At 42.1% G+C, this 245,153-nt stretch overlaps 1 protein-coding gene across 17 annotated transcripts; it reads right to left on the reverse strand.

Annotated features, from left to right (window-relative positions):
* Positions 1-683: 683 nt before the first annotated feature.
* NRCAM (neuronal cell adhesion molecule) lies at positions 684-206,993 on the reverse strand. Of its 17 annotated transcripts, XM_083182704.1 has the most exons (33): positions 206,766-206,991; positions 205,381-205,427; positions 151,110-151,214; positions 94,067-94,251; positions 91,188-91,205; positions 90,759-90,864; positions 78,796-78,992; positions 76,615-76,737; positions 74,812-74,982; positions 66,519-66,575; positions 64,508-64,619; positions 51,972-52,156; positions 49,569-49,700; positions 46,906-47,049; positions 46,665-46,773; positions 43,719-43,885; positions 43,468-43,615; positions 42,236-42,360; positions 41,186-41,215; positions 38,670-38,771; positions 35,423-35,620; positions 34,895-34,965; positions 34,281-34,506; positions 34,071-34,186; positions 30,358-30,562; positions 29,636-29,755; positions 26,529-26,714; positions 18,427-18,483; positions 16,487-16,600; positions 14,903-15,052; positions 7,400-7,531; positions 6,058-6,136; positions 684-3,203 (listed from the first exon to the last, which is right to left on the reverse strand). In XM_083182704.1, the coding sequence occupies exons 4-33, from the start codon at positions 94,152-94,154 to the stop codon at positions 2,966-2,968; spliced, it is 3,906 nt and encodes a 1,301-aa protein (XP_083038830.1). In that variant the 5' UTR covers positions 94,155-94,251; positions 151,110-151,214; positions 205,381-205,427; positions 206,766-206,991; the 3' UTR covers positions 684-2,965. The 17 variants fall into 17 exon arrangements, with proteins under 17 accessions (XP_083038830.1, XP_083038831.1, XP_083038829.1 ...); XM_083182705.1 differs by lacking the exon at positions 205,381-205,427 and having other exon boundaries at positions 41,186-41,212; positions 206,766-206,992; XM_083182703.1 differs by lacking the exon at positions 205,381-205,427.
* Positions 206,994-245,153: the final 38,160 nt, after the last annotated feature.

The following is a 245,153-nucleotide window of genomic DNA, read 5'->3' on the forward strand; positions in this document are numbered from 1 at the left end:
TGAATACTAAAGCTACAATACAGTAATTATAATTAAAACAAAATCCCTTCATCACCCTGTTGCTGGATTAAATACTGAGAAAAGATATCTTTAAAATATATATGGATAGGGGAAAATGAAAGCTGGGTAGACACTTTTGCAACCACTTGGCTGATCAGGTAAATGCTCCCAAACAGTCAAGTGGTGTGTCCCAGCTTCACCCCCTGCGATCCCCTGTACACACTGAGCCAAATATTGCCCTTCTATTGGATTAGTAGGCTGGGTCGACAAATACGAAACAGCACATAAGATGCGACCTCCCGGTGCCGGCCGAGCAAGAGCGTTATTAGCTGTTTGTCGTCTAATGCTCCTGCAATGAACTTGCGTACACACCTGTACAATTGTACACCCAATATTCACTCATTACAATTTAGTTGAGAGATACAGGTGATGTGTTGAAATATCATCTCCCACTGCCGCTGAACTCGGGCGACATTAAATTTCGCCCAGTGTAAACCCTCTGCTGGGTTGTTGATGGCGACCTACCCAGGAGCAACTGTTTATAGTTTTGAGAAAAACCAATACAATAATACTAAGAGTTCAGTTCTACCACAGATAAGGTGATAGCGATCAAACCACAAACTTTCTTGAAACTTAAAGAGAATAATTTCCACAGAAAAGAAAAACAAATAGTCACAGAGCAATTGAAATTTGAATACATTTATTAATATACAAAATGTTGTTCGTACACAAGAGTGTCTGCAAGAAACCCAAAACATGCACACTTGTGTTACCTTGTCTGGAGGTCATTAATCAAGGAATAAGGCACAATTCTCATGCTCTCGTGTGTCAATTATAAAGCTGAGCCACAATATGAAGCTTATAATTTCTCTATGAATGTAGACATGGAACCCTGACAAGCAGACTCACCTTGTGCTATATAACTTGACACAACACAGAATTATGTCACAGTGATTTTCCCTTGATAAAAGACCATCACAGCCACCAGTATCTATTAAAGTCTATTTTTCTCTCCAGATATTGTCATATTGTGCTTTGACATTTCATTTGGACAATTTCATTGTATTCCTTCAGGTCCCACCAACACACCAAAACGTGCTGTTGAAGGACTAACAGAATGTATGGGATGTAGGTGACGTGAGGAACAGGGTGTGCACACGGCTACCAAACTTGTGCTTTAGTTGTAAGTTTCTAAGAGGAGGAATGACAAAATCTAACATACTGGCACAAGTTAAAGATGTCTGCAGAAAGAACAATAGTTCACTATGTCATTTTCACAGCAAAATATATGCATTTAAGTATATGCCTTAAAAATACCATGCACTCCACTGGCTATATCTCTTCTTACACAGTACAACATAACCTTTGCTTTATTTCTTTGTAACATCTAGAAGCATAAAGCATCTAATAATTCTGTATATTTACAAATTGAACAAAATATCTACATATAAAAGCTTACTTAAAATTAAACTTGATGCAAGTTATGAAAATGCAATTTATTGGCAAATGAAACTGAGCATTGCTTCAACCATAGGCTGTTATATAATTTCATATGAAGCTAAACCACAGTATTGGAATAGTTTAGGTAATCAAGATAAATATATTTTGTCACGGACGACAGCTATCCGCCTCCACTAATCTGTGTTAGCAGCGTTCTCTTTTGCAGGATTTTATTCTCATGCGTTTTTATTTCATTATTCGGGAATGTGAAATACGTTTCTGACAAGGTGCTGCGCAGATGCTCACTGATATCCCAACCAGCAGTCTTCTTTATAAGAGGTGTGCGGATATCACTGCATGAGAGTGCGGTATTAGTGCTATGCACTCTTGTCTGTTCCTAGATATATCAGGAACGGTTTACCTGCAGCAGCATCTAGACTATTTCAATTTACAATAGAGAAGATTCTTTTCCATTTGAGCATAATGTTTTTTCATAACTTCTTTATCATTTACACAATTTACATTTTTGGCAATCGTGATACTGTAGTTCACCAGTATGTGTGTACTGTGCCAACTTATCCAGCAGAGCAGTGCACCATGGAATGCATATCAAATAAAGGCACTGAACAGTATGCGTGTGGGCTCATGGAGACAATGGAGACCATCTCCTCAGTGACTGTGAAAATACAAGTCCCAGAATGCATTGCAAAGCTAATCACTGTGGAACCTAAATAAACGGCTTTATACACTTAGTACAAAATACAACACAGTACGTGTAATACTTTATATGTTGATAGGTTATAAAATAAGAGGCGCAAAGAGCATATTTTGGATCTGAGTAAGCCTCAGCAAATACATGTATCATACTGAATTATTTAGCCTATATATATATATATATATATATATATATATATATATATATATATATATATATATATATATATATATATATATATATATATATATATATATATATATATATGCAGTACTGTAGATATAATTTATTTTGTAGTCTTTTACAAAAGACATGGTATAGTATACAATAAACTCACCAACTTCACCAGCAATGTCCACATAGACATTGACGTTCTACACACTGTAACAATAATATAATACTGACGAGGGAAACGGATTCTATACCCAGGCGTCGGACCAAGGACTGCATTACAAAGGAACGAACCATGGCTTACATACATCTCTTGGTATGTGAAATGCTTACCATTTCATGCATTTATAGGTTTTTATATAGGAAATAGGATTTATGTATCATTTTGCTACATTGTAGATTTGGAGTCGGTTCCTGCACATTGTTAAAAACAATTATGTCCTGAACAAAGAGATGGCAATGTCGTACAATCTCACAGACATATAGTACCATTTACAAGCGATTGTGTTCTGAGAGTACTGTTGAATGTATGAATATGCCTCTGCATCCTGTGTATATCCACATAATCATGAATAATAACTGAGTGCATTAAATGGAACGTGGCAGTTTGCAAAAGAGAATATGACCGCTTGATGATGACTACACAAAGGAATTCATGGCGTTGACTGGAGATGGAGCCTCTGAACTTTCATTGCCTTCTACGGGTTCTTTTTCCTTTTTACCACTGTATTGTCCAATAAAGGAACCATCTTCATTAAACTGCCCATTTACTCCTTCGCCATAGTCAACTAAACTGTCATCACTGTCTTCTTTTTTCACAGTTCTGTCTGATGGAGTCCGACTTCCTTTTTTAAGAGGTTTATGATCCTCTGCATCACTGGTAGGGTAGAAAGATAAACAGGAGTTAGCAGGAACGGTGCATTCTGAATCACCTGCTGTAGCCCACTGTACGTACTTGTATGATTGGATTACAGCATATTTGTGATACTTGCTGAATATGATACATGTGAACGTACTTTTTGCCATTTTCAGAAAACAGTTTAACAGATATGTCCTTATTCACCTAGCGTTTTGCGCTATATGATGGGAGATGCATGTCCCTTCTAAAACGTATAGTCATGGATATCTAGTTTCCGACTCTTGTACTTTAGCATATTTTTTTCACATTGCAGCGGCACACAAACAGGATGCTAAAGTTTGCAATGTATACATTTCCTGCAATAGTGGCAGTGTATATTTGCATTATGCTGAATGGGGGAAGGGGCGCATGTCATTTTCTCAAATTGGTGCCAAAGCATGCTAATCCACTAATGATGTAATAGGTACTCATACTTTCGGCTCTCATCCAGTAAGCAGCGCAAAACAGGTAAGTTCATTAAATTAAAAAATACTGAGCAACAGAACGCATGTCGCAGTTTAGGTACATTTCTGGGGTGAGCCAAATGGATATATTTGGTGTGATTTAATGATAGGTCAGTGAGGGCACATGTCTAAGTAAGGTGGGCAATACGAAGGAACAATAGGTTTCTCACATTTCTTTAGTAAAACCTAATCATCATCAAAGTATATAATATATTATTAGATTTATTATAAGTCTTAGGTTTCTTAAAAAAAAAAAAAAAGAGGGGGAAACAGTAGGTAAAATGTCACGCTTTGTAATGCAGGGTTGCAGGTATCCATTCTTACCTTTCAATCAACCTATATTTTCCATTGCATAAGTAAAGAAAACATAAATACAAATCACCTAAAGAAAATAAATCAATCCTTGCCAACTCAATAAACATTTTTTTATTATGAATTAATTTTTCTTTATAATTTTCTTGTGTATTTGTAGGAACAGTCTTGGCCAATTTCACCTCCGACCACCAGAGGTCACTTTTGTACCTAAAACCTTGTTCTGAATTGACTTATACAAGGTGATGAGAAGCCTCCTAAAAATGTATTGTGGATTGTGCCTGGGCCTTTTGAATATCTGATGCTGCTTTCAGACCGCAAAACTGGCTTTGACCAGGTATTTTAAAACATTTCTAAAAATGGGTCTGCCAGCTAAAACCCCTGCCAGCTAAAACGGTATTTCAATGCAGTTTTTGTTCCTTCACAACACGGAACCCGTTTTAACCCATAGAAAACAGTGGATGAAAAAAAAAACGGGTCTGAAACGGGTAGGACCCTGCTTTATTACCGTTTAGAAATACCAGTTCAATAGAAAGAGTAAATTCACTCTGCACCTTTCAGACTGCACAAATTATAGTTTTAAAACGGTAAAAAAATGGCAAAATAATGGGAAAAAAGTGCGGTCTGAAAGGGGCTTGAATATCTAAATGCTACTATATATATATATATATATATATATATACACACATATAGCTATTGGATAGTCTACTACATGCTCCTGCATTGACCTTACTTGCATCTAGCTGTCCACTTGTGTGCCAACCTGGTTAACATGTGACTAGGCAAACACACAAGTTTGAAGCAATATACTCGATGAGATGCAGCTAGCATTGCATGTTGGTTGCGATGCATCCCACCACTCTCCGCATGCATATTGGTGCCTAGTAATGCAGGGGCAGTGCGATAGAAGCCCATAGGCTTCCATTGGGCAAGGCAAATCTAAAGATGGCATTGTCCATCTCATCTAAACCCCAGGCTTGGTGCATATGCTGGACATGGACAAACCCCTGAAAATAGCATTTTCAGAGATTTGGACGCACTTACCTCTTTGCTGCATCTCGTCTACGGACTCTAATTTCAGTTACAGGCGTGGCCATGCTCATCATGGCTGTGATGCAGCGACTGGTGCCTGTTTGTTACAACTAGTTGCACCCAAGAATCAGGTTGCCAGGCTGCGCTGGGCTGCCTGCTAATGTTATGTGAATGTTGCATACACGCCATGTCAGGGACACAATGAGCGTGGCTACACCTGTATCTATATTCATTGGACTTGTACTAACAGGAAGCCTGTCAGCAGAAGTAGCTTTAATATCCCAAATCATTTGTGAGTCACCTGATATACTTGAAGCAGTGCATCTGCTGCCCTCTGACACTCTAAGAGGGAAATTTAGTAAGATGGGAGTTCTATTTCACATGGGATGTTGCTATGGGCAACGGACCAGAATGTATTTCTTATTTATTGAGCACCTTCTAGAAGATAATAGATAGTCTCTGATTGGTTGCCCATAGCAACATCCCCTGTGTAATAGAACTCCCATCTTAGTAAATTTCCTCTTAAAGGTCTGCACCTAACTCTTAATTTATAATGCACCGCATTCCCTATACTTCCTAGGTTGATGCATTGATAACCTTGATGTGTCGTGCACATGGGGTCATGTGATTTGAAGGCCATCTGCTACTTTTTTTTGTTTATTCACTGTATTGTGGCATAAAGCATATGTCAAATTGGTGGTATAGATCTGGGGACTGCCAGTGAAGGGGCACAAGTTTGCTTGGGCTCATGTGCCACCTATTGCCCATCTATGTTCCAGTCTGCTCATCAGATACTGTTCATTTTGGATGTACTGAATTCTAACTACAACTAGGCTTCTGTTACATAGACTGTGAAAACATTCTTAAATTATATCTAATATACAATGCTACAGTGTATAATAACACCCTCTCCTACAACTCTTAAAACCTCCTTTTGGACAAACAGTAAATATACAAACGAAACCAGTTGAACTACTATAATAAGAGACTGCTGTGATATGGTGAATGTGATGGCCTATTCTTACCTATATTCCCCAAATGTTCCATCGTCCTCTTTCATTGGCTGGATTTCAGGGTCTGCATGGGCATCTTCCTTTTCTTTAACTTTTAAGTAAAACAAAACCACAAAAAAAAAAACATTTAGCTTATTGTGTATATGCCAACAATCCATAGATGAAAAAAGTTCTATTAAATACACTCCCAATAAAATGATTTAAAGATCAATGTCAACTGAATCTAAACATTTTAAGTGGAATTACTGTAGATGTAATAAATTATAACATGAGATTTTTTGTTGTAAACACCGGCTAAATCAGTCAGGTCCTTCAGTGTTCCTATCAATAGGAAGCAGGAGATTGTCTCTCGTTCCCAGATGAACCTTATTTGTTTTTGAAAACCACACTACATAAATGTGTTGCTTGGACGATCCATAACAATCTTACCATAGCAGGGTCTCATTTACATCAGTGAACACACTAAATGGCCAGACCTACTGAATGTAAACATTCAGTAAATTAATATGTTCTATTATATCCTATTGTTCGCATATGTACAAAAATATACTGGTAGGCTAATTGGCTCCCAACAAAAAATAACCCTAGAATGTCTGTGTGTGCGTGTACATGTGGGTGGGATATAGATTGTAAGCTCCACTAGGGCAGGGACTGTTGTGAGTGTTCAACTATACTTTGTAAAGCGCTGTGGAATATGTATGCGCTATATAAGAAACTGTTAATAAATAAATATATAAATATTCTCATCTCTGTATGAATTACACAGAGCAAAACACTTCAGGGGATAGACACATTCCCAAGTATTGTTTCCAAAATTATATAAATTCTCCAAAGTACCAACGAGGACCAGTATTAGGTGCAAAGTACTTGTCAAACGGATTACAAGGGTGTGATAGCGTACCACAAAAAGCTGCTTGTAAAAAGAGATGGTAGTGGGGTGTAAATATTATGTATGGTTTCCCTTTGTTGGGGTTGATGTACATGCTGGTAATAAAACAGAAAATCAATTATAACGCTTATATACTGTATATATTACTTAAATGTCTAATTAAATTAATTTATAAAATGTATATTTGTATTTCTATAACAAATGTAAATGGCACCATTCTCATGTCATCTCAAGTAGCAAAATAGCATAGCAAATCATCATCTGCGAAGCCATTTCATGTTTCAGTAAAGCAATTGCTTTAATTATGTTATTGATCTATTGTAATTCTCCACAGTCTAAATTGGAATTATTGTCTATATTTTTCTGGATATTGTTTGCATGCACTTGCTAGTACCATTTATATAAAGTGAAAAAAAAAGATCTCCTGACTTTTCAATTAACGCCTTTGCTGAATTCATGCCTTACCTGGATATTTTCCACCTTTATTTCTTCGTATAAAGCAAACAATCAACAATACTAATATAAGAAGGGCCACAGCACACATCAGGCCAATAAACCATCCCTGTGTAGCGATGTCCACTTGCCGGCTGGCCATGGCTGTAAAATGGGGAGGAGACTTTAAGATATAGTACATAAGGCAGGTTACATATGAGAGTACAGGGAAGGTAGAGAAAGAAAAGTCAGTTAAAAAAAAGTGCCTATGGATAAAATGATAAAGTGTTTAACAAATATAAAGGACACATGATAACCTATCAGTTCACATTATAGACAAGACCCAACTCGGTACAATAGGAAAGTAGTCACTCTTATTTTGCTTTACCCATTGAATTTAACATACAAACAGATAGCACATTATTCCCGTTAAATCGTGAGGCTGGAATGATCCCTTCTAACACATGTATATCTTCTGTACATTGAGGCACTGCTGTGCTTATGCTCTCATGCAATGTAAACACAAACTCTGCATGCATAAGCAGAACACAATGTATGTCGTATTGTCCAATTCCAGAACTGTGCAGTCATTACAAGTAAGACATCAGCGTAGCATTTGATTAGACTGTGCTTTACAGCTATTTGCAATGACATTTACAATGGTCATGGTTTCCATCCGTAAGAGTGATGTTTTAAGGACAAACCCCCAAATATCGCACTGTACAAATCGCATCCAGATGTTTTCTCATCTCAAAAGTAATAAGTAATTTCTCAAATCACACCCTAAATATGACCAAAACATCATGACCCCACAGCATTTTTTTTTTAACAAAAAAACTCACAATCTTGCTGCTAAAAAACAACCCCATGCCTAAAAAAACACACATTCCCATTACTAAAACACAGCAAGTGATTTCTGGCTTGGTCTAAAGATTTGCACCCTGTTACATATGTGATTTTTGGCCGAAAAATTGCACCCTAATACATTTTGCCCATAGGTTGTAACTCTGCGCCAACACAAATTTCAATAATTCTGCTCTCCACTAAATTGTGTCCTTCAGTCAGACTGCGCTGTGTATCCTCCATCACCATTCCATGAATAAATCATTATGAGGTATAGTCATAGAAATGGCAAATATGATATACAGTATGTGTGCGGAATGCACATCCCTGAAACAATTCTCACACAGTGGGCTAGATGTATCAAGCTTCAAAAAGGGATCACGTAAAGAGTGATAAACCACCAGCCAATCAGCTGCTACCTGTCATTTTTCAAACCCAGCCTGTAATACTGGAGTTAGGAGCTGATTGGCTGACCCAGTATGTTTTGTACCTAGGGCCGATGCAAGCCCCCCGGCCGCCCGAGGCAAACCCCCCCCCCCTGCACCGCTCGGCCGCCCGCCGGCGGGGGGGTGTTGTTTGTGAGGGGGGGGGGGGGAAAGGTGCGGACTATACTGCGGCACGTGGGGATGGGGCTGTGTGTGTGTACGGGCGATATTACCCCCCCCCCCCCCGGAGCGCAGGTGGTGCCGTGCTGAAATCCCCCCAGTGGGGAGCGGGCGGCCCTGGGGGAGCAGCATTGTTTCACGCCACGGGCAGGATGGGGGAGGGAGGATCACAGACTCATCTGCTCCCTGCTTTTGGGTAACTCTCTATGGTACCTCGGCGGCTCAGTACCGCCCTCCAGCGGCCTGTTTGTACCCAGTGCAAATCGTGGAATCTGCAGCCACTGAAGAACAATCCTCTTGTATATTGGTGATAATTAGTATATTATAAAGAAAAATAACTGGACACTTGATACAAGATCGATGTAAAAAAGGAATGTGCTGTGGTGGTGTGTAGCACCCCTTTAATGCATAGTACAATGCTCTAGAATCAGCTACAGATAGTAATAATACACAGTAGACATGTTAACTGTGTGTTGTATCCCATCTATTAGGAATAACATTCCTATAGGTAAGAATGAAGGAGAAGAAAGGCGGCTGAAATATGAAATAATCTCCCTGGTTCTGTATATTGTTAAATGTCACATTTTGTTGGAAAAAATTGTCTACATGCTTTACAGAATAATTGCAGATGTTCATCCTTGCTCTTAGCAGATCACACAGTTCACAACAGTGTAGGGAGACACATAAGTGTATTATATAAATAGAACAAGAACACTTATATTCTGTTTCTTTATTACTATACAGTAACTTGGTGTGTTTGCTGTGAGATGTCATTGTTGAGTGCTCAGCGTTCATGGCCTCCCTCTTTACAAGCAGTGTTGAAAAGTCTATTTTCAGCATTTTAAGACAGGAGTATTTTCAAATGTGTAATGCAGCCAAAATACACTTTATATTTTTCCTAGAAACAAAATGACCACTTTTACCATACAGTATGGCTTCATGCAGATAGCTCACGATATTCCTTTAGGTGATCTAAACAGATTAATCCCATGGGTCACCGGTACATGGTCACTAGGAAGGTCGACAATCATTGGGTCGACCACTGAAGGTCTTCATGCATGAAGGTCGACATGTCTGAAGGTTGACATGGTTATTAGGTTGACACATGCCTTTTGGCCAAAAAAAAAAAAACCATGTCCACCTTTTGACTGTTGACCTTGTCCATGTCAACCTAATGTCTGTGTTGACCTAATGACCCTGTCGACCTAACCCCATGTCGACTTCCATACATGCTGACCATCAGTGGTCGACCTAATGCATGTTGACCTTCCTTTTGTCGACCCTATGACCCATACCCGGATCATAGGCGTGCGCAGCCCATTTTGTTAGAGGGTGCAACCATTGGAGGGCCGCCAACTGGGCGTGTCCAACAATGCCTGTTGGGCATCAATGCAAACTAAATAGAAGGTGACTTATTTATATATACACTTCAGAATGAACCATTCCCCACAGTGTGTGTCATATAATGCCACACACAGTAATGCCCATTACATATTATGCCAGGGCTTGACAAATTTTTGTAAAACATGGAGAACAGGGACAGTGCGTCTATTACACGTAATGCCTATTGCACGTCACACACCCATTACATAGTATACCACATGCCATAATGCTCAATACATTTTATACCAAACACCGTAATGCCCATTACATGTTATACCAAACACCGTAATGCCCATTACACATTGCACCTCAAACCGTGATGTCCATTACACATTACGCCTCACCGCCATTCCTTCCCCCTGTGTCAGCCATGTCTCCATTCCCCTGTGTCAGCCATGTCCTCCCCCCTGTGTCAGCCATGTCCTCTTCCCCCTGTGTCAGCCCTGTCCCCATTACCCCGTGTCAGCCATGTTCCTGTCCCAATGTGTCAGCCATGGGGGTCCCCCGTGTCAGCCATGGGGGTCCTCCGTGTCAGCCCCCCTCCCCAGTGTCAGCCCTGTCCCCTTCCCCCTGTGTCAGCCATGTCCCCTTCCCCCTGTGTCAGCCATGTCCCCTTCCCCCTGTGTCAGCCATGTCACCTTCCCCCTGTCAGCCATGTCCCCTTCCCCCTGTGTCAGCCATGTCCCCTTCCCCCTGTGTCAGCCCTGTCCCCTTCCCCATGTCAACCATGTCCCCTTCCCCCTTTGTTAGTCATGTTCCCTTCCCACTGTGTCATCCATGTCCTCTTCCCCCCTGTGTCAGCCATGTCCCCTTCCCCCTATGTCAGCCATGTCCCCGTCCAATTGTAAAAACTGAAGGGGATTTAGACACTACCATGTCCCCTTCCCCTTGTGTCAGCCCTGACCTTCTGCTGTGTGAGTGATTATTGTTGGATGTCACATACCATTTAGTCGGGACTGCCAATGCCCACTGTTGTGCTGGCTGCTCCCCGGACTCCCTCCTTTGTGTGCGTGAGTGTGACAGGCTCAGCGCACCTGCATTTCTCGCTCCTCAGTCAGTCAGAGCACAGCCTGCTTAGAAGAGCGCAGAGTTGATCTAGATTACAGAGGGGAGTACCGAGCTGATCGCGCTACCACCTCTGCTTGGGGAATGCTCAGTCGGGGAACATTGTAGAGGATACAGTGGCAATGAGGAGATGGGGCCCAGTGGTGCGCCCGCTCTCCTCCTCGGCTCCTGGAGGAGGAAGGCACCCACCCGACACTGACCTCGACCATTCAGTCGCTCGCTGACCAACTCTGAGTGACAGTCCCGCGCCACTGCATCAGCGTGATTTGGGCAGTGGCAGCGGCGCGGGACTGTCACTCAGAGTCAGAGTTTGGCGGCGGTTGGTCATTAGGAGGTGCCTGTGCACCCCCGGCACCCCCTGTGCGCACGCCTATGACCCGGATCATCATATGCTGTAACGCACACCATTTTGTATAGTTGCTTTGGTAAACTCAGCATTTTGCAGCCTATTAGCAGTGTCGGATTGGGACATAAAGGGCCCATCAGGGAATGCAGTGATAAGGGCCCTTGTTTAGGGGTGTGGCTAATGTCCAGGGAGGGTGTGACCAGCTGCAACAGAGGTTTGTCTAACCCTTAGAGAGTGCAATATCAATGTATATAGTAAATAATGCTAGTGAATGTATGGTTCAAGATTAATAATGACAATGCACTGTAGAAAATATAGCATAGCCCCGAGAGGAGGTAAGGCACCCAGACAGTGGAAGCCAGCGAGGGTACGTTGTTCCCCGGTGGGCAGCGGTGTAGCTAGGTGTCATGGTGCCCGGAGCAAGGGCATATTTCGCGCCCCCCCGGGTAATGAATTGGGGGCGTGGCTAACATGTGTTGGCATGTTACATTTGAAAAGAAAAAAAAACTTAAAAACCACTGTTATGCTGTGTACACACGGGGGCGATAGGGGCTATAATCACTGGGAATATGGTCGCAGGCTACCATATTGCTAGTGATTGGAGTGCGCACCAGCGATAAATCGCCAGGTGCGTGCTCCCGTTTTCTGCCCCATTGTAATCGCTGGTCGCAGAAGCTTGCTCCTGCGACCAGCTAATTACCTCTGCGGCTCCCCCAGCAGAGGTTCCTTTTCATCACTGTAACGGAATCTGCTTCCCTATATAAGACACTGTAACGGAATCTGCTCCGCTATATAAGACACTGTAACAAAATCTGCTGCGCTAAATAAGGCGCTGTAATGGAATCTGCTGCACTATATAAGACACTGTAACAGAATCTGCTGCGCTATATAAGACACTGTAACGGAATCTGCTGCGCTATATAAGACGCTGTAACGGAATCTGCTGCGCTATAAAAGACACTTAACGGAATCTGCTGTGCTATATAAGACACTGTAACGGAATCTGCTGCGCTATATAAGACGCTGTAACGGAATCTGCTGCGCTATATAAGACACTGTAACGGAATCTGCTGTGCTATATAATACGCTGTAACGGAATCTGCTGCGCTATATAAGACACTGTAACGGAATCTGCTGCGCTGTATAAGACACTGTAACGGAATCTGCTTCGCTATATAAGACACTGTAACGGAATCTGCTGCGCTATATAAGACACTGTAACGTAATCTGCTGCGCTATATAAGACACTGTAACGGAATCTGCTGCGCTGTATAAGACGCTGTAACGGAATCTTCTGCGCTATATAAGACGCTGTAACGGAATCTGCTGCACTATATAAGACGCTGTAACGGAATCAGCTGCGCTATATAAGACACTGTAACGGAACCTGCTGCGCTATATAAGACACTGTAACGGAATCTGCTGCGCTATATAAGACGCTGTAACGGAATCTTCTGCGCTATATAAGACACTGTAACGGAATCTTCTGCGCTCTATAAGACACTGTAACGGAATCTGCTGCGCTATATAAGACACTGTAACGTAATCTGCTGCGCTATATAAGACACTGTAACGTAATCTGCTGCGCTATATAAGACACTGTAACGGAATCTGCTGCGCTATATAAGACGCTGTAAAGGAATCTTCTGCGCTATATAAGACGCTGTAACGGAATCTGCTGCACTATATAAGACGCTGTAACGGAATCTGCTGCGCTCTATAAGACGCTGTAACGGAATCTGCTGTGCTATATAAGACGCTGTAACGGAATCTGCTGCGCTATATAAGATGCTGTAATGGAATCTGCTGCGCTATATTAGACACTGTAATGGAATCTGCTGCGCTATATAAGATGCTGTAATGGAATCTGCTGCGCTATATTAGACACTGTAATGGAATCTGCTGCGCTATATAAGATGCTGTAAATAAATAAATACACATAAAGATATATACAGCACAGCACTCTCCCCACACCCCCCACCCCTCCCCCGGGCCCCACCAATCCCCCAAACCCCAAGTTTATAACATTATCAACTAGCTGTATTAAAAAAAAAAAAAAAATCCACATTCACCTTGAATAAGGATATATGATTGCAGCAGGTCCAGGGCGGCACGTGCGGCAGCAGAACACATTCTCCTCCTCCAGGCTACAGCCAGCGCTTGGGATGGCTGATGACGCGCTGCTGTAGCCAGGGAGGAGGGTAGCATGGGCAGGTGACCGGGACCCTGGGAGGAGTCTGGAATCTGCTGCGCTGCGCTGCCCGGAAGCCGTCACGAGCAGCAGCAGCATCAGCAACTTGGAGAGTAGTGAGTTACCTGCCCGGCCTCACCGTCCGTGATGTTTGGACCGGGTGAGCAGGGCAGGAGGCAGGCGCCGGGCAGGGCAGCCGGCAGCGCACGCTGCCTGCTGCCCGTTAGTACTATTGATCTAGTGCACGGATCGATTGCGGAGGGGGGGCGGGCCAGCGGCGCCATTCTACCAATCTGCGCCCGGAGCGTGAGCTCCAGTGGCTCCGCCCTCCCTACGCCTCTGCCGGTGGGCCAGTCCAGCCCTGCCTATTACAGAAGAAGAATATTTAAAGCCCACTACTACAGACAACACCTACCCACTATTTTTTATCAAGTATTTTTTTGCTTTTGTCAATAGATGAATTACAGTAGCAAAAGCTTCTTACAAGAATGCCATACCCCATACGACGAAGGTGCATTTTCAAGTGTTTTCTAAGCAGAAGTACCAATAGTTACTTTGCTATTAGTGCATTGTGGTCACAACTATAATGCAATGTGACACTGAATTGCTGATATTACAGAACATAGTGGACATAATGCAATATTTGCCAAGATACTGTGGCTTTGTTACTACTCAGTCCAGACACACAATAAAGCTAATTTAAGAATGTGTAGACCTGGGAATGCATAGCTTTTCTGATTGCACAAATCCACCTATCTAACCACCTAGCGCATTCCTAGGTGCACACCTGTGTCCCAGTAAAACCAATCAGTCCTCCAATCAAGAACCACAATCTCACTCTCCCACCCACTTGCATGCACTTCCCTATTATTTTTTAAACTGAAATATAGGTACAGATGGCACAACACTACAGAAGGAGAACATCCTGCATTTGGTCACTTTACGGACATATTTTATACATTATCTTATATTTATAAATAGGAAGATCCCCAAATCTGGGGAAGAGCACTGTCAGACTACTGTCCTCGTCATTCGTTGTCTTTCTTTTCCCCATAATAATGAGATAAGTGTGAGGCCCATGAGTTGCTGCACAAATGCCTCACCTGGACCTGTATGAAATGTTTCTTCTGAATATATATCTGTGTGATCATCAGAATATACCCGAACTATATATGATGTCCCAGGAGATAAACCATTTAATACAAAGACGCTCCGAGTACCATTTACAGATTCCTCTTTCCAGTCTTCTTTGCCTAAAAGAATTTCGGACAACACAGGAATAACTTATTTCATGATCTATCCACTTTTTTTTTTCTAAGAGGCTCTGACTATTTGTACTAGAGTCACATGCAGAGAGAGCCTTATTCAGTTCTACCGCGTATTAAACAATATATAAACATTACATCTAAATTAACAATTGTCTAGAAAATTATACGTGTAAATAACATTTAGTTATAACTACTAAGGACATTTTAACAATCTCTTCCATGCTGTCGTCCATTTGAATAGCGTGAAGGTGTTCTCAGTCAGTCTGCAGTAACTCTAGCAACAAGGCATTTGAATATGATGTCCAGTGCCAATCAAATCTTATTTCTGATTGATTACAAAAGACTAGTGAATATAGTCACCAGCACTAATAGAATACATATATAATCTGGATGTATAGGTATGTAGCTTTTTATATACTTATACTATCAGAGACTCTAATACTATGGTAACCAGTCCACAGTAACTTATTGAAATTATAATGAAAATTAAACTTTTTAATTTTGTATGTTTCCCTAACTTTTTGTGTAACATGAGTTTATAAATATTAAAGAAGAACTCCACATAATATGTAATTTTTGAGTGGAGTTCACCATGTAAATCTGAAGCCCTACTTTTCTGGTGTGTCCTGTCTGTCAGGTAAATACTGCTCACCTTAATCAAACAGGCAGTGTTGTTATGGGATACAGTGAAAAAGTCGAAAATAACAACCACCATGTCGACAGTTATGATAGTAACAGACAACATATAAAATTTGTTTAGAAAGCTGGCAACTGAAATGGTCAAAATGTCGATATTAGGGTTAGACTGGTGGGTAAGGGTTCAGGTTAGGCTGTTGGGAGGGGGGTGTAGTGGTTAGGGTTAAGCACTAGACTAGAGGCAGGGTTAGCAATAGGGATTTGGGAGAGAGTAGAAAAACGAATCAGACCACTGCAGCATGGAAGGTCAGACCCAGAAGTGACAGTCACATAACCGCTATGACCCTGAAGATGCAGCAACAGATGACACAAGAAAGTAAATTACTTCTGCACCACCAGGATGATATGTCACTGTCTACATGATGAATGATGGTATGGTCAACATCATAACCATATGCACATTCTCATGTCAACATGATGGATTATTACTTTGGACATTTCATATCAAACCCATTCTTATCGATGCAACTCCCCAAACTTTGCAATGGATTGCTGCCTGTTTGAATGAGAGCACATTTGACATTGTTGAAGTCAGGCTGGATAGATGGTGCACCTCATATAAGTAGTACAAGATTTATATTATCTTAAACAATTATACTCAATACTAAATTGTAACTTTTGGGCAGAATTAGTGTATACGGTAACTATTCTGAATATACCCTTACAACTAGTTTTACCAGCTAAACCCTCTGTATGATCATCTGAAATAAAACTGGTCCTTACTCATTTCTACATATTTAACATAGAGCTTGACATCTGGATTCTCAACATTCCACAGGATAGTGGCTGTTGTTTCCGCAGCAGTAACATTCTTGATCAGTGGAATGACTGGTTGAGCTGAACATCAAGTGAGAAGAAAGAAGTTAAATATACACCAAGGTTTGTACATTGAAAGCATGCATGTCTAATTAGTGCTCAATTTCTGGAGAAAGAGTGTCTGGAAAACAAATTACCAGCACACGTCTTGGTGTGGTTACAGTTCTACTTATACATTCCATCATGGAACAATCAAAAGGAGTCATTTGTACAGAAACATAGGGCGAGTGGAAAAGTACACTCAAAGGGGTTTATTTACTAAGATGGGAAATCTGTTGAAGATGGGATGTTGCCCATAGCAACCAATCAGATTCAACATCTTATTTATTTTGCACTTTTTAGAAGATAACAGATAGACTCTAATTGGTTGCCCATAGCAACATCGCATCTTCAATAGAACTCCATCTTCTTAAAAATAAATCCCACAGTATTTGACTTATTATCTCCAAAAATTAAGACATATACTGTATCACTACATAGGAGTGCATGCAAATTGAATGCCAAGCGTAATAACCAATGCTATGAAAGTAGTTTGTGCTTTATATAAATGGTTGAAGGTGAAGATTTAAAGTATAAAAATTGGTCATTGGCTTTAAAACTATGCCAATGATCCTTTTTTTAGTTAATTTCATTCCTTGGAAGTTTATATTCATGATGTGAAAAATACATTAAAGTAATTATGCAAAGATACAGAATGTATACACTACATTTAATAACTGAAGTCTCAGTAGGATCAATTAATGGTAATACAAATTCAATTAATATTTCAAGGTACAAATGTATCTTTAATTTATCATAAATCCTCATAACAATTTTATTTTAAACATTAATGAATCAGTCACACCTGACCATTTATGTGCACATGTTACTTGTGTTTCTTCATTAGATCTACCACTAGGAATGCTAACCGTCCATGCTATATACAAGTGTTAGTAAAGGTTATTCTTATCATCTAAAATGAGCCGTCTGAATGTTGGGTGGAAGTGGGATGCAGACAAGTAAGTAACCTGCATATTAAAATGTTTACAGTAGCGTTCTTAGAATATCAATAGGAAGAATCCATTCTTAGATACAAATGCAGTACTACATTTACTGTACTGTAATATATGTTACCCAGGCCATGAATATTGAAACTACACTTGATCTTACCGAGCTCTATACTAATCAAGAATTGGTATTCTTCTAAGCATTTTACAAAAGAGACAACTGCTAGTACACATTACATTTTAATGTGTATATGATATTTAGTCTTTTTTTTTTCAAGCACTGAAACCACATGGCGGACTGCAGTCGAGGGTAACAATTTCAGGAGCGTACCGTTACATCCAGCTCTTTAGCACATGTTGCCTATTGGGATCAGAAAGTGCATGCAAAACAACAGTCTGCAATTCCAAAAACTGTCAGGGACCAATGACAGAAGCTGAATATACAGTACAGGCATAAGCACACTGCAGACAGATCCATGCTTTGGGTAATTTACATGTTATGTTCTCCTCTTAGGGATTTATCTCTTATAGACCACAAACATTGTATTATATGCCACAGTGGTCAGGAACAGCCATTTTGTTATCTAACAGAGCTTAATCTATGCAAAGGAGGAAAGCTCTTCTAAAGTGATATACTGTATACAGTTCCACACATAATTTGGAAAATAAATATACTGATAATATCAGTGCGTGAAAAATGTCCACAGGACCAGGAGACATTAGTGCCGGGAGCTTTACCTCTTTTGTGGATTTATCCTGCAGTGTGCCAGATGAATACTCTGCATGCAATACAGTAAGTGCATCACTAGGCCATCTAATGGGAGTCTTAGCTACCAAACAGTAATAAAATGAAGACAATACCCCTGTAGTACGTTGGACGAACATTGTGCATGACAGTAGAAGTGGCAAAAAAGGGTTCTGCCATTTATCCAACACGGCCATGGAAAGTGAGAAAGAAGCAGAGACAGAAATGCTATTTATTCATGCTACATTGTCACAGCAGGAAAAGTGTTAGAAAACTGTGAATTGAATTGTAACACTTGCTGATTAGGAATTCATTCATATATTCTGTTTCTGAACAAAGTGACGTCCTTATACTGTACATGTCTAATCTGTTGCAGTACTGTAACAGTTCTAATGAAACAATTTCCAAACTTCATTTAGGCTAATCCCCCTATAACATAACATAACTCCCATTTGTGACATGGGAAGTCATCATGACCCAGGTGAATGAATAAATGCAGCCATCTAATTTAAATGTAATATATATATATATATATATATATATATATATATACACACAGTATATATATATATATATATATATATGTGTAAATATCATCTTTAATATTGTATTATATAGGGCTGAATATTGCGAGTGAAATTTAATAGGATGATAGATTCAGAAAGTGAGAGATTTGACTTTTAAAAAAACTGGAGATTTCTTCCCAAATCTCTCACTTTCTGAATCTCTCATCCTATCAAATGTCCCCCTGTGTTTGAGAGGACAGCAGCAAGAATAACACAAACAGCTAACCATCATTTTCAATTCACTATGTTAGTTTTAAACCTGCCCCATATGTTACACTTACAGAATTAAGGAAATAAAGGGACAACGTGTTAGTGTCAGAAACATGAATGTATTCAGGTTATCATTCTCCTTAATTAATTGAAATATTATTCATATATTGCCTGTACCGCAGCATACATTTCCCACACATCATTCAGAATGCATGTCATGCAATTATCACATCTAGTGAACAGTCTGGAAACCTTTTCACACATCCTAATTCTGTGGAGTTGCTGAAAACTTACACCACATATCTGGTTTAGGCGGTATATAGAGCAAAAGGCAGATTTATGATGTACACCAGTCAGAGCAGAGTAAGCATGCACATTCGCCTCAGCTGGGAGATGCCTCTAGGTTGTAGCTGTGCACAGAGGTGTAAAATATAAATGGATGTACTAGTATAGATGCTATATCAAAGCTTCATCTCCATCAGCTTTAGCACCACTCCTTACAGTAAATTAACTAAAATGTGTAGCCACATACATTACACAATATAGTAACTGCAACAAAAGTAAATTAGAGGAATTCAATAAGCCTTAGGCCACTTTCACACACACACTGGCAGTTGCCAGATGGCAAAACCCTGCACGGCCAAGAAGTCGTGCCGTACACAGGAATTTACAATGGTCGGGATGGCCACAGCCCGGCAGCCATCCTTTCCAGTGGTTGTAGTTGGTTGCAACTGTGCGGCCGCGCCGTGACCGACCCATGTGAATGGGCACCTTGCTGCCCATTGTTAACTACTGTGTAAGGCACGGCTTTTGGCCGTGTGGGGTTTCGCCACCCGGAATCAGCCGGAGTGTGTGAAACAGCCCATAGTAGCTTAATTAAGTGGTTAACAGGGATTTATTCCCCGAATTGGACAGTCTAGAAATAAAATCCCTAAAATCAGTAAATGAATGCATCTAAATGAATTGCGCTAATCAAGGGAAGGTATATCCTGGCAAGGAGGGAAAAACAAGGTTAGCAGGAGATTGAATACATAGAAAAGATTCATTATACAAGAAGCAGAGACAACAGAGATGTAACCTGAGTGGAAGCAGCATAGCAGGGGACACAGAGCATAAGTAAGGCAAGGAGGAGAAGAATCATGCCTGCCACAATGCCACAGAAGGTACTACTTGGTTGTTATATGAATAGGAAATGAAGACAAGTCAACAGATATAAGAAAGCCAGCAGAAGGCTCATGGGGATAAAGCATGATTAGGCATGAGGCAAAGGTAGTGGATACAAGAGCAAAACACAGGGAGGCACAATGAGGATCCCCAAACTGGGATAGCACAAAAAGCTTCTACTGGAGTGAGCGTTGTATGCAGCATAGCACTAGGTGTGAATTCTGGATGCCTGGTATTTGTAGGTGCAGAAGATGTTATTATCAGAGGGTTTTCTTAGGGCTGAACAGAGGTGACTGTGGTCTCATGGTCCCAGACAAATATAATATATTTTACGCTAAACTATAGCAAGTGAAATAGACGGACTAGTTTTATAGTATCCTACCAATCTCAACACATGAGCTGGCACAATGGGGCAGATGTACTAACCCCCCTTTAGCGCTTCTCAAATAATGGGTACCGCTTCTCCTGCATAACGAGGAGAAGCAGGCACCCGTTATTTGCTAATGTATTAACCCCCTGCAAGCCGATAAGGAGAGCCGTTATGCCCAGCGTTAATGGCTCTCCTTATCGGCTCCCCCGGCGTCCCGCGCATGCTCAGTGCGCTCCCCCCCTGTCCGGCTCTAATGGGCATGCGCAAGATCTTGCAAAAACCACGAGATCTCCCGCGCAGCCCGAGCCAGAAGCAAGGCTAGTGTTTTCCCCGCAGTGGGGGACAGGACAACGCTAGCTATGAGCCTGGGCGGCTGTTAATACATCGCCCCGGCTGCTAAACACTGGGGGGGGATTGCAGGGGACAGCCCCGCCGAGCGTAGCTCAGCAGGCTGTCACTAGCGCACGTTACGTGCGCTAGTAATACATTAGGAAAATCGTAATCCCCCCCAGTTAACCAGCGTTAAGTGCATTTCTGCACTTAACGCTGGTTCATACATCTGCCCCCCATTATCACCATAGTGCACTAACAGCAATTAGAGACAGGGAGGTTCTGTGAAACTTGCACAGCCAGTGCCTGATACAGAGCTGCAGGGTAAATACTGGTTGCTTTAGCATGTAGCCCACAAATGTTATTTATACAGAAGAGAACAGGTTGCTCATATTGCTGCTTTTCTAAGAACATTTGGCTAAGCCCCCAGTAGTAGTAAGTAACAATAATAAGCCCCATACATACTAAACGACAGGGGGCGACGGCTGATATGATTAACAATATCAGTCGCAGGTCGTGTATGCACTGAACGATATCAGCTGCTGCTAATGTTCAGTGAAGTTATTGGGAATCGCCGAATAGACAGGTCATTTGGCCATATAGCACAATTGACCTGCCTGTTCAGAAGACATCAATCAATGTAACAACGTGTGGAAGTGTGCACCATTAATGATATTGAGTGTACACACTAGACCAGGCATTACCAACCACGGTCCTCAAGGCACACCAACAGTGCAGGTTTTGTAGATATCCAGGCTTCAGCACAGATGACTTAATTAATATCTGAGGGATTCTGATTAAACCATCTGTGCTGAAGCCTGGATATCACTAAAACCTGCACTGTTGGTGTGCCTTGAGGACCGTGGTTGGGAATGCCTGCACTAGACGATTTTGTGAGCTATATTGCTCAAAAGCCCATTTCTAAGCAATGTTGTTCACAATATCCTCTAGTGTGTAAGGGGCTTTACTAATTTTTGCACTGGAGAAAAGGGGTTAGACGATATACAATAGATCTATAAATCTTACTTGCCGACCTTTTAATATGCCTCTCCGGGAAGCCCGGAGATGACAACCAAATGTGCAGGTCGGGGGGCGGGGACAAGGCTGACATCTCAAAACCCAGCCCCCTATCCACTGTACAATGAGAATTACATACCGCTAATCCTTGAATTACTACAATTTAAAATTACACACTTCGGATCTCAGCTAATTTAATTAGCAAATTCTCTCACAAATGTAATGCTGTTTCTAAACACTATCCATTAAATAGCGACAGTTATTCCCAAAGTGGTGTTTCCAGTGCCAGCGTACATCCCACTTAACAAGCTATGTTTTGATCATATGCCAAATAAATCATACAGTAGGTGATTTGGCACCACTCCTGCAGACTAGTCCACACAGAGAATATCTGACTGCTTACATATACTGCCAATCAGTGCTGGAAAACAGTATTTCTAACAGTTTAGAAAGTTGCTCTTGTGTACCAGATGCCATCTGGTGGGGAGCTTTGAGACACAGAAACATTTTTGTATTGAGCTATATGGGGCTCATGTAGAATTGTGCATAATCACAAGTTACTGCTTTTACACATACATTTTGAGATTTTCCAATAAGGATGTTGGATGTGGGAACATTTTACAAATTCATATCCTAGTGCTTAGAGAGGCGATACAGAGGTTGGAGAAGGCATAACAATATGGGCAAATATACGGAAATGCAATCAGATCACTTGCGGGTGTGTGGTCCCTGGTGCAAAATATGAACTGATGATGAAAATCAGAAGCCAATTTTAACTGGCTGAGAGCATCTTAATACTGATACTATTACCACTAATACTATTACGATTAGTAGTGCGGCTGCTGCGTTCTACTTCAAATATTTCTTATTTTCATTCTGTTGCTGGAATGAAGTAAAATTCCTATTTGATCTTGAGAAGGAGAAAATGATGATGTTTTTATTTATTTGACCTAAATTAGTACTTATATTATGTATTTGCATCTGATCTATTCTATTACATGGTAAATGCACCCTGATTTCTTAATAGCTGTTCAGAAAATGATTATATTGTGTATGAATTGTGTACCGTTACCTTAGTATTTATTACTACCACTATCAAGCTACTGTAGGAGTTAAACAAGAGCATATACTACCGTTCTCTACTGTCATAAACTAGGTGCAGTGGTGTATCTATAATGGGTGAAATGTGTGCAGTGCACATGGGCCCCGGGGGACAGGGGGTACACACTAAACACCCTACACCCAATTCTTGAAAATTGACTCACATGGAGTCCCATGTTGGTACCAGCAGTGCTGAACATATAATTTCCTTGTGTTTCCTGCATGCGCAGTATGAAAATCACCAGGAAAAATGGCTGCTGTGTCACTTCACCGGCGAACTTGTACATGTACACTAGACTCTAGCACAGACCTATAATGTCCTAGTGCTCAGACTCTACTGAGCTGCCAGACCTGCACAAGAGCCCCTTCTTAGTGCGCTCCTCCTGACCATATGCGTATACTACTATTCATTCCTGGATTTAACCCGGCACATATGGTAACCTTGCCAAGCTCTGCGCATTTATCAATATGGCTAGCTATATAAGCTTAAATGTCCCCTTTTTTCGGTTGCGCATTTTACACTTGAGGTTCGTGGTATATTCACTAAGGATCGATTTTGATCGATGTTGAGAGATTATTATTTTTTTGGGTCAATGTTGATCGGTTTAAAATGATCTTAATCGACATTGTGCGTTCAGGGTTAAAAAACACATTTACTAACAGTTGCATTTTTATATATTTTTTAAAATGCTAGTAAATGTGTGTTTTAGCCCTGGAAGCACAACAACAATTAAGATCAATTTTTAAATTGATCAACATCGATAATAAAAAGTTAAAATAAAATAAATCGACCAAAATCGACCTTTAGTAAATATACCACTTAAACTCAAAATATTTTCAACTGAACAATAGCCCCTTTATGTGGCTCATGTCTATCATAATATTACACAAATTTTCTAAGCCAAATAGCAATATTAAAGAAAGTAGAACAAAACAATCAGTGAACAAAGATTATCTTCCATGCTTAGCTTGGCTTGAATGAAAATACTGGGCACCAGTAATGCAAGTTATAAGTGTAAATATGATTTACCTGTGGTCAAAAGTTCTATTTATCATTGTATAGTTTGCTATACAAACTTATAGGGCGTACACATGGTTTGATTTGGACACGTTTTTTATTTGATTTTTGCTTCTAGAAGCAAAATTGAATTGAAATCAAACAGTGTTAACTGCCTTCAATCCAGATTTGATCCCAATGCGTGGCCCTGGAATCAAAAGCAGAAATAGACTTGGTAGGCAAGTCAATTTCTGCTTCGATCTGAACGATCAAAGGCAGTTCCATGCTGCTCTATGCAGCATCCTCCCTCCCCCACGCGCGTGATCCTCACGCTGTCTGTCTCACCCTCCCTCCTCTTCGATGGCGGCACCCACTGAGTCCTGGCAGCCGTCGATAATGAATCAGTATCTACGCCGCTGCTTCAAACCGTGTGTACAATCCACTACAACATAAATTTTAATGCAATAAATGTCCATGTTTTAGGATTCAGTCTTCACATTCAGTGGAAAATGTATTAATGCATATTTGCAGATTGAAAAACAATAACTGTTGATCATATTCTATAAAAATACACTGAAGGTAATATATAGCAACCATGCTGGTTGGATGGAGAGCAACATGGCTTCACAAGACCTCATAAAATAACTTGTGGGAGGGCTCGATGATGCCCTTGATGAGCAGGTGGGTCGCTTTGCTTTGCCGACTCCCCTCAAATGCAATCAATGTAGCAGCTACAGTAGTTCAACCAAGATTCTATACATTTATGTCTGGCTTTGCCATGTAAATTATTGCTGCTTGAAAAATACAGCCATTCTCGGACAAACTCCTGCACCTCCAGCTTCCCACACTCTATTACATTTACCCCTAAAAGTCTACTAGTGGCCAAACCAAGTATTTAGGGTTCTTAGTAGGTGTCACTTAGCTATAAAAGGTGTGAAATGGCTGATTTCTTCATTTTTTGGAAAAGTGGAAAAATAAATATAAAGGCTGAGTGTTATTTTTTTCCACATTTACAAATTTGTTTACTTGCTGCCTCCAAACCTAAAGGCACCTGTCCCATCAATACAAAAGCCCCATATACAGTATAACACATAATGTACATACACTCTCAACATATTGCATGTTTAAAATGTAAATTTAATAGAGTTAAATCTCAAACCATCCCTTAAATGTGAACAATAACTTTTTTAGATACTTGAACCCACTTGTAGTTCTTGGGAACATGATAGCACTTATGATATACTGTAGTAATGAGTTCCTAAAGTACTTCCTATGGTAGCATTTACTATTATTGTATAGCTGTCACCTGAATGACCAATATGTTCCACTCTTAATCTGGTCAAAGGGAAGGATTCATTCATATGAACCACTCATTTGTAAAAGCAGGCATGGAAACAGTGCCTCATGGCAAATTTCTGGTGCAGTAGGGGCATTGCGAAGTATGGGGGCATAGTCACACCCCTTTGTAAATAATAGGCTCTTGCAGCAAGATGATAGAGGGGTTTATTCACATTACCTTAGAGGCAGGTCTCCCTTCTGGATGTACCTATTGTCCAACTGCTAGAGCATACCACTAAATGTCCCTGCATTCTGCCCAAACCAAATGTGCACTGTCACCCGCGCACGAGAATACCTAGAAACCCCCCTGCCTGCCAATCCATCGGCCCAGCTGTCATATACCTGTATAAAGCAGCCGCCCACTCTAGAGAGCAGACTGGCTGTGGTGCGGCAGCCGGCAGCTTCCTCCTGTCAGAGAGAGACAGGCTGCCTGCCGCTGGCTGCAGGTAGGGGAAGCTAGAGTGCAGCTCCTCCTAAGTTCCATGCTGTGATCCATGTGGCTGTGAGAGAGCTGGCTGGGGGAGATCAGGACTGTCCCCAGCAGGTACACTCTGCTGCCTTTTGAGTGAGCGTGTGGGGGGAGGGGGGTGTATGTTTGTGTGTATATTTATTTATTTACAGTTTCTAATATAGAGCAGCATATTCCGTTGTGCTTTACAATTGATTCTCTGTGTTTGTTTTTTTTGCTGCATGTGTGTACATGCTGTGTGTATGTACAGTATGTGTATGTGTGTGAAAGTAATGTGTGGACAATCTGTGTGTCTATACTAAATGTGTGTCTGTGCATGTTGTACAGAAAAGTTTGTGTGTGTGTGTGTGTGTGTGTGTGTATGTAAGTACAGTGTATGTATATATATATACACCCACACATACAGTATATACACCCCCCCCCCCCCCCCGTGAGAATCCTGCGTTTGCACCTGATTGTAACTGTTATTATTTTCAAAACAAACGTGTGGCAGCCATTGGCTTTCATTCTATGTTTCTAAGAGTATGTAAAAATCAATTTTAGAGGACCTGTTGAGACCTAGAAAGTTTGAAATACAGTAGAATCATGAAAATGTAGAGTGAAATGACATGTACATTCATGTGAAGGGAAGAGAGAATGTCTATGCAGGTACATACCCATCTTACCTTCATCCATAGCAGTTATAGCTTCCTGGGTGCTTTGGCTGCCTGGTCCCACAGCAGTGTGCGCATAAAAGTAAAACTTGTACCTCGTGTTGTGGTTTAAATTTTGTAAAACATAACTTGACTCGTTTGCAGGGATTGTAATTTCCACTGGTGGGCCTAGTTCATGTGTGGCATTTACTAGAATGAAAAATAAAAAAAGGTTAATTAGTGGTCATCGCTGAATTTAATGTTTGCGAATCTCACACGAATATAATAATAGCTTTAAAAACATTATAAAGATAAAACATTAGTATATTTATGTTGCCGTATTACATTGTTTCAAAATATAAGCATAAAATGATTATGAGATTTTAATATCAAAATGTCCCTACTCACAGTACACCACCGTGCATAGCATAGGCATAGGATCCAACTTTCGATACCCCTCCAAGTGCTGTATTACGCATTGGTGGTGGAAGGAGGTGGGTCTGGTGTGCCAGGCGTTCTACACTCTATTTTTTTTTTACCATAGACTCAGGACTCTCCCCACCTTTACTCCTGCTCAACAAGGTGCGCGCATAACAAGCCCATGATTTTGTGTACACAATATTGGAAATGAATTGTAAGAATTGCACATGTTATTTTTACTCCCAATTTGCATGAGTGGAGCAATTGGATATACCAATCAATCTGCTTCTAGCTAACATTTATCAAGTATATTCTATAAAATGATAAACCGATTGACTGCTACTGTATGGGCAACTTTTCCAATCGTTAAAAGGCTTGCTACATGTCCCCCGAAGTTTGAGACTGACTCTGAATAAGGCCATGTGCTTTCACCCATTGTCAGCACATGTACATTTGATTCATTTGATAGAGCACTCTATATCATGGGGACAGTCGGCAATGTGACAAGTCTGATGGTCACAATGTTCCTCTAGAATTGTGATGCGATCACAGATTTCAGCAATTTCAAATGCAAAACAGGAGATGAACCAGCTCCTGCATTTGCATTACTATGGCTCACATATGCTAAGTTTCTGTGAGCAGCTTAGCATATGTGATCCATACAGAATCAGGGCCATTATGTATACACATCTGCACATATCTTGGGAATATTACAATGCGACAGATCAGGCCAATATTTTGGTTACACGCGCCTCAGGCAGTGTGTATGCACCCGCCATCATTGGCGATATCTTAAGATCGTCAGAGCTACAGGACCAACAGAAGACATTTTTAGTAATGTCATACTGTAAAATGCAGCATGGCATTCCACGTCGCTCTGTCGCCTCCTGCATTAGCAAGTGTATGGACTTATCGCTATTTTCAACTTTTGCTTCATTTACCATCCACGTGGACTACGATTGGAAACAGTAATCTGTGGCGAGTGCAGCAGTAGCGGAGTGAACCACCTTACCCAAAGCGTAGGGAGGGACTACATTTTCACTAGTTGCGGTCACAAGCTTTAAACGGGACAAATTTTGGTGAAAAAAAGAACAAAGACCATTTACCTGTCGTCCTTTTGAACCAGTTGACCGTAGACACACCCAAAGCACAGTGGGGCTGATTACGAGTTGAACGCTTTTCCATTCGGCCGCAGTACTCTACTTATTATCTTCTGCAAATGAGGGTGCAGGAGGAATGCTGTCCTAACCAGTGTTTTTACAGTTGCTGCTACAAATGTCATCATTAGTATGTGGACTTGCACCCCCTCTGGGTGCAAAAGACCTGTCTGAATGAGGCATCCTATCTCCCTCCACATGGTAACAAAGTGGGCTTTCCCACCCTTGACGCTCCCATGACAGTTCCACAACACTACCACTAGATGGAGCAGTTCCATATGTATGCATTGCCCCTGCCCAGTTACTACCCCAAAACAACAATTTCAAGGTCTGTTTAATCAGTCTGCATTTGCAATCTCAATCAATGAGGATATGGCCAATCCAATGCATAAGCAGTCGCCAATTTCTTTGTACAGTGTCACAATCTGTGGTTTGGGTGTCTCTCTGTACCAGGATCAGCACTGTGTAAAGACGACCCAGCAATGTGTTGGAAGTGTGGAGGTTTTATATAGTTACTTTGCAAATCAGTGTATTGGAAGAAGGGTGGTGACGGGAATCCTCAGGAACAACTGGTTCATATGCTGGGTTGCAGAGCAGTACCAACTACACAGATTAGATGCTGGGTTGTAAAGGGGTTACAGTACCAGATACGCAGGATACACAGGTTATATGACGGGTTGCGGAGCAGTTACAGCTATGCAAGATGCACAGGTTACATGCCAGGTTGTGTAGTAACACCAGCTACACAGCATGCACTGGTTAGATGCTGGGTTGTGGAGACCTTACCAGCTACACAGGATACACATTAAAGTTGTGGAGCAGAAACAAATGCACAGGCTACACAGATTAAATGCATGGTTGTAGAGCAATACAAACTACGCAGAATGCACAGGATAGATGCCAAATATGTCAGGATTCAGTGATGCTGACTCAGCTTCTGAGGATCTCAGGGACAAGGCTCACACACAGAGTGCTCTGCCAGTAATACTGTGAGAAGTTACGTCTTTTATATCTAAAGCTGGACTGGGATTGGAGGATGCAGTTTCTGATCTCTTTAGGGTTGGACAGCTCCTAATCAGCTGATGTTTGGCAAGCTGCTTGAACAGAAAAGAACGATCCATCTAGAGACCTAGAACGCTGAACACTGTTCCCTGGTCTTTTCAGAGAAAAAGAGTCCAAAGCAGTATCTTGCACAATGATCTCACTAGTCAGATACATGACTAGCTGCTCTCCGAGTAGCACAACAATATCCCACCTGCATCCACAGAAGTAAGGCAAGGGGTTTTGGTCTGAAATCTCCGTTAGGCGCTGTGACAGTATGTTGAAATATGTCAGCAAACTTACTTGCATCTACGACAGGATCAGGCCCACTATATATTATTCCATTATATCTATTAGATAAAGCACATCTGGGGAATTTTATGCATCTTCACCAATTAGAATAAAAACAATTATAAATATAAACATGAGTACAGCAATTCAGATTAAATATTTTGCTTGATTTTATTATTTTATTTGTATTATATTTTGTATAACACACAGCGCTGTACTTACTTGACTGGTACTTCAGGGTATACTGTGTCAGGACCCCATTTGGATGTACAGGTGGGTTCCATGTCAAAGTTAAAGAATCAGGAGTTCTATGAGCAATATGTAAAACAGCCATACTGGGAACTGTAAAACAAAAAATGATTGAAGTATACTACAAAGAATCTACTTGTATAAAGAAGTACTATAATTACCAGTACTGTTTATACATAATAAAACCATTTTATGTATTAAGTGTTACAGGAATACATACATCATTTTTTCATTAAGATTTTGTCCAATAATAAATTCTTGGGTGTAATGGTCCTCTGTGCGGTTTTCAGATTATCAAGAAACTTCACACATACAGGAAAAACATCTCTGCTTTATTGAAAAGCGGGCTAGACTCCATTCAGGGAAACAAGACCACGATACACCTGTTTCCTAGGGCGTGGTGAGGCCAAGGACTGCATTGCCACTGCATAGGTGTAGACACCCACAATGGAGCCTGTGTGTAAGAGCCTATGTGCAGGCTCCTTGCAGCGCAGCGGGTCCCGCTGAACTGGACCCGCTAAAACGCAATGTGAAGACGCAGCCTAATGTCAGACAATGAAAAATGAAAAAAGCTGCATTATCTGTAAGATCACTTTCATTTCTTTGTAGATAATATTTACTAGCAATTTCAAAGTTTATTGATGTCTTTAGATGATGACTTTGACTAAACAAAATATGATTTACATTTATATTACCTCCTTCTGGGGTCTCAAAGTATTCATCCTTGCTGGGTGGTCCCTCCCCTTTGCCATTCACCACTCTGACATTGAGAAAGTAGTGGGTGTTGGGAAATAACCCAGGGAGCATTCCATGGGTCCTGTTTCCAGCAAACGTGAGCATCCATTTTTCTAGGTGCCTCTTATTTCTGTTCAGTGGATTCTGTGCTTTCCAGTAGTAGACCTGCAACATTAACAGATATAAAAGAAATGGGATGATAAATGTTTGCAATTTTATATATACAAGAACTTCTTGTTCCCCCCCTCCTACACTTGGCTACACTTAGATTTGTTAAATGTTCTTTTGCTGCCTTGATAAAGGTCCCTGAAAGGACAAAAACGTCAATAAGCAGTATCTAATTTAACCAATTATATTCTGGCCTTTATTATTATTATTATTATTATTATTATTATCCTTTATTTATATGGCGCCACAAGGGTTCCGCAGCGCCCAGTTACAGAGTACACATAATCAAACTGGAAAACAGTAACTTATAGTTGAAGACAATACAGGAAGTATCAAGGTGGCAGCAAACAGCATGCTTTGGTGCAGTTAAAGACTGCTGAAGTAAGAAAGGTTAATCACATGAGGTAAGAGGTCCCTGCTCATGAGAGCTTACATTCTAAAGAGGGGGGCAGACAGACAAGGGTGACACAGGAGGGGTAGACAGGGCGAGGAACAGAAAGTTAGAAGGACAGTTAGCTGGGTTTGGTGAAGAAGTGGGTCTTAAGAGCCCGTTTGAAGTTCTGTATAGAAGTGGAGAGTCTGAGGAGGAAGAGGTAGAGAATTACAGAGTAAGGGAGCAGCACGAGAAAAATATTGGAGGTAGGAGTGGGAGGAGAGCCGACGGGTGTTGGTAAATGGGAGAGGAGTGGGTGACGGCTTTGTAAGTGAGTGTAAAAAAGATTGAATTGAATTCTGAAAGGGAAAGGAAGCCAGTGAAGGGCTTGTAAAAGAGGGGAGGTGGAGATTGGAGTGCGTTTGGTGAGGAAGATGAGCCGGGCTGCAGCATTGCGGATAGATTGGAGTGGAGACAGGCATTTGTCAGGGATACCAGTTAGGAGAAGATTGCAGTAGTCCAGGCTGTAGATCAGTGATAAGTGAGTGGATAATGGTCTTAGTGGCATCCTGAGTGAGAAAAGGTCTAATTCTGGAAATATTTTTGAGATGAAAATGGCAGATTTGTGAGAGGTGCTGAATATGTGGTTTGAAGGAGAGAGAGGAGTCAAGGATTACATGACAGCGTACTTGGGAGCTACAGGTGATAGTCGTGCCATCAATAGATAATGAGATTGTGGGATGCGAGGTTGTGCGGGAGGGTGGGAAGACGATCATCTCAGTCTTGGACATGTTAAGTTTGAGAAAGAGCTGAGACATCCAGGAATAGATAGCAGAGAGACAGTTGGAGATACGAGTAAGGAGAGTGAAGGAAACGTCAGGGGATGAAAGGTAGGTTTGAGTATTATCAGCATAGAGATGATATTGGAAGTCAAAAGAACTAATGAGCTCACCTAATGAGGATGTATAGAGAGAGAAAAAGAGAGGACCAAGAACAGAACCTTGTGGGACACCAACGGTTAGTGGAAGTGTGTGTGTGTGTGTGTGTGTGTGTGTGTGTGTGGGGGGGTAGTGTTATTAGAGGATACAGAGAAGGAACAGATCAGAGAGGTAGGAGGACAGCCAGGAGAGAGCAGTATCATGCAGACCAAGGGAGTAATGGATTCTGAGAAGGAGGTCCACAGTGTCAAATGTAGTGGAGAGGTCAAGAAGAATAAGCAGAGAGTAGTGGCCCTCAGATTTGGCAGCATGAAGATCATTGCAGACTTTTGTGAGGGCAGTTTCAGTGGAGTGGAGAGAACGGAAGCCAGATTGGAATGGGTCAAGCAGAGAGTGGAAGGAAATAAAGTCAGTGAGGCGGTTGTAGACAATACACTAAAGGAGTTTGGAGGTAAAAGGGAGGAGAGATGGGTCCGTAGTTGGAGAGGTTGTTAGGATCAAGGGTAGGTTTTTTAAGAATAGGGGAGACAATAGCATGCTTAAAGGCAGAGAGAGAGAGAGATTGAGAAGGTGAGCATGATGGGAACAGGCAGAAGGAGAGAGGTGGCGAAGGAGGTGGAAGGGGATAGGGTCAAGTGGGGAGGTGGTGGTGGAGGAGGAATGGATGAGGGCCATAATTTCCTCACCAGATACATGGGAGAAAGATTTGGTGAGAGGGAAGGGGAGGGGTGGTAAGGGATAGGAGGTGGCTGATTGCTGGCGATCTGGTGGGATAAAATGTCTTGACATATGAGTCAATCTTGGATGTGAAATAAGTGGCAAAGTCAAGAGCAGACAGTGAGGAAGTGAGAGGAGGTGGTGGTGGGCAAAAGAGGGAGTTGAAAGTGGCAAAGAAGCGTCGGGGGCTGGAAGACGATGAGAATATTGAAGTAAGATTCTTTAGTGAGGGAAAGGGAAGCACCAAAGTATGAGAGCATAAGTTTAAATTGGAGGAAGTCTGCCTTAGAGCGTGATTTCCTCCATTGTCGCTCGGAGCTGCGTGAGCATTTTTGAAGATATCTGGTGCATTTGGTATGCCATGGTTGAGGCGTTGATTTGTGAGGGTGAATTGTGGTTGGTGGGGCGATAGTGTCAAGTGCAGAGGTAAGGGATGAATTGTATAGGGAAGTGGCTTGTTCACGGCATGAGAGAGAATAGGAGAGAGAAGTGAGTCAAATAGAGAGGACAAGGATGGGGTGACAATAGCCTCAATGTTACGTTTGGTGATGTAGCCTTAGGAGGTAGAGATGGGGAAGCAGAAAGATAAGGTAAAGGAGAGCAGGTGGGGGTCAGAGAGGGGAAAAGGGGAGTTGGAGAAATCAGAAATATCACAACGATGAGTGAAAACCCAATCCAGTGAGTTGACATTCTTTTCAACTTCGAACTACAAGACTGGTGAGTGCTGTCCCATATAATAGAAGGCTACCACTGCTCATAATAATTAAAAAGGGATTCAAGTGGAGGTCGGGCAGATGGCCACTAGATGGCATACACACACATATATGAGATATACAAGAGTGGTTCATTGATTAAGATAACAAGACCTCTCACATGTGTAATGTTCTCTATGTCATACTCATTTCACTCCAGCCAGAGCAGAGCAGCTAGACCACTGTTATCTCTCATGGCAATTAGACTGTGCATCATGTAAATTAAACTGTCACAACATCGGTTATAAGATGTAGAGGCTGGTGAAAAGATGGTCAAACATTTTGGTGTGTATTAGGATCAGTTTTCTAATATATACAAAAAGGGTATCTCTATGGGATAAAAAAAAAAAACAGCTGGGTGCATCCCCTATTGTAGTATTGAATATGCTGGAGATATGAGTGTAGATATATATAAAAATAATACAAACAGGCAGCTTGAATAATCCAACATTTCTATGTATTGTTTTCACATTGTGTGACAATGTGAATCAACTACATTGAAAAGTAAGGCCATTCTTGCTGCCTGCTTATATTATTGTAAGAGACCAAAGTGCTGCCCTGTCCATGCTGCATACTGAGTCACATCGGTCAATTCTGCCATTGAAAATAAATGTACAGTATGATCACCTAAGTAGACCATATCTGATGAAATGCAGGTCAAAGGTTCTTTTTCACGTTTTTTTTTAAAATGAGTTGATAAAATAGAAATAGAAATAAGAACCTACCCGGTATCCTTGTAGATGGCCCCGGACAGATGTCAAAGGGACAGAATCCCACTGAACCTTTACTAATGTGGTATTAACGACATCCACCTCAACGTTACCAGGAGCAACCATTGGAACTAGTGTAAAAAAAAATAATAATTAGAAATGTACATTCAGGCTCATTTAATCCAGAATAAGTTTTAATGGTACTATTACTTTTAGTGTACTCACGGTCCTCTCCAGAATGTCCGATGATAATAGTAGGTTCTGGAGCATATCCAAGATCATTTAAAGCTTGAACCTTCACTTCATATGGAACAAAGGTCGGAGTGCCAGACACAATGTATTTGGAAACATTTGCAACTGTGACAGATGTCCATTCCTCATCAACGTCTTTCTGCCTCCAGCTCACTTTGTATTGAAGTCCGGGTCCATTACAATCAAAGCCTTTCATAGGCTATTTGGGACAGGAGGAAAAAGCACTAAGTCAGGGAACATCTAATGCACATTTTGGCTGTACTTAGAGCACAACATTGCAGTTGAAATGTGCACATCTTCACCTATCACCCTGATGCCTTTTATTATTCATAGCCTTTTAAACATGGCTTGTCAGTAAAAAGCACCAAAATGTACCATATAAAGATAGATATCTCTTATAAATGGTAATTTACCACACACTATAGTATACCCATCTGAGGGGTATATTTACTAAAGTGCGGGATTACAGAAGTGGAAGTGGATATGATTCTAGCTATTATCTTGTAAACGGTACTGTGCAAATGTAAATATACCAATAGGTTTATAAAAAAAAAACCCTATCATAATAGAAAGGAGGTTAGACTTACTTTCCATGTGATTACCAAGTTGTCTGGCTCTGTACCTATTCCTATAACACCAGATGGACTTGTATCAGGCTCTGAAAAATGAAAAAAATAAGTTATTGTGTATGTAGTGGTTTTTTTTACTTGTAATGTGGGCAACACATCTACAGCCCTCACGTTTGGTTCCCCGAAATCTGATACTCGATGCACATTAATGATCGGCGGTCCATTGGGAAATTAGGAAAATGGCATTATAAAAATTCCTGACTTACTGATCCCGATTATTTTTTTGGGTTGGAATTGGGAGATTTTCCACCATGTTGGATTTCCTTAATCCTCCAAACCTCTCCTAATGTATAGGCTCACTACTGTGATGCTACATTAACTCCCTCCTTATAATGCTCACTACATGTCAACTATTAGAACATGCAAAAGTAAAAAAAAAAAAAAGGAATTTATGATAAAATGCATGTACACAAATTATGATACATAGGCATATAATTTTATATTCCTTTTTATTAAAAAAATATTTTGTCATTGTCATTTGCAAACCTGCTGCCTTTGTCATATAACGTTCAGATGATTCGCTTGGGTCACTTCGTCCAATTTCATTAACAGCAATCACACGGAAGGAGTAGTTGACATATGGAGACAGGGTGAGCGTGGCTGTGGCCTGTGTACCGCTGACCTTGCTTTGGATGTGCCATACTCCAGGTTCTCGCAATGCATCCTCATACTCAATGATAAATTCTAAAGACAAATGAATAAGCTTAATACACTTCCATATTACGTATACACAATTGGTGTTCAATTGGTGTTCATATCAGGTTGACAAAATAGTAAGTTATTACAGTCATATAGTATGGGAAATTATTTTTAAAATTAAAAGGTGGATTAATATACTACATCTATCTTATTTTAGTCATCATGTGAACAGCTGCAGTACTTTTCATTCTTATATCCTTACGGGAAGTATGGGTGGAATATATTGCTTCCCAACCAACAAGTCATAGATCTACAGTGGCTAAAACCAATTAGCAAAACTGTGGCAAAGCATGCTGGGATGTGTAGTTTTACAATAGCTTGAGGGGAATGTATTGCCCGCCCGTGCTCTATAGCCACATGCAGCTATTTGCACTCTTTTAAATGTGGCTTCTGGCTGGCAGCATGAGCGAATTGCTCTGGACACCAGTGGATGGATGTGTGGCCTTTCATCTGCTTCTCTCTGTGCTAGCTCCAGCGATAAAGGTAAGTAAGGGAAATGTCAGAAGGCATATGGTGGTGTGTGAGAGGATTATTTTCCTGTGATGCCTGATGGACATACTGTACAGAAATGTTTAATAGACATATTGGGGGGATTTGGAAAGGCCTTATGGCATGTGGGGAGGAATGGGATCATTCGTCAGACTGCATTTAGGTCTACAGTCATTAGGTCGACCCCACTAGGCCGACTGGCAGAAAGGTCGACCTGACTTAAGGTCGACATGGGCCAAGGTCGACATGACTTAAGGTCGAATTTGCATAAAGGTCGACATGAGGAAGGTCGACTGGTCATAAGGTCGACATGGGTTTTTCACTGTTTTTTGATCCGAATGTCGACACAGTCGACATGGACACAGTTGGCAATGAGAATTGGACCCTCGCATCGCTCGCTTCGCTCGCAATGCTTCGGGCACGGTGCCTCGCTGCGCTCGGCACACTATTTTATTCTCCCACCACACCCTAGTGGATGGTAGGGCATGAAATACCGCCTGTCGGCACATGTCGGCTCAAAAAACAGTGAAAAACCCATGTCGACCTTATGACCAGTCGACCTTCCTCATGTCGACCTTTATGCAAATTCGACCTTAAGTCATGTCGACCTTGGCCCATGTCGACCTTAAGTCAGGTCGACCTTCCTGCCAGTTGACCTAGTGGGGTCGACCTAATGACTGTAGACCTAAATGCAGTCTGACGAATGACCGCATCCCTGTGGGGAGGTATGGAGGGAATTAAGGATATCTGGAGGGCCTCATGGAATATGAGGAGAACTAAGGTTCATGCGGGGAGGTCTGAATGACATGTTGACCATTTATTAGAGCTTTTTTCCTCATTTCCATGGTTCCCTCAATAGCAATTACAGCATGAGGTACTGTGAAAAGTAAGACTTTTGAAGTTTGAAGCCTTCTGAATTTGACTCCATAGTAGCGAGGTAAGAGCTGTGCAGATTTGATTATTGTGAACATTTTAGCATTTGGGGAGATTTAATGAACATGCAGTAATGTAGTAACAATGAGTTAAACATTTCAAAACATAGGGCCAAATGTAATAGTGTGTGAGAATCAGAAAATTAGAGATTTTGGGAGAGTTTTCCCATTTTTTAAAGTGGCAATCAATTAAATGGCAAAATCAACCTGATTTTTCAGTGTAAATGATTGCTGCTTAAATTTTTTTACCAAAGAGAATAAATATATATATATATATATATATATATATTGGCATGCTATCCTACCCCTATGCTGGGCTACTACTACGCTTATACTGTAGATGGTAACTTTGATGACTAAAGCTCCTTGATAAAGGTTTCTTTATAAGACTTGTTACAAATTGAAGAGTGCTCCATCACCCCCACCAGTTGGTGAGAGGGCTACAGACTATGCTTGGTGCATATTCGTTTATGCACCTTAGATGGGCACCCCACTGCTGAAAGGTTCCTATATACAGTGTATATATATATATATATATATATAGATACAGAAGTACCAACACACTCGCCATTCCTAAGAATGGGGTGCAAACAGCACCCACTTCCCAGGATGGGGTGCATTGGCCTGTGACCACACACTCTAATAAATACAAACACAGGGGGCCCAGCACTCACTACAACAAACTGTATATATAGTCTTGTGGGAATAAAGAGGCACTCAGAGGAACGTTTGAGGTAAATGCTATATTGTGCAGAGAACCAACGTTTCGGGGCCTGGGCGCCCCTTTGTCAAGGTGCAAAACAAGGTGAATCGCGTGTCGGCTATCCTTAGCCTTCTTCAGGGAGAACTCTCTGAAGAAGGCTAAGGATAGCTGACACGTGTTGGTGATTTCAACCTACAATCCTTCACAAAGTCTACTCCCGGCACAGTGAGTTGAGTGCACGGTGCCCGGCAGAGGTTGAAGTCGCGGGTGAGCGGGATCTCACGATACCACTCGCTTTGCGGCCATATCAAAGCCCGGAGGCGTTGTGGAAGGACCAGGAAGCAAGACACCGCTTCCACAACACAAGAGCAGCAGCGAGTACAGCAAGGGACCTGGAAGACAGGTAAGAGTGCACCACGGGGTAGACGGGACGCCAGCCTCCCGCGCCACTTTACCTGCCCAATTCCGACCAGAGACTGAGACTTTGCCTGCCCACCACCCTACCCCAATCTCACCCCATTTGCCACATTCCAGCACCAGTACCTTATCCCACAAAGCATACCCCACCAAGCCTTATCCCTACATCAACCCCCATACATATCCAATTTGAATAAAAGTGAAGTTTTTACCCGAAAACTCTCAGCCTCATTTACATGATTAACCGCTACAATACCATACACATATATGTGAGCGCAGGTTACTAAAAACCCTTTTTGTGATATACTTTTGTAAAAACAGACTATTTAATAATAAAAGTAATGAGGTATGTATTTAAAAGAAATCAAACACAAAACACAAATTCCTTAAATATAGCACTGAATAAAAAAGAGTATTCCAATAACATATATTTTTATATTTTTCTTAACTGGATGTGAACTAGGTTGGAAAATGACATTTCATATTAAGTTACCCGTGATAGGGCTGTTATTGTCATCCCCTGGCACCCACGAGAGCTGCACACTTCTTTCAAGAGCATCAGTCAATTCCAAATCCGAAGGTGGGTCTGGGCGATCTGAAAGTCAAATGATCCATTATATTGTGCAAATAGGCTGCTTCCTGTATAACTGAGAGAGATTAGCAGCAATGCCAGGATGGAATCTCTGAAGCAAATCTATGTATTCACGTGGAGTAAAAAAGTGAATCCATTTCCATGCAATTGAACATTACACTGCAAATGACAGTTGTGGCATGTCACAGATACACAACACAACAGTGGAAGATAAGATAGAAGATGCCTGCAGATCTGTCATAAATCAGCAGAAGACAATGAAAAAAGGAAAGCAGAGGAAAGAAATGCATCAAACGGTAAAGCTTATTAAGGCAGCCATGAAGCAATGAGATTTTCTGATCAAAATAGTGCATTTCTTTTTAAGATGAAAGGTCCTGTAAGTCTCCCACATCGGTAAATGTCACCAGCTATTTGTTGTGTGGACACTAATGTTAGCACAAAACTAATTCACATTCACAACACACTTCTATGAAATATATACACTACAACACAACACTACGATGGCCTGAGGAGTCCTATCACGGATACGTACACAAGCACACACAGTCATTTACACAATATGTGCAAATAAAAAAAACCTTTCACTAGAGCAGAGGCCATGCAAGACATACACAGCTTATTATAATCAAACAAAATTGTCTACTTAAAGGGGAAGTATCTAGAATACAAATGAGGGAGTGTTGTCTTCATGCTATTGTTGTAAATACAGAGCATGGTCACGGACTAAGCTAGTGAGAAATATTCTTTATAAATTAGGGCCATGATTCAGAGGTGGACACAAAAGTCACCACCACTGCTTCTTTGGGTTCTCTTTACTTAGAAGGGCGCCCATCTCGGCCATCTCGGGCATTGAATGCACTAAAAAATCAGGTGCGATGCGACAGACGAGATGCCCGAGATTTCCCATAGGGAACAATGTTAAATGTCTCAATTGACACGATTTTCCTGTTCAATGCCTCAATTGACCCAATTTTTCCATAGGAAACAATGTTAAATGGGCCACAGAGGCCAAATAGGCACCCTGAAGTGAATAATGGGCACCCGAATTGTTAACGCCACCCCACGATCAACGTGAACCCGAAGCGTGGCGAGCGCAGCGAGCCCGCGAGGGGCGGCGGTACGCGTCCTACGACCTTTTCATACCCCCACTATCCACGTCGGCGTGGAGTTGAGAATAGAAAGTGTGGCGAGCGCAGCGAGCCACCGAGCCCGAAGCGTGGCGAGCGCAGCGCGCCCCGCGAGGGGACGCGGATACCTTCACAGGTATCCGCGTCCCCTCGCGGGCTTCACAGCTGTCCGCGTACCCTCGCGGGGCTCGCTGCGCTCGCCACGCTTCGGGCTCGGTGGCTCGCTGCGCTCGCCACACTTTCTATTCTCAACTCCACGCCGACGTGGATAGTGGGGGTATGAAAAGGTCGTAGGACGCGTACCGCCGCCCCTCGCGGGCTCGCTGCGCTCGCCACGCATCGGGTTGACGTTGATCGTGGGGTGGCGTTAACAATTCGGGTGGCCATTATACACTTCAGGGTGCCTATTTGGCCTCTGTGGCCCATTTAACATTGTTTCCTATGGAAAAATCGGGTCAATTGAGGCATTGAACAGGAAAATTGGGTCAATTGAGACATTTAACATTGTTCCCTATGGGAAATCTCGGGCATCTCGTCGGTTGATCGCACCCGATTTTTTAGTGCATTCAATGCCCGAGATGCCCGAGATTTTTTACTAACGATGCCCACGATCAAAATCGTGGGTGCCCTTCTAAGTAAAGAGTACCCTTCTTTGTATGCAGAGCAGCTGTCCGGAAATATGCAGGCGGCATCCTGTGTAAATAAGATGCCCATTGCCTTCTTATGCGATACACTGCTGCGTCAAAACTTAAAGCATCGGATCCACTGCAAAAACATTGCAGGCCATAAGACATCTGAGTAACCCTGAGATTACTCAGAATGTCTGGCAGAACTGGGACTGTGAAACTGCCTAGAAAACTGACATGCCCCCAATTTCAATAATATCCAGTTGCATCCCCAAATGCCAGCAGCATGTTTCTATGTTTCTAGCATGTCAATCATGATGCGGCTGTCAAGGCATATCGACCAACATTGCAGGACCAGATGCACAATGTGGCTCCTGCACAGACACAGGTAACGTACCATAGGAAGATTGCGTGAACATTAAATTACTGCCTCTGAATCAGCCCCTATGAAAAGTAGTTACTGCTATTAGGCCCTTTAAATTTTCTAATTTAGCAAGGCTGTCTAAGCAACAAGAGCACATAAGCCAGCGCATATTGTCTGCTATGTGTATTTCCCCTTTAACATATGCATATAAAAGAAAATATCATGCAACGGTGTCATCCAAAAAAAATGCAGATGAGGTGTGATATGTTTATGCATAAATGGATGGGTGTGTCTGTTTACCGTTCTTTACAGGTGGTGGTAGAGTAGCTGCTGCAAGGGATATTAACACAATATTAGTAATGGTCAACATCTAGCATGTACTGTAATAACCATGTAGGCCAGTTTAACTATACAGAGCAGTAAAGGTACCCATACACTACGAGAGATCGGCCCAAAATGGAGGTGTTTGAAGTTCGACCTGCTGCCTGTCTGACTTCTGACTCGGCCCCCCTCCCAGCCGTGGGGGCAGGGTTGCATGAGATAGATCCCATGTGAAAGGACCGCATGCCATGTATCGCATGCGATCCTGCCACCTGGGAAGGTCCTAGGCGGCTCAGTGGGGTCAGATGGCCATACACTGCTGCTGATCGCAGTAGTGTATGGCAACCTTAAGAGAAATACTCAGCTCTATTTAATAGTTATTTAATAGTGATTACACTGGACTTACACCAGTTTAAACATTAGTTTGGATGTTCATTTCTTGTATGGTTTACAGAAAATCTATCTTCAGGGGATCGTTTATTATATGGGGCACTAATGAATGACAATGATTAATATAATTTAATTAGTTCTCCCTTTTTACTGTTATAATCACAAAACATAACCACAAATCTGCCAATCTTACACATGATAGAGCAGCAGTATTGTAGTGCAGGAGTATAAATAAAAACGACCAAGTAAGGAGACTACATGGAAAGAAGGAACCGGAAGGGTGTGTATTTCTGTACGGTAACAATTTCAGATCCAGACACAGCTGTCTTCTTCATGTTCTTATTTTTTGTCTGTATGATTTACACTCTCATTACATGAAGTATCAATATAGTTAGAACTGAGTTGTGTTCTTATACCTTTAGTTGAATTTTATAGTTATGTTGGTGCTGTGCTAAGTATAGTGGAGACAGTAAGTAGCTAAACCAGAATGATACAAAAAAAAAAAACAGAACCTGAGAGGCAATTGTTATTAAAAGGCTACAATATAAGACCACAATATAAATATTCAGGGGAAATAATATATAGAAATGGTAATTTATCAAATACTTGATAGTACCGAAATAAGATTAATGTCCTTACCAACAACAGTGAGCATTGCACTAGCTGAGACGCTGTCCAAGGTAGTGTTTGCTACACAGGTGTAAGTGCCTTCATCCTTTTCCGTTATATTCTTTATAATCAGACGCTCCTTTTCAAGAGTGTATCTGAAAAGCGTACAATTGAATTATTATATGCATTTCCTTCTCTTACTTAAACCATCTTTGATTACACCAAATCCGGTGGTTTTCTGACACACTGATAGTTATTCCCGTGTCCTCTGCTGAGGCAGCTATTTTTTTCCCTGTACTTGTCCTCTATTGTATTCAACTGTAAGTCACTGTTTTGCTTATTTCTCTATGTACTCTGTGGATCCCTAGTGGCGCCATATAAATAAAGTATAATAATAATAGTAACCATCAGCCACATTTGAGTTCATGTATAGGACGCAGCACAACAACTTAATTTGTACTACAAAAATAAGCAAACATCAAAAATGTCAACACACACACACACACACACAGGTCTTGGCCAAGTGAACATTTATGCTATGTAAGCCTGAAATATTAATCCGGAATTACAGCATGAAAGCAGTTCAACATGAACCATATTTAATAGTCAAATATATATATATATATATATATATATATATATATATATATATATATATATATATATATATATATATATATAAAAAGATCTATGGTTTAGAAACTGCAGAACATGGGTGTGGAAGAGATGTAAATGTATATACAGCTGATGGTAAATAATATTTTTACTTTTAAATTATATTTTATATTATTCATTATATACTAATAGTAAATACCCTGGGTGAGATTAAATAGGAAGAGAGATTCAGAAAGTGAGAGATTTGGTAACAAATCTCCAGGTTTTTTAAAGCGGCAATCATTTGCATTTCGAAATCAAACTGGTTTTGCAGTGTAAATGATTGCCGCTTTAAAAAAACTGGAGATTTCTTACCAAATCTCTCACTTTCTGAATCTCTCATCCTATTAAATATCACCCCCTGGGACTTTGTTGTATACAGCGCATGTCCATACTATTTATTTAAGGTGTGCATGCAGACAACATAAAGAGTGTGTTGCATCTTACACTTGCACAAATTATCTTTATGAAGTAAGTAAGTGACTAAAGAAAGTTACTGGAGCACAATTACGTTATTTAGCATACAGTACATGGAGTCTAATTGCTGTGGCCTGCTGAAAAAAATGTAATAAAAAGTAAGTAGCAATACCAGTGAGGTACAACTGTACCTCTCATCAATGGGCAGGTTACTGTTATCCTTCAGCCATAACACATCTGGCTCCAGCGTGGGATCATGCCGAACTTTGCATTCAAAGGATGCGCTGCCATATTTCTGAATGACCTTGTATTCCGGTTGGGAGATAATCATAGTAGGATCTGAAAAAACAAAACAGTAATGTTAATATTGTGTGAACACATTCAATGTTTTTTTTAATAAATATATATATATATATGTTCTTATTTATGAGTTAACCATCACCTTTGACTTCTAGTTCGACCGTTTTTTCAGCTGTTCCTAATTTGTTTCTTGCTACACAGGTATATGGGCCACTGCTATCTTTTTGTGCAACTGGTACTTCTAGTGTCCCATTGTCATGGAAGACATACCCATTTCCATACAGTATACTGCTTTGCTTGCCTTTAAACCTGAACAAGAAAACAAAAGACAACCAATGAAAAATAAAGGCTCAGCTTATCTTTCTGGGCATTCGCTCTATTTGCTTTCCATGTGCATACACAGAAACCTAAAAGTGTACAGTATGACAATTATGTTTTATATTTAATTCTAGAAATGTACTTCAGTGTCTAAAATGCATCTAGATAAGGCAAAAGGAATTTGGTCCCCTTCAAATTAGGAACTTCGGTACTTATGTATTATCTGGGCTCCCATGTTAAATGCACCCCATTTTTTCATACCCCTACTATCCAACTACGCATGGAGTTGATCTCATATAGTGTGCCCGAAGCGTGGCGAGCGCAGCGAGCCCCGCGTGGGGACGCGGTCTCATAAGAAAAACGGGAGTTCAGATATTACATAAGTACCGGAACTTCTTCTGAAATGGACATATATTTATATTTACATATCATGTTCCATAAAAAAAACGGCACCTTTGCATTTGCATGTGGAATCAGGGTCGGATTGATCCACAGGGGCGTGCAGGAAATCCCTGGTGGCATCATTACCGGAGAGCCACGCACCTTTCTCTAATGTCTTGTTACAGACAGTGCACCCATATAATACATTGTTTCTCCAGTGGGTCCAGCACATGGTCGGTAATGGTTGTCCAAGCCACTTTTATGGGCTGGTCTCATCGCAAGGTAACTGGTCAAATCCCTTACGTATGCACCCTTACCACTGCATTCCCCCGGTAGGCCTTTAAGCCCTAGTCTGGTGTGGAACCAGAGCAGCTCTGATGACTACAGCATACCTCCCAACTTTCTTGTCCCCGGACCCGGGACACTGCTGATGCGCGCCGGAAATTTCGGGGTCGTGGCCTAATTTAGGGGTTGTGGCCTATACTCGCGGCTCTCCCGCGAGGCCACGCCCCCATTTTGCCGCTATGGGGGCATGACCCAGAGGCTCTGTGAGCCTCTAGCCATGCGCACAGCGTTTATTCCCCGCTGCTTAGCAGCCGATAGGGGGGACTCCCAACAGCCCCCCCCTCACCGCGGGACACTGCCGCCCGCGGGTGGGACAGCTGGACAGGCCCTAATAATCGGGACTGTCCCGCTAAAATAGGGACTGTTGTGAGGTATGCTACAGTGAATTTAGCATGGAATGTCCTGGTTCACCTTCTCATCAAATAGGAATCAGTTTTCTAACCCACAGCAGGTGACACCTTGACATGTTAACCCATGTGTGTACCAGTAAACATGGATGAATATGTACAAAAATAAAAGCATGGTTTGCGTGTTATTTTATGGATCAGTTTTACTGTCAGTTCTTGTTTAATCTTTTTAGGTACTAGTGTCCTTCAAGCAGAGCTGGCAACAGAAATCTTGGGGCCCAGTACACTGATATCTCTGGGGCCCCCTAACAATGCCCCCTTGAGCAGAACATTTTTTGTATACCGCTTATTGAATGTGTTTTTTTATTATTACAAAAGACACAATCAATTAATATTAACTAATACTGGAGGGGTTTCTGGGTAAGTACCCTTACAGGAATCCAGGTGGGTGCCTTATAAACCATTTCTAGGCACTGCACTGCCGCAGCTATTCTTACAGCCCGTCAGAACTTTGGGGCCCCTCACAAGCTTGGGGCCCGGTACAGGTGTCCCCCTTGACCCCCCCTGTCGCCTGCCCTGCCTTCAAGTGTAGTGTGTTTATTCCTAAATTACTACTGTACCTTGGAGGCACTTACAATAAATATACAGTCTAATATCCTAAGTTTTTTTCTTGGAAAATCATCCATTTAACTTTGTTATTGGTACAAAGAACCATAAATACAGCCATTCCTCTGTTTGCTATTACAATTATACAGCTAAAGCAATGCTGCTATCGACAACTCCGATATAAGGCAACAAAGTATATTTATGGTTGTGTTTTGGATTGGCAATAGGAACCCTTTCACTCTGAACTTCTTCTTTCTTCTCATCCACCTCAAGATGGGAGAGGCAACAACCTACCCACTGCACAGAGTGCAGTCCCAAGTGTGTAGAGGCAAAGACATACAATGACTAGAGTCTAGATAATAATTCAATAAACAACAATATATAGGTGGTATCTAGTGATGGATTCCATGCAATGCTGGCAATCTATATGGTATAGTCACCTGTAAACAAAATACAGAAAGTAGAGATGGTACAGTGTACTGAACTGTAAGTAGTACCTACATAATATACATTACATGCATCACTGACTAAAGTGCAAATATTTAGCAGTTTTTAATATATTCCAAAATTATATTTCGACCTGACCACCTGTAATTATGTGCACATAGACACCTAGTACATATAGATTGCATAGGAGGTTCTGCGTAGTATATCAGAAAGATATGTTTTTTGTAGTGGGCACAGGAGATCGGTACAGAGACACGATTATTAGCTAATGATCCTCTGAAGAGAAAAAGGGGGAAATTTACTAAGATGTGTATTCTACTTCACATGTGATGTTGCTATGGGCAACCAATCAGAATCTACTTCTTATTTATTTAGCACCCTCTAGAAATAGTAGCCAGGATCTGATTGGGTGCCCATAACAACATGACATGTGAAGTAGAATACACATCTTAGTAATTTTCCCCCTTATTGTTCTGAGGAAAGATGATTGTTTGGTGTCTACGTACAATATAGTGTGTTCTCAATCGTTAGGAAAATCTCCAGGTCGGCTGCTTATTGTTCAAGTGTCTACCCCAAATTATTTAGCAGCAAGGAACACAGAAAAGCCATATACAAATCATGCTTCAAAAGTAATCTTATCTTACCATTCTATATCAGGAACAGGTGATCCAAAAAATGGGCAGTCTAACAGAGCAACTCTGTTGGCTATTACTCGATAAACCTTTTGTGATGATAGAATACGCGGCTTTTCCGCTGAAAGAGAAACACAAATTGCTGGAGACTGTAGGCAGTAGAGGGAATGAAGCAGAAATACATAAGCAGCACATACATTACACATGATATATGCATATCATATATGGTATTCTATGTACAGTGGGAACTTACCTAGTACATTCACAAATGCATTTGCCAACTTGTATCCATATATATTGGAGGTGTTGCACTGGTAGACTGCGCTGGCTCGTTCCTGCACCTTGGTAAATATAACTGTATCACCAGCTACTGTCCTACTAGGATCATTAGGAGCCACTGCAGACACAAAATACAACTTTATTTAGTTGAAAAACAAAGTAACCTAATTAAAAATCCTGCATACTTTTATTTCTTGTTTTCTAAAGCTGGGTACAGACTAGGTGATATTTCATCCAACAAACATATCAGGCACATCGTCTAGTGCAGGCGTAGGAAACCTGTGGCTCGCCAGCTTTTGTCAAACTACTAGTCCCAGCATGCCTTGCCACAGTTTTTCTATTTAAGGAGTGCTAAAACTGTTGCATAGCATGCTGGGACTTGTAGTTTCACAACAGCTGGAAAGCCACAGGTTGCATATGCCTGGTCTAGTGTGTTCTTGCAATTGTGCACTCCCACGGGTCATTTGTCAGGTTGTCCTGGCAACAGACAGAAGCAGCTGAATGCAGCTGTGAATGTATCAATATATTGTTCGGTATGTATGGCAGGTCCAATAAATTGTTACATTGTTTATTGTGTGGCAACACGCATCGTTTTAGTGTATATCCAGCTTAATACAAAATATGTAAATGTCTCTTCAGTTAAGATTTACAGAATTTTTTTTTTTTTCAATACAATTTACAGCATATTATATGCATACAGTAGCTGTGAATGTTCAAATATTCTCTGTAAAGCGCTGCGGAATATGTATGCGCTATATAAGAAACTGTTAATAAATAAAATAAATATTACAGTCATTTGGAAAATAAGAGATTCCTAAAAATAAGGGACTTCATTTTTATTTTCTTTCAAATAGCCAGCAAAATGTATATGTATAATGTATAGCTCGCATCATTATCTACAGAATAAATGCAATTTCTACCCATCTGCATGCACACCTACAGGTCATTAGTAGCCATCAGCTACATCTATAATTTCTGCATTTAGATTTCCATGGAGAGAACAGATCTTTAAGCCTAGTGGAGCAATCAATAGTAGTTCCTTAGCTCTTAGGGGGTTATTCTGGTTCACTCCTTCTGGCAAATTCCTTCTCAAATGGACAAAACCATGTGCACTGCACGTGGGGCAGATGTTACTTGTGCAGAGAGAATTAGATTTGGGTGGGGTTTTACTTCAAAATGAGATCTATATTGCATACCCTCCAACATGACCCATTCCATTAGGTACAAAATGCTCTGTTTCTGGACATTTCTGCCAGTGGCAGTTACAGATGTGAGCCTGCAGCACAGTCCAATATTCAAAAAGGGGAGCCAAACCTTCCACCACCCCAAACATCACTGTCCTGGACTCACTGGCAGTTGATCTGACCCCCCTCTGTAACTGGCACTGGCAGGGAAGTCCAGGAAAAGAGCATTTTGTACCTAATGGAATGGGTCATGTTGGAGGGTATAATATTGCAGTGTAAAAATAAAGCAGTCAGTATTTACCCTGCACAGAAACAATATAACTCACACAAATCTGACTCTCTCTGCACATTTTACATCTGCCCCACCTGCAGTGCACATGGTTTTGTCCATTTAAGAAGCAATTGGCCACAAGGAGTGAACCAGAATAACCCCCTTAACCCCGTGTTGCTACCACCAAAGTACAATACAGAAAATGGTGTAATTGCAGTAAGTACAATTGGCTTCTGGCATTACCAGAATACAAGGAATATAAATTTTCCATTGTGTCATAACCACCCATGTTCATATCAGCAAATAGGCTTATATAATGTCACAAAAACATAATAAAACAGCTATTCACCACCAAATTTTTTCACATTTCAAATACAAACCCCTGACCCCCACCTCTATTTCCAGGGCCCAGGCAGTGTTATAATGATAATATAACCATGGAGCCATCGGAAGGCCTAATCAGAAGGCCTAATCCATAATTGTAGGCACATTTTTTTTGCTCAAAGTTTCATGTACAAATGCAATGCTTTGAGATGCATTATGCACAATGTTGCTTGCAGCCCCGCCATTTGCAACATGACTGACATGCCGTGGCATTTGGAGGGCAGAGCAGGTGTGCTACCCGGCACCATGCAGTTCCTGTATGATGGCTTCAGGGACTGCTTTTTCATATGCAGATTTCCTGGACCTGAGTCTCCATATGTGACAGCCAGCCAGTGCCTAAAACCATCGGGAATTGCTACTGATAGTTGCGATGGAGGTCTGGGACTGCATCATCCAATACAGCACTCAGATTGCATCCTGCTGCATTAGAGTTTGAATACACTGGAATTGCGCAGCCACCTCCTTGCAGTGAACTGATCAGATAGACAAGGACTGTTGTCCTTAACAGAGTGAACTTGAGTGGTGTTTTTTGTTAAATAATTTCTATTCTAAATGGGGCACCGTGCAATCAGCTCCTAACTGCCATTTTCAAACACATTACAGTAAGGAGCTGATCACCACGTAACATTTGTAATATGATAGAATATCACTTATCATTAATTTTGCTCTTACAGTACGTGTGAAAACTAAATTGTGACAGACATATAAGAACTGTAGAAATGATTATATCAACAGTGTCTGTTATATTAACTACACTTAAAAAAATAAGTTTAGAAGCTACGGCACAGGGTTACGTACACTCAATTGCAACTCCATTTATTAACCACGTAATAGTTGGGGGAGGATTCCCATTAGCTCTACAGATCAATGTCCCATCCTCTCCTGGTGACAATACAAGATTCCTCGGTGCAGTGATCCAGTAAGGTGCAGCTAAACGAAGAAATGGATGAGATGGTCAAACATATCTTTATGGCATTAGTAGAGTCATAAAATGAGCTTCCTACTTTATCTCGCCAATGATTTACTGTACATACCATCAACCACTATTGTTAGAGACATTAATAAAATGCAAAAGCAATTATTACGTCAGACATCAGCAAATCCTTATACAGTTTTAGCATTGCTGAGATTAGAAATTATGGGGGGAATTTAACAGGATGAGAGATTCAGAAAGTGAGAGATTTGGTAAGAAATCTCCAGTTTTTTAAAGCAGCAATCATTTACACTACAAAACCAGTTTGATTTTGTAGTGTAACTGATTGCCGCTTTAAAAAAACTTGGAGATTTCTTACCAAATCTCTCACTTTCTGAATCTCTCATCCTGTTAAATTCCCCCCATAATTTCTAATTTTAGCAACAAAGCTAAAACTGTATAAGGATTTTCTGATGTCTGACATAATAATTGCATTAGCATTGTATTAATGTCTCTAACAATAGTAGTTGATGGTATGTATGAATCTCTCATCCTATTAAATTCCACCCTCTATGTATAAATTAAAATATCACAGTATTGAAAATCGCAGTTTACCTGAATAAAAATGAATTTAGCTAGGAGATAATAAAACATGCTGGAGCACAATTAAGCTGGGTACACATTAAATTACTTTTTTAATGATGGGGACGATTCCGATGGATTCTGAACGACAAATCACTGTCAAAAATGCACCTTTTGCAAGTACTCTAATGCGAAACCTTTAGCATATTCACATTGGCTTTTAGCAAAATGTGATATTTTACTAAATGCATATCGTATATGCCTCATCATATCCCCCATGCTTGCACCTGCAATGTTACTAAGGGAGTTAAATAGTCTGAAAATGAAATGATGCTGTCACTTATTGGCTAGGAATAGGGTGTAAATTTGATATTTTAAGGAAAACTATGAATTCAGGTATTACCTTCTTATTCTGGTACTCTGATGGGGTAAATTTACTAAGATGTGAGTTCTATTAAAGATGGGGTGTTGCCAATAGCAACTGATGATATTCTACTTCTAGAGGATAATAGATATAATCTGATTGGTTGCTATGGGCAACATCAATAGAACTCCTATCTTGGAAATTCCCCCCCCTGATACTTTGGCCCGTATTCAAAGCGGCCGGTGAGGGGGCTAAACGGGGGTTAAACACAGATAACCAGCGATCTTTGCTGTTTAACCCCCTCGCCGGCCGCTCAGCCTATTCTATGTTCTGGCGGAATCCTCGTTGCCACAGGACAGCGAAGATTCGCCAAACAGCGAGGCTCACGGCTAATGCAGGGAGCCTGCTACATTTAGACGCGGGTCTCGCTGATTCTGCCGCTGCATAAGCCGATTCCCCCTCGCTTCAAAAAATGGAATCAATGTATGCAGAAGGGGGGGCAGTTGAATACTGAAAGGGCGAGCTGTGACAGCGAGCATGCAGCCCTGCTCAATGTCACTATCTCCATTTAATTTCTCAGAAATAGTTATGAATGTACTAAATAGAACAAGTCTACAATGCAGCGTTGCCACATGAATAGAATCCTCATACAAAAAGTGTATTTTATATGTGGCATGGTATACACTGACTGTACTAAAGGGCACAGCAAAGTCTACTGCTTCTGTGCTTAGTTGAAGTCAGGCCATTGTTCAAGTGTGTACTCTGTGAATCCATTCACTGTACACAAGAAAAGGCAATACACATGTCTCTGGCACAGAATGGATTGTGGTTATTTTTTGCACAGTAACTCACTTGGGCAAGAATAGAAAGCAATACTGCAGATTACCATGGTAACAAGCTTCTGCTCCAACATTATCTGAACACAGATAATACAAGCAGGACAAAATATGAGGCTCTATGCCCTGGTCCATGTGAAAGCTTAATAAGTAAGCACTGAGATAAAGTTAAACACTTTAATCAATATAAAGTGGGTTTGAGTGACTCTGAATGTTCAATAGCTTTACTGCATATAGTTTCACTGTTCTGTAAGCTATCACGGTGGCACCTCAATTTAATGACAGTATAAAATGTTATTAGATATTCTGAGAACCCCTGGACCTTTAAGTTCTGCAATTGGCTCAGTAGTCGTCCAATGAGCTGCTCTTCCCGTAACAATGATGTGATATATGCTGATTTGACCATATAAGTTCATAGGCCACTTTACTATGATACTGTATACTGTAAAGATATAGCAATACCTAACCTAGTAATGTTTTTACAATATGATTTTAAAATCACCTACCTTTGACAGTAACTGTAATCACATGGTGTATGGATCCTCTGATATTTTGGGCTGTGCATCTGTATTTGCCAGAATCTGCTTCTGATACACCTATTATCTTTAGGGTTTTATTAAAATTTTCATAAAAAACTCTGTTACTAGGCAACTCAGCTCCTTCTTTATTCCAGCGGATTTCTGGTGTAGGTCTGCAAAGAAGTAATGGAGAGACTGAAAAAATTCTGACACGCAAGTTAATTAATGCATAACACTATAATAGTGCTCATGAAATATATATTTTTTCCAAGGGAAGAAAAAGAAAGTCAATCAGTCATTTCAACTTCAAATGAAAAGGTTATCACATAACCTTATTCCAGATACTGCAATGATTTAGAACTGTAATAAAAAGGCTAATGTATGAGGTAACTCTTAATTATTACTTCTCATCTATGTTCCACTGTCAACACATATCTGCTGCTTCTTACTAATGTAACTCCTTTTAACACTTAACCACTTGAGTGGTATGCCCGGAAATTTTCCGGGCTCAGCTGTGCTGCCTCAGCGGGCTGTCCTGGAAAATTTCCGGGCATACCACTATGTAGCAGGTGGGCGCCAGTGGTGCCTCCATTGGAGCACCTTTAGGGGTCCCGCCCTCCGTCACCCCCACCTCTCCTGTTGGTTCCCCTGCTCCGGCATACCCAGCGATCGTACACCGGAGCTTCTGCCCCGCCAGCCGCCAATCACCATACTATTGTGACATAGGTGGCAGGCATGGGGATGTTCGGGCAGCTCTGGGGGACTCGGGAGAGTTCAGACACCCGAGTCACCGCAAAACATCCCCTGAAACATCCCCGAGCCTGCCTCTTGTCTGATGACTGACAGGCGGCTGGGGCAGCGGCGGCAGGGTAGCTCCGGTGTACTAACGCGGGAGCGAAGGTGAGGGGGGGGGGGCGGCTTCCTATGACCTGTGGTTCCTATGACTTGCCCTAATAGGGTTGTCCTGCCCAGCAAAACCCACCACTCAAGGGGTTAAACCTCTTACTGGTGTGATCACTGGGGCAGTTGGCTTGTGCTGGCCTGAAGGGTTCTGTGCGCTGTACTGGAACCTTGAGGATGTTAGGGACCCACCAGATGAGGCTACCTGGTCGCGGTTGGTGGGCTAATATTTTTGGCTGTGATTATGCCAAGCACCTACATTTTACTGTTATATTGTGTTCAGTACTTACAGTAGAGTGTGCACCTGCATTTTCTCTTCTTTTTTTTACGTGGAAATACAATTCTCAGCATATGAATTCTATTTCACATGTGATGTTGCTATGGGAAACCAATCAGATCCTGTCTACTATTTTCTAGAGGATGCTAAATAAATAGCCATAGCAACATCACATGTGAAGTAGAATTCACATCTTAGTAAATTTCCCCCATTATGTTTAGAACTATTTTTTTAATGCTCTGGATTCACCGCTTTTTTCGGTGAACTGGGCTGTTTTTCAGTAAAATGGTGAATCTTTTCACTGAAAATGATATTCACCCTTTGCCGAAAGTGAACAGTGAATGCCGGCCAGTTCTCCGTTTTATGCTCGCTGCAATTCGCTGGTGTATTTCAATGGGGTTTTGACTCTAATTCGCCGAGAGTGTATTCAATGCTAGGATGGAGAAATGCTTTCTCTGTGACTCTCGCCGAGATTCATCGTTTTGCATTCGACATCTTTTTAAGGTGAACTGCAATGTGTTCTTTTAAAATAAAAGTTTGTTTTTTTTTTGGTGTAAAAAAATCAGTAATTTTATTATTTGAAGGGTCTTATATATATATATATGCGTCTTGGGGTCGTGGCACTCAGACGGACTTGCATAAATAACTGCTCTACACACCGGCGGTGCGGCCAACGTTTCGGAAGTTTATTTCCTTGACAAAGGAATAAACTTCCGAAACGTTGGCCGCACCGCCGGTGTGTGGAGCAGTTATTTATGCAAGTCCGTCTGAGTGCCACGACCCCACCATGCATATCTACACCCCCAGCGTGCAGCACCATGACAAGATTCTGTTATTGATTGCAGAGTGCCCTCTCACAACGTATATATATATATTTTTTTTTTCTCAGATGATGTCAGCAGGGGTGTGGGGAGTCGCTCATTAATATTCACTGCGCTGGGTCCCGCTCATTACATATGCACGAGCGGGACCAGTGCAGCTGTAGGTACAGTGCCTGTACCTCCCCATCTGCCCAGTCTCCTCGGGGCGGCAGCTTCTGCTGCCTCTGTCCACGCCAGCCCTCCTTCTCCCCCTGCTGCTGTGTGCAGCGTGCGGCTCAAGCAGGGAGGTTTCCATCTCCCTGCCTTCCGCAATCCTCCCGGCTCCCTGCGGCATTCGCGGGGAGGGAATCCCTGATGCATTGAATAGGGAGAGAGGGAGGGCTGGCTGCGAATCCTTCAGCAAATCCTCCAACCTCCAGCAGTTACAGTCCCGGCGTTCAAAATCCCGACCGCCAAAATCCCGACACTTTCTCCCTATGTGGGTGTCCACGACACCATGTTATGGACTATTCCATGTTATGGACTATAGCCTGTGGACTAACAGTGGTTGACCTATTAACTGTCAACCTTCTTACTGTCGGCCCTGAGACCCATACCCCTATTGAAAATGGGAGGTTGCCCATAGCAATCAATCAGATCTGTGTATTATCTTCTAGAAGGTGCAAAATAAATAAGAAGTAAAATCTGATTGGTTATAATGGGCAGCATCCCATATTCAATAGAACTCCCATCTTAGTAAATGTACCCCATAATATTATAACTATGTGCTAAAGCACAAATAAATGGCAAGTTCCATTGTTTATGTACATTTGCTGTGAATGAAAGTAATCTCTAGATATAGATCAACACTACCTTAAATATGCATACTTTCTGAACAATTCACATAAAAGAAAAATGAAGGTCTGTAAATGTATCTGGTCTGAAGTGCATCATAATGACTAAATGTGCACATTACACAAACTGCACCCCTTCTTTACTACTTACCATCCGGAGTTCCTTAATGAAGATAGTGGGAATTGCAATAAAAAATGGCCACCATTGCCATTTTTACGGCGGTTCGCGAATGCACAGTAGAGTCTGAGAGCTCTAGTACTCAGACACTTCTGCATTAGGTGGCAGGCGGTCGCTGCTCCCGGGAGAGAAGAGGGGGCCTGGCCAGAGGAGGCTGCAGACGGGCCTCCTCCTCACGTATAGCGTACCTGGTGCCATAAAAGTTTCACTTTTCAGCAAGTCATACTATGTGTAAATATTATACATTATATTCCATAGTTACCAAATCATACAATTATTGATATAAACCCATGATTACCTACTGTAACAATATATTTGCATAGTGGTACTGTAGTAGTAACAGTAATAGACAGTACTAGTAGTAACAGTAATGGTGTCAGTGGTAAATGACACACAAATGTCTAGTTAAGTTAAACAACACACCCCTTATGGTAAACCAGCCAGTGATATAATTTGTTTCTCCCAGAATGAATAAGTGTAAATAAAAAAATGTACTATAGTCTACACAATTTATTGACTTTAGCCTATCACTAGTCATAAGACCAGTTTGAGCTGCATAATGTACTTGTTCTTGTATAAATCTATACTAAAACACATCTAAGTAGATAAAGATAAAGAAGATAAAGTACTGCATGTAGTTCTGTACTGAGAGAAACAATACAATCAATCACGTAAACCTTTGTCCACTACGCTAATTTATCATACAGTATGTCACACAAGCTAACAAACTGAAATACACAATATAGCATATTGAGAAGTGCTCCTAGCCATTTCTTGTTAAGCCAAAATGACCAATTACATGATATTTCTGTGTGTTCCAGCCATACACACGTTCATCTCCACTAAAGAAAATGAGGCAGAAAAAACTAAAGGCTATGGAATGACCAAGAGAAAAAAATTTTTTATCTGGCTTTTAAATAAAAAGTTAAGTACACTTTGTACAGTAAGTGTATCATATATATGTTATATGTTACAGTGGCCATTGAAAGACAGCCAGTATTCCAGAGAACGCCACCCAGGAACATACATGCTGTGTGGAACATTATTTCTGAAGTAACATGACGGAATGGTGGGCCTTTCCTGGCATCTGTAAAAACTCAACTTACAGAGACCTGCCCCACCAAACAAAACTATACTTGGGTGGCAATGTCCCAGCAAACAGGGTCCACAGCTAATCATACTATAAGACTTTCTGGCAGACCCACAAGCAAAGAAAATGTGTGTGTGATGGACAATGTTCCAGTTAAAAGAATTATAAGCTTCCTGTACAACAATAACTCAGTAATTTGATTGGACACATTAGATCACATGGCCGTGCATTAATTTCCAATGCCCACACAGTTCACAGCATAGCCTCATGCCTGAACTACCTTCCAATCTCTCACTACCATCTGCAACCAATCCAACTGAAAACAATACCATTACATTACTAACAGCAGTAACTCACTGCCTCACTGACAGCAGCAACTCACTGCCTCACTAACAGCAGCAACTCCCTGCCTCACTGACAGCAGCAACTCCCTGCCTCACTGACAGCAGCAACTCCCTGCCTCACTACCAGCAGCAACTCCCTGTCTCACTAACAGCAGCAACTCCCTGCCTCACTAATAGCAGCAACTCCTTGCCTCACTAACAGCAGCAACTCCCTTCCTCACTACCAGCAGCAACTCCCTGCCTCACTAACAGCAGCAACTCCCTGCCTCACTAACAGCAGCAACTCCCTGCCTCACTAACAGCAGCAACTCCCTGCCTCACTGACAGCAAAAATTCCCTGCCTCACTGACAGCAGTAACTCCCTGCCTCACTGACAGCAGCAACCCCCTGCCTCACTAACAGCAGCAACTCACTGACAGCAGCACATCTTTGCCCTAACTACAGCATCACATCATTCCATCGCTGATAGCAGCACATCCCTGCCTCACTGATAGACATACACATTTCTGACAGAAAAATGTAATCTGTTTTATTCACTTACAAAGTTATCCAAGTAAATGTTTCATTAAAATAAAAATAATTCTAATTATAGATATCTGTTTTACCCTATTTTGTCACAATAAGGGCCATTGATAGCTACTGTGTATCACTCTTGCGTGTGTAGTCTTACTCTGATACATACCCTTTGGGTGGTCACACCACGGGGTAAGTATACAAGAGCGTGACTGAACACCAAAGAGTGGTAGACCTTATATCTATCTATCTTGCACAAACCAAGTAATAAATTACAATAATGAATTATGATATACGGTAGGAGATATACAATACTATCGCAAGAGTACAGTTAGAGAAGTAGTCCATAATAACAAATCCGTTTCTACCCATCATTTTATAGGATGCACTTGATAAATGAAAGCTAGATGCTGATTTGTTGCTATGGGCAACTTCTACACGTGTCCTCTTTGAATAATTGATATATCTCCCCCACCAATAGTAATATTACTTGCTCAAGTACAGTACATGTATCTGGTATATATGTGTGCCACAGAAGCAGGTGTAGGACATAGATAAAGTTCTGTTATTTTTCAAGCACAGCCTGTAATGTGACAGGAGCGGATTAGCTGGTAATTTGGGGGATATTTAATAAACATTATTATCTCATAAAGGGGCAGATGTATTAAGCTTTAACAAGAGATAAATGCAAGTGTGATAAGGAGAGATAAACGTCCAGCCAATCACCTGCTAACTGCCATGTTACAGGCTTTGTTTGAAAAAAGTCAGTAAGGAGCTGATTGGCTGGGCGTTTATCTCTCTTTATCACACTTGTATTTATCTCTTGTTAAGACTTAATACATCTGCCCCAATAGCTGGAAAATGTGATATTTATATTTTCTCCATATTAAAGTTCAGTGAAATTATGGAGAAATAATTGGTATCTGGACTTTGGTTCAACAGCAAGGAGGTCGAACACCATTAGGTCGACATGGGTTAGGTCGACAAGGTCATTAGGTCGACACAAGCATTAGGGCAACAGTAAAAAGGTCGACATGGGGATGTTCACTTTTTTTGTAGCCGACATGTGCCGACAGGCAGTATTTCATGCCCTACCATCCACTAGGGCGTGGCGTGACTGTCGACCTTCCTCATGTCGACCTAATGCTTGTGTTGAAAAAAATGACCTTGTCGACCTACAGTCACGTCGACCTTCCTGCATGTTGACCTAAATGCATGTCGACCTAATGGTATTGACCTAATGGTTGTCGACCTACTTTCCCCTTCAGTTCTTGAACTGTCAGCACTACATTCCCATACACACATAGTGGGCCTGATACAGACGCAGATGCAGCATCCATATCGGACAAGTTTGGTGGGTGCTTCTGGTAGATAATAGTGGAATGGCTAATCAGATGCAGGCATGTTGTGTCCAAACACGCAGTTGCACTGGCATGAGCAGCCATGGAAAAAACAGATGGTCCGCCAGAGAGTGGGCAAGACAGAGCAACCGCAGAGTACGTGAGACAAGGCAACCTGGAGAAATGGCGAGATGTGGGTGGCTCAGATTTACCTTGGACTGTAAGTACTTGTATTTGTTTATAATACATACAAAGGCTGGCACAGTATAGCTTTAATATAGGATGACACTATCTAGATATAGGAGAAGGGAACAGCATATATAGGAAGTACAAAGTCAAGGCACACACACCCATGGCCGCCACTACTTCCCCCCACAGCACACACACACTCGCACTGCTGTAAGTACAGTATACAGCAGCTACTATTTGTGACAAGGACCGATGGTGCGGCTCTGCGTATTGTTGCATGTGCAGGGCCGATATACGAACACCTTAGGCGATTATCACAGTCGTCGAGGCTTTCGCACAGGTATGGGAGGGGGGTGAGCAGGGAATGGAGCAGGGGAATGCCCAGAGTTTTAGGGGCATCCCGATGTATTTATTTTTATTTATTTATTTATTGTTTCTTATATAGCGCAGCAGATTACGTTGCACTTTACAATTGTAGACAGTGATAAAAACAAACTGGGTAACAGACAGACTTGGAGGTAGGAGGGCCCTGCTGCAAGCTTACAATCTATAGGGATATAGGAGGGAAACACAAGGACAGGCATCAGTAATAGCATAGCAGTCCCACCAAGTTGCAGGTCCAGAAGGAAAGCTATATAATAAGTGCCTCAGATGGTTATGCATGTAGTACTTAAATATGATAGGCTTGCCTGAAGAGGTGAGTTTTCAGGGAACACTTGAAAGTTTGGAGACTTGTGGAGAGTCTTATTGTGTGTGGAAGGGCATTCCATAGGGTGGGAGCCGCCCGATGAAAGTACTGTAATAGTGAATGGGAGCTAGTGATCCCTGCAGAAGAGTGACACAGATCTTGTGCAGAGCAGAGTGGTCGAGATGGATGATATTTTGAGATAAGTAGAGAGATATATGCTGGTACAGTATGGTTAATCGCTTTATATGCGAGTAGAAGTGTTTTATATTGAATACGGTAAGATACAGGCAACCAATGGAGGGACTGGCAAAACTGATCAGCAGACGATGAGCATCTTGCAAGAAAGATCAGCCTAGCAGCAGCATTTAAAATGGATTGCAGTGGTGAGAGTCTGTTCTTGGGAAGACCAGTTAGGAGCATACTGCAATAATCAATGCGGGATATAATGAGTGCATGGATAAGAGATTTGGTAGTGTCTTGTGTGAGATAGGGTCGTATTTTGGATATGTTTTTTAGATGCATGTAACACGCTTAAACACGATTAAAACGCTAGATGTTCCCCTCGAAACGCAGACGGCCCGATGCCTGCTGGACGTGGGCAGCTTAAGTCACATGATGGCGGACATCTGACGAAATGATGGTCAGTTTGACTTTTATTTCTGAAGGGGAGAGAAATCATTTGAAGTTCGGTGACCATCAAAAAGATTTCTTTCCGCTTCGGCAGCATACCGCTGTGTTCATATACATCCCCTCACATGGTACCAAGGGGATTTGGCCAGGTGGCATGAAGCCACTCGCTAAGCAGCAAACAGCTGCTGCTTAGCGAGCGTTCCTGGATCAGAGCTTTAGTCTGTGTACAGCACACTAATGCGGAGTACACACCAGAACAACCCGCTCACGATGCACATAGTGAGCGGGTCGTCAGTGTTTCTTCCGACCCGCTCACGATGTCATGGGGGGCACGACCCGCTCACGATGTGCACCGTGAGCAGGTCCGATCCGATGGCGACCCGCACCCGGGAGTATGGTTGTTTCCAGATCCTACCTGCTGCAGGTAGGATCTGAATAACGACCAACCGACCCGCGGGACCGGGCATCGGATCGGTATCGGACCACACCAGGACAGAAAAGAGCCCAATCACCACACAATCTACATCCAATCGGTCGGAACTGGATCTAGATTGATGGGATCAGACCCTTGTCATCCTGGTGTGTACCCAGCATTAGGGACACACTGTCCAGCAGTGGTCCTCAACCACGTTTCTCAAGGCACACCAACAGTCCAGGTTTTATAGCTATCCAGACTTAGGCAGCTTGATTATACCATCCGCGCATAAGGAGGGATAGCCATAAAACCTGGACTGTTGGCGTGCATTGAGGACCACTGCTATACCGTGCTTATTTGAATATTTTTGCAGTACTGTATGTAAGGTGCATCACAATAACTTAGCACACTGATTGTGGCAGTTCTGTCTTTCTGAATATAGCCTTTACATTTTCTATACAAATATTGTAGGATTCAGAAGAATACGCCAGATAAATTACTGATCTGACACAAAATTTCAGCCATTGCCATCCATATAATCAGGGCCGGTGCTAGGGTGTCCGGCGCCCTCCTGCAAACCATACATTTTGCGCCCTTTCACATTGCCATTGCAACAAGCTGTAGCCCGATTGTGGGAGCGTATGCAACATGCAATCCTATGGAGGATCTCGGGTACATGTATGCATACACCATCTCAGTGCTGTGTCTGCAAAATGTTGCTGGCACTAAAGGTGCCCATACGCGCTGCGAGAATCGCATACGTTATGGGCTAGATCGCATCGCACGACATGCATGCAATGTGTGCGCAATGCGATCCGAAAGCAGTACTCATGACTGAGGGGGAAAGGAGATGGAAGAAGAGGGGAGGAGATAGAGGGGGCGGAGTGTTGAGGACTGGCAGTGGCACTGGCACAGCAAACTGAGAAGAGGGAAGGAAGGGGAGGCGGCGCTGCTGCCTGTTCGTCATTTGATTGACAGTTGACTGGCGCAGGGAGCAATGGGTAGAGGGCGGATCCGGACATGACATGTCATCCAGGCATTCACAGACAGCGCTACATGCCTCAGTGCAAGTGTCCGTGAGGAAAAGGGGGCAGGTCGCAGGAGGAGGACAGTGTGTGCGCGGTGCAGGGAGCTGCTCAGCCTCTCCATACTGCCGCCCGCTGTCAGACATGCACTGCGGACGGCATGCAGGCTGTGTGCACTCGCGGTGCAGGAAGCAAATCTTTATACTGCCGCCCGCCCGTGGGGGGCGTGCAGGAGGCAGTGACAGTGAGGGCTGAGGCAGCTTTAGCAGAGCAGGGAGGGAGACAGCGCCTTTCCAGCATGGCGCCTCCCTGCTTTGCAGGAGCTGCTGAGTGGGTAGCGCCGGCCCTGCATATAATGATTACTTGCTCTGTTTTAATAAAGGCCTCTGTTCCAACTCCCAGTGAAACTACAGTACTGCAATCATTTTATAGCAGGAAGGAAATATTTCAGCCATTGATATCAATACTGTTACTGCATAGCTCACAGCCAGCTTCCAGGAAGTGGTCCCAAAGGGGTCATGTACAAGGTAACTTGAAATACTTTATAACATTGGCTGCTCTAATCAGATAGAGAGAACCAGTGTGCTATGAAGCCTACAGTACTGTATAATACGAAACAACACAGACAACACTGCTTTATATCTAGCAGATACATTTCTATCCCTCACTGTGAAGAGACTGATATTTCATAACACGCATCTGTCAGATGAGGCTGCGATTCTCCTGACAATAATGAGCCACTGGCTGCTCTAATCTAAGGAGACCCAGATATCGCCAGAGTGCAGGTTGGGGAAATCAACTTAATTTTGTTTTGTACATGACATTCTTCTGACCACCCGAAAGGTGCATTCACACTGGGTGTTTTGCCCAGCGTGTATGCACAGCGATGATTGATACACACTGAGCAATTTTCTCCCTGCCCAGCAATTTTTGCGGCTGTGAACAGCTTTCCATAGCAGGACGCTATGGAAAGCCATTCAGTCTGCAGGTAATACAACAAATGTACGGCGTCGATGACAAAGGAGCACGCATCAGTGCTCAGCGCTCATCCTCTGCCCATACATACTGAGTGGCTTTTGAGCTAAGCTGCTTTCAGCTCAAAATGGCCCAGTGTGTATGGGCTTTAAGACTTTTTGCCTAATCTGTAGTAAGAAAATATATGTGATTAAAAAATCAATTATTGTAAAACAGGAGCCATTCCCCTTACGTTTTCGATTTGAATAGGGAATGTCAGCTATGGATTTTAATTTTAAATGGTATCTACAAAAATTTTGACATTTTAAACAATTTTAGAAGAAAATTCAGAGTGCTAGGAGATTTCCTGATTTGACATTATGGGGGAAATTTACTAAAGGAAATTTGTAAAAAATAGGTGTATTTGTATCCAGAAATACACTTATTTTTGACATTTACTATTCCGAAAATATGGCAATTCGTATTCGTATTGATGTGCTATCAATACGAATACGAATTGCCATATTTTCGGGATAGTAAATGTCAAAAATAAGTGTATTTCTGGATACAAATACACCTATTTTTTACAAATTTCCTTTAGTAAATTTCCCCCATAATATTGCTGGGATGCTATTACGGGTGGTTCTTGATTCCAGCCATTTGCACATCTCCAGGTTGCCAAATATGTGAGGTATGAGCTCACACAATAGGCCTGCACCATCCCTTTTCTCACCAACTATTAGATTTGTGATTAGACTTTATTCCATTAAAAAGATAACAACCTCACTCCCAAACGCTGTAACCCTGCATTTTCTGCTACTCTTCAATTTGATAAATGGCTCCAAGTTGGCAATAAATACACAACTGACTAAATAAACGCATTGGGGTCAATGCAATAGCCTGCATTTTGAGTCTGGACAATGTTTGTTAAGTAGCAATCATTTCAAAGGAAAAACATCGCCAGACTCGCCAGAAAGTCACTGATGCGTGCAATTTACAGAATATTACATTTGCCCCTTTGGCTATCTCTGCATGATTTCCAGCAACAATTTCCATCCTACAGTACATGTTGTACACGTTTAAATTCATCCAAATTACATATTTGTTGCCCATCCTTCCTCGTCTGCCTTAAGACCCTTAACTGTTTTTTCTTCAATTTCCAAAAGACAATAGAAGGAAGGCAGAAATACTTTATAAAATAGGATGGAGAAAGAAAATACAGTTAAGAGGAGGAAGAGATGGAGAGAAAGGTAAAGGAGTGAACAGCCGTATAAGGAAGCCCAACTGTAGTCCACTGTATTAATTAAAAACAAAAGCAATCAACGTGCACATGAAGATGGGTCCTCTTTCCTGCAATGTGTATTTACAGCGGTAAGACGATTGCAGAAAGAGTGCTCGCAAACGGTTGTGTGCGCACACTTGCACCGGCAACCCATTTCCACAGCATTGTATGATTGCGGGTGCAACTACAAATGTGTCCACATACATCTATCCTCCACCTGGTACAAGTTGCATTATAGGTAACACATGAGCTTCATATGACTCTGTAGTGCCAGGGCTGCAGTTTTTTCCATTACATTGAGTCTTATTTGCAAAACAACACCAAAGCAGCTTTTGCTGATTAAAATAATGAGCAGCATTAGAAATGAAACGTTACAGTATTTTTCTGGAAATTTCACCAGTGGACATGTAATTGTTCTCTCCAGAGTGGTCAGTTGTAATAGTCTGACCTTGTGAGAAATAATATGATTTGCTTACTTTAATAATAAAGGGCTTTTGTCACTGAACATGTAGCATAATACATTTTACTGGTACCCATAACCTGCAACCATTATTACTAAAAACATCTTCCTTATAGAATTGCAGAAACAGTAAGAAAAAAATGTAATGTCTAGCAATGTCTGACTAATATAGTATCTTTAGCAGTTAACTATGGTACCAAAGGATAAACTAATTGTGCAGTAATAGTAAGCCCTAGAGAAAATAATAATAATAATTATTATTATTATTTTCTTATAAAATAAAAGGCTAGTGCTGCTCATCACCTCTACAGGGGAAATTCAAGTGTTGTGCCACTAGATGCCGCCCAATGGACTGACATTACTGTTATGATGTGCAATCATTTTGATGGGCAGGAAACTAGTTAGTATTATATTGCATTATAAGTCAAGCAGGCACTGCATTTATTGGGCGATGATGACTATTATTATTTTATATTGCTGGCTAATACAGATTTACATGTTCTTCAATGTGACTTTAAACTAAAAATAAGATTATACCACAAAACCAGACATGGCACAGTAGAGTTTTCCTAGCGAGCTACTTACAGTCCTTCCGCGATACATTCCAGCAGGAGAACTTCCTCTCTTAACACCGTTTTATTACTTGTGTGGCTGGTAGGAACCAAAAATGTTGGACTTCTGTTATCAACTGGACTATCTAAAGGATTAAAACAGTAAAAGATAAATCGTTACAAAATTAATTCATTTGGCATTAAAATAACTACTAAGATTATTTGTAGAAATGATCAGATAGGGGTTAAGGGAAAAATATTCTAGAAAGGTTTAGAATAAAGTTATTAAACAAGTCATGCAAAGATGTTTCCATAATGTATTTCTTTTCTTTTCTTTTTTTTTTTTACTATTATTATGCATTTTACCTTTGGGGAAAAGCTATAAAGAAACTAGGATTAATGAATTTACATGTTCAACATGTTTAAGATTTTTATCTTTTTATTTAACGGATTCTATATATTAGGTTTTATGACTTTTCTAAAAAAATTTTATATATCAAAGATCCTTCTAGTGAAAATGAGAAAGTAGCAGTGACAGATCCATATGTTTTAATGAACTATCATATGTGTGATTCATAGAATAATTAGCATGAGACGCCCCCCCCCCCCCCCCCCCCCCCTGTGGAGCCTAATTTATGTAGGCTTCTACACCATGGCTTGGAGAGGGAATATGAAAAACTGTATTACTTGATTATGCGAACACTGGGACATGTTTCATCTAACAAAAAAACAGAAATATTACCCTTGTGGAATTGAATTTTACAGACTTAAAACTTAAAAGTAAAAATCTAAGCTTTTTCCTGTAATATTTCCAACTGAGATTACAATAAAATATTAATCGGTTTAATAAAGCAGTACACAGTTAGAAGACAAAATTATAACAAATCTGAAAGATTTATTCAGATGTGGAGTGAAAAAATATTCTTGTGCCGTTGCTTGTATTTTGTATTATTCTACATACAGATATGTCCTCATACACTATTACCGAAGCCACACCAAATAGCCCTTCTTGGAATGCCAGGTCCTGTGTGACTGGGCTTGCTCCGTTTGGCTCTTTCACTCGAATGTGCATCTTAAGCTCGGTACCTATAAGTGGCCTGATTTAGACCTGTTTGCTAGGCTGCATACACTCGCAGCCTAGCGAACAGGTAAATACCATTCCAACAGGGAAACCACAAAAATCTCAGTATGGAGGGTATTCAATCTCGGCTGCTATTTTCGCATTTAGAAATAGCGGCCATCGCCTAATCAATGCTGTCGTTTCCAACAGCATTGAAGGCAGTTTCCAATAAAACAGATCCGACTGTAAAAAAGTTGGATCTGTTTTGTCGGAAAAGGCAAGGGATTTTCGGAAGAGCCTTTTTTGTGGAATGTTGGATTGCCTTTATTGTGGGTTGTTGGATTGCCTTTTTTGCGAAATCTTGACTTTCCTTCAGTTGGAATCCCAGATTGAATACAACATAAGTACTTTCAATTAAATTACACACTTCCAGTATGTTGTTTAGAGAAACATAAATATAATGGACATGTATTCAGACCTTTGTGTCTTGCTTAGGGCTAGATAATGAATTGTAATAATGATGAACAAGATGCACTTGTTGAGGTTGTTTATAGATAGTTACTTATAGCCTGGGTATCTAAACAATAAATGCATTTTAAAATACGCCTATCGGAATCCAGGTGTTAATTTCAAGATGCATTCATCAGTGAATAAGCATTTACTTCTTGATTAAAAGAAAACACATGCATATTAAATGATATGTTTTATTGAAAATGATCACATTTTTTATATTTATTTATTTCTTTAGACCCCATATGCTGAAAAACTTACAACGTATTATTAAGTATTATTTTATTTATTAATGTTACTTAAATAACAGTGTTCTAAGGGAAAAAAGTACAAAGTAATAGATGAAAATTGTAAATGGACATAGAAGGAAGAAAAAATACCTTATCAATATATTAGAAGGTTAAGATAAGAAGTTATTAATTACTTATAATATTAACGTAGATACTACGCAATATTTTATTTTACCAAAACTCACCACCATAAAAATCAGTGTCAGTTAAATTAGCAGCTATAGTGTCATTCAAAGAATCCACTAAAAAAAAAAGAATAGCATAAATATTTTACAGAAGCAATTAAAACTATTACTAAATTTTTTAGACTGAACTATTTTATTGACATAGACAATCATTATGGCATATTTTCACAAACCAATACCAGAATATTTTTACAAGAAAAACATTAAAACTTTTCTAGAAAAACTATTAACTTTAAGGGGGGTATTCAATGTTAGGCGTGCTCCCGCAGCCATCTCCCGATGGGGGAGATGGCTGCGGGGCCCTATTCAATGCTGTCTTCCCCAACAGCATTGAACAGGGGTTTTGCGCAGAACGAGCCCGACAGCACAAGCTGTCGGGCTCATTCTTCCAAGAAAAGCCGGAAAGATGCGAGTTCCTGGCCGGAGCTCGTCTATTTTCGTCATCAACTCGCGGCCACGCCCCCTTCTCGCCGCTCGGCGGCCGGGACATTGAATCCCGACTGCCGAGCTCCAGGCGAGCAAAGCGAGAACGGGAAAGGGGCACGGCAGGCGGCGGGAGTCCGTGCGGGGCGGCAGTAGGTCGGTGCGGGCGGCGGAGGGTTGCGGTAGAAGCCCATAGGCTTATATGGGGCATCGCCAGATTCTTCTGGCAATGCCCCCCGCCACGAGATGCTTACAGCATCCCAAAATGCGGTAAAAACCCCGATAACGGGGTTTTTAGCACATTTTTAGCTTAGAGAATCTCCCCCAATGTCCCTAACCGCAACACCATGTAATTCATTAAATCAATAGCAAGCCTGAATCATCAGGTGTACCTGCATCAGGTATAGTATAAGAGAGAAAACATAAGAAAATGCACTGAGGGTACTATTCTCCTCTGTGGCCAGTCACTGTATGAATGGTAAACCATTGCATTTAAGATTTCTGCTCAGCGTGTATGGACAACGATGATAGGGCAAAATGCTAGGCAGAAAATCACTCAGTGCATTCACACTAAACGATTTTTGCCCTTCTGGGTGATTTTCCCAGGGGTGGATGACATTCCATAGCAGGATGCTATGGAAATCCATCCACCCCATTGCTCATCTGCTGGTAATATCAGCAGATGAGTGGCGGATGCTGGCGATGAAGTGGGAGCGCTCATCAACACTCACTTCTGGCCCGTACACACTTGTCGGCTTTTAAGCTGAAAGCAGCTAAAACAACAAAACTGAGCTGCTTTCATCTCAAACGCGCCCAGTGTGTATGGGAATTTACAATGTGCAAAGGGACACACGATGCAGGACTCTGTTCCAATGCTACAATCAAACAACAAATTCCTATAGTTACATTTTGCTGCAATTAAGGGGAATATTTTGAGAAATGCACAGCTCACAGTTTCAAGAAACTGGCCCGCAAGGGCCATGGAATACTTTATAACAATGGTCATTATTATCAAAGAGGTATGAAGCTTACAGAATAACACAAACATAACGCAGACAACACTGCTTTACATCTAGCAAATAGATTTCTATCCCTCACTGTGAAGAGACTGATATTTCACAACAACCATCTGTCAGATGAGCATGCGATTTTCCTGACAATAAAGATCAGAGCATGAGATTAATCTGGCCATGAAAAGACTCAACGTAAAAACGGTACTCTTTACCTAGCACGGCGTCCACGATTTTGATCGTGGGCATCGCAGGTAAAAAAATCGCGGCCATCGCGGGCATTGAATGCACTAAAAATCGTCCGCGACGCGACCGACGCGATGCCCGCGATTTCCCATAGGGATCAATGTTAAATTTCTCAATTGACCCGATTTTACTGTTCAATGCCTCAATTGACACGATTTTTCCATAGGAAACAATGTTAAATGGCCCACAAAGGCCAAATAGGCACCCTAAAGTGTGAAATGGCCCCCACATTTTTTAACGCCACCCCACGATCAACGTGAACCCGAAGCGTGGCGAGCGCAGCGAGCCCGCGAGGGGCGGCGGTACGCGTCCTACGACCTTTTCATACCCCCACTATCCACGTCGGCGTGGAGTTGAGAATAGAATAGTGTGGCGAGCCACCGTGCCCGAAGCATGGCGAGCGCAGCGAGCCCCGCGAGGGGACGCGGATACCTGTGAAGCCCGCGAAGGGACGCGTTTACCTGTAAAGGTATCCGCGTCCGCTCGCCACGCTTCGGGCTCGGTGGCTCGCTGCGCTCGCCACACTATTCTATTCTCAACTCCACGCCAACGTGGATAGTGGGGGTATGAAAAGGTCGTAGGACGCGTACCGCCGCCCCTCGCGGGCTCGCTGCGCTCGCCACGCTTCGGGTTCACGTTGATCGTGGGGTGGCGTTAAAAATTGTGGGGGCCATTTCACACTTTAGGGTGCCTATTTGGCCTCTGAGGGCCATTTAACATTGTTTCATATGGAAAAATCGTGTCAATTGAGGCATTGAACAGAAAAATCGGGTCAATTGAGAAATGTAATATTGGTCCCTATGGGAAATCGCGGGCATCGCGTTGGTCGCGTCGCACCCGATTTTTTAGTGCACTCAATGCCCGCGATGGCCGCGATGGGCGCCGTGCTAGGTAAAGAGTACCGTAAAAACTATTATAGTTGTATTTATTAAGAGTACTAATAAGGGGGAAAAAGTTTTAAAACTAAGGGCCTTATTCTGGTTGGAGCGGCCGGGCCGTACGCGTACGTCCCGGGGTTTTTTATGATCTGCGCATGCGTACATTCGCTAATGCGCAGGCGCGAACACTCCACAACGCTTACGGACGGGGCTCTACGTGCGAAAAAACCTATACGCGAGTGTACGGGCATTGGGGGCGGCATAGGGGCGTGATGAGGGGAGCGGCCGAAATAATGAGGGAAAATGGGCGTAAATATGGGCGTACACGGGGGTGTGCACCAAAAATGAGCGGTGCTACTACCGCACGATCGACTAAGGCACCGTTCATTTCGGACACAAAACAGGTGGCCGCCAACCGCCATCTCAAACCACCCCTACAGATACCGCATGCCAGCGTGCGCCTGGGTTTGCTAATTTACGCTGATTACTACCAAACACATACACCTGAATGTAATAACCAATGCTGCAGTCTATTAAGTCCAAACCATGATTTCACTACCTGCAAGCCACACACAGCACTCAAACACATTGGAAGCTTATCTTTCTATACTTCTCGACATTTAAAGGTTTGTTTGTTTGTTTGTTTAATTTAAGGTAAGAATCTTTTTAAGACCTGCTTATATATGCTAAGGTAGGTATTTGTTAAACAGTTATACACATTCACTACGTGCTTTCATAGACTTTACACAGTAGCACACTCAATCTACACAAGTCGACATGTGTCAACGTGTTCACTCTAATACAAACATAGGTTTTGTATTTATGATACAGTAACATAAACCACATCTAACACCTACAAAGGATGTTTCAGCAATGTTTTAAGCCCATGGGCACTATTTTGCCCATTAATTAATTCAATCAATTAATTAATTTTCATAATTATAGTTGAAAGGCAAGATTTGCAGGTCCATATATGTGAAGGGTATGCCAGCGTACACGGACGTACGCTCACTCTCACGAGCGGTGACATAAGCGGAGTTTTCTATTGAAAACAATAGGGACCCGTCCGTGCAAGCTGGCGTACGCTCAGATTTCCGCAAGAAGTCGGTGGGAAGACGGACGAGAGACGTCCGTAAATGGTGGCGTACGCTCAGTTGTACGCCAGTTGTCGGAGTGTAAGGGCTGGCCCGTCCGTGTACGTTGGCGTACGCTCAATTGTACGCCACTCCCCTTTGCCGTTATTTCTGGCCGTACGTATGCGGCTGAGTTGTGGGTGGACTTAACCCCAACGGCCGCGTACGGATAGCGTACGTTGTTTAGGAACGTACGCACGTTTGGCCGCTACGATCAGAATAAGGCCCACAAACTTTAGTATCTTTAGAAAAGGTATTTGTATGTACATAAAAAGCAATGTATTATAAGCTACAGTATGTTCCTCAGTATGGGAAATCAAATTGTAAAGGTGCCTGCACATGGTGTGACTCTTGCATAGGATTTTAACTTTTTAGTTCAAATCGCATTGCGTCTAATTCAAATGTTTGCCTTGCCATGCATGGCAAAATAGTATGTGCAAGCAGGTAATGCCCCTTTTCCCACTGCAGCTCTTAAATGGTAAATTGCCGTTTTTCCCCACTATTTACCGTTTAAGGCTGCAGTGGGAAAGCGACAGAGTTGATTTACCGGTTAAAGTTAACCGGTATTTCAACACGTTTAAATACCGTTTTTTAGGCAGTGGGAATGCCTCTTAAACGGTATTTAAAATCCCACACTACTTCTCCCTCCCCTGGTACCTGCCCTGTGCCCACCCTCCCCTGATACTTACCTGCGTGGGGGATCCGGGAAGCGGGGTTCACGCACTGCTGAGGAGGGAGCGGGGTCCGGCATGGGCACAGTACTTTGGGTCCCTCTGCTTGCTGGGCAATGGGGACGCAGCGGGGTCCATCCCGCATGGGCACTGTGCTGGTGGTGCATTCGGGGGCCATTCGGGGTCCGGGCAGTCCCTGCAGCTGTCTACTGAGCGCCGTGCATATCAATGAGACGCTAATTACATATGCACATATGTAATGAGCAGCTCATTGATATGCACGGTGCTCATTAGACATGCAGTGTTTTGGCTTGCGATGTGATGTGTGCTCCCACTTATCGCAAGTCAAAAAAGTATGTGCATGTGGTACTTTTTGCACTAGATCACTGCTTTGGCATATCGCATGTGAATTGAACTAGATGCAATGTCATCTAGTACAAAACGAATGAAGCACAAAACGTACCAAGTGCGGGCACCTTATGTGATATGTATGATGTGTATTGGTATAGTTAGAGCAGGGATTGTTCTGCAGAAACTACACAAAAGAGAAGAGGCAGCAGCTTCACCAAATTGCTGTGTACACACTATAGGATCTGTCCTCCAATATCATCCTGAGCCGGACTGAAAGGACTAATTTATAATCTGCACACCCAATGCTTTGTTTTTTTCCCCCATCATTCATTTTACATATTTCCATCTGATGTGCGGCACATCCGGTGAGATGATGGAATGAACAATGTGACACATCATGTAGTTTGACAAAATATGTCACAGAGGGACAAAGGAAGAACAAGTAGGGTTTTTGGGGCACACTTATATATAAATAGAGAAAAGATGAGAAATGAGTGAAAGTAAGAAATAACTTTTATTTCACCATTTAAAACATGATTGTGGATTTAAGTTATATATCAATTAATAATCAATAACAAGTTTAATACATAAACTTGGTATTGATTATTAGTAGATATATAACCTGTTCTTCCTTTGTCCTTCTGTGACATATCTTGTCAGTTATTGAGCTGAACTGTTTTGGGAGCACCACCAACCCAGCACCCTCTTATTTATTTATTTACAGTTTCTTATATAGCGCAGCAGATTCCGTTGCGCTTTACAATAGACTTCTTCTATTGATATGGTCCTATGTTGGTTTCTTAAACAAATTCATACCTAACATTGTCTTACCATTACCCTTCCTGTGACAATCCACTCCACTATTACCAATACATCATGTAGTGTGTAAACACAACTGCACATACTGTACAGGGAAAACTAGCAATACTGTAAATACATTCTTTGTCTTTCAGAAGATTCCATATTGTGTACAGTCTATATGGTGTATCTTGGTAAAATTGCTACGACCGTTGCATTGTTTGCTACAGTACATAGTGTATACCCAGCTTATTGTCAGGCGCTGCAGTAAACATATGGATGACGCCACATAAATAAATGATAATAATAACGATGCCCTTTTATGAAGGTGTACTAACACCAAAACGGCCTGTCAGGGCTTCTGGATAGGAGAATAATTCCTCCATGCTGTCTTCAGCGAATGTCTGCTATGATAAGTAATTCTGCCTATATACCTGCACCATGAGCATCTTATTGCTGATTGCTTGCTAAAGCAATACATTTTACATGCATCATAAATGGGAGCGCTGGTCATTTCTGGACGTTGCTGCAGTGTGCTGCATGGTGTGGACCACTTCTTAGGATTACTAAAGCATCCTCCCACTACAGAAATGTGCCTGTATTTGCACAATGCTCATGAATTTCTCATGTGAGATAGCTGATGAGAGGAGGTATGTGTGTTTGATGTATGGTAGCCATAAAAGGGGTGATTTCTGAAAAAAATGTTTATCTTCACAAAAAGACAATGTTTTCAAAGCAATGGTAGTTGTGGATGCAGCGGCTTGGCCTATACTTTCAATGCAATGCTTGTTGTAGCCTCTATCCATGCAAATTACAGGAAAGCACAATTATGCACATCTTCTATACTGTTACAAATAATGTAAGACATAAATGATTGTTTATTTATAAGGTGCCACAAGGGTTCCGCAGAGCCTAACAAAGTACAAAAATAAATGAGCCAAACAGGAAAGCAATGTCTTTGCAGTACGAAATAATGAAGGACATGGGGGTTACATGGTGGGTGTGCACTGTGATACATACTCAGAGGCCAAAGTATACAGCACAGGTCTGCACTTTTTACTTTGTACATAAGCTGTATTATGGGTTTTTAATGTAACTGTCCTAGTTTTACCTTGTGAAATTGGAACTGTGTTCTATGCACATTCAGGGGCAGATTTATTAACTGGCGATCAGGGGAATCTGCGCTATCCCCATGCGCTAAAGCAGGTGATAGCGCTTCCCCTGATCTAAGACACCCGCCGAGCGGGTGTCTATCGCGTGGCGGTGTGAGGCAGGAGGCATAGTGCAGTTCCGATATTTCGTAGTGCGCGCCTGCCTCATGAACGGTCAGCATTGCTGACCGTTCTGCCGCCAGCAGCTATCGACTTCGACAGCTGCAGACGGCGATACCCTACGCCTACAGCAGGGACAGCGCTGTCCCTGCTGCTGGCTCTGAGCTGCGCTGGGATCTTGCGTGAGTAGCGAGATCCCGCGCATGCGCAGTCCAGCCAGCTGTCAGCTGGAGGGGACATCGGCGGAGGGGGGAGTAAGCGCTCCCCCACTTCGGCGGCAAGATCTTAGTAGATCTTGTCGGTGTCCCCTCCTGCTTCGAGGCGAAGCAGGAACTGTTATAGCGTCGCTGTTAGCGCCGCTATAATAAATCTACCCCTCAGTGTCATAATGTATACTATCAAAGCCAAATTAAAGGAGAAGGGTGGTCGTTCTGGGGCCCCCACACACTGGATCCCAGCATCTACATTACCCTTTATTCACACCCCCCCCACCTTGCTACTGTCGACCAGATTCACGTAGATGCTTACCTTCTCTCGATCTCCCATCCCTGTCTATCTAAATGCGGACGACAAAGTACAGAAGTCTAACTAGACGCCATCGACCTCTAGTGAACAACCATGGTATTGTCGAACGCTAGACCGCCGATCACATATACCATAACCCCTCATTTGACCACAAAATACACTGATATGTTCATTACATTTGTGGGTAAAAGCATACATTTCCTCAGAAGGCATATGTTACCGTTTAGCAAATGATTGCCCATACATAAGAAGTACTGTAGTCACTAGAAGACAGAACAGATCCAATATGAAAGGACTGTCTAATATGATGGTTTGCTGTTCAGATAATGTGTTCAGGTTTATATATAGAAAACAAAGTAGAAATAGAAAAAAATAGAAGTACTACAGAAAAGTATAGTTAGCCTCTACAACTAAAGATACAGCCTTTATACTTGTAACTATAATATGGAACACAATTCAAGCACTGGCGCTCTATAAAAGATTAAAAGTTTTGTATAACTGGTAATAAAGTTCTAGACTACATTTCACAATTGATTGTACTAAGGTCACTAATTTGGGGATGTGGAATAGGGTTCCGACATTCGGGATCCGACAGTCATTATCCCGACTGGCCGGACCCAGACAGCATGGTGAGCGCAGCAAAGCCCCACCTATTCTATTCTCCCTCTATGGGGGTTGTGGACCCCCATGAGGGAGAATAGCAGGTGGCCGTCGGGCCCCCGTGTGGCGGGGTTTTGACTGTCGGGATCCCGACATCGGGTAAATGACTGTCGGGACACTGTTCGGCACCCCTAATTTGGTAAGCTGCAGTACAACCTACCTATAGGAGTAATCCTATAGTTTTTGTACATCTCCTTAGCTGGAGCCCCAGCAGCTAAATCATGAAGGCTGTAGCCAGGACCCTGAGAGGAGCTGATGGAGGAGCATACTAGTAACTTTTAGTACAGCTTTAACTACATAAGCAGTTAAAAATATATTCCAACTTACTTGTCAAAACCTTTAAGGAAATGGGTTGCTTCTGATGGATAGTCTGAGTAAGGTTAAATCTGGCATAACAGATGTAAAAATCCCGAGTGTCCTCTGGCTGGACATTGGAGAAATAAAGATCACCATTTAGTCCTTGGGAAACCCTTCCATTCTGAGGCAAGCGCTGGAAGACTGTTTAGAAGTAAGTGACAAATATAACCAAGTTAGGATATGCCATAAGTCATACATTTCCTCATATTTATTATCATATTGGTGGTGTTTTACTATGTACAGATACAATATATCTCAAGCCTAATAGGTGAGAATTATGGGCCTAATTCAGACTTAATTGCAAAATGGACTAAACCATGTGCACTGCAAGTGGAGCTGATGTAACATGTGCAGAGAGAATTAGATTTGGGTGAGTTATTTTGTTTCTGTGCAGGGTAAATACTGGCTTCATTATTTTTACACTAACATTTAGATTTCAATTTCAACACACCCCACCCAAATCGAACTGTCTCTGCACATGTTACAATTTACCCCACCTACAGTGCACATGGTTTTGCCCATTTTGAGAACACCTTTGCCCTGTGATCAGATCTGAATTAGGTTTAGTATACATTTTATAGCATACTTTATAATTCAAATGCAAAATCTCAAAATCTACTTATCATCTATATATATGTCTAGGTCCGTGTGTCTTTGAAACACTGCCACCTGTTGGGAGCAAGTGAAACTACATCTCTTTCTCTCTCTCACAGAGGCAACTAGCTTTCAAAGCTTTTGCTTCAAGCGGGCTTACTAGTTACCTATTAATGGTAAGTGTCCATTATAAAGCATCATTTTTTCTGACAATATACATGTGTTCATTTCCAATGCAACTTCTGTTGCACATGCATATTACAAAATAAAATAAAATGATAATGTCTGTTTATAAAATATATTTTAATGTTCTGCAGAGGTGACAAGTCTATTTTAACCCCTTATCTGCAGTTTGACCAATTCAAACTATCTGATCAATAACTGTAATCAGGGTCTCCATTACATCCTTGTGTTTTAGTAATTGGCAAAATGAGCTGAATCTGGTCCGTGGTGTTAACGTAATACAACTTTTACTTGAAGGCGTTGAAGCACTCACCTAGTATTAATTTTATAACTATATTACTGGATGAATAGAAATTTAATACCCATTAATACTCATTTAACAGTGTGAAAGGTAATGAGCTGGGAATAACACGAGTATAACATGTGGTGGGGGAGGGGTCTAAACAATTGTAACACAGGTTGAAACCAGGTTATTCAGCTCGGCCCAGGATGTAAGTCTGAAAGGGGTATAATTGAGAGAAGCTAACAATGTACATAGAAAAGTGCATTTTTATTTTCTATCTTTCTTTTCATTATGTATAATAAATATAAAAATCTAGTTATTATAATTTGCTGTCATAACATATGCTTAACAGACTTATCCAAAATAAACAAAAATATATATATTTCTTTAGAAAATAGTAAAGTCAGACGGAATGAAGTGCCTGGTGAAGTGATAAAATGGTGATAAAGTTAAAGGTGATAACGCACCAGCCAATCAACTCCAAACTGTAGTTTTTCAAACACAGCTGATTGGCTGGTGTGTTATCACCTTCCACTTTATCACATTACCAAGCTTAATACATCTGCCCCAAAAGGTGATAACTGTACTTTTCCCATGTATCCTGATAGGGAAATAATAAGACTCTGCTGATATTAATACTAAATTCCCATACACAGTAGATACTAGATCACATGTAATAAGAGTTGGCTTAGATCAATCAGTAAACTACTTACAGTTATCCATCCAGAATATAATAGGAGGTGGTAAACCCCGTGGAGGTTTGCATGGTAAGACCAGAGGTAGACCCTGTTGGATTACAATGGGCTCAATTTTCTCTTTGGTCCAGAGTGGTGACCCTGCAAAAAAACATAACACACGCAGTGATTAAAAATGTAAATGTATATACTGTATTATACACCAGGTTGCTGTATACTCTTGCTCTTCCTTCCTATGTTACATTTGCCTACAAGCTCATTCAATGATCATTACCATTATATGATTTACTTAATTCATACAAACACAATCATTATTGCTGAACGTCCTATGTAACAGACCCCTGTGGCCTGGGATCACATAAAGCTCAGAAGGAAGGAGGTGTAATGCAAGGGAACTGAGTGACTGAGACCATAGGCGACTGTTTTGCACAAGCCATTATTTATATTCTCAGCACCACAGTCAGGGCCGGCGCCACCACTAGGCAGGACTAGGCATTTGCCTAGGGCGCCGGGCACTGGAGGGCGGTAATGAGCCGCCGAGGAGAAGTACCATAGAGGTACCATAGAAAGCTGGGAGCGGGGAGCAGGTAAGACAGAGGGCTTCCCTCTTCCCCCACCCCCCATCCCGCCTCTGAATCGACGCTGCCCTCCCCCCCTGGACGTGGGGGCTGCCCCACCCCCCTGGAGTGCGGGCGGCTGCTGCAGTATCGCCCGCAAATCCCCCCCCCCCCCCCCCGGAGCGCGGGTGCAACCATAGCATACAGTATGCTTAGCAATTAAAATGTCTAACATTCCACACATTTAGCAGTACACCTCTAGAATGTGTACTTAAAGCTCATTTTAGTGTTCCCTGTCATTTGTATAAAAAGTACATTTCTTACTGTGAAGAAAGTCCTCAAACTGAGATTTTCCATTTCAGCCTTTCTCTTACAGTGTGTGGGGAATACAATATAAGTGTATTGAAGTCGCTAAAATCCTGAAAGTAAGAATAACGCTGTGTTCTCAGCAGGTCTTTATCTGACTTCAGCTAATGGCAGCATTTCCCTATGTCTGCTATAACTTCCGAAACCCCCAAATCAATGGGAAATTAAAGAAATGAGAGTACTGGTAGAATTGTATATTTATAATTCTGTATAAAACAACAACTTAATTCCAATTACTTCTAAATTGTGGAGTTTCCTACAATCTAATGTGAACGAGCAAAATGGCTAGAGCTCTGTAAACGCAGAGAGGAGCCACATTTGTGAAAGAGAACATTTCATCAAGGACAGAACATCTGGATGATAGAGCGGATGGCTTGAAAAAAAAAAGGAAAGTAAAGAGGATTTGTAGTCATGACATACAGGGTATTTGTGCAATGGAGTACAGGGCGTTTCAGTGAATGTAAAATAAACAATGGGTAATGTAGAACAGAACTGTTTAAAGCTAATCAAAATGGCTGCCGATATGTAATCAGTTTTGTAATACCAACCAAATAAGAACCGAGGATGAAGGGTATGTCACATTTTAGTATGTAACAGATACCAAGCTGTGTTTTTTTATATTGCCTTCATTCATTAAAAGTTGGGTTTTTAATACACATTTCTCTTTGTAAGTTTGAGAAATTGTCATTACAGATTCTTCCATTTACGGTTATTTTATTAATATATATTCTGGGACACAGTGACAATGTTTTACATTACCCAGGTTTACTTTTTTGGTATCTCTGTCTACAATCTCAATATTGATATTGTATCATTCTGGGAAATGATGTTCTGGGGGTCCCACACGTAGGAAAGTTTGAGGAACAGTTAGTGCTTCCATGCAGTACTTAACCAAAGGCTTTACGGGATATGCTGTTACCTTCTAATAAGATGGCTTTGAGGATTTTAAAGATGTCTTTAATCAAAGAAAAGAAAAGTAAGAGAATTAAACAGACGCTTCAGTGCTAAAAATGAAATAGAATGGATATTCTTTGCAACAGTTACGGCTATGTATTTGATTCAGCAAAATTGTATCAAAATTAATATTGAAGAGGAAAAAGCATTTTAAAGAAAACCACCATTATTTTAAAATATATTGATTAACGCAAGCTCAAATAAATCGAAAAAACAAAAAAAAAATGTTTTAAATACAGTATGAAGGCTTGCAAATGCTTATCACATGTACAGTACAGTGTCTTTTGGCTATGAAATAATAGACTGATTTCCAATCACTTACTAGACTGTCGTACAACAATATTGTTTGAAACCGCAGTCCCGCGGTCATTTTTGGCAGAGCACTGGTATTCCCCTTCATAAGCCTCTGCCTTTCCTCCATTCATTATGTTTATTTCAAGAGTTCCTGAGTTGGGTTTCATTGTCACCAAAGGATCTTTTTCTATGTCAAAATGAGTGCCATTGCGAGTCCACGAAAAGCTGAGACACAAAAACATGGTGTCAAGAAACTTATTTCATGTCAATTCTACTTGATATTTTTACATAATAAAAATATTCTGAAGATTACGTGAAGTGAGACCATAGGTGTGATTCAGAGCTGTATTCTATACAGATGTTTTTGCAATTGAGTGATTATTGGCCAACATAAGCTGGCCATACACCTGAGCGATGTGCACACGATCCACACAATTTTGATGGATCGTGTGCACATCCTGTGCGGATCATGCGCTGTCCGCGGGTTGAGCTCAGTTCAGATGTGCTGCGCGTCTGATCCAGCAGCTTCCATTGCTTTTTTTTTTTCTTCCCTTAATAGCTTTTTATTAGGTCACAGATTTAGATCACAAATTGCGGAATACAATGCGTGCATACAGAAAAACTTATGCAACATAATTGAGCAATACAGAAAATAAAGTTATATGTCTAAATGTTACAGTCAACAATCACAATAATAAACATTGACCTATATTTTGGACAGTAGGGAGATAGAAGTAGAAAAAGTGGGAGAAGGGAGAAGAGAAAAAGAAGAAAAAAAGAGGAGGGCCGCCCCAGCCAGCCGGCCAGGTTAGCATATTGTAGAAAGAGGGGAAATAGACACAAGAGGAGGACGGGGGGATGGGTAGCGGTGCTTGGGCAGGCGGCCTTTCAGTTTAGGTCGCATGTCTAGCTGAAGCAGTCAGGATCAATACTCTTGCGACGGGGGGGGGGGGGGGGAATTAAGGGTTGATAGCTCCTGTGTCTCCCCGCCGAATGGCGGGAGGGCCCGGGACTCCTGGTATTCACTCCATTTAAACCACCTCGAGTGGATTGAGGAAGCCGAAGAGGAGTATCGGGCATTTGTCGTCTCGAAGAGGAAGTGGCTATGTACTTTATTAATAATTTGTCGAACCGAGGGAATTTCCGTTGATTTCCATAATTGTCCGATTGCCGCCTTGGCGGCAATTAGTATATGTCTCATAATATACATGTCCCCCCCTTTAATGGTGTCGGAATGGTGTAGTAGTGCCACTACTGGGTCTAACTGGTGCCGAGTTCTGAGTACATCACCAATAAGGTTAGCTATTTCCGCCCAGAATGAGGATAAAAGTGGGCACTGCCAGAATATGTGTAATATAGAACCTACGCCTCCACATTCCGTCCAGCACATGTGTGAGACATTCGGCCAGATAGCATGTAGTCTCTTGGGAGTAAAGTACGTCCTGTGGCAGAGTTTAAAAAACATTTCCGCATGGTGTAGGCATTTGGACATTTTGAAGCCAGAATAAAGAATAGAGTCCCACACTTCCTCGCTAAAGGATACCTTAAGGTCTACTTCCCATTTAAGCTGGGCTGGCAGTTTCCCCTGCTTAGTTTCAGAAATTAAATAGTCATACAGCTTGGAAATGCCTCCCTTGTGTGTCTGATTATATATTCTGGAGGTGAGGAGGGCCGGGGCAGGCACAACTGGGGCCTGGCCCGCTCTAGTAGCAGATAGCCAATGTCGTATTTGCAAGTATTTGTAAAAATCATTTTTAGGTAGTCCGTATTTCTCCTGTAAAACAGAGAATTGTGAGAGGGTTCCCGCTTCGCACAGATGTCCCAAGCTGGAGATCCCTGCCCCAATCCATGAATCTAGATTCAGATTGGGAATAAATTTAGAAACTGCTACAAGCGAGGTTTCTGCACCAGGCAGGCCCAGTCCTCCCACACCTCCGAGTACCCCATGCCACACCTCCAGTGTCGCCCTTGTGGCTAGGCTAAGTTCCGATCTGCCTGGGATATCCCGGAGGGGCACCCAAAGGAGATCTGCGAGTGGGATGGTCGTAGACATTGACCGCTCCTGAGTGACCCAAGGTTTCGGGGTGCTGGTATTCAGCCAGTCCCTAGCTTGGCTAAGTATGCAGGCCATGTGGTATTTTTCAATGTCAGGGTACCCTACTCCCCCCAGTACTTTTGGGAGTACCATAATCTTCCTAGCTAATCGGGGTTTTGAGCCTTTCCAGATATATTTAGTGAAAACTGAGTTAATTTTACATATTAAGGACTTGGGGAGCCTCCTGGGTATTGCTCGGAAAAGGTAGATAAGTTTAGGGAGAAGGATCATTTTGGAGGCTGCAATTCTACCCATCCAGGAGATTTTGTGGACATACCACTCAGTTATTAGTTTTTGGAATGAGTGCAGGAGCGGGAGAAAGTTGCATTCAATCAAGTGTGCGTCTCTGGCGACATGTACTCCTAAGTATTTAATTGCTCTCCCTTGCCACGCATAGCGGTATCTATCTTTCAAGCGAGTCACCTCCTCACTGGGGATATTTAGTGGGAGAGCCTCGGTCTTAGACGTATTGAGCTTATAATATGAAACGGAGGAATAAGCCTCCAGAGCTTCATGTAGTGCTTTCAGGGATCTTTCCGGCTCTTGTAGGCATAGTAAAACATCGTCTGCAAATAGACAAATTTTATGTGGGATATTTCCTATGGTCGGGCCAATTATTCGGTCATCGGATCTAATCTTCTCAGCCAGGGGCTCCATTGCTAACACAAATATGAGCGGAGATAGGGGGCACCCCTGCCTTGTACCGTTAGTTATCGGGAAACTTGAGGATAGACATCCATTCACGAAAACTCTCGCGGACGGACATGTATATAGAGCGAATATGGAGTCTAAGAACCAGCCTTTAAGACCAAAACGTACTAATACTTCTCTTAAATACCCCCAGTGAAGTCTGTCAAACGCTTTCTCAGCGTCTAATGAGAGCAGTAGTAGTGGGGATTTAGTACGGTCACACATATCAACAACGTTGAAGACCCTGCGGGTGTTATCCGGGGCCTGTCTTCCCGGTACGAAGCCCACCTGGTCTCCCCTCACCAGCGATGGAAGTAAGGGAGCTAGTCTATTGGCTATCAATTTAGCATACAGTTTCAAATCCGTATTTAGTAGAGCTATGGGCCTATAGTTCTGGACCGATGTGGGTGTTTTGCCGGGTTTAGGAATGGTTACTATTCGGGCTTCGAGCATTTCTTTTGGGAACCCCTTCGCCCGGGAGGCCTCGTTAAATACTCTAGTCAGAACTGGCCCCAGCTCCGCCTTAAAACATTTGTAGAAATTTGAGGGATATCCATCGGGGCCAGGTGCTTTATCCCGGAGCAAGCCATCTATGGCTGTTTCAACTTCTAGCAGGGACCAGGGGGCACCAAGGGTTTGACAGACCCCGGGGTCTAACATCGGTAGCCTAATGCTGTCTAAGAAAGCATTTATGTCAGCTTCTGAGGGCTGAGGGGTGTGCGGATCTGTATTGAGGTTATACAGTTTAGTATAATATTCTGCGAATGTGTCCGCGACTTGGAAGGGGTCAACAACTCTGGTACCTTTAGAGTTAATTAAAAGGTCTACTCTCGCTTTGGCTCTTCTACCCCTCAGTTTCCTGGCTAAAAGCCTTCCGGCCTTATTACCATAAAGGTAAAAGTGCTGATTTAGTCTAGAGATGTTTTTTTGTACTTCTCGAAGAGAAGCGGCATTAATTTTATCCCTAACCTGTAGAAGTGCTGAGTGTGTAGCCCTGTCCGAAGGGTCAGCCTTGTGGGCCGCTTCTAGTCTAGAGAGCTCCTCCTCCGCCGCCACCAGGTCCCTGGCCTCTGCCCTCTTTACCCTGGCTGCCGTCTGTATAGCGGAGCCTCTCACTACCGCCTTCAACGCACACCAATGATTGAATGTTCCCGTGTCCTCTGGTTTATTTGTAGTGATATAGAGAGAGAGAGAGTCCTGGATGGACTTCCTTGAGTCTGTATTTGTCAGAGCCGACCCTCCCAGCCGCCATGGACCCGGTAGGATCCTGAAAGAGCTCAAATCCCACACCAGCAATACCGGGGAATGGTCAGACCACGTGATGGGCAATATCTCAGCCCTACGGACAGAAGCCAGAGTCCATTTGTCCGTGAGGGCGAGATCTATCCTCGAGTACGACCGGTGCGGGTGAGAGAAAAAAGTATAGTCTCGTTGTCCAGGGTGCCTAGCGCGCCAGGCATCCTGGAGGTCGTATTCATTAATAAGTTGTTTAAACCTTTTGGAGTGGTCAGGGGAATTTTGGTCTCTACGGCTTACGAGGCGGGACCTATCCATAACTAAGTCCAATACCATATTGAAGTCCCCTAGAATCAAAAGAGCACCTTTAGTATGTTTCTGCACAGTAGAAAGGAGTTTCCTGCTGAATGCAATTTGCCTAGTGTTCGGGGCATAGCAGGTGACGAGTGTAGTCTCAATCCCATCTATCTGGCCTACTAGAATTAAAAATCTGCCGTCCGGGTCAGCGTACTGTGAGTTGATAGTAAAAGAGCAGGAAGCAGACACTAAGATAGCTACACCAGCTTTTTTATGTGGGCCATTTGCGGTGTAGCAGTGTGGGTATCTATTATTGGAGAATTTTGGCGGGGCCGTTTTAATGAAATAAGTCTCTTGGACTGCCACAACATGTACCTTCAGTTTATGAAAATAGGCCAAAGCCAACTTCCTCTTCTGGGGGGAATTTAAACCCTTGGCATTTAATGTGACAATGTTAACCATAATCAAGTTTCATGGTAGGGAGCGTATGAAACGTTACAAGGTAGCGCCTAGTTGCCCAGGGTGAGACCGCATGAGACATACAGAGGTGGGGACAGGACACATGGGGAAAAAAGAGGGGCAAAGAGGTAGAAAAGAGAAAGAGAAGAATAGAGTTAGCGACTCCATATGGAGTCGTAGTGAGAGTCCTGACAGAGGACATCTCAACCAACTTGTGTGGGGGTAGTGGTCATTCACCCCACAGTTATCCTAAGGAACAAATACCTTAACACAAAGTATATCACAACATGTCTTAATTTGGGGCAATAACATTAAAGTAGAACTTGCGAATCATGCATGTCTGAGTAGCAACAAGGCACTCATGTGCATACAGTGGCTAACTCAGGATAACTTATGTTACTATCGTCTAGATCTATACTTAAACCTTAATATGACTTAACAGTGCCTATATTCAAATATTAACAAGACTCTATAATATGTAAAATATGTAAGTCCGCCGGGGTGCTCGGGCTAGTCCGGGCTGCAACCGCCAGGTAACCTATGGAGTCATAATGCCTATCATTTGGTCTGGATAATCCAGGGCATCCTATCCTCATCTATGCCTAGCTTGGTAGTAACTCAGCAAAATAAGGATACAAATTTCACATAGTCTATGACTTGCAGAATGACTCTGCCACAGGTACTTATTATGGGAGGCTGAGCAAATATATTTACTACTCCGCCAGCGACCAGTCCTGCTGAAGTCGCCGGGTCGGAGGTTCTAGGGAGGCCCTTGCAGGGGTGTCGCACAACTTCCAAGCGGACATAAGCTTCAAACCTTCCTCAGCAGTGGATACAGAAATTGTAGAGCCTTCTCTCTGTATGAGGAGGCGGGTGGGGAAGGCCCAGCGGTACTGGATATTCGCCTTCCTGAGGACCGATGTAACGGGCTGTAGGGCACGTCTCTTAAGTAGAGTTGCTCTGGAGAAGTCTCCATAAAGTTGCAAGGAGCCCAGGATCGAAGCAGACTCCGCTGTGGGCCTTGCGGCCTTAAGAAGTGCCTCCTTGATGTGGAAGAAATGTACTCTCATCAGCACATCTCTCGGGGCGCCTTCAGGGGCCGATCTGGCCTTGGGTAGCCTGTGTATCCTATCCAGAAGAAGATCTGCTGAGGCGGCTGATGGGAGCAGTTTCCTGAAGAGTTCGACGGCGAAGTCGTGTAGACTGCTATTAGAAATGTTCTCAGGGATACCTCGTATCTTAATGTTGTTCCTCCGTGATCTGTCCTCCATGTCCACCAGCCTCTCCCTCAGCGCGGCTACTTCTTCCTCCAAGGAGGCATGAGAGTCTATCAGATCATTGTGAGAGCCTACCATCTCCCCCATCTTGGTCTCAAGTGTGTCAGTACGCTCCCCTAGGTCGTCAATAGAGCGCTGGCATGACTGAAGTGAGGTGCGAATTTCTGATGTAACCTCGTCTTTCATTTGGGTGAGTAGTATCTTCAGGGTGCCCACCGTTAGGGCTGCATCATCAGAAATCTCTGAGCTTGTCGGGGGTCCCGGCATGATAACATGGGAGGAAGAAGGGTCACAGGGAGGGGGTTTAGGCTCAGAGTTCCGGGAGGGCGTGATGTTGGTCTCTACCCCGCCACTGGAGCTCCTGGGGTTCGGTTTGAAAAAGGGGACCTGAGACACTGGTTTGGGGGCTTTGCTCTTTTTGGGAGGCATAACGGCTGTATAAACACTGTATAGAAAGCTGGAACCAATCAGATATTAATGCGATGGGGGGAGGCAGGTTTGATCAGACATGCATCAATGCTTCAATTATTAAACATATGGTGTACCATTGCAGATCATTAGGATACGTGGGGTGGTTGATTAGAGAGACTCATATGCTGGCGCCCATCCCTGCTGACAAAGGGTATGTAACTGGGCACTTCCTTGCTGCCAGGGGGTCGCTTCAGGAAGTCTCTGTTGTGGGAAGGGGTGCTGGAGGTGCTGTATTAGTGGAGGGGGGGGGGGGTCAGCCGAATGGTGTCCTCTAGATCCCAGGGACACAGCAGAGCCAAGGCGCAGCTTCTGGAGTGATATCAATTTTGTACAGCCTTCTTCCCTTCTGCCCTAATGAGGTGACACTGCTGGGGGATATGGGTGCAATCCAGGGAGGGGAGGGCTAATGGGTCTCTTCACCCCTCTTTCCCCTCCTCCCTCTCTCCTTTTTTTGTATTTTCTTTAAAATTTTATTTATCCTGTTCAGAGGGTGGCCGGTGAGGGGTCTCAGCGTGGGGGGAAGTCAGATGGGGGTAAGCGGCTGTGGGGTTGGAGCTTTCTGGCTGGCGAGCAGTTCAAGCTGCTCATCCAAGATGGCGGTGGTTCCCGGGCGGGCAGGGGATTACTGCACCTGCCCAGGTCTCTTGTGCAGGTCTCTTGTGCTGTCTAGCGCCTTTTCTGCTGGCGCTTAGGCGCCGCTGCTTCCCCCTCTCCCCGGGGCTTCTCCCTGCGTGTGCCCGGGAGCCCCGCCGTCTCCTGTACTCACGCGTCGGAGGTGTCCTCGCTGCCGCGTCTCTACTGTGGAAGCGTCGGAGCGTCGCGGGGTCACGGAGCAGTGCTGTTCCCCGTGCAGCAGTCTGAGAAGTCCTCTCAGGCCGGGGGTCTTCCCTCTTGGTCTCCGCTGCTCCCGGGGGTCGTCCTCCTCGCTTCCCGCCGGCTCCGTCTTCTTCCCCGATTGGACTGGACGCCAAACTCGAGGCCGCGGCTTCACCTCGCTAGAAGGCCGCAACCTGCAGGAGTCCTGAAAAGGACTCCCCGGCTCCGCGACGTTATCAGAGGCGGGTCGGGTGATAAGGATGAAGGTAGGGGAGAGTTGGGGTGAAGAAAAAAAGAAGGTGAAAGTGGGCAAAAGGGGTATATAGCTAGGTAGTTTCCAGGAGCTCCTGTGAAACACGTTTGCTCCGTTTGGCTGCTAGGCCACGCCCCCCAGCTTCCATTGCTTTAATAAGCAGATCTTATGTGCTTTTAATGCACATATGATCCTCATTCTACCGCACTTAGGACCTGCATACGACCTGGTCGTTCTGATGTATGGCCAGCTTAAGCATGTGATTGCATGTGCTGCAATCCCACTTCGCAAGTAGGCTTGCAGTAAGAATTTTATTGCAGAGTGACTGACAGGAGCATTTGGGAGACAAAAACGGGAATGGCAGAAAAGTTACAGGTGTGTCATGGCCCTTATAAGGGCATGTATATGTTGTCAGCTGCAATTATGTATGCAGAGAAACATGGTGTCTGCATCACTACTGCTACATAGCAGTAGCTCTACTTGAGCAGTCAATGTCTCTCATTTTTCAATATAGGCATGACATGAATGTGTACGCAATTGAGAATTAGTTGAGATAGTTCAGGATTTCTTTATGAGCAGTTCTGCAGCCTACAAAAACACGATTGCAATAGCATACCACTCAGGCCCCATGTGTTTAAAGAAGCAAACTAAGGTAACTATCCTGTGCTGTGTTATTTGAAAAGCAGCAAAATGTAGGGCAATTTATTTATTTATTTATTTAAAAGTACAATTTTTTTGCTTCAAAACTCTAAATTGCTGCATTGGTTGTCTCTTACTGCATGTTTGCACTATATAGTTTGACTAAACAGTATATAATTATGAAATCTTCGTTCTAAATATTGCAAACAATATTAGGTACAAGCATATTGTAAATACTAAGTAATTTATTTAAAATAATAATAAGAAACCCAAAAAATTACAAAAATTTACTATTTATGATAGAAATTGATATAAATGATAGAGATAATCTTATTGGTTGCTATGAGCAACATCACCATTTTTAGAAGCTTTAGTAAATTGACCCCACTGAGTAAATTGACCCCACTGAGTTGTATGCAAATGCTACATTACTCCCCAGGCCAAGCGCACAGTGAGAATGTAGCCCATACAGTGCCACAGGAGCAAACAGGAATTCTAGAGGGGGAGTTCAAAAGATAAGTTTTAGAGCGATTGTCAGCAGTTGGTGAAGTATGATTAATTAGCATGTAACAAGCCATAGTCTTCCCAAAAAAAACGTGGAGTTTACGTAATACAGTACTTCAAACATGTGCATGATTTATTTATTTATTTATTAGCAGTTTCTTATATAGCGCACACATATTCCACAGTGCTTTACAGAGAATATTTGAACATTCACATCAGTCCCTGCCCATTGGAGCTTACAATCTATATTCCCTACCACATCTACACACACACAGAGACATTCTAGGGTTAATTTTGTTAGGAGCCAAATAAGCTACCAGTATATATTTTTGGAATATGTGAGGAAACCGGAGTACCCCGAGGAAACCCACGCAGGTACGGGGAGAATATACAAACTCTGCACAGTTAGGGCCATGGTGGGAATCAAACCCATGACCTCAATGCTGTGAGACAGTAATGCTAACCATTACACCATCCGTACTGCATGATCGGGATATATACGGATGACCGGCAGTGGGAATGCTGGCAGTCAGAAATGTTGATGCTGGCACTCCGAAGGAGGGAATCCCAACAGGGTCAGGTAAGTATAGTGAAAGCAAAAAAAATAAAGAAAAAAGCTAAACAAATAAAAAGACAGCAAAAGAAAGAGAAAAGGCGAAAAATTGAAAAAAGGGAGAGAAAAAGAAAGAAAAAGCAATAAAAGAAAGAAAGAAAGCAAAAGAAAGCAAAACAATGAAGGTTGTACAATAAAGACGAAGACATGAAAAGAAAGAAACTCTGGTTTCTGTACTACAGTAGATTCAATTTTTATTGACTTTATATTTAATTTGTAATTATTTCAAAGTGTACTTTATAACCACTGCCACATTCACTACTTTCCTGTGTAGACTCTGGGCATATTCCGTTAACCGCAGGCCTTACAATGGGCATGGACTATTTGCAGTGGCTGGAGCTATTCAGTATTCAGTTGTTGTGGATTTCTGCTTCCAACCTCCTGGGGTTCGAACAGAACTGTAAGTAGGTCTTGCCCTTACTGTAGCCAGCATGTCAACCAAAACTGTAGCTCCCAGCACTTAACCCAGTATATATAGGTTAGCCATGGGCCTACTGCAAGAGGAAATAGGCTTACAATTGAATAGCTGTGGGTGTTAAAGTGCAAAGCTATTCTCCTGCAGTAATCATGGGGCTAATTGAATATGCACCACAGAATTCTTTGCACCATGAATGTATGTTATTTAAGGGCTTGTATTTTGTTTATTGTATTTATAGTCCTTGGTACTTGTGTATTATAGCGGCGCCCATCGCATCGCATACCATAAGGCATGCGATGGTATGCGATGTGACGCGATATCGTACAATGTCATACAATTTTAAAATTGTATGACATTGTGCATGGCATACAATGCCATACATTGCGATGCGATAAAAAATTGTATAGGCACCCTAATGGGTGCTTACAATGTGAAATGCACCCCCATGCCACCCCCCCACTATAAACGTGAACCCGAAACGTGGCGAGCGCAGCGAGCTCGCGAGGGGCGGCGGTACGCGTCCTCCGACCTTTTCATACCCCCACTATCCACGTCGGCGTGGAGTTGAGAATAGAAAGTGTGGTGAGCGCAACGAGCCACCGAGCCCAAAGCGTGGCGAGCGCAGCGAGCCCCGCGAGGGGATGCGGATACCTTCACAGGTATCGCGTCCCCTCGCGGGCTTCACAGGTATCCATGTCCCCTCGCGGGGCGGGGCTCGCCACGCTGCGATCGCCACACTTTCTATTCTCAATTCCATGCCGACGTGGATAGTGGGGGTATGAAAAGGTCGGAGGACGCATACCGCCGCTCCTCGCGGGCTCGCTTCGCTCGCCACGCTTCGGGTTCAAGTTTATAGTGGGGGGGGGGGGTGGCGTGGGGGTGCATTTAAGATTGTAAGCAACATTTGGGTGCTTAAAAGCACCTTTAGGGTGCTTATACAATGTTTCATCGCATAGGGGGCAAAAATTGCGTCGCATCGCATGCCATCGGGTGCATGGCATGCGATGCGATAAAAACATTGCGCGATGTACATCGGGGGCGCCGCTATAATACACAAGTACCTAGTCCTTTACTAAAATATGTAGGCTAAATAAATATATAAGATACTATGGGGCCCTAAGCAAGATTACAGTGGATTAAAAGATGGGGGGGGGGTGAAACTTGTATCTTGACCACATGGTATCTTAATTCTTTTCTGGAATGGATATATTTGAGTATCAGGTCTCCTGCGCTCCTTCTCAGGCAGCCTTCTTGATTATCACTTTTTAAGGTCTCCCTCAGACCTTGGATAGATACTTGGATGTGGATGGCTGTGATAATTTTAACAGGCGCCCAGAATTGAAATAAATTCCAATTTATTGATACATAAACACTCAATAAAAAACACTCAATAAAAAACAATAAAATTGCAGAGAAAAATTATTTCTTTTTTTGTGTATAAAAATTCCTATTTCTTGAAAAACAAAACAAAGATGAGTCCTTACCCCTAAGGGCAGTGCCTTGGAAGAAGAGCACCAGAGGCTCGAAACGCGTCTGCACAAGTGACTAAACGGACTGACGGACAGACCCTAGGTGATCCTACCAAAGTGCTTAGGTATTTGGGGCCACAGCAGGGTGCACTTCCGGACTGCATCCCTGCCCTATTCCATCCCTTGCTGGCTCCAAATACCCTTAGGGGTAAGGACTCATCTTTGTTTTGTTTTTCAAGAAATAGGAATTTTTATACACAAAAAAAGAAATAATTTTTCTCTGCACTTTTATTGTTTTTTATTGAGTGTTTTTTATTGAGTGTTTATGTATCAATAAATTGGAATGTATTTCAATTCTGGGCGCCTGTTAAAATTATCACACCCACCCTTAATTCTTTTCTGGTTTGATATCACTAAAGTATGGAATATCACTATGGTTACCTCGTCGTATTTCCTTCTTTCTTCTTAGCTCAATTACCTACATCATTTCTGAACTATCATCTCAGTGAGCACAGACCTATCCGTAGGCCACATGTCCATTGCAATTCCCATTAATGTGATGTGATTTATGCTGATGTAATGGTGTTTAGTAATGCTTGGCTTTGTAATGAAGAAATTAATATTTGGATGCACCATATCTGAGAAAGCAGCTACTGAACATGTCTGCCGCTCAGAAATATAGTAGCTTTCAGACACTATTACATTAACACACTTGACATTTATCTTGCTAATATCACAATAAGGAAACATATACCTTGGTGGGGGCTTTCCTTTTGCTTTACACTGAATCAGAATGTTCTCCCTCGGATCCACAACATAGTTTTTGGGAGACTGGTGAGTTATAGTTGGAGGTTGTGGTACTGCAGTATAAATGAAAGCTTTCAGATTAAATAGCATGTAAAAACACTACACAAAAGAACACACACAGTTTTCAAAACCACACAAGGCCAACAGTGATTGAAATAAATAAAATACTCGCTAAGCAGATAAAAAAAGCAAACCTATAGGTGTAAAATCAATATGTAATAAATCAAGTGAAATACTATTAATACAGAAACATAATGTGGGCAGAGAACAGTCACAGCAAACACAAAGTCCATCACTCTAACAAGCCAAAGAGCAGAAAAGCACAACATTCCTGTCCAACACACTGCTTAGTGCATCTGACTGCACAGGCACTTACATTGCTCTAGAAGATTTGCTTTTTCCCCCACAAGAGAATCAGCAGTGGCAAAGATAAATAGAAATTGAGAGAATTGACTGTTAGTGTAAGAGATTAAACTACTTATCCATATATTACCCATAGAGGAGAAATCATAAATAATGTGGCAGTCATTTCTGCCTTCATTACAAAGAGGAAATGTCACCATCAACAATAAATCATTAGGCACATTACCATTTCAGATGAGTTTTCAATTACAATGTAAGTAATATAATTATTTTCCAGGCCACCCCATTTCTGACAGTTGTCATTTAAAAAATACTTTCACTATATAAATGATGTGATTCGGGATACCATACTCGCCTAATGTAGAAAGGACAGTCCTGATTAGGTGGCACTGTGCCACCATTCAGCCCATTTGTAATAACTCACAGGAAATTGGGAGGCATGGGAGTTTACCATTTTAGGATTAGGAAAGGGGTTGAGGTAGCCTGGGGGCACCCATAATAGTGGAACTACATTACACTGGTGTATGAAAATTGTCAAAATCAATGTTAGGAGTTATATTTGCAGAAATAATATCTGTAAAAAGTGACATAATCTAAACGTAAATTCCAGAATAAGAAATGTTGTACGAAAATAAACTTTAAAAAAATATATATATTCCACCGATAAGTTGATTTCTGTTTTGTGGTTATTGGGAAGGTGGCCACACACTACTGCGATGTATGAAGATACAAGGCATGTGTGGTGCTGTAATATCCAGGGGGTCAATATACTACTTTGACGTGCACGGGACCGCGTATCAGAGCTGAGGGGGACATCTAAGACATCCACTTTGGGATGATTTCTAGGTACGATCCGTCAAGATTGAAAAAAGTCGGCCCAAATCGGACTAGTGTATGGGCACCTGGACATTACACCACCACACACAACTTATATGTTCATAACATGCCCCTTACTGCTCCCCTCTTCTCTTCCACCCCCCTCCTATATCCCTTTTCTATCACTTCTATTTTATATTACAGTTACACTGTATATTATGGATTCTACATTTTTGTGCGCATTTTATGTTTTTACATATATTTGTATCTTCTTCAATGACTGTCAAGTTTGTACTTTTAAGTCTTCTTCTTTACAATTTTGCTTTATTACTTTTGTGATATTTGGAGTTTGTTACCATTAAAAAAAAAAAAACAATTTTGAAGAAAAAAAAAACACTGAGTGACATCAGAACAACAGTGTATCATTCATATGTCAGAACCCAAGCACGAATCACACTGATCTCCGATGATGCAAATTTCTCCCTCTCTAGATGTCTGTATATTCAAACTCAATACCCTTCCATTTTTCAAACCCAGCCTGTGTCTTGGCAATTAGGAGTTGATTGGCTGGTACTTAATCTCTCCCCTCTATATGCCTTTCCAAGATTTAGAACATAGACCCCCAATCACAGATTAAGCAGCTTTCACAGAGGGCCACTACTACTGAACACAGAATTGGGATAATCCCGCTATCAGAGTCTAAACAAGCTGGACTATTTGAAATATAGATCTAGGAGACATAACTCTGCTTTGTTGGGCTCTCTGGGGCACACCCATCATAGCAAAGACATTAATAAAGTAAGTTAACCTTTTGCTACTGAGATCTGCTTTCCGGAGCCTCTACCAAAGAGACAATTTAAGACATTTCTAAAATAATGCAATTATTGTCACAAAATATTTTAATACATATTTCTACACAATGTATACACACAAAAATATACTGAATTAAGTGGTATATCTTTACCATTCTATTCAGGTAATGAAAACTTTTAGGACACTTCTATGATGCAATTTCTACCACTATACACTGTCTCCCAGAAAATGGAAGTAGGCAAACAAATGATGATTACTAAGGCGAGAACACTGGCCCTGACCGATTAATATCCAGCTTGCTGGATATTAATCGCCGGGCGATAGCTATCGCTATGGCCCCTACACATGTAGTGATGTAGGGGCATTTTTTAAAGGTGCCCATACGCGGGCATCTCATCGCACAGTACAAAAAAAGTGCTGCACATACTTTTAGTACTGCCTTCTGATCGCATTGCACGCAAATCGCATGCAAACTGAATGCGTTGCAATGCGATCCAGCCCATAAGGGGTGCGATCATCGCACCGTGTATGGGCACCTTTAGTGATCTAGTGAGATCACTTAGAACATGCCCCTAAATCACTACATGTGTAGGCCCTATAAGGCATGTGAAAGCTAAGGAGTGTAAAGATACATAGGGGCACTGCAGATGTTACATGCATGTTACATCTGTTCCCTTGCTTATCTTATTTGTGAGCACATGACTGGGAATGCCCCAAGATGTATGGAAAAGCAGGTCAGATTATTCATCTGCAAATGTTTTGACAGGTGCTGAAAATGCATTTCCCAACAGAGTCAATAAAGACTCATAAAGTGGTGACTTCACTAGCCAGACATTGATAGATTGCATAACACTGTACATGCAGTCTGCCATTCTAGGGGAAATGAAGTTTAACATAATTTCCTACTATCTGATCATACACATTAGTAACTGTACTGTAGTAATTAGTGCTTCCGCCAATACACTGTCTTGCTTCTGAGATAACACAACAGGGACAATACATCTCCATGCTGTAGTAACTAATTACTAGGCTGCATTTTGAGCCAATATACATATATATAATATTTTGATATTAATTTCATTACAAGCAAATTCATTCTTGCATACTGGGCTTACAATAATGTATTTCAAGAACTGTCATTGACGAACACCTGAGTGTAGGATGCTCAGGGATTATGGATTCCAGCAGTGTTTGTGTCTATGAGAGTCTAACAGGGCACATCTCGAATACTACAGTATAACTAGATAAAAGAGAAATACTTACGGTCAAGTGGCACTTCCAGTGCTATAATTACTTGGCACAAGACAAGAGCCAACGAAGCTCTGCTTGAGAATAATCTTTTCGTCTGCATTATTTTAAGCTGCCTTACTCCTGCTGAGAGACAGAAGCCTTTCTTCTTAACAACAGATTCCCTCACAATATACAACCAAGTATCATGAAGACAGGAGCTGAAACCAAAAAAAAAAAAAAATCATATTTCATTCCATGAAATATAGAATTGATAATATGTTCTTTAATACAACATATAAAAACACTAAAAAAAGTCTCTAAAATTCACAATGGTGTAAAAATATCTATATTACAAATGACAATATATCAAAATGTGGAATAAACACAACTACAGGTTGAGTATCCTGTATCCGTGCATCCATTATCCGAATTATTCCAAAAACCGTGGTTTTTAGAATCATTTGAATATTTTTTTTTTTTTTATTGTTTTACCCCCCTAACCCTCTTTTCATACTTACCAAGTCCCAGGGCGTCCACAGCAGGCCTCCGGCATCTTCTCCAGGGCCTCCAGCGGTCCCAGGAATGCATTGCGCGAGTGTGCGCGCGCGCGCCGGTGACGTCACCGGTGCGGGCGCACACTCGCGCAATGCATTCCTGGGACCGCTGGAGACCCAGAGAAGATGCCGGAGGCCTGCTGTGGATGCCCGGGGACTGCGTGGACGCCGAGGGACCACCGGACACCATCGAGGGACAGGTAAGTAAGCCTAAAAAAAAAATATTCTAAAAACCGAAAAATTCCCCTATCCGGAATGCTCGTGGTCCCGAACATTTCGGATAGGGGATACTCAACCTGTATTAAAATATGTTCAATCACTGCTAATTAATTTTTTCTGTATCTGTTTTGGGCCAGTCATCATCAAACAGATAATACTGACATACAGAATGATAACACAAAATGGTACTTGCAGGCCATTTACAATTAAGTAAATGTAAGCCCTCCATTTTTGTATATACTGATAAGAGGCTCTGTACCTCACTGATGGGCTGTTTAACAGTCACCCACTGCTGCAACTGCTTTACGGCTTTTGGCGTGGTGGTGCGTGTGGCTTTATGCTAATGCTAGTATCAACCTTGGTATATGAGCATGCATCTGAATGTGCAGTAGTCCTATAACTGCCCAGGAATTCAGAGCCTTCTAAACAGTCCCTGGGCCAAGCAATGCACTGGGCCACTACCCACCTATTTACAGGCAAAAATGTAGAACAAACATAACTTACCCCTTCTGGGTTCCTACACTGTCTACCCAAGCTGACAGCCATTGGATGTATATCTGCCAGCTGGGAGATAGGTAGATTATGCTGCCTAGCCGCACTGACTGTGCGGCTAGGCAGCATAGGCAGCATTCTCTATCTGCCCTTGAAGAAGCTCCAATGGCAACAGTGCAACTGCTTAAATGCACCTAAATCATGGGCCCATAGGTATCTGCCCAGTGGGCCCATTACTTAAGATGGTCCAATACGTTTCTGATACCCTGGGGGAAATTTACTAAAGGAAATTTGTAAAAAAAAAATAGGTGTATTTGTATCCAGAAATACACTTATTTTTGACATTTACTATCCCGAAAATACGGCAATTCGTATTCGTATTGATGTGCTATCAATACGAATTGCCATATTTTCGGGATAGTAAATGTAAAAAATAATGGTAGTTCTGGATACAAATACACCTATTTTTTACAAATTTCCTTTACTAAATTTCACCCCATGTGCCTCAGCTGCGACTGTACCTGTGTGTATGTACACCATAACATGCAAATGCTGCACACATTTTTTTTGTTTGCGGGGGGGGGGGGGGGGGGGGGGTCATGCATTTGCAATAGCAATACAAAAAACACAAAACTCTGTGATCATGGATATTGCATGTGATTTAGAATCAGGCCCTCAATACCTGAATGTGTGGGTTAGCAGCATGTATGTGCCATGCAAAATGTATGTATTAAATATATTTTGTATGTAATAAATATATTTAACCCTTTGAGTGCCAACATCTCTGTGAGAGATGTGCAAAATATCCGATAAAAATGCCAGCGGTGCTTACATTTGTTATATAAATTCAAACAGAAAATGTTGAGCAAAAAAAGATTATATTTCCTATTTAAAGTAAACATTACAGGTCATTATGATAAAAAAACAATGTTTGCTTGGCAATTTTCACACCTATTTTGACAAATTCACTTGGCACTCAAAGGAGTAATGAACACTGAACCATACACATCTTCAGATATGGTAGAACTACATTATATTTCAGTAGGATGGTTTTTTTCACATATTCCACACTCCAATTCTCAGTTTAAAGTACAGCTGTACTCTTCTCCATGTCTATCATTTTCACCATCCATGCACAAAAACAGATATGCGCACTTGTACACATAAACTTGTTTTGCTTCTAAATTTTCTGTGCTTTTGTATATATCCTGTACTGATTCTCACATACAGTAGATGCATGTTGCATGAATCTCTTTTGGGGTATTCCATCTTTTTTCTGACTGTAGGAACATTTCCGACAGCTGGAAATATCAGTCAATTCATCGGAAACACATGGATTAGTGAAAAACTCACCGAACCACGCGTATATTGACAAAAATGGCTGCAGATCTAGCAGCCATTTTTAAAAATGCAGATTCAACTTTTTAAAAAGTGTAATCTGCATGGGCTTTAATGTGGCCATAGGCTATAGGTAATTGAATACTTGTGTGGGAAATATCGGCACACACTGAATACCCCCTTAATGATTACTATTCATGTTTTTGACTGCACCCATTTTTCGAATACTTAACCTCCGGAGTCCAGTGGAGCACTTCCGAGATCCAGGAAAAGGCTGCAGTGGCTGAGAGGAGGGAGCCCGGCCAGAGGAGGCTGCCTGGCAATCAGTTGCCATAAAAAAACCCAGGTACAGTATTCTATTTTTAAATTATTTACATGAAAATTTGTTTGATAATATTTAACTACTGTACTGTATAGTCCTCAAACTCTGCATCAGCTTTAACAACATATAACTACAACAGTGTGCTTTCTAAACATGTGCAAAATGATAAAAAGATCAATGAGTTCCAATTTATCAATCATTGCATGAAAAGCAAACTACATATAATTTCAAATGCCATATTTAATATATCCACATACTGTCTGGTTAATACAGCCCAACAAACATCATAGTGCTAATATAAAATTAAACTATACTTTAAAAATCATTTTAAAAGAAATAAATGCACCATGGCAAATGTTTGAAATATTTGCAAAAAGTGTATAAAATAGTATATATATATATATATATATATATATATATATATATATTAAACACTTGTTGTTCCAGGGAAAGTAACATGGGTACCGCACGGCTCCCCGACAGTCGGGATTCCGACAGTCATTCCTCCGACGTCGGAATCCCGACTGCTCCCTTGTGGGGGTCCACAACCCCTATAGAGGGAGAATAAAATAGGTGGCTGCAGCGTGGCGAGCGCGCAAGGGGCTTCATTGCACTCCCCACGCTGTGCAGTCAGGATTCCAACGTCTGACTAATGACTGTCGGAATCCCGACTGTCGGGCTAATATACCACACCCAAGTAACACAATGTGGTAAAGTCATGTTTGAAATTGCAAACCAAAGCAACGCAAAGACTATTAACTTCAGTAAAATAGACCATGTAAAGAAGTCAGTTAGTAACTATTTACTGTATTTTTCCATTTCCCAAACTATTTTACAGATCTACATCATGCAAAATGCCACTACTGCTGTATACTGTGGGACTTTGCTAAACACAACATGTAACAAACTGACCAACATGTCTGTAAACAGAGCTACTGGTACTCCTAAATAATGCTGTTCCTGGCTTTTACCCAATGCAGAATGAAGCTATTAATTGATAATAATTAGACTAGAAGGGTCTCAGAAAACATATATGATATGACCATTACACTTACCTTTACACATTGCTTGTACAATCACATCCTGTCTTCCTAGCCAACATGCATTTCTATCCCAAAAGATTTTCTCATTCTTTGTACAAAGCAATTTTATCTTTTTTACTAAGCCCCTGAGCAAATGTGCTTATGTGACTGTGCACTTTGCCACACTGATTACACTGGTGACCATCCATCAGTAGACAAAGTGATTGATTGAATATTGGCTGTATACTGTGCTGAAAGCATGAAAAAAATCGTTTAATACGGATTGCTAAGGAAAGCCAGTGCATTAACAGTTTCAGCACTGGACATGGCCAACTATGCCTGGCCTTGCAAAGTGTTTAATATACCATTATGCTTGAAAGCTAAACATATCATATGTATAATAGATCATGCATCATTATTCACTAAAATGAGTGGTAGTTTACTAGTAATAAATGAAACAGGTACCATAAGAATTGTTTGCACTGATAACACTGACAATTCTAACATGAACAAAAACCATAAAAGTCTCACGTTATAATAATACTATTTCAAAAGCACTTAAAAATCAAGGGCATGATAGAACCAGCGCATATTATTCTATTGCTCGCTAAGAAATGTGTCGCTTGTTCACATGCACTACTGTCTGCTGTAAATACCAAACAGAGAAGGAGCGGATTAACATATACGTGAAAGTGTGCCAATGCTGAAATACAGATATACTGTATGGTGCAGCTGCACAAACCAATCTAATCAACACTGAGTGCAATACATTATTCTAAGACCAGAGAGAAAATCTACATGGATAAAACACTTTATAAAAGCTTAGATTATTGTTTTAGCTTTGGGACTTCTCTAAGTCACAGTGGTGCACAGCAAAGTGTCGGAAATGCTGCATTATAGGTTGGCTCATATTAAATTAGTCGGGAAAAGTACAGCAATCTTCTGGTTTATATATATTATTTTTAAACACTGGAATTATAATAAAAATATATATATTTTAATATTGTTTTATTTTTACAAATTGAATGTAAGCATTACTCTGTAACTACTGTATGATATAGAGGGGACCACTCTCTCACTCCTCATCCTCATGAAATACACATACGACAACTCAATGTCCTCATTATTGTTGATGCAGTAAAGAGCAAAGCAATAGAAGAGACCATTAGGGCTTGACTCTATTAAAAACAAATAGAAGTGAGCTGTCATTGTAATGGTGTAAAAACACCAGCAACAGTGGCAAACTCACCACAATCTCAGCCAGATCTGGGTCTTGACTTGCTTATATCATTTAATTTTAAGAATATTCCCTGTATCTCTTGAGATAAACATTCTCACATGATGCTGCCTCCTCATACTTCACTGTTGGGAGTTGATGAGGAATGGACAGTGTTATGTTTGTGCCTGATCACAAATCCTACATCTACATTTTGCCTGGGTCACTGTGATATTTTCTGGTAAACTCCAGACATGCTTTGACGTGTTTTACATTTAATTTGGGTATTGTTTTACATTTATTATGTAACAGCCTTTATTTTCTTTCTAATAAACCTCCCATAGCTTGATCTACAGCTCCTGGTATGCATTTTCATTCCACTCTTCCACTGAGCTCTGTAGCTCCTTCAAAATGATACAGGAGTAGTGAGCCTCTTTGTGGCTTCCCGCCTATTTCTTCTTCTTGCCTTAATTCAGTGTTTTGAGCGTCAGCTTTTTCTAGGCAGTACGCCACTGTATATTAAATCCACAAAATCTGTTCATCGTTTTGAAGCACTTTATTCTGTTGTTATTATACACTTCATTCATTTTAATTAATTTTAATATTGAGATCTTCAGAATTAAGTTTTAACACAGCTGACATTAAAATAAAATGTATATATATTGGGGTTGATGCTGCATAGAATGTATTTGTTTGCATAGCATATTGTGTGCATTTGCTTTGCACATTATCAGGTAATGCTACTGATGCAGTCCAAGATGTTTAGAGTTCTGTAAAAGGGGGAAGAAGTGCTATTATTTTGTGCACATTTATTTTTAGCGCTGTATAGCTAATTTACTTACAAATTTGCCTGATCTCCAATGACTACACTGTATATAAAAGTGAGCAGAATAAACAGTACAGTACTTGCATACGGGACATTATATTATTGTATCTTTTCTACAACATTAAATAAAAAAACTTGGTAACAAAAAAACAAAACTGATGCTTTAAATGTAAGAAATAACAGAAGGCAAAGTGCTGGTTGTGCATTCTTAAGGAGATATTGTAAGGTGGGAAAAGTGCTCATAAGTCAGATGAGTAAAGCTAGTTATACGCTAGCTTAAAGAGATTTCTTTTGGGAGGATTTAGTAGATGTGTAGACTCTGTGTGCCTATTCAAAAGATGAGGAGAGTTCCATATAATAGGTAGAGTGTAACAGAAGCCTTAGATGTGATGCAGAGACTGAGCGGAATGTAATAGCCTAAGAACTTTGTAGTGACTAATAAGTTACCACAAATAAGTTACCACAAATCATCAGCAATAGTGCCTTCTAAATTGCAGCAATTGGGAGGATAAAAGGCGAAGTAGCTTGCGATGTGCAGCAGGATTGGGATCACAGTCAGTTTAGATTACTGGTGCGTGTTTAAATAGAACAAATGTAAGGAAAAAAAAATAAGCGAATCCTACCTTTCGCTAACAGTTGAATTAATATCATATATATTAGATAAACTAATATATTCAGCAGTAATATATCTCATGAAAACTATTGGGACAGACTTGAGTTTAACACTTTAAATGCCAATATCTCTGTGAGAGATGTTAAAAATATCTGCTAAACCTGCTCTAACCAATGTTGGAGACAGTGTGGCAGTGTGGGCAACATATACCACATCTTCTGGGCCTGCCCTAAGCTCCGGAGGTACTGGGACGAAGTCTTCAAGTTAATCTCTGATGTCCTCCAACTTACTCTGACCCCGTTACCATATATCGCCCTAATCCATGTGTTTCCCACAGGAGTCCCAGTGGAAAAAACGTATGTCCTCGGGCATATACTTATTGCTGCATGGGCGAACTTAGCCCAGCAATGGAAACAACACTCCCCCCAATCCCTCCTCCAGGTTATCTTGAAATCAAATCACCATTACCTTATTGAGACCAGTTCACTACCTTCCTCATATGAACCCCCCCGCCCCCACTCCCGCTGGTTACCATGGTACACATACATCACGGAAGGAGATGGTACCAGATTCCTTCCCTCCGCAGCCCCCCTGCCTTCATCACAGATTAGCCTGAATTAACCTCCTGACGCCCTTCCCATCCCAGGGCCCTACGCCTAGTCCTTCATCCTCCAACGCTTGTTAGTTTCCTCCTATTCGGTATATTTGAGGACCACTGTGTTAGCCATGTCTTGCTATGTTCATAACCATGCTTTCTTATTAGTCGCTCTGCGTAGCGACATGTTATATGTTATGTGTTATTTGTCAATTTGTACTTGACTATGATTGAAGTCCATGTCCCCCCCCACCCCTGAATGTCCCCTCTTTCTTTTTGTACCCCATATAATCTTTCTGTACCAATAAAAATTTATTGATGGGAAAAAAATATATATCTGCTAAAAATGACAGTGTCGCTCACATTTGTTATATAAATTCAAATAAAAAATGTTGTGTAAAAAGATTATATTTGATATAGAAGGTAAACATTACAGGCCAGTATGATGAATAACAATGTTTGCTTGGAAATTTCCACACCTATTTTGACAAATTAACGTGGCACTAAGGGTTAAGCAATAGTACAGTAACTTATTACCTGTAGTCAAACAGCAGACAGAATAAAAGGTATTTAAGTACTTACGCTGCATATGTATGTTCAGTCTTCAATATGAATGGATTTTGGGGCATGACCACAGACAATGTAAGAGACAGACTGAGCTACAGACTAGCTATTTATCATTATTGCTATTTGTAGATGAGAGATAACTAAGGTGTATTGTTTGTTTAGGTGATTAGAGAAGTTGGAGCACTACTGAATTTTTGAACCAAAGTGTATTTCCTATCTATGGTATTGGGTATCCTATATTACCATAGCCTTGTGCTTGGTGAGATGCAAATATGAGATGCAAATATGAAAGTTTATAGACCATTTTATTAAATATTTATTTTAATTTTAACACCACACATAAGCAATATTCTAGCAAGCAAATACTTCAACCCACATATTCCACCTACATAACAACTGTGCCCATACCGGATATCAATGCCAATTTACACATGTCACATTTTTTTGCAGTAAGACTCTTCTTTATCTGTCAGCTGATATGCGTACCAGCTCCATTCTGCTCAGGGTACCCAATGCACATTTCCTGTGAACTTGATTCTGCACAACTCTCATTTAGACTGGAGCACATTTACAGTATGAGAGTATACATGTATATTGTAGATATGACTGAATAAACTAGAAGCATTACTTTTTGTACTTTGTTTTTATGATTTAATAGTGATATTACTTTAATAATTACCTGGAGTATGTAGTTTTAAGCACTATCAGGCCTGACTTAGAAGGACACATGACTGAGACTACTTCAGTGGATTTTTCCAAAGTTACAGTAGGTCTATGACTATAAGCTAATTTTAGTATAAGATCTACAAGCATGTGTAGGAATGGATAAGGACTGGGCGCCAACTTTGAGCACCTATAAATTATGTAAATCCACTTGGTATGTCTTTATGGCAGCCGTCCAGCCAGGATTTCCACAGAGTCTCTTCAAGAGTCTTTCATTGCACCTTCTCTGCCATTCACTGACTTCTCAGCTTCTCGATGGCTAATACTACGTGGTACAAGGAGGCGGAAAGGTGATGAAATGGGCCATGATTGGCAAGCCTTGGCTATCTTGGATTTTCAAAAATGTCGCTGCAGTTCACCAATATTATAACAGAATTGCTGTGACAAGCCAATGACATGGTTCATCTTGTGATCACCCTGTCCTAATATAAGCCAGCCAACACATGGCTGGAATACAGTTCAATGGCAGAGGAGGAGTGATGACCAGGTAAGGATGATGTATAATACAGTAACTCCCTGCTCTTTCTCCTCTAAATGATCATTTAATTACATTTTTTGGAGCGGAGGGGGGGGGGTCATCTTGCTCTGGGCACCAACCCTCCCCATTGCGCCTCTGATGCTCATACTATGTTTCACAATATATATTTTTCAATGGCAAACAAGAAAATTGTGCAAGTACTGTACTACTCTATGCTACAGAATGAAGGTGTGTGTGTGTGTGGGGGGGGGGGGGGTTGTGAGGGTTAGCCAATGATGTCCTGCATTGTCCTGCATGTACAGATGATGGAGGATGTCGATGATGTCACATGGGAGAGCGCATCTTCAGCGGCATTGTCACTGTACGATATTTCGATTTTGTTGGTCGGAATCAGCAGAAACATTACAAATATCATCCAGTGTGTACCCAGCTTTAGTTCATGGTACAGAGATATACTGTAGCCATAGACTTTTATTGTTTTTTTACTTTAGCTAGCCATGGCATTGTGTTTATAATGAACTCTAGAATTCTTTTTAGCAAGTGAAATCAATCAATGATTGCATGACCTAATTTTTTGAACTTCAGCCCAGTATCTGGACATTGAGGCTAATGCATTTTCAGCCTCTGAGCAAAACAATACTACGCTCGGGAAAAAAATGCATGTACAGTATATGAGTATGGAAATGTTAAATGAGGCTCAAATATAAATCGTGAAAGCTTTTCCTGTAATTCTTTCTTTAACAGAACAACCAAGTACTTTAGCTGTATTTGTACAGAAAGATGGATAAATGTTGACTGTGTGTGTATGGCATTCCTTAGAAACTTAAGCCGGGTATACATTAGAATAATGTGTTGCCAGCAAATTCAACAGCTGGCAACACATTCACACTTGCCGATGCAGGGGGCAATGAGGCAATGGAGCAATGGGGGATGTCATGCTACATTCAGCAGCAGGGCTGACCAGAAGACATAGCAAACCATTGCGAGAGTATGCAAATCACGGGTACAAACTGAATGATCTGGACGATATGTTGTTACGATTTGGCCAAAACCATATATCGGGTGAAGCTCGCTCTGGTGTTAACCCACTCTAGGTTATCAACAAAACGTATCCAATTATGCACTACAGTACAGTATGTTCCATCTATATGGCACTGTGAATATGCATATATATTGCTTTCACTTATATTACTTAATAACACTGATGATTTTTGTGTTGGTGCTGCCCTTTGTAATGCAACAGTTACAAATACACAAATGTAATTTAAGCATGTCACAACGATGCTGAAATCATAATAATTACTAGCAACAAAGATTCCTAACCTGTGTTATGCAATTTAAAAAATAAGTGTCTGATGCAGACTTGGAAGCACATCAATCGGTACCGCACCATCAGTTGCAGCGGATCTGAGCAGCTATTCAATTGATGCAGCACCTTTTGTAGAGAGGTGCTCACTGCTAAGATGCAGTCTTGGACAATTATCGGGAACATTGGTCTGACTGTATCAGGTTTCTGTGTAACCCTATGGTTGGCAAAGCTAATTACATTTTTACATAACCTTTAGGATTGCTTACATTTTATATGAACATTTGAATTTATAAGTACTATATTTTTTTACTTATTCTTTGTTACATAAGGCCTGATTTAAACATGGATGTAGCTGCCACTGTATCAACGTTTATCTGAAGCATTTCCATCACTGTCCATTGGTTACACCACCATCAAAGCCTTGTATTAGCACTATGGGAATTGCAGTGAGTATGGCCTCCTGTGTAAGCGTCTTGTGGCTTTAAATACAGCAGCCTTCAGCGACACATCTGTGTCAGCATCAACACCCCCATTGACTCACAAGAACACACAATACAATTATCAGTGTGTGTGTCCAACTCTGCACTGCATCCCTGTGCTAAACAATCTGGATTCATTGCACTGTCCCAATCAGACACATTTGCCTAGACTAAAGGCCCCCATACACTAGCCGATTTTGGTCAGATTTCAGCCAGATCAGTCGGATCTGGCCGAAATCGGACCAAAATCGGCTAGTTTTGATGTCCCCTCAGATACGATGCGCGGTCCCGTGCGCATCGGATCTGCGTCGGGTGGTCGGACCTGCTGCACGTCCGACCACCCGACTTGGGACCTAGTGGGGCGGCGCGGCGGTGGAGGGAGCAGGGGGGGCTGGGGACGCTGCGGGGGACACAGGCGGCATAGAGCCGGGCAGGGGGAGCCGGCCGGGAGCTGTCAGTAATGAATAAAAAAAAAAGCCCATACAATGAATGGGCGGCCTGTGATTGGCTGAGCGCTCTCTCAGCCAGTCAGCCCCCCCTGCTCCCTCTACCGCCTCGCACAGACGCTGTCCCCCGCAGCGTCCCCAGCAGCGGGGGACACAGACGTGTCCCCCGCAGCGTCCCCAGCCCCCCTGCTCCCACCTCTGTAGCCCCCCCCCCCCTGCTCCCCGGGTTTTTTACATGTGATAAATCAAGACGATTTATCACATGTAAAAAAATGGCACATCAAGTGCCAATCTAATCAAGCTCCCTCGGGGAGCAGCCGGGGAAGCTCAGGGGGAAGTCGGGGGCGACTTGTCCTAAGGACAAGTCGCCCTAGTGTATGGGGGCCTTTAGAACACTGGCTGATAGATAGCAAGCACCATCAACCTGAAACTATGAGGTTCATGGCACCTCAGAAGCTTTATCTTATTTTATATTGGTTGTATGTTTTTATGTATGTATGTATGTATGTATGTATGTATATATATATGTATATATCTATATGAATAGCTAACGCATATGGCTAAGGATATTTATAAAAGCTTGAAGGGAGATAAAGTGGAGAGAGATAAAGTACAAATCTGCCTCAAACTACCATTTTTCAAACAGATCCTGGAAAATGGCTATTAGGTGCTTTTTGCTAATCTGCGCATGCGTGAGGTCACACGTAGCAGCCCAAAACATGGCGTCCGAGCGCCTACCTTCGCAGCTAGGCTGCACAGGCAGGGGACTGCTTTGCAGTGTTACTAGACCATAACAAATATAAATAGATCTCTTGTAAATAGGTTTCTAGGCAAAACAACATGCATCAACACCAGATCAATGTAATGATCCATACGATCTCATATGATGCTCTCAAATACAAAAATACAATAGCTGCTCAAAAAATAAAAATGTTATAATGAAATTGTAATCCAATTTCACGTATGATTTCTAATTTAGAAAATGTCACAATCTCAAAATTCTAATCAATGAATATATAATGCACTATAAAATACAATGTATACAGAAAAGAACACAGACAAGTACAGTACAATTTTACTTCACAACACAAGTTCTAATTTTTGGTGCCTTGGGAGCAATCTGTCTGAGGTCAAAGAACTAACATTCATTCCTTCTACTTCAAAGCCTCTGTGGTAGCATCGGCCCACTCACAATCCCCAAACAGACATTTATTATGTGAGATCAAAAAAGTTACTGTTGGTATGGTTGATCTCTCAGTCAGAAATATACTTAAATACATGGCATATATGATATAAAGATATCAGTACGGAAGGAATGAAGCATGTTTTGAAAAAGCGGAATGTTATAATAACCAAACACAGTATGTTCTTAAACAGCAAGTAAGGCCACTGTGAACACTAATTTCTAGCAAGGCATATGCACATTCTTGGGCTGTAAAAAGGGGTATGCGGTCACTGGGTAGACAATGTCTAGCCGTGAGTTTATCACGCTTCTGGCACTGTGCCAGAAGCATAACAAGTGCAGCGAGCCATGGCGGGGATGCAGTACACTTATACGGTGTCCATGTCGACATCCAGTATGTTGACATAGACTCCAAAAAACATGTGAAAAACTCATGTTGACCTTATTCATGTCGAACATGTCTATGTCGAAATAAGCTTGTGCCCACCTTTCATCAATGTTGACCTTGGGTATGTCGACCATTTCAAGATGTCAACCTAGTCACTGTCGACCTAGTGACTGTCGACCTAGACACTGTCTATGATCTATACCGTAACCGCAAGGATGGATGTTCTGCCAACTGCTTTGACGGAGGGATATGTTTCTTCTACACCACTAATGTGACCCTCTGTATATTAGCATCCATTGAATTTATCAAATTTTTAAAATTGATATAGAACTTTACTGTGAGTTAAAGCCCAGTAACTCTGTAGTAGATACACAAAATATTTTTTGAGAAGTATCGAATTTCTTCATTAAGCATTCTACTGTAGAAAATTAAAAATACAATAATTCAAAACAGGAATTATAAACTATGTCAGACTTCCCTTTCCTTTGTTGGACTTTAATATATACGTTTTACCTACAATGACCAGTTTGCTTAAACTCGTATATTTAAATACACGTAAGAAGCATTGAGTGTGAGACTGGGGAATGAAGGGCCCATGCTTAAGGTATGGCAAGTCCTCACAGGGGGTGTGGCCAGTCAGCACATTGTCTGGGACACTTGATAAATAAATAGGCGTATAGTAAATATTACTAGTACATGTATGATAATGCACCAAATGAATAACAGCAATGTATTGTAAAAAATACAGCACTGTCTACTGCAGTATAATGTAATCTATGTATGATTAGTGCATAGTCTGGAACCAGATACCTAGAGGAGGAGGTGCCCCTGGGAGCCTGCAGCCCTGAATATTACTATTAGTAATCAATACATATTATATTATATTTTTAATACAGTTTGTATGTAAAATAGTTGCTTTACTGTTACATTGTTTAACTATATGTTATTAGTGGAAGGTTTAATGTAAATATGCTGCATGCTTCCAAAATAGAAATTGAAATGTTAGAAACTAAATAAAATACAATGTGACATCTCTTGGTATACCCAATAAGTATGAAACGAGTAAGTTAAATTAACTACAGTTAATAGCAGCGAACTTTGTGCCAAATGGATCCAAACTTTGTGGATAAATGCATCTTCTTTGTTAAAGATAAAGATCCCTAAGAAACGTGTATACATTGGGGTGCCGGACAGGTTTCCGACAGTCGGGATCCCGACAGTCATTTACCCGATGTCAGGATCCCAACTGTCAAAACGCAGACAGCCGGGTGCCTGACAGCCACCCGCTATTTTCCCTCGTTAGGGGCCCACGATCCCCATAGAGGGAGAATAGAATAGGTGGCTCGCGTAGCGAGCCACCGTGCCCGCAGCGTAGCGAGTGCAGGAAGCCCGCAAGGGGCTTTTTTGCACTCGTCATGCTGTCTGACTCCGGGCAGTCGGGATCCCGACGTTGGGATAATGACTGTCGGGATCCCGACTGTCGGAGTCCCATACCACACTCATACAGTACATTGAACCAGCCACAGGATAGAAAGTACCATTACTCATTAAGCAGTCACACAATGTGATGGCTTAGGAAGCTCTGCTATCTACACTCGCCATGAGAACACTGAGTGGGAAGGTTACTGCATCAATAGCACAGCATTTCCTCTCAAAAGGCAACTCTGGGAAGTTGGAGACTTAATTCTGGAAATGGCTATTCCACATCCAATTCTTTGTCAAGGCTGTCTTAGAAAATCTGCAATACAATAGAATGCCTATATTAGTGGCATGGCTCATTAGTAATTCCAGTATAATGATTATGTTAGAGGCTTGCAGGAATCAGCAACTTACCTACTCTTTCATCCATAAATAATTTCCCTTTATTATTACCAGTAGACCACTTAGCTGTGCTAAAAACTTTGTGACCCATTAAATGTGACCCTATCTATTTGTGAAGTTTATTTTTCGGATATTCCTTTGACAAATTATAGAACTAGTACTTTAACATACTGTAAGATGGTCATCATGATTTATAGATTTCATGCTGAAAGACAATTGTATTTTGATAATATAACAAAAACAAACTAAGGATCAATAAGATGTGTGATTAAGGCACCAGATTAAGTAGTGAGGAGAGAGCTTCACATATAAACAGGGTGCAGAAATATAGGGTTCTGTATACACATGTCAGGCAGGAAATACTAGTCAGTGCATTCCCCATAATAAAACAAAGGAGACCACATTTATATAATTGTTTGGTATTTTTCTAAATCTGAAATTGTATTATTTACATGCAAACCTGTAGTAAATATAAGTTAATATGCCATTTCTACTTTACAGTTATACTGTTCTTAAAAAAGGTTACAAAATAAAAGAGCTTAAACAGTGGCGTAACTAATAATTCTGCGCCCCCCCGCCGAAAATGCAGGGGGGCGCCCCCCTAGGGTAAACAAATCCCCCCCCCCGCGCGCGGTCGTTACCTCAGCCATTACCTGTGCTGCCAGTCAGTGTGTAGGGGAGCCGGGGAGCGCGGAGGGGAGCCGGTGTGTTGTGCGGCGGCAGGGGGGGTTGGTTTACCTCCTGACGCATCCGACCGTGTGCGCCTGGTCCCGGTTCTCCCGGCTGCTGCTGCTAGTACTGAGAAGTGACACTTGGAAAATGGCTGCCCCCATACAGCAGACGAAAAACTGTCTGCAGTATGGGGGCAGCGATTTTCCGAGTGTCTCTTTTTGTATTAGCAGCGCTGGTTGCAGCAGTAGCCGGGAGAACTGGGACCCGGCACAGGCGCAGTCATAAGCAGAAATTGGCAGTGAGTAACTAATAATAGTCCCGCAGCCCCCTCGGCGCCCACACCCCCTCAGCGCCTCCCCGCCACCGCGGGGGCTGCGGGAGTATAGTTACGCCACTGAGCTTAAAGGGGAGCTGGTAAAACCATTAACAGAATTATTCAGTGCAGCCACAGGAGGGAAGTTTACCAGTGGAGTACCTCAGGGATCTGTACTTGGACCAGAGCTTTTTAATATCTTTATTAGAGACAATGCAAATGGAATTGAGGGTTAAATATGCCTTTTTGCAGATGACACAAAGGTATGCAACAGGGTAGACACACAGGAGAGGTAAAACAAATTATTGATGATCTAGGTACAGTACATTAGATGGTAATGGGCAAGAGCATGGCAACTACAGTTTAATGCCAAACAATGCAAAATCATGCACTTGGGTCTCTAAAATCCAAAAACTAAATATAGAATAAATGGCACTATAATGGAAACTACTGAGGAAGAGAGGGATCTAGGTGTCACTCTTTCAGGTGACTTAAAAGCAGGTAGGCAACGTAACAAAGCAATGAAGAAAGCAAGACAGATGATTGGTTGCATAGAGAGAGGAATCAGAGAAAGAAAGAAAAAAAGAAAGAAACAAACAAAGAAACAAAGAAAGAAACAAAGAAAGAAAGAAGTAATAATGTCACTGTATATGTCATTGGTACGACCTCATCTAAAGGCCATATCTCCAGAAGGAAATAAATACATTAGAGACTGTAAAAAGGACAACTCAAATGGTGCATGGCCTACATCACAAAACGTACCCGGAAAGACTAAAAGATTTTAATATGTATAGTTTAGAGCAGCGAAGGGAAAGGGGGGCGCATGATAGAAACTTTCAAATAATATAAAGGGTTTTAACAAGGTACAGGTGGTGCTTGGGATAGGCATATTGATATCCTTACAAAGAAATAAGGATCAAATATGGCTTGAGGTAACATGTTTAAAAAAGTCGCATACTAGATGGGCCAAGTGGTTCTTACCTGCCAACAAATTCTATGTTTCTAAGTTTCTAAATTGATAAACAAACATGATAAATCTTGCTGTGATCAAATAGTGCATAACCTGCTCAAAATATTCTAATTGGATTTTGTTTCACTGGAAACTACTGTAACTGAAGAACCTAATACAATAGTTCCTGAACTGTGTTTAGACACCACAGGGTGCTGCAAGGCTCTTGAAGGTTTGCCTCGAGTTGGTGGTCCAGGAGCAAGTCAAAGCAAATCAAATGTATGTCCAAAATGATAGGCAAAACCAGTGCTAGTGGCTGCCAATCCTAAAACATATGGAGAACCAGAAGCAGATATGTACATCAACACATAACTGACCCAAAGGATGACAGATAGGCACAATCAACTTATATTAGTATTTTTGTTTCAAATTTATTAATAAATTATCAATAAACAAAACTTATTCTAGGAGTTCTAAGAAGGCTGATACTGTACGGTGCTGTGATTCAAGTAATACCCCTTTCCCACTGCAGCTCTTAAACGGTAAATTGCCATTTTTGTTAGCCTTTTTAAACAGGTAGAGCTACAGTGGGAAAGCTCCAGGGTGCTTTACCCATTTAACAAATACCGGTATTTGTTAAACGGTTAAAAAGCAGTGTCTTACCTGTTTAAGAGACTTTTTTTGGCAGTGAGAAAGGGTCTTAAATGGTATTTAAGATCCCTCACTGGTCCTCCCCCTCCCCTGGTACCTGTTCTGCCCCCCCCCTTCCCCTGGTACCTGGCCTACAAACCCCCCCCCCCCCCCCCACCTGCCCTGCACCCCTTCTCCCCTGGTACCTGCTAGTGCTGCTAGTTCCCATCCGCCGATTACGTCACATTCGCTGAACGGACCCCCACTGACACTGCTCACATGAGCGTTGCTGCCGCTTACAGGAGGCGAGTGGACGAGGCTTGTGACATTATATAAAATGACTACATTGCTTGCCTTATAAAAATGCACCTATAATATCATGAAGGATGTGTCAAAAACGTCATTAAAACGATAATGTACCATTTAAGAGCTGGAGTGGGAAAGGGTCTTTATGGCTCAGACCTGTTTAAAGACCCGTTTAGAAATACTGGGTCATTACCCCTTTAGGTGATGTGAAAGCAGCATAAATTTGGGAACCACTGACCTAATAAGAAACTAGTAAGCCCGCTCTAACCAAAAGCTTTGAAAGCTAGTCTTCTACTTTCTGCTGGCAAAGCATGTGCGAGAAAGAACTGTAGTTTCACTCTTTGCCAGCAGATGGCAGTGTTTCAGAGACTCACTTTGTGCTGTGAACTATATCACACCCAAAATTTCCTGGCAATTTCACTGACTACTGCTTTGCATCAACTTACTGTAAATTGATACTTTAAGAATACAGTGAACAAAAACATGTCTTCTTGTGAATGAAGAGTGAGTTTCTAAACAGTCAATATAGTTATACATTTTGAATTATAATTTTCAGTATTGCAAAACTAAGAAAATGGAAAAAGGTAGACTATTATATATGCAGCACTGTAAAATCTGAAGTCTTCATTAAACTTTACTCTATTTACGCTTACTTTTATCTTCATTGATTAGTTCAGTGCACATCCATAAAGAGTATCTTGTCCTCTCTTCTATTCTGCCCTTAACACTTTTATCACCATGACAACAAAATGCCATGGTATTCGGAATATCACTCTAACAGTTTATCTGCCATGGAAACCATCTAAATAGTTACATAAAGTCTAAACCCCAATGTAAGAACACTGCCGGATATGATCAGATTTGGGAGCTTTCATATAAAACCCTATTAAAAATTAATATATAGTGCAGGACCATAATCATTTTTTAGGTTTCTACTATAAATGATTTTATGGGTGACTACAGATGTAAGATAACAGCTTGCAAATATAGAAATATATAGCTCTCTGACGGTAACACAGACATCAAGAAACAAGGTACTGTATAAAGTAAAAAGATGTCTTAGAACCAAGTACTGTTGTGAAATGATTACAATAGTTTTACATAGATAGTTATTATTTTACATTTTATGCTATTCCGAGACAACATTTAAAGAGTTGAAACTTTTTTTTTGATAATACCGTCAATTAAAAATATATGTACAGTACAGTTATTACCGTCTCAAGCCACTGAGCACTCATATACAGTATTTTGTTCTAAAGGATTGCACCAGTGCTTGAAGCCTCTGAATCAGTGGTTCCCAAACTGTGTGCAGTGGCACCCTGGGCTGCCTCGGCACATTTACAGGGGTGCCTCGAGTTGTGATCCAGGACAAATTCAAATTATGTATGGTCAATTTACTAGGAAAAAAACAGCGCTGGTGGCTGCCAATCATAAACTATGTGGACAAACAGAATTGAATCCTATGGATTGCTGGTTGGGCAAAAACACAAGGAGACACTGATGGTGCTGCAAATGGAACCAGAAGTGACGTGATGTGTTTTGTATCCATGGCAAAAGGAGACTTCTTTCACCATCGGGAGACTCATTCTTCTTCCACCATTACCAATATTATTTTGAAGTACCCCGAACCAGTCAGCAGTGTACCATCAGGGGTACAAGTACCCCAGGTTGGGAACCACTGCTCTAGGGAGCTGTGTTTCCATAAAGTTTGGGTACCACTGCTCTGAATGTAACCCTTCCTTCACAATTCACTCTATGGGTATGAGATTCCTACTCAGCAGCACAGGCTGGAAGTCTGGACTGAATCTGTTTTCTGAGGAGCATACTGTACTGTAAGGAAGACACAAAGTAACTTTAGCTTAAAGATAAGCTTTTAGGTGTTACAGTTGTCACATGATGCCTTGGTCTATTAAGGCTTTTTCTGGTTAATTTTTCACTTTAAAAATATTTTGTGCAACACATATAAATCTTTTATGTACATAATGGAACATATTCAAATGGCCATGAAATTGTTGCTGCAAGAAAACTATTATCGCAACCAATTTCTGATTACCATGGCTACGGTATGTGCACTCCCGATAATGTTTGGTGAAATTCAAAATAAACAGTAGACAACAGTCTAGATGCAAAGACTGTCCCAAAGAAATATATTTTGCAATGTTTAAAACATCAGTCCCATCCCCAAAATACCTGTCACCCATGTTTAACCCTTTATTCTTTACTTTACTAATACAGGGTGCTCTCCACAGTTTACACCCAAGGTGCCAGCCCCTACTACTGGGTGCTCTCCACAGTTTATGCCCAAGGTGCCAGCCACTACTACTGGGTGCTCCCCGCAGTTTACATCCAAGGTGCCAAACCCTAATACTGGTGCTCTCCACAGTTTACGCCCAAGGTGCCAGCAACTACTACTGGGTGCTCTCCACAGTTTATGCCCAAGGTGCCAGCCACTACTAAGGTGTCATCCACTACTACTGGGTGCTCTCCACAGTTTACACCCAATGTGCCAGACCCTACTACTGGTGCTCTCCAAAGTTTACGCCCAAGGTGCCAGCCACTACTACTGGGTGCTCTCCACAGTTTCCAGTGTGCTCTAGAAGCAATTATTACTAATGGGCCCTTTTCATAGTCTCCGGTGTACAGGTGTGTGCTCATGGGAATGTAATCGTGAAAATAGTGCCTACATCTGTGTGCAGGCACATAAATATGTAGCCACTTCCTATTGGAATGCATTGATGCATACGCACTCATGACAATTCATGTTTATATAGTTACTGCAACAATATGTGCATACTGTGTGTGCGAAAGCATTAGGAAAAGGTTGAGGGACAACCCATCAGTCCACTCTGTTGGTATTCAACACAAGTTCCAGTATACTATGTGCTGCAATGTATCCATTATACAGTCACCTCCGAAGATTCAATGTATCCTGTGTTATGGTTATTGCGCTCATTTATCCTTGGAGACTCTCTTTGTTAAGTCTGTACTGGGAATTCTCCACTGTCACCGACTTCGATTATTCACCAGTCCCTAATGGATATTATGGACTGTATTATTGTGCTATTGTCTACCAGTATCAATAAAGAAGTTTAATTTCAGCTATGAGGGAAAACTCCTGTGTTCAGTGATGATGAAGGTTTAGTATTTGGATGAGTAGGGGCAGGCAGGTGCATGGTGACTGTTAAGCCCTCATACACACTAGGCAATATTGTTCACACTATCACTCAGAAACAGGGAGGGAGTCCTCATTAACAACGATCATGCTTTAGCCACAGCATGCCTGTCATTCCCCGCGGCATTGCTTCCTACATCCCAGGCTTTCGGATACCCGCACACGCCATGTCCCTGCCGCCACCAATAATGGTGTGGAAAAGGTTTGGGTGGTGTGTAGGGGGGCTTTACTGTTTAGATAGCCAGTGAGAACTGAAGGGGAGGGAGGGGAGGGCCTACTGAGTCTGCACTAGCGCATATAAAATAATGATGAGGTTCAAGGAAATGTGGATCCCGCCTTCATCTCAAATAAGAAAGAAAATACAAATAGTTTAGGATGTTCCAAACAAGAAACACAAAGGACCAGATATACCTGAATATCTTAATACAATTATATCAATACCTACAATAATATCAATTTATTTAGGTATTCCAGTTTGAGAATGCAGAAAACCACTGCTTGTAATTAGCAGAAAAATAAAAATGTGCCACAACAATGTAATATAAGAAATACTGGTAAGTGCAAAAAACATTTAGCAACGCTTAATGGAGATCTTTACAAATATAAAGTCCTCTGGCCAGAAAAAAACCCCAACAGGTAATGTCCAATAAATTATCCTGAACATTTGTGTACAGCCTGGTAAGAACACACGCGTTTTGCCTACCAATAAGAATTCCACCTGTGGAAGTCTTTCCGAAGTGTTAAATATGCTTTCCTATAAATGTTACTGGAAGCTGCATCCTCCCATGTAAAGCATGAGACTTAACCAATAGTGCTTTGCATACAAAAATTACCCATATATGTAATTCTTATAACATGGAATGTCCGAACAATGCACCTTCACCTTGTCTTTATCTCAGTTCACAAATCTTAAGCACACTTACCAATTGCCACGGTGCCACGTGACAACAATATAGTGTATACACACAGGCCCTTATTCAGATCTGATCGCAGTACAATTATGTTCTCAAAATGGGCAAAACCATGATGCACTGTAGGTGGGGCAGATGTAACATGTATAGAGAAAGTTAGATTTGTGAGAGTTATTTTGTTTCTGTGCAGGGTAAATACTGGCTGCATTATTTTTACACTGCAATTTAGATTTCAGTTTCAACACACCCCACCCAAATTTAACTTTGTCTGCACAGTGCACATGGTTTTGCCCATTTTGAGAACAAATTTGTATTGCGATCAGATCTGAATAAGGGCCATTGACCGACAATATTCCGACCATGGCCCTAACTGTGTGGAGTTTGTATATTTTCCCCATACTTGCGTGGGTTTCCTCTGGGTACTCCTGTTTCCTCCCACAAACCAAAAATATACCGGATAATTGGCTCCCAACAAAAATTAAACCTAGAATGTCTGTGTGGGCGTGTACATGTGGAAGGGAATATAGATTGTAAGCTCCACTTGAGCAGGGACTGATGTGAATGTTCAACTATTCTCTGGAAAGCGCTGCGGAATATGTATGCGCTATATAAGAAACTGGTATTAAATAAATAATATTGGTCAGTGCCATCAATCACCCCCAACTCCGTACATGCAGTCGCTTATGTTATTTTTAGATTGAGCTGCATCTTCAGATGACAGGCGGGGGGGTCGTTAAAGATGCTGGGGAGTGCACATTGTTAACAATACTGAGCTTACACACTGGCCGTTGTCAGTGATGTACCATTAACTATATTATTATTGTGCATATTGTCAACAATATACAGGTAGGTTAAATGGCTTCCAACAAAATTAACCCTAGAATGTCTGTGTGTGCGTGTACATGTGGTAGGGAATATAGATTGTAAGCTCCACTGGGGCAGGGACTGATGTGAATGTTCAATTATTCTCTGTAAAGCGATGCGGAATATGTGTGCGCTATATAAGCAACTGTTAATAAATAAATAACAGTGTACCCAGCTTTACTCTGTACATTTCAAAGCGTCCCAGCACTCTGCCCAAACCCTCAGTCTACGGTAAACTTCTCTTTCTATGCAGTCGCCACTATCCTGCACCATATTTTTGCACTTAGGAAGCAATCATATAGTGTAAATCAGGGCAAACAAAGTGCCACAAAAAGTATTTACTCTAGGTCTTCGGTATTCAGCACTTTGTAAATAAGGCTCACTGCGCTCGTACAAAAATGTAGACACTCCAGACAGATTTGCAGAATAGCATGAAGCAGCAGGGCACAGTGACCCTTCCTCAGATCCTCTCTTTGTGCAGCGTCCTCACTGTCTTGACAAGTAATAAAAGTGACACTATGAAATTCACAATCTTGCTTCCAACCTGTTTACATTTTCATGCATGAAAATACATGCTATGATGTGACTAATGTGATGTATCACATTGCTAATACAACGTGATAACTGTATGGCATGCCCTGCAAGATGTGCTTAACCACAAACACAGAACTTGGGCTGTACACCAAAGTCTGCCACCTTACTATTCTATTTCAGGGCTGCCTGGTGTGGTTATACTTTGCTGCTATATTCTTGTTTTCTTTCCAATCTACATTTTATGTATTCTTCAAAATTCTTTATATAACACTAGCAAACAAGGAAAGTGACAACAGCTTCAGGTAGGTGTCCACAAAAGGAAATGGAACACATTTTTCCTAAAAGTAGTATGGAATTACTATACAAGTAAAAATATAAATTTTTGTAGTTTTACTCGGAGCAAGGATTTCTAGTGTAAACTCCCCAATACACTCATATTCGATATATCATATGTGGTCCTGTAACATAAGATGTAAATCGTTTGCCCCCCCCCAGCAAGTGCTAACAGATCCTGTCAGATCCGATAAATCAGATGTGCCTCTCTTGCAAGCTCCTGATGCGATCTGATGCGCACAGGGCTGCACATCGGATCAAAATCAGAGGATAGGCACATACGATTTGGGCACTTTTTACATGATTTCTCTGCTCGATCAGTGAAAAATCTCTTGCCATGCACGGAGAATATTTCTCATTGAATACTGCCCTTTGAATATATGCATGCCACATATAATTTTAATCAACAGAAGCTGCTTGTGCATCCTATTCACTATTCAAATAAGACGCTATTTAATGTAACAATTAGCAAAAAACAAGATGTATGGCTCTACTGAGTCGCACCTAGGGGTGTTTAACGTGATATTTCTTTATGCTGCACCATACGGTCCATATGTAACTCCTAAACATGCTTTGTAACTAAAGGTGCCCATATACAAGTCTGACTTGTTGGACCTGTTTTCCCCTTGAACTCCCCCAGCAGCTCCCCATCACATGTAAAAGGACTCCCGGGGAGTTGCCAGGAGAGTTCGTGGGAAATTGGATGCAATACATCGCAGGTGCTAAAAAGCATATGCCGCTGATGGTCCAATTCCTATTTATGTTTTGTGCTGCACAAGATCTCCAGGGTCTAATCCGATGAGCACTGGAACACGCATCAGGCCCAATCTGATGTCAAACACCTCTGATTTGGACAGGATTCATCCAATATATTGGCCTGATCCGTGAAAGGAGACCAAATCGGATCTGGTAATGGGCACCTTTACAATAGCTTGTACTTGTCCAAAATACAATTGTATACTTTAAAAAGTTCTCAGCAGAATGTTTTATGACAGGACATGGTACCAAAGCTTAGCAAAATGGAAATGGTATAAGATGAGTTGTTCCAGAACAACCTCTTCTACATCTCCCATTTAGAATGAGAGTTCTAGGGAGCAGGGCCCTCCCTCTACTTGCTTCGTCCCTCCTCCAGTTAGCTCATGCACTTTAGCCAAAATGTATATGCTTGCAATTATTTATACATGCTGGTTACCCTCTAATTATGTATCTAGGTCTAGGTATTACTACTCTGTACAGAGCTGCATAACATAAATAAATAATAATGCCTTTATACAGAACATGTCTAAGCACAGCAAAATATTTTTCTTATATTGCTTTGCAGTGCACTACAGTACTCTGCAGTGATTGGCAGTAAGAAAAACAACATACATAAATCTGGGACATAAAAGATAAGATAAATGCAGAAAAAATAATCAGCATTGCGGTGTATGCAGGCACTCCGGCGCCATCTTTCACTTTGCAGCAGCTGACATCACACAGTTGCCCCCAAAAACAGGTTTGGATATGCCTGTGATATCCGGTCCACCCCCCCCACCCCACAAAATACTGCATTGCTACCCGCTGTTGTCGTTCAGTTTGAGCGCATCACATTGTGAAAGTTTGCGAACTGCGCAAAGGTCTGAAAATCGCCCATTTAAGAATTTCGATCTTCTGCATCAGAAGCTGAATAAGGCTCCTTGTCTTTATGGTAGCATTAAATAAAGTAAACTCTAGCAAGCATGTTCTTTCTCTCGTTTACACTCTTGTATATTTTATATGCTTTTATTGTATGGTCGCTGCCTGTGCAGCGCAGTGGAATATGATGGCACACACAATGTAAATACGGAATACCTGCAATGTAATAGATCCACACATTTCATAGATAAAAAACCATCATTATGGATGTGTGTTATTATACAGATTAGGGCATTGATAACGATGATAGATTCTGACAGGAGAGGAAAGTACAGTCTCACAGCTCTCCTGTGTGGCTGCCATGACATAAATGCACCTGCAATATGAATGAAGGACAGATGCGAGAGAGTGCTTAGTAGGGCATCAGCTGTAGCCTGAGGGTTCTCTCTCAGCATTGTGGGGGCCAGAGGAGAGTCCGCGTGCACCTGGCAGGTGAAATGATTATTCTCTATTTGGAAACAAAGAACTTTCCATTGCTGATTCTTCATGTTTGTTAAACCAGGATTAAAAATAAAGAAGAGAGGACAAGTGCAAAAATAGCATCTGTAACTGCACATTTCTAAAGCATAAAGGGTTCCACATAAAAGGGAGGTCATAAAACTCCTGCAGATAATGGTAAGCATTCAGCATAGCCTGTTGGCATCATAAAATACTGAATACAGTGTCTCTCTCTGAAGTCTGGACACTATGATGGATGAAACCTCAGCCTCTCCCCTGCTACTGGAACTCTAAAACGGGATACATCCTATTGTTCTCAATGTATCATTGATGGCTTTCTAAAGGAAGAACGCTGCTACAAATAAGAGTAAATGTAAATGCCTGTGGAGGGCTGCTACAGACAAGTATGTGAAAATAGAGAACCAGACAGTAGATGAGCAAGTTACTGCTGGGGCCCAAGCACACAATCCAGAACCGTTTGTGCACCCAGCTTGTGTCATCTCAGAATATGCAACCTGAACATTTTCTAAAACCGGAATTACCGCCATATGACTATTTGATTCACAATTTGGCATGAAAGTATCTATTATTCATCATAAATAACATTCTAGACAATAAGCAACCCTCAACATATACGAACTTAGTCAACATAAATGACCCAAAAGTATAAAACTATATGTACAGTAATCAAAAAAGTAAAACAAACATTAAACAAAACACTACAAACTGCAACAAGGCTGAAAGAGTTAATAAACTCCAACACAACAAAACTCTACAAATGCCCCACTTGCATTAGTCACAAGCTCATACAGTTACAGTACAGTTCAACATGTGCATTATATAACTGATAATTACCATGTAATATGTGTCAATTTCCCTCTGGTAATTGGAAAATGTGGACTGTTAGAATGGTTCCTGTAATCCTGCTGACAAGTGTGCTGCTGATCCCTGCTGTTACCAACGTGTGTGTGGGGGTATGTGTATGTGTGTGTGTGATGACATTCTGAGAGAAGGGTTTCAGCCAATCAACAGCCATGACGACCTCCCAGGTTTCTGTGACTGATGAGCAGAGATTTCATGGCATTACAAAAGAGCTTCAATGTGTCCATGTCAAAACAATGGACCAGCTTAACATTAGTATATTCAGAAACAAATGATACACGACTATCACCAAAATGTGTTTAGGAATAGGAAAATTGCAGCATCAATATATAATTAACATGCCATAGTAGCTAAACGTAAATTGGTCTGAAATACCTGTAACTCAAAATTAGTATATAAAGTAGTTTATTCAGGCATCATTACTAATCAGTCTGTAGTTTATCCGGGCCCAATTTCATCTATTGTATACAACTGCATACTTGACTAAATTTATTTCCAAAAACCAGGGACTAAGGCTGTAGAGGGCAGATATTGGCCCCGATTCAGTTTGGCTCAGGAAGCTGCGAACATTACCGAGCACCTGAGACACCGCCTGGCTGAATACCCCCCTTCCACCGCCGAATCCCTTTGGTGCATTGTGAGGGGATGTGTACGAGAACACATCCCTGCGCATGCCTCTGCTATCTGGGGAAATCATTCAATGGTCGCATCAAATGACCTCCTGCATTTGCAAATATTTACAATCACAACGCCGAAGATGGGGAGGGCAGCTGACGTACTGTGATCTCAGATGCCCGCCCCCAGCAGGTACTGGCCCGCCCACGTACCCATAGGAACGCCCTGGATTTTCATGGGGAGGGGGCACATAAAATGCTGGGCGTTTCCAGGGTCCAGCAAAGTCACCACCCCTGGCACTCCCACCCTGCAATGAATGCCCTGACGAGTGTGTAACTCGCCGAAGCCATCCGTTGCACATGCGCAAGTGCAGACCCCAAAACACCGGAATGAGGCTGAATTCACCCCGTTCCAAGTGATATTGAATCAGGGCCATTATGCACTGCAAGTTGGACTACTATTAAAAAGGATCATGAGAAATTGACATTACTATGCCACAGCTGAAAGCATACCTATCATCCTGACTACAGTCACTATGAGCAATAATTTTTTTTGGGTTTTTTTTGCTTTTAAGTCATTATTGCTCATTTAAAGGACTTCAAATGGTTTTTGTAATGGGCACCTGAAGATGCTATTCAATTGTTTTGCAGATCGGGTGAAGATGGGGTATGGGTCACTGGGTTGACCAATATTAGGTCGACATGCATTGGGTTGAACACTGAAGGTCATGTGGTTGACACATGAAATAGGTCAACGTGCCTAAGGTCGGCATAGTTGGAAGGTCGACACAAGCATTAGGCTAGGTAGACAGTCAAAAAGTCGACATGGGGTTTTCACTTTTTTTGTCCCGAATGTCGACATAGTCCACATGGACACCGTCTTAGAGTACAGTGTCCCCTCACCTGGCTCACTGCGCATCCCATGCTTTGGGCACGGTGCCTTGCTATGCTCAGCACACTATTCAATTCTCACTCCACACCCTAGTGCAAAGGTTCCCAATCTCTTTTGAATCACGGCACCCTAGAGTATAAGAATTTTTTTCACGGCACCCCTAGGCCAAATTTTATTTTATTTTATTGGGTTTATATGTGATACTTAGGGTCAGTCATGTGGTAAAGGGCAGGATTTGCTTCTGTTTGTACACATTTTATGATTGGCAGCCACCAGCACTGGTTTTGCTCATAAATAATTAACTATTAATAATAATAATTTGAGTTGGTCCTGGACCACCAACCCAGGCCACCCCTGCATGTGTCCCGAGGCACCCCAGGTTGCCACGGCACACAGATTGGGAACAACTGCCCTAGTAGATGGTAGGGCATGAAGTACCACCTGTCTGCACATGCTGGCTCAAAAAGAAAAACCCATGTCAACCTTTTGACTGTCGACCTAGCCATTGTCGACAAAAGGATTAAATCAACCTTTCAACCATGTCGACTGTAGGCATGTCGACCTATCAACCTAAGTCAGGGGTAGCCAACTCCAGTCTTCAACAGTTCACATTTTCCAGAGCACCTAGCTGCTGCACAGGTGCACTCATTTCTCAATGACACAATTTAAAAGATCCACAGGTGGAGCTAATTACTTCACTTGTGATTCTATGAGGAAACCTGGAAAACAGTAACTGTTGGTAGCTCTCGAGGACTGGAGTTGGCTACCATTGGGGCAGATGTATTAAGCCTGGCGAAGAGATAAACTGGAGATAAAGTGGAAGGAGAGAACGCACCAGCCAATCAACTCCTAACTGACATATTTCAAACACAGCTGATTGGCTGGTGCATTATCTCCTTCCACTTTATCTCCAGTTTATCTCTTCGCCAGGCTTAATACATCTGCCCCATTGACCTAAGCCATATCAACCTTCAGTGGTTGACCCAATGCATGTCGACCAGATATGTGTCGACTTAACTACGTATACCAGAAGGTGAGCAGAAATGGGCGAAAAGACCAATGGTGGATTTGACATGCATGGTCAGTGATGGGTGCCATGCGGCAAGTGCACCTACCACCAAAATAACTAAATTGCTACGCTGGGTACCCATTCCTGATAAGCATGCAAAGATACAACTGAATTCCCCCTTTTGAGTAGTTAATCTGTATATATTTCAGTAGATATGAAATCTTTTTTGTACAGAAAAAACACTTCCATCACACATGCAGGCTAGGTTTTAACCGTTTAATGGGTGAAATTAGACATGAATGTTTTCTACTCTCCACCTACAGTATACAGTACAGCAGAATTAGTACAGTCAGATGAAGAAGACCACATACTGTACAATGTCATCATCCAACCAAACTGCTCTTCCCAACCAACATTAGATGCTTATAAGAATCTGTGGTGTTTCTAGTCCAGTGTTGCTATTTGTGTCCAATTCACTGATTTAAGCATAGCATTTTTTCCTGCACTGCTTCTTCTCAACCACATGAGGCAAAATAAACTTGCAACAATGTTTTTTTTATTTTGACTGGCTCCTCCAGGAGGGAAAAAAAAAAGAAAAAGATCCTGCAATCATTAATGTTGATTTGAGTTTTTCATGGCAACTGTGAGTTGGTTGTAGATAGGAAAGTATCATGTCAATTCTTGTTAATAATTATTTTTCTTCTGTAATAAAAGTCTGGATTTGGTTAACCAAACAGAGAGTAACATAAATACACAGATAAAGTAAGCTTGTTATACTAATTATGTGCTGTTGCAGAAATTGCTAGCAACCCATTTGATATGTGAATGCAGAAGATTCTGTAATGAATGGTCCCATAGTGAATACTCAGTATTCAGTGCAGAAGGCGAGGGGTAGGGGCCATGAGGACATTCATACAAAAAAGGTAGAATTCCAGAGGACTGAAAAAGAGCAAAGGTGTAATTACAGGCCAGTAATCCTTACATAAGTAGAAGGGAAAGTAATAGGAACACTATTAAAATAAAGAGTTGGTGAATATCTTAAAGCAATTTACAGGATCCCCAAAAGCATGGATTTACTGGTGGGAGATCATACCAAAAAAAACTCGTTGAGATTTCTGACTCTGTGGCTAAAATAATAGATGAAGGAGGATAGATGGCGCATAATCAGAAGCAGTGCTTAGAAATAGACTGACATCATCAGCCTGTACTCTAACTCGGCAGCTATGGGCTGATTGGCTTACATTTTATCTCTCTGCAAGGTTCACTAAATACCATTTAGTAAATAGACCCCACAGTTACTATGTACAGCACATTTTCTGGTAGGAATCTTATGGATATATCTCCAAACTTATGAAGCCATCAACACGGGACCTCACACACTGTTTGAACAGAAATATAATTTGTAAAAATAGCGTCAAAGCTTTACATGTATGTTTGTGAATGTCATTAGTATTTTCTGTTAAAGGCGTGACCTATCACTAGGTTCAGCAGTACTTTAAACACAAGTTTTTTCTAATCCTAAAAAACAAATCTGCAACTCAGATGTGTTTTTTTTTATAGTGCATAATAACACATTTTGGTACTCTTTACCTAGCACGGCGCCCATCGCGACCATCGCGACCATCGCATGCACTAAAAAACGGGTGCGATGCGATGCCCGCGATGGCCGCGATTTCCCATAGGGACCAATGTTAAAAATCAGATTGGTCGCGATTTTTACATAGGAATCAATGTTAAATGGGCCACAGAGCCCTAATAGTCCCCCTGAAGTGTGAAATGGCCCCCACAATTTTTAACGCCACCCCACGATCAACGTGAACCCGAAGCGTGGCGAGCGCAGCGAGCCCGCGAGAGGCGGCGGTACGCGTCCTCCGACCTTTTCATACCCCCACTATCCACGTCGGCGTGGAGTTGAGAATAGAATAGTGTGGCGAGCGCAGCGAGCCACCGAGCCCGAAGCGTGGCGAGCGCAGCGAGCCCCGCGAGGGGACGCGGATACCTTCACAGGTAAACGCGTCCCCTCGCGGGCTTCACAGGTGTCCGCGTCGCCACGGACACCTGTGAAGCCCGTGAGGGGACGCGTATAACTGTGAAGGTATCCGCGTCCCCTCGCGGGGCTCGCTGCGCTCGCCACGCTTCGGGCTCGCCACACTATTCTATTCTCAACTCCACGCCGACGTGGATAGTGGGGGTATGAAAAGGTCGGAGGACGCGTACCGCCGCCCCTCGCGGGCTCGCTGCGCTCGCCACGCTTCGGGTTCACGTTGATCGTGGGGTGGCGTTAAAAATTGTGGGGGCCATTTCACACTTCAGGGGGACTATTAGGGCTCTGTGGCCCATTTAACATTGTTTCCTATGTAAAAATCGCGGGCATTGAGCCAATTAACGCTAAAATCGCGACCAATCTGACTTTTAACATTGATCCCTATGGGAAAATCGCGGGCATCGCGTCGCACCCGTTTTTTATTTACCCGCGATGCCCGCGATTTTTTACCCCCGACGCCCGCGATTGTAATCGCGGGCGCCGTGCTAGGTAAAGAGTACCCACATTTTATCTAGAGAAAAAAGTAGCCAATAATAATGAAAACTTAGGGAAAACAAGGTATTTGCTCTAACTGGCAATCCTTCCTAACCACACTTCATTGCAAGATTTTCAGCATGAGTGGGTGAGGATAGTACAGTGTAACTGAGTGCGTCTCCAGCAGATCAGGGGGCACTTACGTTTACCATATGTTCAAAAGACTTCCACTCCTTATGCAGGTACACTCATTGGACATGTAATGTTAGAAAGCAACAAGGAAGGAAGCATTTCTGATTATAATTTTTATAGACCAATTTAAATCAGCATTAATTCTGCACAGTGATTCACTACAGCACTAAACCTAATAAATACAAACAGCTACTGGAGAGCTTTGCTTTTCTGGCCTCCTACAGAGAAGTTATTGCCACACATGCCAGCTCCCCCTCTACGCTACTGAAAATGAACAAATAAAAAAGTAAAGGTCTCCACTGGAAAATTAAAAGCAAAGTAACAAAGTTAAACGTAAAGAAGATTCTGTGTGACGGCAATACAAAGGGGCTGTTAAATAACAATTTCTTAAACTCTAATAACAGTAAAATACTGTAGCAAGAATTTATCGCCCCATACACCCCACACAATCCTTGCTGTGGCCGATATAGTTAACAATGTCTTTTACAATATCCTTTAAAGTGCATGGGGCTGCATACAAAAGAATGGATGTGGCTGCTACTTTTAAGCACAACACAACCTTGTTTTATTAAAACATTTGTCCTGCCAACATATTTAAAATAAAGGTTGCAAGACACTTAGCACAAAAACGTAGAATTGTTTTGAAACAGCGATGCCCGTTGTTTGGCAATATATTTAGTGAGACTGGTAGACGATTTTCCTACATACATTTGGAAACTCTGACAATAATGCAGCCTGTTCCCTGGGCTGTGGTTAGTTTTAACATGTTTGGAGACTGTGACAGTGTATGAGAGTCCTTGTCGTGCTTGAGCTCATTTGTAACAAAGACCATCAGTTTCATCTAATGATAATGTCAGCAATGTATTTCAGAACATGTTCCCTTTGCTGAAATACATTGAATTGGAGATTTGTAGAACTGCAGAAAGTCTCTGGGAGAAATAAAATATCACTGGCAAATGCTTCATCTTCCTTAAATTCATTGCTTACTGCAAAACAGTCAGCACTCAGTAAATACTATTTCTAGACTTTCTACACCATACTGTACATTTCAAATACCTAGCCTTATTTATAACCTGTACCATCTTTAGATTTATATTGTCAATATATAAGTGACAAAATTGAATAGGTATTTTACCACAATTGCTATTTTGTAAGAAGGACCCACTTTTCCCAGTAGCCACTAGTTTGAATTATGCTCACTGTTCTAATCACTGTCCATAGCTCTACAACAGGGATAACTTGCAGATCTATAAAGGGTGTGGTGTAACAGATTTACAATGTCTGGTTAGGCTGGCATACGGTCGATAACATGTGGTCAACTTGAATTAGGTTGACAGGTACAAAAGAATGACAGATCAAAGGTTGACCAAAAGGTTGATTGTCAGGGTAAGAAAAAAGATGACATAAAAAATGGTTGACAAAAAATGGTCAACACGGGTTTATAGATTACTATTCTCAATAGATGTCTATGTGAATAGTAAATGATGTTAAAGTTGGGAAAACATGACAAATAAAATAAAAACATTTTTTGTTGACAATTGTAATTTCCATCTTTTGCACTTGCCTTACTAAAGCAAGTCGACCACAGGGTGATGACCAATACAGTACATTGTCCATCTACCATCGAGATACCATATATGAACAGGTTGAGTCCTACCTTGCAGAGGGCATAGAATGAACCAACTCTTGGCTACTGGTATTAAAGGGTGACCAAAGAAAAGGATTACCCCATTTGTTCTCTGTGTGACTGAAATTAGCTTGTAAAAAGTGGACAATCCTTTTAAATCCTCTAGGAAAAAATATTTTATTTGAAACCGCCTTCAGCAGATTAACATAAAAGTGAAGGCCTGATGCGTTGTCCCCATGCGTTGACCCATGTCATTTTATAGTCTGTATTGCACATTTAGAACAATTTTGCAGCTATGCAATCACCTTCTACAATGATGACTGCAATACAGGCAGACATGTAATATAATAACTGTCATTAGTTTGCTAACTGTGTATACAATATTTATTAATAAATTAATTAGTAAAAACACATTCAAGTAAAAGCAGAACATTTACATTTTATCTGAAACTGCAGCAGGGAGAAACTTTGTATGTGATCTCTTAGAACATGCAGACTGTCTTAGAACATGCAGAGCAAAATAAAGCATAACTCCAAACTGTCCTGCTTTCCATTTTTTTTTTGGGGGGGGGGGCAGTTGGGAGTCCCTCCCCTGTAACCCATGAATAGATGCTTGGCCGTGGCCTCACATGAGCATTGAGAGTACAGACCATGTCCTTCCCACTAGGCTACACCCCAAAAAAAATTGGCAGCGCCTTCAGCACACAACAGCGTTCTTTCTCATACTTCCTCAATGTTGGAAGGTATGCTGAGGTATATTTTTCATTTTCATTTATAACACAGTGTTTGCATGTTACTACTGTACTTGTTCTGTGATCTGTACTTTGTCTGGACAGAAGTGCTTGTGCTTGGCCAAATGCACTATACTGACAAAGCACTAGCTGTAGGCATTCTCTAACTGTAGCTAATGCAGCAGGATCATACACGGATACATGAACAGGGCACGCACGCACCAGTTCCCCCTAAAGCCATTTTGGGCCTGAAAAAAACATATTTTTTATCCAAAATAATTACCCCCCTCCCCATCTCTGCCAACATACATTTAGATAATAACTGTATCTTACATGCTAGTTTCGTGTGTGCATTTCAAGGTTTACAGTGTCTAGGTCGACAGAGACAAAATGTCACCATGTGCTAGGTCAATATTTACATAAGGTTGCCACAAGTAAAAGGTCAACATGGAAAAGGTTGACACATTAAAAGGTTGACATAAGTTTTCATCTACAGCTTTAATTTTTATGTCCTGGCGCTAATAGTATACCAATGTATATAAGTGTAAATATACACACTTTTTGGAGAATATGTGTATGCGAATATAGCAGCAGTTTTTCACCTGCTTGTGGAAGCAGGTCAGATACACATATATATATAATACGTGTGTATTACAAAAAAACCTGAGCTGATTCAGTCAAACAGGTGAGTCCGACAGGAAGAATTAACGCTTGCATCAATGATTAATTAATAAAGTATATTGGTTCATTTTCCTTTTTAACATAATAAATAAATATATATACATATACCAGTGAGCCCTTGGTTGCAGATATGCTTCCTATGGGATACACAGGTGACACTCAGGTTTTTTTGGAGGGTCCCAACGCATTTTGTCCAGCTGTGGACTTCTTCAAGGTGACTTGAAGAAGTCCACAGCTGGACGAAAGGTGTTAGGACCCTGCACAAAAACCTCTATGCTATTGAGCCGCTGGACTGATACTTTGTTCCCCCAGTTTCCCACTTGGGAAAGGACTAAAAAACACTATAGCGAGCTAAGCACACTCTGTAATCTTCTGATATCAGAAAAAAACTTTTGTGATAGGTTTAATTTTATATTATGCCCACCTCTTGTTACTAATACCCCCTCCCCTGCCTCATTGTGTTCATTATCCTATTATTGTTGTTGTTTTTTACATTGTTCTTTTACATTGTTGTTTTTTATATTGTCTTTTATTGTTCCTTAAACCTCAGTAAATAAATTACTTTTATATTGAAAATAGTATGATTTTATGGTATAATATATACAGTACCTCGTCATATTTCATGGTATTGCTTATGAATAAGGTCAGGTGCCTGTTTCCCTTTCCATTTCCCACAAAAACACCAACCCAATTGACCAAGTCGGCCTTTGGAGAATTGGGCTGCCACCCTACAGACTTTCCTAAAAAAAGTCACAAGGTTTCTATAAAAGTATAGGACTTGTTGTGTCCCAGGAACCAAGGTTCCCTTAAATTACTACTCTGCACATATATAGGTGGACAGATGCGCCACTGTCCTAGAGCTATGTTCTAAAATATATATATATATGTATATATATATATATATATAAGAAAAAGAGTTTCAGAGGGCGCTAAGAAATGGTTTTGAATTATAACCACATTTAATAAAATATACAATTAATATATGATAGCATAAAAATCCCATAAAAACATACAGTTTAAGCAATTGGTTGTACACTTTCAAGATACTTGGCACTAATTATCTCCTTTGGTTAGTTGTTAGCCGATGTTAGTACGGATTGATAATGTTCTTTGGCTACTTGTTAGTAGGAGTTAGTCAGTTGAGGTGTGGGGCCCAACGCGTTTTGTCAATAAGACTTCCTCAGCGGCAAGGACTAACCGATAAACTTTATCATTGAATAGGGTGTAAATCAAACACAATCCAGAATCCCATACAAATCTGAGATAATCAACCGTTGGTGTAACAGATTTTCTATGAAAAGTATGAAAAAGTATCTGCTCTAATGAGCTTAGAAACTATAGCGTTAACTCCAGCCAACTACCGTATTTAAGTGATGTGTGTTGCTTGGATCCCAAAGCTAGCATCATCCAAGCAACACACATCACTTAAATATCTTTGAGTTATATCTACACTGCTGATTATATTATATTTGACATACCTTCAAATATGGTGTAATCCTTCTTCACATTCACCGCTGTATGCCGGTTATCCTGAGTTTTATTTCATATATGCCTTTCCTAATCTAATTCCGGCTTTGCAGGTAATTTCCATTAAATTAAATTACACATTTGTTTCTATACCAATAAGAATTACTTTAGTAACCTAGTCCACTCTAGAAGACATTGCAAAGTTTATTGAATAAAATAATTAAGGAGTGAGGAAATTTGGTTTCAAATTGTGCAGCTTGACGAGTGACAACGAATGAATGATAATTTGGGTAAAATAATGACATTTCTCTCAGCCACTTCCTGAATTTAAACAGAACAAACATTACTTTGGCTAATTGTATTTTCTCTTGGGTGTAACAATTATAAACACTTCCAAATAATCCAGTTTAATTTCTAAAGGTCAAATTAAATTCAGTTCATGGTTTGTATAGAGAATAGAGATTTGGTACAATACAGTGATTTTCTTCACACATAAATTGAAAGGTTTTTGAATTGTTTCAATTCTTCTGTTTCCTCTTTTGAGAAAGTTCCCATAGGGACCGCTAAGTGTAAAAGAATAGTAAGTGGTAAGTAACTTGCCATAATCTTTCACTGTAGTTTGTACATAAACAAATAGTCAGTAAAGAGATTCGATTTGACAAGCAAGCAGTGACTATTTCACCCTTTTTTTTAGGCCTGCATAAATTACAAATTCAAATTGATCTAAGCAAAACAGCTTTAATCCAAGATGCCAGGGAAAGCCCATGAGCCATGCAGCAACCTACATTAGTACAAGCACTGCATCAATTCATTCTTTACTGAAAAAAAGTCCCATTATATTGGAGGTAAAGGCTAGCAGGCTAACATATATATAGATAAATAGAAAATAATGAAATAAATGTAAAAAATTATGCCACTCCAAAGTGAAACAAACTTGAGTGCTCATAGCCCAGGCTGGTAAATTCTTATGTGGTTAAACAATAATCTAACCCAGGTGTGGCCAAACCTATCCTCAGGATCTACCAAGAGTTCATGTTTTTTAGTCAACCTGTGAATCTATAGTAGGAATTTTTGCAGCATGTTTGAAAATGTGAGTTAGTAATGGTTTGCAACATTTGGAAAACGTGGACCGTTGGTAGATCTTAAGGTCCGGTTTGGCTTCCCCTGATCTAACCAGTCAGTACATTGACATTACTTTTCTTTTCTTTATTTGTGTACAGTTCTATGTGCCATTATAGGTACCATCAGACGGCACCAGCATAAGCAAGTAGTATTGCCATATATTACTGCCCCCAGATATTGGGATGAGCTCAAGCACAATAATCATGGGGCTGACTTTCTTGGGTGTATCTTTCTGCTCACTGTTCTGCTTCTTCTCCCAACTCCTGCCAGCAAGCATTGGACCAGATGCACCAAGCTTCAAAAAAAGTAATAAAGTGGGGGATAATAAAGAAACAGCCAACCAGCTCCTAGTGTAACTGTCATTTTTCAAACCCAGCCTGTAACATGACAATTAGAAGCTGATTGTTTGTTTATCACTCCCCATTTTATCACATTTTGAAGCTTGATGCATTTGGCCCATTGTCAGTTGTCCTCCTCACAACAGTTCAGTGGTTCCAGTTTGTCGGTGGTGATTGGCTAAACCACTCTCAGCACTATACTTGCACAGTTAAAGCTGTTGACAAGCACAGTTTACCCCAAAGAGCTGTCCTGCAGTACAGGGATATGTATGCACCAAATATCCTATAAATGTGTTACTGATCTGTTACACATGCTTCTCTTGTCAAACTGAATATGTTTTGTTTTTAATATTAGAATGTAAGCTCTCACGAGCAGGGCCCTCTTCCACTTTTCCTTACCTAAACCATCTTTGATGGCACCAAATCCCGTGGTTTTCTACCTCTCTGATACTTGTTTCAGAGATGTCTTCTGATTAAGCTATGTTTATGTGTCCTGTACTTGTCTTTTTTTGTTTTTAACTTTTTGGTTTATCGTTTATGTACTCTGTAATTGGGCACTGATGATCCCCTGTGGTGCCATATAAATAAATTATGACGATGACAATAATAATAATAATAATAATAATAATAGTAATAATAATAATAGTAATAATAATAATAAAATATAATTATAATACATAAAAATAAAATAACATATTTATGAACATGCTAACATCATGACAGTGCTTTGAAGATCTTGCTCACCTTGGGCCAGATCCTGATGTGGGAGTAAAGCAAAAAAGAGCATTTAACTGTGCACCTGGACAAACCATGCTGTACTCAAAGGCATATCTATAATTGATGCAATGAATGCAGTATACAGTACACGTACCCCATGAGGAAGGTGCAGCAGCCATTTTACTATTGATTTGTCCATGCACAGCAGAGATTAGTCACCTGGAACATGGTGGGTGTTGCCTTACAATGAGTAGGGGGCCGATTCTGCACATGGCCTTATACAGTACCAGCTTTTCATTCTAACCAGCCAGGTTGAACAGATAATCTTAAAGTGTATGGCCACCTTTTACTCTAACCCGGAATCAAGCTCTCTGTCTGAAAGCAGAACTTACAAAAAAAACCTATGACTATGCTATCTTCTGGTTTATAAAAGATCAAAGGCTTAGAGGAGATTGCCATTAAAAGATACTAAAAGCACAGACTCCAAATAAATTGCACAGCAGAAAAAAAAACAGTAAAAAAAGCTTTTAAGGAGCGTAAGTGAAATGATTAATTGGAAACCTTGGCTTGCAATCACTATGCTGCGGTGACTGAAAAAGCAAAACTATTAATTGTGAATCAAGTGACACATTCAACATTCACACAACAGACTAGTAAAAATCTCAGGGTTTTTTGCACAAAAACCCTATTTAATTTTAAAAGGCATATTAATTATTATAGAGTAAAAAATAAGTCATCCATAGTTATCAGACAGCAGGGATAATTTACTAACAGCTGTGGCAGCATTACAAAAATGTAGACATTTGCTCATGAAGGGGGGTAGACTGTACAAACCTGGGTGGATTAGAGGTAGATTAGAGTGGTCTCAGAGCAAAGAATAGGGAATACTGTAACATTACGCTATATGATGTGTGGTTCAGAAAAAAAGTGTCTGATTAACATGCTGGGTACAAAATGGGTGATATATCTTTACAATATATAGTCTAGTGTGTGAGCTAAATTTCATTAAAGATGAGAGCTTCCGTGCAACATTCACAACCCCCCATCCTCTGTGCATGCAGCTCACTGTTGACTATCTTTTCAGCAATGCATGTATGGAATGTACGGAGCATGGGGTGGGTGACGTTACTGACAAATATCATTTATAGTGTTGATCAGTGTGTATGCCCTATATTGTTTGCGAATTGGCACTGCCAATAAAGGGATTTTTGTAAGAACTTACCGTTCGAATCCCTTTCTCTGATATGGTCCTGGTGACACAGCTCAACACTGGGATGTAGGAGGGTCCGAAGGAGCCAGGCACCTATCCTAAAGCTTTAGAGGGTAGGCTCCTCCCCTACTGCATCCCTGGACTCTTCAGTTCAACTTTCAAAGCCACTGGAATACATTAACTCAGTACAAACGCCTGCACATATTATATGCACATTTTATAACAGAAACTGTTAACTTTTAACCATTTTAACATGAACATCATGAAATTCTGGCATACTTACTGAGCGTAAGGGAGGGATCGCTGTGTCACCAGGACCATATCAGAGAAAGGGATTCGAACGGTAAGTTCTTACAAAAATCCCTTTTTCTCTTTCAATGGTCCTGGTGACACAGCTCAACACTGGGACGTTCCAGAGCCGGTCCTTTGGGAGGGTACGCTCAGGTCTGCAGCTCTCAGCACTGCTCGCCCGAATGATGCGTCCTCCGACGCGAACTCATGGAACCTATAGAATTTGGCAAATGTGTGAACAGATGACCAAGTGGCAGCTCTGCAAACCTGCTCCGCTGTGGCCCCATGTCGGACCGCCCAAGAGGTAGCAACTGACCTGGTGGTATGCGCATTAATTCTGGCCGGTACAGGCCTACCCACTTTGGTGTATGCAAAAGCTATCACAGATCGCAACCACCTAGCAATGGTCTGCTTAGATGCAGGCCAACCAATTTTATGTACGTCATACAATACCAATAAAGTGTCAGTCTTTCTAACACTCTTCACTCTGTCCACATATATGCGTAAGGCACGCACAACATCCAAAGTCTTCAACTTGTCCCTTTTCTTGGAACCCTCTGGGGGTTGAAACACAGGTAGAACTATCTCCTGATTTAAATGGAAGGCAGAGACTACCTTCGGTAAAAATTGCGGCACTGTTCTCAGAACAGCCCTGTCATCGTGAAAGATTAAGAAGGGAGATTTGCATGACAAGGCTCCCAACTCAGACACCCTCTTAGCAGATGCTACTGCTAACAAAAACACTAACTTCCACGTGAGAAACTTAAAGTCAGCCGACCTCAAAGGCTCAAAAGGTGCCTTCTGAAGGCAATCCAAAACCAGTGACAGGTCCCAAGGTGCTACTGGTTGCTTGTAAGGGGATTTCAGTTTGGATACCCCTTGTAAAAAAGTTTGAATCTCCGGTAAAATGGCAATTCTTTTTTGAAAATAGATGGACAAGGCCGAAATCTGCACCTTCAACGACTGAAGGCTTAGGCCCGAAGAAAATCCATCTTGTAAAAAATCCAACATTTTTGATAATTTGAAGTGAGATGTGTGAGCTTTTTGCCTCTCACACCATCTAATATAAGTCTTCCAGACTCTATAATAATTTGCAGAAGAAACAGCCTTTCTGGCTTTTATCATAGTCTGCACTACTGCGTCAGAAAATCCTTTCTTTTTCAAAATGGCGGTTTCAATAACCAAGCCGTCAAAATCAATCGATCGGAATCCAGATGATTGAATGGGCCTTGTCTTAACAGGTCTGGTCTCAGAGGTAGACGCCATGAATCCACTGATAACCTCTGAAGCCTCGAATACCAAGACCTCCTTGGCCAATCTGGGGCCACAAGGATCACCGGGACCTTCTGGTCCTGTACCCTCTTTAACAGTCTTGCTAACATCGGAATAGGAGGGAATGCATAAAGAAGATCTCCCTGCCAATGGGTAGTCATGGCATCCACTGCCTCTGCTAGCGGATCTCTCGTTCTGGCATAGAACCTGGGCACCTGATGGTTGAACCTGGATGCCATTAGGTCCAAATCCGGAGTTCCCCACATTGCAGTGATCTGGTGAAACACCTGAGGGTGTAGGCTCCATTCTCCTTCCTTGAGCTCCTCCCTGCTCAGGAAGTCTGCTTCTATATTCTCCACTCCTGGAATGAATATAGCCGATACTGCAGGAACATTCTGTTCCGCCCATAGAAAGATTCTGGACACCTCCCACATGGTCAATCTGCTGCGTGTACCTCCCTGGTGATTCAGATACGCCACAGCTGTGGCATTGTCGGTCTGAATCCTCAAGGGGGAGTTCCTTAACCTGTCTCCCGCCAAGGAAATCACTTTCCAGACAGCTCTCAGCTCCAAGATGTTGATTGGCAACGCTGATTCCTCTGCCGTCCACAGGCCCTGCAGCCTGAGATCCAGGGCTACTGCCCCCCAGCCCCTGAGACTGGCATCGGTAGTTACTATCAACCAGTCCCAGGTCTGTAATGACCGACCCCACTGAAGGGAATCTACCTCTGTCCACCATTTCAAGGAGTCCCGAGTGTCTGCGGACAGCACTATCAACTCCGTCTTCATGGTCAAAGTGTTTCCTGACCAGGCTGACAAAATGTTCCATTGGAATACTCGAGAGTGGAACCTGGCAAATTGAAGCGTTTCGAATGACGCCACCATTTTCCCCAGGAGTTTGAGGCACCTCCATACTGACAAGCTCGGAGCACTGAGGATCTCCTGAACTAGATTGACCAGGTCCCTGGCCTTTATCTCCGGGAGGAATACCCGATGGAGATGGGTATCCAGTATGACTCCCAAGAACTGGATCCTCTGTGATGGTACCAACTGAGATTTTTGTAAGTTTAAAATCCAGCCGTGAGCCTGCAAAAAACTGATGGCCTCTTTTAAATGACTTTGAAGCAGTGTTGCTGATTCTGCTTTGAACAGGAGATCGTCCAAATAGGGTATTACTGTGATTCCCCTGAGCCTCAGCACTGCCGCCATCACAGACATTATTTTTGTAAATACCCTTGGCGCGGTTGCTAGGCCAAAGGGTAACGCCCGGAACTGTAAATGCAGGTCTCCTATGGCAAATCTCAACAGCATCTGATGTTCCGGGTGAATGGGAACGTGCAGATATGCGTCCTGGACATCCATGGACGCCAGAAATTCTCCCTGGTCCAGACTCAGGAGTACAGTTCTCAAAGACTCCATTTTGAAATGGTCTACCCAAAGGTGAACATTTAAGGACTTCAAATTTAGTATTGGTCTGAAAGACCCGTCTGGTTTGGGCACCAGGAACAGCGTGGAGTAAAATCCTTTCTTCCACTCTGCCCTGGGAACCGGGACTACCACCCCTTTTTCCAAAAGGGAATGAGCCGCTCTCATAAGAGCTGTGCGCAGGAGCGCCTGCTTTGGTATGGGTGTGGGGATGAACCTCTTTGGAGTCCGCCCTCTGAAAGGGATTTTGTAACCCTGGGTAATAATCTCTAAGACCCAGGTATCCTGGTCTAGAGAAGCCCAAGCGTCTCTGAAGTGTGTAAGACGCCCCCCCACCTTTATCCCTGCCGGGCTGATCCCCTGGCAGTCATGCGGAGGGTTTTTCCTCTCCTTTAGAGGCAGGCTTCTTATTGAAAGAGCCAAACTTGGACCTTTGGGATTTGCCCCTGGAGTTCTGGAACTTTCCCCTGAACGATTGTCCCCGAAAGGACGCACCACCTCTAGGGGAGGGCCGAAAGGACGGCCTAAAAGCAGCAAATCTGGATGACTGCTTTGTTGAGGAGGCCGGCAGAAACGTACTCTTGCCGCCTGTGGCTTGTTTTATAATCTCCTCAAGCTCAGAACCAAAAAGTAACTTTCCCTTGAAAGCTAACATTTCTAAGGCCTTTTTGGACTCATTGTCCGCTTCCCAGGCCTTAAGCCAGAGTACCCTCCTGGCATTTATGGAGACTGTGGATACTCTGGTAGCCATTTTAAGAGCTTCCTCCTCTGCTTCCACCGCATATTCTGCAGCGGCCTTAATCTTTTCTGCTACCAGCAAAGCACCGTGGTCAGCCTGCAGCATGGTGCATAGCTCACCAGCCCACTCTATAATGGCCTTAGAGACCCAGGCTGAAGCAATAAGGGGACGCAGGGTAAACCCCACCCCTTCAAAAATAGCCTTGAGGTTTCCCTCTAGCTTTTTATCCACAGCATCTTTAAAAGCTGCACCACCCTGTACAGGTAATACCGTAGCTTTTGATAAGCGTGCCACAGAAGCATCCACAACAGGCACCTTTTCCCAGAGTTCAGAATGAGACTCCGGCATGGGGTACAGACTAAGGAATCTTTTAGGCATCTGTAGCCTCTTATCTGGGGTTTTCCAAGCCCCTTCCAATAGTTCCTGTAACCCCTCATCTGAGGGAAAAGTAACAGCCTCCTTTCGCTGTCGCTTAAAAACACCCTTAACAGGGGTCTTATCCTCAACAGACAGTTTTAACGCCTGTTTTACAGCCACAATAAGATCCTCTATACCAGCAGCAGAGGTCTCTTCAAAATCATCACCCTGGTCCCAGGGTGTGTCAGTATACTCTCCTTCCTCTTCCTCTAACACATTAGGCATAGCATAAGACCTTTTAGGGGTCCCTGTAACCTCATCCATTTTGTCCAGTATTTCACTGAATCTGTTGATCCCCTTAGCAGTATCCTGCATCACCTGAATAAGTGCAGGATCTGCCTGGGTAAGAGGTAAGGAGCCAGACGACTGCTGAGATGATGGCATAGGTCTCTGTGATTCTACCAGCACATCACTCTGCCTGTCCAGAAGCTGCACCAAAGCGTTTACCGACCTGCCTAGGGCACTGGCCCACGCAGGTTCACTCTGCTCTCCCCTATGGTGTTCACTGCCCATGGGTCTCACATCAGCGCAAGTAATACATAAGCCCCCCTTGGCCATCTGCTCAGGGACAAACTTTTGTGTGCAAACATTGCACGCGCTCAGTGCACTAAGGACTCCCTCCCCCAAAACCACAGCCTGATGCTCAGACATGATGCAAGTGAAGCGTATATATATATATATCTCAATATACACAGTGCAAACAATTGTACAAGCGTTTATACAAAGTCAATGCACCCAATCACTTAGCTGTCTGTAGGTTTCAACTGCGGGGAAGCGATGCCCAGGAAATCCAAGTCACTCTGCCAGGATCAATAAGCCAGCTCAGCTCCGCTGCAAGCGTTCTGAAAGGCGCCAAAGTCAGAGTGAAGGAAGAGACCAAAGTCCCTGCTGCTGCGGGGTCCGTGACCTTTTGGCGCCAACCACCCCCAGCTAGCCGCTCCTTAGGTAGGATTTCCTTGTTCCAGTATCTCCCCCTCAAATGGGGACCACTTGGAACATGCCTGTCACAGCGCTGCTGTCCTCTCAGTCAGGAGCTCAGCGTGTAAGCTCCGCATAAAATGGCCGCCGCCATCACGGAGCGCCTGTCCCCCATGATCCCCACCTAAATGTGGAGCCGGTTTCAGGCTACTCCGGAGCCCAGGCAGCCTCTTAATAGAGGCTGTAAGCGCAGCACAGGGAGACCAGACAGAGTCTACCCTGTGCACAGAGAGCTGACAGGACGCGCTTCTGTCAGCTCCTGCTGCGCTAGCAGTGTGAGGATTCACTATGAAAATCCTCACACTGTGCCTACCTAGCTAGGGTAATAGTTAATAAAATAATAAAAAAACCCTAACTACTCTAATTCTTCGGCTGCTCCTGCAGCCCTTTAGAATAGCACCCACTCCAGTGGGCACCTAACACGAACTGAAGAGTCCAGGGATGCAGTAGGGGAGGAGCCTACCCTCTAAAGCTTTAGGATAGGTGCCTGGCTCCTTCGGACCCTCCTACATCCCAGTGTTGAGCTGTGTCACCAGGACCATTGAAAGAGAAATAGTTATAATTATCGCAGGTGCTGGGAACTGCCCAGAGTGTAGGCAGCAACTGCGTCTTTGTATGAAGAAAATGTTCTAAAATATGTAAAAGGCCAACGATGATGTCAGAGGGCCCGGCATGCCCCTGTCATGCTGTCCCCGTACCCCATCACCCTGCCCTGCCCTGATCCTAGAAGGATCACTATCAGAGTAACCCACCTGTCACTCCGCCTTCAAACAATTCAATTAAACTGTGGCTACAAGACAACAAAGATATATGTTAACATTGGATATTGTACACGCCCTTGATGGGACACATTGTGCATGTTTTAGTGAAGTTGCATAACTCCACAGTTTTCCAAGCTGAAAATACTAGCCTTGAAGCTGCAGTATACAGTATGATAGCAAAATAAACGAGGGCCTATAAAGTATAATAATTAATTAAATAGTTGGGGAGTTCAAATGGCAGTAGACAATACTTTAGATAGGATTTGTTAATTTTTTGGGAAGTAAATAAAATAATCCTTGTAAATTCAAATGTATTTTTTACATGTTTTCTAATATATAGTTTATTTGCTTCAAGGGTATGTGTTCTATGTATCAGTTTGATTCATTTAATCTCTTAATATGAACTCAGCATTATTACTCTCAGCCTCTGTACACTACTGCTAATACAGGTTGAGTATCCGAATTGCTCAGGACGACCAGGAGCATGTTGGATAAGTGATTATTGTGGATTTTAGAATTGTTCACACTCACTCGATTTCAAAGGCGTCCCCTGGCGTCCACGTCATCCCCCGGCGTTCATCTCCTGAGCATTCCTGGACCCAATAATGCATTGCACAGGTGCACCTGCGCAAGGCATCATTGTTACCAGGAATGCCTCTGAAGATGGACGCCATGGACGCCATCGACGCCATAGATGCTAGGAGACCAGGTGAGTATGAAAAAACAAATATAAGTATGGAGGGAAGGGGGGGGGGACAAACAAGCCTGTACATTTTGCAAACTGTAGGTTGTTTTTTGGATATACTGATAAGGGATATTTAACCTGTATCGCGCCCAGTCTAAAGACTAGAAGATGGGTTGGAGGGTGGTCCACTCAAACAGTTTGACAGCATAACAGCCAGTGAGGGTCAGAATCCGGCAGCGCCCTTTGTGTTTGCATGGCTGTCCTGCCCCTACAAACCACCATGCAAATATATTTTGTAAACAAATTGCAATATATTAATATCACAGAATGTTAGAATGTGCTCCTGGTCCTGAGCAATTCGGATAAGGGATACTCAACCTGTATTAGCTCTAAACAGCCCTGAATATTTATTAAATATGTATAAAAGCACAGAAATAGAGCATGATGGTGTCTTTTTTATTTAATCATACAATCACATACACTTTCATTACTTGGCCTAAAGCATGTGATAAAAGGAAAATACTGTGCTATTTATTTGTAAACAAGGTTCTCCTTTCTCATCTTTACCATGCTTCAATAAATAATCCTCTCGATCAAATACTAGCTCCCGCCTAGCTTTAGCTGTGACAAAGCTCTTCAGTCTCAATGAGTGCAAGACAAATTATAAATCTCATATGCTGATTGTCATGGTTAAACACAGAAAGAATGAAGGATCACCAATTAGATCACAAATAATCACCAATAATGATTTCAAGTGACATTACAGTATATACATATATTCTTGTCTTCATTAAGCTTAGATATGACCTACAGTAGGTTTCTGAGACAAAATGGCTGACAGGCTGTAACCTGTGCTTGACCTGCAAATTCTGACTTCCTGGTAAGATAACCAGACCTTATCCACCTTTGTAACACTTTTTCAGGCCTAGGGAGAGAGCAAATTCTGACTTCCTGGTTAGATAACCAGACCTTATCCACCTTTGTAACAATTTTTCAGGCCTAGGGAGAGAGCAAATTCTGACTTCCTGGTAAGATAACCAGACCTTATCCACCTTTGTAACACTTTTTCTTGTGAATAAAGCTCTGAAATATTCTTGGCATTAAATTTAAAATTCTCACTACCCAAATACGCATACGATGGTATGGGACTCGCCATTAAAAGCTGTATCTGCATACTGCAGAGGGCTACATTTGTTGAGTCTGACTCTGTCCCACTGTCTTTTCTAACACAACATAACTGGAGTCTTGCCAATTTATTGAGGCTCTGGTTTGCGTAGGCCGGTTAGGAGCACCTTCTATATAATTCTGTAAATCATGTGTGTTTTATATATAAACATACACACCACTTTTGTGTACCCTATTTTTTAGGTCGGGAGCACCAAACTCCAACATGCCTCCGGGCGCCTGAGGAGAATTCACGCCTCTGCCTAGTAACAACAAGACTGTTGTTAGACTAGAGTAGACGTTTTCATCTACAAACCTTTAACATTCCAACAGAAATGTATTCAGAATATCTTTAAGCATGCACAGGTGAGTTCATCTATTTTGCTTAAGGTGCGTATACATTAGACCAGGGGTGTCCAAACTTTTTGCAAAGAGGGCCAGATATTGTGAAGTGAAAATGCCTGACATTCTTTGAACCATTAATCACATCAAAATGGTCCCCCACTCTGCCCCCATTCGCTGTATGTCCCTTAGCGTGCCCCCACTCACTGTATATTCCTGCCTGACCCCCCTTCTGCCCCCATTCACTGTATGTCCCCCGGCATGCCCCTCCTTCACTGTATATTCCCCCCACTCTGCCCCATTCACTGTATGTCCCCCAGCATGCCCCTCCTTCACTGTATATTCTCCTGCCTGACCACCTTTCTCTGTATTTCCCCCAGCCTGCCCCCATTCACTGTATGTCCCCCAGCGTGCCCCCATTCACTGTATGTCCCCTAGCGTGCCCCCATTCACTGTATGGCCCCCAGCCTGCACCCATTCACTGTATATTCCCATAAACTGCCCCTCCTTCGCTGTATGTACCCCATTCACTGTATGCCCCCCACTCTTCCCCCATTCACTAGGTCTCCCAGCCTGCCCACCCTTCTCTGAATGTACCACCTACTGCCTCCCTTCACTGGATTTTCCCCTGCAGGAGAAAGATGCTTGGGCTCCCGCCGCCGCCCTTCTCCACTCTGCATATTACAGGAGCAAGCTTCCCCTTTGCTGCTCCCCCCTCCCTGCACACTGCTGTCACTGTGATCATATATAATTGTAGCAGCAGGAGTTGGACACATACTCATCTGAAAGATGGCAAACACATCTCACAGTGGCAGCCGACACCCCCTCACCAATGCAGACAGCCGTCTAATGATTAGACGATAAAAAAGCGATATATAAGATAATGACCATTGCTAACAATATTTGACTGCATTTTGCCTAATATGTGCACACTATATAGTTAACAATGTGCGCTCCCGTTGGTCGTTAGTGATGTCCTCCGTCATCTATGGTTATCCCCATAAAACAAAATTAGTATATTATTAAATCTTGTAACCATGCCTACCCCAGTAACATGCATCCTGTCTGCAGGATTTAATCCATCCTTAGGAAAGAACATGAAACAGTTCGTGATCAATGCATGCACATTAGCAAAGGTATGCATCGCCCAAAAATGGTTAGCAAAGGAAGGTCCTGAGGTGGGGGCATGGAAAAATCTGGTGAAGATTACTATAAAACATGAGAAATACGTTTACTCAGCAAGAGGGGCAGATAAAAAATTCCATCAAATATGGGACAGGTGGGAAACGTAGTAGAAGACCAGGGACATATCTAATAAAAAAAAAAAAACAACAAGTGGAGGAGTAGGTAACCTAACAGGGGCGGGGTAAGGGGCGGGGGGGGGGTGGGAAAGGGGGGGAGATAGGAGGGAATAATAGATCAAATGGGATACATTACCGTTAAATGACTGATTAGGGCGAACACAAATTTGAATATTGTTAAATGGCCCTTTGGATTAAGGAAAGTGAGGTAAAACTATTTGAAGGAAACCCGCAAACCTAGCTCCAGTATCTTGAGTAATAGGAGATAAGAGGTAAAATAGAGAGATATAGTATACGTATACATAATAGGAAAGAGTGACATAGCTCTATAGGATATCACTGATTGAGACAGAAATAAGTATAATACCAGGGTCATGAAAGAGGCCCGTATGAGACAGAAGAAGGAATAAGAATTAATATACACAAAAAAGAAAAAGTCACAAGGTGGGAAAAGACATAAGGTATATATATTATTTAATTTTAATAATTTAGAGTTGAATTATAATAGACAGGGTTTAATAGAAGGGGGGTAAGAAATAAGTATAAGAACACGAGTGGGAACTGCACACTGGTAACATAAATACAATACATATGGAAGTTTGTAAAGAGGAACTATTAAGAAGTAAAACCACCAGAAAAAATAGCACGAAGACAGCACAAATATAGACACGTGAAAGGGTATAGTGTAAATGAAACGGATGCTGGAGCTGGGTAGGCGAAAAAGGAGGAAAAAAGTAACAGATCACACTGGTAGGCCAAGATACTTGAGCAAATAGGGTTGAAAAGTTTGTGTTGATAAATGTATGTATAAAATAATTCTATATGTCGATTACCGGAATGTATCTGATACAATGTTTGTATAAATAATAACTTCCTGTTTCCTGATTTTTAAATGTAAGATGTGTAAAAAAAAAAGTAAAATAAAGTATAAATTAAAAAAAAAAAAAATCTTGTAACCATGCCAATAGATAGCGGAATATTCATATAAAATAGCAGCCACACTAATTCATTATTACCAGCTTGAGAGGTCAATCCACAATCATCCATTAATAAGCAGCTAGATAATACTCATCACTCATCCTCAAGAAATATGCTCCTGACAGAAGTGCCACAATTGCAATTATATGAACATACTCTCTCTGTGCTAGTTTATATGTTCATGAAAAGTCTTCACGAAGAAGAATGTACTATTATAATTATTGTGATTAGCAGTGCTTGGTACTATAGAGTGTGCATCTACATGTTTTCTTTCTGTGTGGAACTATAAGTCTCAGCATGCTAGAAACTCTCATAACATTCAAAATTAGTCCCGGGCTACCTATATATACTATATTGTGTATATGTCTGTGGCAACCAAATGTTTTTGAATCACAGCACCCTAGAGTATCAGAATATTTTCTCAGAGCACCCCCATATTAAATTAAGTTAATTGTATTTATCTGTCAGCCTTAGGTTCAGTTTTTAGCATTTTAATTACTACCTCTCATTTATGTACATTTTGCAACTTTGAGAAGCTACAAGCCATTCAGAATCGTACGCATCCCAGGTGTATACCCACTGGTGACAGAGTGGGTGTAACTGGAAAGCAATGAGGCATGTACACACAGGTAAGTGTTGGGAAGGTGTCATGTCATCCGAATTTGATTATGAAAACTGGTTGCTTTTGAGATATAGAACTGGGGATGCCAATCCTGGGAATTGGGATTGAAAAATGCTCAATCCCGGTATCCCAGGATCTGCATCCCTAATTTAACAAAACGAGGGTGCTCAGACTCTGCCCGGCATTAGACTGCCCAGTTCAATCCCAGGATTGGCCACCCTATAAAGTACTAGGGTTACATTTAGTAAGATGGGAGTTCTACTTAAGATGGGATGTTGCTCATAGTAACCAATCAGATTCTATTATCTTCTAGAAAGTGCTAAATAAATAAGAATTAGAAACTGGTGCTGTTTATGTTAATCTCTATCCCAATTAGAATCATTTACCACAGGAATAACCAGGCAAAACCGGTTATATGCTAAACATAAAAAGATGCTGTGAGACAGTATTTATTCTTCTCACTCCAGCTGCACTGGTATTATTTGCTAAACCATTCCACTAAAATCACATATAATGTTTCCTCTGAGTTTCCCTCCCACCGCACACAGAACCATGGAAACCAGGAGGAAAATTGCTGTTTACAATGATAGGAGTTGCGCAAATAGTGTAATGACCGTCAATCAATAGGAAATGTGCTCTAAGAAATAGAAAAAACAACATTATTATATAGAAGGATATGTAACTTACTACTTCCAGATCTTTCACAAAAACAACACAATTTTACAAACCATACAGTACAATAGCCTTGTGTGTTGTACGTAGATAATACATAACAATATAATGGCAATGTGAAAATGTCATAGCACTATTAGATTAGATAATCTTCGCATTGTTTCATACTGTAATTCCCATTCCTCACACTTTATTCACAATTTGGCAAATACTGTATAGAGAATTTTTTTGGTACTTTTTCTGTTCTGTGACAATTACAATGTCTAAAATATTTCAAATGTGGATCATGTAGGGAAAACAATCTATACTTATTAGGAGTGGTGTAAATTACAGTGGTCCGTGTGGAAATTAGGAATTAAACTAGTAGCCTAACAATACTACTTCTGCCACTAGCTCAGGGGTCAGGAAACTTTTCACCTTTGACCCCAAAACATATTTAGATACCTCTTGATTTGAAGAAAGAAAATCATATAATTGTAATTACACAGTGTACCCCCAGAAATTGATGATATATCCTGCTAGTACAGTACACAGCCTGGCAGCCATTGATGATGATGATGAGGATGATTACCATGTACGGCTGTGTGTGTTACAAAATTTGTACCACACACAGCCATACACGGTAATCATCATCATTATCATCAATGTTCCACTTCCAACAGGCAAGGGGTCAGGTCCTCCACAGCTTTCCAACGCGTTTCAATCCACAAAGATCTTTGTCAAGGGATGCTGCTGGTTCAGAAAATGGGCTTTTTATACTGGCCACGACCATCTAATCACATTCTTGAATGTGATAGCACTTTTTATCGAAGTCATTATAGTCCCCACATTAAGGATTATTTAATAGATGCGTGGCACATATATAATATGTATTTTGAAAGACTTATGTATTATTGTGGGACCTGAAAACCGGAAATGAGACTACTTCCAGTCCTACAGTATAAAAAGCCCATTTTCTGAACAAGCAGCATCCCTTGACAAAGGTCCTTGTGGATTGAAACGTGTTGGGAAGCTGTGGAAGACCTGACCCTTTGCTTGTTGGTACTGGAACACCCTGGACTTGGTCATCTGTGTGGACAATCCGGATTTATCCACATCCAGGTCATATTCCATCTTTTCTGTATCCAGTGTCACTTTTAAGGTGCACGCACCATACGCTTGCCCATGCGCAGATACCCGCCTGCGCATGCGCAGACACGCAACATTGGTACTGCGTGCGAATGCACGCAGTACTGAATGGATTCGAATCAGGCCCAATATATGTTATTTTCATTTTAATTTCCATGACCTTCTACATGAATACACCTATTGGAAACAATTAATTAATCTAGAACCGCCTGAATCATTGCACCAAATAACAAAAGGGAAGTTATGTATGCATGTATCATATATTTTCATTCACAAGCGCCTTGTAGACTTCACTTATACTTGTACCTATAGACTACCCCTGTTCTCTGACCACTGCACTGGCTAGTTGAGAGGGCTGTATTAGACGGAGGGATCCAAATCTAACCTAACAATACCTAGAATCTGCCCGATTTTATATATATATATATATATATATATATATATATATATATATATATATATATATATATATATAAAGTGCAATTTTGTGCGGCACTCTCTGGATTTTTAAAGAAGAAATGACACTGCGTACAAGTGCTGAATTTCTACGTTTCGGTTTTATTCACAAAACCGTCATCATTCCTGATGACGGTTTTGTGAATAAAACCGAAACGTAGAAATTCAGCACTTGTACGCAGTGTCATTTCTTCTTTAAAAATCCCGAGAGTGCCGCACAAAATTGCACTTTATCTACACCCTCAGGTGAGGGCACCGGGTGAAGTTTACAAAGTCTCAACGGTTGAGTGCCAGATACCAAATCCCATCTATATTTATATATATATATATAAATATATATATATATATATACATAGAACGTTCTAAATACCCCTGAAATTTGCATCACATATGTAGGAATAAATATTTATGAGTATTATAGACTGTAAATCACAAGTATTGACAGGTGCATGCTCGACTCACATCTTTATATACAGTAGTAGAAAGCTGTAGGACTGGGTTTGAATCGTCACATGAATTTAGTACACAGGACAGTAAGTCCTAAGACATTTTAGAAGACAATGGGCCAAATTCAGCATCAGTCACACTTTTTCTTAAAAAGCAAAACTGCGACCTCAGTCTCCAGAATGGTGGGGGCTTCCCAGCAGAGAGGGCAAGGCCACCTAGCATGTGAAGTCCCTCCCTGCGATGGTACTTGTTTCCTAGCACGGCGCCCATCGTATGCCATCGCATACCACTAATTAAGGTATGCGATGGGACACGATTTTAGGGTCCTAAGACACTGTACAATTTTAATATTGTGTCGCATCGCATGCCATTACAATGGCATGCAATGCGATTTTTAATTGTACAGGCACCCTGATGGGTGATTACTATGTTAAATGCACCCCCATTGTTAACGCCACCCCCACTATCAACGCCATCAGGGGTGGCGGTACGCGTCCTCTGACCTTTTCATACCCCCACTATCCACGTCGGCGTGGAGTTTATTTTATATAGTGTGGCGAGCGCAGAATACATGTGAAGTAATCTGCGTCCCCTCGCCACGCTTCAGGCTCGGTGGCTCACTGCACTCGCCACCCTATATAAGATCAACTCCAACTCAACTAGGAGGCTCCTAGGTAACACACATTCTTCTAAAGTTCAGCATTCATAAACATGAGAATTTTTCACAGATAGAATAGGGCTACAACCTACCTGGGCCAAGATCTCCTTTGATTGCAGGTGCTGGAAACTGAGGTGAACACAGATGGATGAGGATGGTTCGAAAGACTGTGATTGTGTGGACCACTAGCTTTATATTGACCCCTGTCTCCTTTCTAGGCTACACTTGCAGAACATGCCTTAGCCAAAGCTGCACACATAGCCTTGGAGAGGCACCAAGAGGCTGCATCACCTGAGTCTGGGAATCCCCTTGGTGGACTTGCATACTATGCATTATTAATATAGAAATTTGTTTGGAGATCCCATTTGTATACTGCAGAAATTGCTATGGTGTTTCTGATGGATCGGAAGGAAGTATTAGCTTTTAACAAGGCTACAGTGGAAATTACCTTCATGCTTTATATATATTGATTGTTTTTATCTTTTAAATCAATCCCCTTTACATTAACTATGAAATGTTTCCATGTATTATATTTTAATTACTGTATACTAGCTGATTTTATATATGGGTTCATTTCAAATTTGGAAAGTTCCCTCTAATGTAGGGTACACACTAGAACGACCATGATTGTGCGATTTTTTTTTTTAAATCATGTGATGGTCACACGATCTGTTGGAGCACACGATCTGCAAATGATCTGCTTACGGTCTGTACCCAATCCATGTAGATGATGATTCTTTAGTGCAGCGGGTAAAATCTACAAAGCGACCATATACGACTGGCGGGGACATGAATCGGATCGGAATCACACTGAAAACATGCCCAATTCTGCTCTTTTTACATACAATCGGTCAAAATTAGGGGAATAGAACCCAAACCCTTCTGATGTGTACCCAGCATTAAACAAGAATCAATTTGTTTGTATTTTTAAAAATACTAAAATCTAACAAAAAGAAGATGTATACAAACTATCATAGTGTACATCACATATTGATAAAAGTCATACCTCCCAACTGTCCTGATTTTCACAGGACAGTACCATTTTTGGGTGACCCCCAACACTGCATTCCCCTAACCATCTCCTTTCCCACACAGCAGGGCCGCCAACAGGGGGGTGCTGTTGGTACAGCTGTCCCGTGCACAGCCTCTCTGCCCACTGCATCCCCCGAATTCCTTCGCTGAGCCAGGGACAGATTCAGGGGGTGGCAAAGGGGACGATCACCCCCCTCGTTTCCTTGCACCCTAATGCTGGCCGCTGAATTGCTGCTCCTGTCATTACTACACCTATGACGGCGGGGCCCCCAGAAGCGAGCGGATCAACGTCCAGTGTCCTGCTGCTGCGCGGCTCCATCTACATGGGCTGCGCTCTGCTGTTCTGTGATTGGCGTCTTCTCACTGATTGGCTATGTCTAGAGGGAGGCTGTGAATGGTATAGCTTGCATCCGTGGAGTGATCCTACATTGAAGATGGCGTTGGCATGCAGCGGGGGAAGCCAGGTGTCTAGGGTGATATCTTAGACAATGATGGCATTTATTATAAGGGGGGGGTGGACTAGAAATCAGTCCTGGGCCCCGCAGGTTATAGTGGCCACCCTGTACTGCTCCAGCTGCTATCTACCCTTATCCCCTCCCTACCCCCAACAATGCCTGCCCCTAACGATCTTCTTGTCCACCCAGTACTGCCCCAGCTGCTTGCTTCCTTCATCCCCTTTTATCATGTATACCAAAATTATACTTGTCATCATGAATGTTTCTGTATTAGATATGTGAATGTGTATTATGTCATTGTTCTATTTCTTTCACGAACAACAAGAAATCGGCTTTCTTTCAATATGAGCACATTGTGAAAAGTTACCAGCTGAGCGGAAATACACTGGACAGAATGAGTATTTTATTTTGTCATGTACATATGACTCCAGGCGACATCTACTCTTACACTTCTAGCACAAAGACGGGAGTGGTCTGACTTTCCCTCAGCTAAATGCCACGGTTCCTTAGAATTATATGCCAGCACAAAAAATGTCAGCATAATATGAAATGAACATCCTGAATTAAAAATCGCTAACAATATTCATAGAGAACAATCTGGCCACTATGCTGAGGTGAGGACTCATATACAGAACTTTAAAAAAATAATTAGGATAGATGGTAACAATACAAAGTACACATGTAACAATGTTCTTTTTTATGGAGCTCCTGACTAAAGCCCATCATATCGCCCCCCACCGAAAATCGACTTTGCTATTCAATTGTGTGCGTTTTGTTGACATCATGTGTCGACAACTTTCCATGTCAACCTTTTGCTTGTCAACCCTTTGTCTAGGTTGACAATGTGCATGTTAACCATTTGAGGTCAACCTATTGACCTATCTAGAAATGATAAACAGGATACCACAGCAACGACTCAAGTAATTTTTGTACAGCATTTTACAAACTTTTCTCCCTTATATTAAGTGAACAGGGTAATGAATAGGACATTTGAATAGTTATCCTTCAAACAAATTAAATGTTAAATAAAGCAATATTATAAATCCAAAAATCTAAATTACAGTCATGGTATCAAAAAAGTATAATTTTAAATAGTGCAGAAAATTCCCCAGCTCCACCACTACAGGACAAGTTTTAAGTTAAAACTGTTTCATCAGAGGTGAATTAATTAGTACCTCAGTCAGTTTGATTTAACCAAACAATGGCCCTTATTCTGATCGGTGCGGCCCGATCAGAAATATGCGGTGATGTCCGTCTTTGCGAATCCCCGCCTTCCATACGGATCGCCAACTCCGTCCGTATGCGGATATGTGGCGGTCCGCATGAATGTGGACGGGGATACGCCTACTCCATGGTGGGAGCAGCCCCTGCATTCGATGGTCGCCGAACATCGAATGCAGGGCCGCACGCTCCACCAGGTCCCGCAACACAAGACCACACGGACACTTGTCCGTGTGAAATCTTGTATGGGGGCGGGCAGCTGACATCCGGCGATGTCAGATGCCCGCCCCGTACCCACGCGTCACGGCCTCATTACCATGCATACGCCCCGCGTTTGCATGGGAACGCCCATGAAACGCGGGGCGTATGCATAGGGTAATGAGGATAAGTAGCCCCTCACGCCCCTCTACGCCCCCTGTGCGGCGTATGAAGAATCCATGCGGCGAAATCGCCTGCACATGCGCAGAGTGACCTCTGCACATGCGCAGACGATAAACATCGGCGGCCCGTACGCAAGCGGGAATATCCGCACCGATCAGAATAAGGGCCATTGACTCAAACATGGATATCCTTAAAACATAGCTAGTTTTGGAAACTCTGGAGAAGTGTTAGTAAACTAAAAGAGTAAAGAATTGTATGGACTTACCAATGGTAGAAGTACTAAAACTTAGCAAAAAACATCCATAGTACTGGAATCACCTTGCTGGCTTACAATCAGAAATATAGATAATCTGTAGAAGTCTTCTGTAAACTAAATGAGAAAAAGAATTAAAATATTGCCATTAGATCAAAGTAAAACATATTAAGCTTACTCATAGTTCAAAAATATATGTATATGCAGGTTGAGGGGGGCTGAGGACCAAATGCCCCCTGTGTGTCAGTACAATTGCTTCAGTGAAGACCACAGGTGGTAGGCACAACTGCGGATACATGATTGATAGCAGGTTGACAGGTGAAAAGCGGAGAGAGTCTATTATTTGAATGAATCTACTTGGTCCTGGCCAAGACCGGGCCTACTCCCTCTTATCTATTCTTATCTTATCCCTCACGGTCCCTCACCTCAAGTCTTCACTCCTTTACCCATACTCACTATTGTAATCTACCCCCTCCTGTCCTTTGCCAAGAACATACCTCCATCCCTTCTCCACTTCCTGTACCCTGAAACCCCACAGGTGCATTGGCAAAATAGAGCCACAGGTAAGTACCAGTGGAGATGTTAAAATACTTTAAAGTTATGTAGGGGTGGCATACTTTTGCAATGGAGAGGGGTGTATTTGTTCTTGGTATCTGCATTATTTGGCCTCTACGTTATCTGGGGGTCCCTGCAGCATTCTCTGCATTATCTGTTGTTCACCATGCACTCTACATTATTTGGTGGTCACTGCGATGGATTCTGCCTTATCTAGTACAATGTCCTCTGCATTGTATGGCAATGATTGCGATGCACTCTGTATTATATGTGGGTCAATCTGAAGTGCTCTGCAATATATGGTAGTTGCTGCGATGCTCTTTGCATTAGCTTGTAGTTATTGTTATAATGACTGAATTATATTGTGGTTGCCAGAATATTCCCTTCATTATATGGCATTCATTGTGATGTTCTTAGTGATGCTCTCTACATCATATGGCAGTTACTGCAATACTTTCTTTATATTATAGCTGTTACTGCAATGCTCTGAGATAGGTGACACAGTATACAGTACCTCAGAATTACAGAAAAAATGCAGCAGTGGCTGGCACCTTAGTGTAATGGGACCTAAAATGGGGGTTTTCCTACATACATTTCAGTAATTACAATGTTGATTGCTGTATCCAAGCTAGGCCAGGATGACCACCATCTACAGGAATGGGGGGGGGGGGGTGCTCAGAGATTAGTATTTGCCCAGTTTGACAAAGACTAGCTTCACCTCTACTCTGACCTCAGTATCCAGTCCACTCCCACGCTACCTGACATAGATTGGAAAATAATTACCCCACTTGTTGACTGTGTAGTGAGTTGGTTGACCTACTGACTCCTCTCTTTGCCGGATCCAAAGTGCACTACGGGTTCAACACTACGCATGGGCCCTGACCATTCTGCTTGTTTTGGCATCTGAGAACCTACAGCTGCCTGAGTCTTTTCTTTCTTAGCCATCACAAATGGATGTCCTTCTGACCAGCTGCTAAGTCTTCTACACTGAATTACCTTCACAGCTTCTCTGTTCCACATAGACCCAACATCAAACTCTGCAACTGCAAACTCTACTTTGCTTAGATAGGCACTTGGATATTTTTTATTTATTTTCCCTCCACTGCTCATATTGACTTGCAGTGGACCCTGTCTGTAGCTCTTCTAGAACCACCAACTTTCTCCAGGACCCTGGGTGCCTTGCCCATCCGATACTTTATGGGGACCTCTCCTGTTAATCACTTTAATCTCATTGTGGTTGATTCAAATGTGATAGATTAATTTGATGAATTATGGGTGACCTGCTGCTGACCACTATTAGCAGTCTCACGGGCTTGCTCCACTGCAGCATTTGCAAACTTTCCTTACTCAGGATCACTGCTTTAAACACCTAAGTGTCTCCTGCCTTATACTACAAAAACAAAATGTATGGTGAAACAAAATAATTAAGGGAGCAAAAATGTCTACGTTCGGCCACAGATGTGTCCTCATACATCATTGCTGCAGTCTTACCAAACAGCTTTTATCATTGCATGAGGTCCTGAGAGTCTCTGCTAGCTTTAGTCATCTTTTTTGTATCTTCTTTTGCCAAAAATATGATTATTTATTGTGACGAGGCTAGGATGCAGCAGGAGACTATTCTGATTCATTTGTATATTTGTGTGTGACTGAGGCATTTCAGAATGATTTTGGTACTTGTGGAGTATCACGGCTCCCACGACCTGCATTGTATGCAGATCGTATGCTAAAAATCGCATCGCATGCGATCAAATCGCATGCGATGCGATGCGATCGCACCCGATTTTGCACTGAAATGCATCAGAATGCATTGAAATGTGTATTAAACTAGTGAAATGCCCCAAAATGCCATTTTTCATAGTGCACCACCCCCACTATCAACGTCAACCCGAAGCGTGGCAAGCGCAGCGTGCCCGCGTGGGGCGGCGGTACGCGTCCTACGACCTTTTCATACCCCCACTATCCACGTCGGCGTGGAGTTGAGAATAGAATAGTGTGGCGAGCGCAGCGAGCCCCGCGAGGGCCCGCGGATACCTGTGAAGCCCGCGAGGGGACGCGTATAGCTGTGAAGGTATCCGCGTCCCCTCGCAGGGCTCGCTGCGCTCGCCACGCTTCGGGCTCGGTGGCTCGCTGCGCTCGCCACACTATTCTATTCTCAGCTCCACGCCAACGTGGATAGTGGGGGTATGAAAAGGTCGTAGGACGCGTACCGCCGCCCCTCGCGGGCTCGCTGTGCACGCCACGCTTCGGGTTGACGTTGATAGTGGGGGTGGTGCACTATGAAAAATGGCATTTGGGGGCATTTCACTAGTTTAATACACATTTCAATGCATTTTGATGCATTTCAGTGCAAAATCGGGTGCCATCGCATCGCATGCCATCGTATGGCATCCGATGCGATCGCATACGATTTTTGAGCAAAAATGCTCAAAAATCGGTAAAAATTGTATCGCATCGTATGCCACTACATATGGCATACGATGCCATACGATGGGAGCCGTGATACTCCACAAGTACCATGATTTTATTTTTTGTTTTTAGTGGGGCTTATTATGTTAGTAGTTATCAGCCTGTCAAAATGACAGGCGAACATAACAGTAATGTCATTGATAGCGGCTGTGCATGCATGAACAAAGAAACACTAGAATTGCTCCATCTGGCGCCATCTAGTGGCTTGCAAAACACTTGAAATCCACCCATAGAGGTGGGAAGCAGCATTAGCCTTTTGTTATATATTATATTATATCGAGTTTACAGCAATTATTGTGGGAAACAAAACATTTACACTGTCAATACAACCATCACTTCATTTTGCCAGTGAAATCCTTCCATTATATTCAATTTCCAGATGTACTAAAAGCAATTTACATTGATCAAAAATAAAAGCTACTGTAAGCCAACAAATCGACAAGAGAGCTGTGATAAAAGAGTTCTTTGTATGGGAATGTAAAATAATTCTACAGATCTCTCTGTAAGAAAACTTTGCTCCTATTTTACTCATAGCTAAATGGGGTGAAAGTAAAAAATGAAGAGATCCTGTCCACATAACCAATCCTGTTTACTGTAAGTGCTGTAACCTTGCATCTAAAGCTATGAGTGACAGCAGGTGGGATTGTGGACTAAGGGGATTATTCTGGTTCACTTGCAAAGGCAAATTCACTCTCTAATGGACAAAACCATGTACACTGCAGGTGGGGCAGATGTAACATGTGCAGACAGAGTTAGATTTGGATGTTATATTGTCATACCTCCCAACATGACCCTCTCCAGGAGGGACAGAATGCTCTATTCCTGGACTTCACCTTCATTTTTTGATTAATATCACCTGTGTTGAAGCACCTTTCTTATCCATTAACCTGTTTAAAACAGCTGATGGAAAGCATATATTAAGAGGGAAGTCCAGGAACAGAGCATTCTGTCCCTCCTGGAGAGGGTCATGTTGGGTGGTATGTATTGTTTCTGTGCAGGGTAAATACTGGCTGCTTTATTTTTACACTGCAAGATAGATATCAGTTTGAAGTACACACCCACCCAAATCTAAATCTCTCTGCAGATGTTACATCAGCCCCACATGCAGTGCATATGGTTTTTAGGGTTACCACCTAGTCCCTTTAATTCCGGACACATGTTAATTACACAGGTTCTGTGGCAGTTTAAAATCAGGTGAAGTGGAGTCTTGAAGTCAGCCAGCCACAGAACCTGTGTAATTAATATGTGTCTGGAATTAAAGGGACTAGGTGGTAACCCTAATGGTTTTGTCTATTAGAGAGTGAATTTGCCTTTTGCGAGTGAACCAGAATAACCCCCTAAGTGCCTAATTGAGCTTCAGATGTAGTTTTGAGAATTGTCTTGAAACTACAACTGCCAGAGGTAGCTTGCGGGAGGCCATTCAGCACATTGTTCCCATTAATTGTCCTAGTACTGACGGAGGTCTAGTAGTTACTTAATACTTGCTTATAATTATCTACAAGCATTGCTACAGATGTGAGTGCTGGTTTTGCAGGATGATGATGCCGGGGACAGGTGGATACTTGCCAAAGATTGTGACACTTCTTTCTTAACAAAACTGACAAGAGACTATCGTTGGGATGTAATACGGGAGTTCATCTGGCAGCTTTTTAAAGCAGCGATTATTTACAAGCCAGAACCAGCTTGTTCCAGCTTTAGAATTAAGCTAAGGTCCCATCTCTCATATCAGAGGAAGTGGGAATGAGTATTTGCTAAAATCAAAGCACCTAAACATTCTTTACTTTATTTTATACTGAAACAGTGTATGACACATTTTATCAATACTAACAATGTTAGATAATTTTGTATACACAATTTATGTTGAAAATTAATATTATTTTACTACTATTATTAACATGGTATGTACAGTGTTCACAATTGTGAATAAGCACAGTAACAAAACAAGACTTGTTAGTAACAAACAAGGTGAAAGGATCAGACTACAGGAATAATAGTTCATTATAACCCAAATTACACAAGGGAGAATAGTGCATTTTTAACATTCAGTTTAGCATAGAACATTTCAGCAGTTTGCATTAAGTAACTTTGATACAACAAATTAATGTAAAGTATGTGTTTTTTAACTTCATTAAGTGACTTCAGCCGATTAACAAAGAGTTTTGGGGCAACACTTTTGGTGTAGCACTATTCTGATAACATTTGTGTTTGAATACAGTGTCACTAGCTCTGTAAATGAGGCATGGCAATGGCAAAGCTAATCAGGAAGGGCAAGAGTCACAGTTTAATAAAACCGCTTCATGCAGGGTCAGTGCTTTCAAATGCAACTGGGTGGGAAGTAGATGTATATGACTCCATAAACTAATCCAGGGGTCCTCAAACTACGGCCCGCGGGCCAGATGCGGCCCGCTGAGGACTTTTATGCGGCCCGCCACTGCCCAAGCGCTGGCGCGGCAATCACTCTCACCTCCAGGCAAGTGAGAGTCTGGACGGGCAGGCAGGCTGGCTTACGAATGGACGGGCGGGGGCGTGGCGTGGGACATCAGGTGGAAGCAGCAGTGTCTGCTGGTCCGACCCATCTCCCTGCTTAAGCTTCTCCTATGCGTGTGACGTCATCACGTCACACGCTGTGGCTGAGAGGAGAGGAGCCGGATGAGAAGCCAGCAGGGAGGGAGCAGCGCATATAATCTTTCGGGTGAGAGGAGGCCGTGACTGGTTGGGGGTATGTTGGGGGTGCTTGACCCCCCTTGTCCCCCTCCTGACTGTCCAGCAGCAGCGCTGCCCGCTCCCCCTCAGTCCTCACAGACCAGCAGCAGCGCTGCCCTCTCCCCCTTCTCCCACATTGACCAGCCACCAGCGGCAGCGCTGCCCGCTCCCCCTCCGTCCTCACAGACCAGCGGCAGCGCTGCCCGCTCACCCTTCTCCCTCATTGACCAGCCACCAGCGGCAGCGCTGCCCGCTCCCCCTCCGTCCTCACAGACCAGCAGCAGCGCTCCCTCTCCCCCTTCTCCCTCATTGACCAGCCACCAGCTGCAGCGCTGCCCTCTCCACCTTCTCCCACATTAACCATCCACCAGCGGCAGCGCTGCCCGCTCACCCTTCTCCCTCATTGACCAGCCACCAGCTGCCCACTCCTCCTGGCACTACTGTGTGGCTTAACAATAAAGGACACATGCATGATGGAATGTGAATATGGGGACTATGTGCGGTTAGATGTAAATCGGGTTGCACTGCTTTATGGCGTAATTTGAATTTGGGGTGCAGAACCTGTAATGGCAGCTCTGTGGAGAGCAGGGCTCCTGGCAAAGGATCATTATTGGTCTGATCTCTGATCATTTCCTGCAGCCTCCATGTGTACTGGTTTCCCAGCAGCACAGATATATCAGGATTTGAGTGATGTATTATTTAATACAGGGGTGCATGTGATGGGTCAGTGACATGATTGTAGGAGGAGTAGAGAGGCACAGACAGTTCTATATGGGCCCATTTATATTAAATTCCGGCCCTCCAACAGTCTGAGGGACAGTGAACTGGCCCCCGATTTTAAAAGTTTGAGGACCCCTGAACTAATCTTAACATATGCAATTACAATAAAAAAAGCTTTCATTTCCAAAAGGAAACCCTTTCATGCTCCATACAAAAATGTATTGTTCGTTTTCAAACATGTACCCAAAAGCAAGGAACATACGGCAGCAAATTTCTTTGCACAAAGATCTTGGCACATGGGTTTTGTGTATTTGATGCATGCACAGTTGCTGGAAAAATGCTACAAATTAGCTGCTTAGTGAACAGGTCTGAATTGGGCACATAGTAATTTTTATAACCCATGTTCAATCATCATAAAACTACATTCATTTCTATCATATATATATGTGTATATATATATATATATATATATATATATATATATATATATATATATATATATAGTCGCAGTACGGTCCGGCACTCACTCCGAAAGGTTAATGGCCCCGGTGCCTGTCTCAGTAAACAGTGTAGGCTAGAAAAGAAGACTAGCACTCGTAGGTCTTTCTTAGAAATTTGTATTCAGCAAACCAACGTTTCGGGGCAGCGCCCCTTTGTCAAGGTGTGTGTGAACAAGTAAAACAAAAATAGTGCTTACCTTAAATAAGGGTGAGTGGGTGGGCGGCGGCGCGTCGTGCTGGGCCTGGCCTGCTCCGTTGGAGGGTCGCGGTGACGTCGCACCGGAAGTGATGTCAGAGCCATATCAGGAAGATAGAATGTTCAGGCTCTGGTACCGCCGGCGGTACCAGAGCCTGAACATTCTATCTTCCTGATATGGCTCTGACATCACTTCCGGTGCGACGTCACCGCGACCCTCCAACGGAGCAGGCCAGGCCCAGCACGACGCGCCGCCGCCCACCCACTCACCCTTATTTAAGGTAAGCACTATTTTTGTTTTACTTGTTCACACACACCTTGACAAAGGGGCGCTGCCCCGAAACGTTGGTTTGCTGAATACAAATTTCTAAGAAAGACCTACGAGTGCTAGTCTTCATTTCTAGCCTATATATATATATATATATATATATATATATATATATATATATATATATATATATATATATATATATAGTGTCCGTGTGTAACTGAAACACAGCAAATTAAACTACATCTCTTTCTCTATGACACATACAGAAACACAGAGGCAATCAGGACAAGCTTTTGAAGCTTTTGGTTCCAGCGGGAGTGGCAAGTATACAGATGGAGCGCCTAGCGGGGGTCTGGCGGTTGGATCGCCAACCGCCAGAAGAGGACACGCGTGCACGATATGCGCTCGCGTCCCCTTCCAACGGAGCTCCCCGTTGGAGGAGGCTCCAGAGGAGGAGCTGCAGCTCAGTTCAAAGTTAAAATAGGGGAGGAACACCAACTGTCATTCCAAACAGACTCACTGGCAGTTGGTGTGGCTCCCAAGGCGCACACGCAGGGGGGTTTCCGAATACCTAGAAACCCCCCTGTCTTGCAATGTATTGTGCAGTGATTTATATGGGGGGCTATGCTGTCTATCTCTGGGGGGCTGTGCTGCCAATCTATGGGGGGGGGGGGGGCTGTGCTGGCTATCTATGGGGAGGGGGCAGTTTTTATTGGATCTGTAACCACTTATTTGGAAACCCCCCTTTCAAAATCCTGCATTTGCCACTGCTCCCCATTTGAATTTTGGACTGTGCTACAGCCCCTCCTCAGGAGCCGTCACTAGTTATAGGGCATCTATTCACGTCACTTACTACATTGGGACCACAGCAGGAATGATGATTCATATTCGGTTTATTAAGGTAAAATATTTGTATTTAGTAATACAGATGTAGCCGTGCTCATCATTGCTGGACCGCAGCCGCGCCTCCCTGTTTGGCGCAAAGGTACGCGAATTTCCTGCCGATTTGCATGCTATTCCACCCTTGCACACCCCCATTATCCAAGTCAGCTCGAAGCGTGGATCATTTTCTGTGACCGCTCGCCACGCTTCGGGCTTGGTGGCTCGCTGCACGCGCCACTCTTTAAAAAATCAACTTCACGCCAACGTAAATACTGGGGGTATGAACAGGTCGGGAGGACGCGTACCACTGCGCTCGCCATGCTTCGGGCTGACTTGGATACTGGGGGTGTGCAAGGATGGAATAGCATGCAAATCTGCAGGAAATTGCGGCTAATCGGCCGCAAATTGGCCACTAAATCGCATTGCGGATCGAATCGGCCGCTAAATCGCATGCGATATGGTATGCGATTTAGATTAAATCAAGCACCGTGATAATACACAAGTACCGGCGCACCAATGTTGAATCTGCTGTTCAGAATTGCTACACTGCAACATTGCCGCTCAATGCATTTATATGAACCATAGGAATGAAATAGACCCACAAGCACGGGAACGGGATATACAGTATGTCGCATGTGTCGAATGGGGCTACATCTATATTTTATACAATGTTTGTTGAAATTTGGATTAACATAAAATTTAGCATGTACCACACATGCTATAAAGCTACATGTTTATTTTATATCTAAAACTTTTTTGCATGTATATATTGTATTGCCTTGACTATTCCTCTTGTATTCAGAGAGCAGATACATACAGTACAGCCCACATGAGGGACAAAAGGTAGAGCTATGTTTATTAGAACAAAAATGGATACTTTAAAATGTAAGTATTTAGACTTTTACCCCTTTTGTCATCGGTGGGTCAGACCCGGGTCAGCGGCGGTATAAATGGGTCACGCCGTGTCCCTTTACACAGGAATTCTACCAAGGTCCTGGGTTTGGGGTTTGGGGTTTGGTGTAAACGGGTACGCCGGGTCGTCCGACCCGGCTTCCATGTACATCAATGGGGGACGTACAACCTGCGGACCACAGCATCCGCAGGTTGGACGGGGAGCACACACAGCCTCCGCTGCTGTCTGCTATACTCTGCAGACAGCAGCGGTGGCAGCAGAGGAGGTGAATGGATGCCTGTTTGGCATCCATTCACCTCCTGGACAAGGGCTGGGGGGTGCACGGGGGCTGGGGGCAGCCCAGCAGATTACCTTAGTGCTGCGCTTGCCCCCAGGGTCCCGGCGTCAGTGCTTGGAGATGATGTAATTTCCAAACAGCTGTTTAGATACTACCTGCGCCGGGTGGGGGCGAGCTCTGGTGTAAAAGGAAACAGATGGCGGGTCACTACCGTCTTGATGCTGGGTCCAAAAACCCGGGTATAAAAGGGGTTTTAATTAGATGGAGACCAAAATAGCATTGCTTCTGCAGTGTACAAATGGCCACTCATAGAGAAGTATGCTCAAGTACCTTTTACTAGATACAGAATACATCGCCTCCCGGGGCTCGCCACACTTTATAAAATTAACTCCACACCCGCGTGGATACTGGAGGTATGACGTGGATAGTGGGGATATGACGTTGTTAGTGGGGGAAATGTGTGTTGTGTGTGTTGTGCTTTATACTTACCCTCCAACGGCCCGGCCACCACGTCCATGACGATCCCCGCTGACTCCCCACGATCCACCGATGCACGGTAACTCCCCGGTGGCAGCGTTCAGTCCCCCTCCTCCGGCAGTCACTCCCCGGCGCCAGCGTTCAGTCCCCCTCCTCCGGCACTCACAGCGGACAATGTATGCAATTAACGATGCTCCCCCAGCAGCACTCCACTGAATTACATACATTGTACATTACATACATTGCTGGTGCCGGAGAGTGACTGCTGAAGGAGGGGGACTGAACGCTGCTGCCAGGGAGTGACCATGCATCGGTGGATCGCGGGGAGTCAGCGGGGATCATGATGGACAATGGACGCGGTGGCCAGCCTGGAGGAGGGTAAGTATAAAGCACAACACACACACATAATCAACAACTGTATTATCACGGCGCCGGCTACGCTGACAAAGTACCTTAGGCTACATTGAAAATGTAGCGTAGCCGGACGCCGTGATAATACACAAGTACCGGTAGGTATACTTCCCAGACATTTGCCCGGGATCCCTCTATGGGATGCCAGCATCGGACCTCGGACGTCTGACGTTCTGTACAATGGTCATCCGTATGCATCCTGGTTCACAGACCCCATAAAAGTAAATTTAACAACTTCTTACGGTACTTATGTATTATCTGGGCTCCCATGTTAAATGCACCCCATTTTTTTATACCCCTACTAGCCAACTACACATGGAGTTGATTTTATATAGTGTGGCGAGCGCAACGAGCCACCGTGCCCGAAGCGTGGCGAGCCCCGCGAGGGGACGCGGTCTCATAAGAAAAACGGGAGCCCAGATATTACATAAGTACCCTTCTTACTATCTCCTATATAAACCATCAATCAAACTCTCCTCTCCTTTCCCACCAAGTCATCTCTGACTTCTTCTTCTTCTATACTTCTAGTTCTGCCAATGAATTATATTCTCTTTCCCCCTTCTACGCAAAACTTTAACAGAAAATGTACAGGTTAAATAGATTTTTATACTAAACACCACACACGTTTTTTCTTGTTGTGTCTAAATAGATTTCTATGGTTGGCCCAATTTACAGTCCAAAAAAAAGCTCCAAGTTCAGTGGCCGTGCAGGTGCTGCTGGACTCAGAGATTTTTTCATCTTATAAATGATTGCCCCTTTAAAAAAAACTCCAAATTCGCCCAGCATCCCACAGGGCCATTGAACTCAAAACTATTATATTTGGCCGCTGGTGTCCATTTTACTTTTTTTTTTTTACTATAAATTGAGCATTAAATAATGATAATTCCATCAAGAATTTAATGCACTGTTACCCAGTTTTCAACGAAGAAAATGCATACTGTACATTAAATTGTCTTTTTTGAACATAATTGTTCTTGACATTTAAAAATGCTGCAGATACAGAACTGGAATCATTCTAAAAACTGAAATAGAGGCAGCTTGTCAAGTAAGAAGAGCACAGAGATACAGGAAAGTTATTCCCCTGCAAACCTATGGAAATTGTGCAGTAAGCATAATAGCCTCAAACCCTATCATGAAACAGTTGAGTCCTATATAAAATAATTAATTAATAAACATAAACAAAATATACAAGAGTTAAAAAGTGGACCTATCGTTATAAATTTATATTTTTATAAGTAAGCCTGCTTGAAGCAAACGCTTCGAAAGCTAGTCTGCTACTTTGAGATTGCCTCTGTGTTTGTGCATGTGCGAGAGAGAAAGAGATGTAGTTTCACTCGCTAAAAACATATGCTAGTGTTTTGGAGACACACAAATGGACACTATATATATATATATATGTATGTATATATATATATATATATATATATATATATATATATATATATATATATGAGAGACACATTAACTATATCGTTAAAACAGAAATTAAAAAAAGAAGAGCAACAAAGCTTATAAAGGGAATGAAGAATTTAAGCTATGAGGACAGATTGAACAAATTGTGATTTTTTTACACTAGAGAAAAGACGCCTAAGGAGGGACATGCTTAACATGTACAAATATATCAGGGGCCAATATAAGAACTATCAGGCACCCTTTTTACTTTAAGGAAGGACTCTAGGACACGTGGGCATGAGTTTAGATTAGAGGAAAAAATATTTTGTTCCCTTAGAAGGAGAAAAAATGTTATGGTCAGGGCAGCCAAACTATGGAATTTTCTTCCTGGTGAGGTGGTGTAGGCAGACACAATAAATATGTTTAAAATAAGGTTGGACAAACATGTTGGTTAACCCCTTCCTGACAGAGCCAGTTTTTGCGTTCCTGACAGAGCCCTTTTTTTCAAATCTGACATGTATCACTTAAGTGGGGATATCTTTTTTTTGCTTTTACTTATCCCAGTGATTTTGAGATTGTTTTTTCGTGACACATTGTACTTCAAATTAGTGGTAAATTTGGGTCGATACAGTCTGTGTTTTTTTGTGAAAAATACCAAAATGTCGTAAAAAAATGGAAAATTTAGCAATTTGCAAAATGTTAAATTTTCTGCTTGTGAGACAAATAATCATACCACTCAAAATAGTTAATAACTAACATAGACCATATGTCTACTTTATGTTTCCATCATTATTTCAACTTCCTTTTAATTTTTTTGGACACTAGGAGGCTTACAATATGAATAGCAAATTCTCAAATTTTCAAGAAAATTTCAAACACTGATTTTTTTAGGGACCAGTTCAGTTCTGATGTGACTTTGAGGGACTTGTATGTGAGACACCCCCATAAATGATACAATTTACTGCACCCCTCACAGTATTCAAAACAGCATTTTGGAAGTTTGTTAACCCTTTAGGTGTTTCACAGGAATTAAAACAAAGTGTAGGTGAAATTTCAAAATTTCATTTTTTTTGCAGATTTGCAATTTTAATACATTTTTCTAAGGAACACAGTACATTTTACTAGAGAAATGTGACTAAAAATTGATTCCCCCAATTCTTTTGTTTTCATAAATATCCTATATGTGGCCCTAGTGTGCACGTTGACCAAACCACAGGCTTCATAATAGAAGGAGCACCTACTTGATTTTGGAGCCTCCTTTTTATGAGATTATTTTTTAGGCACCATGTAGGTTTCTAGGCACCATAAGATGCTAAAATTTAGGAACCCCCCCACAAGTGACCCCATTTTGCAAACTACACCCCTCAGGGAATTCATCTAGGGGTATAGTGTACATTTCAAACCCCCAGGGGTTTCACCAATTTTGATACAACTGGGCAGTGAAAATGAAAAATTAAATTTTTTTACACAAAAATGCAGTTCTGGCTCAAAATTTTTAATTTTCATAAGGTATGAAGGAGAAAAAGCACCCCAAAATCTGTGCCCCAATTTCTCCCGAGTATGGCAATGCCTCATATGTGACCAAAAAATACCAGTTGGGTGCATGGCAGGACTCAGAAGGGAAGGAGTGATTTTTGGTGGTGGAATGTTGGTGGGTGCTATGTCGCATTAACAAGACCCCCAAAGCACCAATACAGTGGAACCCCCCCACAAGTGACCCCATTTTGCAAACTACACCCCTCAGGGAATTCATCTAGGGGTATAGTGTACATTTCAAACCCCCAGGGGTTTCACCAATTTTGATACAACTGGGCAGTGAAAATGAAAAATTACATTTTTTTACACAAAAATGCAGTTCTGGCTCAAAATTTTTCATTTTCAGAAGGTATGAAGGAGAAAAAGCACCCCAAAATCTGTGCCCCAATTTCCCCCGAGTACGGCAATGCCTCACATGTGACAAAAAAATACCATTTGGGTGCATGGCAGGACTCAGAAGGGAAGGAGTGATTTTTGGATTTTGCAGCTCAGATTCTGGTGGAATTTTGGTGGGTGCTATGTCGCATTAGCAAGACCCCCCAAGCACCAATACAGTGGAACCCCCCCACAAGTGACCCCATTTTGCAAACTACACCCCTCAGGGAATTCATCTAGGGGTATAGTGTACATTTCAAACCCCCAGGGGTTTCACCAATTTTGATACAACTGGGCTGTGCAAATGCAAAATTACATTTTTTACACAAAAATGCAGTTCTGGCTCAAAATTTTTCATTTTCACAAGGAATGAAGGAGACAAAGCACCCCAAAATCTGTGCCCCAATTTCTCCCGAGTACGGCAATGCCTCACATGTGACCAAAAAATACCATTTGGGTGCATGGCAGGACTCAGAAAGGAAGGAGTGATTTTTGGATTTTGCAGCTCAGATTCTGGTGGAATGTTGGTGGGTGCTATGTTGCATTAGCAAGACCCCCCAAGCACCAATACAGTGGAACCCCCCCACAATTGACCCCATTTTGCAAACTACACCCCTCAGGGAATTCATCTAGGCCGTATAGTGTACATTTCAAACCCCCAGGGGTTTCACCAATTTTGATACAACTGGGCAGTGAAAATGAAAAATTACATTTTTTTACACAAAAATGCAGTTCTGGCTCAAAATTTTTCATTTTCATAAGGTATGAAGGAGAAAAAGCACCCCAAAATCTGTGCCCCAATTTCTCCCGAGTACGGCAATGCCTCATATGTGACCAAAAAATACCAGTTGGGTGCATGGCAGGACTCAGAAGGGAAGGAGTGATTTTTGGTGGTGGAATGTTGGTGGGTGCTATGTCGCATTAGCAAGACCCCCAAAGCACCAATACAGTGGAACCCCCCCACAAGTGACCCCATTTTGCAAACTACACCCCTCAGGGAATTCATCTAGGGGTATAGTGTACATTTCAAACCCCCAGGGGTTTCACCAATTTTGATACAACTGGGCAGTGAAAATGAAAAATTTAATTTTTTTACACAAAAATGCAGTTCTGGCTCAAAATTTTTCATTTTCAGAAGGTATGAAGGAGAAAAAGCACCCCAAAATCTGTGCCCCAATTTCTCCCGAGTACGGCAATGCCTCACATGTGACCAAAAAATACCATTTGGGTGCATGGCAGGACTCAGAAGGGAAGGAGTGATTTTTGGATTTTGCAGCTCAGATTCTGGTGGAATTTTGGTGGGTGCTATGTCGCATTAGCAAGACCCCCCAAGCACCAATACAGTGGAACCCCCCCCACAAGTTACCCCATTTTGCAAACTACACCCCTCAGGGAATTCATCTAGGGGTATAGTGTACATTTCAAACCCCCAGGGGTTTCACCAATTTTGATACAACTGGGCTGTGCAAATGCAAAATTACATTTTTTACACAAAAATGCAGTTCTGGCTCAAAATTTTTCATTTTCAGAAGGTATGAAGGAGAAAAAGCACCCCAAAATCTGTGCCCCAATTTCTCCCGAGTACGGCAATGCCTCATGTGTGACCAAAAAGTGGCAGGACTCAGAAGGGAAGGAGTGATATTTGGATTTTGCAGCACAAATTCTGGTGGAATGTTGGTGGGTGCTATGTCGCATTAGCAAGACCCCCAAAGCACCAATACAATGGAACCCCCCCACAAGTGACCCCATTTTGCAAACTACACCCCTCAGGGAATTCATCTAGGGGTATAGTGTACATTTCAAACCCTCAGGGGTTTCACCAATTGTGGTACAACTGGGCAGTGAAAATGAAAAATTACATTTTTTTACACAAAAATGCAGTTCTGGCTCAAATTTTTTTTATTTTCAGAAGGTATGAAGGAGAAAAAGCACCCCAAAATCTGTGCCCCAATTTCTCCCGAGTACGGCAATGCCTCACATGTGACCAAAAAATACCAGTTGGGTGCATGGCAGGACTCAGAAGGGAAGGAGTGATTTTTGGATTTTGCGGCTCTGATTCTGGTGAAATGAATGGTGGGTGCTATGTGGCATTAGCAAGACCCCCGAAGCACGGTGAAATTATGAACCTAATAATCCATAGATGTGTGGTATAATTTAAAACACTCCTTTATACATAGGCCGGGTTTGTCGGGGCAAGTGTCACACTGGAAAATAGTTTGCTTTCTTATTCCCTTTTTATAGCAAACTTTGCACCTTTTTTGTGTCCTGCCCTTTTTTCCAGTGGAGGGGATTTCATCAGGAAAATGCTGCCCTGGTACAATACGGGGGCCAGTACTAGAAGTACTGGGGCCCTCTGCCTGCTAGTTCCCAAATATTAGGCCCTTTATGACTTCCTCTTGAAAGTGCATAAATGTCCCCCTCTGGCCGGTAGAACGGAATAGCACGTAAGCGTTATACAGTGCCATCTGGATGATATACACGGCCAGCTTCTTGTACCAGATTTTTGTTTTCCGCAGGGCACTGTACGGCTTCAGTACCTGATCTGAAAGATCCACTCCGCCCATGTACCTATTGTAATCCAGGATACAATTAGGTTTTGAGGTGTGGGTACTGGTACCTCGTACAGGGACGGAGGTGGTACTGTCTCCGTGAATTGTTGTCAGTATAAGGACATCCCTCTTTTCTCCTTATATTTGACCAACAACATATTTTCGGTGCATATTCCCCTGCTTTCACCCCTTCTCATTACTTGGGCAATGTGCGTTTTTGGGAGGCCTCTTTGGTTCTTGCGCACAGTACCGCAAGCTGCTGTACCTCTTGAACCAAGGGCCTTAAACAGGGGGATGCTAGTGTCAAAGTTATCCACATAGAGGTGATAACCTTTATCCAGGAAGGGGTGCACTAAATCCCAGACAATTTTTCCACTAACACCTACGAGGGAGGGGGGGCATTCTGGCGGTTCAATTCTTGAATCCTTCCCTTCATATACCCTAAACTTGTGAGTGTACCCTGAGGTGCTTTCACACAGCTTATACATTTTTATGCCATACCTTGCCCTCTTACTGGGAAGGTACTGGCGGAATTTAACCCTTCCTTTAAAATGTATAAGGGACTCGTCTATGCAAATGAATTTATCTGGGATGTACATCTCTTCAAATTTGGCACTGAAATGATCAATGACCGGCCTGACTTTGAATAGCCGGTCAAAGGTGGGATCATCTCTGGGTGGGCACTGTGCATTATCGTTGTAATGCAAAAATTTAAGGATCGTCTCAAATCGAGCCCGGGGCATGGCCATACGGTAAAATGGGGTGCTGTACAGAACATCTGTACTCCAATATTGCCTAATTTCTGGCTTTTTTACTATGCCCATATGAAACACCAGACCCCAAAACGTCATCATCTCTACTGCATCTACAGGGGTCCACCTAGCAAATGATGACGTGGGGTTTTGAGCAATAAACTGCTGGGCATATAAATTAGTTTGGTCCACCATTAAATTTATAAAATCATCAGAGAAAAATAATTTGAAAAAGTCAATTTCTCTGAGACCTGTGGAATCAAATTGGATTCCTGGCATGGCCAAAAACTCAGGAACCTGGGGCTCAAAATTGTCTGGTGGTGGGGTCCATACGAGATAAATTATTGGGGGGTGGGTCTCAGCTGCTCTACGGGGGCGTCTTTGAGGGGGTCCCTCATCACCAGAGGAGGAAGAGGAGCTTAAGACGAATCCTTCAAATTCCCCGCTTGCATCACTGGCTGTGTCAGAGTCAGAGGCAAGCATGGCATATGCCTCCTCCGCTGAATACATTCTTCTGGATGACTGGGATGACATTTGGGATGACATTTGGGATGCCATTTTTATTTTTGTGTTACTGGTAGTGAAATGTTTCAACACGTGTATAGTGTAGGGGGGGGTACAAACTTTATTTCAACCTGGGGGGTATGTAGTGTGTAGTGTGTATGTAGTGCAGAAAAAAAAAATACTTTATACAAAAAAAAAAATTGAAGGGGTTAAAAAAAAAAAAAAAAGGTCCTGCGCCAAAAATTGAGCACAGATGTTGGTCAGTAACGTCCGTCACTGAACAGCGCTCAAAGGCAACAGGAATTTGATCAAAAAAAAAAAATGGCTGTTCACACTGAACAGCCAATCACAGCGATCGCCGACGGGGGGGCGGCATCGCAGCCCCCCCTGGGCATGCAGGGACATGTCTGCTGTCAGGGACAGCAGACATGTTGAAACTGTCACCGCGTCTATAGACGCGGTGACAGTTACAAGCCATGACGTACATTTACGCCATGTGTCGGGAAGTACTTCCCGACCATGACGTAAATGTACGTCAAATGTCGGGAAGGGGTTAAAAACATCCAAGGGTACAAACAATAATCATAATCTGTCTTTAACGACATCAGAATACACTACGTATAACAAGGGATGAAGCTAATCAATCATACTCGCTAAAGGTTGAACTCAATGGATGCAAGTCTTTATTCAACCTTAACTACTATTTAACTATGTAAAAAATGTTGCAATAAAATACTTCTGTGCATGCCTATAAGTAAAAATGCAGTTGGTAATTAAATATAATTTATTTAAACTTTATATTTATTAGCTTAATTCTAACTGAAAATGAAGACCCTGAAATGTATTTAATGTGTCCTGTTATTAAATATTTGTAACTATTATAAGAAGTAACAGTTGAATTTAATTTAATGAACAACCCATGTGAAAATAATTGTGCGGTAAAGAAGCAATGCATGTAATGTTATTAATTTAATTTCTGAAAATCGGAACACTTTTAATTACAAAATGTGCTGAAATATACAGTGGAAACTAACAATGTGAATGTGATTAGATTGAATGTGGCAGTAGAGGCACAATCAGATTGTAAATGAAAAGCGACAGAATGAAGCAAGTAGTCTCTTCACTGCCACCTATTCCCATTAATTCAGTTTAATGCACAGCGTGAGGATATCACACTGATTTTGAGTGACATCTTTAAATTCTTTCCGATTGTCTGAGCCCAAATAACGGATGCACAATATAATAGGCTGACTTATAGCATATGCCTGTATGGGAACACAGCAACAAGCAATAGTATATGTTAACTATTCTTATATAAACATAATTATTGCAAAGATTATGCCATATACAGTCAGGTCCATAAATATTAGGACATTGACACAATTCTAATATTTTTGGCTCTATACACCACCACAATGGATTTGAAATCAACAAATAGGATATGCTTCAACTGCAGAAGTTCAGCTTTAATTTTAGGGTATTTACATCAAAATCAAGTGAACGGTGTAGGAATTACAACGGTTTCTATATGTGCCTCACACTTTTTAAGGGACCAAAATTAATGGGACAAACTAAACAATCCTTAACCAAACTTTAACTTTTTTATATTTTGTTGCAAATCCTTTGCAGTCAATTACAGCCTGCAGTCTGGTATGCATAGACATCACCAGACACTGGGTTTCATCCCTGGTGATGCTCTGCGAGGCCTGTACTCCAAATGTCTTCAGTTCCTGTTTGTTCTTAGGGCATTTAACATTCAGTTTTGTCCCTTCAGGTCAGGTGATTGACTTGGCCATTGCATTACATTCCTCTTATTTGCCTTGCTTTTGCAGTGTGCTTCGGGTCATTGTCCATCTGCACTGTGAAGCGCCGTCCAATGAATTCTGAAGCATTTGACTGAATATGAGCAGATAACGTTGCCCAAAACACTTCAGAATTCATCCTGCTGCTTTTGTCAGCAATCACATTATCAATAAATACAAGGGAACCAGTTCCATTGGCAGCCATACAAGCCCACGTAATGACAATACCACCACCATGCTTCACTGATGAGGTGGTATGTTTTGGACCATGAGCAATTTTTTTCCTTCTCCATACTCTTCTCATTACTCTGGTACAAGTTGATCTTTGTCTCATCTGTCCACAGGATGTTGTCCAGAACTGTAAAGGCTTTTTTAGATGTTGTTTGGCAAACTCTAATCTGCTCTTCCTGTTTTTGAGTCTTACAAATTACATCTTGTGGTGAACCCTCTATATTCACTCTTGTGAAGTATTCTTTTGATTGTTGACTTTGACACATATACACCTACCTCCTGGAGAGTGTTCTTGATCTGGCCAACTGTTGTGAAGGGGTTTTTCTTCACCAGGGTAGTAATTCTTCTGTCATCCACCACAGTTGTTTTCCACGGTCTTCCGGGTCTTTTGGTGTTGCTGAGCTCTCCGATGTGTTTTTTCTTTTTAAGAATGTTCCAAACAGTTGATTTGGCTACACCTATTGTTTCTGCTATCTCTCTGATGGGTTTAATTTTTCAGCCTAATGATGGCTTACTTCACTGATAGCGACAGCTCTTTGGATCTCATATTGAAAGTCGACAGCAACAGCTTCCAATTGCAAATGTCACCAGGGCTGTGGAGTCGGAGTCGAGGAGTCGGGTGCAATTTCGAGTACCTGGAGTCGGAGTCGGCAAACAATGCACCGACTCCGAAAATTATAATGAATGACTTCTCTACTGTAAGAATAAAGACCAATGCCTGCAGTGCCTCACGTAACCGCAAAACGAACATGTTAAGTGACCGTGAAAAAGCATGCTTTTCATGTGCTTCACTATATGGCACGCAACGCATAATTCGGAGCACCAATACTTATAAATGTATTCTCCCTTGTAGTTTACAACTTATTTCCAACATTCAATAAGGTTTTCAATACCTCGTTGGTAGAAATCACCTGGTGTAGACTCGAAAAATTCATTCAACCAAGCTCTCCCACCATACGCACAACATCTTTTTACGTGGATGAAGATCTTGTTTCATGCGCGGGGTCGTTTGTTTACCTTGGCTAAGCCATTCCTTACGCTGGTTCATATTGATGTACAGGCACCATTTTTCGTCGCCAGTAACGATTCGGTAAAGAAATCGTTCCTTGTGTCCATGAACGAGTGAGGAGCAAGCAAACCAGCGGAGATTGTGGCTCGTTGATTTTTGTTGTCGTCACAAAGCATGCGGAACTCATGCTCCACACTTCTGAACCTTTCCTATTGTTTTTGTTCCCAAAACAACCAAATAATGTGGTTTTTATCTTTGAACTGGTAACGTTCCTGTTCCTGATGTTTATGCCTACTGCTACTATCCAGCCATTTAATTAATAAAAAAATTAATAAAACTTTGTTTTCATTGTGTTTGTCCTTTGCTTAAACTGTTCAATACAGTAGACTGTTGGCTTCCCAGCCTCTAGTTTCTGTAGTAATAATATGTATGTTGCCATTCTTTCCTTCAAGGAATGTATCAAATACATTCGCATATTAATACAGAGGAGTCGGAGTCGAGGAGTCGGCGTCAGAAGTACGAGGAGTCGGAGTTGGAGTCGGGGTCGGAGTCGGAACATTTATCTACCGACTCCACAGCCCTGAATGTCACACCTGGAATCAACTCCAGACCTTTTACCTGCTTAATTGATGATGAAATAACAAGGGAACTGTCCATGAAATAGCTTTTGTCGATTGACCCATTAATTTTGGTCCCTTAAAAAGTGGGAGGAAAATATAGAAACCGTTGTAATTCCTGCACCGTTCACTTGATTTGGATGTAAATTCCCTCAAATTAAAGCAGGAAGTCTGCTTCATTCATTTCAAATCCATTGTGGTGGTGTATACAGCCCAAAATATGAGAATTGTGTTGATGTCCAAATATTTATGGACCTGATTGTATATATACCACTTGTATGAAATGTCTTTAAACATTGTAACAGATGGCTAGAGAGAAATATAGCTGCTACTCATCTACTATGCAACACTAATGTAAATTAGTCTGTTTATACAGTAACTTTGTTAGTAACATGAAAATCTTGGATGTGTAATCTGATTAATTACATAAAAAGAAAGTGGGGGATTTTTTTCTTCTCTGTGAGGCCATCACCTGCTTTTGTTCAGCAACCAATCGAGCCATTTCCCAGAATGTCCTGGGAAACAACTGATTCAGGAAGACCAGGGGCTTAATATGATATTCAAAACAGACAATAAGGCTCTTTAGGCAAACAAGAACATCAAACACAATGTTAGCAGCAAAGCACAAGATAAAGGAAACATGAAATGTATAGCATTCAAAGCTTGCCATTCAGTTTAGGACTCCCTGAGAGATTATTAGTTGTATCTGTGGACTAGATGTCAAGAATAGAAGTGATGACAGTACAATGCTGTGACTTCAATACAAATCAGTGCAGGTTGTACTACTCTTATACACATCAGTGCAGGTTGTACTACTCTTATACACATCAGTGCAGGTTGTACTACTCTTATACACATCAGTGCAGGTTGTACTACTCTTATACACATCAGTGCAGGTTGTACTATTCTTCTACACATAAGAGAGATATTCACAAATAATGGTGCAGGGCAGCAAGTTAGTGAAGAAAACGTGCAAGTAAGAGCAACACATTTATCATTTCATTAAAATGTTACTGTTTCATATAATTTTGTTACATTGTGTTTAATTTTATTCAGTGTGTTAGGATTTCTTTATCTACCAGTTAATTTTAGTTTTTTTTTGTTAAAGATTGGATTAATTACAGTGTTATTTAAAGTTCTATTTTATTTGGTGTATAGGGAATATAATAAGGAAAAATGCACTTAATGCTTGTTCTGCCCAAGTGATTCTGACATGGTGACTATGCAATCCAACACAAATCCTCTAAATGTATTCCGCAACCTGTAACGTAATGCCATTCTGTATATGCATTACAGGTGTGCTCTATTTTTGTGAACCATGTTACATTTTATGTATATATGTGCTTTTTGTCAGCTTGGAGTGTTGTCTTCCACTTTTAATAACATAAACTTGTTAACGCTAAAGGGTCATCTCAAGAAATCTGCAGACATCACTGAGGTACCCACAAATGGCCTGATTCAGATTTGTAAATTAAGAAAAACAAGCAAGTAACTGGAAAAAAAAACATGTTGCCATGCAAGGGGAGCAAATACATTTATATTTTTTTCTGTGCAGGGTAAATAATAACTGTTTTTGCATGTATACCACACTGAAATTTAGACTTCATTTTTAACACACCCACCCAAATCCTCACCTGCTGTGCAGCATGTTTTTGCACAGATGCTTCCTTTTTGCTTTACTTACAAACATAAATCAAGGCTTTTTAACTGATGCAGGGGCCCATGTGCAGACTCCAAGGCTTCCCCCATCTCTGCAAGATTCCGCAGACTCTGGCATTGTGCCAGAGTCTACTTTGTATGTGCAGGTCTCAGGAAATATGGTGCCCGCCATATTCTGGAGACTAATTTTGAGCGGCAACCATTTTGGTGGTGATTTTTGCCCCAGATGCAGAGCACAACATGGTATTCCAGAAAGGTGAGCATTAAAACATGGATGGGTACAGTGTTTGCAGTGTGGTCCCCCCCCCAGCACACACACACACCCGGGAGCAGGGGTCTGTCTGCATCACACACATTGCACCCATTATCAAAACGCCTATGGCTGACATGAAGATTTAGTGATACTTAAAAACATACAAAAAAACATATAGAAATCTATAATGAAACAGTTGCATTTTATCAGACTTAACTGAAAAAAAAATGCTTTGGCATATGATTCTGACAGCGACCTAAGGACACTTCCACATCTGCAGTGCGTTTCCCCATGTGAGGTCACCTATGACACAAATATAACAAAACTGTCAACTAGCCCAGACCATAAACTTGTCTGACAGGCAGGTGCTCATGGTTTCCTCAGTCCCAAATGGAATGTGCTGTCCAAGTTTATGCACAAGGCTTCCAAAAATGTTTATATCTCCTCTGTGGCGAACTTACACAAAATGTAACTAAAAAATGTCCTTATACTTATTCTGCAGATGATAGTTTAAAATAACATATCCCCACACATGACCTCTCTATAGTTAAACAATTATCTCCAAATGCAGTATATTGACAGACTGACTGAGATTTAGAAGGACCAGTAAAGTGTTTTAATTGGATTAGTTACTTAAACCTGTAAGCTGAAGACATTTGCTGTTTTTTTTTGTTTTGTTTTTTTACTGAAGCAATTTAAGATATCAATGTATTGTAGATAATGAAGAATGTATGGTTTTAATTCAAATAAATTCTTAGTCGGCAAGAAAGCAGAGTTGACAGAGATCATATGAAAGCTCATGGTCAGCAAACATCAAGAAACTCACTGACAGCAAAACATAAGATTAACAGTTTGGCTGAAAGTGCTTAATGACATTAGCAAGCTACACAAAACATGCCCACACAAATGTACTACAAATATTGTGCTATATATGTTTTCATAGTAATAAATAAGCAACATTGGTGGCTGTCAGTCATTTTTTCTTAAAGATGTGGCAACTCTCCTATTGCTGCGCAGACATGCAACTAGTTTTCCTTGTGATACCGTTATAATTAAACAAGATTATTATATTTGTGGAACACAATCAAATTATATATTACGAATTAAGAGGTCTTTCAAAAAAGTCTATTCAATTAGTTTTTCCATTAATTGAAAATATCATGATGGCCAGATGGAAAGAGGACATTTACTGCTGAGTATACACTATACAGTTATCTTCGCGATCTACCTGATATTGGGAGAGCGCAGATAATTTTAGCGTGTATGCTCGCAAATGAACCAAAAATATTGATCATGGGACATGTCAAATCGTCCAGCATTTCCATCCAATGCAATATTTTCAAGTTTCAAGTCAGCCATATCAGGCAGGGAATATACTGCCGTAGCTGACAGATGGACTTTCCCCTGTTCTTCACAGTAGAGCAACAGGGGAGCCAGATACAATGTGACTATAAACTGTGAGATATCTCTCAGTGGGCGGGATGTACTAATAAAAAATTTCACTAAAGCCCCTCCCGGCGGGGCTTCGCTGCAGGGGTAATGCCAGCTCTAGCTGGTGTAATCCCATAGAAGAATATGGGCTTCTCTTCGCACCGCTGCTGTGTGAGAGATCCGACACAGATTCCTCCCAGCATGCCCTGCGGTCGTTAGCTTCTCTTTACATGCGCAGTTGGACTTCCTTATTAGAAACAAGGAAATCCAGGCAGCCATGGGGATTGCAAAGGGCAGCTCTTATTGGGAGAGTTAGTACATATGCGATGATTATCGGCACAATTGCCGGTGGGATGTACCACTGCTGCAGTGGCGTAACTTTAAATATTGCACCCCCCCCTCGGAAAAGGTTTCTGGTGCCCCTCCCCGCCCGCCCGCCACCCATATACTTACTTACTCAGCAGAGTCCGGCTGTCAGCGATGCGGGTGGGAGCCGGGATGTGATCGGTGCGGGTGGGAGCTGGGGTGCCTGTCAGCGCTGCGGTGGTCCCGCCTCCCATCCTGGCTTCATTCTGATATGAAGAACGGACCATCACAAAATGTCCGCCCCCATACAGCAGACAGTTTCAGAGAACTGTCTGCTATATGGGGGCGGACATTTTATGATGGTCCGTTTCCAAAGGCTCAGAATGAAGTCAGGACGGGAGCCGGGACCACCGCAGCGCTGACAGGTAAAGCTGCGGGGCATGGGGGGGCATTACAATAGCACCGCAGCCCCCCGGCCCCCGCACTTACACTGCGCCTCCCCGTGACCGCGGGGGATGCGGTGCTATTGTTACGCCACTGCACCGCTGTTTGGTACATTCCGCCCAGTGTATGCCCATGATATCTGCTGGGTTTTGGGGTGTCAGATAAAATGTATGTCAGTCTGACATGCATTATATCTGACCATGTATGCCTAGAATAAGCTATTAATTTTGAGAGTTATGTCAGTATGACTATTAGTGGACTGTAACAAATTAGTCAACTATCCTGCTGAACACTTAAACAAGTGAGACACAGCCAATTAAGAGAGAGGCCCTTGCGTTTAATGATAACACTGTTTAACATACAGATAGGGAATAATTGGCTATATCAAGCAGGAAACAACCTGAATTTCAGCTCTTCAATATCTGTACTAGAAGGCAAATAAAATAAATTCTCACAGTCAATAAGCCATTGATTTTCTGCTACAGTACTCTCCAAATTCTTACACCAACCCACTGTGACTTTAAGAGACAGGGCATCTAGATTTAATGTACAGTGTTATCCCTACTGAATTCCTTATACCAGGGGTGGCAAACAAGTATATCTGTAGTCAAGCTAAAGAGCTGATATGATGCGCTGCCGGGGCGTGGCCTAGCAGGTACAGTCCAGATCCACATAAAATAAATTTTAGAAGCCAGATGTACATAAATAGTTTTTGAAATCTAGAGCCATATAAACGGGGCAATTCAGACCTGATCGCTGCTTTGCGAACTCGCACAGTGGTCGATTATTGAACTACTTCATATGGATCATAGCGTGCAAAGCCATTCAGAGGCTGTTCACAAGTTGATGAACAGAAGACAGTTTTCTGGTAGTGTCAGGGAAAATTCAGGGGTGCTCAAGTGTTTTCAGCTCTGGCTTCGATCAGCCTGATTCAATCGCACAGGCAGAGTAGGATCTGAATTATGCACAGACTTTACACACTTGGAAAATCTTTCGATAGTGAGTGAGTTGCAAAAAGATTTGCAGCTCAGTCGCAAGTCGGCATGATTTGCGCAAGCCATTTTCAGGTATACAAAGGGTGGGATTTCAATCTGTCTGGGTGGCAGCTTTCTGTTCACAGGGTGCTGCTAAATCACCCAGCAGTAATCATAACCCCTAAAGTACAATGAATAAGCCAGATTCACACTACAGTTACTTCATGTGTCATTCCAGCCTGCCCCAGCTCTGTAGGCAGGTTGTCATCCTCCGGCCGCCACCACACAGTTCTCCCCGTGAAACTGCATTCACAACCGCATCCTCCATGTGGATGCCTTGAGCTCCACCTCTCATCACACGATGTGATGTCATAATATCACTTTGCGCTGGAGTACAGAGGAGCATGCTCCTCCCAAATAGTGAAGCCTTTTTTGAACCTGCTGCGTGCCTGTCAGAGGAGGCAGGCTGACAGTGCCGGAGCCACATCACAACAAAGAAAGAACCACATGCGGCTCAAGTGCCACGGGATGGCCACTGCTTATACGGCCTTATACTATCAGTGTGCTGAAAAAATAATCTTAGTGGGCATGAGACATGCTGTTATTAAGGTATTTTCTAAGCAACTTTGCTAAGTTTGGCATAGTCGCTTAGAAAACGCCCCTACATCGCTGTGTGTAGGGGCTATAGCGACAGCAATGTCCGTCCCCATGCGTCGCTGTCACTAGCCGAGATTGATGGTCAGTGACCATCAATCTTGGTGCTCGTCTGTGTTCTCCACTGGAGAACACTGGCGCTGTCAGCTCGCACTGCACACAGAGCTGACAGGTTGCGCTGTGTGTGGGCTGTCAACGCTGTGTGCTGAGTGACAGCGCTGCAGCAGAGGCAGACTTAGCATAGCTAAGAAGCCCTACACATATTGGCATGTGCGAAGGGCCCATAAGAAATATGTACTTGACTACGAACATATTTTCCTTAAAAGTATACAACTATTTTAGAATAAAGTGAGTAATTAGCATTCAGCCAACAGTAAAAGTATACATCATCCAATATCATGTGCTTGAAAATCCTTCAAAAGATAAAACTATCAATATATACAACTACATCAAGTAGACCATAAATATAAATTCATTATAAAGATACAAACTGAGAGATTCCAGTATATTTATTTGCATAAAACACCTAATTATACAGTGCATTATTAATGACTTAAGGGTTCACTGTTTACTTGAAGCCATGTAAATACTTCGTTAAGTACTGTTTATGGCTTACATTAAAAGTCATGAAACATTTTGTGATTCCTAAAAAATACAATTTAAAACATTTCATTACAAAAGCAGAAAGTGTGAGAGAGAGAGATGGAGGGAGAGACTGACAGACATGGCACATGGCAAAGAATTTGTTGGCGTATTTAAAAAAAAATTATTATTCTCCAGTTGGCCAATTATTTTCAAAACACTGGAATTATTTTTTTTAATTACTGCTTTCTGATATAAATAATGCAAACTTTGAAGAATATTAACAATTATACATGTCTCCCGTGTAGCCTAGCCAACCCCCAGATGGTTTCTCACTGACATTTGAATACTGAGTTTAACCTTATGATTTAAGCCAATGCAATGTACAGTATGTAAAAAAAAAAAAATAACAGCAGTGTGTTCATACACTGTGTGTATCAGTGTGCAGTTGTTTTGTAGCTATGTTGCTAGTTTCAGTCAATTTACATTTCCTTCTCATTCTCATTCCAGGGCTTGGTAAATGTCACTATGAGACTGCTATTGTGATGACAAATGGGGGAATCCCAGCTCATATCTCTGATGTCTGCTTCAGTACCCCTTATATACTGTACATCCTGCTTGCATTTCGTCCAAAAAAAATGACTTAATAAATATGTCCCTTAACATAGTTACAATGATGTAAGGATGCATTTGCACTTCACATGGAAACACAGATGCAAATGGGGAGATGTATTCTTGCATGTTTTTTTTGTGCAAATTCTTTACTTTAAAGATAATCAACCAAAAACTGATAGAGTCAAGTATTGTGAGCTTTAGAATGAATTGCTCATTCTTGATATGTATGATATAACAATCAATCATGTTGTATTTTGAACTGATTGGTAAGTAATGACATAGGTTTGAGATAGTACCTGGATTTTCATTAAAAGAGCTGTGTTTCTCAGGTTATAATAAAACTTAACATTAATATTGTCAATCTTGATAGTAATACATCAATGTGTGTTTCAATGTAATCAAAGTTCAAGGTATAGAATAGCAAATGTTGCTGATGCACCATTAATGACCTGTGCTTTGTGTTCGTATCCCCTGATATCAAGATAATTATGATCTTGCCTCTTTGAAGTCAATTCTGTTAGCAGAAACTGGTGGGTATAATTAGCTGATATTACGTGTGACTGTAAATTAATCACATGTGTAACTTATTCTACTCTACATAAGATCTCTATAGTGATGTGCCATAATGTTGATCGCCAGCTCTCACACCCATAAACTGTGCAATGACTGAGAATGTAATGTGAAGATGAAGTTGTATAGTACATGATTCCTTAGATGATTATTTAGCAACACTGTCAAAGTGTTTTCCTGTATTTAGATGGTGGAATCATACAGACCATGAGAAGAGAAGTGAAGGTTTGACTATTTTAGGTGCCCTATAAACATTAATACCCTTGGCAAATGGTTAAGTGTGCCTAATGGAAGCACTGGCCTTGGATCTATATCATAATCAAGATACTAGGATATATTCAATAAAATTTATTTGTCCCACTATGGATTTATTTGTCTATATCATAATCAAGATACTAGGATATATTCAATAAAATGTATTTGTCCCACTCTGGACTATGGGCTTAGGTTTTATCCATGATAATACTGGCACAACACAGAAATGTCCCCTTTCTTCTCTAATTATTATTTTCCTTATTGAAACCATAGCCATGAAAATGTTATATTTTTAATAAACAGCACTAAAGTATAGACATTTGAACATTAGATAGCTCTTTATAGGGATGACGTTCTTGTACAATAAAAAGTCTGTGTCCCTCTTAGCTGAAATCAATCTATAGGGTCTTCATTTAGGATATAGGAAATAGCCATGAATATACTGAGACTGTATATTTTCATCTACTGTAACTGATGAGTTGAGATCTCTTCTGTCACATATCTTTCCCTTACATGGCCTTTCTAGAAAGTCAAATAACTGAGCATTCACAATACCAAATACTATAACCAGCTATTCCAGGCTTGCTTTCCCCCCAGGTTTCAAAACAGAGGCATGTTCCACATGGTTTGACCATGGCATTAGATGCTGTAACTACCTTACTCGCAATCAATAGATTCTGGGGTCTATGTGCTAAGCCTTGGAGAACAATAAACTGAACGGAGATAAAGCATCAACTAATCAGCTCCTGTCATTTTTTGACACACTGCCTGTAACACGGTAGTTTAGAGCAGATTGGATGGTACCTTATCTCCGTCCACTCCAAGGCTTAGTAAATAGACACCTCTGTCTTCTGCAGACACCCAATTTAAATGTAAAATGAACCCACTAAGACCTTTTAATGGAAAAGCTATCTGTATTATGCTTGTTCTGTGGAATCATCAGAGAATAAAACATTTTTCTATGATGTTCTTTGGTTATCAACATCCTTATTCTATAGGATTCTTATGAAATAGGATTTCCCATTCTGAGCACAGGAAAGCCATCGCCGGTCCAACAAGTACTATTGATGACACAAGTTACTAGTTTGCCAAAGGACTTTTCACCCTACTAGAACACTAATTTAAGTAAAAAGTGCAGAAATCTGTTGCAAGAAGCTATAAATGTAGAATTAGGTCAGAGGATGATTTTCTGCTATGCTGGAAAGAGGGGGAAACCACGACAAACAGCTGCTTGTTTATCATTAGAGTAATAAGGCATAAAAACATATGTTCAGCAAGCTGAAAAAGAAGTCTTACTGTATGTATTCAGATGTTTTGTAGCCCCCTGTAACAGTGGTTGCTGCTTTATATATAATAGGCTATAGAGATGTAACCATAAATATACTAAAATAAAAATATCCTAGTGAGGACGGAAAACAAACATTTGGCTTCTAATATCTGAACATGAACCACAAGAAAATCTGCTGTCATTAAAGTAAAGGGGGTGTAATCTGCAGCAAAGCCAAACCCGGGCCTGTGTATTCATATTTTCTAGGCAAATAAAGTACTGTAGATAATACTAACAGGTAGGTCCCAATATATAACCAATATGTAAGTACCAAAATAGGCTTGAGTCATAGTATCAAGGTATTGCAATGTTTTTTGATCTGCACATGTCCAGAGGTCACATTACACAGATCACGACAGTGCCTCACAGCCAAAGTATGAGTGAACTTTAATCAAACATGTCACCTCTGATTTGTAGACATAAACAGGCTGAGATGGCCAATGTCTGCCCGACTGGAATCTGATGATGTGTCTACAGATGATCTGATCTGAAATGCCAGCAGTGGGCAACTTTTCCCGTCAGATACCTCCTGAGGTATTATCATATTGTAGCAGTAGCAGATACTGCTGACCGTGATACTATGGGCTAAATCTACTAATATGGCTGCTATGGGCAACATCTCATCTTCAATAGAACTTCCTTAGGGAATTTACAACAAAGAATCCGGCACAATGGGGCGATTCGGACCCATTCGGCGCAGGCCGAATTCACTACCCCATCTGAATGTTGGGGTTTGCACATGTGCAGATATAAACAAATCCCCGGAACAAATGCCTTCAGTGAGTTTCACACTCGCCGGAGCATTGACTTCAGGATGGGCAGGCAGGGGGCGTTCACAGGGCACCGCCCAGCATTTCATGGGTGTGCCCACAAAAACGGTAGGCGCACCCATACACGCTGGGTATACCTCTGAGAACGAAGGTGTATCAAGGAGCTAACATCACCCGATATCTGTGCTCACCCCCATTCGGCCATCTCTGACCAGAAGAAAAGTCAGTCTAGACTGACTTTTATTTGCGTAGAAAAAAAATCATTAGATGGTGAGCGACCATCAAATGATTTTTCTTCCCTGTTGCCGCATGCGAGCGGATGTGTATGCGAATGCATCCATTTGCAATGCTAGTAAGGGGATTTGGGTGACAGGAGGTGCGTTCAGTGGGGCAGCGTTTACCTGCTCGCTAAACAGCGAATATACGCAGCCTAGCCAGTAGGTCTGAATCAGGCCCAATGTGTATTTGTCTAAATACGCCGTATACATACCTGTGGAGTTTTTCCTGTAGAAAGGTTACATTACAAATAATAAATATGCTGCTTATTGTGAATGTAGCTTGCTGTACACTGGAAGGGCACACATTCAACCAGACACACATTGGCATTTCTGCCAGACAATTACAGTAATTAACTAATCTCATGGACAAAGGCAGATATACAAAGTCAGGACAAAACAACATGACCCGTAGAAGCAGAAAATACTTTTTGTTGAATCTGGAAAGCCCATTTCAAGCCACATACTAAACACTACACACACTGTCAGCAAAATGCATAGACGCCATGCTTACCACACAATAGGAAAACTGCTATGACAAAACGAAATCCAATTATTTGCTTAATCTCCAGAAAGTGACTTGTCTGGGCCAGCAACCTGATTCACTGACCAAAAAACCTGAATCCTCTATAGTCTGGAGGTGTATTATCAGAGGGTTGTGAAATGTCATACAGACATACTGTATGTGCAAGGAGAAATGTCTTCCCCTGCCCCCTTTTCCTTACAAATTGTCTTTTGGGGCTCATGTTCAGATCAGGATAAGCTCATCCTACAGTCACTTTGCTCACATACTTGACCACTTTTGAAAAGATCGTGAATGTAACACCCATTGTTGGACTGACGCATATAAAGGCCCACCGGGGTATGCAACCATGTTTATGGGCGTGGTTTGTCTCCAAAGGGGAGTGGCCAGCAACCACAGAGGCTTGAATATCTAATATATAGTGCACAATCTCTGCACTTTGATATATATAATTGCCCAGTGAAGCCAGTATATGTAATGTATATTGCCTGAGTGGTGTGGACTGTGTTATGTCCTGTAAATGTTATGCTATTTAAACTCACAAATGGATTTTTGCTTATGGTGTGTTGCATAAAATTGATTGCAAACAGAAAGTCCAGTGCTGGTTTCTTCTATCGGAATTGATGTTCCAGGTTGGAGAGGAGATATATATATATCTGAGAGAGAGGGGGGTTGTTACCTCCCTGCGCGATTTCAATAGCTGCACTCCTATGTACCTTGCTGCTAAAAAAGGTACAGAATAAATATAAGAAGGAGTATAGAAGTGCACTGATAGTTGTTTCGGTACTTGTGTATTTTGGCGGCGCCCATCGCATCGCATACCATAACGCATACGATGGTATGCGATGCGACGTGATATCGTACGATAGTGCACAATGGCATACAATTTTGAAATTGTATGCCATTGTACATGGCATACAATGCCATACGATGCGATGCGATTAAACATTGTATAAGCACCCTAATGGGTGCTTATACAATGTTAAGCACCCTAATGGGTGCTTACAATGTTAAATGCACCCCCACGCCACCCCCCCCCCCCCACTATAAACGTGAAACCGAAGCGTGGCGAGCGCAGCGAGCCTGCGAGGGGCGGCGGTACGCGCCCTACGACCTTTTCATACCCCCACTATCCACGTCAGCGTGGAGTTGAGAATAGAATAGTGTGGCGAGCGCAGCGAGCCACCGAGCCCGAAGCGTGGCGAGCCCCGCGAGGGGACGCGGATACCTGTGAAGCCCGCGAAGGGACGCGTTTACCTGAAATCATCAGTTTGAAAGAGATTTGCCCGTGCTCGGTGAATACGATACTATGACAAGTACGTAGGAAACAGGTTACTGCAATCCGTTTTGGTTTTATCCGTATTGGGTTTTCATATCGTTTGAAAAAACTAGTGATATACTGATACCCTGTTACCCCTGAAGAAGTCCCTCATGGGACGAAACACGTAGGGTGATTTCAGGATAACAGCGATTTGAAGTGGTATCAAGTTTTTGACAAACTGATGCGATAAACCTTGTAGGAAATACATTTGTGTGTTTTTTACTGTATGGAATAAATTTTACAAATTTTATATTGATGTGTATTTTTCCTTGGTGAAACAACTATCAGTGCACTTCTATACTCCTTATATATATATATATATATATATATATATATATATACATATATATATATATATGCCTGTAGAAAACACACCATAGTCCAGTGCATCTTAAGTTAAAAAGTATAATTCCTCCTAAAAAAGGAGGCCATGGTGACCAACATGGGTTTCCCCAGTACCTATTTGCTCATACAATACCTGTGGCACCGCGTGAAAGAATGCATGCACTTCTTCCCACTCAGGATTGTCATAAAAATGACTTTTGTCTAAATATAAATGAGTCCTAAAGCAGCTTCATGGGAAAGCACTGGGGCATGCCAGCAGCTCACAGAGTGCTGGGCATGCCCTCCAATGATGAAACTAGGAGGCGTTGCTCGCAATAGCTGCATTCTGGCAAAGGCACACCCCCTTTCCGGCTCAGATTGCCTGACTCAAGAAGCTTAAATGTTGGGAGGAATGCTAGTGAGATGTTTTACCACAGATATGCATTAAAAATATGAATCTATTATTTTATAGTATCCTGAATGACTTTCAAGAATGCCATGTTCTTGCAATTTGTCACACATGCCCTGTAATTCATCAGGCATCCTTCCTTGGGCACCAATTTCCTGTAATGAAGCACACACACCCTGCAGTAAAACACACAAGCCCTGCTATACAACACATATGCCAATGTAATGTAGCACAAATCACCAAAGAGAATGATTGAGCACCTGTGTAAGCAAACACTTCAAAGATGTATTTTTTCCCCATTTTTCTACTGTGGTGCAAAATGTGGTAAAAATGTTATGGGGGTACTGTAATTAAAATAGCTATGGGGTTTTCCCTGCAGCTTATTGAGTGCACTGCATGGGGAATAGCTATTCAATGTATTCCCCATACATCTGGAAGTATGCAGAAACCCACCAAATATCGGTAAAATGTGGAATCAAATGGGTTTCCCTAGCATGTTAAATGTAGAGGGGTGCATTTAATGAAGATTTGTCCATGCGGTTTACAAACTGTGAGGTAAAATCCTGCTTCTAGGGATTGGATATAGAATTGGGTAGCACAATCAATTAAATGTGGGGTAAACCCTGTTGCTAATTGAGCCCACCATTATAAATGTCAACAAAATATGCCACACCCCTGCAATGTAAGAATTGAATCTAAAGGCGGAAATTTACTGAGATGGGAGTGCTATTTCACATGGTATGTTGCTATGGGCAACCAATCAGATACTATCTATTATCTTGTAGAAGGTGCTAAATAAATAAGAAGTGGATTCTGATTGGTTGCCCATAGCAACATCCCAGGTTAAATTTAATAGGATGAGAGATACAGAAAGTGAGAGATTTGGGAAGAAATCTCCAGGGTTTTTTAAAGCGGCAATCATTCACACTGCAAAATCAGTTTGCTTTTGCAGCGTAAATGATTGTCACTTTAAAAAACAGGAGATTTCTTGCCAAATCTCTCACTTTCTTTATCACTCATCCTATTGAATTTCACCACCCATGTGAGACAGAACTCCTATCTTAGTAAATCCCCCCCCCCCCCCGAACTCTTACTCCATCTAGATGCAAGATGCATCTTACCTGTCAATCAAAATACTATTTACTGCTGGAAATGTAGTATTTTACCAGCAGTGAGAGTAATTTTAGAGCAACATGTTTTATTGCTAAGATGATTCATCAATGTTTCTGTAAGAATGCACTTTGGAGCATTTTGCTAACTTTTTTTTCTTGGCAGATGCTTGGGCTCATGTGTACAATGATGTATACTACTTATGTAGAGTAGTGCAGTGTCTTGCAAAGACATCAGGGAAACGTGTATTTTTTGTATTCCACTGCTATGTGTGTCTGTGCTTACTCCTTGGAGTCCACTTGCAGGCTGGACTCCAAGGAGTAAGCACAGACACACATAGCAGTGGAATTATTTCCTGATTGTGTACCAGTTAAAATTGGAAAATTGGTTCTGAAATACCATCTGATGTGGGAGTGACAGGTCATATTCAGAACATAGTTATTTTATAGACAAAAAAAACCCTGATGAAGTTCCAAACCGGAACGAAACGCGTTGGTAAAAATAAAAAGAGAACTATTCCAGAAATGGACATTACATATTGTACATAGGGCGCTAGAAGACACTATTGTGGGTTGTTGAAATTTATTGGTTCCTGCTGGTAGGGAACCTTAGTGTCTGAACAGCGACCACTTGTTCATAGAAGCGCAATTTTAGAGATATTGTTGTGTATATGTATATATATATATATATATATATATATATATTTGTATATAGAATATAATATACTGTATAATTATATGTGCTGCTTTTATTGAAGTATTAACATTGTTTCCAATAATGCAGACCACACAAGCCTACAGTAGCTCTTGCATGGCTAACAAGCTTTTTGTACGTATGACTTAGGTCTTAGCTTTCATTAACAATAGCAGTAAGTTGTGAACCAAATATCGTAGCTCTGGGATAACACATTCCTCTGGCTGCTCCGAGTTTGGTTTTATCCTTTAAGCTTAGTATATTGCACCAGCCTGTGTGTGCTGGTGCGTGTCATAACAGGTGGTACTGACAGTGTTGTGATAACCCAGATCCCTTTATGTGGTATGAAATCCCACTGAGTAAGAAGCTCCCAACGATATCCAGTAACTCAGAAAAATGTGATTGGTTGAATACAGTTTCATAGGTGGACAATTAATGTCATTAGAAGACAATGGGGCAGATGTATTAAGCCTGGTGAAGAGATAAACTGGAGATAAAGTGGAAGGAGATAACGCACCAGCCAATCAGATCCCAACTGTCATATTTCAAACACAGCTGATTGGCTGGTGCGTTATCTCTTCCATGTTATCTCCACTTTATCTCCAGTTTATCTCTTCTCCAGGCTTAAATACATCTGCCCCAATGACTTAAATATGAGTGGCAACATAAAGTGATAACCTGTATTGTAACTGAGCAGCTCCCGATTGCAGCCTTTTAATGGGTTTGTTCTCATGCAAATGAAGAGATGAACCAATTAATATAATCAATGACACTCTTCCAGCAAAGAAGAGGTCCTTTTTCCCTGTCTCAATATCATGTACAGATGTACATTTCTGTATCTGGATGTTATTCCATGAACCCTGTAGCATTCCAAAAACAACATGAAAAGTACATAACTGTAGAGAGCTGTGATATTCATTATGTGAAAAGGCGGTAGAACAAAATGTCCATTTTACTGTGTATGCAATAATGGTCACAATGAAGAGAGAACAAAGCAATTGAAAGTCCTCAGGTTTCGCCCAGGGTAATGTTACATCAGAACAAGGATGTTAGCAGCTCTTGTTACGCTGCCAGGGAGTGGTAGACATGCAGCTTTCAATTGAGGGAGCTAATAAAATGACATGGTCACTTGAAGCAACATCACACAGTCACCTGTAGGTTACCCAGCAGATCATAAGCAATCAAGTAACATAGGGATTTCCACAGTCTTAGGTCAGTGGCAATATGCATTTTACTGGATATATGCTTTTGTACTTTTATATAAAAGCACGTTCTTCTCACCCTTCTGAGCGATATCTATTACTATATCACCGAGTGCTTACACTGAATATCGTTAGCGATGCATGCTCCTGTGCATCGTTAAAGACCCCCTCCCTCGTCTGAACATGTACAGATGAGGGGAATCCATGTTTGTGATGTGCATGCTGCAGCATGGCCATCGCACCTGCCCCCCCACCTTAGCATCAGCAAGTATATATGCACTGAACAATGCCATCACTCCACTGGATCCCCATTGCCCCCAATACTGGTGTCGGCTAATGTGTATGAGGCTTTAATGTGAACTGTAATTCACACATAATATATTCATATATGTATTATACAAAAATTCTATTTCCAGCCTACAAAATATTTGTTTCCTGTAACTGAATTGGAAAAGAGAAACAGAGTTATGAAACTAGATTTAACACACAGGGTAGAAATGAAAAACTGGACAATCAGAGGGACAATAATAATACAAGGTGAATCCAACTAATTACATGTGAATTCCCTTCTAATCTGGTCCTCAGCGCGAGCAAACAGGACCAGTTTCATATTCCAGTCTGGCATTGTGCCAGTCTACATAAAACACCTGCAATCTTCCTTTGTCCAAATCTCTTTTGACCTTACACAAAACAAATGTATTCAATTTGTTACTAAAGACTTCTGTATTCTGAACACAGTGAAGTATTGTTCTGAGAAAAAAACAAGGGAAAACGATTGAGAAGGGAAAAAGGTTAGGAATATACTTAGTTATAAGAATATATATATTTATACTATACTTCATTCATAGTAGCACTAGCAGCATATAGAAGGTGTGTAAATATATATATATATATATATATATATATATACCAACAATAGTGTCCTCAGCGCTCCAACTTGGTAATGTCCAACAAATAATTCAATAAAGATATTTCAATAAAAATATTGACAAAAACAATTGTAGTGGTTCTTTTTTATAAGAAGCTTTTCTTTTTATTTTCAGTACATCTGACCAACACCCAACGCGTTTCGTCTCGTTAGAGACTTCATCAGGGGTACATGATCTTAGCATAAACAAGATTTATTAGACCCTTCTGGGTCAGAAGATAAAGATAGCACGAAAAAGAGAACCGTAGTTAGGGTCCAAATGTGACACCTCAGGAGACAGTAGGTGTTATAGAAACCTTGTTATAGTTTTAAGATGTTTAAATAATCAGATGTCTTTGACAATATATTTAAAAGCTTGAATGATGAACCTGATTGAGGCAAATTCAAATCTTGTCCCAATGTGTCCAAGAGAGTAAGATCTTTTCTTTCCTGTGTCTGAGGAAGGTGTGTACTCATTGGGATCCAAATTGCAAGTCGCTGCCACAGCAGCTGACGCGTTTCGCTGCCACAGCAGCTTTATCAAAGGTGTCCTTTGATAAAGCTGCTGTGGCAGCGAAACGCGTCAGGAGTGCTGTTGCCCCTTTGCCACCATCATTATATTGGATCGCAGTCCGGACCAGCCCAGGAGAAAATCTCTTTGCCCCTCTCTACCAACTGGGGACATCACCATCTGGAACATTACCACACACAATACCCAGGTACCTGAGGTTATCTACGAACTGTCCTAGACCCAAACTCCAGTGGATTTCGGTGATTTTTGCTATCTTGGGCCGACCACGTGGACCTTTGGACAATAATATCAACCAAGTGTGGAGTGGTAACTATACCCACCAAACTATCCCCCAATTTTCCCCTTCTCCCTATCCGGGCAAAATAGGAACGGACTCTCCTACTGTTATATATTTGTGTGGCAATGGGCTTTCATTTATTGTGCTATTTATGTAGACTATTTTAATATACATGTTTATATGGTCATATTTTATTCATTTATTTCAGTAAAATATTTGTTGTAAAGATCATCCAATTCTTTTATTTGTTTCATTTTAGCGCTGCTACCTCCCCCCCCCCCCCCCCACACACACACACTTTCTCATTCAATGTAGATGCAGTTTTCAAGTGGAAAACAAAATGTGTACTGGAAAAACCAGCAAATACAGTATAGTAGCCATATCCCAGGTTTAACAGCATCAACTTTATTTTGTTTGCTATGATTGTTTATCTGTCTCAACACATCAAAAAAGTGCATGTTGTGTTTCAAGTGATATTGTGTTTAAGACCCTGAGCAGAACACTGCTCAAATCAAATCAAAATTTCACAAGGGACTGAAAATATATGTTGCATTGGAAAAATGTCAGCATAGTACATTATAATGTAACATAAAACGAATGACACCACAGAAATAAAAGGTGGTGACTTACGCTGCATAAATGACCATCTCCAACTGCAAAACCAGTTTTGGAACTACAATGTGGCTACATTTTGACCAGGATGCATGGGGTTATGGAGCAAGGTAGAAGAAGTTTGCACAGGATGAACAGAAGAGCTAAGTAGTATTGTTTCAAATGTGATATTACAAAGCAAGATTACTGAATTCAGATAATATGGTGTCATTCTGTAAAGCCAATTCCACTTTTCAAAAGGGCTTGCATTTGACGCAGCTCTGAATAATGCAGGGTTGCCGACCCTCCCGGAATTTCCGGGAGTCTCCCGAAAATCGGGACCCCCTCCCGGCCCCCCGGAAGGGTGGGCAACCCTCCCGGATTCAGGGGGACCCCCGCTGTTCCCCGGATCGCGGCATTAAAATGCCGCAATCCTCGGGTCTCAGAGGAGAGGGCGGAGCTAACACGGCAAAATCGCGTCATTTTAGCCCCGCACCCTCCACGGAGATCCGTGAAATTCCCTGCTTTACCAGCATGGGGGCGGGGCTTAGTGATGTCACTCGTAAGCCCCGCCCCCTGAGCGGCTGCTGAAACTCTCCTCTCCGGGCTTCTCCCAGAGAGGAGAATCGTAAAGTCGGCAACCCTGGAATAATGTAGTAAGTAAAACCAGAGCTTGTGACTTCCACTTATAAAATATGTCAACAAAAATAAAGGAATCCTGTCCCTTTACCACATAACTGAACCAAATGACGTATAAACACAGTTTGCCTAATTTAATGGTTTTCTTAATCTCGCAATTGGTAAATTTTAGCATATTCTGATTCTCTAGGCTGTTGAGATTCAAAAAAAGTTTGTGAACCACTGAATTAAGGAATAAAATTACATGAACAATATAATAAAAAAAAAATACATAAACTTTTTTTATTGAAAGGGATTGTGCGCTTAGCAGCCAACTTCAATTACCCACTTCTTTCGCTCCCAGCCCCAACCCATGGGTTCTTTTTCTTACTCTGTCTCTTTTCTTTCCTTTCTTTTCGATCTATTTTTCTGTTTCTTAATGGTTTCTAATACCATTGTATGTAAGGAAGCTTTCCTCACCTTCTATGTTCCTTAAACTAGATCACTAATAGCTTAGATTTTACTGGACCTGTTAATTGTCATGTATTTTCATTTTGTATGTGTCAATTCTGTCTGTTGTGATTATTTAATCATAATGTGATCTACTACTTAATAAAAGGTAATACGTGTTATATTCATTATTTTTTGCAAAGTTCCATTCATTAATACTTTTTTTTCCCACCAGAACAATGTTAAGGCCTTATCCAGTAGTGCCAGGTATCGCTTATGATACCTTGAATGCGATACCCCGCCAACTCAACCGGCATCGCCAAGGATCGCCTAAGATACATCACATGCGGTCCTTTCACATACTGTATGATGTATCGTATGCGATCCCATACATGGCTACAGGCTGCAATGGATATTCATGGCAGCTATGACTATCTGCGAATCCAAGAGTCAGAGGAAAATGTGTGTGATATGGCCACTTTCATCTGATACCTCGTTCCAGGTGCTCGGAAATGGAAGAAAAGTGGCCAAATCGCACTAGTGGATGGGGGCTTTTAGAGGAGGGTGCCATTACAGAACAGCTCTGTACAGGATTACAATGCCATGTAATGTCAATAAAAAAAGTAGTGACAAATTGATGAAACACAAATCTCTTACCTTCTATATAAAAAGACAGTATGTTATCCGCATTTACAATAAAGATAGGAAAGTTTCAATTGTCAATGGTTTTAGCTTTGATTGTTGGGGTTTTGAAATCTAACCTGCCAGAGCACTGCAGAATATGCCATGTGACAGTACTTTAGTGACACAACCATCATATCCTAGCTAGGTGCTACTGTATTACCTTTCTAATATTTAACAATCCCAATCTACTGCATACATTTTTCACATTTTTCAATTAAACTACTTCACAATCAAAACCAGGGTAAGAAAAGTCATTTGAACGGTAAGTCATTCATAATAACAAATTTAGGGAAAAACCTGTCAAGTTTATTGGCTCCCTGATGTGTTGGGAAAATAGATTAGGACAGTGAAGGTCAATAAGTTAATGGAGTTAATCCATGATGTGCTAAGCCTGCTGTTAGGTGTGTAACCTAAACTCACAGTTCTGATGGCATTACAGGCACTAGGTATGGCTCATTGTATCAGTGACACTGGGTTCATGTGATCATTCAAAGCCAATGTACTGAAAGGTGGTAGCTTCATGATGCCACGGGGTGAGTGTGCATCTGCCAGTACAGGGGAGCTTCACAACCTCACAATACCAGTTCCAAAATGTATAATGTTTTTTATTTCAACCATGGTGATAAGATACATTGGTCAGGCTTAGCCTATGACATTTCACGTCAGCTCTTTTATGAAATTAAGCATTACCTCTTTATCAAACTGCCGACTCCTACATGTTTCACACAGTATCCACATGGGACCTGAGATTGAGTTCCTGCCTCAACGTTGTTCCTGTCCTTGTATATAAATGGACCAATCCGCATTGTGCATTTCTGCAAAGTCAGTCTCTATAACTGTCAGTCACTGCTTCTTTCAGTAATACACAGCCTAACAGCCTTTAATGTACATTAGGGTTTACTTGCAATTGGTGGTGTTAATAAAAATGTATTGTTTTCTCCAATGCCTATGCATCTGACTTGCAATGTTTATTTCTTTATTCATGAAGACAAATATGGGTATACGTAGGCCGTAAATAAGTACATAAGTACATAACGTGTTTAAGCTGTCCCACCTCCATCATGGCATAACAGTCATTTTTCTCATGTGATTATTTTATAAATGTGTGCAGTACAGTGATCGCATTGTAATGTAAAACTATATATTTTTGGAAACGTGCAGCTATACCATGAAAATAACTACTATATTTTAAAAATGTATATGTGAAAGGTAGACATCTTTCTACTCTAGAGACTGCCATGGAAAAACAAGGCAAGTCAGGCCATAAGTTGCCCACGTTACAATAATTTCATGCGTTTTGGACTACACCGCATCGCATGCAATTTGCGTGTGATGCGACCCGAAGCTAGTTCAAAACGTATGTACAGCACATACTTTTTGAACTGTGCGATGGGATGTGCGTGGGAGCATGCATGGCATCGAATCCGCAAAACGCACTGTGTATGGGCACCTTTAATATTAAGGGAATATATTCAGAATATCATCATTTACAAAAGCAATAATCAACAGGTGAACACCACAGTGCTGACAGTGATGCCTGTAATGTTGAAATGTCGACAGGGAACATTTTGGCACCTGCAGAATATCAATGTTTTTTCCATATTCTAATCATGTTGACATTTTATCTATATCAATAAGATAAATGTTGACATAATCATTGTCGACATGCCAAGCATGTTGACATTATGATTGGCAACCAAATATATCACACATAGAACATTATTATATGAAAATTAAGGTACTTATGTAGTATCTGGGCTGCCGATTTTGTGATTGTATGCCTTACCTTAAGGCATACAATCAGATGTGATGCGATGCGATTCGATGCGATTTTGCATAGGATTCAATGTTAAGAAGGTCCTGTTAATTTCCCCACTATCCAAGTGGGCATAGAGTTGATTTTATATAGTGTGGCGAGCGCAGCGAGCCACCGAGCCCGAAGCGTGGCGAGCGAAGCGAGCCCCGCGAGGGGACGCATATTTCTTAAAAAGTATTCTGTATCCCCTCGCGGGGCTCGCTACGCTCGCCACAGGTTTATATCCAACTCCATGCCCACTTGGATAGTGGGGAAAGGAAAAGGACCCCTTTTTCCCATTGAATTCTATGTTAAAATGGACTCAGACCATTTGAACATTGAATCCTATGGAAAAATCTTGACCATCGCATCGCATACGATTTGGTCGCATGCGATGCGATCCGATTTCTAAATCGGACGCCCAGATACTACATAAGTACCAAAATTCATCTTAAAACCAATAATTATCAATACACCACAGCCGGCATAAGTGGTTCATGTTTATTTACCACAGGAACAGGACGGGTCTGCATCACAGCAAACTGTTGTGTTCTCTATAGGCATTAACAGTACCCGTAATTGGATACATAAAAAGGGAGTTACATAAACCATCAGCTGCCTGCCTTTAATGTACTTATTACAATACTGGTCTTCATTTTCCTAGTGCAAGCACACAATAGGCAGCCAAACAGTGACTATCATTAGTGATGCACTCATATTGTTTGCTATTTTCCTGTTCTTTTTGGACAACGCGTAGGATATGGTAACTAGCTGCATTCATCAGATTAGAAGCTCATGTCAGTGCGAGACATGCCGAGTGCATTCTTGTATGCTGCTGCTGCTGTGCCATCTGTCACCTCAAGTACCCACCGTTGGAAAAAATTCCAGTGAACACACACACTCAGACCATATCATTCACATTTCAACAGTCAAGCTTCAATGTTCTTTCAGTTTTCTTCAACTTTGACCTAACTCTACCCTTCCTCCGGAGAAAAGGAGAAAGACAACAGCCCAGCAAGTGGGACACGCAAAACAGACAGTCTTTGTTCACTTCTTTTTCTTCATCTGGCCCATTTCTTTTGAGGTATATGAATGAAAAGGCTTTGCCCAATGTTTAAGGAGTGGACATAAAGCAGTGCACCAGCTTTAATCTACCTTACAGAATATTGTTACAAATCCCCTCGATATACATCTTCAGTTAGGGAAAGTTTGTAACCTGACCATAATTACACGAGGAACCGCGGTGTTAGCTGCACAAGCTTACGCACACAAACACCACTCTTTTTTCCTGCTCATGGACAACTCACTGCCACAAAAATAGCTTGTTTTTATAAGCCATGTAATGGCATGTATGTTGCCCAAGTAGAAGTAATCAAAGACATGCTGTGATGTCTGAACAAAAGAATAGAATACATTGTTTTTCCTTATCGCTGGAAAGAAAAAAAAAGTGTTCCATCCATGCATCTACTGAAAGAGTGTGAGAAAGCATGAGAAATATTATCAGACAAAATGATGTATGCTGCATTGTTTGAATAGCTAGCCCACTGCAAATGGTTTCAGATTCATGACATCTTTCATAGCTCATGACCTCCCACAGTATTCCCCAGTCTACACCAGGCTGATGGTTTTTATTCTTGTCCTACTCTTACTTCAGTGCAACTAACTATTCAGCACCCTTCCTGGTCCTTGGACGGTGATTGCAGCCACTAAGCATTAAAGCATGGAGACAAAGATATCTTGTTTTTCAGTCACGATTCTTCAGGCAAGTGTTCAAGTAAAGAATAAGATTAAAAAAAAAAAAAAAGAAATGGAAATGTTCAACATAAAGGAGACGGGAACAAAAAGGAAAACTTTGCTGTCTATTCAGATGCAAAGCCCCTGGGTTTATCGTGGCTATTTTATAAATCTTTTTTTCTAAACAAAATATCAATTAGTTTAGTGATGTTTATAACGTCAAGTGGAAAAAAGGATATAGAAGTGCCTTCATATTTTGTTTAGAATTACTGAGGTAAAATAAACTTTGACATCAAGTCACCTTACCGAATAGGACTGTAAATTGCAAGCTTGATCTTATTCTGCAAACTCAGACATATAAAGGTTAGTGGAAATGACCTAGCACAGGACGCCTACATAACTGTATACTTAACAGAAAGAGTACAAAAAAAGGTATTTGCACTTGGGTAGCATCTGCCGAGAATACAAAAAAGCTCTACTGGCAAACTTTTGCACTCTGTAGTCAGTCTTTTTCTGCAGCAGCGTGGACACATTCGTATGCAAATCCTCATATTGTTGTCTTTTAACCAATTAGTTGCTTGGTCATCAATGTGACATGCAATGTTTTACATGCAAATGAAAGCTGAATCACTGTGCTTTTAGTGTAAAAACAGAAGTTTCTAGTTCTTAATAGAATACCATTTTAAAGGATGTAATAATTATCCTACGATCAGGCAAAACTATGCAGAAAACTAAAGTTTTCTACATTGAATTTAAATCACTTGCAGTTTATTTGGGGTCTATTCAGCATCAGAAGCTGGAAGGCCCTCAATGGTTAAGTACACAACTCAATACAAGTTGCAGCAGTGGATGCATTTCAGTATTGCCCGATGCAAGGGCAGGGCCAGTGCAAGGCACCGGAGCGCCCCAGGCGAGTCGGGGTGGGGGTGCCCCGGTGCCGGGGTACCTGTTGCGCCGTCTGAAGAGCAGGCAGGGGGGTCCAGGCTGGCGTCTGAGAGTAGCCAGCCCTGCAGTGGTGTCCTTGCCGCGCGGGTACCTCCTGCGGCGCTGAGTATAAAGCTGGAGGCGGTGGGGGGTCCCTTCAGTGAATAAGAAATCACTAGCACTATGCGGCGGTGCGGGAAGAGCTTCTGTTATGAAAACACCGGCCGCATGGCGCACGCTGATTGGCTGAATCTCAGCCAATCAGCGTGCGCCGTGCGGTCAGTGTTTTCAAAACAGAAGCGCTTCCCGCGCCGCCACATGGCGCTAGTGATTTCTTATTCACTGAAGGGACCCCCCACCGCCGCCAGCTTAAGCTTTAAACTCAGCGCCGCAGGAGGTACCCACGTGGCAAGGACACCACTGCAGGCTTCTGTCAGAAGCCGGCAGGGACCCCCTTTGCACGGGGGGTGAGGGGCGAACTGCCGCCCTCCAGTGGCCGGCGCCCTAGGCAAATGCCTAGACCTGCCTAGTGGTGGCGCCAGTTGCTTTGAAAGCAGCTTTCACCAAGATCAGTAAAACCATTACAAACGTATTTTAAAATACATATCAATTTAATTGAAATATGTGAGCAATTCAATAAAAACATAATTAAAAAAATCACTCTTTAATATTATTTTAGGATAAGGAATCTTGTTACTAATTTATCTTACTTAATCTGGGTAAGCATAGGGAAAAATCTAGTTCAAAGGTTCCACATTGATATATCATGTAGGGCCAGATGCCCCAAGCTTCAAAAAGTGATAAAGTGGAGAGTGATGAACAACCAACCAATCAGCTCCTGTCATATTTCAAACCCAGCCTGTGACATGGCAGGTAGGAGCTGATTGGCTGGTTGTTTATCACTCTCCATTGTATCAGTTTTGAAGCTTGGTGCATCTAGTCCTTATTCTTTTAGTGTTATATAACCATCTGAGTAACCCACAGCGTGGCTGCAGGAATTTAGATTATGGCGCCATGTTTTTTGCATAAGGGATTGCAACTGTAGGCTGCCACCCCCCTTTTCCTGCATCACATGGTCCCTGACTGTCAATCACTTTGCAAAGAAATCCTCACAAGTGATATCACTAAGGAACCCTTTGGTACATGCGTTCTGCAACTGTGCTGCATGCAGTTGGCTGGCAATCGCATTTATCCATAAATATTGCAAAGTGTAAGACTCTCAATTACCATATACAATTCTAAATAAAGTTTAGTTATATTGTTGCAGCACCAGCAATCGCAATCTTGCATGGTCCGGGACAAAGAGAATTCTCCCCAACAGTCAGCATCATAGCGGGTTATTTAGATGTGTACTCTGCCTTAGAGTCAGCTACAATAAACTTCTTTAATAATACATTTAAACTTTCTACAGAAAATCCAAAATGTTCTTGGGGCACCTACTGTATGGCCTGTATACTGGGAGAATGCGCCATCACAACCTAACATTGTATGAACCAGAATCGCATGAACCGTGAAGGACATTAAAATCATTCACTTTCAGCTTCAGGGCAACATTGAACTTTTTTAGAGCGATTAGATAGTCTGTACATTAGCGAAGTTATTCCGTCTCCCTTACTGAAGTTTGTCAATATTAGACTAAACCCATGTCTGTTTTATATAGCTGTGAGCGACGCTGGCATTATCAGCAAATATTTTGAGGATCTCTTACAGCAACATTGGCACTCAGCCTTGCAAATCCACCAAACCCAGCACGGCGAATGAACGCCCCCGCCCGCCCCCCCCCCCCCCCCCGCAGCGAGGGTTCGCCCGCACAGGCTGCGAATGGATGTTTAGCATAAACATCCATTCGTATGCCTGCGGGTAACCTCCCACATGTTTCGATGGTCGCCGACCATGGAAGGTACATGCATATATAAGTGACTATTAAGGGGGTTATTCAAGTTTATTCGGTCCTGCGTACCAATGTTGCATGTCTGCACATGCGCAGGCAGGTTTCTGCGCATGTGCAGACGTATGGTGCGTGCACACACGGCGAACTTTCGGTTTGCCAGGTGTACGCACCCATGACGGCATGTGGGGGGCGGAGAAGGGCGGGGGGGGCGCCGGGCTGCCTCATTACCATATGAGAACGACCAGCGTCCCATGGGCATTCCGTGGGCGTACGCTGAGTGTTCTCATGGTAATGAGGCCGTGACGCAGGAATGGGGGCGGGCAGATGACATCACCAGATGTCAACTGCCCGCCCATATCCGTGCCAGCGTGCACGCATATGTAAGTGACTTAAAAGTCACTTATATATGCGTGCACCTTCCACATCGTTCGATGGTCACCGAGCATTGAAAGATGCTGCAGCATATGAATGGATGTTTATGCTAAACATCCATTCGCAGCATGTGCGGGCGAACCCGCGCTGCGAGGGGGCGTATATTCGTCGTGCGGGGTTTGGTGGATTTGCAAGGCTGTGAATTCGCAGCCCTGTGAATCAACCAGAATAACCCCCTATGTCACTTACATATGCGTGCATGCTGGCACGGGTATGGGCGTGCAGTTGACATCCGGCCCCTGCATTACGGCCTCATTACCATGGGAACGCCCATGGAACACTGGGCGTTCTCATATGGTAATGAGGCAGCCCGGTGCCCCTCGCCCTTCTCCGCCCCCCACATGCTGTCATGGGTGCATACACCCAGCGAACCGACGCGCAACATCGGTACTGCGTGCGAATGCATGCAGGACCGAATAAACTTGAATAACCCCCAATATTTCAAATGATATCGCTCATTTTGACCCTTGTGAGCAACATTCTTTGTAATATCGTCTAGCGTGTACGCTCAATATCATTAACAATGCGCTCTTCTGTGGAATGTTAAGGAGGCCTTCTGTCGTCTGCACATGCAGCTCCATTTTGACTGCAACAACTGCATGTTTGGAGTGGTGAAAGGATGACTTCACTGAACAATATTGTTTGCGATATTGTTCACTTTGTATCCACTTTATCATTTGCTTGGAAGTTCAATATTAAACACTGCCGATATAGCTAATGGAGCATATAGTGTAGTCTGTACCCAGCTTTATAGCAGTTATAGAGCTTTTATAGCTTCACTTTGCTCAGCCAGCTACGGTACAATGACCACTTCCCCCCAAAGAAACAAAGTTTTTTCAATTTTAAATAAAGTTTTCTCAAGATAAAAAAAAAAACAGCAGAGAAAGGAGGCAATACAGTTGGCGCTTGGCATATAAATAATGAAACAACTGGACAGTTAAAAAAACTATTTTTAATTGAAACAAATCAGATACCTTAACAAAAAAAATCACAATTAATATGTCATATTCGCTATGAAACAATTTAATCTAAAATCTTTAGTAGCTCAAATGCGCCTAGAAATTTTCTAAGGACCAGTAAATTAATTAGGTTTCTTTAGTTCCACATTAAACGGATTTTGACTCCATGAGTTTGAAGTCCAAGTGCCCTTACAGATGGTGTTAAGTAGTCACCAGTTTTTCACTTACTGTACATACAGTGCAGACGGATGTCCTCTTATTGCGTAGAAGTAAAGGCTTAGTTGAAATCATAGCCAGAGGGCACCAAATGTACAGATTGTGTACAAGGCTGTGAATAGTAATATCTGCAGATGACCTTCTTACTGCAAGTTGCCAATGAGCTGTAACTTGATGTTAACAGCGGAGGCTCCAATGGTATTACAATAGACAAGGTTTATCCACACTGTCTCAAAGTCGCCATCCTGCTTTAGGGCAAAAGTCCGTTCTATAATGCCGGCACTGATGTACAGCCAGAGGCCGCCTGGGTGTCACTCAATAAGGCAGCAGTGAGCAGATACCTGGGGTTTTGGGTAAAGCGGCTTTGGGTACAGATGGCGCTCTCTAGCCGGGTAAGTGCTGCGCTGTGATCAGCGGTGCATGGAGGTATCAGGAGCTTCAGACAGCGCGGCTTGGAGTACAGGTGCGGCTTCCAGCAGACCGGGTGTAGGTCTCTGTTGCACGTTTCGTGGTCAGCAACTTTCAGCAGTGCCTGGGGGTGTCAGTAACTTCCAGACAGCACGGCTTGGAGGACAAATGCCGCTCCCAACAGACCAGGTAAGGTCTCCGTTTCTCTGTTGCACATTCCTTGATCAGCAGCGGCTGGGGGTATCGGGGAGTGTGTAGATCTCTGTCCCCCAGAGCTCTCACTGTGTGGAGCAATAAAATGATCTTTAAAAGACGCGTTTTGCCGCATGCAGGGCGGCTTTATCAATTCAGGATCTTTATCAATTCAGTCTAATGCCGGGCAGCGTCTGAGCAGCAAGTACCATGAGAGATACAGTATATGGGGGATAATAATAGCCTTTTTCCACTGCATTTAGGATCTCGGTTTTGAGCACATGAAAATGTATCGCCCAGGATTTAGGTCAGTAAAAATGCAAACGGCCCATGAGGAGGTCCCAGGTTAGCGACCCTGCTCGTCTTGAGCTGGGGCTGAGACCCGGTAATTTGCCGGGTCAGGGATATACTGTAAGTAACAATTTTAAATGGAATATACTGTATAAATGCCAATCTGGCAGGCTAAACATATATTCTATTGTGAAGTACCATATATACTCGAGTATAAGCCTACTTTTTCAGAACATTTTGTATGCTGAAAAAGCCCCCCCTCGGCTTATACTCAAGTGAGGGTCCCGCTTGAGTCAATAAGTTTTCCCAGTTTTTTGTTATAAAATTAGGTGCCTCGGCTTATATTCGTGTCGGCTTATACTTGAGTATATACGGTATGTTTAATATTCAAACACAGAGGTAAATGATAAGCTCTCCGGATAAAATAAATAAATTAATAAATGACTCCATTACAAGAATTGTGAACTGGCATTTCCTATATAGTATTGATTATAATATATTGATTGTAATTGTTTATTCAATTTATTTTACTTTCTGAGTGTAGGTTTTATAAAAGCAATCTGTGACATTTATTAGCCAAATATTTGATACACAAGAAAATGAGCTACATGTATTAGTTTGAGATTGCCATTAAAGGCATTTACAGATGTAGCCACACTCATCACTGCCGCAGCAATCGGCACATGCGACTCTCATGACTCATAGAAAAGTATTGAGCGGTCCTATGGCAGCATGACGATTCTACACCGTGAGTGCAAATTTGGCATGACAAAAAGCATGAGCATCCAGATGAGTGCGCTACATCTGTAGTATTTTCATTCTGTTTCTGATATGCATTCCTTTCCTTCAATCTTGAGACATGTGACACAATTATGACATTTCATTTGAATAGATGCTCCAGAAGAAGGCAAACTACATCTACTATAAATAAGGAATTGACAACCTTTTATTAGATACTAATAGACAGGATGTTGTTTGGATAGCACTTAATGACCAGATTACACATCCCTATTTCATGTAGAATATTTTATCATTAATTGTTTGTGATTATTAATCTGCATTTAGTGCAGATCATAAAATCTACAGCTACTGTTTGTAGGCAAGACAATTCTGGACGTCTAACTCATGTGTCATGTAGAATCGTCGACACAGGCTTTGTAAAATATTTCATGGTAGTTTTTCAATTTAATTCCTTTTCTTCTCTTCTATAAGGTGATGTGAGATATGGATACCAGGCCACACAATAAATAATTAAGTCCCATTTACACCCCTTTTCAAAAGGTAAAATATATATGTTGTAAATGCACAAGCATTTTCAACTCTTCCTCCCCCTTGCTCTAGATACAATATTAATGTGTAACTGGTCATCCCACTAAACCAGGAGTTCCAAAAACTGGGAGCCACGGGCTAGTGATCCCGGACAAAATCAAATTATCTATGAATAGGTGGCCAGCGCGAAAACTTAGCATCTTTCAAATGGTACCCAATTTATTGGTTTTGGTTAAGTATGAAAGGAGAAGTAGGTGAGCAGGCTCTGATTTTGGTGTCAGGTGGGGGGGGGGGGGGGGCAGAGACTGCACAGCGGTCTGGTAGCAGCAATGGTGGTAATGTAGAAGTGCTGCTAGTCTTATTAGCACATGGAATCCCCCAACACTGGTGAAATACTGATACACGGATACAGTGCAGCGGAAAAGTTGAGCACATTGTCACTGTTTTTAATACACTGATCAGATACAGTGCCGCAGCAAAATTGAGCGTGTACAGGGGATATTGTCAATTTCTTTCATAGATTTGTAAACAAAGAGTACAATGTGCAATGGTAAATAATCAATTCATCAGAAGGGGAGAACGTAATCTTTCAAAGGGATGCGGTCAATTTCCCGGCGGTTGGAATCCCAGCGTTCAAAATCCTGACGCCGGAATCCCGACCGCCAAAATCCTGTAACTATCTTCCTCCGTGGGTTGACACCCAAAGAGGGACAAAAAATTAGAGCAGCGAGCCTGCAAGGGGGGGTGATCCATGTCCCCCCTTGTCGGGATTTCGGCGTCAGGATTTTGAACACCGGGATACCGACCGCCGGGATTCCATACCGAATCCCTTTCAAATGGTACCACATTTATCGATTTTGATTTAGTATGAATGGAGAAAAAGAGAGTCACAAAGAATCATCCTTTAGAAATAATATATATAATCAATGTGATAAACAAAACCAGGGCGAGTGTGCTGCCAATCATAAAATATGCGGATAAATAGAAGCACAAGTCTGTCAACCACATTACTCCACCTAAGTAAGGATGAATTTCTCAATAAGGAACTTTTAGGCAAGTATTCAATGCCGGTGCGAGCGGCCGGTGAGGGGGTTAAACTGCGAGGATCACAGAAAACCAATGATCCTCGCAGTTTAACCCCCGCGCCGGCCGCTCGCACTATGCAACGTTCCGGGGGAATCCTCGCAGTCACAGAACGGCGAGGATTCCCCTAAACTGCGAGAGCCGAGGCTAGTGCAACAAACTCGCTGTAATTAGCCTAGATTCTCACAGTTTTTGGAGGCACATTCGCAAATTCCCCCTCGCTCAAAAACGGAGCGAGGGGGAATTTGCGAATGAGGGGGGTCAGTTGAATACTGACAGGGTGAGCAGTGACTGCGAGCAAAAAGTCCTGCTCGCAGTCACCGCTCGCCCACGGCATTGAATATATGCCTTAGTCTAGGGGTGCTGTGAAAAACATGCTAAAGTAATATCTAAGGGCATTGTGATTCCAAAATTTGTAGGAACTACTACACCTATTCTAATAGTGTTTGTAAACAAATCTGTATAATTAAAACCAGCTCATTTGTTTAGAATCAACAGCCCCAGACTAGCCAAATCCTCGTCCACATAGTTATCTCCTAGTTAGGCCTTCTCGTGGTGTGGCTATAAGTGGTGAGTGGCAGACCGTGGGAAGTGCTGATGTATGGTTTCTCTTTCAGGGGCCCATTTATCATAGCCCCAGGACCTATTGCGATGCTGCCCAATGTTGATATATCCGGCAGCTTCGTATCTTCCATAGAAACCTATGGGAAATGTGGCCGGAGGTGGTGCAGGAGGGACCACAGCAGGGATCAGAGACAACTGCTGTGGTCCCTCCTGATACATTCACGTGATACTTAATATTTGCAGCTAAACCCTGAAAAGATTTATCCGCAATTATTAAATGATAAATTGCCCCTTAATAAGCTGATACTGGGTATTTCTATTCCAGTCAGGTGGCACTATTTGCAGCACAATTGCATCCTGATTATCTATAAGTACATCCAGGTATGCCTTGAAAGAATGACTGAGTAGGGAGAAGACTCTGTGGATCACTGACCTGTTGCCTGTCTACACATAAAGGCAGAAGTGAGAAGTCAGACCATAGGGTGTACATATAGCACAAAGATCCAACCAAAGGACTAACAGGCTATTACTCAGCTGTCTATAACTGGGCAGAGGGAAAGTTCCCACCACCTGGGTATTGCAATGCCAGAATAAACAGCACTTCACTGGATCCACTGACCATCAGCAATGTTAAATAACCAAAATGACTACCGTAATCCCAATACATGCTCTTATACCTTTTAGATATCAAATGCAAATGTCTAATTGACTGCCATGGTTTATAGCACATTTGGACTTCCAATTGTGATCATAATCGATTCCCAGAGCTTCTTTGCAGTGGAGCAATACTCAGCTGCTAGGTCTAGGAGATACTGGCCAAAATCAGTAAGGACATTTTTCAGTATACAGTTGTTTAAAAGAGTCAGGTACAATTTAACATATTAAATATGATTACAGGATTCAATAACTATGTATTGTGCTAATATGGTGATGAATGGCATATTATTCAGGCTTCATATAAAACACTTCTATGCATATTACACAGCTTTACAAGAAAACGACAATAATTCCATAAAATGACCCTGAATCAATGGTTACCTGGCCACAGGAGCTATTGGTCAGTTATGGCAGGATTTGCATGCAAATGCATTCTATTTGCTTTTCCATCCTCTTTATGTAATACCTGCACAGTGCTAAACTCGTGTAACATGCATGACTAGTGCAAAATATGGATAGGGGGTGTCTAAAACTGTGAATAACTGGCATATATCACTCATCCTGTGGCACCCCCACACAGATTGGCAGCCTTTGACATGAAGCTGAATCCAGCAGCTTATACTGTATGTAAGACATTCTCTGCCATGTCAGCATTACACTGAGAGTATGGCACTTGGCTATGATGTCACAGCTAAGTGCCACATTCGCAGTCTGAGGAGCTGCTTTGAAGCAAGACTTGTTCCAAGTTTTATTTTTTGTTAAGTAAGAACGTACATTTACAGTATACAGACAAACTGTGCTCTCAGAGGTCTGATTCTTAGTACTTGACACAGCTATATATTATGCAATTAGCATTAAAGATGCCCTCATAAAGCTGCCTTCAACAAACTTCTATGTAGAGTGTAAACCTGTTTATTGTAACAGACAGGTACACTTCTACTTTACTGTTTGCTATTATATATATATATACCTACATTGTAATGCCACTGTACGGTACTTCTATCGGATTAGTGTCTCCAGTCTGCAAGTGAAGTAGTGAGGTAAAGTGAAACATAACTGACAAGGCAAGATGATATCCTGCAAATAATGAGCTTATATAAAAATGATAGCAGAAAACAAACAGCTATTCTGTCTTTACATATTCACCAGCAGAAGAAGTGATGGCATCTCTTTCCACACAACATTTTGACAGCACCAATACAAATTTGCTAAATAGTACAATATTGTAAACGTGGGTTGTTATCATTATTATTAAAAACATTGTAAATGTGTGTATACTGTATAATACTTTATGCCTACAGTATGTCATGAAAACAGGTTCTAGCTGTTCTAGAACACACACTGCCCAGCCACAATCAGCACACTACTGACAGCTATGCCTCAATACATGATCATATCAACAGAGTGCCTCAGTGGGCTCAGGCAATCAACAATAACCTTTAGAAAGCCATACACTAAAGGGCAGACATAAATAAGCTGTACAATTAATATATGCCATAGTGACAGCAATTACTGGGAGCAAATGAATGAAATCAGGGCTATACACATAGAGCACTGGCACTGCAGCTGCTACTGGGGGTTGCAGCAACTCAAGCTCCATATTTTGTCTAAACACAAATCTTTAGCAAACCCCCAGGGGATCAGTAAATTTACATTTATTCTGAATCTCCTTATATGCAATGTATATGTGCAATTCAACTTGTAGGGAAGGGGTGGGGGTGTAATGTCATGGGGGATGACAAGGTGCCATCAATTTCGGAAATGAAGTAACATCAGGATCTTCATGATATTGGGCAGGCAGTAAGTATAGCAAGTGTTATGGGCACTAGTGATGCCCGATGATGATTATAATAATCCCATGAAGGATAGGAGGGGGGTTAGCTGGCAGCACAGAGGGCAGGGGGGCCGCCTTGAGGTTACACTGAGGCTGAGGGCACAGCTAGGAGCTGGCTGCAGGTACACCCTTCCCGATGCCGGGCAGTGCCCCCTTGGTCATCACTCACTAACGGTAACGGATCAGCGCGGATTAATGTCCCCAGCCTCCCGTGGGTACCTAGGTCCGAGCACGTCCCCGTCTCCTATGAGAGAACCGTGGGCAGCGGCTGCACGGACACAGAATCCCGAAAGTTCCCGAGCAGTGCGCCCTGTGCGGGCGTCAGTGGGGTGAGAGGCAGCGGGGACGCGACCGTGACAGCAGCCATAAACCGATTACTGCAGCATGCATGTGTTGCCGGGCAGCAGCGGCTCAGCCCCGAGGGGGAAGATTGCTAGTGGCACTGACAGCTCAGCTCCCCACCCACAGGCTCAGCAACACGGCTGCATATGCAGGTGCTCACCCCGGCTCTAGTCATCCTCTTACCTCTCCCGCAGGATGCTCCGCTCCGCTGCCGGTTAGGGGGATGCAGGGTGTATGTGATGCTGCTCTGTGCTCCTGAGCGCCGCTCACACACACACACTCGCACAACAGCAGCAGCAGCCTGTCCTGTCTCTCTCCGCAGCTTCAGCTCGCCTCAGACCAGCAGCATCCCCAGCGCGCCCCCGACACCGGCTCCCTCCAAGGGTCGCGAGCGCGCGCAGCATCAGCCGAGCCCGGAGCGCGCGCCCGCCCACCTGCACGGGCAGAGGTGCCAGGCTCGTGCACGGGCAGTGAGCGCGCTCACTCGGGATGGTACCCGAGGCAGAGCGCGCTCCAGCGCCCCCCACAGGCGCCTCCCGCGATATACAGCGAGAACATTCCCACCTCTGTACAGCAGTCAATGAGCTTCACCGGCTGTCATGAGAGCATCTAGTTTAGCTGACCTGTCAGTGCTGCTGTGTGTGTCCTCAGAGGTAGCACCGGCCACAGACACAGCACACATCCCCAGCACAGTGCCAGTATTCACAGACAGTTGTAAACTATTGGTACTGTATTATCATTCATTTACAAATGTTACCAGCTAAGACATCTTTATTAGTTTGCGACTGATGGGACGTTCCGGAATCCGGATGTATTATTACTAGCTAATGCTGTGTACACACGGGGGAGATATTGCTCAGCCATATATGGCTGAGCAATATATGGCTGAGCAATATATTGCTCAGTTTCTCCTGTTCATCAGCGACCAGAGATGGTCGCTGATGAAAAAGAAACTGCCGGGGGGAGCCCGGCAGTGGTAATCAGCTGGTCGCAGGAGCATGTTCCTGCGACCAGCATCACCACAGGGGCAAAAATGGGAGAGCGCACCCAGCGATATATCGCCGGTGCACACTCCCATTGCGGGCAATATGGTCACTCAGTGACCATATTTCCCGCGATTTTGGACAAATTTGTGTACGCACCTTTATATCAATTACTAAAGTGTGTGATTATATGGGAGGTCGTGTGTTCAAATACCGCATCATGGATTATGGTGTATTAGGTCTATAGTGTCTAGGTCAGCAGTCACTATTAGTCAACAGTATGAAGGTTGACATGGACAAATGGTCGATAATCATTAGTCGACTCAATCAAAAGGTTGACACAATCAAAAGGTCAACGTGAAAAAAGTCAACATGGAAAAGGGTCTGCATGTGGTTTTTTGTCTCGACATACAGATGGAGCCCCTCTTGTTGTTGCCCGCCAGAACGTCCCCTTTGGCGAGCGCCGGTGGAGAGTGACTCCATTAAACTGGGACGCGCGTGTGTCTCACACGCACACGCGTCCCAGTCTCTCAGCGTCTGAGCAGCGAGTCCCTGCCCGGCTCCGCTTCAGGGAGACGGGCAGGGTTAGGGAGTGGGGGGGTGTGGTGGTGGGGACCGGCTCTGTCGGCGGGGAGCTCCATCACCATGGGGTGCACGAGCGTCTTGTGCGTGCGTGCCCTCTGATTCACCAGCCCCTGCAAAGATGAGCGGTACTCCATCTGTAGGTTGACATGGACACCGTATAAGTGTGAAGTGCCAAATGCAGGATTTTTAGAGGAGGGTTTCAAAATGTAATCCAAAATCTCCCGCTCTGCAGGGCATTGCAGTAAGTACGCAAGTCTGAGGGAGCGTTAGCCTCAAAAATAGTTTTTTTTTTATACACTGGCTACTGTATGGAATACTGTATTAATATTTAACAGCACAGATGGTCTATAGCAGGGATCGGCAACTGGCGGACTGCGGTCCATCTCCAGACCACAAAGGATAGAAAAGCAGACTGTCTAAACTCCTGAAACTAGCAGTGCGGCGCTGCTAGTTTTCAGGAGTTTAGACGGTCCGCTTTTCTATCTGCCTGCAGTGGTCCCAGGGATGTCCAGGATCCTGCACGTGTGGAGCGGCGCCGGTCTGCTGACCGGAGGTGAGTGTGGCCGGGACCTGTCATTTCCGGATGACGGAGCGCAGCAGTGTGTGCGTGCTCCGCTGCCATGGCGAGGCGGGGAAGGAGGACTCTCTTCAGGGTGCTGGGTTTGGCGTCTACTTGGCGGTGTGTCTGGTGATTTCAGGTGCGACCTGATAGTTACGTGGGTGGGGTATGTCTGTCTTATAAATGTGGTTGTGTTCACTTGTATGTCCTTGAAAAACGCAGTTGGAGATTAAATGCTTTTTATGCAACAAAAAAGTCTGGTGAGTGCCGCCTGTATTACAGCACGATATATATTGGAGCTCCACGGTCCTGGGAAGACACCTCAGCATTACAGCCCATGTAAGTGAGTGCTAGACCCTATAGGATCACAGGAGCCACCTGCACTGTGTCTGACCTGTGATCCTATTCTCAGTCTGTACCAAAGGCTTGGCTAATCATTACAGAGTGTTTACACACTTGCATACTACTAAGCGTATTAAACGCTCTTATTCCATTCTATAGAGCCAAAACAAGAAGTGGTATATCAATACGTAGAAGAACGAGTTTTCTTCCCTCTCTCCCTTTACTTACTGGAGATTTGATTTTCTCTTTTGGGAAAAAAAAGAACTGTGATTATACCCCTGATGAAGTCTCTTTAGACGAAATGCGTCGGGATGTTTCTCACGGTTTTAACCGGTGACAAATTTGAAAGAAATTAATAAACAAGAAATTGGATGAAACTTTCTGGTCTGCTTCACTGAACTTTTGGATCGCCATATATATGGACTTTATTTATTTATTCTAGGCACCACACCACAACTGTATATTCCAGCGTTGGGGGAATCCTGGATGTGGTCACTCGACGTCACCACTCCAGAGAGGACGCCCAACAGGAAGTGCTGTGCGGCGATGAACGAGCGGCAGGAGGAGTCTGACGTACACCAGCCCTGGCGTCCAGGTATATATGTGAGTATGTCACTTGTTATTATTTGTTCTTATCCTGACAACGGAATAAACCCCCGAAACGTTGATACAGATCTGTGTGTCTGTCGACTCTCTTTAGCAAGTCCGATTGCATCCATTATTGGAGTCCCCTCACCCTGTTGCCTATATATATATATATATATATATATATATATATATATATATATAAAACTCGAGTGCGGGCACTCCTTGCTTGCAGGGCAGGCGACAGGGGGGGTCAAGGGGGACAAGTGTGACCGGCCCCAGCAATCTCAAGGGCCCCAGAGCTTCCATGCCTCATCATGGCCGATGGCCTGTCAGTGACCCTCGTGGCCAGGCCGTCTACTGTGCACCATCTGTGTGTGGCTGAGTCTGACTGACACTGTGTGTCACTGCTGTCTACTGTGTATGCGCCCTTCTGTTCGGTGCTCAAAGCCATCTACTTTGTGTGTGCACATGGCCTGTGGCCACAGGCGCACAGCCATACCCGCCGCTGGCACTGTAGCCTCAGTCTCTGGCTCCTGTACTTTATAGCACATGTGCGGGTCATCTGTTCTGTGCCTGCTTGTAGTGCTTTGCGTTCTTTTGTGAAAGTGACAGGCCAGCAGAAGGCAGCAGCCAGGAGCCAGGTCAACAGGACTGAGAACGAGAGAAGTCTGCACCTGAAAGCAGGATCTGGAGCAGCGAAAGTTTAAATGAGGCTCATACAGAAGAGAGTTGTGTGGATTTGGGATTAGGTGGGGGCCCCATAAATATAATTGTACAGGGCCCCAAGATTTCTGTTGCCAGCCCTGCTTGCTTCCGATGGTACAAACTTGCCGGGGTGCAACGCACATGGGGATATGCAGACAGCTGGGGGGATGCGGCACTCACGCGGGCTTGATCAATAACGTTCACACAGGCAAACAGAAGGCCGACGTTTCGGATTTAATTCCGTTTTCTTGCCTTGAAAACTTAATTAAATCCGAAATGTCGGCCACCTGTTTGCCTGTGTGAACGTTATTGATCAAGCCCGCATGAGTGCCGCATCCCCGCAGCTGTCTATATATATATATATATATATATATATATATATATATATATATATATATATATATATATATAAAATAATTTCTGGACCTCCAAAAAAATTATAAATATACGGACTCCATTAAAAATTACTTGCCTACCCCTGGTCTATAGTATACTGTCTGCTCTTTCTAACAATTAAATAAGATGAGTGGTCAGGAAAAGGTTAAACATATCATAAATAAATATACAAACATAACAGAAATAGTACTGCACTTTCTAAGCTCAAAATCTCCCACTTCATGGTAAGGCTCCTGTCTCTTCCTCCTGGCAGATACTCTCTGGTCCATTGTGATGTTTGAGGGCCCAGATCCACACATACAGTAAATGTGGTAGAAGAAGCTGGTACACTGGGCATGTGCAGCAGCTCTGCTCTGTCCCTTACACTGCATGATGTGGTGGCAGCTCTATTGATCATACTATATACCAGTGCTATTGTTGTCACAATTTAAGGCATTTGCAAAGAGGTGGGGGGTTTCCGGGCAACCAGAAACCCCACCTGCGTTTGCCTATGGTGTGTATGCACTGACCGATTTTCCGGCCAGCCATTTTTTACATTATCGCTGGCCATACGCGCTGGGCAAAAATGCCCAGTGTGTATGGACCTTAACTCTATTCACACGTGGATGGTAAAGGATGAACAAGTCTGTATATGCAATAGCGCAACATTTTTTTCTAAGTAACAGTGGTAAAATAAAGTAAGGGGGGATATGGGGGGGAGGGGTAGGGTCATTGCATGAGGAAGAACTAGAGGAGGGCAAATAGATGATGACATTTCTTGTAAAGACACACAACGCTACAATCAGATGGTATGTGGAGCAATACTCTATAGTAAAACAGAGTAGGGTACACAAAATCATTGAAATAAAAGAGCATGGGAGGAAAAGGAGAGGGAGGACCCGAGGCAGGGGCCCAATGGGAGTAATAAAAGTATTCAAATATAGTGATGTCTATGTAGTGAGGTTAGGGAGGGTTTAACAGGAACCAGGGATTCCAGATTTGGGCAAATTTGTGGGGGCAGTCATGGAGATAGTGAGTGATCTTTTCCATGTTTGCTACGTGGCCGATGAAATTGCGTAAAGCTTGAAGGGTAGGAGGGTGGGTGATTTCAACAAGTCTGTTTTTTAATCAAAGAAATCATGAAAGACTCATGTCAACCTTTTGATTGTGTCAACCTTTTGTCCATGTCGACCGATAGTGGTCGACTTTTTGACTGTTGACCTAGACATTGTCAACCTAAATAATGGATACCCTGCATCGCTCTTCATTATCTTTTTGTTCTGATCAGAGGCAGAATTACCATTGGTACAGTAGGTGCCGTGCATCGGGGCCCACCCTCTTCCTATCACCCACTGTTTTTTCCTGTTACACTCTGCCTCCCCCTGCCTCTCCCTTTCACCCGCTGCCTCTTTCGGTCACCCACTGCTGCATTGCATAGGATGAACTTGGGTTGGCGTGGGGTAGGGAGGCCAAAATTATATTTTTGCACCTGAGCACACCACCCACGTGTTCTGCCACTGGAACTGATTATACCAGTTAACAGTTTAAATTTTTTTTTTTTATTCACAGCATGAAGGAAATAGGCTTCAGCAATAGCAATTTCCAGGGAGACCCACACAGCACACCCTGCACCTGTTTTTTTTGTAACGTGAGTACAAGTAAAAAAACACTGTGGATTGCGGCATTGTGAACTTCACAGCCATCACTGCACCTGGGACTCAGCATTTGCTTCACTTCCGTGACCTTCCTGTATTAACCTGCTCTTATACTCTCATTGGCTAGTTTTACAGCAGTCTCGGGGTAGACATACATGGAAAGGAGAAGTATAGCCAAATGCTGACTCCCGGACTTATTCAAACACATCAGCGCTGCCAATCTCAATATGAAATAAAACATTATATCATGGTTGCCTACCCTCCCGGAATAGCTGGGATGCTACCGAAAATCGTGTCCACCTCTTGGCTCCCCTGGAAAGTGCTCATGTATACCGCTGCCCTCACAACCCCCCCCCCGCCCCCAGCACCCCATCCGGAGCCATTCAAGTATTGATGTTGGTTATATTATTATTCTTTGTATTGGTTCATTCATTAAACCTGCTCATTTTAACCCATCTCCTGCTGGCCACGCCTCTCTTCCTGAAATCCGCACGACACCATCAAATCCACCCCGTGTGACACCCTGCACTGGCAAGTGCGTACACACAGCAATCCAGTGAGCGATGGAATGACGGCAGGGCAGATTTGTGAAGAGATCCAGCCCGGGAAAAGTTTTGAAGCAGCCCAGGGGTGGGGGGTTTGGTGCTAGTGACCAGCTGGGACTAGTGACTGGGGGGGGGGGGTGAAGTGGTGCCACTGCTTAGCCTGCTTCAGTGCCGGGGGGGGTGTCTGGTGACCAGCAGTGACTAGTGACGGGGGGTGGGGGGGGGGTAGGATGCGGAGCTAATGACCCGTGGAGGGGGGGGTGATAGCGCTACTGACCTGGGGCGAGGTGGTGCCGCTGCTTACCCTGCTTCGGTGCACCAGTTTCTTCTACCACATTTGCTGTGTGTGTGTGGATCTGAGCCCTCGAACATCGCAATGGACCAGAGAGTAGCTGCCAGGAGGAAGAGACAGGAGCCTTACCATGAAGTGGGAGATTGTAAGCTTAGAAAGTGCAATACTGGTTCTATTATGTTTGTGTATTTCTTTATTATGATATGTTTAACCTTTTCCTGACCACTTATCTTATTTAAATGTTTGAAACAGCCTATACTATGGACCATCTATACTGTAAAAAATAATACTATATTCCATACAGTATCCAGTGTACAATCTAACAAGACCAATTTTCAGGGCTGTTACCACACCTCAAGACTCCTATACTTACTCCAATGTGCTGCAGAGTGAGAGATTTTGGATTACATTTGGAAACCCCCTCTAAAAATCCTGCATTTGCCACTGCTACCAGGAACTCCCAGACGTGCACTTTATTTATTTATTTATTTATTTTCAGTTTCTTATATAGAGCAGCAGATTCCGTTGCGTTTTACAATAGTAGACAGTGATAAAACAAACTGGTAACAACAGACAGACTTGGAGGTAGGAGAGCCCTGCTGCAAGCTTACATTACATCCTGTACAGCCCACTAAAGCATCCTGAGGATGCACCTTATCACAAAATAGAAATAACAGAGGATTCAAATACGTTATGCACTGTAGGACTGTAAAAAGATTATTAAAAAAAAAAAAAAAAGTTACTGTAGATTGCAGAGCTAAATTGAAAACCAGTAAATTGCTTTTTAAAAAAAAAAGGCAAATGGAGGCCAGGTTTTGTTAAATCTCCACAGGTCAATCATTATGTTTCATGTCATCTGAATCAGAATGGCATCCACTATACAGTTCAGCAGTTGGTCACGGATTAATTTTGCCCAACCTCTCTGGAGTCACTGGGTACTGTATACTGAATATAATTCTCCATAATCTCCATGATCTCCTAATTCCTATTCCATTGCAGCACTTTGTTACTTATTATATCATTATATTATGTGTTTCATTAGTTGATCACATTAATCATTCAATGAAAAGATACTTTCATAATATACTGTATCTGGTTTTCTGCAGGTATGTGTTTTACTCACAGTGACCTGGCAATGGTCATATCAGTTGGAGACTTGATTTATTTATCAGCTCTAGAAGGCATACATAACAGGTTTTCTTGTTTAAATCATTGACAATTATTTTGATAATAAATGCATTTATTTATTTAGAAACGTTCAGTGTTTTGTAACTGTATTTCACCAGGGTTATAGTACATTAATTATTTGTAGCTCTGTTTCACCAGGGCAGTAGTTAGGTGACTAGGGCAGCCAGTCCTGGGCCCAGACAGCAAGGGACTAGATTTTATAAAGTATAATAGGGCAGATGTATTAAACCTGGTGAACAGTTATACTGGAAATAAAGTGGAAGGAGATAATGAACCAGCAGATCAGCTCCCCACTGTCATATTTCAAACACAGCTGATTGGCTGGTGCGTTATCTCCTTCCACTTCATCTCCAGTTTATCTCTTCACCAGGCTTAATACATCTGCCCCAGTTTGTCATAAACAATGTTTACATTTCCCTTGAAGCAATGTAGAGTTTGAGTAATGCGACCAGTGCTGCAGACACAGGTTTCACCAGGCATTCCCGGTGTTCAGTATAGGACCCACAATTTCAGATAGTAGCCCTGATTGAGAGTAATTTGTTATCAGTTTGTATTTGGGATACTGATCTTCTCTTTTTATTACAAGTCTGTCAGTCGGTTCAGCACCCATGTACTGGATAGCATCAGTGCTTCAGGCTCTGTTATCCTTGCTGTTGCAGTATCTTCATAAGTTGTACCTAATATCTGCAAACAGGGAAGTGAGGATATTTCTTTCTGTACTTCCGCCTCTCCTAATATGGTCTGCCCCTCTGCAATGACTTGTCCTCATCAGTGATGCCTTAGTGACCACTAAGTGGCACACACAGGGGTAAATTTACTAAACTGTGAGTTTTATAGGCAAGACGTAGCTATAACTGACAACTAAATTCTAGCTAATATTCTCTAGAAGGTGCTAGAAAAATGATACTTTGGGTGACATTTAATAGGATGCTATTTTAGTAAGGTTCTGAAATCGTACCATATCTAAGTCGGCAATTAAAAAAAATCGACCATTTAATAGAATGCGAATTAGCGGCTGAAAAATGTGTATGGTGCAATGTGGTATGATTTTTAGTCATGAAAATGTGCAAATTTTAGTCATGAAAATGTGTGAATTAGTGGACATGTGCGATTTTTGTAATAAGAAAATAAAATAAATGGTGTGGGGTCAGGGCCGGTGCAAGGGCTCTCAGCGCCCTAGGCAAATTTTCAGCTTAACTCCCCCCCATACCCAGCACCTCAGGAGAACAAGGGCAGACGCTGCGTTCTATAAGTTCCCCCTCCATTGCCTGATAAATGAGTTACAGTAGCCATTTCACCAAACTCTTGCATACTCAAGGTGCGTGCACACTATGATATATTTTAAACAATATTGCAGGATGCAGGTTAATATGACTATATCATCAAGAACCTTATGTACAGAGTGGGGACAAGTGCTTAAGTGTAGCTGTGACATAACAGTCTACAGCATACATACAAATTTTCTGGCTGCCATAATTCTCCTTTTCAGCAGTCTCCTTACAGGCTCTGCACAGGAGTTGAATCGGGGAACCCATGCTGGGACATGTACATTACTACTGCCACTGCTGTAGTGTAGGGGAGGGGGTGCTACCAGCGGCCGCAACTGACCTGCTCCACGGGGGGCTACAAGCCACTCTGCCGCCGACCTGCTCCACCAGCGGCCACCGCTGACATGCTGTACGGGGAAGGGGGGTGCCGCCGACCTGCTCCCCCTGGGGGGGGGGTGTGTGTGTGTGTGTTACAAGTGTCGCCGCCGACCTGCTCCATGCGGGCGGGGAATGCAGGCGGGGAATGCGGGCGCTACCTGCGTCCTTTGCTGACATACTGTCCGGGGGGAAAGGGGTGCTGCAAGCGGCCACCACTGACATGCTCCACCAAGGGGGGTGCAGGTACTACCCGCGGCCACCGTTGACTGTAGGGGGGGGGTGCTGCAAGCAAACAGTTGCCAACGACCTGCTCCACCAAGGGGGGAGGGTGTTACAAGCTGCCGACACTGACCTATTTTGTTGCCGCCAATGACATGCTCCATGCGGGTGGGGAGATTCTACTTGGCTGGGGGCAGGAGACCTTCCAAATTCTTGAAGATAGCGCGCTGGCAGCTGTTTTCCTGCTCCTCGCGCAGAGGGTGGCTTCTTTGTTTCCTGCAACTCAGTGCCGCCCTCTAGTGGCCGGCGCCCTAGGCAAATGCCTAAAGCTGCCTAGTGGTGGCGCCGGCCCTGTGTGGGGTCCCCCCTCCTGAGCATAACTAGCCCTGGGCTCAAAGAACCGGTCCTGGTTTTAGAAATTCAGGGGTCATAAAACATAGGGAATCCCCTGGATTTCTAAAACCAGCACCAGGCTCAAGGGCCGGCCCTGGTTCCCAAAATACGGGGTAAAAAATGAGTAGGAGGTTCCCTGTTTTTTGTCAACCAGGCCCAAACAGCCAGCAGGGTAATGACACAGCCAGGGGAAACTTTTTATGCAAGTTCTCCCGGCTAAAGCATTCATCCCCGTGGCTGGTCAGCCAGGTCAGGGACCCTGGAGGAGTGCAGACCCCCCTAATAATGGGGTCCCCCTCCACAGTTACCCTTGGCCAGGCTGAAGCGTGGGGCTGTCCCCGGTGCCCCTTGGGCGGTGGGCACCGGGCTGATAAATGGTTAAGATTAGATAAAACAATTGTGTAATGTTGTGGAACTACAAGTCCCAGCAAGCCTGGACCGTGTACATGGATTTGGAGAACCACAAGTCCCAGCATGCAGGGCATTTAAGGAACCGCTGGGTCTTGTAGTTCCACAACATGACAAATAGTAAAAGAAAACACACACACGTACAGTATAACTTTATTACTAACTACATTCAATCACACATACGTTACCTATGGATTCCGCCAAAGGCCTATCTTCTTGTCCATTTAGAATCCAAACGAGTACCTGTTGAGGGAAATCAAACTCACCACACGACTCCCAGATCGATGGATGCCTTCTCCGCCTGGCAGTACCCCTGCGAGTGAAGCCCAAATGATTTACATTCATGGCTCCTCCCACGGGGTTAGTCCCTCCCACCAGTCAATAAGGAGCTGCCTTTGGCTGGTCCTCCAACTGCTGGTACTGTATACCTGGGAAGATGACAGCCACAAAGCCTGTTCACCTTTCAGTATCTCTGCGACGCACATAAAACGCTGGGCATTCCTTTGCTACCCCCTCCTGCCCGCCCCCTTCCCACCCATCCTGGAGTGAATGGTCCGGTGTGTGTGTGAAACTCGCTGAAGGCTTTCTCTCTTGGGGCTAACAAAAATGTGCACAATAATTTCTGGCCATAAAAAATGATAGATTTAAAAAGAAAAGAAAGAAGCCTTCTTTCTTTTCTTTTTAAATCTATCATTTTTTATGGCCAGAAATTATTGTGCACATTTTTGTTAGCTCTACCGGCCGGTGGTATTGTTAAAATTGTATTATTGTGTAATTTTAATAAATTTATACGTTTTGGAATACTAATTAGTGTGGTCCATTAGCGCCGTTTACCTGGTGTGTATGTTTTTTGCGTTTTCTAAGGGCTGAGTATCCCTTATAAACGGAAGCTGGGACCATTACTAGTGCCCTGCGCTTGGTTATACCTGTTTGGTTTCTTTCTCTCTTGGGGTTTGCACATGGGAATGCTCAAACATGTGCATTCGCAAACTACAAACATCAGGGATGGGGCCAAATTTGGCCCATTATGAATGTGTCTGATTTAGCTCCTTTATCTCTCGCAGTTTTATCTCCCTTAAAGCTTTCATAAATCTCCCCCTTATTCAGCTCCTTCTCCTGAAACATCACTGTCCGCACATTCACCTGCTCCTTCTAGATCAGCGGTTCTCAAACTGTGGGTCCTGACCTCAAAGTGGGTCTCGACCTTCTCAGCACGGGGTTGCGACTCCATGTTGCTGACCATCAGGCTGATGACTTTTCTAACCTCAATCACTGGCCCTTATTCTGGTTCACTCGCAAAGGCAAATTCCTTCCCAAATGGACAAAACCATGTGCACTGCAGGGGGGCAGATGTAAAATGTGCAGAGAGAGTTATATTTGGGTAAATTATTTTGTTTCTGTGCAGGGAAAATACTGACTGCTTTATTTTTACACTGCAATTTAGATTTCACTTTGGTAAAACCCCACCCAAATCTAATTCTCACTGAACATGTTACATCTGCCCCACCTGTACTCACAAATGTATCAGGGGGTGGAGGTGATTGTGGTGGGTAGGTGCACAGTTGTAGGCTACAATCATGATTTTCACTATTGTGGGGTCACCTATGGTGGAGTCAGTGATTGACCTTGGAGCCAACATCTCCCATAGAACAGTCTGTGTCACTCTTTATGCATTGCAGCCGGGGAACAGCCAGGAGCAGCTGGCGAGCTGAAAAAAGTACAACGAAGATTACCACTCGTTGTTAAAGTCAGTCAACATGCACATTAATAGGAAAAAACGATGCAGGCATAGTATTGCAGTAAAACAGCATTTTTCTGTATGATAAATCAATCAAACAAAGAAAGCAAATAAAAATGTATTGATAAATTATGGCCTAATAGCTGTGATAATTATATATTTTATTTTAATAATTTCCCCAAGACCATAGATGAGATGGTAAATACATGCAGGGGAGATTAAATTGGCATTAAAATGCATAGGGAATAGCAGGAACAGCATACTTCCACATGAAGGGAATGTGGAATATCCAGTCCAGGATTTAGAGCAGCAGGAACAATTAAATCCAGTCCGGGATTTTCTAAGATTTATTATGACTCACTGTTTTCTAATTAAAGACATCTGTTATTTCCTGTTATATGTTTGTCCAGAGCAGAGGGTCGGGGTTTCCAATGAATTTATGCAGCTGTGCAATAGGCTGGGAAATGTAGGGAACTATGCTAGGGATCTCTGGAGCGTACCCACATTGTGCAGCCTATCCATTGCCTGCTTGGAAGACCTGCCATGCTGTAACCTCTGAATTGCCAAATTGTCCATTCTGTATGCTGTTTCATATGCGCTGATTCTGTGGGTGCCCCTGGGCCTGAGCACCCACGAAAAATGATGAGCACCCACACCCGGTCCCGAGACCTCCATCCAGTGGCAGGAAGTCCAGTACATGGACTGTGGCCTGGGAGACATGCATCGCAAGCCCCTGGATGCTCAAAGACACTGGACTGCAGCATAACTGTGGGGGCCAGTACATGGACTGTGGCCTGGGAGACATGCATCCCAAGCTCCTGCACACTCCGAGACACTGGACTGCAGCGTACCAGCAGGGGGCTGGGGCTGGGCCCCAGTACATGGACTGTGGCCAGGAGAGGGCGGAGCCACCTCACAGCTATCAATAAAGAAACAGACTTCATTCTTATCCAGTGTATGTGATTCCTTGTCACTATATATATATATATATAAGAAAACTGTGTGACCGCTAGGGCACAAATATGGCAGCACTCCGTTGTAAAGATGAAAAATCACTCTTAATTTATTAGGCTTCAGGCCATCAGCATAGCAGATCAAACAGTATTAAAGAATAGTGGGACACTCAGTATTCACCCATCCAAATTCCGACTGTATGTAGCTGTATGGCAGTTGTGGCAGTCAACGAATCCGTTTCGGCAACCTGTGCCTTCCTCCGGACTGACTCACATACTGAATAGCCAACAAGCTATATAAAGCCTCCATATGACCAATTATCCAAATCACCTGTGAGAATCAAAATGTGCCAACCAATCAGATGAGGACACCCAGTGTCGTCATAGCACCGGAACTCCACATATGGTCATACCATTACAGACATAGTTACAGTGCAAAGTACCTTAATCAGAGCCATGTCGTGTCTTAGTCACAATCAGCAGAACTGGTCTCATGAGCGGGCGCCATTGTAAAACACGCGGGGATCGTGGGGACGGTGTAGACGCGCTGGGCAGTCATGACACATCGTGCCGTGACGCCCGCGTCATCATCCAGCGTCCCTGCTGCGTCCTCGTCACCATGGCAACACCAGTAGGCGCCGCACTACGTGCAGCGTCTCTGGTGAGACAGGTGGAGCGCAGCGTGACCCGCACCGCCATATTGAAAACCCGGAAGACCAGCGCTGTGTGTGACACGCACAGTCGTTCTGGTGGCACACAGAGCCGCTCGCGCGACCAATCATATAGATGCACTAGATAAAGGCTGCAGGATGCCACTGTAATGTGGGTTGGGCACCACACTGGGATTACCTCAGGACCGTGTAGCACATCGGTTGGAACATAGTGAAAAGTGATATCAAAAAGACAAAAATACAGTAAAATACACCACACAAATATATACATGTAGAATTACACAGAGCCAGACAAAAGCATATAGTAGAAGCACCCTGCGAAAAAATATATCAAGGAATCACTTGAAAAATGGACAATGTCATAGATAAGAGGACAGGGGAAACTCCTCGTTAAGTCCAGTGGGAGACAGTGAATTCAATTTATAAATCCACTGGCATTCCCTTTGTAATAAGAGTTTGTGTCTATCACCGCCCCTCCGCAGTGGTGGGATATGGTCCACTGGCATAAAGCGAAAATCACGGATCGAATGTCCAGCCTCAAAGTAGTGCCTGGCTACAGGCGGAGTGCTGCCATCTATGCCAACTAAAGCTTTCTTGATGGATGACCTATGCATAGCTATTCGTTCCTTGGCCATGCGTATGGTCTTCCCTACGTACAATTTGTTGCAGGGACAACTGGTAACGTAAATTATGAACTTAGTTCCACAGTCCAGATGATGAAATATTGGAAATTTAGTCCCAGTTATAGGATGGGTGAATGATGTGCCCACTACAATAAAGGAGCAGTTTACGCAGCCCGTACATTTGAAGGCTCCTTTCTTGGGTGTCAACCAGCCTCTTGAAGACGATGTGGGGCTGATATCTGAGTAGGTGATCCTTTGTTTTAAATTGTTGCTACGTCTATAGCTTAGTAGTGGAAGGTTTTTGCATTCACTGCCAATCACAGGGTCGGAACTGATCACATGCCAGTGTTTATAGATGGTTTTTTTCAGATGTTCTGATGATGTAGAGTAAGTACTTGGGAATACCACACGATCGGTCTTGGACTTGGTCGAAACAGGTTTTAATAGGTCATCACGGTCTAGGATCAAGCATTTCTGCATTGCCGTTTCCACTTCATCCTTGTCGTATCCGCGATCAAGGAATCGCTGGGCCATGTCTTGTAGATCGGTCGTTAGATCGTCGCGGTTTGAGGTGATGCGGGCGACCCTTACTAATTGGGAGAAGGGCAACCCTCTTTTGAGCGGTTGTGGGTGGAAGCTATCAAAAGCAAGCAAAGTGTTTTTGTCAGTCTCTTTTCTAAAGATCTTTGTGACAAATTGACCATCTTTGTTCATAATGGTCACATCCAAGAAGTTCATTATGTAAGGATCACATGTATGGGTAAACCTTATGCGTCCAGGCAGTGCATTGAGTACACAGACAAATTCATCAAGTTCACTTTGGGAACCAGTCCATACCATAAATAAATCATCTATGTACCTCATGTATGTTGCCACATATTTTGAATATTTTATGTTAGACATGATGTATGTTCTCTCATAGTTGTACATAAACAGATTGGCGTACGATGGGGCCATGTTGGACCCCATCGCCGTGCCCGATAGTTGCAGAAAAAATGCATTATTAAATAGAAAATAATTTTTATGGAGTATTATCTCCATTAGTAACAGTAAATAGTCTATTGGTGGACCATCATAATCCTGGCTGTGAGTCAAGATCTCACGTACCGCCATCAGACCTTCCTCATTGGAGATGTTAGTATAGAGGCTGCTCACATCGAGCGTCACCAATAGACTATTACTGGGTGGTTTACCAAAAGTTCTCAATTTTGTAAGGAAATCAGTGGTATCTCTGATGTAGTATGGAGTTTTGATGACCACTGGTTGTAATTGGAAATCCACGTATTGTGATAGGGGCTGACTTAGGGAACCCCTGGCAGATATTATCGGTCTGCCAGGGGGAGCCACCATGCTTTTGTGGACTTTGGGAAGTGTATACATCAGAGGGATTTTGGGGTAGTCCTGTTTCAAAAAAGCGGAGGTATGGGTATCAATCCATCTGTTAGTGTAACCCATGTCAATTATAGAATCGATCTCTTTTTTGTATGCGGCAGTTGGATCATACGGCAGCTTTTTGTAGCAAACCACATCATCCAACTGTCTCATCACTTCTGATATATAATCTGTCCGATTCATGATAACAATCCCCCCACCTTTATCGGCGGGGCGGACTACTATCTGTTGGTTATCATGCAGCGTTCGTATCGCTGTCGTTTCGGCTCTGGAAAGATTGGATCTGATCCTATTCTTTTTGAGAATCTCTGGCTGCATATCAGCTCTAACAAGCCTAAAGAAGATCTCAATTGACGCATTGGTGGTAGGTGGATCAAATGTGCTTTTTGGCCTAAATGGTTTGACCGCTATGTTAGAGACAGGGCCCTGTTTCTTAAAGAAATCCATGATATTGAGCTTCCTACGGAATCTAAATAGCTCGACTTCCAAGTCAATCGGTTTCTGTCTAAAAGTCTGTACAAAAGACAGGCCCTTAGAGAGTACCGCCATCTCACTTTCTGTGGGTGTGTAATTAGAAAGGTTATAAACCACTAGTTCTTTGTTTTGGTTGTCTGTTTCGGGTTTTTTCCTCCTATGCCTGCGCCCTCCCCTTGAGAACTTTTGGTAAACCACCCAGTAATAGTCTATTGGTGACGCTCGATGTGAGCAGCCTCTATACTAACATCTCCAATGAGGAAGGTCTGATGGCGGTACGTGAGATCTTGACTCACAGCCAGGATTATGATGGTCCACCAATAGACTATTTACTGTTACTAATGGAGATAATACTCCATAAAAATTATTTTCTATTTAATAATGCATTTTTTCTGCAACTATCGGGCACGGCGATGGGGTCCAACATGGCCCCATCGTACGCCAATCTGTTTATGTACAACTATGAGAGAACATACATCATGTCTAACATAAAATATTCAAAATATGTGGCAACATACATGAGGTACATAGATGATTTATTTATGGTATGGACTGGTTCCCAAAGTGAACTTGATGAATTTGTCTGTGTACTCAATGCACTGCCTGGACGCATAAGGTTTACCCATACATGTGATCCTTACATAATGAACTTCTTGGATGTGACCATTATGAACAAAGATGGTCAATTTGTCACAAAGATCTTTAGAAAAGAGACTGACAAAAACACTTTGCTTGCTTTTGATAGCTTCCACCCACAACCGCTCAAAAGAGGGTTGCCCTTCTCCCAATTAGTAAGGGTCGCCCGCATCACCTCAAACCGCGACGATCTAACGACCGATCTACAAGACATGGCCCAGCGATTCCTTGATCGCGGATACGACAAGGATGAAGTGGAAACGGCAATGCAGAAATGCTTGATCCTAGACCGTGATGACCTATTAAAACCTGTTTCGACCAAGTCCAAGACCGATCGTGTGGTATTCCCAAGTACTTACTCTACATCATCAGAACATCTGAAAAAAACCATCTATAAACACTGGCATGTGATCAGTTCCGACCCTGTGATTGGCAGTGAATGCAAAAACCTTCCACTACTAAGCTATAGACGTAGCAACAATTTAAAACAAAGGATCACCTACTCAGATATCAGCCCCACATCGTCTTCAAGAGGCTGGTTGACACCCAAGAAAGGAGCCTTCAAATGTACGGGCTGCGTAAACTGCTCCTTTATTGTAGTGGGCACATCATTCACCCATCCTATAACTGGGACTAAATTTCCAATATTTCATCATCTGGACTGTGGAACTAAGTTCATAATTTACGTTACCAGTTGTCCCTGCAACAAATTGTACGTAGGGAAGACCATACGCATGGCCAAGGAACGAATAGCTATGCATAGGTCATCCATCAAGAAAGCTTTAGTTGGCATAGATGGCAGCACTCCGCCTGTAGCCAGGCACTACTTTGAGGCTGGACATTCGATCCGTGATTTTCGCTTTATGCCAGTGGACCATATCCCACCACTGCGGAGGGGCGGTGATAGACACAAACTCTTATTACAATGGGAATGCCAGTGGATTTATAAATTGAATTCACTGTCTCCCACTGGACTTAACGAGGAGTTTCCCCTGTCCTCTTATCTATGACATTGTCCATTTTTCAAGTGATTCCTTGATATATTTTTTCGCAGGGTGCTTCTACTATATGCTTTTGTCTGGCTCTGTGTAATTCTACATGTATATATTTGTGTGGTGTATTTTACTGTATTTTTGTCTTTTTGATATCACTTTTCACTATGTTCCAACCGATGTGCTACACGGTCCTGAGGTAATCCCAGTGTGGTGCCCAACCCACATTACAGTGGCATCCTGCAGCCTTTATCTAGTGCATCTATATGATTGGTCGCGCGAGCGGCTCTGTGTGCCACCAGAACGACTGTGCGTGTCACACACAGCGCTGGTCTTCCGGGTTTTCAATATGGCGGTGCGGGTCACGCTGCGCTCCACCTGTCTCACCAGAGACGCTGCACGTAGTGCGGCGCCTACTGGTGTTGCCATGGTGACGAGGACGCAGCAGGGACGCTGGATGATGACGCGGGCGTCACGGCACGATGTGTCATGACTGCCCAGCGCGTCTACACCGTCCCCACGATCCCCGCGTGTTTTACAATGGCGCCCGCTCATGAGACCAGTTCTGCTGATTGTGACTAAGACACGACATGGCTCTGATTAAGGTACTTTGCACTGTAACTATGTCTGTAATGGTATGACCATATGTGGAGTTCCGGTGCTATGACGACACTGGGTGTCCTCATCTGATTGGTTGGCACATTTTGATTCTCACAGGTGATTTGGATAATTGGTCATATGGAGGCTTTATATAGCTTGTTGGCTATTCAGTATGTGAGTCAGTCCGGAGGAAGGCACAGGTTGCCGAAACGGATTCGTTGACTGCCACAACTGCCATACAGCTACATACAGTCGGAATTTGGATGGGTGAATACTGAGTGTCCCACTATTCTTTAATACTGTTTGATCTGCTATGCTGATGGCCTGAAGCCTAATAAATTAAGAGTGATTTTTCATCTTTACAACGGAGTGCTGCCATATTTGTGCCCTAGCGGTCACACAGTTTTCTTGTTTATGCCACTTTGGACCGGCACCCACATCTACAACAGTATAGTGTGCGACTTCCAGATGTTCTTCTATATATATATATATATATATATATATATATATATATATATAAGTAGAAAAACGATGCAGCACTCAAAGGGTCTTCATATAAATATATTCAAAGGATTTTGCTCAGAAAAGTACAAACAACATGGGATTTAGCCCCGACGTTTCAATGCCCACACTGGCATTTTTCTCAAGGGCCCATGTGATGTTAAAGCAGTTCAAACACATAATGACAGTATGCATAAGTTTTATACTAACCTTGCCGGGTGCTGGGCGGGAGCCGGGTGCAGCGTGGAGCGGTACTCACGTTTCCGTGTGTCCGCCCGTCCACTGCTGATGACGTCTGCCTGGCTTGGTTTCTCCGTTGCCTAGGTGACTGAATCCGTTGCCGGAGCGTCACTGCGGGGTTCGGTCTGCCTCTGCCTGCAATCGCCTCGCCGGCTCCCTGCCCAGCACAGAGCTGCAATTTGAATAAAATGGAACATGAGCACAATGTGAAGCACTACATATAATGTTAATGATACAATGTTAATAATACTGCTATGGTGATACATGCGAAGAGGGCATGGTAAAGGGACGTTACTGCCATACATATGTACAATACGTAAATGCTTCATTCAGAATTAATATGCTGACATGATAGATTCAACAGCGACTAATTCAAGGGGAATGATTAAGAGGAGTAGAGTTGAAATTTAGCAGGGAAGACACTCTATAGTGGTGAAATTTAGGGTAGTAAAGGTTTGAAATGTAGCAGAGAAGACATACTTAAGTGGTGAAAAGAGATTGGTTTCGGATGTTTCCGAAGCCATATGCGGCTAATGTTAGTTGCCTCTAAAAAGGAGTGAAATTTAGCAGAAAAGACACACTGCAGAGATGAAAAGAGGAGAAATGTTATAACAGTGTTGAAATATAGCAGAGAAGACACACTGAAGTGGTGAAGTAGGAGAATTATAGTGTTGAAATGTAGCAGAGAAGGCCTTGAGAAAGCTGCTTAGATGCGGTGAAACATATGTTGGTTGGATCCCAACTGAAATGTCTATTAGCAGTAATAATCTTTAAATGTATTTAGCGATTTAGATTAATCTCATGTGTGTTATGCTTAATAGAGGACTCTTAGACTATGTTTTAGATAGAAACAGCAGAGGGCACCCTTGCCTGCAATATTATTCTAGGCAGTATTATGCAAGGCTTCCCCAGACCTGCTCACTAAACTCTTGGGAGGTGGCAACAATAGAGGCAACATTGCCAGAATTAATAAGACCACCCGGTCCCCATTGTTGGTGACTGTACTCAATTGTTAATTATCTAAACATAGTATGCAGCATTCCACTAACTAACTGAACTGTTCCTATATATAATATATGGATCAGGAAACAGTTTAGTGTCATGCTTTACTAATAACAGACAATGGGGCAGATGTATTAAGCCTTAACAAGAGATAAATGCAAGGGTGATAAGGAGAGATAAACACCCAGCCAATCAGCTCCTTACTGACTTTTTTTCAAACACAGCCCGCGACATGGCAGTAAGCAGGTGATTGGCTGGACGTTTATCTCTCCTTATCTCCCTTGGATTTATCTCTTGTTAAAGCTTAATACATCTGCCCCAATATCCTTGCTGATCAAATATTGAACAACTGTGAGGTGGCTATAATAGAGGCAACATTGCCAGAATTAATAAGACCACCTGGTCCCCAGTATTAGTGACGGTATCCAATTGTTAAATATTTGAACATAGCATTCAGCATCTGACCAACTTACTGAACCGTCCCTGGATATAACACACGGATCAGGGAATAACTGAATGCTATGCTCTATAAACAATAGATAGTATCCTTGTGTTAAAACTGACACACAGTTGGAACTATCCTTACTGTGTCGAAGCACAACACAAGGGATATTTATAAATGTATGTTTGGGCCTTGTACATAAAAATGTCCCTGATCCCCCAGTGCACCAGCAAGGACGAATAAGAGTACCAGCAATAATTAACACACTTTGAGTATAAAACACGAAAAATCTTTATTGTCAGAAATATCTGTACAACTTTTTCCATACATTTGAAGATCTGCTTAATTCAGAATAAAATTGACATCTTTCAGCTTGGGATCTTTTTAGGATCACTTTTTTCCTCAATTCTTTACCACTAAGAACACCATCTGTGTGTATATATGTTTGTACGTGTGATTTTTAACCTCTTTCAATTTCACTGCGGCTTCCCATCATGTCATATAATGGGAATTTTAGAATATTACCTATTAAAAGCTAAATTTTATGTGTGAAATAATTTCTTGTCCTAGTGCGTCCCCTAAACAACAGTCCTTTTTCCTTTTGCTTAATTGCATGTCCATTACGGCCAGCCGGGAGAGAGAGGTTTAATTTTATGCGCAGTGCTGTCAGGAACACAGATAAGTAGAGCCATGGACACAGGACGCAAGGGGGTTAGTACATAAGGCTGTAACGTAATAAAAAATCTGCCTGAATGTGAGCACACAAAAGGCAAATGGATTTATTAGCATATGATGGAATATATATGGCTTCTGTAGCCATTTGCACTACTGTCTGATCTATGGGCCTAATTCAGCATGTATCGCTGGTTATAGAAGAAAAAAGTTGCCTGTGATCAAAAAGCCATCGTTCAGGCAGAAAGAAAAAATGTCCCTTGCAAAATTGTGAATGCATCGCTAATAGCGATTTATTCACAGATCCATTCCCAAAATTGGAAGCATTTTAACAGTTTTTCCATCAGTGCCAGTCTAGGGTTTCCACTAATTTAAAAAAAAAAAAAAAACAGTCGAGGTGGCCATTGCTGATGTCAGAGACCCACCCAAAAACACCTTACCTCATTACAGCTCTCAGGTACAGATGACCTTAGGGTATGGGAAGGAGTAAACGACATGGGAAGAAGTTTCAAAACTGTAAATAGGTCAGACAGTGGGCATGGTGGGGAGGGCTGTAGAGAGTCTGAGGGAGAGGTCGGTACGAGGAAGTTAGTAAGGAATACAAATAAGTCCAGAGGAGAAATTAAACACAATGTTAGGGATGCAAATAAAAATAAACATCAATTAAAATGCCTACTGGCAAATGCAAGAAGCTTAGCAGGTAAAATCGGGGAACTAGAAACTGTGGTCACTAGGGACGATTATGACATTATTGGTATTACAGAAACATGGTGTAATAAGTCGCATAACTGGGCATTAAACATGGAGGGATATACACTTTACAGAAAAGATAGGGAAAATAGAAAGGGCGGGGTGTGTGCCTATATGTAAAAAATAACTTAACATCGTGTGAGAAAGAAATGAGCACAGGTACAGAGGAAGATTACACTGAGGTCGTGTGGGCAGAGATAACCAACAATAACAAAAAACCTAATCAAATTTTAATAGGGGTATGCTATAGACCTCCGAACATAAACGAAAGGGACGAGTCTCTTCTTTTAAACCAAATCAAACAATCATCAGATCAGGGTCAGGTATTAATTATGGGGGATTTTAATTTACCTGATATTGATTGGAAAAACGTAACATGTAAAACGGCAAGAAGCAGTGGGTTCCTAAGTTTACTTAAAGACCAGTTTATCACACAAACAGTAGAAGCTCCAACTTGTAATAAGGCATTATTGGATTTGGTATTAACAAATAACATAGATCTAGTCTCAAACACAAAAGTAATTGAACATCTAGGGAACAGTGACCACAATATCGTTTCACTGGAAATCAACTTCAGTAAATTACATCATAAAGGATCGGCAAAAATACTAAACTTCAGAAAAGCTTACTTTGAAATATTCAGAGAAGCCCTAAAAAGAATTGTGTAGGAAACTGTTTTTGAGGGGAAAAATGCTGAGGAAATGTGGGATACTCTAAAAAATGTACTTGAATCATTAACTATTAAATACATTCCTAAAGTAAATAAGGGTAAATTCAATAAAAAAAAGCCACCATGGTTGGACAAAAAAGTTAGGTCAGCAATCAACAATAAAACAAGAGCATTTAAATTCTATAAAAATAACTTAAATGAGGAGGCGTTCACCAATTACAAAGAATCAAACAAAATTTGCAAAGGGGCAATCAAAGTAGCTAAAAGGGATTATGAAGAGCGCATAGCCACTGAAAGCAAAACTAACCCCAAGAAGTTTTTCAAATACATAAATAGTAAACGTATAATTAAGGACAACATAGGCCCACTAACCAATATCACTGGAAAAAGTTTTACGGAGGATAAAGGAAAAGCAGAACTGTAAATGAGTTCTTCTCATCAGTGTTTACTAAGGGAGAGCAGACTGTGGAACGCACACATACCACAAATGGGATGAACAAGCCAGACCTCAATATTGATTTCTCTATCGAGGAAATAATATTGAGGCTCAGCAAAATCAAAACAAATAAATCACCTGAGCCAGATGGGATTCATCCTAGGGTACTAATGGAATTAAGGGAGGAATTAGCTTCCCCTCTACATTATATCTTCAATAATTCACTATCATCAGGAAAGGTACCAAAAGACTGGAGAATAGCAGAGGTAGTGCCATTATTCAAAAAAGGAAAAAAGTAGGATCCCGCTAATTACAGACCTGTTAGTTTAACAACAATAGTGGGTAAACTATTTGAAGGATTTTTAAGAGATGGGATCCAGGAATATTTAGACCTTCATAGTTTGCTCAGTTATAACCAGCATGGGTTCATGAAAAATCGGTTATGCCAAACTAATCTATCAAGAGGTTAGCAAAAACCTTGATAATGGAAATGCTGTAGATGTGATTTTCCTAGATTTTGTTAAAGCCTTCGACAATGTACCACACAAGAGGTTGATAAATAAAATGGAGGACCTGGGATTAGGGGCAAATATCTGCAGATGGGTAGGGAACTGGCTGTGTAATAAAGAACAAAGAGTGGTTGTGAACAGTGCAGTTTCAAATATGATACCAGTACTAAGTGGAGTGCCACAGGGTTCGGTTCTAGGGCCCATTTTGTTTAACATTTTTATTAACGATATTGGGATAGGGTTACTCAGCAATGTATCCATCTTTGTGGACGATACAAAACTGAGCAGAGTTATTAAATCATCAGAAGATGTCACCACGCTTCAAAATGATCTTGACAATCTAGACGAGTGGGCAAAAAAGTGGAAGATGAGGTTCAATGTGGACAAATGCAAGGTCACGCACCTTGGGAGACATAACCAGTGTGCTAGTTATAACCTAAGCGGGGATGAATTGGGTAATTCAGTACTCGAAAAGGATCTAGGAGTCCAAATAGACAACAAACTAGGGTGTAGTGCTCAATGTAATATAGCAACTAAAAAGGCCAATAAAACTCTAGCATGTATTAAAAGGGGCATGGAAACTAGGGATTCAAAAGTAATTATGCCTCTGTACAAATCATTGGTTAGACCGCATCTCGAATACGGAGTACAATTCTGGGCCCCACACTATAAAAAGGACATCATAGAATTAGAAAAAATCCAAAGAAGAGCAACTAAGCTTATTAGGGAAATGGAGACTTTAAGCTACGAGGAGAGATTAAGCAAGCTGGGACTATTTACACTAGAGAAGAGAAGTTTAAGGGGGGACATGCTCAACATGTACAAATATATCAGGGGCCAATATAAGGAACTGTCAAGCGCCCTTTTTTCTGCTAGACAGGAATCTAGGACGAGAGGACACGAGTTTAGATTAGAAGAAAAAAGATTTTGTTCATCTCGAAGAAAAAATTTCTTTACAGTCAGAACAGTCAAACTTTGGAACTCTCTTCCTGAAGAAGTGGTGTCGGCAGACACTACAAATACGTTTAAAATGAGGTTGGATAAACATTTATTGGTTAAAAACATCCACGGGTATGAATAAGGAACAATCTGCCTTTAAAATATCAGAACATACTATACAACAAGGGATTAGCTACTATAAACATAGGTTGAACTAGATGGACGCAAGTCTTTATTCAGCCTCACCTACTATGTAACTATGTAACCCCTGTGTTTAAACAAATGTACCCAGAATCCACCATGGTTTCACCCCTAACCGCTGGTTTGTGCATGCACAATATGAACGCTCCGCAAATACAGTCATTCGATAATGGGACAGAATTAGAATTCTCTGATTAGCAATTCATGCTGACTTGGGCTCTATGCCCCTGTTAGGATCATGTACTACAGTATATTGTAGTACAATATACTGTACTACAATATACAACCATAATATCATCATTTTACATCTGCAAACAACGTTTACTATCACTGTTAAAGCTTGTGCTTCCACTGTCAGTTTTGAAAATGACCAGCTGTACCTCTAATGACCTCACCTCTCCTGCTCTTCCATTGATAGTAGGTGTCCCCCAACATTATATTCTTGGCCCTCTTCTTCTCTTTCTCTATACGTCCTCTCTGGGTGAGCTTATGTGCTCACTCGACTTCCACTATCACATCTATGCTGATAACACTGAAATCTACCTCTCCTTTCCTGATCTCTCTCCCTCTATCCTCACTCATATCTCCAACTGTCTCTCTGCTGTCTACTCTTGGATGACCCAGTGCTTTTTTAGACTTAAAATATCAAAGACTAAGCTGACCCCTTCCCACCCTCCTGCATAAAACCTGACCATCTCTCATCCTAACCTACTGTTTATGCCCACTTCTTCCCCTTCTGTGTCACCCCTGTCTGTCTAACCCTCCCCTTTAGAATGTAAGCTCTCGCGAGCAGGGCACTCTCTCCTCATGTGCCTTTCTTAGAATATATAAACCACTGCCACCCTGATGATTGCTTCAGTGTCCTGTCCCCTGATGCAAATATCCATATTAACCATGTACTTGTCCTAAACTGTCTTGTACTGTAATTTGTTATGTGTTTTTGATTATAACTATGCTCTGTAAAGCGCTGCGTAATTTGTGTGCGCTATATAAGAAACTGTTAATAAATAAATAAAATAATATATTGCTATTTGCACTCCATCCATAAACAGTGCAAGACAAGTTTAAACATAATGTTAATCCTAAGCACCTTGAGTCCTATTGGAGAAAGTGTGCTATACTGTATAAATTACTATGCACAGGCACACCAGTATTTTGGACCTGTCAAGGGGGTGCTGCGGGCACAGCTGTCCTGGGCCAGGCCACTCTGACAGAGTGAAGGGGCCAAGCCACTCATTCCGTCCACCGCCCCCTCGCCCCCGACTGCCACCGCTAAAGGGCACTGCTCCCGGAGCACTCAGCGCAGATTATCTTCAACTCCAAATACTGGTGGTCATTTAAAATGAGGCATCATCTGGTGAGCCAATCAGAGCTTGAGTACCACCAGCTGCTTTGATTGGATGTCGGGCTGCAAGCTCCAATGGCTTACAAGTCGGCGCCATATTGAAAAAAAGGCTGCCAGCGTCAGAACTCCGGAGGTGGAGGAAAAGACTACATTGTGGGAGCAGTGGGATTCAGCTGGGGCATGTATAAGGACCAATACTACTGTGGTCATTGTGATGTTAGTGTATTAGAATGCTTCATATTTGTAGACACTCCCTTACTACAGGGTTGCCTACTTTTGAAAAATCATTTCAGGGAGAAAAGTACAGTATAAGGCATGGGGCGGGCCTTGCATCACTAGGGGGCGGAACTTGCATCACCAGGTGGCGAGCCATGCATTACCAGGGGGCTGGCCATGCAGGCCTTACTATACCTGGCTCCCTGGTGCCTGGGCCCCTCCGGCCACTGTACCTGTCACAGTAACCCCTCTCACTACTCCAGTGCTTGCATCACTGATGCATCTCCCATCATCTTCCCAGCCTGGTCCCCATAACAACTGCTATAACCTGCTGGCTGCTGCCAGTGTGTGGATGTGACCACCTTGCTTGTCATTGGGGTCTCAGAGAAGATGCAGCCGCCTGGCCTGCGTCCTCTGCTCTCCCCCTGAGCAGCCCCTGCACTGGCCGGCATATCATCACAGGCTCTCCCTGACACTGCAAATTGCTACTTGTTCCTACCGTGTGAGCCCGGAGGAAATGCTGCTGGCAAAAGCCCTATCAGTAACTGAGAGGGCAAATCCCTATTTCATCCTGCAGAGAAGGAAGGGTCATGAGAACAGGGGAGAAGGGGGGCTGGCTGGTTACCCTGGATAAGGCTAATGCGTACCTGCATCTGATGTTCCAGGTAACTGTCAGTCTGTGTCCTCTGCCAGGATGTGCGTGGGACGCAGCCTCTCCGGCTGTGGTCACACGTGCTCAACGTTGCCTTGCGACACTTCCGGGTAGGTGTTGTCGTGGGACTTCACCCCCTGGAGCGCACTGGTGACGTAGCTACATGAGCATGAGTCTCGCCGGTATCTAGCGCACAGCGATTGACACAGCTGTGCTGTGATTGACAGTGCCGCACAAGTTTGCAGTGCAACTGATGACCAGGGGATGGAGGGGGTGCAACGCTGCGACAAACGCCAATTCGCTAGCTGGGGAGGAGCCCTAGATTGCCGCTGATGACCGGGGGGGCATTTCGGTCCCCCCAGTGGCCGGCACCCTAGGCAAATGCCTAAAGCTGCCTAGTGGTGGCGCCAGCCCTGGTGTCTGTAAATTTTAATCTCTTTAATATTTCTTTAAAATAAGGAGGGACACTGGGCCTTATTCAGATCTGAGCTCAGTACAAATTTGTTCGGAAAATGGGCAAAACCATGTGCACTGCAGGTGGGAGAGATGTAACATGTATAGAGAGAGTTCGATTTGTGTGAGTTATTTTATTTCTGTGCAGGGTAAATACTGGCTGCATTATTTTTGCACTGCAATTTAGATTTCAGTTTCAGCACACCACACCCAAATTTAACTCTCTTTGCACAGGTTACATCTGCTCCACCTGCAATGCACATGGGTTTGCCCATTTTCCCCAAAAATTTGTACTGAGCTCAGATCTGAACAAGGCCCACTATCTGTGAACTTATACGTTAAATGGACACAGAGAGAACCTCCCCCTTATCTTTTAAAATGAAGTTTTAAGTAAACAACAAAAAATTTTTTTCTAGGAGTGCATCCATATTGCAAAATCTTTTTCTCTTTCTCGTTATAAATTGTACTCTGCTTGCCCGGATAGCACCCCCACCATAATATAACTAATAAAGGCGGACCTTCAGAATCCCAAGATAAAAGAGACTCAATCTAACTGTGTGCGGATTATCAATTCACCCTCCCCTGATCCCCCTCTGAAATCGCAACGCGAACTAACAAACATCCAACCACTCTGGTATACAAATCTTTCATGAACCAGAAATATGTATACATTTGAATGGAAAATGCTGATTTTTGTGGCATAATTTTACTTATTCTGTGAAAACTACCTGCAACTTTTTACTAAAGCAGCTTATGTGACAGAAAAGCAGCATTTCCCATTGAATCATTACAATGGATTCTGAATGTTTTTGGGCTGTATTTTGAACCTCCTATTTGCTACTAACCGAACAGTAAAAAGAATATGATTTTGTAAGAATGAGATGGACTAATTGCTTTGAGAAAGAAAGATGAACAATTGAGATATCACAGAGAAAAAAATCAAAAGTCCCATTTGAAAATACAGATATCAGAAACATACACATTCTTTTGAAGCAAGACTTTGATATCAATGAGCAGACTTCAATCAACTCAAATCTAATAAATGTTCCCTTAGTTCTACAATTTGCCACTATCTGGTTTTTCATCACTTTGTATTTACCTTTAAATCACAGGTAGTCTTCTATATAACATATTTTTACAGGGTATTTTGCATTTAGAAATAAATTAATAAGCATAGTATAAAAAAAGCAACTTACACAGTAGCTGGGGTGCATATGTTTTAATAAATACATCTGATATATTTATTGTAATAGATTAAAATGAAATATATACTACTCTTGCAAAGTTAATTGCATATATATATTAGCAAACATGAAATGTTTCATTCTGTTTTAAGAGTATCCAAATTCTAATATCATGTTAATGATATTGACCTAGGCCTGAACTGGTCTTTATACGAACAGAAGTCAAAATGTACAATTCTAAAATATAAAAACTATCCATTATTAAAAGATTTCAGTCAGATCACTACTGTATAATTACCATTCTGTAAATAAATAGTCAGATAGTGTAAGTAGAAGCACTGGCTTATGAATAGGAAGGATTAATAGAGTAATGTGATAAAAGCACTAATTAAATAATCTTGAAACTTCAACATGAGCCATAGTAAAGAAAGGCTTAAAATGTAAAATACATCCACTAAATTACAGTTTTAATGTGCCCTTTTTTCTTTACTGAGATAGGGGCCAATCCAGGCGGTTACACTGATCTGCCCTTTTCATCTACAGTACGTCAGTCTTGGCTGTGGATGCTTGAGGATCCCTCCACCCTCCTGGTGGAGGCTTCGTATCTTCTGCTCCATAGACTGGCTGGACTGTGAGTGCCTGCTAACCAGGGTATATCAGCTACCTTTAGGAAGATGCAAACCCTATCAATGGCTATAGAATCCTGGTTTTTCAAAACTCCTCTGTCTGTTTAATAAAAAAGGAGGAATTCTCAAAAGATTGTAAATAACTGGCTGACAAAACACCCTTTTGTTCTGCTGTACCCTGCCAAAAGTATGTGGAAAATGATCACCCTGTGTCTTTTTCATGACATGGTAGAGGTGGAAAAATATTTCTTCCCTACTTCCCAATATAGAGTCACCTGCCCTGATGCATGCTCTTAACCCTGCTGAACACCTGTTACTGTTCATTCAATCAATATTTTGGGGGTATCCTCAGTTCCTTATGCAACAAAGGTGTCTCTACCAACCCAGTCCAAACGTTAAATAGGGGACCCACAGCAACTGACACTGAGTCCTGTCCGGCGATGTTTGGCAGTTTTTGGGTTGGCAGTAGGTGTGGTTCCACTATTGGAATTTTGGGCTGTTCTGCAGCCCCACCTCTGGAGCCAACACTGCTCTCTACCTTAATTAGAGGAAACTTTAACATTTTACAATTCTTTTTTTGTTTCTCTTCCACCTGGTTTGGAGAGGCTAACAATGCCATTAAGTTCATAAGTGGCACTTTTGCCAATAATTCCCATAAATTTAAATTCATCTACTGAAATGTAAGAGGTCTTAACACACATGTGAAGCAAAAACATTGTAAAGTACCTTAAGAAATAGTATTTTGGTGTAATCTTTTGACAGAAAGAACATTGGCAGCAGCAGCAGATGATTCCACTATTTGGGACTGAATAGTAGAATGTCTCTCAGACCCTGATAAAAAATAAATTTAGGGTTGGGGGTATTATTTAGCCATAATATTGCATACTGTATACTATCCTCAAGGCATAATCATATTAGTATATTCATACATTATAAATGGATGTTGTAATCTCTGATTTTCTACACATTCTCTCCGTATTTATTGCCACATGTGCTTCCCTAACTGAAAAAAAAAATCCCATTACTAAAAAAATCGTCAGAAATCGCAAGTGATTTCTGACTTTGTCTAAAAATTCACACCCTATTACATGTGCAAATTTCCGGAAAAAATGGCACCTATGACTTTATTGTATGTGCGGTTTTTAGCACCCTATTACTTCACACCCCATATCTTGCTGAACCTATTGAATGTTACATGTTCGACTGTACATATTTCATAATTGTTATCACCCTTCTCAGACTGGATTTGTGCATAAATCCCATCTATTCAACCATGAACATAACACAGTTATAAGTTGTGATGCTGACAAAATGTTTCACCCGCTTTCATTGTTACATATCCATCATATGCAACACTTTGGCCCTGAATTTCTTTGTTTCAAATGCTTTATCATTACCCAATGGGTCATGTCACTATTAATGGTGAGAACCCAAACCCTTTTACTCTTTATACAGGAACCAGGCAAGGGTGTCCCCTAGCTAGTATCTTATTGTTAAAGTTATCAGCATATGTATTTCTTAAATCCGGATAGTGTAATCTCTTCACTGCTTATGATATTACATGATTATTTTTTTTCGCTTAACTTCTTGATCAACGCAGCTAAAATGGAAGCACTACAGGGAAAAGCAAAGCAGTTCTGAGGATCAAATTTTATAATTTAAATGGCAGTCTCTATGTTTACTTCTGTTAGTATCTCTGTCCATCCTTCACAGCTGTACACCCTACATTTCCCTTCCATCCTGCATCTGTCAAAAAAAAAAAAAAAATGGAGTTCCAAAGATGAAGCCATCTCCTACTATAATACCTTATGATGGTTAGATTCACTGTCTCTTTATCCTATCCATATGTTCACATTTTTATTATGCCAGGATGATCTTAAGCTCCTGAACAAAATTGTTGGTAAATTTATATGGGCTAATAAACCCCCCCTTTATCTCTCTCTAAAACAACCTTCGGAACAAAGGGATGGCATCAACCCTCCTTGTTTTAAAGATTGTTTTAGCTCCCAGTTACAGATGATATATATATATATATATATATATATATATATATATATATATATATATATATATATATATATATTTATTTTAGATTGGGGACAGGGATGATTTTGGTAATTTTGCAGTTGAACAATCCTTTAGTCTGGACGTTCACTTCATGTTTCCCCTTCCAAGCTCTCACCCGTTCTAGCTGAGAACCAATTAATTGCCACATCAGGCTATGTATAAGACTTCTTGCGATATGCCGTGGTTTCAGCACAACATTTTTGATCGTTTTTTGCGATTTATCCATAGAATCCAGAATTTCGTAAAAAATGCTTCCTCACGGTTTTACTCTTGGCAGTTCCAAGCTCTGAGTTTTGTCCATCAAATTATAGATTGTAATTGTTGGTTTTCTTACACAAATTCCCACATTGGACCAAGCATACAAATATATTCATTATCCTATTTCCACGGTATGTGAAGATGGTGCTCTCACATATGTCTAGTGGAAAGAAGGCTACCAGATAGACAAGGTACTGTTTAGTCAGTCACTGAGGCCGTCTTCTACCTCTTGAATGCATATACTGCACATACTGTACTAGACATTGACTGGAATTAAATGGCACACTAATGTAGGGGAATACTTGTGGTTATTAATATGTTTCTTATGCTGGTGCTATTACACTCAGCAGGTCTATTGGACTGTATTAATAGCACATCTGCTGACTGTAATTACTTTAATTGCCGACCTCAAGCTTTGCATGTGGTCTTGTTATAATATACATAGCTTTTGGCTCTTGGTTGTAAACTATATTCATTGTCACCTCAATGTGGTGTTGAGTCTGAAATAACAGCATGTGGGCTTTATGGAACATGTATTCCCCTGCTGATCTTTCAGCACACCCCTGAGAGCCCTAAGATTTTACTGGTGAAAGTTGTATCTGCAGCCAAAAACATCTTATTGTCTCTAGGTGGAAACAAGTATCCCCATCTCAGTCATCAATGTTACCTAGACAGGCCTATCTGCATCAAATAGACTGGATGAAATTTAGGAAAACAGATCGGAGAAATGTATTATACCGGTTTGCCATTTATACCTGCCATCTCTGAATGTCAAGCCACAGATAGAAAGTTACCTGATCTTCCTGGCTCCACGTAGTTTGCTCAATCTTTGGAGTTATAGTAATTAAGTCTGTTTTTAACTTGTTCAATAAAATTTGGCGATTTTAATGACTTATTTACCCTGTTTTTTTTTTATTGATATTTAAATTATTATTGTATATTTATATATCTCATACTCATATCTATTGACAATTGTTTATATGTACAATGGTGGCTCTTTGTGTTTATATGTAATTGACCCTTCTACATATCTTTTATTATTCCTACACTTATTGACCCTTCTACATATCTTTTAATATTCCTACACTAAGTATATTTTTGTTGAACCTTTCAATAAATATATATTTAAAAAAATAAATGATCATGTCTTAATACATAAGTACTGTACTAAAATTATTTCTGCATACTGTTTATACTTCAATATAGATAATAGTTTTCATAGTTTTTCAACTATCTATAGGCAGCTTGGAGAATGGTAGAGCACGTTGGTATCTTAAATTGTCTCTGGGGCAGAGACACACAGCACTGCAGCTTCTGTATATGAATGTTCACTAGCTCATTAATGTAACATGCAATATATGCAGCCATGACAGCCCTTCAGCACATCCGCTGTCCCCATCACCCAGGGCATGTGCCTCACCTGGCTACCCTAGCTGCACCCCTGTCTAGAGAAATACTCCAGATTTACGTTTAAACTATTTCCACATGTCAATCTATAAAGCCCCATACACGCTAGAGGAAATTGTAAAATTTATCACTCAGAATGGCCTTTCTGTACACTCAATATCATAAACGATGCACTGCTCCCACACATCTTTAATGCCCCCCCCCCCCCAAATGGCTAATGCAGGTCAATTTGGCTATATAGCCAAAGATCAGCATGTTCATCGGGTCCCATGCCATCACTGAACGATATAGTTTCCCGTTATCATGCAGTGTGTACACTCAATAAATGGTTAACTATATCAGCCGTTGCCAGCATTGTGGAGTCTGCATGAGCTTCAAGAAGTTAAAGGGTTTGCTTTAGCAACTACCCCACAAAATGTGAGGAATCAAGGAACATAAGGCTCCCCCTAGTATTCGTGGACATCATGTTCTAAAACAATTGCTGGATCTTGTTGCCATTTAAAAGTCATTTGTTTGACAAGATCTTTAGAATGAAATGACAGATCAAAACAATACTGTATATCATTCATCCCATAAGAAGAATCATACTATCAGATCAGCCTATTCCTACAGACTACAGGAATACCCTTCAGTCATGTACAAACAGTCCCACTTTCAATTCACTCCCTCAGGTATTATGGTTCATGAAAGTGCTATTTACAAATTCAAAGAACCCATTAAAAGTCAGCTATTTTTGTTTCACACAAATGGAATAGCATTTGCTGGCATCTCTCTTACATTATGCACTTTATTTACTAGTGTCTGCTCTTGATGCATTGAATTATATGCTCTAAGTGGAACTTGTATATTGATTTTTTTCTAAAAGTTATAACTTCTCAAGGGATATTGTTCTTGTTCTATATCCTAACATAATTAGAGAATACACTTGATAATTCTCCTGTCAAATCATAATATTCATACGCACAAATATTTTACATGGTTATGTAAATATTTACGCACATAGAGGTCAGTAGATTACAGATGCGTGTGTATATGTTCTGATGGTAAAGTGCTGTGTTACCAAATAGTAAAATTTGTTCTTTAGATAAAAATGACTGACCATGATCTAGATCTAAACAATTTTTTGTCCTTTTCAGATCCAAAAACAACAAAAGACTGAAGAAAATGGTGGACTTCTATTATTCAAGAAAAACCAGTTTAAGAACAATTTATATACAAATATTTGTATATACTATACATGTTTTCATGTTTGTCAATCAAAGTATCAGAAGTGCTAATCAGGGATGCGGTCAAAATCCCGGCGGTCGGTATTTCGGCAATGCCGGCACTTTATCCCTCTATGGGTGTCCACGACACCGGGCTCGCTGCGTGGCAAGCAAAGCAAGCCCGCAAGGGGGAGGAGGCGATCCACGGCCCCCCCTTGTCAACATTGCGGCGGTCGGGATTCTGGCCGCTGGGATTTCATACTGATCCCGCTAATCATATAGTCATAACAGATGCACAAATCTAGTAACTTTGAAGATATCCTTACTTGTGATTGCGCAGAAGAATAAATTAGAAATGTGTGGGCCAGATAGAAAATGTTTAAAGTAACCACTTCTCATCATATCCCCCATCAATCACTTACATTTCCTCACTTTCCTTGCCAAGCGGGGAACTCAGGGGGCAGGGGAACATCAGAGACTCCAATAAACATGCATTTCCGCAGTCCTAGCATGCCTGTTTGTTTACACAGAATTTTGGAAACCTTGCGGCAGGCGGTGGGTCACACAGCTGAGAGTTTACACTGAACACAGTGTTCGCGCCAACACATGTTTATTATGACTGAATAAACTCTGCGGTCTCTGAATTACACAACAAGTGGCTTATTTAAAAACTATTTTTGAAAAGGTATCAAGTACAGCTAATGGATGGACTATCTGATTTCTGATCCTATGTAGACACAAAAATAAAATATAATATCCTACCTAGATTGTGCATGACTTACATATTAATAAATATATATTTATTTAAAGGAGAGAAAGGAAGAATATTGATTTAATAATTTTTGGCAACCATTGGGCAATGTAACATCTGATGAGATCATTATAGTGATCCCTATGATCTGTCCCTATGATTACGAGGAGGTGGTCTGCATACAAATCTGTGTCTACATCGATATGGCTGGATACCATTGGTACAGTAAGGTCTTAGTTGCTCTACAATCAGTTCAGAAGAAAGGATGATAACAAATAGTACAACAGGTTGAAACCCATTAGTTGTCCTCAGCCACCCCAAAATTATGATAGGCAAAAAGCAATTTACACTTCAAACTTATGTTGAAACAATCTACATTTTATTTAGCAGACGGCTATAATTTACTATTTAGAATGCAGGCTGCCATGGAAATGTGCATTGGCTAAACAGTGACTGTATGAACACAAATTGTGATATTTTGCATGCATAGTTAATGTTCCAAACCTGGAGCCCACTGTTCAAACCCCTGAATTTCAGTTGTGAATAAATAAAATATAATTGATTGGAAAGTTCAATAAAAATCATGTCTTAATGTATATTTATTAAGAATTCTTAAAATATTTTAAAAATTACCAATTCATTATCTACAATAGAAGTAGGTTAATTAGAATTCAAACTGTATGTTAGTACATATACCATTCAACTATTGGTATACTAGTTAAAAATGTCTGTGAAATTAAATGAAACGCAATCGCATGTGCATAAATGTATATGTTTCACACATAGTTCAAGTATAAAATATAATAACCAGTGCAGGAAAGTTACAATTATCCAACACAAGGTTGGTGCAATATGATATTTACAGTATTTAAATTACTCCTGAATGCGATCGATCGGTTAATGCTTCATGGCAGTGATAGCCATAGTACAAAACGTTCTGGCATAGAAGGGCAGTTTAGCCAAAATTAGGATACAGCAAAGAGTATATGATGCTTTATCATACATTAAAATGGAGAAATAATATTAACACAGACTCTATATGCTAGTTTCAAAGGACAGATGATAACAAGGCGTATCTACTCAGAAAATGCCCAAGATAATTAGCATAAGAGGATTAGGGTGTCTAGATGTTAGCAGTCACACTATGGATTATTCATCCAAGAAAGATTAATACTTAAATTGTTTTCGCACGCTACAATAATCTAGGTTTTAGATCTTGATGGTTTGCTTACATATTATACAATATGCATTTGGTTATTGTAGCAAGTTGATGTTTTCTCTCCTGCATTTGGAGACATTGTGAAGCAGTAGATCATAAAAATGAATGTTTACTGCTATACTTTTGCAGAATACAGACAGAGAACCCTGCCCAAACATATACCATTACTCTCTGCCAGGGGCGCTGGAACGTTTTTAGGTTGGGGGGGGCAAGATATAATCTCATTTTGGCGCCCCCTAAATTGCTATATGTTACCCCCGTGCACTATACACACTGGCAGCGGCATATACACGTGGGCATTATACACAGGGCAGCGGCATATATGCATGGGCATTATACACAGGGCAGCGGCATATATGCGTGGGCATTATACACAAGGCAGCTGCATTTACGCATGGGCATTATGCACAGGGCAGCGGCATATACACGTGGGCATTATACACCGGGGGGATTGAGGGGACTGTCACTGCTGGAGCTAGAGCAGGAGTGCTGCAATGCTGAGAGCCTGCTGACACATGCATTCAGTTCTAGCAGGGAAAGTACACTTTGTACTTCTACGGAGCGGCAGACGGGCAAATGATGAATGGGGCAAAGAGGGTCTTTTCCGGGAGTCCCTGAGGCTCCAGCCACACATCAGGGTAGGGACAGGGAATTCAACGTGGGCTCCTAGCTTTAGCACAGCGAGACGTTGGTGGCAGGGAGTGGAGCGTGGGACACCAGTCAGGGGCCCTTGTAAGGGAGAGTACCTGTATCCTGGAACAAGGTGCAGGCCCCTGCCCGTCTCGACTGGTCCTCCGGCCATCGATCAGGCTGGCGCTGGCTTCCTCTCCTGTGCAGGGGCGTTCTGCTCTGGGCTGCTTCAAGTGGGGAGGGTCTCTACGCCCGCGTGTCCCTCCTTCCTCTTCGGCTCCCCGCAGCAGTCATCCATGTGGGCGGACGGCTGCGAATAGGAATCGGATTCTTGCTGAGGCGCTAAAGCAGCTGTGCGGGCGGGCGGCTGCGATTAATCAGTAATATAGGCCAGGGGTAGGCAAGTAATTTTTGATGGAGTCCGGAATTTTGAAATGATTTTGGTCGATGTCCAAAAAATGCTGCCAATACGGGGACAATGCTGCCAATACAGGCACAATGTTGGCAATACGGGGACACTGCTGGCAATACGGGCAATACAGGCACAATGCTGGCAATACGGGCACAATGCTGGCAATACGGGCACAATGCTGGCAATACGGGCACAATACAGGCACAATGATGGCAATACGGGGACACTGCTGGCAATACGGGCACACTGCTGGCAATACGGGGACACTGCTGGCAATACGGGGACACTGCTGGCAATACGGGGACACTGCTGGCAATACGGGCACACTGCTGGCAATACGGGCACACTGCTGGCAATACGGGGACACTGCTGGCAATACGGGGACACTGCTGGCAATAAGGGCACAATGCTGGCAATACGGGCACAATGCTGGCAATAAGGGCACAATGCTGGCAATACAGGCACAATGCTGGCAATAAGGGCACACTGCTGGCAATAAGGGCACACTGCTGGCAATACGAGGACACTGCTGGCAATACGGGGACACTGCTGGCAATACGGGGACACTGCTGGCAATAAGGGCACAATGCTGGCAATAAGGGCACAATGCTGGCAATAAGGGCTCAATGCTGGCAATACGGGCACAATACAGGCACAATGCTGGCAATACGGGCACAATACAGGCACAATGCTGGCAATACGGGGACACTGCTGGCAATACAGGCAATACAGGCACAATGCTGGCAATATGGGGACAATGCTGGCAATACGGGCACAATGCTGGCAATACGGGGACACTGCTGGCAATACGGGGACACTGCTGGCAATAAGGGCACACTGCTGGCAATAAGGGCACACTGCTGGCAATACGGGGACACTGCTGGCAATAAGGGCACAATGCTGGCAATAAGGGCACAATGCTGGCAATAAGGGCACACTGCTGGCAATATGGGGACACTGCTGGCAATAAGGGCACAATGCTGGCAATAAGGGCACACTGCTGGCAATAAGGGCACAATGCTTGCAATATGGGGACACTGCTGGCAATTTTGCTCACCTCTTTGGTCCTTGATTCTGCGGGCGGGTGGGCAGCGCCGGGCGGGAGGGAGTGTGGGCGTTCAGCGCCGGGCGGCCGGGCAGCGCCGGGCGGGAGGGAGGGAGGGCGGTCGGCCGGGCAGCGCCGGGCGGGAGGGAGGGCGGCCGGGCAGCAGGGAGGACGGCC

Source organism: Crinia signifera, chromosome 4, assembly GCF_055691185.1.
Source record: "Crinia signifera chromosome 4, ASM5569118v1, whole genome shotgun sequence".
NCBI classification, from domain to species: Eukaryota; Metazoa; Chordata; class Amphibia; order Anura; family Myobatrachidae; genus Crinia; species Crinia signifera.

Coding starts and splice junctions, on each gene's coding strand:
- NRCAM (XM_083182703.1), bottom strand. CDS start 94,154: ATGCAGACGAAAAGATTATTCTCAAGCAGAGCTTCGTTGGCTCTTGTC. Junction 43,886..46,664: donor CCTGTTCCTGATATAGAATG/GTAAGATAAGAT, acceptor TTTCTTGTTCAG/GTTTAAAGGCAAGCAAAGCA. Junction 6,137..7,399: donor TAAAGGTGGAAAATATCCAG/GTAAGGCATGAA, acceptor TTTACTTAAAAG/TTAAAGAAAAGGAAGATGCC.